General features: G+C 43.0%; 4 protein-coding genes and 1 long non-coding RNA gene across 8 annotated transcripts in view; 2 read left to right on the top strand and 3 right to left on the bottom strand.

Annotated features, from left to right (window-relative positions):
- Positions 1-563: 563 nt before the first annotated feature.
- RNF11 (ring finger protein 11) lies at positions 564-61,768 on the bottom strand. Its single transcript, XM_006126424.4, has 3 exons — positions 61,308-61,768; positions 3,333-3,502; positions 564-1,815 (listed from the first exon to the last, which is right to left on the bottom strand). Exons 1-3 carry the CDS (start codon positions 61,428-61,430, stop codon positions 1,644-1,646), a joined length of 465 nt encoding a protein of 154 aa, XP_006126486.1. The 5' UTR covers positions 61,431-61,768; the 3' UTR covers positions 564-1,643.
- A 12,109-nt stretch (positions 61,769-73,877) lies between these two features.
- Positions 73,878-129,076, bottom strand: C9H1orf185 (chromosome 9 C1orf185 homolog). The gene is made up of 6 exons (XM_075935958.1): positions 128,807-129,076; positions 124,014-125,885; positions 109,374-109,479; positions 99,059-99,185; positions 90,724-90,757; positions 73,878-74,593 (listed from the first exon to the last, which is right to left on the bottom strand). Exons 1-6 carry the CDS (start codon positions 128,928-128,930, stop codon positions 74,070-74,072), a joined length of 2,787 nt encoding a protein of 928 aa, XP_075792073.1. The 5' UTR covers positions 128,931-129,076; the 3' UTR covers positions 73,878-74,069.
- Positions 129,077-129,247: 171 nt separating this feature from the next.
- LOC112546330 (uncharacterized) lies at positions 129,248-138,289 on the top strand. Its single transcript, XR_003090008.2, has 3 exons — positions 129,248-129,568; positions 137,092-137,238; positions 138,012-138,289. It is a non-coding gene; the product is annotated as an uncharacterized LOC112546330 (long non-coding RNA).
- Positions 138,290-158,945: 20,656 nt separating this feature from the next.
- CDKN2C (cyclin dependent kinase inhibitor 2C) lies at positions 158,946-166,204 on the bottom strand. 2 transcript variants are annotated; one of them, XM_006126426.4, is made up of 2 exons: positions 164,383-164,812; positions 158,946-160,920 (listed from the first exon to the last, which is right to left on the bottom strand). In XM_006126426.4, exons 1-2 carry the CDS (start codon positions 164,509-164,511, stop codon positions 160,540-160,542), a joined length of 510 nt encoding a protein of 169 aa, XP_006126488.1. In that variant the 5' UTR covers positions 164,512-164,812; the 3' UTR covers positions 158,946-160,539. The 2 variants fall into 2 exon arrangements, 1 of the variants encoding a protein (XP_006126488.1); XR_012905847.1 differs by lacking the exon at positions 164,383-164,812 and adding an exon at positions 164,876-166,204 and having other exon boundaries at positions 160,781-160,920.
- Positions 166,205-171,592: 5,388 nt separating this feature from the next.
- Positions 171,593-243,793, top strand: part of FAF1 (Fas associated factor 1) — a 303,972-nt gene continuing 231,771 nt past the window's right edge. The window contains exons 1-3 of one of the 3 annotated variants that reach the window (XM_075935955.1): positions 171,593-171,933; positions 203,701-203,769; positions 243,538-243,584. In XM_075935955.1, coding sequence (XP_075792070.1) covers positions 171,889-171,933; positions 203,701-203,769; positions 243,538-243,584 — 161 coding nt within the window. In that variant the 5' untranslated portion in view covers positions 171,593-171,888. Of the gene's footprint in view, positions 171,934-182,769; positions 182,791-203,700; positions 203,770-243,537; positions 243,585-243,793 lie in introns of those variants that run through there. The other 2 variants (XM_075935954.1, XM_006126427.4) reach the window with 2 other exon arrangements.

The raw sequence follows: 243,793 nt of genomic DNA, 5'->3' as shown, positions 1-243,793 counted from the left end.
GTGCCCAAACATTTCCTGGTGCACCCCCACCCTCAGTAGTGCAATCTGTCCAAATTCCCCTCTCCAGTTCTGCACAATTGTCTTAGCAGAAGAGCTTGGACTGAAGGTGGAGTGGGGGATTCTAGGTCTAGAAGTGGTGCTGTTCTGAGGGCAGAAAGGGGCTGGAGCAGGGGGCAGAGCAGAGCAGAGCTGAAGGTGGGGCAGAATTAGACTGAGAGATGCAGTGGAGCTGCAACTGGGGTCAGAACAAGGCAGGACAGTGCTCCTTCTCTGCCTCTGTGGGGGCTGGCCACACACTTTGGGGACCACTGCAATAGAGTACATTGAAGAAAAAAATAAACGTGCTAAATGGATAAAAAAGACTGACCGCTACAATTTTTACTAGACCATCTATACCAATCACATACTTTTTCTGCTTCAGAATTGTAGAGACTTGTACGACTCCGCCATTAGCTGTGCTATTTTTTCCCTTTGGACGCTATGAACTTTGTGCAAACCAAAAATACAGTTTTCTTAAATCTGAAATGTCCACCAGCAGGATTTAACAAATACATTTCAGAGACTGAGATACAGTATGTTTATTTTTAATTTCAATACCCTAAGAAGAACTACAGAAAGGAGCGATGCAGTACCCTTTTGCCATGGTCTAAGATATTTGGAGGGCCTGGAAGGGGGTAACGGCAGGAAAAGGAATCAATACTGACATTAATTTTGTAAGAAGGGAAATAAATGGTTCCTGAACAGTTTAATGACCATGGCCACGCTTTCATCTTGTCCTGAAGCACAGTGGTCCATTTAACATGATAAAACAAAAACATTGACACTTAAGTTTAAGCATCATTGTCTAATCCAAACTGAAGCGAATTAAGGAAAAACAGGACAGAAAACAACAGAGAAGGGTAAACTAAAATGTAACTGTCGGATTTGTTTAGCATCCTTGCATTGAACTGCCACATATTGAAAAGGGACGGTGCACCTCCATTTGCTTACAGGTGAGGAGATCACTTTGAATTCTACATAATACTAACGGCAAACAAAATATAGCACTTTTAACAGATTATAAATAAACTGGATTTCAAGCGTAGAGCCAGCCCAACGATAACAATACACTATTTAAAAAGACCTAAGGCAATGGATTCCATTTCCAATGGAAAATAAAAGTACTGTGCAAACAAGCTTAAAACTATTTTTTGTGCCAGTGTTATAAAATGTAGCTTTTAATAAAGCCTTGACCCAAATGCCAGGGACTTGGGAAAGAAACCAGACAAGAATTGTTACTTTATTTTAAGGAAAATAATCCTTATCTTGCGTCTCAGAAAATCTGATATACTCAATTTGAACATTCACAGCTTTTAATAGCACTTTGTATAATTCCTATGTATGTGTGTAAGAACAGGCTTTTAAGGACAGCAATGTTTTTGAACACTGGGTCAAGGCTTTACATAAAATAACTTCCTACTTTTTCTATATTCCCTAAAATAGTATGTGTGTTTCCAATATCTGCAGCCATTCAGGAATTGTTAGGAAATGTACTCTTTGTGCATGATCTTAATTCCTGATCCCTGGCTCTTTGAGCTGAATGACAATGCATCAAACCCATTAAAATGGATGGTTTCCTGGAAGAGTCAGAGGCAGAACCTCGCTCAGTTAGTTTCATATGATGAAAGCAGTGCTGCATCAACTGGCTCCATGCAGGAGGGGCATGTAAAGGATCTCATCAGCCAGTCATCTATACAGTCCAGGTGGTAAATGTGCATGCATGGCAGAAATCGGATAGGATCCCCGTAAACAAAGTCCATCATACAGATCACACATCTGAGGAAAAAGAAGGTGGAGAAATGTTACGATACTCTTATCTCTTTGGAAAGTTAAACAGCAGTTCTCTGCTCCTATGAAATGTGTTTATTAGAGAAAAATACCAGGACAAGTTTAGTATCACAGAAGTATCTGAATACATGTTATGTTAAGGAACCTAACAATTTTCTTTCATCCTATGCCCAACACCATTTATAACAAAAATTAAAATATAAAGATTAGCCTTGAAAAGTAAAAGGCTGAATTAAACTCTTCAGTATTCCCCATCCCACCCATAAATAAAATAACGTAAATAAAACAATGAGAAACGTGCAAACATACCTCCAATGTGGCTGTACTAAACTCTGAGATTTCAGCACAGTATAGTACAGCTCTCGTTAATCAGACAAGCTCTCTGACTCTCACCATTTTCAGCTGCCTCTCCTCAGTTACCACTATTGCATGCATTTAATTTAAACAATAAGGTTCCAGGGGGTGGACCATATCATCTTTGCCTGAGAAGAACAGTGCCTTACAATGGTGCTATACCACACTTTTTTTCTGACGGCATTGCCCTGAATGGCATACCGCTACCTATTTTCCAAGACCACAGAAAAGGAATGGGATTTCCCCTGTGCCTGTTTTCCGGGGGTGGCTCGGCTCCTAATGGAAGCCTACTCAGGACCACATTTTTGCCCCACAGTGCGTTTTTTTTTTTTTTTTTTTTTTTTTTTTTGGCTCAACAGGTTTGCCCCAGAGTACCAGGACCTTCTTCCTTACCAAAAAAGCACTGGTGCTATGTAAGTAATTCTATTATTACCAATTCTTTAATGCTTTTTAAAAAATTGATTTCTTCACTCAGCCAAAGCTATTTCTACTTTAAAATGAATAAGTGACGTGGCTGGGTATGAAGCAATTTGTAGTAGCTGATTTATAAATATTAATCATAACTTCACTTAAAAAAAAACACAAGGCTTTCAGAGTTAAACTGTGGGACAAAACATGTAGGCCAAACCATTCTTCCAAGTCCATATGCGGAGGGAGCAAACAACTTGCAAACTGAAGGGAGGGGTGTGTGTGTGAAGGGGCCAATTCATCAATCTATGCTACTATCTCGCTTCCTCCTGCCCCTTAAAAGCCTCTTCTACTGTGGCTGGAATCCACTGGTGGGAAAGCTGTTCTTTACACCTCACCCACTCGTAGACAGGCAGGGGATTTCCTGGGTAAATGAACGTGAACGCCATCAGCACTAGCTTTCTTAGCAGTGCTCTCAATGCTATGCCCCTAAACAGGGCTCGACAAATCCATGTATCCGTGCACAATGCGGGTCTGGTGCATGCGCAATGCGGGTCTGGCGAGTGTATTTCGCTGCAATTTGTCGAGCCCTGCCCCTAAAATTGCACAGAGCCTTCACATGGATGACAGCCTCTGGCACAGGAATGCTGCTTATCCCAACTTCTCACCCTGCAAAAATGCAATAATAATTATAATAATTAATAAACCACAACGACGTAAAACTTCTCATTTGTGTAACTTACTCTCTAATCTTCTTCTCAGAACCGTCTCGTCCAGGATCGTAGACTCCTTTCGGCAGGTGCTGTATAAGGCCTATCCTTTGCGCTATTCTAATTTGTTCCTCTTCGGTCAGTTGTGTTGCTAGCCGAGTCTGGCTGGGAGTTGGATGATAAACAGGAACTGGAACCTGTTCCTAAAATTAGATTAAAGAAACAATAACAAAGTTTGCTTTGCTGATAATGTTTGCTGACTTTAGTGGATTTTGGAATATATTAAACTTACTATTTGTGCTGTTCCCTTTCTTACTCATTGAAGAATGTTTGCATGAAGTTCCCTCTGCTACCCTGCACATCTTGGGCTTAAACATAACGTGGAGAACACAATAAAGAGTGGTGCCAACTTCTCAGGAAAACTGGCAAGGATCTATTTTGTGCTGTTCTCTACCAGACTATTTCACTTTGTCTGCAGAAGTTATTCATAGATTAGTCAAACATGCACAAATGCCACATGAAAATAAGCAAATAGAGCGTACATGGATTTAACTACTTGTTAGCTGTTCTGCCACACTATAAAATACAGGAAGAAAATTTACAAATATAAGTGGATGCATTCTCACTCTGTACATTTATGGAAAATCATTTGTGCAGAGGGACCCAGTTTAAAGTGTTAATTTTACAAAAGGATCTTTTATCTGAACTTCCAATATATTTTATATACATCTTTATGAATCCTCTAAAGTTGGACTTGAAGTAGTATATGTAGTAAATACGTATTTCCCACCCAAAAGAAAATATTTCAAACATACAATCTCTCTGTGACAGATATGCAGATTTCTTGCAATATCCTTAAATGACCTTATTGTCGGTATTGCCTGTAAGATGAGTGCTTATGCAGCCATTCAGGAGAGATTCCAGTGCTGCCCAGCTGGTTAGCAGAGTGCCCACTGCTAGGTTTGTGTTTCTCCTGGTGGTGCACATTGACACATACCTCGATGCACATGGATGGAAAAGATTATAGGGAACACTGCTTATTGTACTAAGTTTATGTGCTATTGTGGGCCGAGATTGTTTATAACCTCTGGAGGGCGGGGGAGAGATGTAACAAATATTGCTACACAGTGCAACATCTTTAGAGTCCAGTACTGGAAATGGTTTATATACGATTGTAATCTGCTCCATAAGCAAGGGCTACCACAGCTCCACCAGGAGCTAACAACAGTGGGTGGTAACAGGCCAATCAGCCAGGTTATAATCTCCCGAGAGAAATACCACCTTGAGGGAAGGCTCACATATACGCGTTCAAACTAAATTCTCCAAAAACCAGTAAAGAAAACACTTTTTAGCCTAAAGTTAAGTTGACACAGGGCCCACTTTCTAATCTGGCAAAGATCCTGTTGGAAAGGGCCCCGGGTCCTTGCAGACTGGTTGGATGATTTGACCTAATATGGCCTCCTAACCTTATTAGATCACCTGGGTCAATACAAACCTTTCCGCAGACCACCAGTTGCTAATGCAGGGGTGGGCAATAATTTTTTGCCGGGGGCCACTTCAAAAATTTTTGAACTGGCCCCGGGGCGCACCTCTGTGCTAATGGAAACTCACCATTAATTACATGATTACGCCTGAGCCATTTTGCTAGTGCTGCAGCTAGGGAGAGTGGTTTAATTTAAATTATTAAACAGATTCAGCGTTTTAACTTTCTCATGTTAATTTATCAAACTTCCCATAAAGTAAAATATGAATTACACAAAAGGTTTGAATGTTTTCTTTAGTTATGGCAAGAGTGGGGACCTCTTTTTTGGCCGGGGGCCACTGATCCACAGAAAAATCAGCTGGGGAGCACACAAGAAAGAAGCAAAAAAATTCCTCCAAAAACTCCCAACCCTGACTGAAGTGGCCACCAACTGAGACACCTCACTCCTCTGGTGCTCCAGCCCCACAGGATGAGGGGAAGGGACAGGGAGGACTCAGGTACAGGGCTTCCCATTGGCCAGATTTACTTTTCTGGGGTTCCAGAGTTGGTGGATTTTGTGGACCTCCTTAGTCTCAGGGGTGAGGACAAAAACGAGGGGTTCAGCGTGGGGGACGGGCCTGCCAGTGAGAGGGATAGGGGTGGAGATGCAGGATCTGGGCAGGAGGTGGGGTGCTGGACAGGGTGAGGAGGGCAGGATCTGGAAGTGGCAGGAGAGGGTGTGGGGTGGGTGTACAAGAGGGAGTTTGGAGGCTGGAGGCGGGAGGGGGCTGGGGCAGTAATGCAGGAAAGGTGAGAAGGTAACAATGCAGCCAAACAGCTAGTTGGGGAGGGAAGCAAAGAAGTGGGGAGGAAAGCAAAGTGCAGCTTCTGCAAAGTAAAATTGTATCCCCCCTCACATCTTCCCTCTGCTTCAGCCTCGCTCCCCATAGCCCCATGATCCTCCCCCAGCCTGATCCCCTGCATTGCCCCGACCCCTCAGTGCAACCCCTACCCCCTCCCATCCTGCCCCTGCATCCTCCTTCATCCCCCCTCCTGCCCCCACATCCCTGTGCCCCCAGCGCACTCACTTGAAGGGCAGCAGCGCTGAGACACTCAATCCCCCAGGAGCAGTGCTGGGGTGTGAAGAGGCTGGGGGCGGGGTACAGTCACTTCCCTGCCTGGCCCAACCCTCACCTGCAGGCTGCTGTTCCAGGGCTTGGGCAGGCAGAACCCAGGGTTGCTCAGGGCTGGTTCCAGCCCAGCCAGGCGCAGCAGGGAGCTGGGAAGGGGCTGCCCGCCCCCGCACACACCCTGCGGGGAGCAGCATGGCACAGCCTGGGCCCTAGCATTCCACGTGTGATCAGCCACCCAACTCCGAGCTGCAGAACAGCCCAGGCCTGTCCCCCTCCCAGCCCAGAACAGTGGGCAGTGCCTTTAGCATGGGGGAAGGGCAGAGGGGTTAATCACTTAGCTCCTGGGAGCTGCATGCCCAGGCCAGGCAGGGGCAGCCCCAGGGACGCAGAGCTCAGCACGGGGTGTTGCCAGGCCATCCCGGCCACAACACCAGGACACCCACTCGCCCTTCCCACTCTGCCCTGCCTCCCAGCAGGAAACCAGAGCCGGTGCTCCGGCCTGCTGCTGCGGGCCGTCCTGAGGCCACAGAAAGTGGGCTCGCGTGCCATAGGCTGTCAGGTCTTGTGTTGTTTTTGATGTGTGTGATCAGTAATTCTTTCACCTTAAAAATAAAATGGCTTCCACAAAGCTGCGTTGTAACTTGTAACTGAGTGCAATTATGTTGTGTATAGCCTATGGAGAGAAAAAGAGCAGGCGTTGGCCTGTTCAGGCAGTCTAGCTTGCTGAGACTATCACTGTATAGGCAGGGAATTGTACAGCCTGGGGTCGGGAGGGAGAGAAATGTGGATCGCTGCCCAAGAGAGCTGACAGCTGATGAACCAGAAACTGGTAAGTTCTTGCCCTTGATGGGCCACAGCAGGAGAATGATTACAAATGCAGTGACCCTGAACGCTGACACATCATCATCTTCTCACAAACGGACCCTTTTCAATGTTGGTTTAACCTCATATCAGATACTGAAGTCAGGGTTTAAATGACGAATCTACATTCCTTATATTTAAAGCAGAATTTTGGAAAACTGAAAGAGAAGGTTACTCACTTCGTGCAGTAACGGAGGTTCTTCGAGGTGGTTGTCCCTGTGGGTGTCTTGAGGCACCGCTGCGCACCTAGTAGGAGATTTACGGTGGAAGTGCCCTCCGATGGGCCGCTCAGGTGAGGCAGGCAGCCAGCGCGGCACCGCTGCCACACATGGGTGGCAACTGTCCCTTCAGTTCCTTCTCTGCCCCGGCAGGACAACAAGTCTGAGCAGAGGGGAGGAAGGGCAGGTGGTGGAGCACTCACGGGGACAACCATCTTGAAGAACCTCCGTTACTGCACAAAATGAGTAACCTTCTCTTCTTCTTCAAGGAGTGTCCCTCTGGGTGCTCCGCCGTAGTGACTATAGAGCAGTACCCGTAATAGGAGGCAGGTACTTCAGCTAATTATTTTGCCGAGCTTTGGTAAGGACTGTGTGTCCAAATTCAGTGCCTCATTTCAGGTAAGTCTCCAGGGCGTAACGTCTGGCAAAGGTATGTGCAGAAGACCAGGTTGCAGTTCTGCAAATATCCATGAGATGAATACTGCTAAGGTTGGCTGTAGAAGTTGCGATGGCCCTTGGGGAATGTGCCCGTAATTGGAGTGGTGGCTGCTGATTAAAGCTGGCATAAGCCAGGAAGATGCCGTCTACAATCCACTTGGAAAGTCTCTGCGTAGAGATTTGCATGCTCAAGGATCTTTCAGCAGTGGAAATGAAAAGTCTGTTAGTTTTACTAATTGCCCTTCTCCTTTCCAGATAGAAGGCAATTGCCTGATGCACATTGAGTGTGTGCCATTTAGCTTCTTCAGCAGTGATGTGAGGCTTTGAGCAGAAGTCACGTAATACCAGAGGTCTGTTGCAATGTCAGGAGGTAAGTAACTTTGGTAAGAACTTTGGTTGTCCTTATGAAAAATGGTGAAGGGTGGGTCAGCCATCAGAGTCCCGATTTCGCTTACCCTTCTGGCCAACGTAAGTGCAACTAAAATAGCAACTTTCATTGATAGGTACAACACTGAACACGTGCCCATAGGCTCGAATGGTGCATGGGTTAGAGCTTGCAGTATGAGGTTTAGGTCCCAGGCTGTGACTGGTGTTCTAACTGTCGGACACATGTTTTAAATGCCCTTTAAGAAGCGTTTAGTCATGGGGAGGGCGAAGACCGATTTGTCTTCAATGGGTTAATGGAACGCAGTTAATGCTGTGAGGTGTACCTTTAACGACCCGAGCAAGAGGCCTGTATGTTTTAGGTGTAAAAGGTACTCTAATATATCACCCAGTGGAATCATGGATGGATCTGCCGATCTTTGGCTCACCTAGAGAGAGAATCTTCGTCATTGTATAGGTAGGATTTTCTTGTTGTGACTCCGCAACTTATTAATATTTGTCTGACCTCATCCATAAATGTGGCTCCTATTGTGGAAATACAGTGAGGAGCCATGCTCGGAGGCAAAGGATGTGGGAAGATGGGTGCTGGACGTGGCCCTGTTGCTGAGTCAGGAAATGAGGGGCTATCGGGAGCTGCCAAGGAGGTCTTATAGACATGTGGAGCAGGTAAGTGTACCAGGTCTGGCGGGGCCAACCTGGGCAATGAGTATGACTAATGCTGTCCCTGCTCTTATTTTGTTGACCACCTGGTGAAGTAGCGGGATTGGCAGGAAGGCATATAGAAGGGATGTGTCACAAGGTATTGTAAAGGCATCCCCCAGAGAGTGAGTGTGAGCCAATGCCCACATGTGAATAATACTGTGAACACTTTCTGATCACAAAGGTTGCAATTAAGTTGATCGTTGGGAATCCCCGTGTGACTATCATATGAAGTATGTTGTCGTCCATCTCCCATTTGTGATTGGAAGTGAACTTCCTGCTGAGGGTGTCTGCTGTAACATTGTCCTTCCTGGCAGGTAAGAGGCTTATATATAGACACTGTGATCTATGCACCACGACCATAGGTGGGTTGCCTCCTTGCACAGGCAATAGGCTCTGGCTCCACCCTGCCTGTTTATGTAGTACATTGTGGCTTGATTGTCTGTAAAAATCTGTACAGTGTTGCCCTGTATCTGTGGCAGAAAGTTCTGACGTGCATATCATACCGCTGGGAGCTCCAACACATTTGATGTGGAGGAAGCGCTTGTGGGACTGCCATCATCCCTGGACTGTGAGGGGGCCTGAGTGCGCTCCCCACCACAGGAGGGAGGTGTTCGTTGTGATCGCAATCATCGGGGGACTTCTGCAGAAGGGTACCCCAGTGCACACATTTTTAGATCCGCCCACCAATCTAATGAGCACTCGATCCTGTTTGAGAGCAAAATCAGCTAGTTGATACTGGTGTGATGGGATCTGTACACCATTCTGAGACATTGCTGCATTGGCCTCATATGTAACCTGACGTGCAACACCACTGATGTGGCTGCTGCCATGTGGCCTAGAAGCTGTAAGCAAGCTCTTGCGGGAACTTGTGGGCTGGTCTGCAGCACCTCAAAAATGTGCTTGATCTTTTGGAATCGGTGGTGTGGAAGAGAGGCGGTTGCCTGGATGCAGTAGAGATAGGCTCCTATAAACTCTATGGTCTGAGCTGGTTGGAGCTTGCATTTGGATAGATTTATTTGGAGCCCCAGGATCTGGAATAAAGACATGATTTAGGAGACTGCCTCGAGGGCTTCTTGATGCATGGGTGCTCTGATCAGGCTGTCGTTGACATAGGGAAATATGGATATCCCTTGTTCGTGGAGGTGGGCAGCCAAGACTGCGATAATTTTTTAGATGACCCTTGGGGCTGTGGAGAGTCCAAAGGATAGCACTATGTATTGGAAATGTGCAGTGCCCAATGTAAACCTCAGGTATTTCCGGTGTGCTGGATGGATGGGCACATGAAAATAAGCATCTTGGAGGTCGAGAGTCAATAACCAGTCCCCCTTGTTTAGGGCTGGTATTATGGTCACTATCTTGAAGAGTTCACATTGTATATGATGGTTGAGTCTCCTGAGATTGAAGATTGGTCTCTACCCTCTTGATTTCTTTGTTGTGAGGAAATAGCGTGAGTAGAAGCCTTTGCCCCTGTGACACTGGGGTACGGGTTCTATAGCACCTAGGTGGAGAAGATGCTCGATCTCTTGGAGTAGAACGCTCTTGTGAGATGGGTTCCTGAAAAGGGATGGGGTGGTGGGTGGGTGGAAAGGGTATTGGTAAACGGAATGTAGTATCTAGCCTTCACGACTTCTAGCACTCACTTGTTGGTCATGATAGAGGACCAATGGTGGAAGAAGGGTAATAGACGTTGGCGGAATAGCAGATGAGATTAGGGCTGTTCTGGATGAAGGGGCGATATCGGACTTTCAACCTGATCTTCAAAACATTTGGCTCGAGGTGGACAGCTGAGACGTGGCCAGTTGGTCAATGGCCTGTCTGCACCTAGTTTGTCGTTGTCTCCTCCTGTTGTCAGAATGCATCTGAGATTGGTTGAAGGGGGAGGATTTGTATCTCTGATTAAAATATCTGTTCTGTTTGTGCTTGGCTGCTGGTACATGTATCCCAAGGGTTTTCAACGTTGTTCTGGAATCCTTAAGTGAATGGAGGGATGCACTGGTGGTGTCAGCGAACAACTTTGATCCCTGGGAGATCCTCTATCGTGACCTGCACTTCATGAGGAAGCTGTATTAGATGCATGGAGGGCAGCCTGTAGGGTGGTGCAGGAGATCAGCATTCCCTCATTTATACTGGCAGAAAATTGTACTTTTCTGTCATCTGATAAGTTGTCAATAAAGTGTGAGGGCTGTTCAAAGATGTGGTGGTTGTATTTTGCCAACATCACTGTGTAATTTGATATACGGAGTTGAAGAGAGACCGAGGAATAAGCCTTTCTACCCATGAGGTCAAAGCACTTCCACCCTTCATTGTATGGGGTAGTGTGTGTAGTGCTCTGTTTGTCCCTTTGGTTAACAGCATCTTCTATCGAGATGAGAAAACAAGAAATCTGCACCCTCTGGGGCCACATAGTATTTATGGTCAGATTTCTTGTAGACCGGTAGACTTGTGGCTGGCATCTGCCATATAACCGTGGCATGGTCCGTAAGTGCAGGGTCAATGGGCAAGGCCAGTTTGGAGGTTGGTGAGGCATGAAGTATGCTAGTCAGTTTGTGTTGGGTCTTGGGGAGGCTGACCAGGGAGACCTCAAGGACATCAGCCACTCATTTGTAGAGTTCTTGGAAAGAATGGAAGGTGTCTCCCGCCATAAAAAGTGGGGGCATGAGAGGAGGAGGATATGTGCAGGGCTCGACAAATTATACAATCTACTCGCCCGTGGTGAGTCTGGTCAGCGGAAGAGTCCCTTAAGGGCTCTTTTAGGATAATTAAATATTTTAGGCCAAGTTTGTAGTAAGTTTCAGTCTCTAGAAAGCATGTTGCATTTTTATTTGTAACCATTTCTGTTTTCATTCTTCTGACTCAATTCTCACTTGAATCTGTTTCTGTGCTTTGCTAATGAACCTGTATTGTATTTATTTTCACCATAAATAGATTGCAGTGTTGTGTTATAAAGGGTCTAAACTGCAACCTTCCAGCTGGCATATGTTCTTTCTTTGGGGACAGCTTACCCGATAATTACTGAGAGTGTCCAGTGACAAGGGCTGGACGCTACTGGTGGATGATTTGAGGAGCTTGGGAGAACAGGGTACACAAAGTGTTAAGCTGCCAGGCAAAGTAACAGCTGGTAGAATCCTGAGGAGTGTTCAGGAAGCTGATACATAGTTTAGGACTAACAAGTGCCTCTCTTTCCCACTGAGGGAGGGGGGATAACATTGTGACTACAGTTCTGACACACAGTAGAACTGCCAAAGAGGAAACCAGACATGGAGCACTTACTGGGCCATATTTGTGCAGAACAGGGTGTGATAGGGCAGCCACCCTATGCAAATATATTCAAGTTAGGAAGATGGACAAAGATTGGCCCCATTAAAAAATATTTTGCATTTCAAGCAGTTATTGGTATTTAGTAGTGTTACGTGTTCTGGAAACTGATGGAATCTTTGAGTTTAAAATGTTTTACTGCAATTTTACTTGAGCAACAATATGAAAAGAGAGAGTAAAAAGTGGAACATTGTCTATTATCTCTCTGTCCACAGGAAAATACACACAATGTTTAGCAACTAATCACATGGTTATCAAGGGAATTATATGATGCTTATTCATAGAGCCCTGTACAGATACAAAATTTGTATCCACATCTGCAAAAATGATCCACGGATAGCCACATCCATGGATGTGGATGCCCACAAATTCGCAGAGTTCTAGGTACAAAATTTGTATCCGCTTCCATATCCGCAAAAATGAGCTCTGGATGCAGATATCCACAGATATAAAGCTGATATTCACAGATTTGCAGAGCTCGATTTATTCATGTGAGTAAGAGACAACACAACAACAAATCACAGGCATCTTTCAAAATATATATGGGGGCTATGTCTACACTGGCCCCTCTTCCGGAAGGGGCATGTAAATTTCAGCAGTCGTCGTAGGGAAATCCGCGGGGGATTTAAATATCCCCCACGGCATTTAAATAAAAATGTCCGCCGCTTTTTTCCGGCTTTTAAAAAAGCCGGAAAAGAGCGTCTAGACTGGCCCCGATCCTCCGGAAAAAGTGCCCTTTTCCGGAGGGTCTTATTCTTACTTTGAAGTAGGAATAAGACCCTCCGGAAAAGGGCACTTTTTCCGGAGGATCGGGGCCAGTCCAGACGCTCTTTTCCGGCTTTTTTAAAAGCCGGAAAAAAGCGGCGGACATTTTTATTTAAATGCCGTGGGGGATATTTAAATCCCCCGCGGATTTCCCTACGACGACTGCTGAAATTTACATGCCCCTTCCGGAAGAGGGGCCAGTGTAGACGTAGCCAGGAAGATTTGGGTGTTAATCCATCACTGGCCTTATGAATTAGAAGGTTGCAATTTGATTGTCTGAATATAACCAGGATCTAAAGGAAAGCTGTGGTTCATTAAATTGAATTCTGTTACATGATAAAAGCAAAGTGGCTCCAAAATGAGAAATTACTCATGATTCTCACCTATATGCCTCCAGCTTCCATCCAGGGCACATCACACAATCCATGTCTACAGCCAAGCCCTAAGATACAACCACATGTACTCCAATCCCTCAGACCGAGACAAATACCTACAACATCTTTATCAAGCATTCTTAAAACTTAGACACCCACTTGGGGAAGTGAAGAAACTGATTGACAGAGCCAGGTGAGTACCCAGAACTCACCTACTTCAAGACAGACCCAACAAGGAAAATAATAGAGCACCATTGGTTATCACCTACAGTCCCTAGCTAAAACTCCACCAGTGCATCATTGACAATCTACAACCTATCCTGGAAAATGATCCTTCATTCTCATAGACCTTGTGAGACAGGCCAATCCTCATCTATAGACATCCCCCTAACCTGAAGCAAATACTTACCAGCAGCCATACGCCACAGCACAGATACACTTACTCAGGAAACTGTCCATGCAACAAACCCCATTGCCAACTTTGTCCATACACCTATACTAGCAAGACCATCACAAGACCTCACCACATAAGCCACACCACCGGGAGCTCATCCACATGCACATCCACTAATGTGATCTATGCCATCAAGTGCCAGCAGTGCCTCTCTGCAATGTATATTGGCCAAGCCAGACAGTCTCTATGACAAAGGTTAAATGAACACAAATCAGATATCAGGAATGGTAACACACATAAACTTGTAGGGGAACATTTTAACCTCCCTGGACATTCAGTAATTGATTTAAAAGTAGCCAGTCTTCTACCAAAAAACTTTAAAACCTGACTACAAAGGGAAACAGCTGAGTTGGAGTTAATTTGCAAATTCGATTCAATCAACTTATGACTGAATAAGTATTTTAACTGGTTAATACAATACAAAGGCAATTTCCCCTCTCTTGATATTCACATCTCCACATCAAATGCTGCAAAACCGATACATCCACCCTGACTTGATTAGCCTCATTAACACCGGTCCTACACTTGAGAAGTAACTTCTTTTGTTGTTCTTATACCCCTGCCTTTGTAATTTCCACTCCAATTCATTTGATGAAGTGGGTTTTACCACAAAAGCCTATTCCCTGTTTGTCTTTAAGGTGCCCCAGGACTCCTCGTTGTTTTTACAGATACAGCTACTCCTCTGAGCCTTTTTAGTCACAATAACCAAGTGAAAAAGTGTTTGGTGATAACAATATAAACAAAGTTAGTAGTTAAATATATTTTAAACACCCAAACATAGCAAAAGGAAATATATCTCAATTATTTTAATTTTCAGAATACATAGTGAAGTACTGCCATTGCCAGTGATATCTTGCTCATTATTCCAATCCCCTGCCTTCTAATTATGTCTCCTCCCAGTCTCCCAGGTAGAAGATGAAAACAGAAATGATCAAACATATTCCCTGTAATATTCAGAAGCAGTCCATAACTACACACTGATCTGGAAAATGTGAACTTTTTTGCTTCCTGTGTCAGGTCTACTTTGTACTACACTTACATGTTTGGCATGACCAATTAAGTCAAGAATTTGCAGTTGCCGGCTGTGAGCATCTACAATCTAACATGCTAGACAAGAATCTCCTCTCAGATGTGTAGCTTCAGGCTAAGTCTACACTGCCACTTCAGTATGCTGCAATTTTCTGGCTCAGGGATATGAAAAAAAAAACCACACAAGTTACAGCACTGTAAAATGCCAATGTAAACCAGGCTACATGGTTCCGCATTAGCTACTCCCCTCATGGAGACGGTTTACAAAGAGTGTGAGGAGACCTCTCACCCACCACACCCACTACGGTCACACTTTCACTTTTTAAAGCACAGCCGTGGCTGATATTTAATTTTAAAAAATGTAGACAAAGTCAGAAGATGACAAAAAAAAATGGTCCTGTCTTATACTGTTACTCTATCACATGAGTGATTACGAAGAGGGACACTGACAAGGTCCCATGAAAATGCATACATCAGTATTACTGGAAATAAAAATACAAAACACTACAATATGCATAACTGAGAGTGCCTGAAGGAACGGTTAATCTCCCCTCAAATTACTATTCAGAGTTGAAAATCATCAAGTAGTCCTGTGGCACCTTAGATACTAACAAAAATATGTAAAATCATGAGCTTGCATGGGTAAAACCCTTCAAGCCCTACTATTATCTAAACATTTTAATAAAAACAATATGCATAAGCACAGGGCAGAATACTAGTTTGCACTGACATCAACCTTTTAAATTTCAAATTAATTTTTAATAGTGATTAAGAAAAGGCTTGTGAAGTGATTTGTGGTATTGAGAATGCGAGAGTTCCTATTTCTTCACTAAGTTCTTTAGAACAAGGATTTGTTTTGTTCAGTGGGATGGGGTTTAAAATGTTAGCTGAAGAAGCAAATTTTAAATATTGTATGGATATTGGGTATCAGAAATGTTCATGTTTATATACGGATATATTTAAAACAAAATACCAGAAGGTGTTTGTTCACATAGTAAAGGCAGATCCAGAACATTTCAATTAAAACAACAAATTGGAAAGCAGTTGTTAACTTCCACGGACTACATTAAACAAAATGAAGATTACTTTCCTTGTGACTCCCAATTCTCTAAAATTAAACATTATGGGGTGTTAACCTCTTCAGATAATGACCAGGCCCATACACAGGGGGATGCGAAGAGTGCAAAAACACCCCCCAAGTTCCCTCAAGTAAGCATGCTCCGGCTGGCATGGGGAAGGCCAGGACAGTGTGCTGTCCGAGCCTTCCGCCCCATGCTCTGACCAGCTGGGGGAAGGCTGGGGCTGATTTCACTTCTTATGTGGGGGACTATGGAGGGTGCATTCACACCCTTGAGGTCCACGTTTACAAAAACAGCACGCACACACACACACACCCCGAAATTCCTGCATATGGGCATGCTAACCCATTGTAGCCCAAATGGAAAAAATTAAGTCTTTACAGGATCAGGGTCTATGTGTGCGCTTAATTTTACTGCCATCAGCAGCTCCACTGAGTTAAATGGGACCAGTCACCATAGTAAAGTTAAGCATGAGGGTGAGCCTATGCACATCAAACCTAAGAACCCAAATTAGCAAGCCTCGTGTATGCGAGTAGTCCCATTATTTTCCAGGCGGATGGTTCAAGGGAATAGTGGTTTGCAGGATTACAACCCTTAATCATAGAATCATAGAATAGTAGGACTGGAAGGGACCTCAAGAGGCCATCAAGTCCAGTCCCCTGCCCTCATGGCAGGACCAAATACTGTCTAGACAATCCCTGATAGACATTTATCTAACCTACTCTTAAATATCTCCACAGATGGAGATTCTACAATCTCCCTGGGCAATTTATTCCAGTGTTTGACTACCCTGACAGTTAGGAACTTTTTCCTAATGTCCAACCTAAACCTCTCTTGCTGCTGTTTAAGCCCATTGCTTCTTGTTCTATCCTCAGAGGCCAAGATGAACACGTTTTCTCCCTCCTCCTTATGACACCCTTTTAGATACCTGAAAATGGCTATCATGTCCCCCCTCAATCTTCTCTTTTCTAAACAAACCCTTTTCCTTCAGCCTTCCCTCATAGGTCATGTTCTCTAGACCTTTAATCATTCTTGTTGCTCTTCTCTGGACCCTCTCCAATTTCTCCACATCTTTCTTGAAATGCGGTGCCCAGAACTGGACACAATACTCCAATTGAAGCCTAACCAGCGCAGAGTAGAGCGGAAGAATGACTTCTCGTGTCTTGCTCACAACACACCCGTTAATGCATCCCAGAATCATGTTTGCTTTCTTTGCAGCAGCATCACACTGCTGACTCATATTCAACCTGTGGTCCACTACAACCCCTAGATAATCTCTTTCTGCCATACTCCTTCCCAGACAGTCGCTTCCCATTCTGTATGTATGAAACTGATTGTTCCTTCCTAAGTGGAGCACTTTGCATTTGTCTTTATTAAACTTCATCCTATTTACCTCAGACCATTTCTCCAATTTGTCCAGGTCATTTTGAATTATGACCCTATCCTCCAGATTAGTCGCAACCCCTCCCAGCTTGGTATCATCTGCAAACTTAATAAGCGTACTTTCTATAGCAATATCTAAATCATTGAAGATATTGAACAGACCCGGATCCAAAACAGACCCCTGTGGAACCCCACTTGTTATCCCTTTCCAGAAGGATTGTGAACCATTAATCATAGAATCATAGAATCATAGGACTGGAAGGGACCTCGAGAGGTCATCGAGTCCAGCCCCCCGCCCTCAAGGCAGGACCAAGCTCCATCTACACCATCCCTGACAGATGTCTATCTAATCTGTTCTTAAATATCTCCAGAGAGGGAGATTCCACCACCTCCCTTGGCAATTTATTCCAATATTTGACCACCCTGACAGGTAGGAATTTTTTCCTAATGTCCAATCTAAATCTCCCTTGCTGCACTTTAAGCCCATTACTTCTTATCCTGTCCTCAGAAACCAAGAGGAACAAATTTTCTCCTTCCTCCTTGTGACACCCTTTAAGATATTTGAAAACCGCTATCATGTCCCCCCTTAATCTTCTTTTTTCCAAACTAAACAAGCCCAGTTCATGAAGCCTGGCTTCATAGGTCATGTTCTCTAGACCTTTAATCATTCTTGTCGCTCTTCTCTGTACCCTTTCCAATTTCTCCACATCTTTCTTGAAATGTGGCGCCCAGAACTGGACACAGTACTCCAGCTGAGGCCTAACTAGTGCAGAGTAGAGCGGCAGAATGACTTCATGAGTTTTGCTTACAACACACCTGTTGATACAACCTAGAATCATATTTGCTTTTTTTGCAACAGCATCACACTGTTGACTCATATTCAACTTGTGGTCCACTATGACCCCTAGATTCCTTTCCGCCATGCTCCTTCCTAGACAGTCGCTTCCCATCTTGTATGTATGGAACTGATTGTTCCTTCCTAAGTGGAGCACTTTGCATTTCTCTTTATTAATCCTCATCCTGTTTACCTCTGATCATTTCTCTAACTTGCTAAGGTCATTTTGAATTATGTCCCTATCCTCCAAAGAAGTTGCAACCCCACCCAGTTTGGTATCATCTGCAAACTTAATAAGCGTACTCTCTATCCCAATATCTACATCATTGATGAAGATATTGAACAGTACGGGTCCCAAAACAGACCCTTGCGGAACTCCGCTTGTTATCCCTTTCCAGCGGGATTTAGCACCGTTAACAACAACTCTCTGACTACGGTTATCCAGCCAATTATGCACCCACCTTATCGTGGCCCTATCTAAGTTATATTTGCCTAGTTTATCAATAAGAATATCATGCGAGACAGTATCAAATGCCTTACTAAAGTCTAGGTATATGACATCCACCGCTTCTCCTTTATCCACAAGGCTCGTTATCCTATCAAAGAAAGCTATCAGATTAGTTTGGCATGACTTGTTCGTCACAAACCCATGCTGGCTATTCCCTATCACTTTATTACCTTCCAAGTGTTTGCATATGATTTCCTTAATTACCTGCTCCATTATCTTCCCTGGGACAGACGTTAAACTGACCGGTCTGTAGTTTCCTGGGTTGTTCTTATTCCCCTTTTTATAGATGACTACTCTCTGAGATGATTAATGACTACTCTCTGATGATTAATGGTACGGTTATCCAGCCAGTTATGCACCCACCTTATAGTAGCCCCATCTAAGTTGCATTTCCTAGTTTATTGATAAGAATATCATGCAAGACCATATCAAACGCATAATCAGATTATTTTTATAGCTAAAGGCCCTCTGACATTCAAGTAAAAGAGATGACAATCATAATAATTGTAATAATATAGCTAAAATGAAAGCACAAAGCTTTTCTGTCCCTCTTGCCATCATCCCCCATGGAAAATGTATTTGCAGAAAAGTTACGAAGCATTAAATATATAGCCTGCATCGAGAAACCTGTCATGTTAATGTATCACTTGATTAAGTTATCAAACACCCAAACTAAGATGAAATTTCACATTGATTTTATTTGTATCTAAACAGCTAAACAAAATGTCCATAATTAGAAGAAGACTAGTTTACATTTTAATTGGGGTGAATGATCCCTAGGGACAGACCTAAAAATTGGCATCTTCTGCTTGTCTACAACAGGTATGGCTCAGATAGTGACAACACATCTCCCTACACTGACCTGCCAATGTGCTTCAACCCTTGCCTAGAAAGGGATCTTGAAGGACAGAAGAAGAATTTAGTCTCCATGCCTAATCAAGCCAATTTCTCTAGCCAATCCTGCACCTATCACATCAGCATGCAAGTCTTCAAAAAAATCTCTCGAGTCTGCCAGCAAAAAGGAGGATCCTAATGTAAGAAACAAGTGGGGGGGGGGGGGGGGGAGGGGAGGAGAGTGGCCAGCAATGTTTTTCTGTGTGGTGTCCCCATAATGCTGTCTAGCATCTTCTTCCACAAGAAGATACTTTCATTAGATGTGAGTTCTGCTCTGCAGATTTGTCCTTAAAACACTATAGTCATTTATCTGGCAAGATAGAGATGCTGCTGTAAAACTGTTTTTCTCTAACCTCACATTGTGTAGCATTTTCATCTGGTACTTGTATACATAATGATTTTGTAATACTCTGAAAACAGGTCACTGGTAAATCAGAAACGCTTAATCCCAGATAAAGATTATTTTAAGATTACTTTATTTCACATAACAGCAGTACATTATACTAATTTGTATAAATATACTAGCAGATTTACCCAGCGTTGCTTGGGTCTTGAAGTGAAATAATGTTTTTTAGGGTTCTTTTGGAAAATAGAAAGAAAATGTACACGCTTTATTAAAACGATAGTATTTTTTTCAAAAACAAAAGGGAAAAGATGGCTAAAAGAAAGGCAAGTGATTCAAACATTATACTAAGCTTGTTGGTAAACAGTATTGGCACTTTTTCTGTCTTCTGCTTGAATAAAAAGGGGTTGGGGTGCAGGATTGAAGGGCAGGGGGCTGGGAGGTTCAGGGCAGCAGGTGGAGGGTGCTGGAGTGAGGGCAGGGGTGACGGTATGAGGGCACAGGGTTCGGTGAGGGGGCTGAGGGCAGGAGTGAAGGGTGCTATAGTTAGGGCAGGGGTGGGGGGCTCAGGGTAGAGGATGGGGTGCATGAGTGAGAGCAGAATCTGGGAGGGCTCAGAGCAGGGGGTGGAGGACGTTGGAGTAAGAGCAGAGGGAAGGCGGTTTAGGTCACACCGTTTAATGTGTTTGGGGGGCTCAGGGAAAGGGATGGGAGGTGCATGACTCAGGATAGGGAGCTCAGCGCAGGAGGCTGGGAGGTAGGGGACTTAATGGGGCCACGCGTGGCAGTGAAGGTAGCGCTGCTCTGGCAATGGCTACTACTGGAGGGGCGGGCTGAATTGACCAGCCCAGGCCTCCAGGTTGCACGTGGGGGGGGGGGCGATGTTCCAGGGGCCATCCCCAGCTTCTAGCTGCCCTTTCCCACACTCCAGGCTGTTGAGTGGGGGGGGGGAGAAGGGGGCTAGCCACTGCCTCCAGCTGCCCCTGGGAGTCCAGCGGCTGACCCCTGCTTGCAACTGCCTCCCTCCAACTGGTCCAGGAGGGCCAGGGCTCTGCGGAGTATCCTCAGCTTGCAGCTGCCCCAGGGTCAGGCCGGGATTCCCTGCCTCTCATCTGGGGGGCAGCTTCTCTATGGTGTCTAGGCCATGGTTCCCAGGCTCTCCTAGGGAGGCGGCTTTTCCTCAGGGGTGGAGCGACATTTTCTTTGGGATAGGTGCGGTTCCTAGCATCTCCGGGGGGGAGGAAGGGGCATTTCTGGTGGGAGCCAGGCTGTGCTTCTCAGCCCCAGGAGGTCACAGTGACAGGGCCAGTGAGTAGGGGGGCTCACCCCCATCTGGCACTGTTTGGGGCAGGGGTGCCACTTACCCAGTCTGGTGGCTGGCAATGTGGAGCCCCATCCCCAGCTGGCCACACTCCTGCTGGTGTGGCTGCCCCCAGTGGTCACTCTGCAGTATAGCTGTCCCTCCAATCAGCCCCTTCCCTTTCTATGTTATAGAAAACAAACCCATGCCAGGCACTTCCCGTTTTCCTATTACAACTAAATCCTGACCCTGCTTTAAGTTAGGCTAAGGGGAATCTGCACCTCAAATTTGGTGGTCCTAGTTTAGTAGGCGTTCTTGAGCAAACGGACTCGCAGATGGACAAATGGACTCTCAGACAGATGCACAAACTCTCTTATATATTGAGTCCGATCAATTCCGAGTTAGAGCTGAATTGTGAGCTTACTCTGCAGCAGTGCTGACAGCGAAGAAAAGCTACTTTTCCACCTGTATCTCATCTGCACAATGCCGTCCAGCGGAGCTGATTCGAGTGGTGTGGGACTTGTTACAGTCTGGCACTCATCATGAAATGGAGGAGCTTTTGGCTCTTCACTGTGATCTGTTCACAAAGCACTTCGCAGAAAATATCACTCACATTCAGTCTGAGTTGGACTCTGGCTGCTATGTAAGTAGGGAACTGAATGTGCTAAACGCACCACCCAGTCAGGGGTTTGTTTGTTTTTTTGAACAGTTTCAGCTATTGCAGACTGAGAATGTGGACAAGGTGCTTGGAGGAGTGTCACTGACCACATGCTCGCTTGACCCCTGCCCTTCATGGCTTATTAAATCTAGCCTGGAAGGGATGACTGGCTGGGTCCAGGCGATTATTAATGCATCTTTTAGATCTCGTATGGTTCCCGCCACCTTGAAAGAGGCGGTGATAAAACTGTTACTTAAGAAGCCTTCCCTGGACCCACATCATTTGAATAACTATCACCCAGTTGCTAATAATCCCTTTTTGGGCAAGATACTTGAGCCGGCGGTGGTGTTGCAACTCCAAGCTTTCTTGGAAGAAACGGATTACTTAGATCCATTTCAGTATGTCTTTAGGCGGGGTTTGTAAAAACATGTATAACCCGCGGGTTATATACACTAATTCACGGTAATTGGTATAACTTTTCATTAGTCTTTTTTAAAGTGATATATTATGAGTTATTATACCATCCTATTTAAAGTGCCTATTTAAAGGAACACTTATTTTGTTGTTAATGTCTTCTTAAAATGATTATACCTAAAATTATGATAAAGCTCTGTATTTTTAATCACATATGCAGTTTGTTAGTTACTTTTTGCAATATTTTAAGTTGGACAATGAAAATCAGTTTCACTTTCTGGTTCACACTGTTGCAGTGTTTGGGTTTCAAACACTACAGGGGAATGCTTATTTGTTTTAAAACAACTAAGTGGGTTTTAAACATAAATAATGGAAATGTTTGTTTTGTGTAAGCTTAAAAAATATAATCTTCAAAATTTTGAAACAAATACTTTCCATCAATAATTTAGACACCAGACCAATCAATTGGAAGAACACCAATTCTTTTAACAGCATTTACATGGGATGTTTTAGAAATAAAATTGTATTTTAATTTAAGGGGCTAACAAGGCCATAAAGTAAGTATGTAAAATCCCTCTTAATTAACCCACTAAAATAGAGATTTCAGGGGGTAGCGAAGTTAGTCTGCACAGAATGAACTCGGGTCATCCGAAGAAGTGGGCTGTGCCCACAAAAGCTCATGATGCCATCTACATGTTTTGTTAAGTCTATAAAATAGAGATTTTAGCATCTAGTCATTTACACAATTAAACAATAAGACTGGGCTTATCCGTTAATTTTAATAACTACGTGCACCCCACCCCCTTGCTGCCTGTGGGGGAGAGGTGGGAAGGAGTGCTCCCCATGAGTACCAGCTCCTGCAAAGGTTCCTGCCCTGCTGCCTCTGTATCAGAGGCAGCAGCACAGGGGAATGGGAAGGGGAGGCTGCCACAGGACCTGGTACAGAAGGAAAGGGATTGAGAAAGACAAGAGGGATAAAAACTAACCTATTTTTAAATAAAGATACTGAGAATTCATGTGACTATTTCTGACTTCCCCAGCAGGCAGGAGACTATTGAGCAAAGTCACAGAGAATCATAGAAGTTAGAGAGAGCACAAGACCCATTAGATTATCCAATTAATTTCCCAGCCTATGCAGGACTCTTCCCTACAGTCATTTTCTAGCAATCTAAGTTTAAAAGTCCCAGATTCACCACTGCCCAAGAGAGACTGTTCCACAGCCATATGTGTCTGACTGTCAACACTTCTTTAATAATACACAGCCTTACATTTCTCTCTTTTTCAATCTGTTTTAACACCAATTAACTACCTCTATTATAAATTCTAGTGTGCAAAGGACACAAATGTTTTTCCTTTTCGTGTTTAACTCAAATATTTGTGAAGTGTCCTTATGCTATGAGGTATAATGGTTAGTTAACATGCTCAGACACTACTAACATTTCTAAGTTTCATTTCAGTGTACTACACTAAACAATTCTTCTAGTTCCCTGTTTACATTCTTCATATATTTGCAGACCGGTATATTCCCCTCTCTTCCTGTATCTGTTGTATACCCAAATATTATGAACTAAACTGTCCAGATCTTTCCTGAAAAATCTATCCCTCTTATTGTCATTTTTTTCTGATCTATTTCAAACTCCCTTCAATTTGTCAATATTTTCATTATAATGTGTGGTCCAGAAGCAACTGTAGTAGTCCAGTTACTCCTACAATCTGAGCCATACATTCTATTGCCTCCCATCAACTGGGAACTTTTGCTAAGGCACTAAAATGCTCCGGCAGCCATTACACTCAGAAAATGTATGTCTATGATAATGTGCTGTCCATTATTACTTTAGATGTCCAATTAGGGACTTTACATGAAGTCCACTGAGGTCAATGGATAGACACCAACTGATTTTAAAGGACTTTGGATCAAGGTGTTACTAAGTATCTCTGTATGGAGTGTGTAGTTTTCTTGTTTGTATTACAGGTTGAACTTCTCTGGTCCGGCAACATCCATGATCTGTCAGGACCATGGTTACTGCTGGTCCAGATAGGCCCTGAACCAGACAGCCTTGATTTCTGGGAGCATGGACCAGCAGCATAGGGGATTGGTGGCCAGGAGCCCAGCCGGGGCTCGGAGCAGGGCTGATCCAGCAACCAGGAGCCTGGCCAGGGCCAGTGGCAGCTTAGAGCAGAGTCGGGCCGGTGGGGGAGGGGACAAGCAGTGACAGGAGGGCCAGCAGCAGAGCTGGGCCAGCAACCTTGGGGCAGGGAGCCTGGCCAGGGCTGGAAGCAGAACCTGGTGGCTGGGACTGGAAGCTGGGTCCGTGGCTGTTGAGGGGGGCCCAACTAATAGGGGCCGGAACTGACCTCCTGTGGTCCGGCAAACTCCCTCACTCGGAGTTCCAACCTGCATCATGCATTTTTTTCCAAACTGAATTTCACTTGGTTATTTTTTGCAATATCCCTAATGAATTTCACAGTCTTCTGTTCTTCTTGCTTCATCGGGTTATTAGATTTATCTGGCATTCTGATGGAGATGTAGAGCCTGTTTTTGTAAATGTTATACTGAAAAAGCTCTATTATGACTCTATTCTGTCAAAATTTATTCTGAGGTACTTTATGTATCCTCCCCAAAGTTGTATTATTTTAAAACTACACACTATTATTGTGTGAATTATAGTATTATTATTGTATGTCACTTTAATAACCTTTTAGAAACATTATTAGATATCTGCCAATTTTATAACAGCGTTTTCTTGTTATACAGAAATAAAGAGTAGTTATTGATTGCTCACTACCAGTTAAGTTTATTAAATTGTTTTATTATTATGCATAATTTTTATCAACCCCTAATTATGCTTTATTTCCAAATAGCATCCAAAATGCAACAATTATGCTCTAGTTTTCAAAAAACAAAGAAAACTAATCAAAGAAACCTTTTGTTTTTAATTTGTAAAGAGACCTATGACAGACAATCAGATCAGTCAAAGGGTGGTGTTACTGTAAAAATTAAAATCAGTAATAGTGACGTTGTCGAGCAGACACAATTCAATTAACAGCAATGGAGTTAGTAATGTCTAAAGAAAGCACTTAATTCACATCTTGTTAGTTAAAATGGTAACTGATTCCTGACTGCCTGCGTTTTCAAATCCACAAAAGACCTGTTTGATACCTGTTTGATATTAAGAAATGGACTGAATGAAAGCTATGACGAGGATTCCAAATGCATGTATTACTCTCCCAAACACGCATGCACAGCAGGAACACTTCTTTGATACTTCTTCAAATAGATCATTAAGCCTCTCTGAAAAATATGTAACCTAACACCACTTTATAAAATGGCATTAATTAGAGGAATAAAATACAACTATGGTTCTCCGCATATCTTGAGAATGTGCAGCCCCTTATGTTAGGGAAACAAACCCTTATCAACAGACGAATCACATGCAACTTATGGTTTGACAGGCTTTTTTCTTTAAAATATTTGTATGTCAGTTCTTGTTTGATTTTTAGAATGTAGCTTTCAGACAGTAATACTTAGAAAACAGATGCTGTATGTATGTAACACGTTGACTTGCCCCTTAAGGGCTGGAAGGGCTGGGACCTGCCAACCCTGGTTACAAAGGAGGCGTACCTCAGCTGGATCAGGGGACTCATAAAGAGCTCCAGAAAGCTGCAGAGGGTAGCTAACGAGCGCTCCAGCTAGAACTGGTTGTTTACTCTCCTTCATCTGAAGGTCCCTTTGGGAAGCCTGGCAATGTTGAAGGACAAAAACATCATAGCATAAAACATTTCTAACCTTAATTTTCTCAAGTATCATAATTAACATGGCTTTCTTGTTACAAGATACATTTCAAGGAATAATAGCCTTTTCTTGCAGAAATACTGTGCCTTTGAGTTAGCACCCTCCAGTCTTGCAGAGCTAGGAGGGAGAGGAAAGCATGTGTAGTGTCTACAGAACCAAGCCCCACCCTGCACTCAATTGCTTCCAGGCACGCTGCTTGCTGCCGTGAGTAGAGCTATTTGAAACAAAAATGGTCAAAATTTGTGGAAAATGTTATTAATATGCAAAAGTGCTGCTGATTTAAAATTTGAGTCATTAATTGAGAAAACAAGTACATCGGTGTTTGACAACCCGGAGAGAGTACTGCGCATGTGATTTACATAAAGGGAACAGCAAACTTTCAAGAAAATGAAAGCTATCATGACTCCGAGCTCTTTTTTAAATAAGTTTCTGGTTTCTTCCTCTGTCAAATTTTCTGGGTAAAATCCTGGCTCCACTGAACTCACTAGGAGTTCTAACTTCAGTGGAGACAGAATTTTACTCATCTTTCTGTGGAGGGTTTTTTTTTTTTTTTTAATATATATATATATATATATATATATATATATATATATATATATATATATATATATATATTCTTGCCCTCCCAAATCACTCATACTTTCTTTTGTTTCTGGACACTTCCATAATCTCTCATCCCTTCCACCTATGTTTCCTTTTCTCCTTGCTTCTCCCCAGCTTCCAATCATATGCTGCCACACCCACCATTTTGTAAGGAGGCATATTTCCTTAACAGAGGTTAGTGAACAAAAAAACAACTTAACTCTTTGACCATCCTCCCCCCATTCTTTATGAAAATTGGATTAGGGATATGTATATGCATAACTCAGAGGCTTTATGCAAAACTTGTCATGTAACATCAATTTTACAGATATCTGCTGAATCTCTATATACTGTTTTTATGCATGTATCATTCTTGTATGTGAAGTTAGAGATATGACATATGGATCTGCTTATAGTTCTAAATGTGCTAAATGATGTTCTGGAAATATAATGGCTCAATACTCAAACCAATAGCCAGGGCTGGCTCTAGGTTTTTTGCTGCCCCAAGCAAAAACATTTTTGCCCCCCCGGGCCCTCCTTGGCCCGCTGCTGCAGGACAGGCACTGAGGAGGAAAGCACCCCTTTCACCTTGTGACTCTTTGACTCCCACCATGCCCTCTGGCCAAACCCAGCCTACTTCCTGTCTCCCCTCCACACACATCCCCGTCCACACACATCCCGCCCCCCGCCCCCACCCACTCACCGAACCTAGTTTCCACCTTCTCTCCCCTCCCAGGCAAACCCGACACCTCAGTGACCGGACCCAGTCCATCCCCCCTTCACTCCCCCACCTAATCCACCCTGCGCCCTCTCTTCCCTTCCAGCCAAACCCGATCTTCCCCCCTCCCGGCCAGAACCAGTCCACTCCCCTCTCCCACCTGCCCCCACTGACCGAACTCCATCTCCTTTCCCTCTCCCCACCAAACCCTTGTGTCCCCTCCCCACAGCATGTGCGGAAACGTTGGCACGCCCTGGGGGAGGGGTGAAAGTGGCACGGTGCCAACCCCCCAGACCCTCCGGCAACGCACGGACAATCATCTCAGTGTCTGAGCAGAAGATGCAGCGTGGCTGGTGGGGGTGCACATACCGGAGCCAGCCTGACAGGCGGAGCACACCCCACAACCTTCCTCAGAACCTGCCCTTTGGCTGGAGGGAAGTTTGCAGTGTTGAACATGCTGCCTGTGAGCGTGCCCCTTTCCCGCCCAGCCCTGCCTCCCCCAGGGGTGGTGAGAGACTCCCCCGAACGGCCGCGCAGCCCCACTGGAAGAAAGAGGCGCACTGACCTGGCACTGCCGCTGCGGCCACACCCCACACTGCGGCCAAAGCCCACACTGCACTCTAGGAAGCTGGTGCATCCAGCCCAGCCAGCTGTGGCTCCCTCCAGCCCCACAGCGCACTGTGAAGCGGCTTCCCCGAGCTGCGGATAGGGGTGGGAGCCGGTACTCACCGGGGCAGCAGCATCCTTTAGCTATGATCTTTGAAAAATCATGGAAGACAGGGGAGATTGCAGAAGACTGGAAAATGGCAAATATTGTGCCCATCTATAAAAAGGGTAATAAGAACAACCCAGGAAACTACAGACCGGTCAGTTTAACGTCTGTCCCAGGGAAGATAATGGAGCAGGTAATTAAGGAAATCATATGCAAACACTTGGAAGGTAATAAAGTGATAGGGAATAGCCAGCATGGGTTTGTGAAGAACAAGTCATGCCAAACTAATCTGATAGCTTTCTTTGATAGGATAACGAGCCTTGTGGATAAGGGAGAAGCGGTGGATGTTATATACCTAGACTTTAGTAAGGCATATGATACGGTCTCGCATGATATTCTTATTGATAAACTAGGCAAATATAACTTAGATAAGGGCCACGATAAGGTGGGTGCATAATTGGCTGGATAACCGTAGTCAGAGAGTTGTTGTTAACGGTGCTAAATCCTGCTGGAAAGGGATAACAAGCGGAGTTCCGCAAGGGTCTGTTTTGGGACCCATGCTGTTCAATATCTTCATCAATGATGTAGATATTGGGATAGAGAGTACGCTTATTAAGTTTGCAGATGATACCAAACTGGGTGGGGTTGCAACTTCTTTGGAGGATAGGGACATAATTCAAAATGACCTTAGCAAGTTAGAGAAATGGTCAGAGGTAAACAGGATGAGGATTAATAAAGAGGAATGCAAAGTGCTCCACTTAGGAAGGAACAATCAGTTCCATACATACAAGATGGGAAGCGACTGTCTAGGAAGAAGCATGGCGGAAAGGGATCTAGGGGTCATAGTGGACCACAAGTTGAATATGAGTCAACAGTGTGATGCTGTTGCAAAAAAAGCAAATATGATTCTAGGTTGTATCAACAGGTGTGTTGTAAGCAAAACTCATGAAGTCATTCTGCCGCTCTACTCTGCACTAGTTAGGCCTCAGCTGGAGTACTGTGTCCAGTTCTGGGCGCCACATTTCAAGAAAGATGTGGAGAAATTGGAAAGGGTACAGAGAAGAACTACAAGAATGATTAAAGGTCTAGAGAACATGACCTATGAAGCCAGGCTTCATGAACTGGGCTTGTTTAGTTTGGAAAAAAGAAGATTAAGGGGGGACATGATAGCGGTTTTCAAATATCTTAAAGGGTGTCACAAGGAGGAAGGAGAAAATTTGTTCCTCTTGGTTTCTGAGGACAGGATAAGAAGTAATGGGCTTAAAGTGCAGCAAGGGAGGTTTAGATTGGACATTAGGAAAAAATTCCTAACTGTCAGGGTGGTCAAATATTGGAATAAATTGCCAAGGGAGGTGGTGGAATCTCCCTCTCTGGAGATATTTAAGAATAGGTTAGATAGACATCTGTCAGGGATGGTGTAGACGGAGCTTGGTCCTGCCTTCAGGGCAGGGGACTGGACTCGATGACCTCTCAAGGTCCCTTCCAGTCCTATGATTCTATCCCTCACACTCAGCGGGCCAGGGACAGAGCGCACCAACCAGCTGTGTCAGGATTCTAGTTGGTGTGCCCAAACTTGGGATACTTTGAGGTATGCAGTTTTGGGTAACAAAGTTTTGAGACCATGCAATATTTTTTATATGATAGTATTGTCCCATCGTGGGATGAGGTTTACCAGGGCGGTCGACAAAGGCTTTTGATGTCAACCGCCGAGCATCCAGACTTACGCGCTGTGCCAACAAACAGCTGATTGGCATAGCACGGCAGCCATTTTGATGTAAAGGAAGTGGCGATTATTTAAATCACCACTTCATTTTGCTGTGTCCACAACCCTCATCTACATGGCTCCATCGACGTAGCCATGTAGTGTAGACATACCTTTGTGGTGAAAGTGAAAATTCTTCTGAGATAAACAAAACATGCAATTACAATTTCTGAATATCTTAAATTCGGGTTTACTACAAACGGAAGCGTACCCCCTTTGTGTGATTTGCTGTGACACTTTATCTAACCACTATATAAAACCGTTTCTGTTGAAACGACATTAAAACATAAATCAATTGAATATTTTACAAGAAAATGTGAAGGTATCAAATTTCCTAGTGCTATTATAAAAGTGTATGCAGAAAGCTCTCAACAATCTTTACAAGCTTCTTATGAAATTGTGCAAATGAAAGCAAAAACAAAGAAACCACAAACCATTGCTGAGAAGCTTGTTATTCCAGTTTCTACCAGAATCGCTGAAATTACATTTAGTGAAAAAGAAGTCATCAAAATTAAAAATGTCCCACACTCGAAGGATACAATAAGAAAAACTGACGAGATATCTCGGCAGAAGACATAATAAAACAAATTACTGAAAAAATTATTCAGAAGAAACAGTTTGCTTTATAACTGGACAAATCAACAGATATTTCCAACTGCACACAATTAATGGTGTTTGTCAGATATATTGACGACGGAGTTGAAAAAGGAATAAGTGAGAAAACGTACTGCTGTAAAGAATTCAACACAAACAACAGAGGAAGAAATTTTTAACTTGTTAAATGAACAGATTTTGAAACATGGATTATCATGGGAGTGGTGCATATCTGTGTGTCCAGACGGAGCAGCAGCAATGGTAGATCGACAAAATGGACTTATCGCTCGATTAAAAACTATAAACTCTTCAATAAAGTGGGCTCACTGTATCATTCACAGAGAGACATTGGTTTCAAAACAGCTGAATGAAGATTTAAACTCTGCGCTAGAGATTGCAGTGAAGACAGTTAACCTCAAAGTTGCAGGCTCTAAATTCACATCTTTTTCGATCACTATGGCGTGATATGGGATCTGAATATATTACTGTATTAATTCGTTCCAATATTTGATGGTTGTCTATTTGAGCTAAAGGCTGAAGTTGCAGTTTCTCACAGAAATCAGATCCAAGTTAGTACAATATTTTCAAGACGAATTATGGATTTGCCTTTTGGCCTACCTTTGCAACATATTTGATAAAATCAATAACTTGAACCTACAGTTACAAGGTTTTAATACAAATATCTTAACCTTGCACAATAAAGTACAAGCATTCAAGAAAAAATTAGCATTCTGGAAAAATAATGCTTTATCTGGAAATTGTGTCATTTCAATCTCTTTCAGAATTTTGTGTGGAAAATGAAATTATTTTGAATGAACATGTCAAAACATTAATAAAGGAACATTTGACAAATTTGGAATTAAATTTTGAATGATATTTTCTGAGCTTTGATGAAGCTGAACACAAACAGGAGCTTTGGATTTTGAATCTGATGACAATGCTATTGAGAGAGCAGGGATTTCAGAAAAAATGACGGAGCAACTTTTTGAGCTCTCTACTGCTAGTGTACTAAAGATGCAAGGCATGGGACTTAGCGATGTTCCCATGTTCTGGCAGAAAATGAAAGGTGAATATAAACAATTGAGTAAAATGGCTCTCACAGAACTCCTCCCATTTGCATCAACCTATTTATGTGACGCAAGTTTTTCGGCTATGACTGAGTTAAAAACTAAATCAAGAAATCACATGTCTCCAGAAAATGATTTAATTATGACCCTCAGCAGTTTGAAACCTAGGTTTAAAAATTTGATTTCATCCAAACAAGCTCAAATTTCACAATAAATTAATTATAATTTTTCTTGTAATTTTATTGATCACTGTTCAGTGATGTTTGTATAAAAATATATACATATGTATGTATATGTATGGATAAAAAACAGACTTATTTTATGTTCATCTAAATTTTTATTTATCCTTTTTTCGCAATCATAAGTACAATGGCAAGTTTATTGCCTATAGGCAATTTCTTCCAACCAACCAGTTACAATTAAGTTGTTTAAACAAATGTGTTCCATTGTTAGAAAAAAAATTTGTGTGTCTGAAAATTGTAGGTACTGGGGGTACTTTAATTTTTGTTTTACACAGGGGTACTTTATTAAAAAAATGTTGAAAAACACTGATCTAGATGGGTGTTTGGTCCTCCTATGAGGGCAGGCGACTAGACTTGATCTCTCGAGGTCCCTTCCATTTTTAGTATTCTATGAAAGTACAGCTAAGACCAGGATTGGTTTCTGCTCCATTCTTAAAACATAAGAACATAAGAACGGCCATACTGGGTCAGACCAAAGGTCCTTCTAGCCCAGTATCCTGTCTGCCAACAGTGGCCAGCACCAGGTGCCCCAGAGAGGGTGGACCGAAGACACGATCAAGCGATTTGTCTTCTGCCATCTCTCTCCAGCCTCTGACAAAGAGGCCAAGGACACCATTTTATCCCCTGGCTAATAGCCTTTTATGGACCTAACCTCCATGAAATTATCTAGCTTCTCTTTAAACTCTGTTATAGTCCTAGCCTTCACAGCCTCCTCTGGCAAGGAGTTCCACAGGTTGACTACACGCTGTGTAAAGAAGAACTTTCTTTTATTAGTTTTAAACCTGCTACCCATTAATTTCATTTGGTGTCCTCTAGTTCTTCTATTATGGGAACTAATAAATAACTTTTCTTTATCAGCCCTCTCCACACCACTCATGATTTTATAGACCTCTATCATATCCCCCCTCAGTCTCCTCTTCTCTAAACTGAAAAGTCCCAGTCGTTTTAACCTCTCCTCATATGGGACCCGTTCCAAACCCCTAATCATTTTAGTTGCCCTTTTCTGAACCCTTTCTAAGGCCAAAATATCTTTTCTTAGGTGAGGAGACCACATCTGTACACAGTATTCAAGATGTGGGCGTACCATAGTTTTATACAGGGGCAGTAAAATATTCTGGATCTTATTTTCTATCCCTTTCCTAATAATTCCTAGCATCCTATTTGCCTTTTTGACCGCCACTGCACACTGCGTGGAAGTTTTCAGAGAACTGTCCACGATAACTCCAAGATCTTTCTTGAACACAAATGTTTATAAAGACTTTTTTCTCAAGTTGCTAAGATAGTGCTGTCAGATAAAAACCTACCTACGATTATGATAGTTGACTGTGCCCTTTTCCTTTGCCCAGGAATCACTGCAAATACTGATTTACTCTTAGGTCATCTTCTCTGAAATCTGATTAGCCATCAATGCAAATGAAATATGAAATAGCAGTGAGGAAGGAATCAAGAGAAAAATAATAATGCTAATGAAGCATAATCTCTTTGTCACAACCAACCAATTTTACACTTCAATTATTGCACAGCATGTTTCCCTGGCTTCAGTATAATTTCCTAGAGTATATTTCAGCCAAATGAGTTTTCATCTGCCAGCTCCCCATCCGTGTTTGTTGTGTACTGATCCCACCAAACTGCAGTGTATTAATTTCTTCTGAAAGGAGTCTCACGACACAACTCACAATGCAACAATAAACGTAGTTCGCATCCTCTCTTTGGGCACATCTTCATTAGCAACACTGCAGCAGCACAGTGGCAGTACTGCAGCGTGTAGCCTATAGAGCTAACCTGCTTGCTTGCTTACAGATACATAGATTTATTATTTCCTTTAGGTTTTGACTATATATTTATTAGAATAAGTTACTGTATGTTTGTATTGGCAGTTTGGCTGTAACACAAGGGACTTATAGGACACATCCTGTATGTTGCTAGTATGCACTTGCCTGGGACCTTTCATCCAGATAGTATAATGTGCATATAGTTGCTTTCACCACAAAGCAACCTTCAATGGCTTAGGGACTTCGAAGAATACCTTCAAACTCAGCAGGTACTTCATTACTTGGAAACACCGTAAAATAACTGGTTAAGACCAGACTGAGTAACCAGGAAGAACAGAAATAACAATAGACAGTCACAAAAGGCCCATGGTAATGACCTGACTTATATGATAATACATTGAGATCAATGATATACTGGCCTATTGGAAAAAGACACTTCACCATTAGTGAGGTGAGGAAATACAAAGAAGGAGAAAATGAAACATCTCCTGCTGAATATATATCGAACATAAGAATGTCAGCGTAACATAAAAGTGGCATCCCAGCCTAGGGGTTGCAGAAGGAGATGCAGTCCTTGGGAGGTGCCAGAATGATGGCCATTGGCGATGATAGGGAAGGTGATGAGGAAGATGATGGCTAACATGTCGGGTTGTTCTAGAAGGAATGCTACGAGTACATGGTATGGAACAGTCCCTATCTATCTGGGGGTGTTTGTGACTGTGTTAAATGTAGTAATAAACTATATTTGTAAATATACAGAGTTCCTATAGTGTGAATGTTGCAACTGTGCACATTAGGGTTCCCAATTATAGCAAAATTAAATATTAGGCCTGATCCTGGGACAAAGGACCCATGAGCCCTAAAGTCGGTAACTGGAAATTCCCAAGTAGTCTTAGATCAGGCAGCAAGCTGCACCTCTGCAGAACAGACATCATATAGCAACAAACTGGGTTCTTTGTTGTAGTCAATCCACCTCTCCGAGAGGCGGTCAACTTAGCATTGTCTGTGTTGGGGCTTAGATCAGGTTAATTACATTGTATAGGGCATGAGATTTTACACAACCTTGAGCAATGTAGTTGAGACTGTGATGGTGAACTTCATATCCTTTATGAAAATATGCTTATAAATATGAATGTGCCTAGCTCAAATATGCTTTATGCAAAACACTTCATGTAACATATCATTTGGAAAGTTATAATCTGCTGAATATGTATATTATATTTATGTGTATACATCATTCCTGTATTTGAAGTTAGAATTATGAAGCATTAACCTATTTACTGATCTCTAGACATACTAAATGAGGGCTATTAGTGGCACTTAAGAAATTTAATGGCCTGGTATTTGGGATAATGATCTGTGAATAATCTTGCTTCTCCTGTGAGCCTGGACTGTGGTTGGTCCCACTGGGATATATGACCCTGCCACCTGATGCTGGAAACCATTTTGAATGCACTCAAGGTGAGAAAAGTTTGAAGAGAACACAAAGGATTCTCACCTTGGGCAAAATCTATGTAAGGGCAAAAAAACAAACAATAGGGGCCACTGTCAGGTGCCAGGAGGCTCTGGTTACCACCTAAGATGATTGCTGGAAACATCTAAGACTAACAGGAGGAAGTATCAGGCCTCCCAGCTTGTGAGAAAAGGTGATTAGAACTATCGTTAGGGTAAGAAATTGCATGTATCAAATTTCTTAAGAGTATTAAACTTAGCTGGCCGTGTTTTGTCTTATTTTACTTAGTAACTTACTTTGCAAGTAATTGCAGACAGATCAATCACTTAAATCCTACTTTTTATACTTAATAAAATCAATTCTGTTTATTAATAAATCCCATGTAAATAACTGTTACCTGGGGAAGGCACAGTTGTGCATCTCTCTCTTTCATTGATAAAGAGGACAAACAACTTGTGAGCTCACTCTGTATAACCTTTGTGCAAAGTAAGATGGATTTATCAGAGATTTTGGTCCCACTGGGGCTGTGCACCTGCATGCGTTATCAAGTCTCTTTGACTGAGCCTTCCCAGAGCCAAGTATCTGTGTCACTCTACTGGGGAGTGTGACCCCAATTCTAAGCCATTGCTTGGGAGACCAGAGGTTCTAGCTCAGCAGGATAGGGTGGGGGGAGCCCTGGAAGGCAGGTAGGTAAGCTCAGTAGTATGAACCGCGCATCAGGTGACAGTCTCAAGAGGATCTCAGAGATCACCTAACTTTGTAGTTTAGACCGACCTTGAGGCACCAAGTCTGAAAGTTGCTCCCCAGGAATGGATTCTAAGTTCTGCCTGGAGCCCCATTAAAGTCAACAGGGCACTAAGCAGGAGTTGCTCACATGGAGTAGCCTGCAGGATCAGGCATTATCTTCTTCAAGGAAGTCTACACAATTAAACTTATAGTGGGGACTTAAAAGGTACCATGTAATAAATATGTCATTTGCAAACTAATGACCCAGTGATGACTAACACTATGCAAAGAACAATAGATATTCATTGATATGGCATTACTTTTGGTTGCAGGGCTGGGTTCCTGGATGCTTATGATGGTAACCATACCACACAACCACATCATAAGCATCCAGGAACCCAGCCCTGCAACCAAATGTGATGCCAATTCTGGCCACATATCTATACTAGCGAATTCATCACTGGAGCCAACAACATAAGCTACCAAATCGAAAGGTCATTTGACTACACATCCAGTAATTTGATCTATGTCATCAAATGCCAGCAATGCCCCACTGCTATATATATTGGACAAACTGGACAGTCTCTGCGGGAAAGAATCAATGATATCATAAAGGGAATCAGATATACATAAAGGGAACATACAGAAACCTGTTGGGGAACACTTTAATCTTCCTAATCACTGTTTAAAAGATCTTCAAGTGGCTGTCTTGTCACAAACCAATTCTACAAGCCAGATACACAGAGAAACATTGGAATTAGAGTTCATCCACAAATTCAATTCTCATGCTAATGGACTCAATCATGATGAAGGATGGTTGGGACACTATCAACCTAACATTCAATGAAGGTGCAAACAGTTCTTTGTGTAGATTCCTATGTCAGGAAGGATACTATCGACTTCGATTCTTATCTGCTTCATTTTAACTACCCAATCTTCAGATACTTACTGATTCCCTCCACCTTCCTGATTTTCAATATCCTCTACTCCCTGTCTCCCACCCCCTCCTTTTTTTCCTTCCCCTCCCCCCCTTCTTTCCTATTTATTTTGGGTCTGCACATCCTACACTCAAAACGCCGTTCATCTGAAGAAGTGGGCTGTGCCCACGAAAGCACATGATACCATCTACATGTTTTGTTAGTCTATAAAGTGCTACCAGACCATTTGTTGGGTTTTTTTTGGAAATGTAATTAACTGCCCTGAATGGAGCAAATTTAAACATGTTCAACGCTTAACACTAAAAAAGAGACCCTGACATATAAGGTTCCTAAAACTGAGGTTACACCACAAAATGGAGTTCACCATTGGATACAGACATGTCCTACTCTGTCTCAGCCCCAAAGAGATCAGAACGTAGTTTAAGACAAGATGTAATGTTGCTAAAGGAGAGTTGTGGCTTTTTTATTTATCAATGAAAACAAACAAGCTAGTCAATATCAATAGTGTCAGCTCACTACCTTCCTAGCTACTATCAGCTTACAGCTTTCTCTAGCATTCTGGTAGAAGTGAGTAATAAGGATGGATCTGAAGGAGGATATAGTAGTGATTTTATAGATCTGATTGTTTTGTTTGTGTTGCGGCGAGGGTGTTCTATGCATACAACACAGTGGTTGTGGGTAAAGTTGTTAAGCAACTGGGCAAAACTTAGGCAATGTGAGATCTGAAAACAAGGCAGAAAAAATATACACTGAAAGATACTGAAAGTTATATGCTTCCTCCCTTCACTATAATAAATGCAATGGACACATAAGCAGTATTTGTAACTTCATTCACATAAAGCTTGTTCCCTCATAAGTGACTCTACATTTGCCATGCAAGGGCATGAATCCACAAGTGATCTCATTCAACTATCAAACCACTTCTAACACAAGAGAGGTTTGTACTCAGGAAGGAGAGGTACAACAAACAAAGGCACAATAAACTCACAAGTAAAATGCTTCCAGAAGGTATTTTCTTCCATTTGTTAAAAAGCTTTAGGGTATGTCTACACTACCCCCCTAGTTCGAACTAGCAGGGTAATGTATGCATACCGAACGTGCAAATGAAGCCCGGGATTTGAATTTCCCAGGCTTTATTTGCATAAGCGGGGAGCCGCCATTTTTAAATCCCCGCTGGTTCGAACCCCGTGTAGCGCGGTCCACGAGGTGTACCGGTAGTTCGGAATAGGAACCTAGTCCGAACTACCTAGTTCGAGCCCCGTGTAGCCGCACTACATGGGGTTCGAACCAGCGGGGATTTAAAAATGGCGGCTCCCCGCTTATGTAAATAAAGCCCGGGAAATTCAAATCCCGGGCTTCATTTGCACGTTCGGTATGCATACATTACCCCGCTAGTTCGAACTAGCGGGGTAGTGTAGACATACCCTTAATGTCTATAGACTGTCCAGTGTCTGCTACCAGAATGCATGTCTTCATGCTACAGATTTATATGAAGCAAACATGCAAATGATGCACGATCAGGTCAAAGTAGGTACAATTTAATCTCGCAGAACAAGACTTTGACAAGTCATCCACCACTGAAGCTGTTTAAAAATTTATGTCTGTCTTACCAAAATGTTCTAAGTCTGTGGTATTTCTTTACAAACAAAGGGTCTGGTTCTGATTTAATTTATACTGATTTACACCAATGTAACTCCACTGACTTTAGTGCAATTACTTCCAATTTATACTATTTTCAATGAGAGCAGATTCAGGCTTGATACTTTTACGTGAAAAAATGACATCGTGGAATTAACTTTGGGTCAAGACTCACCATGCATGTAACTCATTCTACATGCCAAAACAACCCAAAGTAAGTCCACGTAGCAGTACACGATACAGCCACTTAACTGAAGTTAAGTAAATTCCACAAAGTGGAACAATTTATCCCTCTATAGACAATACAAATTTCAGTAGCACTATCCAGCTTCTCTAGTGTGAAAGCTTATCCTCAGACCCTGTTTTTTAGGGCTTGCAAATCATTACATGGAATATAGGAAGAATGTTATTTAAATGAAGTCTGCTCTTTAATGGTAAGACTGTTAGTATTTTCATGTGGCGATCATCCTCTCTTTTCCAACACAAGAAATCTAACAATAAAATCTATGCATGTACTACAAACCCCACCACCACTATTAGTCTAACAGTAAATGTAATACAACCTTTTAATGAAGAAACCAGCCATTCTCTTTTTATTATAGGGAGGATCTGTTACTTTATGTCTGTATTAGGGATGTGAAGGTTTAACTGGTTAACTGGTAACCCTCATCCTTAACGGGTCCTGGCCTATTCAGCTGGTGCAGACTCTGCCAGCAGCGAGGGAGCAGGCAGGGACTACTTTGGCTGGGCTGGAACAGCCCCTGCCTGTGGGCACAAGGGAAGCTAGTAGGAAGAGGTGTTCCGACCCAGCGGCAGCTGGGAGGGCTGCTCCAGACGGGCTGGAATGCCCCCCTTACCCTCTTTAATCAGTTAAACCATGACTGGGCAAGAGCCTGTGAGGGGGTCGGATCCGGACTGCCAAGCTCTCTCGTCTGGCCCACGTGCAGTCCCTGCACCCTAATGCATTGCCTGGGAGCCAGGGAGGCATGAGCCCTTTCAACTGCTTCTATTTAAAGGGCTCGCGCCTTCTAGGTGGCTGCTAAGGCACAATCCCTTTAAATAGCAGTTGAAAGGGCTCACAGCTCCTGCCCCCCCAATATGTTGCCTAGGAGCCGCTGGGGAGGCATGAGTCCTTTCAATTCCTGCTATTTAAAAGCCCTGCCCCTTCCGTCCGAGGCCCAAAACAACTTCAAAATTTTTTGAAGTGGCTTGCCTTCAAAAATTATTGCCTACCCCTGTGTTAAACACTGTTTAACTGGTTAGTCAATTAAACGGGATTTGACACTGCTAATCTGTACAGTGCCTAGAACAGGGGGTCCTAGATTTGGTTAATGTCTCCAGTTACTACTTCAAGGCTGGATAAATCATCATGTCGCACCAGGAACTTTCTGAATCTACACATCAGTCTCCATTTCTTAGGCTATGTCTACACTGCAGCCTTTTGTCGGCAGAGACAATGCAAATGAAGCGCTCATTAGCATCTGTCGCACTATTACTTGCATATTCTCTGCCGATGCTTTGTGCGGAAGAGGTTTTCGCGCAAAAACAAGCAAGCTCCTGTATACCTCCTTTTTTGAGGCTGCAGTGTAGACATAGCCTACGTGAGCTTATTGGTGTGACCAAATGGTGTCAAAACAGTTGTGTTTTAGTAAACACAACTAAAAATACATGTGTTTAAGTTCCTCTGCCTTCAACAGGACTTGAGCAGATTCTTACATGCTTTGATGAATCAGGGCTTATATTGTTACTAAATCTGAGGTAGAGGAAGGGCAACAATTTAATAGAAAGAAAGTGAACACAGAGAGGCCATTTTTATGTATATGGGGAAAATGATCTGAACACAGAAACCTATTCTAATCTGAAACATCCATCCATGAACATCTGCAAACCTTGAAGATTTCTACCATCATGCTAGCTCACACATACATATGGGAATTTTTCACGTTATGTCACAGTTTATCTTACACCACAACAGAGCTAAATCATTTTGAATGGAAGGAGCATGTTCTGCTTCAACCTTGTCTGTCACAAAACCAAGTTTTTAATCCATGTATTAGTCCATAAATGATCATGGCTAAGGACGTTGCAGTGGCAGTTAGGTGAGCCATAGATGGAAAGCTCTGGACAGTAATCTTGGAGGTACCTGTGCTTGTTTCACTATGAAAAAGATACATGAAGCCACAAAGCTCAGCACTCCACTAAAATAAGGCCCCAGAACACAATCCCCACTCCAGTTACAGATAAATAAAAAAGTAGAGAATTTCATCAGTGGGCTTGTCTAAATGATGACATTTCCCAGCATAATTATGTCACTACAGGCAGTCCCCGGGTTACATGGATCCGACTTACATTGGATCCCTACTTACAAACGGGGTGAGGGAACCCTGCACTAGCTGCTTCCCCCCAGCAGACCAGGGAGACGCGAAGCTAGCGCCCCCCTCAGCAGATCAGGGAGATGAGGAGTGGCTTTTCTCAGCAGTCACCTCAGCTTGAGAATAAAGGACTGAGGGAAGTGAGGTGTGAGAGAATAAAACTGAGCTCTGGAGAAATGTTTGGCTAGAGTTTCCCCTACAATATGTACCAGTTCCGACTAACATACAAATTCAACTTAAGAACAAACCTACAGTCCCTATCTTGTACGTAACCCAGGGACTGTCTGTATAGTTGTAATGGACAGGAGTGCTGACCACCAACTGGTAACTAAGGGGTTAAATTCAGGTAGCTAGCAAAGGTTTGGCTGGGGGCTGGGAGAACCAATCGAGATAGAGGGATGAAATCTGAATTGGATATAAATTCCTTGCCTTCTTTCTTTGTGTGGGAAAGAAAAACCAGGAGTTGAGAGCGACAGAATGATTTAACCCCAGGCAGGACTACTAGGGTTGCCAGATGGTTAACCAAAAATACCAAATACCCTCCCACCCCAAAAAACAAAACAAAACAGGGGAAAAAATTCTGTTGGGGGGGGGAAAGGAGGGGAGGAGGGACCAAAGTTGTTGAGCAAAAAAAAAAAAATTATTAAAAAAACCAACATTAAAACAGCATGGCCCCTTTCAGTACGTGCAGAGTCAGAATAGGGATAGGAACAGGGGAGCGGTTGAGCACTAAGACCAGGGAAGGCATTGCTTCCCCTTGGTCTTTAGGCTTTTTGCTGGTGGCCATTTTGTTTTTTGATCAAGCCAGAACACAGCTTCCCTGCGGAACCAGATAAGCAAGAGGTCCGGGGGTGGGGAGCTGAGGGTGGGGAGTGTCGGGGGCCCAGGGGAAGGGAGGCTGGGGTCTGGGCCCAGTTTCCGAGTATGTTGTAGGGTTGCCAGGTGTCCGGTATTTTCACCTCCTGGCAGGGGGGAAAAACAGAAAATACCGGACATTTTAGGTGTCCAGTATTTTCTGAATTTTTTTTACTGGACAGGAGGCAAAAATACCAAATTGTCTGGGTCAATACCAGACACCTGGCAACCCTAAGGACTACCATGCCTCCAAGGAATTCAGAACATGAGAGTGGACTGAACGAAGAGGAGATTGAAAGTAAAATAAAAGGGGGAAAAAAGTGGATCTAGTCACATTCCGGGTATTTTCTCTTAATTTTGTGGTTTGGTTTGAACTGCTCTGTGTGAATCTATGCCTCCTCTCCCCCTTAACCATCTAAGCTTTGTTTCCAGAGACTTTTCTCTGTTTTAATTTGCTTTCCTTAGTTGCTCGGTAACATCTAGCAACCAAGTATGCTTCATCAAATTTATCTTTTGTTTTGTGATTAAAAAAATCTCTTTTTTTAAGGTGATGATTTGATTCTTGTGTGCTGGAAGATCTGTCTGTGTGAATCTGCATGCCTCTGGTTGAGGGGTCAGCTACCAGACACTGCAGCTTGTTTTTCTCTTTTCAAACTCTTTTGGGGCAAAGGAGTTTGGGGTACCCTGTGGGTGGTTTTAAGTGTTCACCCTTGGTTTTTAGGGATAGAAAAATCACTTGATGGTGGCAGTGGTTCCCCAAAATCTGTGTATTGTGATTCTGAGGGGACGTTTTTGTAACCAGTGCCTGTAGAGGCAAGGTTTTGAAGCTCTCTTGCAGGCCCCCACCTTCTGCACTTGGGAGTGCCAGAGTGGGAAACAGCGCTGACAATAGTTATACCAATATTCCTGCCCATGTGGACACTCTTATTCCAGAATAACGGTGCCTTTTTCCAGTTCAGTTTTTGGCTCTCTTATTCAAAGATAAAAGTGTCCACCAGGAGTTATGCCAATATAAACACGGTAATATAATCATGCTGGGAAACTTCACTATTTAAACAAGCTCGAAAATAGTGGTAAGGAAAAGAAAGAAAACCTCCTTCCTTGAATATGAATTTTTTATAATGGAAATATTTATCTTTATTATTCAGGCATTCAGTAACTTCACAGTGGCACTAGACTTCTTTAGATTTTAATTAATCTTACTGTGTAGCATCCAGTCACCGATTCTTTCACTTAGGCTACGTCTTTACTGTAAGGCTTTTCCACAAGAGAAAATGCAGATGGAGCACTCATTTGCATATGTCATGCTCGCATTTGCATTTCCTCTTCAGGTTCCTTTTGCGCAAGAGGTTTTTGCACAAAAAAGAGCTGTGTAGACGGCTCCTTTTTGTGCAAAAACACCCTTTTGCAAAAGAGCTGTTCTTCTGCATTTTTTCAGGATGACCGGCTCTTGCTCTTGTCTATATAGCCCTTTTCTGCGCAAAAAGGATCTGAAGAGGAAATGCAAATGCAAGCACAACATATGCAAATAAGCGCTCCATTTGTATTTCCTCTTGCAGAAAAGCCTTGCAGTATAGACATAGCCTAAGCATTTCCAGCTTCCCTTTTCAATATAGTTAGAACTGTGGCTGCCCAATTTAATCTGATGTTGAGCCAGGGGAGGAACAACAAAAATAGAGAATTCATTAAAGATAATTTTTGAACACAAATCACCTTCTCTGGTTTGGATTTTATTGAAAGAGTTTTTGGTTTTAACCCAAATTGACACCAACTTTGCAAAAGTCTATAGCTACACCTTTTTTCTCCAGGCAGTGAACATAAAACAAAATGTAGATACAGTAAAACTCCAATAGTCCGGCACTCCTGATAGTCCGGCATCAAAATGGCAAGAGCCTAGTGAGTGAGCTTCAGCAAAAAATGAGTCACAAGGTAACAGCAGCAGCAGCTGAACTGAGCAAAAAGGGTAAAAAAGGCTTAAAAAAACTAAAACATTACAGTATACTGTATACAGTATGTACAATAAAAACGGTTAAGAACACTTTATATATAGTATATAATGTATACCAGTGTGTGTGTATATATATATATAACTATCTTATAGTACCTCCTGATAGTCCGGCATATTTGATAATCCAGCACCACCTAGGTCCCATAGGTTCCAGATTATCAGAAATCTACTGTATATATAGTAAACAGGGTTAGCTACTTTGTTTCTTCCTGCCCTGGCACTTCTGGTAAGCAATCACAAGTTCCAAATTTGGTGCTTGAAATCAAAATCTATAAAATATAAATATTGTCATCTAAAATAGTTATACATTTCAAACTTAGCAGGATAAACTGCTAGGCTGTGTCTACACTGGCATCCCTTCCGGAAAAGGGATGCTAATTAGCACATCGGAATAGCAAAATCCGTGGGGGATTTAAATATCCCCCGCGATATTTGCATTAACATGGCTGCCGCTTTTTTCCGGCTTGGAGATAAGCCGGAGAAAAACGCCAGTCTAGACGTGATTCTCCGGAAAATAAGCCCTTTTCCGGAGGATCTCTTATTCCTACTTGAATAAGGGCTTATTTTCCGGAGAATCACGTCTAGACTGGCGCTTTTCTCCGGCTTATCTCCAAGCCGGAAAAAAGCGGCAGCCATGTTAATGCAAATACCGCGGGGGATATTTAAATCCCCTGCGGATTTTGCTATTCCGATGTGCTACATTAGCATCCCTTTTCCGGAAAGGATGCCAGTGTAGACGTAGCCCTAGTGTCTAAAAAACAAAAATTAACAATAGATGTTCAACATGGTTTAATATTCTCATTTGCCTTTATTCAGGAAAGTTCTAAAGCACATGCATAACTATCAAAATATGTTTTTTAAATTCTTGGCCTGCTTCTAGTGTTTGAGAAATAGACTTAAAGTTAAAGTTACACATGAGTTTAGGAACCTTCCTGAAAGGTTCTATTGCAGGGAGGGGGGAAAGAGGGAGTGATACTGACAGCAATGGTGTCAGCAAAGTTCCTGACAGCAGTGTTCATCATTTTTAACTCAGACCATGTCCACGCAAAGAGGTTGTTCTGATTTAATTAAAATCTGTTTTTAAAATCAATGTAATTAACCACTCCAAATCTCTGTGGGCACTTACATTGGCACCAGTCCACTGAGAAGACTAGTTTAACTACACTGATTTATAAAAAAGATTTTAGTTAAACAAAAGGAACAGGTTTGTTTATGCAATCCACATGCTTGCATAGCAGCACTGTGGTAAAGAGAAGGAAGAAACCATTTTGAGTTGGGGGGGCTTTGTGCCTGCAGCGCTATAATGCAGGTAGCGTAGCTGTATCCTAAGAAAATCCTTGGCTGTACCAACCTCTCTACACTGCTGCAGCAGCACAAAGGGGTTGTATGACAGGACCAAGATTTGGCCCGTGACACCCAATGAAGCAACTTACGTTTTGCTAGTCTGTGAAGATATTTATAATACCATCTTAATGCAACCATGTCTGCCCTGGAAAACAGTTGTCATTCTGCAGCTGCCACTTAATTTTTTGTTTAATTTTTAAAAGGAGACAGCAGAATAACTGTTCTAATTGTAAAGGACAGGAGTATTTTAGTTGGGCAGCATATAATTACTATACTCAAGCTGGAATTTGGCCTGTACATCTTGTGAAAAGAACCAAAGGAATTTCAGTGACATTGAGTAAGCGTGACCTCAATTTTATGTTTCAATCAGAAGACAACGCTCCGCACTATGCAGTGCCCCAGTTCTCTGCATTTTAGTTAACACCAACTAGCAAGGAAGCATCATGGCATCACCACCACAATTAGCTGTAGCATCTGGGCTTTACTTGTAGGTTTCCAATCCAAGTATTGATGAAACCTGACTGTGACACCCTCAGTGCATCACTCCCACAAGTTAGTAAATAATCCCGTAAATTTTTCCCCGGCTGCACCCTTCTTCGTTTTCCGACTCCCGGGTGAAAGGGGAGGGGAAGGGGGGCCCGGGCCCACCCCCACTCACGGGCCCCAGCCTAGGGCCCTAAGGGTTTGGATCGAATGAGACCCGACCCGGCTGACGGGGTTCGGAACTGTAACTCGCCAGCCCACCAGCCAATCCAGGCTCTGCCCTGGGCCGCTTCCTTCCCCGCCTCTATCGGAGTTACCCCGCGTCCGATGCTTACCCCACGTCCGACTTCCTTACCCCAAGACCGGAGGCCGGATGAAAGGGTAGTCGCCGGATCGGGGGGGGGGGGGGGTCTTGGTCCGTAAACCCACTTCGCAGTCTCTTGTACCTGCGCAGGAGGCTTCCTTGCTCGCCTCCCTTCTCAAGCGCTGGAGCCATTTTAAAAACCGCGCCGGGGCCATGACCCCGACTGATCCCGGAAGCCCCGCCCCTCACGGCCGCCTGGCTTGGCGTTGCCGCGGCCATGCACCTGACGTCTCCGCGGCTCCCTGCCGGCATCGGGCGCCATATCTTCTGACGGCGCTGGCAGCGCGGCGGACGAACAGCCCGGACAATGCCGGACAATCCCCGGCTGCCAGCTGCACAGTGCGTCCTGGGGCCGCCCCTCCGTGCAGGGCGGGTGCGCCCCGTCACACTGACCATACATCTGAAAAGGCCACAGACAAAGGGGAATTTGCTACGAGCCAATATTCAGTCTCAGTAATTATGAATTAACAAAGGATAAAGAAATAAAATATTAGTTAAGATGAACTAACAACAAATGTGGGGCTGTACAATAAACTAGTTATTGTTATTCATAGTAACATTTAAGATGGAAGCAAGGTTTTCTTCCTGGAAGAAGTCCCTAAACTTTGTATTTAGAGTGGAGATGGTTAGTTACTGCCTTTAAGATGGAAGCCAGGTTTTCTTCCTGGAAGAAGTCCCTAAACTTTGTATTTAGAGTGGAGATGGCCAGCTTAGGCTAGTGTGCGGGCCCCATGTGTGGTCCTCCTTCATCTCAGTGAGCTGCAAGATTGTTGTAAACAAGACGGCCTCCCGAGATAGGGTAGTTTTGCTAAATGCGCTTATGTACCTAGAATTTGCGTGGATGTGCCAAATGAATTGGAGCAGTGTTTTGATTGGATGTATAGTGAGCACATAGCTTTCGCAGTCAAAGTTGCAAGCAGTGAGCATGCGTCTTACTTCACATACTCTTGCTTTTTTTGTGTGTGTCACTTTAGTAAAACCAGTAGGGAGAAAACTATGTATATGGAAACCAGCAGAATCTAGCAATGCTGCACATGGATATCTGTAAACAAAATGTCTTATGGGCCACACACAGAATCCTGCAACTCATATTAAATAACAGACATCAAGAGAGGAAACTGGTGAAGCCCACTGAAGAACACTAAACTATAGCAAAGAACCATTAAAATATAATAGTGCAATTTAAATGAAAGTGCATGCGTGGCAATTTAAAAAAATATTATATAATGGTAGAAGTTCCAGCAAAAGCAAAACATTTCACAGAACAAAAAGCTTTACATTCAAAAGCTCTGCAAAAAACACAGGCGATCCCCCACATACGAACAAAGGTAATCAAACTCTTAATGGTATTGAGAAAGCTTGCCAAACACATTTAGACTTTGGAAACAATCCAGAGTTATAACTGGCAATCCTGTGTGAGGGTAAGAGGCACAGCAACACCCCACAATGCAAATGAATGATGTTACTGTAATCTTGAATGGCCCATGGGATATCACAGTCTGCTGTACAACGCAAGCAAGCTGTGAAAGCCTCTGCAGTTTCCTCCTAAATTTACAAACAGAAAAAAATACTTATGGACGGTTAGATAGTTTATTAAAGATCCAGGCTGCTCTGTTGATGTAAATCTAATCAGATCAGATATCTTATCATGTTTCTCTTTTACAAAAGGACTGTGGGTAGGAGAAAAAAAGGGATGAAACTGAGGCCTTGTTTACACTGGACATTTGCTTTGCATCTACTGCAAGCCCATATGTTAAAATCCTGGCCCTCATGAAGTCAGTGAGTTTTCCCATTGATTTCAGTGGGATCAGGATTTCCCCCCTTGCATAGCCAGACAAAGCCACTGTTTGCACTGGTGTACCGCACCCATTTGAAATGAAGGAAAGATGAACCAATACAAACTGCAGCTTACAATGGTGCATCCTACTCACCGTTGAGAGTCTGCACTCATGTAGCTATGTTGATTACTGGCAACTGAAGGCTTTGCTCAGGGTAAGTCCCTAGTGTAGATAAGGCCCAAGATAGGGACCATTGAGGGTGACTAGTGTGGGGCAATTTCTTAGAAAACGTGGGCAGTCTTCCCAGGAAAGCTGAAGAAGCCCCTCCTTACCTGAATAACTTAAAAGTAAGCTAGACAAACTCCTGAAGAATATATTGGAAAGAACGATTCTTGCATTGGCAGGGGAATGAACTGTCTTTCCCCTTCCTTCCTTCAACTCCTAGTATATTCTTTGATATACTATGAGGAGCAACATGGTACTTCTTGGTACCATTTTCCACCACTTCTAGGTGATATGCTTTTGACTTTCAGTAAAAAATACCACAGTACCATTTACAGAGCTTTTAGAGGAACTAACAGCAAGACGTGATTTTTACGTAAGTTTTCTGTGACCTGCCTGGAGAGGAGGGGAGAGAGAAGATCTTACAGGTACCAGGTACAGTTGACAGTCACAGTCGATAGCATAGATCCTGGGAATATGAATGCATTAGATCTGTATCACTCACTGAAAAGTGATTTTTTCACTACAGCTATGGTGTATTATATATAAAAATTAGATACAGAACTGGAAAAATGATAAAAATGTAACTTCTATGACATTAAGACTTCAAGAACTGCAACTGTATTTTCACTGTGGTCAGACAACACCAAACACACACAGAAATTCATGAATACATAATAGAAAGGAAAAAACAAAAACCAAGCAAATAACTAGATTTATTTCTAATGCACAGCTTACCAATTTACACTAGACTAAATGAATAGTTTAGCACAATAACTTCATGAGAGATTGTGTGGAGAGTTAATTGTACTTTCCCCTGAAACTTCTAAATCTAGGCCATCTGTAATATGTAGCCTTGCTTGTTCCAGGAGCTGAAATGAGATAGCCACCCACTAAACAAAACAAAAAGAATTTGGCCACAAGAAGGAAACTGAACTTGACTGAGAAGGATGAAATGTTATTTGCCTTAAGTTGGAGAACATTTCTCCCTTTTTCTGAGCTGAATCAGACTCAATTTAAGTATTCAACTCCTTATTGGGAGGTTGACGGCAGAGAGATGCAAGAGTCATATACAAATCAACAAAGCTCACTAGGATTTCTTTACAAAGTAACCTCTTTTTTAATTATGTAATGTTCAATAGGTTACCGGTAATTGTTACATAACAGCTGTATCTGTTTCTGCAAATCCTTCAAAATGTAAGACAATTTGCTTAAATTGATCCCACAATGAAAGGATCCCTTTTTTTATTATCTAATTTTCATTATAGATTGAATTAAAGCTGCTTTGTTCTTCACCCATGTAAAGTAGGTAAGCTCTAGCATTCCCATTTTACAGATGGAAAAAACTGTGTCACAGAGAAGTTAAGTAGTCACAAATGATACAGAGCCATAGGATGCTGTTTTACCAACCAACTGGAAGGAGAGGATGCACAGCTCCCTACCCTCTACAACAGAGGTGGGCAATAATTTTTGGAGGGGGGGGCCTCTCCAAGATTTTGGAAAGTGGACAAGGGCTGCACTTTTCTGTAGAGGGGGGGCAGGGTCTAGGCCTGAGTAGGGTGCAGAGGGCCTGGGATGCAGGAGATGGTGTGAGGTCTCAGAGGGTGTTTGGGTGGAGGAGGGGGTTGTGACCTGGGTCGGGGGTTGGGGTATAGGGTCAGGGAGGGAGTGTGGGTGCAGGAGAGGATTCTGGCGTGGGGGAGGGGTGTTGTAGGAGATGATACAGGTTCTGGGAGGGAGTTGTCACCAGGGGTAGGGGGTGCAGAAAGTTTGGATGGTGATCTGGGGGAAGGGAGTTGGGATGCCAGAGGCAGGCGCCTGCTGGGAGGAGTTTAACTAATTGTCTCCTGCCCAGCAGCCCCAGCCCACTGAAAATACAGGCTGCTTCCTCCACGTGGCTCTCAACTCTGGTTGCCCCAGTCTCGCAGACCAATCTCTCAGCTCTGATTGGCTGGCAGTTTCCAGCCAATCAGAGCTGAGAGATTGACTGAGGTCAGTTCTTATGAGCTGGTTGTTTCTGGCCAATAGGAGCTAAGGATTGCACTGGGGGCGCGAAGATCCCCCTCCCTGCAGAGCAGAGAAACACAGGGTCTGTGTTAAACGCAGCAGCTGTGTGTGCCTGACGGTGCCAGCAGGGTGGTCCGCGACCTGGATCCAGCCCCTAGGCCATGTTTTGCCCAGCCCTGCTCTACAGTCATGACACACAAAGGATGACTACAAACCAGAACATAGAGAGGACAATGTAACAATTACAAGATATGGTTCTATCTTCCTTTTACCAGTCCCCACCCCCCATTGTTAGTCACTTTAGTTTCTCAGTGTTGCTTTCTTATTACCACACTGTCTCCCATTCCACTTTTAGTGTCAGGTAAAAACTGCTTCCAATGAAACTGCTGGAAGCTTTATAGTAGTATTTAACTTTATCTCTGGACCACAGGGAACTTCTGTAATGTTATGGAGAGTATTCATAAAAATAAGAAAGTAGTTTATCATTAGCACACTAGTGAAACAGTACCAGTATGGTTTAGTAAGTCAATTAAAAGTTGTTTCATTTTTCTGTGCCATTATTAGCAATAACTTCTTATATATATTACAATATTTTTTTTCCGAGACAATTATTGAATGTCTGTTTTGAATGTCACAAATAGATATCCATGTGCTCAATTTCTTAGAACAGTATAAACCAACAGGGCCCTGTAACATTTTTCTTATTAGGAGCATTGATACCAGTGATGAAAGCTGAGTTCTAGGATCAAGATTTTAGTTAAATGCAGCTTCCTCTTTATTAAAAGAGAGTTTGTGCTATTGTAAGACTACATGCTAATGGTAGTTTGATATATGTTTTTCTTCCAGTACAAAAGGAGTGAAATAAATTAATAAACAATGAGAACAGAATATCATTTACCACCAGATAAATCAAACTTAACAATATCCTGTAAGTTTTAACAGTGGTTTTCTTTTTTTTTTTTTTTTTTTTTTTTTTTAAATCCCTTAAATTCTGAATAAATGCAAATTTGTAACTTGGATTCTGAAATGAAAATTGTGATGGTGGGAATGTTAGTTTTGTTCTGGTATTTGAACAAGGATACCGCAATATATTAAAGCAAGTAATTAAAGGAAATCACTAAATACCAAGTGTTTCTATTTGGCTTGTGAGTTTATTAGTTATCAATACCATTCTTTTTCTATTTGTAGTCCCCTTCACTATAAACAGTTTCTACAGTAAATAGTATCAGAGGGGTAGCCATGTTAGTCTGAATCTGCAAGAACAACGAGAAGTCCTGTAGCACCTTATAGACTAACAGATTTATTGGAGCATAAGCTTTCGTGGGCAAAGACCCACTTCATCAGATGCACGTAGTGGAAATTCCAGAGGCAGGTATAAATATACAGGCATAAGAAAAGAGTGAAACACAGGACTTTTTGTTGTTCTACAGTAAATAGTTTCTGAAAGTATTGTGATAATTGAAAACTATATCAGAACACACACATATTTACACACAAGATTGCACAGGTAACTTTAATTTTCGTATTTTCTAACTTTTGAGTGCTTGATTTCACAACATTCTTCTAATGTTTTGCCTATGTAATATTTATGCTTGTCAAAATACGCTTATTATGAACGTATTACCAGGCTTTTAAAGACTGACTTTTTTCCCACTCTTAAGTCATAAAATGGTTTAGTAAAGTAAGTCTTGTTAACAATAAATAGCTGGGAAGGAAATCCTGGCCCCATTGGATTCAGTGGCAAAACTCCAATTTATTTAAATGAAGCCAGGATTTCTCCATTGGTCTTAAAGTGTAACAAACACTGAAACGTTAAATTATATTAGCAGTTTGCTTCTTCTCTGGTAGTTTTAAATGGATTGATCTGATATAAATTATCCACTTAAATGTCAGAATCTTACTTAAACAATTCCTCCTGTACCTTTCTTCTGTAAGGTGCTTTGGCTAGAACTGTATTTTTATTGTCTCTAATCTTTTCTATAATTTCTGCACAGATGCAAAAGGAAAGGCTAGATTTAGAAAATATTTTTGGATTGGTATGAAATACTTTGCCAAAAGGAGGAATTTGTTCTCTTCTCCTGCTGCTTTACCAAGAGTTTTAAAAACAATTTCTCCTGTAAAAATTGGTGGAAGCTAGAAGCTTCTTGTTCTTCCTGTTGACATTCTAAGCCTTCAAACAGAAATGTCTTCTCCAGACACAGTGTTCCATACAACATCACTGAAGGATCATTTAAGCATATCTAAAAATGCATTTAAGATGCATCAAATATAAAAAAGGTGACCACAAAAAACAGTAAAGCAAGTTTTGGTCTCCAGAATCTGATCATCCTTCAAATTGGTATGTACACCACAATTTCTCTTAAAAAGTCTCAGAGGGGTAGCTGTGCTAGTCTATAATTAAAAAAGACCCTTGAAGAATTCCACAGGGATTTCAATAACTTTCACCCAACCATTAACCTTAGTCAGGACAAGTTTATATAAGAGATTCACTTCTTTGACACTACGGCACTGTTAAACAATGACCACATTTCCACCATCTTATACTGGAAATCCACTGACTGTTATCCTTACCCACATGACATTAGTTTCCATCCACAACACATTTCCCAACCAATTGTTTACAGTTGGTCAGGCCCTAAGATACAACCGGATTTGCTCCAATCCCCCAGATAGAGACAAACACCTACAGCATTTCTATCAGGCATTCTTAAAAACTTAAATGCCCACCCAGGGATGTGAAAAAACAGACTGACAGAGCCAGATGAATACCCAGGCATCAGCTTCTTCAAGATAGGCCAAACAAAGAAAACAACAGAACACCTACAGTCCCCAACTTAAATCCCTCCAGCACATCACTATAAATCTACACCCTATCCTGGAAAATGATCCCTCATTCTCACAGGCCTTGGGGGAAAGGCCAATCCTTGCCTACAGACAGCCCCCCTAACCTCAAACAAATTATTTCCAGCAACCACGCAGCACACCTCCATCATACTCACCCAGGAACCCACCCCTACAATCCGTTCCGGTGCCAACTCTGTCCACATAGCTATACAAGCGACTTCACCACAGGACCTAACTAGGAATGTAAAATTTTGATTATTTGGTTAATCAAATAGTCGATGCAATTTTCACTGACTATTCGATTAGTCGATAAGGGCGCTTCCGCCTTTGAAGAGTAGCAACAGCCCCAGGGCTGTTACTACACTTCAAAGGTGAAAGTACTGTGGGGAACACGGGGCCAGCAGGGGCCACTTTGGCCCCATGCTCCCTGCAGCATTTCAAAGTGGCAGCACCGCATGGAGCCTGGGTCAGTGGGGGCTCCACACACAGCTGCCGCTTTGAAGCACCCTCTGCTCATCACCCCTGTTGCTGCCTCTTTCTGATAGAAGAAGCAAGGAGGGAGGGGGAAGTGACTAGTCAACTAGCCTGTCAACTATCTGATAAGCATTTGCTTATCGCATAGTCAACTAATTGTTCACATCCCTAGACCTAACCACATAAGCCATCACAACAGAGGCTCATACAACTGCACATCCACCAATGTGATCTATGCCATCAAGTGCCAGGAATGCCCCTCAGCCATGTGTATTGGCCAAACTGGACAGTCTCTACAACAAAGGATTAATGGACACAAATCAGATATTCAAAATGGTAACACTCAGAAACCTGTTGGGGAACATTTTAACTTGCCTGGGTACTCATTAAAGGATCTAAAAGTGATTATACTATTACAAAGCAATTTCAAAAACCAGCTGGAGAGAGAAGCTGCAGAACTTGGTTTCATTTACAAGTTTGACACCTGTAATCAAAGTCTGAACAAAGACTTGATCTGGATAGGCTGCTACATTCCACACCCTCATGACATAAAAAGCTAAGCACCAGGTACTTACAGCCCACTCTATTAGCCTCATTTAGCACAGACACTCTAATTGACACTATTTTTTTCCTAACTTTTTTTTTCCTTCTCTTTCCCTCCCCATCCCCTCTCTTTCTCTGCTACTTATTTGTACTAATCATCTGATGAAGTGGGTTGTGCCCATGAAAGCTCATGACACCCGCTACGTTTTTGTTTGTCTCTAAGGTGCTGCAGAACTATTTGGGGTTTTTTAAAGTTTTTTCCCTTAAAGTAATTTAGCAGAAGACTTTGTTATTCCTCAGTAGTATTCTGTTTTCATGCAAGAGTCCAACCCACCTCTACATGAGTGATCACCAACCACTAGCTCAGGATCTACAGGTAGATCTTGGCGCCTCTGACAGGTGGTCCCGACTGGTTTGGCCAAAAGGCTCTCAAGTGCCTGCACTTCAGCTGCCCCTTCCCCTAATGCTGCGCATCTCCTGCCCTTTGCCGTGGAGCTGCCTCTCCCCCTCTCCTGGGGAACCTCCTGCTTGCTGTGCAGGGAAGAGGAGGGAGACGAGGGGTGCTGATGTCAAGGTGCCCCTTCTCCCACTCTGTATCCTATCTCCACAGAGCAGAGTGGAGGGCACAACACGACTTGGGTTGGAGTTTGCTGGCTGCTTTAGGGAGTGGTGCAGGGCCAGGGCAGAGGTAAGCCTGCCTTAGCCCCACTGCACCATCACCCAGGAGCCACCTGAGGTCAGCAGTGCCCAGTCAGAGCCCACATCCTGAAACCCTACCCCAGTCATGAACCCCTTCCTGCACCCCTAGCCCCTGCCCTAACCCTGAGCACCCCTGCATCCAAACACCCTCCCAGAGCCTGCACCTAGAACTCCCTCTGACACCCCAACTGCCTGCCCCAAGCTCAGCTCAGAGGCCCCTCTCACACTCCAAATCCCTTAATCCAAGACCAGAGCCTGCGCCCCAACCCTCTGCCCCAGCCTGGTGAAAGTGAGGGAGGATGGGAGAAGGAGGGAGGATGGAGTGAGCAGAGGCCAGGCCTTGGAGAAGGGGCACAAAGGAGGCGGGGCAAGGGTATTTGGGTTTGAGGTAGATCTGGGATTACACTTAATTTAAAAAGTGATCTCCTGCTCTACATGATCCCATAACTAGACCTTAGCAGGAATTATTGTCTTGTTGGACAGAGGGACCGCTGTTCCACTTTTTTTTTTTTTTGACTAGGCAGATGTTCATACAAATACTTACCTTTCTGAATCTGCAAAACTCTGAAGTTATTCTATTGAATCTTCTCTTATTAAAATGTTTGCCTTCAGAGGATTATCTCTTCACATATCTATTTAAGAGGAATTTTTCTTGCTTTTTATTTAGATTTCCAGTGTAAAATAGTATAAATCCCCAATGTTTTGCTTACCTTTAGGTTTTGATTTTAAAATATAGGAGAGAAAAAAGGTGTCTCGCAATCTTATCATTTATGATTCAGAATGGAAGAGAATTATCCCTCTTTTATCCCTCTTCTGTGGAAGGAGGGACTGTGGAGAAAAAAAAATCTGAATAAATGCAACCATTGCATTTTAGATTTTTTTCTAGTAAGAGAGACACACAAAGTAGTTCTGTGATGAGACTGTTACTTCTTCCACTCAAATTTTTAGAAAAAACTTGAGTTAGTATTGAGAGTCCTGATCAAATTAATGCATATTTAATTATGCTGCAACAGAGCACTTGATAAGCTATACAGAATAGCAAGTAATCTCATGTAATCAGCTTCCTTATTCAAGGTAAATTCTACCTATCTGAATCTTTGTGGAGCACAGTAATCAGCGCCAACTAGGAATGTTAAAATGCATTTTATTAAGTAACCGTGTAACCACTGAAATTTTCAGTGGTTACAAGGTTACACGCAGGGCAGGGCAGTCGACTCCATGGGAGCTGCTGTGCATGGGAAGCAGTCTTTTAAATGAGACTTTCTTGTACTAAATGAGACTGGAGTTAAAAAAATCTTTTTTTTTTCATTTGGAAGACAGTCAATAATAGGATTCAACCAATAATTCATTAAAAGTGTGTTATAAGAATTCTTCCACCATTGTTTGATACCAGAAGATTACCTACCTTATGATCCCATCTAATATCCTTTACCTTGTAGATATTTAAGATGTTTCTCCCTCATTCCCATCTTGTTAACTAGAAAAAGTTAACAAGATACCAAACAGCCATTCCGCCAAGCTAAAAATCTAACGAGTACCACAGGATTATGTTTACACTACCACCTAGGCCAGTAAAATTTATGTCACTCCTGGGCACAAGGCTGATGATGGAAGGGGTAGGGGGGTGCAGTTACCCTTGGGCCCAGCAAATTAAAGGGGCCTGGGGCTTTGAGCTGCCACCACTGCTATTGCAGTAGCAGCAGTGGCTGCAGCTCCGGGCCTTTTAAATCACTGCCAGAGCCCTAGGGATGTTAAGAGGCAGATAACTGACTAATCATGTAGTTGATACAATTTGTATTGACTGCATGATTAGTTGATAAGGGAAGATGCTCTGTCCTGGCTCGCACTGTCCAGGAGTTACCCCCACTGTGGCTCTGCAGTTTAAATGTAGTAAAAGCCATAATCTGGGACCCACACTGGGATCCCACGAAGACAGGGGCTGCTGCTGGAGCCATCTTGGCCCTCCATGGGCAGAGGCTGTTTAGCGGCAGCCTCCCCTCTTCCCCCTCTGCTGCCTCTGCATTCACCAGAAAAAAAACCTGTACTTTAAAAAACCTCTCAAAGCATTATATTTGATCAATTGCAACACAATCCTCTAAACTACCACTTTGGGAGAACACAAGATATGGCCCTCCAGATGGAAGAAATCTCAAAGTAAATTGTTTATTTGTCAAATAAACTTATGTGACTATATTTTTGAATGAAGTTATTCTCCAAGCAAATTGAAATACAGATATTAAAAAAGATAGTCCAGTGTGCTTCATGCTCACAAAATCCCAAATTTTGCATACATGAACAATTTACCATACTGACGCCATTATAACAAAACAAAAACAAAAAAAACCAACAATGAAGAATCATTCTATGACAGACTTTCAAATATAGCTCTCTAAATTACATCTGAAAATATTGCACTTCCTGTGCCTTTATAATTGGCCCTGGGCAGAACAGACAGTCATTGTTACAGAATGTTGCCACGGGAGATGTTCAATATGCAAAACAAGATATACAAGGTAGCTCACATCATCACATTCTGTTGCTCACTTCCTTGCAAGAACAACACTAGCGCATTCTACCATTGCCCATCCTCCTACAAGTTCTAAGCTTCCTCATCCACTCTGTTTCTCTCTCACTCCATTTGGAACTGATCTCTGTTTGTCTTAATAACCTAGAGTCTAGACACACTAAGTCTGAACTTCATTTGCTAGAGACAGCTTTGATTGGAGATGGGCTTGCTAGCAGTAAACACTTCTTTTATGCTCAACTATCCTCTTATATCCCTGCAGTGTGTGTAATAGGGATGTTAAATTTCATTTAGTCAACTAATCGACTGCTGGCTCCTAATACATTTAAAAGGCTGAAGAGCAGCAGGGGGGATCCTCTGCGAACTGGGACAGCTGATTCCTGGCTCGCACCAGATCCCCCACCACTGTGCACCATCTTTAAATGTAAAAAGGCTGGAGCGCAGCAGTGGACCCGGCGTGAATCAGGAATCAGCTGTCCCGGCTCACACCAGGTCCCCACACTGTGCTTCTGATTTTTAAATGTATTAAGAGCCAGCAGGAGCCCAGCACCAGCTCCTGCTCCCACGCTTTCTGCTGCTTCTGATAGGAGCAGCAAGGGGCAGGGAAAGCAATTTGTCGACTATCTGATAAGCAAAAGCTTATCGGATCGTTGACTAGTCTTATATCCCTAGTGTCTAAGTTACATTAGGCTTACACACTCATTGCCAAACTGGAATAAGTTGTACTACTTTACCATTCACACTTGTTTGTAAGTGGTAATGTAGTATAACTTCTAGTAGTATAACTTTGGCCTCAATGTAACTCATACCTTCATTGTAAGGCTTCAAAGAATTTGGCTCAGATAACTTTTTGGGAGTTGCACTCATACCAGAGATTAATTTGGATTGACATATTTAATAGCATTAATTACTGCTCTTTTTGGAGACCGTGGAAGAACACTAATATAAAGCAATAGTGGGGTGAGTCAATACACATAAGTTGCACTGCTAAGACTCATCAAAAGCAGCTTGGCTGGTCTGTTAAGCAAAGTTTCAATAAATAGTCATTTAATTATTCAGATTAATTTTCTAGGACACTTTAAACTTCTTAAAGTCAAAGGACCGATGCCTCAGTCTTGGCACCTTGTCCTGCTCATATGGCTACTCTAATAGGACAGCTGGGAATTTGACTTTCACAGACCTGACTTGCCATCCCCAGCCTAGAGTGTGGGAGGATTCATGTTAGAAAAGGAGGGGGCATGGAAAGAGTATACTGAATGCAGGTGATCCCCAGCTGATGCAACAGTCTCATAGATGTTGTTGCCACAACCAGTATTTGGCTTTGTCTATACTATCACAGGTCATCAACCAAAGTGAGGCCTAGGCCACAACGGTCAATTTTGTTAATATAAAACAAAGTGAAGCTGTGAGCAAGAAGCAGGCCCTGCTCACAGAACCTGGCAGGAACAGGGCTGATGCTGCAGAAACACTCATACCTAAAAGGTACTAGGCACAGGACATGAACATATTTCAGAGGGATGGTAAAAGAGCATCTTGTTAGGAAACATCTTGGTACCAACCCACACTCAACACAGACAAAAAGGACGTACCGACCTAGGATCAGGATGGGGTCCAGCATGAGGGACAGCAATACTTGATTGAACTACCATGTACGAGGTAATGGATGTATCTAGGTCAGAGGATGGCAATCTGATACGTCAGGAGCTTGGGCCCGCCACAGGCAGGGGCTGCTTCGCAGCAGCCACACCTGCCCCCCCCCCCCCCAGGAAGCAGCGGGGGAAAGAGGGCGCTGGGAGGAACCAGGGGGCACCACAGAGACAGTGCTGTAGGAATGGTCTTTTAAGCCAGGTCCCACATAACACTGACTCCTGCTTCCTCCCCTTGCTGCATCTGATACAGAGGCAACAAGGGGAGCAGAATGTGAGTAGCCGTGTTGTCAACTCAACTAGCTGCTTACATCCCTAGTGTGTAGTATTACAGGAATCTGTGGCTAGATCTGGAACTACATTATTCAATGTGAGTTTTGTAAATTATTCTTCCATAAAAGCATTTCAGATGTGCTTTCTAGAAGTAAATATGAATTCCAAGATTTTGCAGGAAGTTCTGATGCATTTCTGTTTACTGCAGTAAGTATAATATATACTGAGAAACTTTTTGTGCTTTAATTTTCAACTTTGTGGAAATCCTTTGTTAGAAGTTAACTCTACCTCTTGTGTCTGAAAGCGTCTGAAATATAGCACAAGTGTGATACTAGCAAATGATGAGAAGATATGCTGAAAAGGAAAGCAGATTTTTTTAAATCCCTCAGTTCTGAGAATCTAACAACCTTAAGGCTAGGTCTATACTGTAGGCTTAGTTCGAATTAAGCAACTCCAGCTATGTTAATTGCATAGCTGGAGTAGAAGTATCTTAAATCGACTTCACGGAGGAGGTCGACTGGAACACACGCTCTCTTCAACTTCCCTTACTCCTTGTAGAAGCAGACTACTGGCATTGATGGGAGCACCCTCTCAGTTCAAATTAGCATGTCTTCACTAGACCTGATAATTGGAACCCCAGAAATCAACTGCTGTAACTTCGATCTTCTCTGTACTACAGACATGGCCTATGTTTTCTTAAATACAAACAGTTCTTTTTGACTTTCAATGGGGTTGTATTTTTCCACATCTTTTCTCCCTAAGTGTCTCGTTCAGACCCTGGGATGCTACTGTAGTGGTCTCCAAAATTTAATAAAAGAATAAATTGATTTTTGCAACTGTTCAGGAATAAGATGATGATGGAATGATGATCTGAAGGGAGAAGAGCTGTTGTTTGGGATGAAGAGGTCTTCATAATACTGTCAGTCTTTAAAAAACAAAAAACAGTATGGAGATCACAAACATGTGGCATTTGCAATGTATAACATATAGCATGGACTGCCAAACTTTGTTTATATTACATCTTGATTTAACAAATATTCTTGCATTCCTAATTAGAAAAGATAACGTAAGCTTAGTTTTGAGTAGTATGTTCTTTAATTAACTTGATCCGACAGTGACAAGTTTCAGTTCACTGGAGTTAAGTAGCTTTAATTGAGACTTTAGGAAAAGTTCTGCATATAAGGAAGTTAATTCTAAAATGGTTAGACACTTTTGTGTACATATAAAAGGTAACCAGCAATACTCCCTGCTTTGTAATACCACTGGAGTTACCTATGCCTTTTCTTGAACAATTAAAAAATCCTTTCAGAGATCTCATTCTTTAACATATGCAGTATTGTAAATGTCAGATTTACCTAGTTAAATGTTTCCTGCAATTCTGTTCACTATATGCCTATTCTGCAACTACTGAATGACTCCTATCTAACTAACTAAAGAGCTATGACGTCTCCCTTCAAGGTTACTGTCTCAATCACTTGGGTAGATTTCTCAGGAAGATATCTTATTATTTCAGGTTTGAAAATGCAACAAGTTTTTTTGTCCAGACCATCCCCTAAGAAAGGGGCAGATATAACAGTTTAAATAACGTATTCCTTCAATTATTTTTTCCACTTTTACTATAGTCTTATATAACCAACTCCTTTTGGATGGCTTGTTTCAGGTAATACACATTTTGACATATAGGGGAATGGTGATCCCAGTGATAGCAAGTGCAACCAACAAGTTCAGTGTATGCCTGTATCTGTCTGTCTCTCTGATCACCACTTGAATGGAGGTCAAGGTTATAGACTTGCTATTATTGACCACACTATTTCACATCAATGTTCATTTTCATGAAGAAGAACAAGTGCTATGTATTTTCTGTCTTTGTGATCTTTCAAGAAGCTGCAAATTCATTAATTGTTGTAGGGATGAGAGAAGCAATGGAAAAAAATACGCTCCCTATGTCTGATACATATTCCTGGAAGGAAATAAGATTTAATGCCTTAAAAAAGAGTTACTCATTAAGGATCAATTACTGGTTAAAACAAATCAAGAAAGCAAAGGCAAGAGTAAATAAACATGGTCAAAGATTGTTTTTTGTTTGCGTAGTCTCTGGTTTAAGAGGATAATGAGAAAAGAGCAATGCCAGACAGTGATGTCACCACATGAAGATAACAAAGGAAGCTGTCCAGGCTGAGAAACTAGAGGCTCCTCTTTTTCAGCCAAAAATTATAAGAACACCACCTAAAAATATTAGTGCAGAGCTGTTTAAAAAATTTTAAAAACAGGGTTACAAAAAAAATCTTTCTAGTTTTGATTTAGCGTGTGTATTGCTTTTTCTTGTTTGCATAGTTTCCACAGCAGACTTATGCTTACGCTTTATAAATTCATTAAAATCTTCGCCTATAACCCATCGAAAAACAATACATCTTAAGAGAAAACGTTTCATCTCCTTTCCAATTGGTTGGAAGGCAAAAATAGGTGACACTGAAAGAAACAAAGAAGTCTCACGTCATCCATGGGTGTAGGTATATTTAGCCAGTTGCCAAACTTGAGACCTGGCACACATTAGTTCCGCCAACCAAAGCTTTTATAGAAAAACAAACAAACAAACAAACAAACAAACCAACCACTTTCACTGTCGGTTGTGTAGTCATAGTATTGGAAGAGAGAGGAACAATCCTCCCCTCAAAAAACAAAAAAGCCTTCCTGTTACTTAAAAGTGAAAGGCTCACTTGGCAGTGTTTTCAATAAACCAGAAGCCCCAAGGAAAAGCGACACCTACCCTGGATTAAAATAGTAAACAGTTGTGGTTGTGTGTGCGTGTGTGTTTGTGTGTGCGTGCGCTCCTCTCCTTCCCACCTTTTTTCTTCTCTCCCCATCTCTTCTTTCCTCGCTCCCCCTCTGCCTTGCTGTACCTCTCCCCTTTCCTGTATCCCACCTCCCCCTCTCTCTGTGCATGGCTGTTTGTCCCTCTCTGGGCACGTCTGTCTCCTTCACCCCCGGCCCCTTCGGTGCCTGCCTCGCTCCCCTCTCTCCAGTACCTGATATGGCGGCGGCGGCTCCTGATCCGGCTCGGTCCCGTCTCCGTAGCTGGCTCTGTCCGACTGGGATTCGTGCAGCAGGGAGATGTCATCCGAGGTGGGGGACTTCAGGCAGTTCCCCATCGTCCCCGATTGCCCTCCTCCGCCTCAGTCTCCTCGCCGCGCCAGGCCGCTCGCAGCAGCAGCAGCAGCAGCAGCCGCCGCCGGGCTGGGCAGGCTCATGCCCGTCCCCGTCAGCGGCGTTAGCGCCAGCCCGGCAGCACCGGGGACCCGCTGCCTGTGCCACCCGCTCCGGGGCGCCGCTGCCGAGGCGCAGGCCTCACTTCCCCACCCCCATGCGGGCCGCAGAGCAGGGGGGCAGGGCTGTGTGGACAGCTGGGTTCAGGTGCAGCCCGCGCCCGGCCCCCAGCCGCAGCCAGCTGCTGTTCTGCTTCCTGGTCACCAGCTCTCTGCGCACTGGGCTTTGTCACACGGGCCTCCTGACTCCTCCTCCCGCTCCTCCCCGCCGCCGCCAGGTTCCCCAGAGCCGGGCCTGGGTGCGCTGCTCTCCTGCCGCCCAGCGTGGCTCCCCGAGGAGCGTGGGGACGGGACCGTATTGTGTAAAGCCTCCCCCCAGTTTCAAGGGAGGATGCGTTACGATCGCATTAGCAGGGCAAATTCCGTCTGCTCCTCAAGATGGTGGGTGCGATTTTCCCCCCTTTTTTGCATTATTTTAATCTAGTGTGCGCGAACTGGGGTGTATCTATTCCTAACAGCCCCAATGCTGGACCCATCTTGTGCTAAGTACAATACAAATACAGAACTGAAAGCCAGTCGGCCTAAGCAAAAGCTCAGATTTGTGCACATTTTCAGAATATGGAACCCAAAGCTGGTGGTGAGGTGCCTCCCCTCTATACTCAGAGTAGTTTAAGCACACATCCTTATGCCAGGATCTTGCTCAAAAAGGGGTTTTTGCGCAAAACGGACACGTCCACCCTGCATGTTTTTGTGCAAAAAAACCTCTTGCGCAAAAATGGATTGGAATAGAAAATGCTAATCAGTGCTTCATTTGCATTGCCTCTTCCGACAAGTAGTGTAGACACAGCCTCAATGTACTGTGTAATGGTGTATGAGATCATGAGAATGGTTTATAACTAAATAAATCAATCTATATGGTACTACTGCAGTATGCTAAGCAATTACCCAGGGGGGAAAAACCTCACCAGAATAAATAGAAGGTATCCTAATCAATGCAATAAAGCAAACAGCAGACCAACCTCTTTACCTTGTTTGCTTTGTGTTCATGTGCCTGTGACATCTTGGCAAGCAGATGCTTTCCAGTCCATAGATGTATTATCTTCCATAACCGAGACTATCCCCAAAGCTTTTACTTGATATTTTGTGTCATGTTGCCCCAGCGTGCAATACCCATTCCTATGTATTAAGATATATATAGACAATGTGCCACAAAATAGAAAAAAATGATTTGGGCTTTGTCATGAAGAAAATCACCACAGTACATACAGTGCCGGACAGAGCCATCCCGGGCAACGGGTGCGTGGCGCATGCGCAGCATTGCCCCATAGTGCGCTGCGCCCTTTACCACTTCAATCAGGCACCCCCCCATAGGTTGGTGCCCCAGGCAGCTGCCCGGCTAGCCCCGCCCCCTTAATCTGGCCCTGAGTACATATACACAATAGCTTCTGTAAAATACTCCTCTCAGCCACCCTTATATGGGTCTCATATAGCAGTCAGTCTTGTCACTCCTTTCATTCAGTTCCCAATACATTTTCACATTCCTCTGCACTGTGTAAGTGCAGGTAATATGCCAAGCTTATCTGGGTATAGTTCATTTAATCGTATCCTTGCCATTGGAGGGGCCTTTAGCACTGATGGATTCTGATACCTCCTGTTCTCTGACTGTGGCACCAGAGCCGTCCATTGGCCCTATGCTTTGGGGGGGAACTGGGAGGGCAACCTTGAAGGATTAATTGGGGGAGGTGCTGGTGCCAGCAGCAGGTGCCAGGCCTGCTCCCACACTCACCGGTAGTGGTGGAAGCCATGAGAAGCAGAGCCACCCAGCCCCAGCCTGCTCCTCTCTGCCATCTCCCAGCCAGGTTGCTCTGTTTTACCCTGGTAACGACAAGGGGAGGACCCTCGCTCCAGCCCGCTCTGCTCCCCCGAGTGACATGGTTGAGAGCTGGGATGAAGGTTATTCCATTTCCTGCCACCACAGTGAGTGCAGGAAGGATCAACCCCTGCTGCTGGTACCATGCCCCCCCAGTAATTCCCCTGGCCACATCACTCAAGAGACGGGCCTTGGGGGAAGGGATGCAGTGAGGGCGGGGGGGGTGAAAGCAGGGGCAGGAAGAGGCAGGGCAGGGACAGAGCAAGGGTGGGGTTTGGGAAAGGGGTAGAGTCAAGGTGGAGGCGAAAAGAGGCAGAGTAGGGGATGGAACAGGGTTGGCATGAAGGGTGGGGGTGGAGCGGGGCAGGAAAAGGCAGGGTGGGAGCAGAATCTGGGGGGGGGTGGTCCTGGGTCCCGCACCCCTCTAGGGATGGCACTGTGTAGCATGTCATAGTCTAGTCTTCTGTGGGTCTTATTACTTTAGTCCTGTTATTGGGTTTAGTGTGTCAATGGTGGGTAGTGTTGGCAGCCTGTGATATACAAGATGTCAGACTAGATCAGGGGTGGGCAATAATTTTTGATGGAGGGGGGACACGCCAAGATTTTGGTAAGTGGTAAAGGACCACACTTTTCTATGAAGAGAGTGTGGGGTCTGGGACAGAGGTTGGGTGAAGAAGGGAGATCAGGATAGGAGACTGGGGTGCAGAAGAAGATGTGGGGTCTGAGAGACAGTCTGGGTGAAGGGGAGGGGTTATAATTTGAGGAAAGGGCTTCAGGTGCAGGGTCCAGGAGGGGATATGGGTGCAGGAGAGGATTCTGGCCTGGGGAAGAGGCGTAGAAGAGGGTACAATGTCAGGAAGGGAGTTGGGGGTAATGAGGGTTTGTATTGTGACCCAGGGCAGGGAGTTTGGGTGTGAGAGGGGGGTGGGGTGCCAGAGGCAGGCTCTGGCTGGGAGGTGCTTATCTAGGTAGCTCCCAGCCAGCAGCCTTGCAGGATCCTGAGGCAGGCTCTCTGCCGGCTGCAGCCCCAGGCTACTCAAAATGGCTGGCTGCTCCCTGTGGATCTCTACTCCAGGCACCGGGGAAAAGAGAGGCTTCATGCAGTGCCCCTGCCTCTAGCAAAATCTCTCGGCTCCCATTGGCCTGTTTCCGCGAAGTCTTTCCCTCTTTTCTGGTGTCCAGAGCAGAAGCCATAGGGAGCAGCTGGCCACTTAAAGCGGCATGGGACTGCTCTGAAGCAGTTGGCTGCTCTGTGCCTCCAAGACCTGTCCAGGTGGTCCATGGGCTGCTACACGCAGCCCGCAAGCCACATCCAGTAGCTTAGTGGGCCCGTGGGCCTTATCTTGCCTACTCCTGGACTAGATGATCTAGTAGTCCCTTCTGGACTTAAACTCTACGACTCTGATGTTTTGCCAATCTTAATGTACATCAAATGATTTACAAAAAATCTATTGGGTTGCTTTAACTTTTCCCATTATTCTCAGAAACAATCACTGAATAAAGATGCTAATATGTGACTGTGTTGACAGGGCACAAATGCGTTCCCTTAAAATCTGAAGACCTACTTTCTTAGGTCTGTTCTGTCACAACTTATCTGACAGGCAAATCTCAAAGGGAATAATGCAAAGATGATGGCAGAACTGATGTGGAATATATTTTAGAAGCATATATACGGCACAACATCCTTTATATTGCTTATGTTCCTCACACAGGCATGCATCTGAGGGCAGAATATGGCTCAGTATATTTCCATAACTTTTTGATTTATTTAGGATTATGCAAAATTTAAAGCTGTATAAAGAACAGCTAGCCAAAACTCAAAAAGTAATAGCAAGATATTTTTTAAGTATATCAGAAGCAGGAAGCCTGCTAAACAACCAGTGGGGCCACTGGATGATTGAGATGCTGAAGAAGCACTCAAAGACAATAAGGTCATTGCAGATAAACTAAATGAATTCTTTGCTTCAGTCTTCCTGGTTGAGGATGTTACGGAGATTCCCAAACCTGAGTCATTATTTTTAGGTGACAAATCTGAGGAATTTTCCCACTTTGAGATGTCATTAGAGGAGGTTTTGAAACAAATCAATAAACTCAACAGTCACAAGTCACCGGGAACAGATGACATTCACCCAAGAGTTCTGAAAGAACTCAAATGTGAAATTGCGGAACCATTTACTATGGTTTGTAACCTATCCTTTAAATCAGGTTCTGTACCTAATGACTGGAAGATAGCTAATGTGACTAGGGATGTAAGCGACTAGTCGACTACTCCATAAGCATAGGCTTATCGGGGAGTCATGTCAACTAGTCGCTTCCCCCTTTGCTGCCTCTGATGGGGGGGAGGGGAGTCTGGGACTGCCTAAGCTCCTAGTCACCATTTCAGGGACAGGGGAGCTGCAGCCTTACTTACCCACAGTTGCTGAGTTTTTTTCTTTTTGTTGACTAGGCAAAGTTCACAGCCTGCTCTTGCTCTTAGCTGCCCAGGGGAGGGCAGAAGAGGAAGGACACAGGCTATTCACTTTGCCTTGCTCTCTAGTCAGCAAACAGAAAACACTCAGTGACCATAAGTGAGGAGATAAGTGCAGCTGCAGCCTCCCTCTGCCCCTCCAACCCAGCCCTCTCCTCATATACCCCAATCTTGATTCCTGCCTTCCTTTCCCCAGTCATAACTCCTGTACCCTTCCACACACCCCAACCCCTTGCTCTGAAATTCCTCCTCATACCTCCTGCCCTGAGTTCTTCATACTCCCCAATCTTGACTCCTCAAAAAACAAAGTTTACAGGATCTTGCGCAAAACGGGGTTTTTCCGACAAATGGCCCCGGCTACACCGGGCTTTTTATCGCAAAAACCTCTTTCGCAAAAAGGATCGGAAGAGAATATGCAAATGAGAGTGCAGGATTTGCAAATGAGCGATCCATTTGCATTTCCTCTTCTGAAAGACTGCCACAGTGTAGACGTAGCCTAACTGTGGGTCTGCGTTTGCATTGCTGCCTGCCCTGCCCTCAAGCCATATGGCTTAAAAGGGTCCACTGGACCTTAACTTACAAGCCTGAGCACAAGTCAGGGGCCCAGGACTAAACCAGCCGGCTTACAACGGCCAACCTACCTGCCCCCCTGCCCTTAGTCCTCCAAAGTGCGGGGAGGGCTGTGATAGGACAGTACCATTAAGAAATTAAAGTTACTTTCACCTCTGGGTCAAGCAAACTAGTATAATGAGAGCTGCTGGGCCAGAGCACTGGCAGTTCCTTCCTGGAGTTGGCATAGATGGTGAGGCTGGTTGCAGAGCTCCACACAGGATGATGGTTGGTACCTGAGCTGGTTGTTGGGACTCTATGGCTGTGTCTAAACTACATGGCTCCATCGACAGAGTCATGTAGATGAGGGTTGTAGGCAAAGAGAAATGAAGCCACGATTTAAATAATCGCCGCTTCATTTAAATTTACATGACTGCCGTGCTGAGCCGACAAACAGCTGATCAGCTGTTTGTCGGCTCAGCGCGCTAGTCTGGACGCTGAAAGCCCTTTATTGAACTCCCCATTATGCCTCGTAGGATGAGGTTTACTGGGGAGGTCGATAAAGGGCTTTCACGTCGGCAGGGGAGCGTCCAGACTAGCGCGCTGAGCCAACAAACAGCTGATCAGCTGTTTGTCGGCTCAGCGCGGCAGCCATTTAAATTTAAATGAAACCACGATTATTTAAATCGCCGCTTTATTTCCCTTTGCCGAACAAACAAACCTTCATGGAAAAAGTCCTACGGTAAGGGTGAAGATGGTTCAGGGCATAAGTACAATTATGACATTGTTGGCCTCACAGAAAGTTGGTGGGATAATACACATGATTGGAATGTTTCTATAGAAGGGTACAGCTTGCCCAGGAAGGATAGACAGGGAAAAAAGGGAGGAGGTGATGCCTTATACATTAAAAATGAACAGACGTGGAGTGAGGTGAAGATGGACAAAGGAGATGGAAGTGTTGAGAGTCTCTGGGTTAGGCTAAAAGGGATTAAAAACAAAGGTAATGTCATGCTAGGAGTCTACTACAGGCCACCTACCCAGGTGGAAGAAGTGCATGAGGCTTTTTTTAAACAACTAACAAAATCATCCAAAGCCCAAGATTTGGTGGTGATGGGGGACTTCAACTATCTAGATATATGTTGGGAAAATAACACTGCGGGGCACAGACTATCCAATAAGTTCTTGGACTGAATTGGAGACAACTTTTTATTTCAGAAGGTTGAAAAAGCTGCCGGGGGGAAGCTGTACTAGATTTGATCCTAACAAATAGGGAGGAACTGTTGGAGAATTTGAAAGTGGAAGGCAACTTGGGTGAAAGTAATCATGAAATCCTAGAGTTCACAATTCTAAGGAAGGGTAGAAGGGAGAACAGCAAAACAGAGACAATGGATTTCAGGAAGGCGGATTTTGGTAAGCTCAGAGAGCTGATAGGTAAGATCCCATGGCAATCGAGACTGATGGGAAAAACAACTGAGGAGAGTTGGCAGTTTTTCAAAGGGACATTGTTAATGGCCCAAAAGCAAGCTATTCTGATGTGTCGGAAAGATAGAAAATATGGCAAAAGACTGCCTTAGCTTAACCACGAGATCTTGCATGATCTAAAAATAAAAAAGGAGTCATAAAAAATGGAAAGTAGGATAAATTACAAAGGATGAATATAGGCAAACAGCACAGGAATGCAGGGGCAAGATTAGAAAGGCAAAGGCACAGAATGAGCTCAAACTACCTATCGGAATAAAGGGAAACAAAAAGACCTTTTATAAATACATTAGAAGCAAGAGGAAGACCAAGGAGAGTGCAGGCCCACTGGTCAGTGAGGAGGGAGAAACAGTAACAGGAAACTTGGAAATGGCAGAGATGCTCGATGACTTCTTTGTTTCGGTCCTCACCGAGAAGTCTGAAGGAACACCTAACATAGTGAATGCTAGTGGGAAGGGGGTAGTTTTAAAAGGTAAAATAAAAAAAGAACAAAATCACCTAGAAAAGTTAGATGCCTGCAAGTCACCAGGGCCTGATGAAATGCATCCTAGAATTCTCAAGGAGCTGATAAAGGAGGTGTCTGAGCCTCTAGCTATCATCTTTGGAAAATCATGGGAGACAGGAGAGATTCCAGAGGACTGGAAAAGGGCAAATATAGTGCCCATCTATAAAAAGGGAAATAAGAACAACCCAGGAAACTACAGACCAGTTAGTTTAACTTCTGTGCCAGGGAAGATAATGGAGCAAGTAATTAAGGAAATCATCTGTAAACACTTGGAAAGTGGCAAGGTGATAGGGAACAGCCAGCATGGATTTGTAAAGAACAAATCACGTCAAACCAATCTGATAGCTTTCTTTAATAGGATAACGAGTCTTGTGGATAAGGGAGAAGCGGTGGATGTGGTATACCTAGACTTTAGCAAGGCGTTTGATATGGTCTCGCATGATATTCTTATCAATAAACTAGGTAAATACAACTTAGATGGGACTACTATAAGGTGGGTGCATAACTGGCTGGATAACCATACTCAGAGAGTAGTTATTAATGGTTCACAATCCTGCTGGAAAGGCATAACAAGTGGGGTTCCGCAGGGGTCTGTTTTGGGACCGGCGCTGTTCAATACTTTCATCAACGATTTAGATATTGGTATAGAAAGTACACTTATTAAGTTTGCAGATGATACCAAGCTGGGAGGGGTTGCGACTAATCTGGAGGATAGGGTCATAATTCAAAATGACCTGGACAAATTGGAGAAATGATCTGAGGTAAATAAGATGAAGTTTAATAAAGACAAATGCAAAGTGCTCCACTTCTGCTCTACTCTGCAGTGGTTAGGCCTCAATTGGAGTACTGTGTCCAGTTCTGGGCACCGCATTTCAGGAAAGATGTGGAGAAATTGGAGAGGGTCCAGAGAAGAGCAACGAGAATGATTAAAGGTCTAGAGAACATGACCTATGAGGGAAGGCTGAAGGAATTAGGTTTGTTTAATTTAGAAAAGAGAAGATTGAGGGGGGACATGATAGCAGTTTTCAGATATCTAAAAGGGTGTCATAAGGAGGAGGGAGAAAACTTGTTCATCTTGGCCTCTGGGGATAGAACAAGAAGCAATGGGCTTAAACGGCAGCAAGGGAGGTTTAGGTTGGACATTAAGAAAAAGTTCCTGTCAGGGTAGTCAAACACTGGAATAAATTGCCCAGGGAGGTTGTGGAATCTCCATCTGTGGAGATATTTAAGAGTAGGTTAGATAAATGTCTATCCGGGATGGTCTAGACAGTATTTGGTCCTGCCAGGAGGGCAGGGGACTGGACTCGATGACCTTCCGAGGTCCCTTCCAGTCCTAGTATTCTATGATTCTATAAGCCCTACGGTAAGGATGAAGATGGTGCAGGGCCATGGGGAAGTGACCCAGAGAATTAAAACAACAGTTTGACTTAAATAAAGAGACTCAGCAGACAGCTGCTATCTACAGGGTCCCTATAACATGACCCAGAGTAGTAGGTGGCGCTGGGTCCTGTCTCCCCCATTGCTCATTAGCCACTACACTAGAGGGAAGTGGCCTGGATGCTGAAGCACCCCAGAAGGGAAACTGAAGTATAGTGGCCCAGCTGGAGAGCTATAGTGAGGAAGCCCCAAGACAGCAAGGACATTGTCTCCAGGGAAAGAGCCCTGCGATACTGCTCTATCCCAAAGCAGAAAGAAATTATGAGAAAGGGAGTGTAGGCACATGCACTCAGCCAAGGGGCCATTGATGACAGGGGAGTGCACCCATTACAAGCAATCATGTAAACAATATATGAGCAAATCTTTTACAAAACATATTACAGATATGCAAAATTCTCAGTTTGCATTTTGTGATTTTTATATAAGGATATGCAAATGTATGTAAATAGTTATAAATGTATTCAACTGCCATTATGCAATTTACACAAGGAAAAAGTCTCATGAAATGCTAAACATATAAACTGGAGGAAAGCTGTTGTTTAGAGAAGGGATTCCTTTTATTTTCATTGAACTTATACAGTTTTCTACCAGGAGTGAAGACATACATGACATGAATAAAGCAAGCTTTCTGTCAGACTAAAAACATATGTTGAGCACAACAATTGACTTCCACATACAAAGAAAGCTTAACTTTTTTTCTGGTTTTGACAAGCAGCAGAAAAATCTTTAGACAGCTGTAATGGTAACTCATGGAATAACATAAAGATCAAGGACTGCTTCTGATCTAGAAGAATGAACCACCACATAAGATGAGCACTGTACAGCTGTATTTTGTTTTGTGATTGAAATCAATATATTTAAAAATATAGAAAACATCCAAAATATATAACACACTTCAACTGATATTCTAGTTTTTAACAGTGAGATTAAAACTATGATTAACCACAATTCATTTTTGAGTTAATCATGAGAGTTAATTGTGATTAAGTGTGATTAATCAATTATGATTCCTACACATAATGTTTGGAAAAGGTATGTATCGAATCCAAGCTGCAATCTTACAAATCTCCCTGATGGGAACGTGCTCAAAAAGACCTTGTGGAATGGACTGACACCCTAGAAGGAGGTTGTATATCAGCAGATTCATAGTAAGAAATAATACATCCAAAAATCTACATGGAGACTGTGGACCTTTTGTACTTGTCAGCAATTGAAACCTACAGCCTGACCAACTTTTCTAAATGGCTTGATTCTCTCTATATGCACCATGACCCCATCTCTCCCTGCTGGCTCAGGAAGGTGGTGGCCCCATCCTTTGGCGGTTGGGCATTTAGGCAGTTTTGGAAAATACTTGAAGTAAAATCTCTTCCCCTGTGCTGTTCAAGAACTGGTTCTATCAATCCTAAGCGTATAAATTGAAGGCAATTTCCTGTCTCAGCAAGTGATTGTGAAAGGGATCCCTAACGGACAAAGAGGTGAGCTGGAGAGGGGGGCAGTGAGAAATTATAAAATTGGATAATTAATTTTACCTATCGAATAACAGCTGTTTCTGTGAAGTCTGCTCATGTGTGGGTAGAAAATGGGAGAGATGGTGGTGAAAGAGAGGTAGGTAAACTGGTGCAGCTGGAGAGATGAGAAACAGCATTGTTCCAGGCCTTTGATCAGGCCATCAAAACTTATATTTTGACATTGAGGAAGGATGACTGGTTGAAGCAGATGTAGTGTGTTTTTTTTTCTTTGAAACCTTGATTAAGAACATAAGAATAGCTATACAGGGTCAGGCCAATGGTCCATCTAGCCCGGTATACTGCCTTCTGACAGTGGCTGCTGTCAGATTCTTCAAAAGGAATGAACAGAACAGAATAATTATCAAATGATCTAGTCCCAGTGTCTGGCAGTCAGAGGTTTAGGGACAGCCAGAGATAGGGGTTGCATCCCTGACCACCTTAGCTCACAGTCATTGGTAGACCTGTTATCAATGAATGTATCTAATTCTTTTTTGAACCCAGTTATACCTTTGGTCTTCACAACACCTCCTGGTAACGAGTTCCACAAATTTACTCTGTTTAATTTTTTGCTTGGTTGGCTCAGTACGTCTTTGGAAACCTGGAAACTTGAAAGGACAGTATCTCTGTGTCTTCTGGGATCTAATAATATGTGTACTAGCAGGTGTAAAAATCCCAAGAGATTGCAAGCGTTTGAAGGCGTGTAGTGATTCATCAGTGGTCTCAGTAAAGAGTGTCAACTACCTTGAAGAGAGTATAGTCTCAGGTAGCTGCTTAGATTTCTGTGGCACCAAGGATGTCATTATGCTAGGTACCAGAGTGAAGATCTGTTGATACTGTCTTGCTAGAAGCAGACTATTTCTCTCTGCTGCCCAGGTTGTGTTTCAACAATACTGAAGATGGTTAAGATACAGAAGCATGCTTGGAACTCCTAGAGGAATTCTGAGTCTTAGAAACATCATTGGTACTAGAGGAGCCTGGACCCTCAATGATACCCACAGAGGACCTGAAGGCTCAGATATGATTGATTTGTGAGGAGACAATTTTTCTGAAACCAGCATTTTTGTGCAGAGAACTTTTCTTAGAGGCCTTCCCAGAAGCTTCTCATGTCTTCACCTAGACTTCTGAAAGAAAATGTGCTTCTAAATGTGCTCCTTACCCGCGTGAGGAGACAACCCCATACATCAGTCTCAAAGTGAAGATAGTGCCCTACTGCCATATGGGCACTATGTTCACATAGAAACTAATGTCTGGGGGATTGTCTCCTCACCTGGGTCCAATGATGGTCACGATTTTTCCTAACCCCTGCTCTGAAGGGCTGAGCTGAAATTGCACTTTTGAGGGAAATGTCCATCACTGATGGCGATAGCCTCCCAGCAAGTGAGGCAACACTTGTTTTGCCAGGATCACTGGAATTCTCTCAAACGGAGCAACAACCTCCACGGAGGAGGAGAGGAGAGGACAAGAGAAATAAAAACCCTCTTTTTAAGAAAGAAAAAAAATACACTAATCACCAAACTCTAAAACTAATTAAGAGGTAAGAGTCATGGTACGAGCTCTGTCTCAAGCTGAGGCAGCTGAGAAGGAAGTAAGGATCTCTAGCCTCTCAAGGGCTTAGAGATGTGTAGGGAGCATCTGCAAGCCAAACAGGCATTGCTACCAAAAATCTCTGATCAAAGGTGCATGAGGCAAATGTACACCTGATGTGGAGCACACTTAGCCCTGGTCTACACTAAGGAGTTATTTCAAAATAACTTCCCTTATTTCAAAATATCAAGTGGAGCGTCCACACTACCAAGCCTGTTATTTCAAAATAATTATTTCCTACTGTAGACATACCCTTACTGCTCGAAGAACTGTCCCTTCTTGTTCAAGTATCAGTGTGAATCCCATTATATGTGACCAGAATGTTCACTGGATGGTTGAAATGAGGAGTTTCAATAGTATTAATCAAATAGTACTTGAAGTATTGCTCTCCCAATTTTGTCATCTAAGCTAGTATAATGTTTGGACATAATGGAATAAAGGATATAATCAGGGCTCGACAAACCGCTGTTTCTACTCGCCTGTGGTGAGTAGATTTCAGCCAGTCGCTCCATGCGCCCCATTCACTGGCGCTGCACGCATGCGCAGTGTCGGTCTGGTGCGTGCGTGGTGCGGGGCTGGCGAGTAGCTCTCGCCGCAGTTTGTCGAGCCCTGGATATAATATATGACAAAGGTCAGTGGGTTGTTCCACATTGCTGCTCTGTAGATCTCAGATATCAGCATTTTTCTGAAGCAGCCTGACCATTGACTACGCCTGGTAAAGTGACTGGCTTACCTGCCAACAGAGTAGATGTTACTGTGTGTCACTGTGTGATCCATTTAGAGTTTTTTCTGATAAGATGGCCCAGTATTTGGAAGAGCCAGATGCCTACACAGAAGCAAGGAGAAACCCTAAAAGGCATGTGTTTTAGCACCCCCAATCCTGGACTGATGAAATAAATACCCTCCTTGAAAATTAAAACAAGTCAGCAAAAGGTGTTGTTAGTCAACTTTATTTTCTTGAAAAATAATTCAGAAATTGTATCAGTTTGAGTAAATACTTTTAAAAAAATTACTATTGGTACATTCTTAGTACAGATTTTACTGTTACAAAAGCAAGTCTGTCGTTCTTTATATTTCTCATAGGCTTATTCATTCGTCATTGTCTGGTTCTGGGAAATGATTAATCTCAATCACTGAGACTACTGGAATCCAATGAATGGGATTTGCAAATATTACCCATGGATCTTTGTGCTGACTCAGAAATATCTTCACTTGATTTCATTATAGTCAGTGTTTCATTAAAGGGAGAAGCTGTGACAGTTTTGTTTTCAGTTCTTGACTTTGGAATCCTTGTTTTTCCAAGTTGTGGGAATGTAGAATTTTCATTTTCTTGATCATCACAGAATGAGTGGTTTGACTGAAATACGACAGGAATTTTAACTCTTTGCTTTCTGTTAGTACTTGACAAGTATGAGTTCCGGTTTCCTGTACAAATGTCATTTGAGGGGGAAACATGAGAAGTGGAATCATCTGATAAACAGTCACAGGATGTTTCAATACTCCCGCTGGATGAAAGTGTAGATGAGGAAGCCCTGGAACTTATAGTCAAACTCCTGCTCGGCATATTAAAGTTGACCTCTGAATCAGAGCTGTTAGACATGACTGTTTTTGTAACAGAACAAAAGTCATCTGTAGTATTACCTTTAGCAGCTGCAACGACAACATTTTTGTACTGACAATTAGATGTAATGAATTAAAATATGATCATGACAATAAATTGAATAATAATGTTTACTGAGACTATTTTCAGTTTGATAGTTTAAAGTGTAATAGTAAAGTTAAATGTATAACTATTTGCATGTACTTCTTGCTGTGTTCTATTAATTACAGTTCCTTAAGAAGTACTAAGTGGGAAATTTTCAAAAGCACCAACAGATGTAAAAGCATGACTTCCATTGACTTTCAGTTGAACCTGATCTTGATACTTTTGAAAATTTCCCCCCATAGTTCATGAGATTACAGAATGGGTTTTAACTAACACATTACACTGTCAGGGGAGTGAGGAATGAGGTTTAATAGTTTTTCTGTGTAACTCACCTACGGAAAAATGGCAGTTTTAAAATCCAAAATTAGTTTGTGTATTTTAATTGAAATTGTTAAAAATGGTTCTGATGGATTAAAATATGTACGTCTAACATGTGCAATAGCTGCTGCTTATGAGTTTTTATCAAAATTTTACAGAATGTGATTCATAGATGTCATTAAGAATATAATTTGGGGATTCTAAAAGAAAAAGAGGGCAGGAAGTTAAAAGAAGTTTAGAGTGGCATGGGGAAATTGAGAGAGGATTAAAACCATGGAAGGAGAAAACACTGTTTCTCTCTGGCTGGTGGCACAACTGCCCACTGCTACTCTTGAGTACTCCAGTTTGTAGGCTCACACCGCTCACCAGTTGCCTGGTAAGTAGGGTTCCTTCTAAGGTGCATGCCTGTGCAGCTGTGCACCAAAAATGTGCCTATCACCCACATGCTTAGAAGAGCCACACAGTGGCTGCTCAGGTGCTCTGGGGCAGGGCTGCATGGTGGGCAGCTGCCCCACCCCAGGAGCAGCAGGGCAGCCACCACGTGACCCTCACTGTAGCTTCAGCCCTTCACGAGGGCTGGAACTGCAGGCCGCAGGCTGGGTTGCAGCTCCTCTGCTGGCCACAGCCGAGGCCAGAAACAGAGCCACGTCATGGGCAGCGAGCAGTGGCTCCTCTGGCAGAGGAGTCATGGGTGGCCGGCGGCTGCTCCTCTGGCAGCCCCAGCTGGGGTCAGAGCCGAAGGCCATGTGGTGGGCAGTGCGGCCCCGGCTGGGGCGAGAGCTGGAGGCCATGTGGCAGGTGGCAGCTGCTCTGGTGGCCCTGGCTGAGGTGGGGACTGATCCTACCAGGCTGAAGTGTCCCTGCCTGTAGCGTGCCAGGCCCCACAGAGTTGGTGCAGCCCACCAGTTGACTGTAAGTAGTAAGCATCACCCAGTACAGGTGCTTTTAACAATTCCCATCCTTATTTTGAATAGAAGTTTAATAGTTGGATTTTATTGTTTTATATTGCTTTTGTATGTATCCTAGGTTGTTTTTTGTTTTTAAACCACCCAGCTGATGGTCTTTTTTCAGCTTTTAAAAGATTTTAAGTAAGAAGTATTATTTTTGTATTGTATAGATATACCTATAATTTTTAATTTTCTTAAATGATTTTTATTTAGTTGCTTTATTATTGAAGAAGGGATTTAGGATGTTTATTTTGGGTTTGTTTTTATTTTAACTTATTTTATGTTTAATATTAATCACTTAAGGAAAAAATGTTCAAATTTGTGAAAGCATCAGGTCCCTTTGAAGAGTTAACTACCAAAGTTAAGGCTATCCATAGATGCTCGGTGATAAATAAAGAGTAGCTGTCAGTTTTTCAACCTTGAATAAAGTATTTGAATGGACTTTTATTGACATTTTTAAAAGCTGATTTATTTTGTATAATTTTTTGAAAATCTGAGGTCCCTTGCTATGTTTATTATGAGAGACTAAATATATTATACTTTCTTGGCTTACCTTTGACTAGCTGAAGTTTTGAACTTTTTTGTTTTTAAAATGAGTTTAGACTTTCAAAGAGCTTTGGGGGGTGCTGTGTCTAAATTGCAAGTTATGAACAAATGACTCATTTAAGCTGCTTACATTTCTAAACTACTGTTCATTTTTATATTTATGCTTTGATCAAGGTTTTTTTTTCAGCTAAGTTTTTTTTGGCATAGGCTTTGATAACTTCTGTATTTTAGCAATCATAGAATCATAGAATCATAGGACTGGAAGGGACCTCAAGAGGTCATCGAGTCCAGCCCCCTGCCCTCAAGGCAGGACCAAGCTCCGTCTACACCATCCCTGACAGATGTCTATCTAACCTGTTCTTAAATATCTCCAGAGAGGGAGATTCCACCACCTCCCTTGGCAGTTTATTCCAATATTTGACCACCCTGACAGTTAGGAATTTTTTCCTAATGTCCAATCTAAACTTCCCCTGCTGCACTTTAAGCCCATTACTCCTTGTCCTGTCCTCAGTGACCAAGAGGAACAAATTTTCTCCTTCCTCCTTGTGACACCCTTTTAGATATTTGAAAACCGCTATCATGTCCCCTCTTAATCTTCTTTTTTCCAAACTAAACAAGCCCAGTTCATGAAGCCTGGCTTCATAGGTCATGTTCTCTAAACCTTTAATCATTCTTGTCGCTCTTCTCTGTACCCTTTCCAATTTCTCCACATCTTTCTTGAAATGTGGTGCCCAGAACTGGACACAGTACTCCAGCTGAGGCCTAACTAGTGCAGAGTAGAGCAGCAGAATGACTTCACGAGGTTTGCTTACAACACACCTGTTGATACAACCTAGAATCATATTTGCTTTTTTTGCAACAGCATCACACTGTTGACTCATATTCAACTTGTGCTCCACTATGACCCCTAGATCCCTTTCCGCCATGCTCCTTCCTAGACAGTCGCTTCCCATCTTGTATGTATGGAACTGATTGTTCCTTCCTAAGTGGAGCACTTTGCATTTCTCTTTATTAAACCTCATCCTGTTTATCTCTGACCATTTCTCTAACTTGCTAAGTTCATTTTGAATTATGTCCCTATCCTCCAAAGAAGTTGCAACCCCACCCAGTTTGGTATCATCTGCAAACTTAATAAGCGTACTCTCTATCCCAATATCTACATCATTGATGAGAATGTTTAGTTCCATCTTTTCCTTCCATGCTTCAGCTATCTGATTTTAACTAAATTTTTATAGTTAAACAATGTAAATGGGATTGTTCTTGTTCCTGCTGTAACTATCACAATTCATTATTTATAGGCTCATTTGTTAGGGAGCACCCATTTCCTTCAGAATGACTGTAAGACCGTGTTCTGTGTTGTGACAAATCACATACTGCTAAGGTAGTCAATAAGCACACTGTGGGACAAATATAGTATATTGACACTTAGGGTCAGCCATAATAATAAAGATGCGTGGGTGAAAGTGCTGATTTAACAGCTCTTTTTATTCTTTGTGACTGGGAAAGGGCTATTTTAGTATTCTTTCTTCCATCACACACACAAACACTTAATTTGGTGGTCATCATTTCATGGTGCCCCATGTGTTTGTGTTCTGATGGGGATGGCCCTGGTCCCAGCCACTCCAAGGCTCTGCTTCTGCTCTACCTCTTCCCCTGAGGTCTCACCCCTGTCCAAGCCAAAAGTTGGAGCTGGGCTAGGGAGTTAGGCCCTTTGACTTGCATGGGGTTGGGGGCTCCAAGAACAGACCTGGGCCCATATCCCTGCCTACCCACCCACAACAAATTGAGAGTCTGTGGCTCCCACAGCTTTCTATGCAGCTGTTATCCTGACCCCACTCTAAGCTTCTGGCCTGGCCTGGCCTGGGGGCAGGACCTAGGGGACCAGAGATGCAGTTTAGCAGGTGTGGGGAGCTGCAGAACCCCATCTGCCTTGAGGGTAAGGACATGGGCTGAAGGCTGCTCTTGGGCCCACCTAACTCAGGCAGGTGGAGAATCAGCAGCTTTCCATAGCTTCCTGGGTTCCCTAAGCCCCTCTTACCTGGGCTGAGCTTTAGCGTCTAGCCTGGCTAGAGGGTAGGACCTTGGGGAAAAGAAGGACAGAGACAGGTCAATGATGAAGAGTGGGACCTTCCCCCTTCCCCCCCCATTCCAGTGCCCTGTGTGCCTGTGGCGAGCAGAGCCACAGTTGGTGCCAGAGCTGAAGCCATGGCTGGGAGTGGGGCTGAGGTCAGAGCTGTGGATGGGGCAGCGGCCAGGAGTGGAGTTGGGAGCTTGTTGCCACGGGAAAGGTTGGGGGATGGAGTAGAGCTGAGGACAGAGAGGGGTTAGATGGTGCTCTTTCCCTATTCCTCATGGGGGCTGCCCCAGGTCCCAATGCACCCCTTACTGTTCTTCTGTGCCGCCTGAGGGATGCACCTCCCTTTGGAGACTACTGCTACTACTATTAGGAGAAACAACCTGCAAACACCACTCACCACAGACACATTCTTCAATGATGCTAAGGCTGCTTGAGCTCTGGAGGAACTCTCAGGATGGCCAGGGGATCCACCTTGGCCACTTCATAACAAGTTCGACACAATCTGATACATATTTTGACAGTTTCTGAGATTAGATGGTTTGCCTTTCATTGTCTCTGATGAAGAATCTAGGTGATGATCAGAATGTTCTTGTTCTTTACAGATAAAATGCCAGGGAATATCTATGATCTAAAATGCAAACTACAGCCTCCACCTTGGAAGTCTCAGCGGGATAGTGTATTAGTCTGCAACTTTAAAAATGAGTAGTCCTGTGGCTTAGGGTGTGTCTACACAGCAACATTATTTTGAAATAACTGGTGTTATTTTGAAATACATCCTCTTCCTGACTTACAAACCAGTTACGGACCAAGCAATTGGTCGTAACTCGGTTCGTTCGTAAGTCAGACCCCATAGAGTTACACGCAACCGCGCTGTTCGTAAGCATGGATCACGTTTGTAACTCGGGGTCCGCCATTTATGGCAGCTTTGGTCGTAATTGTGAACGGTCGTAAGTTGACCGTTCGCAACTCAGGGACCGGCTGTAACTTAGTCCACGCCTACGTAACAGAGAGTTACAGCAAGCTGGAGGACTTCGTACTCTGACTCCTGAAACCCTCATTGTACGAGGAGTAAGGGAAGCTGGAGAAAGAGTGTTCTATTTTGAAAGAAGTGCTATGTAGATGCTCCCAATTTCAAAATAAGTTATGATATGCAATTGATGTAGCTCAATTTCTGTAGCTTATTTCAAATTAAGCCCAGATGTGTAGATGCACCCCTAGAGATTAACAAAAACATATAGTATCATGAAACTACATATATTTTTGTTAGTCTCTAAGCCCTGGTCTAAACTAGAGAGTTGTTTTGAAATAACAAGTGGAGTGTCCATACTACCAAGCCCGTTCTTTCAAAATAACGGGATGATTATTTTGAAATAATAATTCCTGCTTTGCATGAGGAATAATGCTAATTTCAAAATAGTTATTTCAAAATAGCAGTAGTGTGGATGCTCCACTGCTGCTATTTTGAAATAACTACTCCCCAGAGTCATTCAAAGTAATTATGCCCCAGTGTTTTCTCAGACTTTAAGTCAAGGTAGCACGTCCACATTAAGGGAAATTTCCTTGGACTAATTTCAAGGCTTCCATGTAGTGTGGAAATACAGTCAGTCCCCGAGTTACGCGGATCCGACTTATGTTGGATCCGCAGTTACGAACGGGGCCGTTCTTCTCCCTGGTCTCCAGCAGACCAGGGAGAGGAAGCAAAGCGGCGGAACACGTGGGCAGCGGACAGGGCTGTCCGCTGCCCACGCGCTCCGAGGCTTGGCTTGGCTCTGCTTGGCTCTGCTTTCCCCCCCCCCCCCCGTCCCCCTGGTCCGCAGACCAGGGGGACGGGGGACGGGGGGCAAAGCAGAGCCAAGCCGCGGAGCGCCCGGCCAGCTGACAGCCCAGACGCATCTGGGCTGTCAGCTGATCGCGCGCTCCGCGGCTTGGCTCTGCTTTGCCCGTCCCCCGTCCCCCTGGTCTGCAGACCAGGGGGACGGGGGGGGGGGGGCAAAGCAGAGCCAAGCAGAGCCAAGCCGCAGAGCGCACGGTCAGCTGACAGCCCAGACGCAGCTGTCAGCTGGCCGCGTCCTCCGCAGCTTGGCTCTGCTTTGCCCCCCCCCCATCCTCCTGGTCTGCAGACCAGGGGAACGGGGGGGGGGCAAAGCAGAGCAAAGCCGCGGAGCACGCGGGCAGCGGACAGCCCAGACGCGTCTGGGCTGTCCGCTGCCCGCGTGTTCCGCCGCTTTGCTCCCCTGGGGTCTGCAGACCAGGGGGACGGGGAGCAAAGCAGAGCAAAGCCACGGAGCCCAAGGGCAGCAGGACAGCCACGGCGCGTCTGGGCTGTCCCGCTGCCCCCGTGCTCCGTGGCTTTGCTCCGGACACCTGTGGTACAGCAGCTGGGGCGCTGCCAGTTGGTCCCGTAGCGCCGCTCTGGGCACTACTGGACCAACCGGGCAGCACCCCAGCTGTTCTGCCCCAGGCGTCCTGATTCAGCCACTGCTGGTCAGATTCAGCAGCGGCTGAATCAGGACACCTGGGGCAGAGCAGCTGGGGTGCTGCTGGGTTGGTCCAGTAGCGCCGAGGAGCGGCGGCGCTACTGGACCAACCCAGCAGCACCCCAGCTGCTCTGCCCCAGGCGTCCCCAAGTCAGCCACTGCTGAAACTGACCAGTGGCTGACTACAGGAAGCCCCTGCCCCGGGCTTCCTGGAGTCAGCCGCTGATCAGTTTCAGCAGCAGCTGACTTGGGGATGCCTGGGGTTCTTAAGTTGAATCTGTATGTAAGTCAGAACTGGCGTCCAGATTCAGCCGCTGTTGAAACTGATCAGTTTCAGCAGCGGCTGAATCTGGACGCCAGTTCCGACTTACATACAGATTCAACTTAAGAACAAACCTACAGTCCCTATCTTGTACGTAACCCGGGGACTGCCTGTAGTTATTTCAGGAGCTATTATTTCAAAATGAGTTATTTCAAAATAATTTGCTATAGACTTACTCTACGGTGCCACAGGACTACACTTTGAAAGTGTGAGGCTTAGGAAAAAATATTGGTAGGTGAATTTCCTGGTCACATGATCAGGGTAAAACATTGTATAAGGAAAGTCAGTTATTGTGCTTGGATCCCTCATACTTACCTGCCAAAATAAGAGCAACAAGAAATGATGTTTTAATTGATAAGTGTTGCAAAGAACACATTGCAATTAATTCAAATGATGGACCCATGAGAACTGACAGTACCAAATTTAGACAGTGGGATCAGTTATTTAACAGGCGGGTAAACCTTAACTAGACTTTATAGAAATTTAACTACAGATGGCTGAAAAAAAAATTTGACCCTCAGTTTGGTGTGTGTTGAGCCAAAATGGCTGCTAGATGAGCTGATGTGCATTTCCCATGTGGCCCAAAGGCTACAGAACTGAAGACTATCCTATAGGGGCTTTCAACCCCAAGGTAGAAGCATCTGGCATGACTCCTCTTGGGTGAGAGGAGTGGTGAAAAGGAAACCCCTCTATAGGTTTTCACAGAGTTCCTCTTCCATTTCAGGGATGATAGTACTAATGGAGGCAAAGAGAGGGGTATGCTCAGATGATGCTTAATGGAGATACACACCAACTTTAAGAAGCCCTGCTTGCAGCAAATGTGTTCCTGGCATGCAGTGTCATAAAGGTGCATGATGCTGTGTGTCCTAGTAGAGTGAGGCAAGCCCCTACTGTGATGTTTGGATTTGATTCCAGCTGTTAAGACAATTTAGAGTCTCAAATCTATCATGAAGTAGATAAGCCATGGATTTGGTAAAGAATAAAGTTTGCCTCCACAGTCTTTAAACAGGAATCATGTTGGACTTTTCATGTTGACTTTCAGACCCAGACTCTGGAACAAATCAAAGATACAACAAATGGCTTCTGACACCTAGTGAGGAAATCTTCCTCATGCTAGCCAATCATCTAAGTGAGAGTACACAGAGTCTTGACTGAGTATTTTAAAATGTTCTGCAACAACTGCTATTACTTTTGTGAACCCCCTTGATGCAGTCAAGAGTCCAAAGGGAAGGACTTGGTATTAGTAATAGTCTTGGTCTACCACAAATCTTAGGCATTTCCTGTTTGGTGAGATTACTGATAGATGGAAGTAATCATTTTAAAGGTCAAGAGATGTAAACTTATCCCAATCACCTGGAACTAAAGAGAGAGATATGAGTGGTAATGTCCTGGAGAAGGTTGGTACCATAGTCAGGGAAATCCAAGGTGCCACAAAAATTAACACCTGGGGATTCCAGCTCTTAAAAGCACTGAGATTCATGGACACTGTTAAGATCATCAGTGTGATATGATGCCAAAGGCTCACCAGTAAAGACAGTGCCATGAGCTCACTCAGTGCCAGTCTAGCCACTGCTGCCACAAACTGTGTTGCAATGGTTTGCTGTGTCAGAATAACCTTTGTCAATGCCGATGTTGAAGAATCTGATGTTGTTGGAGCTGAGCTTTTAGATGAGCGAGCTTTTGATTATACCATTCTCAACAGCTCATCTGAGAGTTGTTTCAGTGATGAATCCTTAGCCCTATTGTGAGGTTAAGCTTTAGAAGAAAATACACAGGGCTGTGAAATTTTGGAGAAGAGGTGGTGTGTGAGAAAAGTTCTTTTTGTGGTCTCTGTTGGGGATCTACCTCTAGTGCATTCTTTATTCCTGTAAAGTGTTGTCATAGTCAACTTTAGAGCCTGTTCTGAAGTTGGAACCCAGGTTACATCTACACTATTAATTTTCTTGGCAAAAAATATGCTAATGAGGGACTCATCTGCATGAGTCACTATCTCATTTGCATATTTTCTGCTGATCTGTTTTTGCGCAAAAACAAGCAGTGTGGCTGTTTTCTTTTTGCGCAAAACCCCTTTTCCCACAAGATTGGTATACTTCCTTTTTTGGGGCATAAGGATCTTGCAGAAAAAGGGGGTTTTGCATCAAAAGAAAATGTCCACACTGCTTGTTTTTGTGCAAAAACCCATAGTACAAAAATGGATCTGCAGAAAATATGCAAATGAGATCACAAGTCATGCAAATGAGTCCCCAATTAGCATATTTTTTGCCAAGAAAACTCGTACTGTAGATGTAGCCTCAGTGATCAAGTGGGTGAGCAAGTGATCTACCATTGGAACTGTTCTGCTTTCAGAGATCATAAGCAGTGGAGTCCTGCACACCTGTGCCTAGCATAAGACTCATGGATTTGTCCATCAGTCTTTCCAGTCACTGGAAGTCCAGTTAGAAAAGGACTTTCAAATGGCCACCAATGGGAGGTCTAGCTTCTTTCCCACCAGGGTTAGTACATGTACCTGGGATATTTGGTGGAAACCAAGACAGTTTAAAAGAATTTTTGGTTCTGATAGTTAAAGAAAATAATAGCACAACAGGCAACTAGAAAACTATGATAATTTTACTAAATCAATAAAAATACCCAGGGCTCGACAAACTGCTGAATCCAAGCACCCCATTCACCGGCGCATGTGCAGTGCCGGTCTGGCACATGTGCAGTGCGAGGCTGGAGAGTGGCTCTCGCCGGGGTTTGTCAAGCCCTGCAAATACCAACTGGAAACTAGCTTGCTTAAAAAGAGACTGAGTCTCTCTGTAATGAAGCCAGGAGGTGGTGAGAGGGACTGAGTGGCAGATAGGATGGTGTGCCTTTTTATATCCATAATGCAGAGCACAAGGACTCTCTGGGTGCATGTGTGCTATATGGACACTGCTAAAAGACTTTAAACGCCAGCTCAAGGGGGGGGGGCATGTCTACCCCTATTTCATAACTCTCCTTATTTCAAAATAACAAAGCAAGCATCCACACTACCAAGCCTGTAATTAAAAAATAATGGGCTTGTTATTTCAAAATAACTCCTGCTTGTGAAGAGGAATAAGCTTATTTTGAAATCATTATTTCAGGAGTTATTATTTCGAAATAACTTATTTTGAAAAAAACTGGTAGTATAGACATAGCCCAGGTTTAGGTGGACAATTAGTGGCATGTGTATATGAACAGTCACTTAAAGGAGAAGGTAATTTTATATAACATTTGAACTGCAATACATATGGATTGATCTAGGTTCTTAAGACTCACCTCATCACTTCGATATCTGAATGTCTTTCCAAATAATCAAATATATACCAGCACTACATATGCATGAAAGGCAAAGTAAATTCCCTTACTGTATGGAAAGGACTACTGTAATAAAAGAACATTGTTCTTATCTGAGAAACAAGAATGTCACTTCCTGGTGTTATATTTCTGTGACGGGCTTCAGAAATATGGGCTAAAAGATTGTTCCCGTGAACTGTGATGTCATCAGATAGCTCCTTAATCAGAATGCTGTAGATTGGGTATTAAGATTCCCATTGCAAAAGCCCCATCTTGTGGACAACCAGTCAATGACTGCCTGAGCACAATTAACATTTCAAGTACTGGAAAAACTAACTGTAGAACCAGAAATCATTTAAAAACCACTGCAATAAAACAGAGTGGAGTCCTTCAGACAAATGCAATTAACAGGTAGGAATCAATATTTCCTTTCTTCACATGCTCCCCCAATGTGAAATAATGGGCTATGCAGGTGGTAGGAACTAGGACAAAAACAAGGTTATTATCTCCTGAACTATGAGACTCAGAACTCTGTCTCAACCCTTTGTTTGTAGAATCATGAACATCAACTTGATAATCACTGGTGAAGATGTGAACTGATTGCCATGCAGACACACGTAGATTTTTTTTTTATTAAATAGGTTGCTTTTCTCTTGCCTAGGGGGACTGCTACTTCTCAGCCTTGAATCCCAGCAGGTATAGGATTTTTGTCTTTTTCTGTGACTTTTAGGTACAAATTAGGATTTAGTTGACAAATTCCTGTGCAGTGTATACAGGCAGTCCCCGGGTTACGTACAAGATAGGGACTGTAGGTTTGTTCTTAAGTTGAATCTGTATGTAAGTCGGAACTGGCGTCAGCCGCTGCTGAAACTGATCAGTTTCAACCGCGGCTGAATCTGGATGCCAGTTCTGACTTACATACAGATTCAACTTAAGAAACCCAGGCGTCCCCAAGTCAGCTGCTGCTGAAATTGATCAGCGGCTGATTCCAGGAAGCCTGGGGCAGAGCAACTCTGCCTCGGGCTTCCTGTAGTCAGCCGCTGGTCAGTTTCAGCAGCGGCTGACTTGGGAACGCCTGGGGCAGAGCAGCTGGGGTGCTGCTGGGTTGCTCCAGTAGCGCGGCTCCTCGGCGCTACCGGAGCAACCCAGCAGCACCCCAGCTGCTCTGCCCCAGGCGTCCTGATTCAGTCGCTGCTGAAACTGACCAGCAGCGGCTGAATCAGGACGCCTGGGGCAGAGCAGCTGGGGTGCTGCCGGGTTGGTCCGGAGCGGCGCTGCGGGACCAACCCGGCAGCCCCCAGCTGCTCTACCCCAGGGGTAGGCAAGAAAAGTCTGGTCTGCTGGGGGGGGGGGGGCACTAGCTGCACCCCCCCCCCCAGCAGACCAGGGAGACGGGGGTGGCGGGACCGCCCAAGTCCTCCACGGCTTTGCTCCGTCTCCCTGGTCTGCTGACCTGGGAGACGCGGAGCAAAGCCGCAGAGCACGCGGGCAGCGGGACCGTCCAGGCGCGCCGCGGCTGTCCCACTGCTGGCGTGCTCCGAGGCTTTGCTCCCCATCTCCCTGGTCTGCTGGTCAGACCAGGGAGATGGGGAGCAAAGCCACGGAGCACGCCCGAAGGAGACAGCTCAAGCGCGCCTGGGCTGTCCCGCTGCGGGCGTGCTCCAAGGCTTTACTCTCCGTCTCCCTGCAGACCAGGGAGACGGGGAGCAGCCTTTCTCGCCCCGGAGGACGGGTGCGGCGGACCGCGGCGCATCTGGGCGTCCCGCCGCTCCCGTCCTCCGGGGCGAGAAAAGCCCCGTTCGTAACTGCGCGTAACTCGGGGACTGCCTGTATAGTATTAAGGCCCTAAACACTATTCAGCCCTGTAATATCTTTTCCTTTGAGGAAACTGTTTTAGGCAGAAGCAACAGCATGGAATTTGTAGAAAATATGTTTTTGAAAACTAGGAACTGTCTTGGATGCACTTCTTTCTTAGTGTATGATTACACAGATGCAGTAATGAGAAAGGACAGGTCATTTCAATACTTGGTTTGTTGAAATAGGGAAACATATGCAGACTGTAAAACCAGTTAAAAGCATCCAGGTGACACTATTAGACACTACTTGCTAACAGGGCCAGTATACAGTACGCACACCCCATCACAATGATATAAAAATGACTGTACAGGAAGAGGACTTATTGATGATACATACTTTACAATGCAAAACATTTTACTACAGTCTAGCAAAAGTTAAATATAATGGAATCTTTTTTAATTTTTTAAAAATGTAGAAAATTCCATACAAATAAACTAATAAAATATTTCAAAGTGAAGCAGTCAAAAATCAGAAAATGACAAAGTTAGCCTCTGGATATTTAGGATGAATAATGGATTTAGGGATGGATCTTATGAAACATAAAAGCTCTTGTAAAGAACAGAAGTAAGCCAAATGTAACTCTTGGTAGACCGGTGTGGGGTCAAATGACTCCTTAAACAACTTTTATTTTTTGAGGAGTCAGAATTAAGCATTCCCCTCTCGCCCACTGTCACTTTATTTAGAAGTAAATAGGAGAACATGACCATCCGTGTAGGTTATTCTTGAATTTCAAGACTAGAAAATAGTTGTCTTGAGGCATGTTCAAATTCAATATTTGTAACAAGTCTGGTAAGGCACTTGAAGAGCAATAGCATAGCTGAAGAATGTGCACCTGTTAACTATATCATAGTGGTTTCTTCTAAAAGTGACCTTCAGTTTTGTGTTCCAGAAAATTTCAATGGAGATCATGTCCACTGGTAGAGTGGTCTTCTTAACTAAGACATACCGTAATTTAGCGAATATAACACTCACCCGAATATACCTTGCGGTTTTTTCTATTTGAGGAAAAAAAAATCTTGTATACCTCGTGCAAGAATATAACCTGCGGGATATACAAGACTTTTCTGTGCCGGAGGTATATTTGCTGGGGGTATATTTACGGTGTGGGCGGGGGGGGGGAGGGAATAGCCACTCACCGCCCCAGGTTCCAGAGCAGCTGCCAGCCTCCAGGTGGGGGAGCGCTCATCCCACAGGTTCCTCCGCAGTCGCAAAAAGGAGTGGGGGAGCAGGACCCACCAGCCTCTGGGAGGGGGAGAGCTCACCACCTGGCTCCTGTGCAGCTGCAGAAAAGGGCAGGGGGATGAGTGCTCCTCTGCGCCTTCCTGCGGCTACGCAGGAACCAGGGTGTGTGTGTGTGTGTGTGCGCGCGCGCGCGCGCCGGAGGCCAGGAACGCATCACTCTCTCTCTCCCTCCCCTCTGCCCCCCCGGTCCAGAGGCAATGGAGAGCTCACCACCTGGTGAGTAAAAAAATTCTATATACTCTGCACCCGAGTATACCCCGTCAGGGGGGAGGAGGTGCGGGGTCTGTAAAAACAAATATAACCCGCGGGTTATGTATCAGAGGGGTAGCTGTGTAAGTCTGAATCTGCAAAAGCGACAAGGAGTCCTGTGGCACCTTATAGACTAACTGAAGTGTAGGAGCATAAGCTTTCGTGGGCAAAGACCCACTTCGTCAGATGCAGGTAGTGGAAATTTCCTGATGCAGGTAGTGGAAATATTCCTGCCTCTGGAAATTTCCACTACCTGCATCTGACAAAGTGGGTCTTTTCCCACAAAAGCTTATGCTCCTACACTTCAGTTAGTCTATAAGGTGCCACAGGACTCCTTGTCGCTTCCGCGGGTTATATTCGCTAAATTACGGGTAATTTTGCTTTTATGCAAGAGGAGAGAAGGAAGTGAGAACAAAAAACATGAGTCAGAGCACAATTTGGATAGCCTATAGTTCTGCACTGTCTTTAGGAAAGAGAGTTTTATCACAGGATTCTTCATGATTTCCATAATGTCCTCATTAATACGGAAGGAGGTCTTTGGCGTCCCTGGATTTGAAAAGGCCTCTTCTGGAATCTTTGAACTCCCTAATGCCCTCTTTGAAGAGGTCCAAAGCAAAGAATATTGTTTTAGTCCCAAAAATGGAACTGTCTGACAACTTCCAGTTGTGTGTGCAAACATGCATATAACTTCCTTCCTAGGGAAAACCCTACCTCATCAGAAGTTCTGGAGAGAAACTGGACATACCATTTCTCTTAGATAGAAGAAGGAGGTTGCCAGTATCAGCATGTGCTTGACTAAAAAAGCTGATTCACCAAAAGGAAAGAGACTGGTTCTTGTCAAGATGGAGCTGATGCAACAGTATCCCTCAAACTAAAAAAACACTCTGATTACATTTGTTTGATTGATGTTACAGAATACAGGAATTACCAAAAAATCCATATTAGGAGGGCTCTGAACAAAAGCTGTAATCTACAGATTTAAGTCAAATGCTATACATTTCAATCCTCAAAGTTGTATTGACATAAAAGTATTTCCTGAAAATTTATAGTTTAGTATAAAATTTTACTGTCAATTTCATGAGTTTCGATGCAACTTTTTTTCCCAAAACGGCTGAGTAAGATTTTTCACTCCTCCCTGCTCTATTTTAGGATTTCTATAAAGGCAACTACTTGCTAAAATAAACAGAAACAGTTGAGAAAGTAATTGTACTACCATATAAAGTACTGTTGCCATTAATTTTGTTGTAAACACAGGATAAAATTGGGTTAGTTTTAATATAGTAGACAAATTATACAATTAGTCCATGCAAAAGTTTGTTGTTGTGAGGGACTCCTACTTGATTCATTCCCTTTTCTTCCTGTTTGCAAGCATCAGTGTACAAATGTTGAGATTATTTTGCATGTTAATATAACAAACCCAGGAAAGGAGACTGTATTTGGAACTCTAGTTGTTTGTGTATGCTTACACCAGACTCAGGAGGGAAACCGACACAGCAGCTCCGTCAGGAAATTGGAGAATAAACTGTACTTCTACATGGATTTACTATACACTGCCTAATCACTGTATGTATATTAATATCATTTATAGAACATCTCTTAGGGTATGTCTGTACTGCACACTTATTTCGAAATAAGCTATTCTGGAATAGTTATTCCAAAATAGCTTATTTTAAAATAGTGTGTCTATAATGCAGGGAAGCCTCAAAATTAGTCCGAAGCAGGCTTCCCTAATGTAGATGTGCTATCTCAATTTAGAACCCCAGAAGGCACTGAGGAGGAATAACTTAGAATGGCCTTGGTGAGGGACTATTTCAAAATAGCAGCAGTGGAGCATCTACATGTGCTTTATTTCGAAATAGCTATTTCAGAATAGGCATTATTCCTTGTAGAATGAGATTTACAGATTTCAGACTTAACCGTCAATTATTTCAAAATTATTTTGAAATAATGGAATGGCTGTGTAGATACTCATATTGTTATTTCGAAATAATGCTAGTTATCTCAAAATAATGGTGCAGTGTAGACGCACCCTTAGTCTGGTCCAAAAAGTAAACAGATGGTTAAGTTGTTAATGCTGTAGAGTAACTGGCTTTTATCAAATTGCACTACATATTTGGTAAAATTAAGGGACCTGATTATGAGCTCACTAATTTAATTGAAGAAGTAGCATTACATTATAAAATTGGTGTGAGAAGAGTTTTAGAGCCATGGTTTATAACCAAACTGATACTTAAAGATATGCTGACCTGTTTGTAAAAAATTTAGATAGTTAACATGAATGTTCTGTTGGTTAATGAAGCAAGCAAATATTTGTCCTCATCTCTTTAATTTAGTATGTACTTTTTCATTAAAATAGGTTTTTTTGGCTGCTTCTGTCCTTTCTAGATTTTGAAGCTATTTAATATTCTTAATGCTATCATAATTTTTATGAACTAACAGTATTGATTTATAAAGCTATGTAGCATAAAAAATATATGTGACTAGATCCTCAGTGAAGTTACAGTAATTTCCACCTACTGATGGTAATACCTGATAGGTAAAGTTATTACCATGTTTAAAATATTTTTTCTTTAACTTTTAGAACCTATGCTATGGGGCTTCTGTTATAATTTCTATGTCTTAGTAATGGAATTTTCCAGTGAGAGTTAGTATTTAATTTTGGCTTTTAACTTTCCTGTATTTTGTGTTGGCTTTCAATGGTACAATACAGATTTTTGTGTGCTGGACTCTGTTATAGTACCTGTTGCTGCCTCTGTTTGCTTTTTGCTTGAGTCCTGTCAAACATAAAACAAAATGTTATCAATCACTCACAAGTTACAACAGATTTTATTTTGCTAATTATGTAAAATTATCATATAGGAAAAAGAGTAATAGTCACCTTCAATGCTTTTTAAAAGTAACTTCTCTTAAGACATATTCCAACTCTCAATCCTTGCTTCTCAGCAAACTTTAATTCAACAGGATTCCAAATGAAGCATTGGATGAGATGATGTTTTTGAACAAAGTACAAACTATTCGGGATAGGGGTGGGAGGTGGAATAAGCTTTCCAAAGCTAAAGTTTGCATACTGTAAAATCCACAGGATAATTATTAAATGTATAGCAGGAGTACAAACAGACAGCATAAAATGTTACAATAATTAACAAATAAATTTACACTAATTAATGCAGAAAGCATTTAATGATGAAATTAAAATAACTGAACATTTTTAATAAAGCTACAGTTACCTTTCTTTGTAACTGGTGTTTTTTAAGATGTGTTGCTCATGTCCATTCTACATTAATTGTGTATATTCACCAGTGCCCAAAGTTTTTCCCTCAATGATATCAACAGGGGCTGGTTCTGGAACCCCCTGGAGTGGGGCCCATATGACATGTTATAAGGGGAGCTGACAGCTCCCCTCACCCTCAGTTCTTTACTGCCAGAAACTCCAACAGTAGGGAAGAAAAGTGGGCCATGTAATGAACATAAGCAACACATGCTCATGGGGGCGGGGAGACTGGAAGTGTAAGCTACAGTTGTGCTAATGCAGCAGGTAGAGGACAGTGAATCTTCATTTCAGCCCACCTGGGTGGGGGCTCGGAGAGACTGAAAGTATGATCTGCAGCCGCACTGGGCAGCAGGGAGAAGGGCGTGGGGTTCCTTTTGAGCCCTAGAGAGCAGAGGTTGTGGGGGAGAAGAAAAACAAGTTTTGGCTGGAGAAAAATTCCAGTAACCAGAGTGCCTTTGTGAAAAGGAATCCAAGTATTTGTAACCTGTCATGTCTGACTCTGAGTCCCAGCTAGGAGAGATGCCTGTTCACAAACAATATCTAAGCCTCCATGGAAATAACTTGAGTTCCACAAAAGAGACTGGCATACAATTTGTTTAGGGACAGGCATTAAAAACCATTAAGGGCAGACAACAGATCTTTGTTTTCTAGTGTAGTTTCTTGGTTCTTCAGAGTACTTCAGTGACTCAAAAGTAACAAGCACTACTAGGGTTATCATTTGCAGGATGAACACCTTATTTACATTACAAGGTCTTTCAAGCATGGAAGCAAACCCCACAGCAATGTGTCAAAGTGCTCTGTGTCCAATGGGGAAAGGAAAAGGAAGGGGGGGCATTATGCTGAATGAAAAGAGACCCACTGAGCTGAATTAACCTAGTACCTTCACGCGCTGTCTTCCCTGAGTTGTACAATGCAGAGTGGCAGCTGTATGTGTGAGTTCTCATGAATGAAAAGAGAACCGCAGAGTAGAGATGGGCCAGCACCTTTACATGCTGTCTTCCCTGGTCTGTCAAATGCAGAGCAGCATCTGGGGGGGAAGTGACTAGTTGATAGTTCTAATCAATAAGCTCCTGCTTATGTTTTGTTAGTCTTTAAGGTGCTACTAGACTATTTGTTGTTTTTTAAGTTTTTCCTGTTACAGACTAACTTGGCTACCCCTCTGAAGCTCCTGCTTATTGGTTAGTTGACTAGCCGCAAACATCCCTACATGGGGGGTGACTGCCGGACCTCTGCTTTTGGAGGAGGTCAAGACACTGAGGCCAATGGCCTAACTAAGATCCCCTCCACCATTGGCTGGGTCGGCTGAGATAGCTACATGAACCCCCACAGGCTCCAGTGTTACAAGACCACTTGCCTTGGGGGCAGACGCAATGCCAGCAACACAGCTGGAGCCAGAGCTTGACCTGCTGTCAAAGACTGCCTGTTGGTGTTGGAATCAGACACTGAGTGAACACTGGCACATGACTAGGAACAGGTGGAATGGTGACTCCTTTCTGAATGGTGCAGATCATTGCATCTCAAAACCAAATATTTGGATCGGGATGAGTCCCCGGTACAGAAACCCCGGGACCACTGGCGTTCAGTGGATCGGTAACGATAGTCCAGAAATCTACATCTCACACTGCTTGAGAGGATCTAGGATTTTAAGCGGGACTAAGACGTGTGTCTGAGGATCTCCCTGATCATGGAATCATAGAACACTAGAACTGAAAGGGACCTTGAGAGGTCATCAAGTCCAGTACCCTGTCCTCACGGCAGGACCCAGTACCATCTAGACCATCCCTGATAGATGGAGATGATAGATGGAGATGAACATCTTGGTGACCACTGTTGATGGGACAGTGACTGGTGGCCTTGCTCACCAAAGTGGTCATGTGATCAGCACTGTGATGAGGGAGATATGTCGGGCCGGTGCTGATGCTTTTGCCAAAGGCATATGCCTCCATGGGTTGGCACCAGATTACAAGCAAGGTAAGCCCAGAATCCCTCTGTCAGCACTCTGGATCAGGAGAACAAAGAGGGCTTTTTGAGCCTGCTTCATTGTTTCTGATGCATGATGGTTCTCTGCACATGAGCACGTGTGGAACGTCCCCCCATGACAAGGCTGTAGGTTGCCCAGATCTGGCATCCTTTAGATCAAGAGTGGCAGACCTATCTCCAGTGAGGGGATGATGAAGGCCAAGGAAACCATGTGGAACTTTAGGCTCTTGAGATAGCAGTTGAGATTGCTCAGATCTAACACCCTTTGTCTTTGCTTTTGGGATTAGGAAATAGCAGGAATAGAAATGGTATGGGCCAGGAGTCCATAATGGGGCCAGAACAAAATTAGAATCAGAGTGGAGGTGGGTGGTACTCAATACCTAACACCTGTGGGGGCTAGTCCAGACTGCTCCCTTGAATATTTATCCCTCTAGGGGGCCATGTCTCAAAATGTGGAGACTTCTGATCTAAAACTATTTAAACTATCTAAGACTAACACACTGCTTATTGTTTGTAATAAAACTTGAGAAAAAAATACTGAGAGATGAGATTGCTTAAGCAATGAGTGATTCCAGCAATTATAACAGATGGTAAGAAGGAACTGAAAAAGGGAAGGGTTGACAGGGCCTTAAACCAGCGCTACAATCATGTGGTGTAAAAGAGCACTAGCATTGACCCAAAGGATACCACTTAAGGGAAAAACGTTTCGGCAGCTTAACAAGCGTACACAAATACCTATACAGGAATGCACATGTGCAAGAACTTGAAGATAAAATATCGTATCTAGGGGTGCATAGTAGATTCAAAGTAGTATTATTAAGTAGCCACTACTTTGCAGTACATATGTAAAAAGACCAACAAAATACCCATTGACACTACTGAAAGGCTGCATTAGCAGTTTAATACAGTTTTTATTTCATGGATGCATATATGCCAATTAAGTACAGCACTAAAAAAATTCCCTCAAAGTCCTGACATACCTTGAAATATTTATTTTGGAATATTTGAAACAGTTTGCTGGAACTGAGGAAGGCTCCCAGTCACCATGTTAATTGGAGCTTGATAATAGGGGGTTTGGCAATCCACACTAGTGAGGTGTGATTTTTGAGGCACTTACGTTACCATGAAGTAGAGAACTTTTAGTGTATGCCAGCAGGGTCTACACGTACCTGTTAGGGTGTGTCTACACTGCAGGGCTTAATTCGAAATAAGCTATACAAATTGAGCTATGTCAATTACATATCTTATTTCAAAATAATAGGGAGTGTCTACAAACCAGTTATTTCAAAATAGAGCACTCTTACTCTGACTTCCCTTACTCCTTGTATAATGAGGGTTACAGAAGTCAAAGAAAGAAATCCTCCAGCTTGACAGTATTTTGACACTATTTTGAAATAACCACCTGCTGTGTAGACACAGACAAAGTTATTTCAAAATAGCGCTAGTTATTTTGAAATAATGTGCCTGTGTAGACATACCCTTAGGCTACGTCTAGACTGGCATGATTTTCCGCAAATGCTTTTAACTTTCAGGGTATGTCTACACTACAAAGTTAATTCGAACTAACAGACGTTAGTTCGAATTAACTTTGATAGGCGCTACACATGCAAACTGCTAGTTCGAACTTAATTTGAACTAGCAGTGTGCAAAATTCGAACTAGGTAAACCTCATTCTACGAGAACTAAAGCCTAGTTCGAATTAACTAGTTCGAATTAAGGGCTGTGTAGCCACTTAATTCGAACTAGTGGGAGGCTAGCCCTCCCCAGCTTTCCCTGGTGGACACTCTGGGCACCACCAGGGAAACTCGTCTGCCCCCCTCCCGGCCCCGGAGCCCTTAAAGGGGCACGGGCTGGCTACGGTGCCCGTGCCAGGTGCAAGCCTGCCAGCACCCAGTCAGCAGACCCTGCACCTGGCACGGCTTGAGCCATCCACCCGTTGCCACCCAGCCCTCTGCCTCTTCCTGGAACCAAGCTGGCGGCTCCCGGGAGCCTGCCCAGGTCCGCAAGAGGCGGGCGCCCGCCTGGTCTAGTGCAGACATCGTGGACCTCATCCACGACCTCCGCACTAGGCACAGGAAAGTGACCGTCTAGGGCAGGATAGCTGCCAGCCTGGCCACCCAGGAGCAGGTTTGCATGAAAATCAAGGTGGTCCACTGAGACCCCCGACCCTGAGCCCTGAGCTTACAATGGCCGTACTGGGTCAGACCAAAGGTCCATCTAGCCCAGTAGCCTGTCTGCCGACAGCGGCCAACACTAGGTACCCTGGAGGGGATGGACCGAAGACAATGACCAAGCCATTTGTCTCATGCCATCCATCTCCAGCCTTCCACAAACAGAGGCCAGGGACACCATTTCTACCCCCTGGCTAATACCACTCCATGGACCCAACCTCCATGACTTTATCTCACTTCTCTTTAAACTTTGTTATAGTTCTAGCCTTCACAGCCTCCTGCAACAAGGAGTTCCACAGGTTGACTGTTTGCTTTGTGAAGAAGAACTTTCTGTTATTAGTTTGAAGCCTGCTACCCATTCCTTTCCTTTGGTGTCCTCTAGTCCTTCTATTATGGGAACTAATGAAGAACTTTTCTTTATGCACCCTCTCCACACCACTCATGCTTTTATAGACCTCTATCATATCCCCCCTCCGTCTCCTCGTTTCTAAGCTGAAAAGTCCCAGTCTCTTTAGCCTCTCTTCATATGGGACCTGTTCCAAACCCCTGATCATTTTAGTTGCCCTCCCCTCTCCCACCCTCTCTCTTCCCCTCTCCCACCTCCTTTTCCCAGTCTCCCCGAGTTTTGTTCAATAAAGAAAGTTTCTATTTTTGAACACACGTGTCCTTTATTTTGTACATCAGGAAGGGGGGCAAGGGAGGGGTAAGTGGAAGGAGGTGAGGGAGGAATGGGGTACGAGCCCCCGATGGAGGACTGGGCTGGCTCTGCGAGCTCCTTGGGGTGGAAGCTCTCCTGAAGCCCCTTGACTGACCCCACCCCCTCCCAGATGGCAGCCTGCGGCAAGTGCAGCCAGGCTGATGGCCGAGTGCTGTGATGTGCTGAGTGTGGGCACTCAGGGCACTCCAAGCCAGGACTGCTTTGCAAGCAGGGAACCCCTGAGAACTGTCTGTCCGGGGTGGGGGTCGGATCTCTTTAAGCACGATGTCTTCACTAGACCAGGCGGGCGCCCGCCTCTTGCGGACCTGGGCAGGCTCCCAGATGGCCGGGAAGAGGCGGAGGGCTGGGTGGCTCGAGCCAGCCACCCGTTGCCACCCAGCCATCCTTAACCTCAGTTCAGGGTCCACTCAGTGTGGACACGCTAGTTCGAATTAGCAAAACGCTAATTCGAACTAGTTTTTAAGTCTAGATGCGCTAATTCGAATTAGCTTAGTTCGAATTAACTAATTCGAACTAAGTTAGTTCGAATTAGTGCTGTAGTGCAGACATACCCTCTGTGAGCAGCATGTCAGTGCGCTTTAGAAATTGCATCCATTCATGTTACTCTGCTTAGGAAATTGTGATATATTAAAATATATCCTTGTAATGGAAAAGCTTTAGTACCAATTACATACCCCTTCTCTGATACTTCTGTTGTATATTTAGACACCTGGCAACCTTTTTTACTATATTCAGGCAGCCAGCATCTTTTAGCCAGGTTCTCTGAACGTTAACCTGATCCTGAATAAGTAGTGTATGACATAGTATATTTTATTATTACATTTTCCTTAAGAAGAAATTCAACAAAAAAAGAGAGAAAAAGATATCACATCCATTTAATATGAAATGCTGTATAAGGTAGTTAACCCTTAATTCTAGGCATAAGAACAAATAGTGGAGGCACACTAGGAAGTATAGTGCAGGAAATGGTGCCTCCTATTAAAATCCTCAGTTTGATCATAAGAGATACAACTGTTGTCTAGAAATTAAAGATAAAAGTGACTTGGGATCTTTAGATGTATTGCTCTGACTTTCACTGACTGCCTCCAGACTATGTAGATCTTTGCACTCTCCCCTCCCCTACTTGCTTAGGGTATGTCTACACTACACCCCTAGTTCGAACTAGGGGGGTAGTGTAGACATACCCTTAGCTATTTAGGGAATTAGGGATGTGAAGGACTAGTCGACTATCCAATAAGCAAATGCTTATCAGATAGTCGACAGGCTAGTCAACTAGTCACTTCCCCTTCCCTTGCTGCCTCTATCAGAAAAAGGCAGCAAGATGGGGGGAGAGAAGAGGGTACTTCAAAGTGGCAGCACCACGTGGAACCTAGGGCCAGACCCCGGGCTCCACGCGGCGCTGCCACTTTGAAATGCCGTGTGCAGACTGGGGCCAGCTGGGATGTCCCCAGGCTGCACGTAGCATTTCAAAGTGGCAGCACCACAGGACTGACACCGAGCTCCGTGCAGTGCCGCCGCTTTGAAATGCCACGAGGAGTCTGACGCCGGGCTCCCCGTGGCATTTCAAAGCAGCAGCATTGTGGAGTTTCGGGTCAGCGGGGAAGTCCCCAGCTGACCCCGGACTCCACACAGTGCTTTCATCTTTGAAGTGTAGCAATAATCCTAGGGCTGTTGGTACACTTCAAAGGTGGTGGCACCTTATTGACTAATCAAATAATCAATGCAAAATGCATCGACTATTTGATTAGTCAGTTACTCGCAATTTAACATCCTTATATAGCAGTAGTCACCAACCAGTAGATCGGGATCTACTGGTAGATCTTGCAGTCTCTGACAGATGATCCCAGCTGGTTTGGACAAAAGGCTATCAAGTGACAGCATTCAGCTATCCCTCCCCACACTGGAGCTTATCTCCTGGCCTTTGCCTTGAAGCTGCCCCCCGCCCTCCAGGACTCTCCTGCTTGCTGTGAAGAGCAGGGAAAAGAGAGGAGGGGATGCTGATGTCTGGGTGCCCCCTCTCTCACTGTGTATCCTATCTACAGAACAAGGGAGTGGCATAACAGGGCTTAGGATGGGAGGGAGTTTGCTGGCTGTTTTTGAGAGTGGTGCAAGGTCATGGCAGGGGTGAGCCTGCCTTAGTCCCACTGCACCACCACCCAGGAGTTACCCGAGGTAAGCAGAGTTCCGCTGGAGCCATCTCCGAACTCCTGCCCTGGTCATGAACGCCTCCTGCAGCCGAAGCCTCTGCCACAGCACTGAGCCCCCTGGATCCAAACTCCCTTACAGAGCTTGTACCCTGAGCCCCCTCCTGCACTCCAATTCCCTGTCCCAGGCTCAACTCAGAGCCCCTCTCGCACTCCAAATCGCTTAGCCCACGACCAGAGCCTGCGTCACAACCCTCTATCCCTGCCTGGTGTAAGGGAGGGAGGACAGAGTGAGCAGGGGCAGGGCCTTGGAGAAGAGTCATGAAGGAGGCAGGACAAGGGTATTTGGGTCTGAGAGATCCTGAATTGCACTTAAATTGAAAAAGTGATCTTGTTCTTAAAAAGGTTGGAGACCATATGGAATGACCATAATCTTGCTCTAAGATCTCTCAAGATACTTTACTCTTGAAGTAAATATATGCTGTGTATTCTGAAAGAACTACCTTGTTAGTATGTTACATATTACTCAAAAAAGAGTAATATTCTTTATAAGTCAGCCCAAAATTGTTTTGTTACAATGCTTTTTTATAAATATCTACTATGTACCAAAAACTATAAGGTGACTTATAGTTTGGACAGGATAAAATTACGACACTTTATTACATAAACTTTATGGTTCTTTAAAGATATAGTTTACAACTACTCTCATGCTGCCAGAGTGAGAACAAGACTGAAATTGTAATTATGTTAGGGTTGCCTTTTATTTTTAGAATAGAGATGCTAGGTTTTACCTGTGATTTTCCAACATGAAAACTCTGAGAGAGAGATACATGTTTATAGGGTTGAGCATCAGTTGGTACAAATTTGTTTGGAAGTTCTTCATCTTTCATAATGGTTCTGAGAAACTGAAAAAGCTGCCTGAAAGAAATATGAAACAGACGGGTAAGATTACACATGAAATTAAAATGTATGCATGTTTATGGAAAGTTATTAATTCAGAGCATGCTAATAAATGTAACAGTTGTCAGTAAATATTTTTCTATTTCATTTTCATACCAACGTACAGAGGTCCCCTGAGTCTTTAAAGTAAGACGTGAATGCATGTGAATGAGAATAATGCCCATGATATTTTGTTAGGACACTTTGTATTTTACTACTGAGGTAAGTCCTCAAACTAAAACTACTGTATATAGAATCTCAAATACACATTCTGAAATGTGTGGGAATAGTGACCATAATATAATAACATTCAACATTCCTGTGGTGGGAAGAACACCTCAGCAGTCCAGCACCCTGGCATTTAATTTCAAAAAGGGGAATTACACAAAAATGAGGAGGTTTGTTAAACAGAAATTAAAAGGCACAGTGACTAGAGCCAAATCCCTGAAAGCTGCATGGAAACTTTTTAAAGACACCATAATAGAGGCCCAACTTAAATGTATACCCCAAATTAAAAAACATAGCAAGAGACCTAAAAAAGAGTCACCGTGGCTTAACCACCATGTAAAAGAAGCAGTGAGGGACAAAAAGGTATCTTTTAAGAAGTGGAAGTCCAATCCTAGTGAGATAAATAGAAAGGAACATAAACACTGTCAAATCAAGTGTAAACATGTAATAAGAAAAGCAAAAAAAGATTTTGAGGAACAGCTAGCCAAAAACTCAAAAAGAAATAACAAAATGTTTTTTAAGTACATTAGAAGCAGGAAGCCTGCTAAAAAGCCTGTGGGTCCCCTAGATGATCGAGCTATAAAAGGAGCAATCAAGGACGATAAAGCCATTGCGGAGAAACTAAATGATTTCTTTGCTTCGGTCTTCACGGCTAAGGATGTTGGGGAGATTCCTGAATCTGCACCGTCCTTTGTGGGTGATGAATCTGAGGATCTGTCCCGGATTGAAGTGTCATTAGAGGAGGTTTTGGAACAAATAGAAAAACTTACTGTTAACAAATCTCCGGGACCGGATGGCATTCATCCAAGGGTTCTAAAAGAACTTAAATGGGAAATTGCTGAGCTATTATCTGTGGTTTGTAACCTATCCTTTAAATCGGCTTCCGTACCTAATGACTGGAAGGTAGCCAACGTGACACCAATATTTAAAAAGGGCTCTAGAGGCGATCCTGGCAATTACAGACCGGTAAGTCTAACTTCAGTACCGGGCAAATTAGTCGAAACAATAGTAAAGAATAAAATTGTGAAGCATGTAGAAGAACATAATTTGTTGGACAAAAGTCAACATGGTTTCTGTAAAGGGAAATCCTGTCTTACTAATCTATTAGAGTTCTTTGAAGGGGTTAACAAACATGCAGACAAGGGGGATCCAGTAGATATAGTATACTTGGATTTTCAGAAAGCCTTTGACAAGGTCCCTCACCAAAGGCTCTTGTGTAAATTACATGGCCATGGGATAAGAGGGATGGTCCTTTCTTGGATTGAGAACTGGCTAAAAGACAGGAAACAAAGGGTAGGAATAAATGGTAAATTTTCAGATTGGAGAGGGGTAACTAGTGGTGTATCCCAAGGGTCAGTCCTGGGACCAATCCTTTTCAACTTATTCATAAATGATCTGGAGAAAGGGGTAAGCAGTGAGGTAGTAAAGTTTGCAGATGATACCAAACTGTTTAGGATAGTCAAGACAGAAGCAGACTGTGAGGGACTCCAAGAAGATCTCACCAAACTGAGTGATTGGGCAACAAAATGGCAAATGAAATTTAATGTGGATAAGTGTAAAGTAATGCACATCGGGAAAAATAACCCCAACTATACGTACAGTATGATGGGGGCTAATTTGGCTACGACAAATCAGGAAAGAGATCTTGGAGTTATCGTGGACAGTTCTCTGAAAACTTCCACACAGTGTGCAGCGGCGGTCAAAAAGGCAAATAGGATGCTAGGAATTATTAGGAAAGGGATAGAAAATAAGACCCAGAACATCTTACTGCCCCTGTATAAAACTATGGTACGCCCACATCTTGAATACTGTGTACAGATGTGGTCTCCTCTCCTCAAAAAAGATATTTTGGCCTTGGAAAGGGTTCAGAAAAGGGCAACTAAAATGATTAGGGGTTTGGAACGGGTCCCATATGAGGAGAGGCTAAAGAGACTGGGACTTTTCAGTTTAGAAAAGAGGAGACTGAGGGGGGATATGATAGAGGTCTATAAAATCATGAGTGGTGTGGAGAGGGCTGATAAAGAAAAGTTATTTATTAGTTCCCATAATAGAAGAACTAGAGGACACCAAATGAAATTAATGGGTAGCAGGTTTAAAACTAATAAAAGGAAGTTCTTCTTCACACAGCGTGTTGTCAACCTGTGGAACTCCTTGCCAGAGGAGGCGGTGAAGGCTAGGACTATAATAGAGTTTAAAGAAAAGCTGGATAAATTCATGGAGGTTAGGTCCATAAAAGGCTATTAGCCAGGGGATAAAATGGTGTCCTTGGCCTCTGTTTGTCAGAGGCTGGAGAGGGATGGCAGGAGACAAATCGCTTGATCATTGTCTTCGGTCAACCCTCTCTGGGGTACCTGGTGCTGGCCACTGTTGGCAGACAGGATACTGGGCTAGATGGACCTTTGGTCTGACCCAGTACAGCCGTTCTTATGTTCTTATGTTCTTAAATATCTAACATTTTAATTAATTGGGTTTATTTTTGAGTTTACAGGATTTTCTCAGAACAGCTAACTATATTAATGCTTTACATGAACTTTTTGTTTAGTAAAGACTTTTCCATCTCTACTTACATTCCCAGTAAATTATTAATATAAAAGCTGTGCATTTTACCTTGTTCTATGTCTCCTTTTTCTCTGTAAAAGGTAACAAAAGTTATGAATGTCATCCTCTGCAATTCTGATGGCTATTTTCCCCACATACTATCTTGCTCTGCCCTTCCCACTTCTGGCTTCCCTATTAATCCCTAATGAATAAGTAAGGTCACACAAACGTTTGATGACTTTTCTTCCCACTTCCCTATCTTATTTAATTTCACCTTATTTTTCCTGCCCTATTACTCCTATACTGTATCTCCCATCATAACCTTGCCCCCCATTTCAGTTGCTGCTTTCCCTTTATCAGCCTGTCATGTATCTCTCTGCATCTAGCTGTCCTTGTTTAGCCAGTTCTTCAAAAGCACAGAGGAAAATAAATTGAACTCCTAATATCTGTCTACACTGCAACACTATTTCAGGATACTGGAGCATCCTGAAATTGCTATCCCACATCTTCACAGCAAGCCCATTATTTCAGGCTCGCTATTCTGATGTCCCTGTAAACATCATTCGACGAGGAGTAAGGGACATTTCGGAATAGCACTTTATTTTGCAATTTGGCACTGTGTAGACAGTGCCAAATAATGAAATAAGCTATTTTGAAATAGCATTGTGTGACGGGGCGGCCCCGCCCTGCACTCAAGCCCAGGGAAACCACCTGGGGCCGGGGGCGGAGAAGGCCCCACCCACACAGCCCTACTGGGCATGCTCCAAAGGGAGCAGAGGTACAAAAGGCTGCTGGCCTGCTCAGAAGGGGCAGACTGCGACCCGAGCAGGAGCTAGCAACCACTGGCCAGAGAGGGAGTCGCCAAGGGAGCTGAGCGTGCTGCTGCCGGACCTCCGCCGGGCTCGGCCCCAACGCCGGAGCCGCCGACCGACCCCCCGAGCACCGGACCGGACTCTGCCAACTCTGCAGCTGCCAGGAGGAGGACCACTACAGCCCGCCGACCGACGCCGACAGGTGGGACCGCGGCAGGCTGCGAGCAGGGGGTAGGAAGCGACCCAGGGCAGGGAGCTGTAGAAGCCCCTGAGGGCTCGGGGCGTTGCGGGGAGGAGCCCCCGCCGAGCCAGTGGTGGGAACCACCCGAAACTACTAGGGCCCTGGGTCGGGGTCCGGTGGAGAGGGAGGGCCCGGACCCCCCTACCCCTGCTGCCCGAGACCCGGGCAAGTGGGGACCGGGGTAACAAACCCTAAACTGTGGACTAGGCCTCCGGGCCGGCGTATTGAGGACTAGGCCTCCGGGCCGGCGTATTGAGGACTAGGCCTCCGGGCCTGCAAACTGAGGACTAGGCCTCCGGGCCTGCAAACTGAGGACTAGGCCGGGAGGCCGTATTTCCCCTAGCACAGGGGCATTGTACTTTGGAACTAGGCCAGTGGGCCGTATTTCCCCTAAGAGAGGGGTAGTGCTCTTTGAGGGCTAGACCCAGACGGGCCGAATTAAGCCCCGAATGGGGGTGGCAACCCCCAGACAGGGGCGAGCCCCCCGACACATTGAAATAAGAAATGCAATTGGCATAGCTCAAATTGCATATCTTATTTCAAGTTATGGTGCAGTGTAGACCCACCCTAGGAGTAGCTGGCGCCTTACACTCCTCCATTCCCATCACAAATTCCCTGTGTGCCACCCTTACATCCTCTTCTATTTCAGAGACTTATTGCAAAGACCCTTTCCTTGTGCCAAAGACTCTGTGGGACCCACATTTCCCCATGCCAGGGTCCTCCACTGTCATCCTCTCCATTCTCAGTGCTCTGCGTACACTCTCATTCCCACTTTGTTCCCTCATCATTCTCATTTATTTTGTCTGGAGAAGAAGGCTTTCACGGTGTTAACAATGTTAACATTGGATAATGGAATGGAAAGTATGCTTATAAAATCTGCAAGTGACACCAAACTGGAAGACTTACAAGTGCTTTGGAGGACAGGATTATTATTAAAAATGACCCTGACAACTTGGAGAATTAGCTTGAATTCAATAAGATAAAATTCAGTAAAAATAACTGCTACTTATCTTAGGAAGTACTTATCTTAGGAAAAATCAAATGCACAACTACAAAATTGGGAAATAACTGGCTAGGTAGTAGTACTGCTGAAAAGAATCTTGTGAGTGTGATTGAATGTGAGTCAACAATGTGATGCAGCTGCAAAAAAAGGCTAATATTCTGGGATGTATTAACAGGAGTACTGCATATAAGAGGAAACTGTCTTGCTTTACTTGGTGCTGGTGAGGCCTCAGGTGAAATACTACATCCAGTTTTGAGTGTCACACACTTTAGGGAAGTTTCCTGGAGAGAGTCCAAGGGAGAGCAACAAAAATAATAAAAAGTTTAGATAACCTGACCGATAAGAAAAGCTTAAAAATCTGGACATATTTAGTGCTTGAGAAAAGATGACTAAGAGGAGGCCTGGTAACAGCCTTCAGATATGGTAAGGGCTATTACAAAGTGGATGGTGATCAGCTGTTCTCCATGCCACTGAAGGTAGGATAAGAAATAATTAGCTTAATCTGTAGCAAAGCAGATTTAGTTTAGATATTAGGGAAAAATTTCTAACTGTATGGGTAGTTAAGCAATGGAATAAACTTCCAAGGGAGGTTGTGGATCCCCCTCATTGGACGTTTATAAAACAGGCTAGACAAATATGGATTAATTGACTTCTTGAGATCCTCTCAGCCCTACATTTCCATGACTGTGATTTTAAACGGTACTGAATGGACGGACAGAACTAAGTTTGGGGATATCATTAAAATGAAATGTGTTAATGACTGTCAACTGGTTATTTAATTTTTAAACAATTACAGAGGTGACTGAAGCTACTGGCTCTACTAACTAGGTGCCGTGGCTGCCTCTATACCCTTCTCCATTTTCTTCCAGTTTTCCCCAAAGCCAATAGGATTCTAATCATTGATGTCTAGAACATTCCCTGAGATTTTCAAATTGAGCACTGTGGCAATGAAAAATTATTACATTACAAGCAGCCAGACAGAAACAGAAAAATGCCATCTAGCTGAGTATTAGATTTGATAAGCACAACATATAATAAATCTCACATTTGATTGTTAAATCTCCTTGCCTTAATGTCTTTGACTTAAAAAAATTACTTATGGTCAGCGCACTGATTATGTAAAAACTGTATTTTCTTTCTTAAGAAATACTTATACATTCAGAATCATATCTGCTTACTTTGCTAACTAAAGACAATTTATTTTTTTGTTAGTGCTTCAGAGCCAATATACATATAGAGGAGTGAGCACAATTATATTTTGGTTGATGCATTAAAATTGTTTGTATTACGGCAGTACACGGTGGGATCCCATTGTGCTAGGCAATGTACAAACATATGACATATGGTCCCTGACCTGAAAAGTTTACAGTTTAATGGAACTGTTAGCTAAATTTCAAATGCAAATTGCAATGCCAAATCTTGGCCATTCTTTTTAGGTGGCAAACCTGAGGAATTGTCCCAGATTGAGGTGTCATTACAGGTTTTTTGGAACAAACTGATAAACTAAATAGAAATAAGTCACCAGAACCAGATGGTATTCACTCAAGAGTTGTAAAGGAAATCAAATATAAAATTGCAGCGTTACTAACTGTGGTATGTAACCTATCATTTAAATGAGCTTCTGTATCAGATGACAAAAGAATAGCTAATGTGACACCAATTTTTTAAAGGGCTTCAGAGGCAATCTTGGCAATTACAGGCCAGTAAACCTAACTTCAATATTGGGCAAACTAGTTGAAAATATAGTAAAGTAAATAATGATCAGACACATAGATGAACATGATTTGTTGTTAAAGAGTCAATATAGTTTTTGTAAAGAGAAAGCATACCTCAACAATCTACCAGAATTCTTTAAGATGGTCAAGTATGTGAATAAGTGTGATTCAGTGTAGGAATGTAAGCGATTAGTTGACTAGTCAACTACCCAATAAACTAAACTTATTGGGTAGTTGAGTCACTACTGGACTAGGGATGTTAAATTGCAGGAAAATGATAAATCAAATAGTGGATGCATTTTGCATCGACTATAGTTGATACATTTTGACTATAGTTGATGCATTTTGCATTCAACTAGCTGATAGGGCATCTCTGCCTCTGAAATCTAGAAACAGCCCTAGGGGACTCCCTGCTGACTCTGGGCTCCATCCAGCGCTGCCAATTTGAAACATCACCACGGGAGCCTGGAGTCAGGCTCCCTGCAGCGTTTCAAACCTGCAGCGTTGCACTGAACCTGGGATCAACTGGGGACTGAAACGCTACGGGAAACCTGACTCCGGGCTCCCGCAGCAGCATACTTCTTTGAAGTACTTTCTCCTTCCCCCCCCCCCCCCCCACTGCCTCTTTCTGATAGAGGCAGCAATGCAGGGGGAGCAACTAGTCAACAAGCTTGTCGACTAGTCCTTCAGATCCCTATACTTGACTAGTCGCTTCCCCCAGCTTGCTGCCTGTATCAGAGGCACCAAAGAGGGGTAGAAGAAACCAGTGCTGGGGGGAGCCAGCTTAAAATCCAGTTCCCCTTCCCCCCCAACAGCATCTTCACAGGGGACAGAGGAAACAGAAGCATAGCAGAAGAAACTGCATGAGTGGTACCAAAGCAGTCCCCCCCCTTGCGCCGAGTCCTGACTGCTGCACCTTTCCCTCTAAAATGTACAAGAGCTCCCCACAGGAAAGGCACAGCAGCTGGGACCCAATGTGAGCGGGGACTGCTTCGGTCTCTGCTGCACCTGTTCCTTTGATTAATCTTATCACCTACATGCACTCCCCCACTTTGCTGCCTCTGTATCAGAGGCAGCAAAGGGGGAGAAGCAGGAGCTGGTGCCTGTGAAAAACTGGCTTTAAGCAAGATACCCAAGAGCACCAGTCCACCTCCCTCGCCCCGCACTGCTGCCTCTGATAGAGAGGCAGCAGTGCAGTGGGTGAGGGGGGAAGGCGGGAGCCAATACATGCCAGCTCCCCACGCGTATTCAAGCCAACTCAAGCCAGCCCCCCACACATATTGACTCCCGCAAACAGTTCTGCCCGCCCTTGCTGCTTCCTACAGAGGCAGCAAAGGGCAGCAGGCAGGAGCCAGTGCTGGAGAGAGCCAGCTTAAAATTGGCTCCACAGTGCCACCTGCCCTCTTCCCCCGCTGCCACCTCTATTCGAGGCAGCAGTGTGGGGCAGGGGCGGGTGAGACTGCTATGAAGCAGCCCCTGTCCATGAGGGGTCCAAGCTCCCCACGGACAGAGGCTGCTCTGCATCCCACAGAGCAGCTTCTGTCCATGGGAAGCCTGCACCTGCCGCAGCACTTTGCAGCAGCAGCCTCTGTACATGGGGGGTCCAAGCTCTCCGCAGACAGAAGCTGCCCTGCATCCCTTGAACCCCCTACAGACAGAGGCAGCAGGGCAGGGCTGCAGGAAGCCAGTCCACAAGGGGAGTTGGGTTTTAAAATATTTTCCCTCTGACCATCTCCCACCAGCCACCCTGCACTGCTGACTCTGATGGAGAGGCAACAGTGTGGGATGGCAGAGTGCTCCACGGGAGTAGGCCAGAGAACACAGGCTGCTGGTCCCACCCCCCAGGGACTATCGAATAATTGTGTAACCAATAATAGTTTATGCAGTTACACGACTATTCAGTTACACGATATCTAACATCCCAACTTCAAACCAGGACCACTGACAGAGGGAGCAAAGGGGGCAGTTGTCCCAGGGCCCAGCAATTTAAAAGGCCCTGGGGTAATGGGCTGCCACTGCAGCAGCAGCAGCTGCTGGAGCCTTGTGCTCTTTATATGTCCACCAGAACCCTGCACAGTATGGTCCAGGTAGTGCTAAAGGCAGGCTGCTTCTAGCCCCACCCTTTTCATCCAAGTCCCTGCCCCTTCCAGACAGCTCAGAACCTAGCTCCTCCCTCCACTGCCCAGGGCCCGGCGACATCTGTCACCAACCCTGCTTTAAACAGTGAGGTGAAAAAATTTGCAGATCGTACAAAACTACTCAAGATAATTAAGTCCAAAGCAGAATATGAAGAGTTACAAAAGGATTTCACAAAACTGAGTGACAGGACAACAAAATGGCAGATGAAATTCAATGTTCATAAATGCAAAGTAATGCACATTGGAAAACATAATCCCAACTATAAATATAAAATGATGAGGTCTAAAATTAGCTGTTACCACTCAAGAAAGAGATCTTGCAGTCACTGTATATAGTTCTCTGAAAACATCTACTCAATGTGCAGCAGCAGTTTAAAAAAAAAAAAAAAAGCAAACAGAATATTGGAAATCATTAGGAAAGAGAGATAATAAAACAGAAAATATCATATTGCCTCCATATAAATCCATGGAACACCCACATCTTGCATACTGCATGCAGATGTGGTCAGCGCATCTCAAAAAAATAAACATGAGAATGAGAAAAGGTACAGGAAAGGCAACAACAATGATTTAGTGGTATGGAACAGCTTTTGTATGAGGACAGATTAAGAAGACTGGGGTTTTTCCAAAAGAGAAAAATAAAATAAACTGAATATGCTGAATGTAAGATGGTACAGAAGAATATCTATTTAATTTCTCACAAACTGTCACATCTTATGTAGACTTTAGAAAGTACTCACTTACATTATGGGTATGTCTAGACTACATGGCTCCGTCGACGGAGCCATGTAAAATAGTTTACTTTGCGTAGTCAAAGAAGCGGGGATTTAAATAATCCCTGCTTCATTAAAATAAAAATGGCCCTCACGCTGTGCTGACGATTATTTGACTATACCGAGTAAACTATTTTAGATGGCTCTGTCGATGGAGCCATATAGTCTAGACGTACCCTATGTCTACACTACCGGAGATATCCCAGAAAGACTCTGCTGCATCCAGGGAACACGTCTGCCTTTCCGAAATTTTTTTCAGAAGAGCAGACGCGCTCTTTCAGAAGCCCTGTATTCCTCATTTTATGAGGAATAAGGGCTCTTCCAATAGAGGAGGTTTTTCCGACATTTGGCCCCATGTAGAAGGGCCAAATGTCAAAAAAGCCTCTTCCGAAAAAAGAATTGGAAAAAGGTACATAAATTGCAGTTTGCAATTTACGTACCTTTTTCCGAAACTCACCCCAGCAGTGTAGACATAGCCTTAGTTGAAGAATAAACAGAAGGGAATAAACTGAACTCCTAAGAAAGAGCGGGATTTTTATATAAATATCTCGATTAAAAAGTGAGCAAAGAAAATCCTCAATAAGATACTGCTCTTTTAAACATGTAATGATTTTACTTGCTATTAGCCTATCTTTTATCAGTCATACTTTTACAAAAAATAAAGTTTAATTTGTTGCAATCCTTTAAAGAAAAAAAGATTAGTGTAATTTTAACCCTACCTTCTTTTATAAAACAGGTAAAACACTGTTAATCCCAAAGCAAAGAAGGCAATTCCAACAATAGTAGCACCGGCTACTAGAACGGAGACTAAATGGTTCACAAAATCTACATAAACAAACAAACAAAAATTGTTAATGTCCAAATAACATTTTATGTAATTAGCAACTATCATGATGAGACAATATTGCTTCAAGTTATGCTTTATTGTACTGATTTACCATAATGGTATTAATTATCTAAAATTTCAAATGGCATAGAAAGCATCTACTCTTGAAGATACAGTGATAAATTATCACACATCATAATGGAAGTATTTTTCTTAACTAGTCTATACTGGTATTTTTTCTAAAGTTTTCACTGTTTAATTACCATCACTGCATGGTATAAAAGTCCCTCTGCCATTACAGGCTAATTAAAAATGCTTTTCCTATATTCATCACTATAACATATGTTTACCTATCCAACAATAATCAAGAATTCAAAATTAATCTATTTTAGTGGGTTAATTTTCTAATTATCTTAAAGGAGATTTAGATCTTACTTGAGAGGACTACTACTATGGAATGGTCTACTTACTCCTGCTCAGTTCTTTGGGTAGTTCTGCTTTCTATCATTTTGACCAACCTCTATAGCCCACCTGTGTTCTCTACTTGAAAACTTCCTTGCCAATTAAGGATCTTCCTTGCAATGGCTCAAAGTTATTTGCAGAAAAGACTGAATCTCTGCATAAGGAGTTGCCTTTTATATTAAAAATGTATACACCTGGACTGAGGTTGAGATTGAAATAGGAGGTAGACTTGTTGAAAGTCTCTGGGTAAAGATAAAAGAGTTAAAAAAACAAGAGTGATGTCATGGTAAGGGTTTACTACAGACCACTTAACCAGGAAGAGGAGGTAGATGAGGCATTTTATAAAGAATTAACAAAATTATCCAAAGCACAGGATTTGTGGTACTGGGGCACTTCAGCTACCCAGATATCTTTTGGGGGGAAAAACAGCAGGGAATAGATTATTAAACAAATTCTTGGAATGTATTGGATATTGTTTTATTGTTATTTTAAAGGGCAGAGAAAGCCACAGGTGGAAAGGCAGTTCTGGATTTGATTTTGACAAATAAGGAAGAGCTGATAGAGAATTTGAAAATGGAAGGTATTATTCATTATTCTAAGGAACGATAGGAGGGAAAACAGCACAATAAAGAAAATGGATTTCAAGAAGGCAGACTTTAGCAAGCTCAAGCAAGTCTAAGGGGAAAAACAGTTTGAGAGACTTGACAAATTTCAGAGAGACATTACTAAGGGCACAAAAGCAAACTATGCAAATTCATAGAAAAAATAGGAAGTATGCCCCCCAAAAAACCCTACCCTGGCTTAAGCTGAAGAACTTCCATGATCCTAAACTCAAAAATTAGTCCAACAAGTGCAAACTAGGGTAAATTAGAAAGGATGAATATAAACGAGTAACACAAATATGTGGGGAAATAATTAGAAAGGTCAAAGCACAAAACAAGATTAAACTTGTTAGAAACAAAGGGTACCAAGAAAACATTCTATAAATACCTTAGAAGCAAGAGGAAGACCAAGGAAAAGATAGGCCCATTGTTCAATGCAGAGATGTGTAAAGGACAGAAGTGGGATAGTTGCCAGAAGTTCTGACCTGCCAGAAGCTGGGGATGGGAGATAGGGATTACCTGTTCTGTTAATTCCTTCTGACAGGAGACAGAAGACAGGATACTGGCCTAGATGGACCTTTGTTCTGACTGGCTGTGTCTACATTGGCACCCCTTTCCGGAAAAGGGATGCTAATGAGACCAGTTGGAATTGCAAATGCCGCGGGGGATTTAAATATCCCCCGCGGCATTTGCATGAACATGGCTGCTGCTTTTTTCCGGCTTGGGGTTTTGCCGGAGAAAAGCGCCAGTCTAGACGGGATCTTGCGGAAAATAAACCTTTTTCCGGAAGATCCCTTATTCCTACTTTCAATAACAGACATTATTTCAAAATAACTTTACTAGCGTCTACACAGCCAAACTGCTATTTTGAAATTATTTTGAAATAGCGGAACACTTATTTCGAATTTAGGAAACCTCATTTCATGAGGAATAACGCCAAATTCGAAATTGCTGTTTCGAAATAAGTGCTGTGTAGACACTTTTCAAAATAGGAGGCCTACAGCCTTCCCAGGGTGCCCTGGTGGCCACTCCAGCCTCAACCAAGAACACTCCTCTCTCCCCGCTCCTCTCTGGAGCCCTTAAAGGGGTTGACTCTGGCCACAGTGCCTGTGCCAGCTCCAAGCCTGCCAGCCCAGAGCAAGAAGTCACTGCCGTGACCCAGTAGCCCCAAAACAAGAGCCAGCAAGCCACTGGCAGCCAGTCCTCCATTGCTCCCAGCAGCCTGCCAGGGCCCAGAGAAGGTGGGTGCCTTCCTGATCCAGGGTGGAGATCATGGACTTTATTCAGGTTTTGGGGGAATGCTCCCAACGTCCATGATCTCCGCACTAGACGGAGGAACGTGGCCGTCTATGGCAGGATAGCTGCCAGCCTGGCCACCAAAGACCACATGCGAACCCAGGAGCAGGTCTGCATGAAAATCAACTTGGTCCGACGAGACGCCCTCAACCCCTGAGCCCTGTGCTTCCCCACCCTCTTCTTCCCCTTACTTTCCCCTTCCAGCTCCCTCCTCCCAGGTTTCCCCCTCCCCTCTCCCACCCTCTCTCTTTCTCTCTCCCGCCTCCTTTCCCCAGTCTCACCAGAGTTTCATCCCCCCCACCCAGTTTTGTTAAATAAAAAGAGTTTGTGTTCATGAAAATACATGTATTTTATTTGACATCAGGAAGGGGGGTTAGGGAGGGGTAAGTGGAAGGACGTGAGGGAGGAATGAGGCACAAGCCCCCAGTGGGGCAGACCAGGGTGGCTCTTAGTGCTCCTCAGGGTGGAAGCTCTCCTGCAGGGCCTCCTGAATACTGACAGCCCCCCGATGGACCTCCCGGATGGCAGCCTGCAGAAAGTGCAGCCAAGCTTGCCAAAACGCGTGCACGAGAAGCACCAGAGTGCCCAGAGGCAGCTCTGGCTCCATATTGCAGTGTTCTGTGGTGTCCCGAATGAGGGCAACCAGAGCACACAGAGACAAAATGCTTTTCTGTCCCTCATCAAGGTAGGCAAGCAAGCAGGGAAAACTGAGAACTGACTGGCCGGGGGGGTCCCTTTAAGCACAGGCCTCAGATAGCCTCAGGCAGCAGCCACACAAAGTAACTCCTGACCTGATGCCCTGCCGCATCTGGTTCCAGCCGGCCTTAAATGTGATTCAGCATCCACTCAGTGTGGACGCGCTATTTCAAAATAGCAAAATGCTATTTTGAAATGCATTTTGTGTGTAGACTTGTTATTTTGAAATAAGTTATTTCGAAATAACGCTGTAGTGTAGACATACCCTTAGATAATATCACCACCTTCAGCTTCTCTAGCAGTAACTCCAATACTTAGCCCACAGTTAAACCACTTGGTTCCATGAATACTCTGAACACCAAGACATCAGATACCCAAGCAGTAGGTACTGAGGAACACTGTTATGAGATAAAAGCGACGAGGAGTCCTGTGGCACCTTATAGACTAACTGAAGTGTAGGAGCATAAGCTTTCATGGGCAAAGACCCACTTCGTCAGATGCATGTCTGACGAAGTGGGTCTTTGCCCACGAAAGCTTATGCTCCTACACTTCAGTTAGTCTATAAGGTGCCACAGGACTCCTCGTCGCTTTTGCAGATTCAGACTAACACGGCTACCCCTCTGTTATGAGATAAGTGGTACAGAGGTTAAGGATAGCAAGGTTCTGGATACTCAGACATCCCATACTGAGGTCAATGATCAAAGTCTGGTACTGTAAGAAATGTGGTCTGAAAATTTAGTTGATAGTAATTATGTTATTTTAGCAATAAGTACTAGGATATTCAGAAAGGCCTGTTCAGGTTTTTGACTCCTAGAAGGATGAGCTTGAGATGCATCAGTTTGAAGACTCTTATGTCTTGATTTGCTAGGCACCAGAGAAGTTTACATGAGCTATGGCTCATCAATAGAGCAGTGTTGCATTCTACAACTGTCAGAAGATATTGAAGCCAATATGGAGGCCAATGTTTTGACCTCTTATTAAGTGTGGTTCAGGATCCCAATGTGAAATATCTGCTCACCAGGGCACTAATGCAGAAGGACTTGATTGAAGGACTGTAGTCTAACTAACTGTCCTTACTCGTGGTGTTTAAGAAGGCTTGTGTTAGGTTTCTGAGAAGAAACAACTTCAGGTGGGATTCTCTAGTTCTCTACATTTGCTTAGAAAAGGAGCAACATATGGCAACTTTGGAACTTGTTCCCCTCAAAGGCAGAAAAGCCACTAAGAATATTTGTTAAAGAGCAATGAGGCTTTATGTTGGGAAAAGTTTTTTAATTCTGGGGATTTAGTTTCTTACATGTTGCTAGTACCCCTTTATGAAGGGATGTATACATATGTCTAGTTTAAACCAAAACTTAGCCAAGAACATTATCTACATTTTTAGCTAAAATATGCAATAACTATCTACTAACTATGTGAACTAACTCACTAACAACTAAGGCTATGTCTACACTGTGGAGGTTACAGCAGCACACCTGTGTTGCTAAAGGCCTGCTGCTGTGAAGCACACAAGTGTGGCTTCTCCTGTAGTCTAGGAGAGCTCTGCTACCAATACAATTAAACCACTCTAATGAGGGGCTGTAGTTTTGTCAGTGAGAGAACATCTCCGGCTGACAAATTGCTGTCCACACTGGTGCTTTTTATTGTTAAAACTTTTCAGTCAGAGGGTTTTTTCACATCTCTGACCGCCAAAAGGTTTAGTGAGTGAAGTGTAGTGTAGACATAGCCTAAGTAGTAAGATTACAATAAACTTCCAATAATCCAGCACCTTTAGGACCCAGGGGGTGCCAGATTCTCAAATATGCCGGACTACTGGAAGGGGGGGCTATGAGTGGTCTGGGTTGGAGTTTGGGGATGCGCCCCTTGGCGCTGCGGGACCAACCCAGCAGCACCCCAGCTGCTCTGTCCCAGACCTTCCCAAGTCAGCCGCTGCTGAAACTGACCAGCGGCTGACTCCGGGAAGCTGGGGGCAGAGCAGCTCCAATTGTCCGGCTGCCCGGAGCACTTCCGGGTTCCAGATGGTGCTGGACCATCAGGAGTGCCGAACCATTGGATGCTGGACCACAGGAGTTTTACTATACTAAGTAGTACAGTATACAAAGAAGGCAGTGAACACTATAGGTCATCAAGAAGGAACTGAATGAGGGATGGCTGGGCCTGCTCAGATTCTTATGCCCTGTGCAGGCAGGTGGTGAATGAGGATTCATGTTGACTGAAATTTCTCATATATTCATGTCAAATTTCCCAAATAGTTTCAATTTTTAAAAAACCTTAAACAAAAAAATCTATCAAAAATGTATGTTTTAATATTTTCAAAATGAAAAGTCTTCATTTTTACTCCAATATTATTTTTAAACAGGTATAGAATCTGAAAATAATACATTTTGTGTCAAACTGTTCCCAAGTGAGTTACTGCAAAGGTTCATTTTTATACTTGATCACAAAAATCTAGTCACAGCAAAAGGAACACTTACTCCACAATATCTTCTATCACTATAGAGATGGGGCTTTCACTAGCAAGTCTTCTAGATTTTGAAGGATATAATGTTTCTTTTAACAAAGAGCAATGGATACTACTACAGTTGGTTTTGTGAAGCCTTTGGTGCAAATGCAAAGCCAAAACGAACCACAACAAACTGAAAATAGTCTGGATCACAAGTAAAACACAAACTTCCAATGTTACTGTATGAGGTAGGACACAATATGTGTTTTTAAGTCTGCAAGCCAAAATCTTCCAGCTTCATTGTGACAATGACACACCAACTATAGCTATCTGAGAAACCTGCATATATTTACACTAATAGATAATTAAATAAAATGTACTAAGAGACAGAGGTAATATAATGGTTAAGGCTGAAGGAAAAAGAAATTAAAATCTTTATTCTGGGACCAGATTTCAAATATATGTCCTTACTAAAAAGTAGACTGAACTTCAAGTTGCTGAATTACATATACACAAGAATCTTTCTGATAGGTATGCTAAATTGCTAAGTAACAGAACACGTACTGCAGAGAGTTTCTGACTATGTAAGCATGAACATGCTAATCATAGAATAAAAAAATCATAGAATTGAGGTCAGACTTCCAAAGGTTATCAGATGCAGTCCAGGACAAAGCACCATCTAGGTCTAGACCATCTAGGTCCTCCACTACAAAAAGGATGTGGACGCATTGGAGAGGGGCAACCAAATGATTAGGGGGCTGGAGCATATGATTTATGAGGAGATGCTGAGAGACTTGGGTCTGTTTAGTCTGCAGAAGCGACAAGTGAGGGGGGATTTGATAGCAGCCTTCAACTTCCTGAAGGGAGGTTCCAAAGAGGATGGAGAGAGGCTGTTCTCAGTAGTGACAGATGGTAGAACAAGGAGCAATGGTCTCAAGTTGTGGTGGGAGAGGTCCAGATTGGATATTAGGAAAAACTATTTCACTAGGAGGGTGATGAAGCACTGGAATGGGCTACCTAGGGAAGTAGTGGAGTCTCCATCCCTAGAGGTGTTTAAGTCTCGGCTTGACAAAGCCCTGGCCGGATTGATTTAGTTGGAATTGGTCCTGCCTAGAGCAGGGGGCTGGACTTGATGACCTTCTGAGGTCTCTTCCAGTTCTATGATTCTATGATTCTATCCTTGACAGGTGATACTCCAGACAAAATATATTAGAGCTACCTTTGCTATCAACTAAAAATGTATTTAAAAATAAGTATAAATATACTCTACAATACCAAATAGAAGCTCTTATCCAATACAGGTTAATCTATAACAGTGGTTCTCAAAGTTCATTGCATTGTGATCCCCTTCTGACAACAAAAATAACTACACAAACCTAGGAGGGACAACTGAACCCTGAGCCCCACCATCCTGCATAGGATGGGGGGGGGGGTAAAGCCAAAGACCAAGTCCCATCATCCCAGACAGGGATGGGGGAGGGGAGTAAAGCCGAAGAGCTGCAGACACGAGCTTGTAACCTCAGCCCCACCACCCAGGGCTGAAGCCCTCAGACTGTGCATTCGGCCATAGGCAATGGGGCTCAGGCTTTGGCCCCGGAAGGTGGGACTCAGACTTCATTCCCTGGCCCTGCCAGCAAGACTAAGCCAGTCATGGAAACCCCATTAAAACAGTGTTGCAACCCATGTTGAGATCCAGTTTGAGAACTGTTGATATATACTTATAAAAATGCCTCTCCATTAAATGGACATTCTGCATGGCTCAGAGGCCAGAGCTCAGTGGCAACCCCCTTTGCCCTACTATACCTGGGGTAGGTTGGGATACTCTGATGCAACTCAGATCCTTCAGTCTTCCTTGAGGAGGGGGCAAGTTAGAGCTGTACATGGTTTGAGGATGAATAAAACTTTCCTTCCCTTTTGGTCCCCACAGCGCTACCCAGTGCTTAATCCAGCCACTTGAACTGTCTGTCAAATTGAGGATTTGGGCCAGAGTCAACAGACAAATATTTTATTCTGAGTAATGCTTACATTATGCTTGCAAAGTACATGTTTTAAAACATCCACTCAAAGACAAAAAGTCATTAGGCCTCCTCCCTTCATTGGTGTTGGCACCACAGAAGTGCACTTGTTCCCTTGTGGGTAACAAATTTCTAGAATCACTCACAAACCTGCCTCTGATACATATCTGGACAACACACATAAAACCATCAAGCCACTAATATTTTTTCTATTAATATAAGCATTTAGACTACCAGGTTCTAATCAGTAAACAAAATACTTAATTTTCATCCAAACTTAAATATTAAAGTAAATCTAACTATTACCTTTTATTTAAAGAGAATGAAAATCGGCTTCTGCATTTTTGTACTAGCTTTCTATTTTGCTAATGTCACATGATATCAACATTGACTAAAAGAGTTTCTGTAAACAGGAGACTCGAAAAGGGAAGATTTGTCTTACTTTTCAATTATTTTTTTCATATAAAGCATGTGCGCCAATCCTCACTAGAGGTTTGTGTCCTGCCTTGGAATCACTGGTGGCAGTTAGAGTGGAAGTCCTTACAAGAACCACCCATCCTCCCTCTCTCTAGAAGCAGAAGAGCAAACGCGCTCCCTGGATGTGGCGGGATTTTTCCGGGATACCTCTGGAAAGCCTCTGGTATCCCGGAAAAACCCTGTAGTCTAGACGTAGCCTAAGATACTGATTTGACCTTGCCTTCCAGTTCTGCATTGTCCCTATTATAGCCCATGCTCCCTCCCATTTCCAACCAATCTCCCAGGTCTCCATGTTCTTCCCTCACCTGTGGGCTTTGGTGACCTGTCCCTGTCGAATCTTGCTTAAGGAGAGTCCCCAACCACCACTACCCTACATTTCCTCCTTGCAGTGGTGGTAGCAGACCTCCCAGCCTTGGGGGTACAAGGCTTCTCCTCCTGTGCTGTAGGGAGTGAATCCTTATCTCCTGTATCAAGAACATAATGGTTTCCCAGTACCACGGTGGAAGGGTTGGGAGCAGGTGTGGAGCACTGCCTAATGCCAGAAGTGACCAGCTGCTAGTGTCCCCCTAAGCCATGTCTTCCTCCACAAGTGGTGTGTCAGCAGTCTTTTGTAATGGGACAGCTACCACAGCTGTCTTCACATGAATACTGTCCAGGAATTGCTCATAGATTCAGATGCTCCTCAGCCTAGCCACTTCCTCCTGTAGCTCTCCCACCTGCTTCCTGACCAATTCCACCAGCAGGCACCTTTCACATCGGATAGTCCCCCCAACCTGGATTTCAGTAAGTGGGAACTGCAAGCCACAGTCCCTGTAAAACCACACCAGGATCTCGGTAGAGACATCCATGGTCAGGTGCTCTGTCTGGCTACAGGCTCAGGTGGAGGAGACAGAAGCAGTGCTGGCACAGGTGATGCGAGCCTTCCTGACCATAGCAGGCCTCCCTTTTTAGAAATCCCTCTTAAACTCCCGTCTGCAGCCCCCTGTCTGCTTCACTCCCCTGGGAGTCAGTAGACAGCATTCTAGTCTCTTCCGTTCCCATGACCAGCACTAATAATTGTCAGTACTTCACTGTCTTTCAGCCCCAAGACACCTGTTGTTATCAATACATCAGAACTCTTTGGGAGCAAACAAATCTAATGTTTCTTTAAAAATAAATTATCCTAATCTGGAATTACAAACATTGTTATGCATTAATTATAATGCTATGGTTATTGCATGGTGCCTCTATACAGGTGAGTTCAGGTTTTTCAGATGCCTTCATTGAACATTTTCTTACCTTAACATATTTGGATTTCTTTAAAGTTTGCATGCATATTTTGTGGACAGCTACAGTATCCCTGTTATGTTTTTATTCTTAAATTACTGATACATATTCAACCTTAATTCCTGTTTAGCATGTTTATTATCTGTGAATAAATGCATATGTGGAAATTGAACATAAATATACTAGCTAAAATTACAGGATATATTAAAAAAATTGGCTAAACTAATAGAATAACATGCAGACAAAGAAAGTATGTTTTGCTATAGTCTAACAGAAGACTCAAGATTCTAGGCTCTTTAATAAAACACAATTTTCTTTTCAGATAAGACTCACTTCAAGCATGACAGAAGAATATGCAGCACTGGTCTATAGGTAACAAAGGAAGAAAAATGGGTGGAAACCAACTCTCTACATCTGCTTGCAGGGGATTTCATCAGTCACTCATCTGCTGGTGGACAAGTGACTAATTTTAACATCAGATCAATGAATATAGACGTAACAGAAGCACAAAAGAGCAAGAGTACAGCAGCAACAAACAATTTTGCAGCACTGATGCTTGGTGGTAAAAGGATTTTGTGGGTGGTGTGTGAGTGGGACCATCTGTTTATTTGTAACTCAATGAAGGCCATGTGGCTGGGACCCCTGGGTCTGTGATCAACCTTAGCATTTGAAGCTTAAGAATGGTTAATCCTAACTAATCAAAGCAAATTTACCAAGAATAGGAGGTGGTTCCGGTGAGGTTCAAATTACAAACCACCAAATCAAACAAAAGAACAGGATGAGTTATTCCTTAAGCACTTACTTGTAATGTGTAGAAAAAAAATGTATTGTTAGGGGGACTTCAAATTTGGGAAACAGAGTTTTCATGTAGCCAATAGTAAACTCTATAACGAACCAGCAGTCTACAGTTCCTCAGGCAGTACTTACTTGGCTGCCATTGCACAGCTCACACTGCACTACTGGAGGGAAGCGAGGGGCTAGCAAAACCCATCCCTGCTGGAAGTACTGCCCACAGGATACTCACTCACTGGGCACAAGGAGTGGCCATACTGTTTGGCCCAACCATATGATTTAAGACAAAATGAAGCACAAGAAATTGTCTGAGCAAGTGAGAGACTTCCTGACTGGTTGCTGCACTGGACCTGACTCTTGCTTTATTTCTGGTTCTGACTCCTAGCTTAGACTCTGGCTTTGACCACTAAGCATGACCATTAGGTCAGAATGCCCATATCCCAGTCCTGACAAACATCATTAACCTTTCTAAAAATCATTGATTATTTTCTAACACAAAAGGCATTCAATCCAATATAAAAATGGCCTTACTGGTCCATCCAGTATCCTGTCTCTGACAGTGGTCAATGCAAGATACTTCAGAGGAAATGAAGAGAACAAGGTAGTTTCAAATGACCTGCCCTGTCATGCAATCCCAGTGTCTGGCAATTGGAGGTGTAGGGGCACCCATTGTATGTAATCATACACCTAACCAGTGATTTTTTTGTGATGGTACTGCTTGGTACGCAGTATCGGCACCTCCAAACTCAGTACCAGCACCTCCAGACAGAGCTCAACAACTTTTCCCCCTGGAGTACCAGCACCTTTTTTTTTTTAACAAAACACTGCATCAAACCATCTTGGCTAATAACTTATCCTACATGTACTTATCTAATTATTTTTGAACCAGTTTTATTTTTGGCCTTCAAAACATCCCATGGCAACAAGTTCTACTGGTTGACTGAAGAAAGGTAAATATTTTTTACATCATTATGGCAGATAAAGCTGGATTATTCACTGTACCGGAAGTTGCTGGTTGCCCAGGAACCAGTAATCATGACCTGATTACATTTAATATGGGCAATTATAGGATGGTCCCAACCTGCAATATATGTAGTTGGTACTTTAAAAAGGCTAGTTTCCCAAACTTGAGGACAATCCTGAGCAAAACTGAATGGAAGGAAAAATTTAGACAGAAAATGTGAATGAAAATTGGGACGTAAGAAGGGTTTACTGGAGGATAAAAAAGTCAATATTCCACAATCAGAAAAGAGGACTTTGGCTTAAAATTCCACCCTAGTTCAGTGAGGAAATGAAGGGAGCAGTTAGAAATAAAAAGTGAGCTATAAGAAATGAAAAAAGGGGAAATAGAGAACAATCACTATAAATCAGAAGTTACAAAATGTAGAAAATTGACAAGGAAAACTAAATATATGGAGGGAAGGGGGAAATCCATGGCTGTCAGGACTAAGTACTATAGAGTTAAAGTATATCAGGAACAAAAGAAATCCTAACAGCAATATAGGCTTATTATTAGATGAAAATGGTAAAATTATTAATGATACAGAAAAGGCAGAAATATTAAATACATATTTCTATTCTCTACCTGAAAAAGTAGAAAGTGAAGTACTTTTCAGTCCAATAATTGAAGATGCTGCAACATCTTCTAACTAGAGATAAACATTTTAAAATCAGGAAGCCTAGGTAATTTGCACCCAAGAAGCCTAAAAAAATTGACTGAGGAGATATATGACCTGATTATGCTAATTTTAATAGAATATAAGGAAATTTCAGAAGATTAGAAGTGTGCTATTGTGCCAATATTCAAAAAGGGAAACTGGGATGAGAGAAGTAACTTCAGGCTGTTTAGTCTGACAACAATCCTGGGCAAAATAATGGAAAAAACTGATACTAGATTAAACTAATCCAGAGTATACACTATTGTAAAACAGTTAACTTAATATGATATGACTGTCTGATTTAAAAGATTACTATTATAAATATCAATAAAGCACAAGTTAAATGGAGTAAGTATTGTTTAACAGTTAGATATAAAATTGTAGCTGTCAGTGAGGAGTTACCATCAACTGAGTTTTATCAATGATGTGGAAGTAAATATAAAATCGCTGTTTATAAAATTTGTGGATGTCACAGACTGGTGAAGTGGAAAATAATGAGGCAGAGCAGTATAAGGGCACATGTACATAGCATGATTATTTCAGAATAACTCATGTTATTCCAAAATAACATAGTGCACCTTCATTTCAAAATAAGGTTGAGCTGGAGGACTTCTTACTTGGACTCATGGTATCCCTCATTTTACGAGGAGTAAGGGAAGCTGAAGGAAGAGTGTTCTTCTTTCAACTTCCTGCTGTGTAGACAGCGCCAAAGACCAAATTAAGCTATTTTGACATAAGCTACACAATTGACGTAGCTGAAGTTGCATAGCTTAATTCGGCTTATGCCCTGCTGTGTAGATGTACCCTAAGTGTGCTCAGACCCAGCTCAGAGACTGGGCTCCCTTGGGTAAGCTTACATAAAATGGCTGGGGAAAAAGAATTTCCTTGATAACTTTTAATCTAGTGGTTAGAATACCCACATGGGATGTAGGAAACCCCCCTGGTTCAAGTCCCCCTCTGTCCTCCCCACACGCCACACACACACCAACCCCCTGCCCTGAAACGCCCCCCAGGCTCACAACCTCCTGCACCTTTCCACATTCCCACCCTCTGCCTTGAACCCCTCTTCAGCCCCTGTAAGAAATGTAAGTTACTTTTCACTCCTCCATGGCTCCCTTCCTCCCGCGCCCAACTGGAGATGCCCGGGGACAGAGACTGCTGGTGCCGCTGCTGCCCTACCCTCTCCAGGACAGAGCTCCCCAGCCACATGGCCCTGCTTCTCCCCAACCTGACCAAACTTGTTTATCTGAGTGACTGGCTGAGCAAGTACGACTGAGTGGACTTGTAGACTCTAAAGTTTTTTACTATTTTATTTTTCAATTCAGTTTTTTAATTTAATTCTAACATTTGTAAGGCCAACTTTCACAATAAAGAGATTGTACTACAGTACTTGTATTAAGTGAATTGAACAATATTACAGGTTGGACCTCCCTAGTCCGGCACTCACAGGACCTAACCTATCCTGAAGAAGCCAGTGGCCGGATATGGGGAGGTCCCCTGCCACTGGCCTCACGCGATGCTGCCCCTCCCTGCAGGTGGCTCCGCTCTGGCTCCACTGCCACTGAGCTCTAGCCTGCAGGGCTTTGAAGTGGGCTCCACCCTGCTGGGGCTCCCTTGCTGCTGCGGTCCCAGGTTTCCCCCGTCCAACCAGGGCTCCCCGGGGATGGAGCTCCCCAGCCTCCACGACCCCGCTTCTGCCCCGCTTGACTGGGGATCCCCACTGGGGACGAGGCTCACTGATCCTGCTGCTGCCCCACCTGGTTGGGGCTCCCTGGGAACAGAGTTCCCCAGCCTCCACGGACCCCGTCCTTCCCCACCCAACTGGAGTTGCCTAGGGACAGAGACTGCTGGTGCTGCCACTGCCCTGCCCAGCCAGGGCTCTCCAGGACGGAGCTCCCCAGCCACATAGCCCTGCTTCTCCCCCACCTGACCAGGGCTCTCCAGGGCCAGGGTTCGCACTCCTGGGCACCGGGGCTCTGTGACCCAAAAACATCCGTAGTCCTGCTGGATCAGAGAATCATGGATTTCAGAGGTTCAACCTGTATTTATTTTGTTTTTTATACTGCAAGTATTTCTAATAAAAATAAAATATAAAGTGAGCACTGTATAACTTTGTATTCTGTGTTGTAATTGAAATCAATCTATTTGAAAATATCCAATAATATTTAAATAAAGGGTATTCTACTATTAACAATGAAATTAATCACACTATTAATTGTGATTAATTCTTTTAATCGCTTGAAAGGATCTTTACCATTTTAGGTAATTCACTGCCACCTTATCATTTGTCATCAATATCACAATAACAAATCTACCGGTTCAATGGCAACTTTGGGGCAATTATATGGAAGATGGTGTGTACTGAGCTTCAGGATTATCACACAGCACATTACGCCTGCCTAAAACACAATTCCTTCCAGATCTTTTTTTGAGGATACAGAGAATGTGTAATCTGCACCATCAATTAAGTTGCAGGTTGGTGTGGGAAAGGGGTGAGTTTCAGACTATGAACCCACCTCCTCTCTGCTTCTTTTTTACCAACTTGCTCATGGTGGAATGAAGTGGAAAGCAGGAACAAGCAAGTCTCCACGTTACCCATCCCCTCCTGTAGGAGGCCATTGTACCGTTACACAACAGGACACCCTTTTTGCACACCCCTTCATAGCTGAGCAAAGATCATTAACAGTTCTCTTTTACAGTACCACCACAGAGGGTTAAAAGAAAATTCTTTTGCAAACAAAGTTGATCTTTGAAAAAGACAATACATTTAAAAGTTAAGAGGTTAATTTACGATACATGGCTATAGCATGAAAAAACAAGTTACCTTACCTACAGATAGCTTTACACTTTCACCATGTGCTGATCGTTTTCTTCTTTCACTATTGGATACACTTTGAGAAGTGTGTTTATAAGGATATATCAAAGGCACTGGTAAATAATATTGCTTATTAAGTATTTTATATTTAATGTCCTCAGATTGTTTGTTTGATACAGCTGCTCTTCTAAAGTTTACTTTTAAATCCTTTCGTGCAAAGCTTAAATATTTCTGTTTTACCTTCCGTGAAGTTGACATGCTATGTGCCACCATTTCCCCCACTTGTCTTGAAGACTTTGCTTGTCCTATTTCTGGTGTAAATAATGCATGTTTAAAACTTACAGCATATTTTGTGGTTGGAAAGTCAAAATTTATCTTTGTAGGTTCTACGTGGTCATTTCTGGACGAATATTCTATCCCTTTCACTCTAAATACAGTACTTTCTTTTTTAGGTATATGTACTTCAGCCAGATTCCTTCTCCATTTCTGTTTTCTATAAGCTTCAGTTTTTAAAAATTCTTGTTTTCTTTCATGAATGCTCGAAGAATCAGTTTTATATTTTAGCCATTTTCCCTGCACATTTCCTGTGCCTTTTTGCAGGATCATTGATTGTGAAGAATATATCTGATTTTCATCTATAGATTTTGGAGTTTTTTTAGTTCTTTGTTCTTTGCCTTGAATAATTACTTTGCTTCCATTTTCTGGCAAGCTATTAAATAATACATCTATGCTCTCTTTATTTTTGTCTGGTTTTCCTATTGTGTCCATTGCACCTATGTCTTTCATATTTGGTTGACCTTTTTTTAATCCTACTGATCGTTTTTTCATTGAGTTTAAAATATTTTGCGTTTTACTATAAGGCCTAGTAGACATTCTTTCTGATTTTCTATTCCAAGTGCTTATTCCATTTGGTATACTGTTTATAGATCCAGTTATTTCCTGAAACACGTTAGGTATATGTCCATATTTATGAAGTTCAATATGTTGACTTTTCTTTTCTGCACTTAATAACACTTTTCTTGCATCAGTTAATATTTTATATTGATCGCTGCTGATTGTATGAATTCTTTCCCAGTTCCATGTTTGATAACTCTTTTTAGCTGATTCCTTTTGTCTGACAAATACTACAACTCTTTCATTGGTATGCTTATTTTTTTTCTTTTTCATTGTTTTAGTTTGATTTTGACTACTTTTATTGAGCATCTGAAGTTTTACTACGTTTAATACCAAAATGCTTTCTAAGTCTTCCAGATTTTTTCTGCAATGTTTTCCTTTAACTGTTGATAGAAGATTTGCTGTCAAAAAAGTTGTATTAATCAACGATGACTTAGTTCTAAAGCATTTGTTAAATATACCAGAACTGTCAAACAACTTTCTTTGTAGTTGCTTTCTTTTCTTATTTGCAGTGTTCTTTTCAACAAATTTAAATTCATTCATTAGATCTGAATTAATTTTATGTTGACTTATTACCTTAGTATTTTCAGTTTTCCCAAGCTTTAGAATTTTTCTTGCTTTTTCTGTTAGCTCCATATTTGTTTCAGTTGAAGTTATTTTTCCATTTCCTGTCCTCTTTTTGGAAACATGTGTTTTCAAGCCTTCACTGGTAATTAGTTGTGGCTTATTCTGATTCATGAAAAAGTTTAAAATGTTATTTCGGGGCAGCTTGCCTTGGTGCTTGTGTTTGTCAGTTTTTCTTCTAATTGTTTCTGATGTTGTTTTAAAATTTTTGTAATTTCTATTAATTGTGGAAGTCTTCTGCCTAACACCATGAGAAATTAGAAGATTTTTTTTCAGTGTTGATTGTTCTGAGTTCCCAAGTTGTGATGTTTTATTTAAAGAATTGTTTATTGTTAGCACTGATGCTAGCTGACGCTCTTTTACATAACCTGCAACATCAGCAATAAAATAATTATAAATATTTTACAAAATAGATACTAATATATAATTATAAAACGCTTGACTGGGCCAGTAAAAATTGGTTTTGACTTGAATTAATTGTAAAGGTTTGAAAATCACACTTCATACGGGTAGTATATTATTTGTTAGCCCTTTATAACAACATATTAAGTGATAAATGGTTGTGTGCCACACAGAACTTATACAAATCTCACTAAAGGCAATTGCAGTATTGCAATTGACCTCATGGGCTTGTATCAGGCCACACAAATTCCTCCTTAAATGTGCACTGAATCTCTTCCATTGCACAGTGAAGGGCATACTGTACCAGATAAGGATCTGTAGAAGTGCCATTGTATTTTAGTGTGCACCCTGCTCAAAACTCTACAGTGAAGGTATGTAATCCAATTTTTGCAGGCTAACTTTACTTTTTTTTCTTTAAAAGAAAACCAAGGAAATTCTATTAACATAGCCAAAGTAAGTAAATATTAAAGTTGTCTGGATAAGCACTCAAATGTCAGAAAATGCCAAAGTAAATATTGCAGGAACAATATTAATTCAAGCTCTTTTTACATATGCAACCAAATTTTTAAAAATAGACATACATTTTGAGGTGCAATTTGAGTCACACTGGGCCTGATCTTTCTAATACTCACAAATACAACTGAAGTGAATGGGTGCAGTGTTGCATAGCATTTCTGAAAATTGGGCCCAAAGCATCACGGAGCACCCAAAAATAGTGGCTTTTTTTAAAATAAATTTGGCTTTAGAGTGTTTGCAAAGCCCTTAATCAGAAATTCTTCCTTAACGCTGCTCAGCAGACCTATATTCTTCTCAGGCTTCCTGTTTCTAATCTACTTGAATACATTTTTATTATGTTTTTTCCTATTTGGCTATTTGCTATTCAGATTTCCCCTCAGCTCTTAGGCTTGTCTATTACAGCAGTGTTATTTTGGAATAATTGATGTTTACAGTTACAAGCCTTAATTTCAAAATAATGTCAAGCTGGAGGACTTCTTACTCTGACTCATGGTAACCCTCATTTCACGAGGAGTAAGGAAGTCAAGGGAAAAGTCAAAGCTGAATTAAGCTATTTCAACTTCAGCTACACAGCTGAAGTTCCATAGCTTAGTTAGACTATAGCCCAGCTATGTAGAAGTGCCCTAAATTTACATTTTTCATGAAACTCTAAACTGAGATTCTCCCTATATCACTGATGCCTTCATGTACAGTACTATAACCATGGTCTTCTCCCTTTCTTTCACCAAGTGTCTAGAAGTCAGTCACTGGTTTAATCTCCAGTGTAATTTCTACCAAAGAGTAACTCCTGCTGGGGGTGGAGAGAATAGATGGAGCCATAGGTCTACAAAGATTCCCAAACTGTAGATCAGCAGTCCAAAGTGGGTCATGATCCCATTTTAATGAAGTCACCAAGGAAAGCATTACACTTGTTGGGACCCATGGCTGAAGCCAAAACCTGAGTCCTGTCACCCTGTGTTAAAGAATGGGATTTCAGTATGAGGCAGCTGAACCCTACCACCCACACCCTGAGTAAGGAGTGGGGAAATTCTGGCTTGTGGGCAGGATTCTGTCTGTAGGGTTAGTCCCTGGCAGGTCCCCACCTGTATATTTACCTGCCTCTCTGCAGGTATCAGATGATCACAGCTCTCATTGACCGTGGAGTGTCATGCATGGCCAATGGAAGCAGTGTCCTGGTCTGCATCACTTCCTGCCATTCTAATTGGCCATGAATGGCAATCCACAGCCAATAAGAGATGCAATCACCCGATACCTGCCAGGAATTAACCTTGGCAAGATGCAGTTTTTTTATTACCTGCCCCTACTCTGAGTTCTCTAGTAATTTTTATTGTCAGAACCAAGTAGTGCACTGAAGTTCAAGAAACACTGAGGTTCTGATCAGTAGCCACATCCACTCTGCTCTTACTGCTAGAAGGGAGATGTTTTCTATCTCTTCTCCCCCTTCAAAGACTCCTAGCTACTGCAAGTCTCTCTCTATTCTGCTAGCTGGTTTTGTTTTAGGCCAGGGTTACTCAACACACGACCAGCCCACAGCTCATTTGTTCGGGGCCTGCAGCGCAGTTTGGGTTTATGCAGGGCTCATCACGTGGCCCACTAGTGGGAGCCAAAACAAAAAAGGAGTCAACATAATGGTCTTCTGTTGATATGCATTTTAGTAGTTAAATTCCTGGACTGTCATTGCTCATTAAAAGTGCTGTCATATGGGTGGAAATTGGGTAAATATTGCATTTTATTAATATCAGCAGAACTGATTTAAATGGGGCCTGTGTGTTGTGGAGTCTTGCCTTCATCTTTGCATTCATGCCCGTCAGTGTGAAATAAGCTATTTGCATATATTTTCATGTATATGCAACCACACTTAAGTTGCGGCCCACACTTAAGTGTATCATTGTGGCCCCCAGGACTTCCACAATTGTGTAGCCCTGTTAGGCTATTCATTCCACCACGGTTAGTGCTCCATGTAGCTTTCCCCAAGCAGCAGCAGTCTGAAAGTAAAAGAGTCCCTGACACTTTCACTACTACTGCCCAGGTTAGCTGTGACTCAGACCACAGCCACCCTAACTTCATACGCTTGCTTGCACAGCAATGCACCGAGGGGGGCGGGGAGGCGGGTTACTCCCGCTGAGCTCTGCTTCTGTTTATGAATATGGAGCGAAAGCTGCAGGCCACAACGCTGGGGCAAGAGCATCACCACAGAGCCTCTTACAGGGCCCCATTCATACTCAGAGCCCTCCCTAAGCGTGGGCCCTGGGCCTTCCTCGCTTCTCTAAGGAAGCTCCCGGCCCCCTCCCCGAGGCATAGCACAGCCCAGTAGCCGCAGGAGCCCCGTGCAGGAGCCTGGCGTTCCTGGACCGTCCATCCCTCTCCTCACCTGGCCACAGCTCCCACAGGGTGAGGAGCCGGCGGCCCAGCAGCAACGGCCGCCCCAGCGCGGGGAGCCGCGCCGCCAGCACCAGGGCCAGGACTACAGCCAGGAAACCTCCGGCCCTCAGCATCGCGCCCGCCTCCCGGCCTTCGCGCCCGCCATGGACTGGGGGCGGGAGGCCCCTGGGCGAGGGGCAGGTCGGGCTCTAACTGCCGCCAAGGCAGGAACGCGCACGAGCGAACGCCCAGCCAATAGCGGCCGCCCGCCAGCCTTTGACAGAGAGGAGAGAAAGCGCCTCGCGCTCGCACCCCGGGGAGGGGGGAGAGCAGCTCGCGAGGCTGCTGGGAGGTTGCGGGGGGGGGGGGACGTTTCAGCCTCGCGCCTCCGGGCGGGCAGCGCCTCAGCCTCGTACCTCTGACAGCGAAACGATAACGGCTTAGCCTCGCGCCTCGAAGGGAGGGAGCCTCGTTCCGGTGGGGAAGGGGTGCGGGATAGTCTCAGGCGCGCGCGGCGGTTGGCGTTGCCCACGAGCTGATGGGGGGGGAGGGAGGGGAGAGAGCAGCAGCGATGCCCCTGGACGGGGGTGAGGGCAGGAGGGTTAAGGCCGTTGTGTTCCCGCCTTCACGCGCTGATGGCCGCCTGGCTGGTAGGGCTGCCAGGTGTCCGGGTTTGAACTGGACAGTCCGGTATTTGAGGGGTCTGCTTCTGGCCGGGGAAGAAAATTAAGAAACTACGGGACATGTAAACTGTCTGGTATTTTCTAACTGGGTAAGTTGTATGATTATTAGGAGTATCAGGACCTACTTGCGAACCGCCTCGCTGCGTGAATGTGTCTACCAGCCAGGCAGTACGCCTCTACGCCGGGGGAGGGGATCCCTGGGGCCGGAGTCACTTGTGCGTCACTGGGACCGTGCGCAGGACGGGCAGCGCTCTGGGATGTGTGTGCGCTTGGGTCAGTCTCGCTCCACACTGGCCGATTCTCTCCTCCCACTCCCCTAGACCACCTCCCAGCCAGCCCTGCTTCCCGTCGGCCAGTCCTCCTCCCTCCCCCAGCCAAGCCCCCTCCCCCCAAACAGCCCTGCTTCCCGCCGGCCGGTTCTCCTTCTCCCCCGGCCAGCTCAGCTCCCCCCGAACCCCTTCTTGGCCAGACCTGCTTCCCGCCGGCTGCTCCCCCCCCCCTATTCTCCCCCGGCCAGGTCAGCCCCCCCGACCCCCTCTTGGCCAGACCTGCTTCCCGCCAGCCCGTTTCCCCCCACACACACACACACACATCCTCCCAGCCAGCCCTGCTCCCCTCCCAGCTGGTGTTCCTCCCCTTCCCCCCAAATGAGATCAAGTGTGTCCGGTATTTTTTTTTTGAAGCCACCTGGTAACCCTACTGACTGGGGCTTTCTGGCTGGTGAGGGAGCTGCTCCCCCTCCTCAGGTGTATGAGGCTTGGTGTCTTCCTAACCCGTGGCAAGGTGAAATAGGGATGTTAAAATGGGTTTAATTAAGTAACAGAAGGGTTACATGCAGGGGTGGGGAAGTAAGCTGTGCGGGGGGGAAGGGCGCTGCTGGCTGGCACTGTGGGGGTTAATGCGGGAAGGGAGCTGCTGCAGCCCACGATCCGGGAGCTGGGCACGTGGTGCCTGATGGCAGCTATAAGGGGCGCTGTGTGCCCCTTATAGCTGCCATCAGGCACCCCCAATAGGTTGGTGCCCCGGGCAGCTGCCCGGCTACCCCATGCCTTAATCTGGCCCTGCTCTAACCTCATACCTCCTTGGAGCATATACACAGAATTTATTTCAAAATAGAGGACTCTTCTTCCAACTTTCCTTTCTCCTTATACAATGAGGGTTACAGGAGTTGGAGTAAGAAGTCCTCCAGCTTGACAGTAATTCAACATTATTTCAAAATAACTGCCTGCTGTGTAGATGCGGACTGAGTTATTTTGAAATAACACTAGTTATTTCAAAATAATGTTGCTTTGTATACATACCCTCAGTTCAGTTTGCTTTTTTAAAATACTAGGAAGTTGTATATGAAAACTACATTAAAAGAACAGTAGGATTATTAATTAAAATACTCACCCTTAATGGCCAGTGGGAGCTGTGATCGCCCCTAGCTGCGGACGCACAGATAAATATAGTGGCAGCGGCCCACCAGGGGCTAACCCTGGTGAACCATGATTATTTTATTGTCCATTCCTGCCCTAAGCACTATTACCTACTCAAAGAGAAGCAAAACTAGTTTTGGGAGGAATGTATTTGACTACCCTTCTGGGATGTCCAGGGTCTTGAACTTAGGCTTAGGAGTCTCTCAACAGCAACTGCATCCAGACCTTCACCCAATGTCTGGTGGAACCTGGTGGGCTGAGAAGCTACTAATAGTCTAATACTATGCCCAGCCAAACACCCACCCACAGCATCTCTGATCGGAGGACTGTTCAGCTCCCTGGCATGGTCCTATTTAAGCTAGAAGGTGGTGCAGGAAGTTTGTCTGAACAATAAGGAAGTTTCATGTTATGGTTGAATTGGGCTCTGCTTGCACCTGTCTCTTGCACCCAACCTATTCCTGATGTGCTCCTGCCTCATTCCTTTCATTGCTTCTTCTGTTCCTGATCCCTGCCTCTCCTGCTCTTAGGCCTTGTCTCCGCTTCTCAGTTACCTGTCTTGGTTCTAGCCCCTGTCTCTGACTTCTGACATTGCCTCTGGCTTGACTCTTGGCTCTAGCATTTGGCATGTGACTTGATCTCTGACCCTTAGCTTTGATTCCAGGTTATGATTCTGGCTTGACACATGACTCTGGTAACTAGCAGTTGGCTCTAGTTCTGAACTGCTTTTCCCCCCTACAACCTGGGTGCCTGTTTTATCTACTAGACCTGACTCTTGCTGTGACTATTAGGCAAGACTACCTACATACCAGTCCATAACAGCTTACTGTTGGTTCTTAAAAGGCTTTGTGATGACTTGACTACTTCCAGCAAAAATGAATTGATTTCAAAAGGAGATGAGTGAATAACGATCAGGATGGACATAGGCACCTGATGAAATGTTTGCATTATACTCAACTGACAAGGAGTTCCAAGCACCCACAGCAATAGGCTCCATGCTGACACTGCAACCCTAATTCCAGCCCAGTGAACAGGTGGTGCTAGAGAGTAAACCTGCTGTCTCAGCAGAGAGGCAGATGGTCAAACCTAATGGTGATCCTGCATGACAAGTCACAATGCAGAGAACTGAGCCCAAACCAGTGGGTGACTTCTGTGGGTTCAGTGAACCCATGATAAAGCTACAACTTATAAGAAAAGACTATTGCGTTTTTAAAATGTATTATTTTTGTTTTCATAAATGTATTTTAATTTAATTTGTGTTTTTAAACATTGCGTTCAAATTGAACAGTGTATCTGAATATTGCAATTTTCTTTCCAAAATTACAGTTGTACAGCTGTGATACCTTTACATCTTTTTTATTATTTAGCAAATGTCCACAAGGTGGTGCCACTGCTAACCAGTTAAGAGTCAAAAGAATACATTTGGTAAATTACATCTGGTTTTTATAACCAATTAAAAATGTATTACATTGGAAAATGAATAGTTAATCTTTTTTATATCTTAACTGCAAATGTCACTGTCTTTACTTCATAAATCATTGTAATTTACCAGTTCATAATGTGTATTTTAAAATAACCTAAAAGTATATCCATGAATATAAGGAAATACAATGGACTTGCAACATCTGCTTGTTGGAGATAGATAGATAGATAACATACAATCTACACACACCACATACTAATACTAGTTATTTAATTTCATTAAATTAAATTAATTTCCTTTAAGTACATTTTACTTGTATAAAATATTAGGAAATATAACAGTAAGATAAGAGCTTACTACAACAGGAAGACAGTTATGTGTGAGTGCACACTCCTATGTGGTTAAGATTATTCCTCATAGGCATCTTAGAAGAAGTTATTCTTGAGAAGGAATTTGACTGAAAAGAGGGTACTGGTTTGATGGACTATATTTGAAGGTATATTCTATTTATAGGGGAATAGTGGAGAAAGGCAAAGAGGTGGCTGTGGATGAAGAGAGTAAATGAGACAGTGAGGCTCATTTGAGTGGAGTAAATTGATTTACTGTTGAGTGGAGTAAGTTGATTTGTAGAGCATAAGATCAAAAGGGACCATCAGACCACTTAATCTGACTTCCTGTACATTACAGGTCATTAAATTTCACCCAGTTATATCTTTATTAAGTGCAATAAATTTAAGTTAATAAAGTATGGCTTGCATTTGACTAAAGCATATTTTCCTGAAAGGCATACAGTCTTGATATGAAGTCATCAAGAGATGGAGAATACACCACTTTCCTTGATAGTTTCTTCCAAGAATTAATTATCTTTAAAATAGGTGCTTTATTTCTAGTTTGAATTTGTCTGGCTTCATCGTTCAGCCATTGGATCTTGTTATGCGTTTCTCAACTAGATTAAAAATCCCATTAGTGCCTGATATTTTCTCCATATGCAGGTACTTACAAACTGTAATTGAGTTCTCTCTCCATCTTTTTGATAAACAGCAACTTTAAGTCTGTCATTATAAGTGAAGTCATTATAGTGAAGCAAACTGGCCTCTCAGAGGGTATGTCTAGACTATATCCCTCTGTCGCCAGAGGAATGTAAATTAGACATACTGAAATTGCTAATGAAGTGGGGATTTAAATCTCCCGCGCTTCATTAGCATAAAAATGGCCGTCGCTTTTTGTCGCTACGGAGCTTTGGCGACGAAAAGCGGCAATCTAGCCATGGTTCTATCACTCACTGAAGCCTTTGGAGACAGATCCTGTATACCTTGTTTTACGAGGCATAAGGGATAAGGGCATAAGCCAATGCTCCCTGGTGACAAAAAGCGGTGGCCATTTTTATGCTAATAAAGTGCGGGAGATTTAAATCCCCACTTCATTAGCAATTTTGGTATGTCTAATTTACATCCCTCTGGCGTCAGAGGGATGTAGCCTAGATATACCCAGAGTGGGAGGAACCCCTCATGAAATCCTGGTAGGAGGAGCTAAGCCATTCTTACTAGGGATGTGAAAGTGTAACTGTTTACATTAACTGATTAGCCTGGGCATCAGAAGGAACTCAGGCTTTTTTTTGCTGGCTATGGCAGAGCTCCTCTTTTCTCCAGTCCCTCCCTGACTCCAACCATGCCCCACTGTCCCTTCCATCACTGGTTTCTCAGCTGGCCAGCTATTGGCTCCAGCTCTGCCTCAGCCCTAGGGAGCCCAGAGCTGCTTTGCAGGGCTGGTCACTGGCAGCTTGGCCCACTGTTGCCTGTAGTGGAACAGAGTCCCTCCTGGTCTGTGGCCCTGTACTGCTCAGTCTCATGGGGGCAGGGCCCTGGACAGGAGAAGTGAAACTTCCATGTGAGCGGATAGGGAAGCTGAGCTGAACAGGGAGGGAGGACTTAAAGTGACAGTGCAAACTCAGTCTCTCTCAGTTCCATAAAACACATCCACACACTAGCATTTTCACTAAAGCCAACCCTGCCACCACTGATACAGGATCAGGTACAACCCAAAAGGGGGGTAGGAAGTGAGCCAGCGGCAGCGGACCCCAAAATGGCTGCAGGACTGCCAGAGATTAGGCCAGCTTGTTGTGGTCTGGATCCCTGGCTATCCCACTGCCAGGGTGTTCTGCTAATGATAGGGCCCTGAGCTGGGATGCAGTGGAGCAGGTGGGCCTCCATCCCCCTTGCTATGTCCAAAGCCTGTGTTGGCAGTCTACCCATCCCTAGGACAAGAAACCTGCATTTGTCAGACATCCACCAGAGCTAGGGAGACTGACCTCTGGCTGCTCAACCCTGAACACAGGGCTGAGCCACAGACTCACTTCCTTAACCTGCCTGCCTAACTGCTTTGCTGCTCAGAATGAATGCAGGCCCAAGCCACAGACTTATTGCCCAGCTCTGCCTGAGGCCCTGGACTATCTAACTGCTTTTCTGCTCAACCCTGAATACAGGCCAGAGCTATAGACTCTTGATGTGCTGCTAATTCCCCATAACAGGTGACACCGCGAGACATAGTGAAGTGGACTGACCTCCCACAAACCTGTAGGGGAAGGTACACCACCGCTGAATCACTACAAGCATTTTCTCCATTCCTTTAATTACTTCTGAGGCCCTTTTCTGCAATCTCTCCAACTTTGTCAACATCCATTTAAATGTGGATGCCAGAACTGGAAGTAGTATTGGTTTAAGCAGTGCTGCAAGCAGAAGTAAAATCACCTCCCTATTCTCTTGTTTATACATCCAAGGATCATGTAAGCTGTTTTGCCGCAGCATTTCATTGAGACATCATGATGTACCGTATTTTCCGGCGTATAGGGCGACTGGGTGTATAAGACGACTCCCTATCTTTTTAATTAAAAGATAGGGTTTCATCTTATACCCCAGCGCCCCTCCGCCTCCTTTGCTCCCGGTGTCCCTGGTCTGCTGGAGATGGTCCCCAGCAGACCAGAGGCACCGGGAGCAAAGCCGCCAGGAGCGCCTGGGCTGCCCCCCCCCCCCCCGCCGGAGCCCCTCCGCGGCTTTGAAAGCCTCGGGGGAAGCCGGCGGGGGGGCATCCCAGGCGCGCATGGGCTGCCCCCCCGCCGGAGCCCCTCCGCGGCTTTGAAAGCCTCGGGGGAAGCCGGCGGGGGGGCATCCCAGGCGCGCATGGGCTGCCCCCCCGCCGGAGCCCCTCCGCGGCTTTGAAAGCCTCGGGGGAAGCCGGCGGGGGGGCAGCCCATGCGCGCCTGGGATGCCCCCCCGCCGGCTTCCCCCGAGGCTTTCAAAGCCGCGGAGGGGCTCCGGCGGGGGGGCAGCCCATGCGCGCCTGGGATGCCCCCCCGCCGGCTTCCCCCGAGGCTTTCAAAGCCGCGGAGGGGCTCCGGCGGGGGGGCAGCCCATGCGCGCCTGGGATGCCCCGCCGCCGGCTTCCCCCGAGGCTTTCAAAGCCGCGGAGGGGCTCCGGCGGCGGGGCATCCGGCGTACAAGACGACCCCCGATTTTTGGGGGATGTTTTTTAACATCAGAGGTCGTCTTGTACGCCGGAATATACGGTATTGCTTGTCCACTATGATGACCTAATCCTTTTCATTCCGTGCTTTCTAGGATACAGGTCTTCATTCTGTAGGTATGGGCTACATTCCTTGTTCCTAGATATATGATTTTGCATTTGGATTCATCTTCCTACTACATATTTTAGAAATGTGCGTCTGTCTATCCGTCCATGGATTAGTTTGTTCAAAAATTCTTCCTAAATGGTAAGAGCTAGGGCTACCAATTTGGTATGCAGCTTCTTCTTATCATAACTTTAAAGCAAGATCAGGGTTTGGTTGTGCCAGGATAATGGGATGTGCCTGGAATTCCATTGTATCTCATAAAATGGAACGGGAGGGATCTGGAAGGAGGGAGTTATACTAAAGAATGACCAGAAGTGAACAGCAAAAGGGCCAGAGATGGAGATCAGGACAGCTATAACCCCATTGGACCAGCAGGGTACAGTAGACAAGAAAGGAACAGTTCTACTATATATTTCAGAGTGTTTGTCTGTTTGCCTTTTTGTGTGTTTTACTCCTGGCTGGAGGACCCCTCACCCAGCTGTGCTCACTGCAGTGACCATGGACTAGTGCTTCTTACCTGACCCCAAGCTGCTCCGGTGAGAGAGGGCTGAGGTTGTCTCCTCATCCCTTCAAATCCTCATCCCCAGCCTCACCCAGGAACAATGATTTACATGAAGAAAAACAAAACTTATTTGAGTTAAGGACCAGAGCAACATTGGGTAAATCTTCTAGTTAAAATACATTTTGAATGGGGCCAACTATGCAAGTGGCTTCCAGCATGCTGTCCAACTGTCCCTTACACAGTTACCAAAATCTCCATTTCCTTCCTCCATCCCAGCCATGTTCCTTATATCTACAGTGCAGTATGGCATTACAGCGTAGTTGTTACCTTCTCAAGCAGCTTCTGCAATGGGCAGGATTTAGCTTTCATGCACCAGAGTGCTGTGCCATTCACTCATTGGATTAGTTTTGCTCTGAAAGCGGCAAGAGACAAAAGACTTTATATATCATGGAGCTGGATATTTGAAAGAAGGACACTTTCAGATGCTGGGATTATTTGGCTGTAGTAGTGGTATTTCATTGCTCTTAAAATGCCTTCATCATGATTAGAAACTTAGATATGACAAAAAAAATATGTTTTTATGCGATAACTTATTTTCTCTGAGTTTGAGAAGTTGGGTTGTTATTTTATATTGTGTGTCACTTCAGGAAACACTGTATCTAATGGCTTTCCTGAGTAGGTGGAGCTCAAAACTAGCCATGACTGAAAAATCTGAAGATGCCTCCTGATTGTAAAGTTGAAGGAGATCCATTCAGAAGGTTGATTAACCTGACAATTCACAAAGAAGGTTTCAGGTAAAAACAAATGTATCATTTTCAATTATTGTGTTTTCCGATTTTTTTTAAAATTACTTTACAATACCACAGAAAATATGTGCACGTATTAACAGTAGCCGATAATCCATTTGCAATGGTGAATAGCCCATTGAATGTGCATATTCAATGAATAGGTGAACTAAATCTAAATTCTTATTCAAGGTGGTATTTAGTGATATCGTTTCTCTTAGAATGTTCTCTGGGGCCTGGTCTATAGTAGACCAGGCAGGTCAGTTTAAGGTACGCAACTCCAGCTATGCAAAATCTGTAGCTGAAGTTGGCTTCTTTTATTCCTCATGGAATGGGGCAGTGAGGGCAGACCTCAATGTTCGATTTATGTGTCTATATTAGACCTGCTAAATCAAACATTAGAAGATTGACCTCTTGAGGGTAGATCTTCTCTCTAGTATAGACATGCTCTGAGTGATCTACAACAATGTATTTTGTAATTTAAGTGGTATTTCTGTTGTAATTGAGATTTACACTTTGACTTTTAAAAATGATGTGTAACATCAAATTCTGAAAATGTCCAATTGTCAAGTATTTGCCATTGGTTATGCAGTGCTGTCCCATACACATTCAAAGAGAAAACACAATACCCTAAACAAAGCAATAATAGGGTTGCTAGATGGTTTCAACAAAAATACCGGACACACTTGACATTACATCACAATCTATATTACATCTTATTTAGAAATTACCGGACATTTATATTTTCTCATTTATATTTTCTCAATTTGTTTCCTGAACAGAAAGCTCAAATACTGGACTGTCTGGTTCAAAACCGGACACCTGGCAACCCTAAGCAATGATGCATCTAATATGATACATACAATTTTCCACTTTGTGCAAAATCCCAGCATACATAATTATTGATTGTTGATTTCCTACTAAAATGAGAGTTTGTTTGAACATCTGTGTTTTGTAAATATTTTTTTTTCTTCATTTGAATCCCACTAATAAGTTTAAAATACATGCTTTTCAATAGAAGTTACAGGAATTGTCTAGATTCCTTATTATGCTACTCTGAATAAACTATATTTACTTTACATTTGTGTATTTATACATCATTTATTTATCTGTAGAGTGATATAGTTTTTCAAAACTATTAGTTACCAGATTGTGTGCTGAGCACAGTTCAAAATTTTTGTAGTACATGTGCACAAGTATTAACAGGAAACAATTTAGAACTGCAGTGGTATCCTGTAGGATGTATGTAACTCGTTCAGCCACATGTTGATTTACAGAGTACTATACTTTAGACTGTACATTCGGTAAATGTGGCATTATTATTACTGGGCTACATCAAAGCACAGGAAATAAATGTAAGTACATTTGAAGTGATAGCACTCTCTAGAATTAATAGCTTGTACTGTATATAATATTGAACTTACAGAAATGAATACACAATTTTAATTAATGTAAGATTTTAGGAAAAATTGGAATGCTAATGTAAAACACTAAGGTTCTCATTCATAACAAATAATTTGATAATAATCTTACCTTTACACAGTATATTATACTCCCCCCCCCTTTCTTTTAAGAAAATGCTCAGCTTGCTCTGTCATCCTTCACACCCAAAATCAGAGAGGAAACAGTACGATTTAATCTAAAAACACAAGGAAGGCCTGCAAAAAATCATAGAAAAGTGAAAAAACCAGAGATTCTTAACATCCATATGCTAATGTTATAGGGAAAGTACATCCTCTCCGGTCTTTCCACAGGTGATACCACTGGTAATGTGGCTGTGAGAGGAGGTGGGGAGGGAGAACTTTGCTTTCTCACTACACAACTGCCCAGAATTGGCTGGGCAGCAAGCAGAGAGCCTACTGCATCCTCTGCAGATGGCAGAGTAATCTCTCCACTATACATTCTGAAGCCCCTAGGAGGAATTATGGCTGTCCATAGAGAATGCCTCCTGAAGCTCAAGCTGCCTCTTCATACCCCCTTCTCTACAGCACAGAGTAACCTTACAGCTAATGTGGAGAAAGAAACTCCCCACCATAAACTTTTTAGCAGGTATCTAGCATCACTGACTGCCAGGAGCGCTAGTCTCCAGTTCAGGGTCATGAAATTACCATATGGTCAGGCTCCACATCAGCCTAGCATTGCGTGGCCCTTTTGACTCAAATACTGAGGGAGGGACCTACCAACATAAATTCAATCTGAAATGTATTTGTAAACATGTAGGATTGTAAGGGATCTCAAGAGATCATCTTGTCCATCCACCTTCACAAAAATAAAATTAACTATGCCTAGATCATGTCTGACAGTTTTCCTAATCTGTTCTTAAAAACGTCCAAGGACTTGGATTCCTCTATGTAATATTATCCAGAGTTAATTATCTTTATAGTTAGAAAATTGTTTCCTAATGCCCAATATAAATCTCTCTTGCTGCATGTTAACTCAGGGGACGTCTACACTTGCCCCCTACTTCGAAGTAGGGAGGCAAATGAAGGCAACCGAAGTTGCAAATCAAGGAGTACAGTTAATTCAAAGTACCAGGTTTTCCCTGCGTCTACACACAGCGAGTTAATTCGGGCTAGTCAATTTCCAACATGGCGACCGGACGCGACTATGCTAATCAAGTGCGGGATATTTAAATCCCATGCTTGATTTGCAACTTCAGTCGCCTTCATTTGCCTCCCTACTTCGAAGTAGGGGGCAAATGTAGACATACCCTCAGTTACTTCTTATCCTGCCTCCAGTGGACATGGAGAACAGCTGATCACTGGAACAACTTAAAGTAGGTGTAGGTGAAGTTGTGCCATGATTAACTTGGCCCTGTAAGTCATATCTTCAAACATTTAGTTGAGCAAGATGCCTTGACTACAACCTTTATTTGTCCCTCACAACCCAGGGCAATATTAATTTTTATTTATCGCAGGTTTTGTTGTCAATCATCCCAGATATTTATCTTTCTTCTTGCCTGTTTTATACTAAATTATTACCAAATTGCTGAAGCTAAACCTATTCAATATCCCCTTTCCTCCTGTTTTGAAGAATCTGAGGTTTTCAACATATTTTTATGAGAACGAAAACAATATTTCTATCCCCTGGTCCTTTTAAATTTTATTTACACCTGTGCAGTGCTTAATGTCTCTTTATGTCACCTGCCACCCCCTGATCATTTATCTAAATTATACAAGTTACTGATGACATATTGAAGTTCTTGAAAATAGATTCTGAAGTGGATTGGTTAATAGGAAGTTGTCCCAGCATCACTTCCCATTCCCAGAGGATAGGCCACTCTAAAAATGCAGGAATTAAGCATATTAACAGTGTTTTGAAGACATCATATGAATTGTCTTCTACTTACTTGGTACTGTCTGTTCACCCTATTCATATAATTATTGCCTCAGAGTAGATTTCAAAATTCCTTACTCAGCGAGAAGGCCTCCCATTAAAGTACTCAGAACATCTCTGCCTTATCAAAAGACTGCTGCAAATGTGGCATTGTGGGGAGTACCACTTCTTTCTCCTGCAATGTCTATATTAAATTTGCTCAGTTTCTGAGTAAAAAGGTATTAATTTGTCTCAGGACTGCAAAAACTGTAATTGCTAGGTAAAGTGACCTTAGGACTCTTGCCATGGACAATGCTTCCGGAATTAAAGCCACTAGGTGAGGTGGTCCTTAGACTCTCACTATTAGGTGTTATACCCCCAGAGTATTGCTGTTAGGCAGTACTGACAACCTGGAGCATAGAGCCAACCCCTAATGTTTGTTTATCAAGTGCTTATCTTTGATTTCCAACTATAGCCTTGTATAGCATCAGCAACATAGGTACTTAAACAGAGATACAAGGGATGCCACCCTACCCCCTGACTTGAAATGGTTTCCATTATATAAAGGGTTTCCAGTTTGATTCAATATCTTTCAGAACCCCCTTTATACAGATTGTTTTAGCACTTCTGATTAGCAGCATCTAGAAACAAATACATTTATTCAGTGCTTTTTTTGTTTAAAAAATAAAAGCACTGGGGCCAAAATGCGGTCACGGCCCCTTTAATTGCTGTGTGTCCCAAGTGGGCTTCCGTCCAGTGCAGCGCGAGTGCTCCCAGGGTCAGCTGCAGACTGTGCCACGGGAAAGCAGCGAGTGCTCCCAAAAAAGGTGACAGTACGCCATACCGGTGCATACTGTCACAAAAAAATACTGCATATTCATAAATGAATTCATTTTTTTCACTTGGGTAACCTTAGAGAGGCATTTTTTTCTTTAAAGTAACACCTTGGTGTCTCTGAAAAATATTAGTTAATCATATGAGACATATTGCTTGTTTCAAATCCAATACCCATCTCTAATTTTGTTAGAACTTTTAGTAAGGATTCGGTAAGCTCTATCTCAGTTTTTATATAGAGATGCAAGTTAAGAGGTCTTATTTTAGCAAGCAAGTAGGATCTTACCCTTTGATTCTGTCTGGGAGTCCCCCATATTCTCCAGTTTTTATTTTTTATTTAACTTTCCAATAATTCACATTTATAATATAGAACAATTTTCCAGCAGTAATTTATTATATTTGTAATCCTCTCATTTGCCAGAATAGTAAACAGCAAAGCCCATTACACAGTCTTTCTGGTGATTCTGTCTTATCTGTGGAGGTGAGTTTTCTCTTTGCCTCACGGGCAGTGCAGCTTCATACTGCTACATTTTTATCTACTAAAATGTTTGTAAGATTTATCAGAAAAGCCAAAAAATGCCAAATGTGGAATTTTATTTATCCTATAAGAATTTAGACTTCTCTACAATAAACTTCTGACTAATCAGGATCTCCTGGAACTTTGTCTTCTTTGCACAAGTTGGAAAGAACCTGATCTAAGAAATGGGCAGAACCATCCCCACCAGACATGCAATAGTTCACAGGGATCTGCATGTTAGGGTAGTGTAAGCAGCCTAGGCTATAGACTCCCTCTAGTATGGCAGGGACCTAGGTAAGGGGAACCTTGAGAAACAAGAATATAGTCTGTTGTAGGCATATTCATGAGTAACTACCTCAGTCTGGATCAAGCCACACAAGAGGTCCACTTCCTTGACACTACAGTACAATTAAATAATAGACAAATTTCCATCACCCTATACCGAAAACCTATCAAACACTACACTTACCTTCATGCCTCTAGCTTCCATCCCAGACACATTTCTCAATCTATTGTATACAGCCAAACCCTAAGATACAACCGTATTTGCTCCAATCCCACAGACAGAGACAAACACCTATAGGATCTATATAGAGCATTCATAAAACTGAAATACCCACCCGGAGAAGTGAAAAAACAGATCGATAGAGCCAAAAAATACCCAGACATGAACTACTTCAAGACAGGTAAAAAAGAGACAACAGAATTCCACTTTTCATCACTTATAGTCCATAACTTAAACCCCTCCAACGCATTATCAACAATCTACAGCCTATCTTGGAAAATGACCTCTCTCTCAGAGGCCTTGGGGGAAAGGCCAATCCTTGCCTACAGACAACCCCCTAACCTCAAACAAATTATTTCCAATAACCATGCAACACACCTCCACCATAATCGTTCAGTAACTCACCCCTGCAATCAGCCCTAGTGCCAACTCTGCCCACACATCTACACCAGTGACTTCATCACTGGACCCAACCACATCAGCCACCAAATCAAAGGCTCATTTAACTGCACATTCACTAAATGTGATCTATGCCATCAAATGCCAACAATGCCCCGCTTCCATGTATACTGGCCAAACTGGACACATCTGAAGAAGTGGGCTGTGCCCACAAAAGCTCATGTTTTGTTAGTCTTTAAGGTGCTACTAGTCAATTTGTTGTTTTTTAAGTTTTTCCTGTTAGGCTACGTCTACACTGCAGGCTTCTTACACAAAAGTTTTTTCACAAAAACTTGTGCACATCCACACCTAAAAGCGCACACATCCACACCTAAAAGCGCATCGCTTTTAGGATGCTCTTGTGCAAGAAAGCTCTGATGGCGGTTTAGAGAATGGCCATTAGAGCACCTATGATTTTTCCCATAGGGGTGTCTTGCACAAGAAACCCCTCTGGAGCGTCCACACTTGCCTTTTTGCGCAATAGCTGTAGTGCAAAAGGGAGTTATGCCTCATAGAAAGAGGTTTACCTACACTGGCAAAAGCCCTTGTTCTGCTGTTTTACTGCTGATTTACTTGTGCAAAAGTGCATTTGAGGTATGGCCGCTCTGCAGGTTTTTGCACAAAAACGGCCATTTTTGCACAAAAATCTTGCAGTGTAGATGTAGCAATTCAGACTAACTCGACCACCCCTCTGAAGCTAATGATGTCTGTGTTCCTTTTCTAGCCCATACATCCCCTGCATATGTAATGGCCATTTTTCCGACAAAACTTGAGGAATGTCCACACTGCAATTGCGTTCTTCCCCAAGAAAATCGAAAACAGAGGGGTTTTCTGGCATTGGTAATCCTCTTTCTATGAGGAAGAACCTTTTTCCAAAAGAGCTCTTTCACAGAAAGGCGTGTGTGGACAGGGAAAAGGGAGTTCTTTCGGAAAAAGAGGAAAGAGGAAAAAGCACAGATGCCCTGATGGCCATTCCGTCCATAACAATCACAGCTTACATGTGAGAGAGCGTCCATTCAGTTTGGACACTCTCTTTCGAAAAAGCAGATCGCTTTTTTCGATGCATTTTTGCAGTATGGACACTCTCTTTCAGAAGAAGTTTTTTCAGAAGATCTCTTTTGAAAAAAAGCTTCTTCCAAAAGAAGCCTGTAATCTAGACATAGCCCCAGAGGCACTAGACCACTGAGAAAGAGAGAGTGAAATCAATCTAATAGATCAAGTTGTCAACAGATGGGATTGAACTTGGAACTTTGGCAGCTACAGCCTTGTGCCTATTCCACATGAGCTAAAAGCACATGTGTAATGTAATGGCTCTTAGCTAAGGCGGTAGAGCAGACTTCGCTCAGTGCCTCTGGGTTATATACTTCCCTCAGCTGAGGAAGCAGTCCCAAGTTTCAGAGACCTCCCAGCAGTTCATCCCAGATGAGCCCCCATTTGTAAAGCTGAGAGACCTGCATCATGGGCAGATGGGATTGAATTTGGGATCTTAGGGGCTAACGCCATGTGTCTCTACCACATGTGCTAAAAGCTAACTGCTTCTTAGCTAAGGCTATATATAGACTGGACAAGGTCTCCGGGCAGCCAGCTAATATTGCTGTATCTGTAATATCTGTACTCCTCGTGGATAGTTCGGAATGGCTACGTAGTTCGAACTATCTAGCCCGTGCCGCGTGAAGCCACGCGGCACGGGGTTCGCACTAGCCGGCTTTTTAAAATGGTGGCACCGGCTTTATGCTAATGAAGCCCGGGAAATTCAAATCCCGGGCTTCATTAGCAAGTTCGGTATGCATACATTACCCCGCTAGTTCGAACTAGCGGGGTAGTGTAGACATACCCCTTGATAGCCCTTTGTGAGGTTGTAGTGCAACACAGACAACAATACATTAATGAATGCCCGCTGACTAGGTTTAGTGGTGATCTAGAAGAACTGCATCATTCCACTGAAGATGCTATTGCTTGGCTATACAACTATTCACACATTCAATAAATAAACAGATTCTGTGCTTTGGATGCCTTCAGTGTGAAATGATTACACTAGGTTCAAAAATCAAACAAGCCTAAAATCCTTTTTTTACTTCATCATAAACTTCATATCATAATCTTACCACTAGGTGGTGCCATTATTTGGCCACCTAATTCATGGGTCTTTCAAGTGAACATCACAGACCTCTTAGAAATAGAAATCTGGAGCTCTTTCATACTTTAGAAAGGTAATCTAGATATTAAAGAGAAAATTATTTGTGGAGAAGGTAATCTAATGCATTCCTCTGAAAATTCATTACATATTAAGAAGTTAACTACAGTGCACTTACCAGTGCTTTGTCCAGTCTAGTTTTTGGTACTATGTGCAATGGAGCATCCACCTTTTCCTTGGAAGACTATAATGTAATCTAGGAGAGCATGCTGTTGGCCACATTTAGCCTAAAACAAATCTTTTCCCAATTTCCAGATAAAAATTGTGTAAAATAGGAGTTAAGGTCAAAGTACATATGAATACTTAAGGGTTAAAAAAAAAGAAATAGATATTGTAATGATCCCAAAACTAAGCATGGCAAACTTGAAATTCAGAGTTCAAAGTATATTTAAATTAAAACATGTTAAGGTACAAAATGCACAATTAAGGGATCTCAACAACCTTATCTCTGTCCTGTAATAACATCAATGAATAACCATACATTTGTGATTTTGGCATTTATTTTTTGTAATCCCAAAATAAATTAAACTGATTTTAAGGACGTTAGGTTAATTTTTAAATATTTTCCCTTTTGTTGTTACTACAGAGCACAATCATAGCAGTTAGATACAACAATCATTAATAACATTGCTTAATTACAATTTAACTTCTTCAATTTTTTTAAAAAGTTTTAATTATATGAAAAGTTTCAAGAGTCTGTGTTTTTCCACTATTAAGGTAATTTAGGACAAAGAAACGACTGTATAAATGCTAAATTGCCTTAATGACCAACTTTTAAATAATTTCAAATCATAAACTAATTGATTTACAAATTTGCAAATTCTCAGATAATTCTCTATATTATTCTCTCTATATAATAGGATATACTCTATTTTTCATATCTTACAAAGGGTTAAATCACTAATCTATGAAGTTGTAACTGATGCCTCCATGAAGGTGTATTTTGATTTGTACTCCTCAAGTTCTAAAGAGACTGCTTCTCATGGAAATGGGAAGCCTGCCTAGATTCCACCTCTTTCAACAGAAGTTTCTACCAAATAAAGTCAGTGCAGATGGCTTACATTCTTTGAGATTATAGGTAGAGCAACCAGAATCCCATTTTTAAAGGGACAGTCCTGCATTTAAGCCCTCATGCAGGTGTCCTGACACTTTCTTAAATAGGCAAACTGTCCCGGGAGGTCCTACTGCAGGCTAGATTTCTGTTCACCAGCAATGAATGGGGGGATCTAGTGGCTGCCAGTGGTGTGTGCGCAAAGCTAGCAGCAGAGTGAAGATGTATAGAGCCCTGTGTGGATACAAAACGTGTATACATATCCACAAAAATGAACTGCGGATATCTGCATTGATACCTGCCGATGTGGATCCCTATGGATATAAAGTGGATATCTGCAAAACTGCAGGGTTCTAGATGCAAAGTTTGTATCTGCATCCACATCTATATCCCCAAAAATGAGCTACAGATATCCATGGATTTGCAGGGCTTTAAAGTTATACTGCAGAGATGGGGAAACTTTTTTAAGTTGAGGGCCAGTGACCCACAGAAAAATCAGCTGGGGGCCACATTCAAGTGAGTAAAAAAAAAATTGACATAGTGCTTGACTGATAAGGAAAAAAGGACACCTCACTCCAGACCCATGGGTGGATGCCAAGGCTCAGGGTTTCCCCCCAAAGCTGGATTAACTCATCTGGAGGTCAGGGGCTAGCAGATTTTGTGGGGCCTCTCGGTTCTGGAATGGGGCCAAAAATGTGGGGTTCAGTGTGTGGGAAGGAGCAGCTGGGGAGCGAGTCTGGTCAGGAAGTAGGGTGCAGGAGTGGAGTAGGGGTGCAAGGTCTGATCAGGAGATAGGATGCAGGTGGGGTGTGGTGACTGGCGGAAGGGAGGAATGCAAAGGGGGTACACAGTCTTGTGAGAGGGAGGGTGCAGGAGGAGACAGGGGTGCATGGTCTGGGTGGGAGGAAGGGTACAGGAGGATATTGGAGGTGTGGGGCCTGGGAGGAGGGATGGTGCAGGAGCAGGCTGTGGATGTGGGGTGTAGGTGGGAAGGAGAATGCTAGAGTGGAGTGGTGATGCAAAGTCTGGGCAGGAGGGATGCAGGAGTGGGTTGAGGGTGCAGGGTCTGAGCAGGAGGGAGGGTGCGGAAGGCATGGGGTATGGGATTTAGGTGGGAGGAGAGGTACAAGAATGGGCTGGAGAGAGGATCTGAGCCAGAGGGGCATGCGATGGGGGTTGCCCCCTACTGCACCCATGGACTGGGATTCCCAGCCAATGAGAACAATGGGATAGAGCCTTCAAGCAGCGCAGGGGACAGAGTTGCCCTGCGCTGCCATTCTCAGCACGAAGTCACTTCCTCCCCAGGCAGAGCTTGTAGGCCAGATCCAACTGGCAGATTGCCTTGATCCAGCCCATGAGACTCAGGGTTCCCCCCACTGCAGCAGAGAGCTGGTGCTAGTGCTTAAGCCATGTGGGGGGCACCAAACATCAGTGCCCCCCATATAGCTAGGAGCACCAGCACTTGCTCATCTTCTTATGGAGAGGAGCCTCGAGCTTCATGGACCAGATCAAGGGAAGCCGTGGGCTGGATTTGATTCAAGGGGTTATAGGTTCCCCACTCCTGATGTAGCATGTGGAAATAGGCTGCTCCCCTTTCAGGTTCATCAGTGCACCCCCTGCTGCATGCTGGCTCTTGGTCAGCAGGGCCTCAATCCTCCTCCTCCCCCCCCCCCCCCATCCTGTTTCCAACCAGTACTGGCTATAAGCTGAGGTGATTGGTGAGTGCCAGCAGGCAGAGCCACTGGATGGTTCAGGGTGGCTTTTTTAGGTTCCATGCTTTGGAGGGCCCTGTGGGGCCCAGAGTGGCCTTAGCCATTACCAGGGTTCCTCGTGGTGGCAGCAGGGTCCAAGCCTGCCCCCACAGTCACCAGAAATGGCGGGAGGCATGGGAAGCAGCACAACCCATCTAGACTGCTCTGCTCCACCATCTCCTAGCTACGTTGCTCCACTTCACCACAGTGGTGATGACTACAGGGAGAGACCCAACACCTGCTGCTGGGGTCAGGCCCCCCAGTTATCCCCTGTTGCATCACTGGAGGGGGAAGACTTGGGGGCAGGGGTGCAATAGGGAAGGAGCAGATGCAGGAAGAGGCAATGCCAGGCTTGGGATGGAAGAGGGAGTTGTTCTGGGCCCTGTACCCCCCTTAAGGACAGCACTGCCAGGCAGCAGATAGTTATATGTTGACTCTGCTTCCAACACATAAGCCCTTTTACCTGCTCCCCTTGCTGTCCTCTCTCTGCTTTTCCCTTTTGCCCTCCTGTCCCAGTGCTCCTGCATATCCCCCTGGTGGGGCACATCCCATTCCCGGAGTTGTGCAGAGAATCAGCCCTGGTCAGAGTGTTCAGCTCACCAACAGCCTGGCTGGCAGGCTCCTTCTTTCCCCCACTTCCTCTGGCTTGGCTGACACCCTGGGAAAGTCCAAGATCTTCCAGTCCAGGGCACTGACCAGGAGGAGTCGAGTTCTGTGTATGCCAAAGCCCCACACAGTACTGGCACAGGAAAACCTCTGTGCCCTTCAGGTAAGCTCTAGAGCAGGGGTGCGGAAGGTGGGGTCTGACCCATGGAAAAAAAATCAGTCGGAGGCCACACACAAGTGAGAAGCCAAAACAAAAAACCAACCCAAACTCTCGCTGACATGGCCTATGACTGAGAAGGAGAAAGAAACTCCACACATTCCCCTCACACACTAGAGCCTAGTGGAACCCAGGCCAGTAGGTTTTGTGTGCTCCAGTTCCTCAGTAGGCTCCCCAATGCTAGGAGGGAAGCCCTAAGCCTCAGGGGCTGGATCCAGACAAGCTGGGGGCCAGCCTGAGGTTCCCCACCCCTGCTCTAGAGTGATGGGAAGAAGTGATTTCCAGCCTGTTCATGCCCCAACAGCAACTCCCAGGGCAGAGGCTTAGCACCCTCTTCATCTACCCCCACTCTGGATCCTTCCTCCAGGGAACAAAGGGGCTACTCCGTCTCTTACGGTTCCTCCCCTGCTAAACCACCTCTCTGGCTCAGGTCACTGAAGCCTCTGTAGTCAGGTCCCTGGGCCCTCGTACATAATGTATCTTTAGGGGTTAATCCCTTCCTGCCTATACTGTAGCCCAGGGATAGGAGGTAGCTGAGTTACATCTGTGGTCAGCAGCAGCCTGAAGATGTTAGCTACCCTTCAACACTGTGCAGGCAGGAAGGGACAAGCTACCTTCAATCACCTGAACAGGGGGAGGGACGAGATGAGCTCTGCAAAGACAAGAACCAAATCATCCCTTCCCCCCAGTCCTCCTCCATTCCCTCTGGATGTAGCTCCTGTTTCTTCCCTCCTGAACAGTGCCAAAAGGCTGCTGCTGGTCACATTCTAGTGTGAACCTTGGCAGAAATCTGGGGAATAAGACATATAACCCTCTTCCCGCCCCCCAACACATGTCGCCCTGGGACGATGCACTGCTATGTGCTAGAAGAGGCAGGTGCATCATGGTGATCAACCAGGCATACAGGGCAAAGAATGAAGGGCAGGGAAGGTTGAGTCAGTCAGTCATGGTCCCTACCAAGTGAGATAGGTATACAGCAGAGAGAGAGGGGGGAGAGGTGGGTGGGTGGGTGGATAGGCAGGTATGTGTCACCCCTCCCAATATGAACTCTAAAGGCTTAAAGAAAAGAAGGTAAATAAAAAGAATCCAGCTATGCAAAATCTTTTTTTAATGGGCTCAATCAACTTGATGTTAATTTGAACATTGGTACTGCATAGCTCTGAGTGATTGCCATTGAACTCACTTGAATACAAGTAATTTTACCAGGTATCCTGTATTCAGTGGAGGAAAATATGGTCACCCTAATTATAGGCAGAGTTCACTGTGCTGCTTATTGTCACTTTCCAATACAAGATTGTTTTTTCATTTATTTAGGGGTGGGGAACCTAAGGCCTGGGGGCTGGATGTAACCTGTGGCTTGCCTGGATCTTGCCCCCAAGGTTCAGGGGGCCCCCCAACCAGCATTGGGGAGCCCATGCTGGTGCTCCAAACCTCCCCCGTCACACAGGGATGGAGCACACAAAATTTACTAGGCTGGGCCCTCCTAGGCTCTGGTGTGTGAGGGAAATGTGGGGAGTGTCTTTCTCTTTCTCAGTTGGGGACCACATCAGTGAGATTTTTTTTTTTGGATTGTTTTGTTTTGGTTTTTTGCTTCTCACTTGTGTGCAGCTCCTACTGATTTTTCTGTGGGTCAGCAGCCCCCAATACAAAAAAGGTTCCCCACCCTGGGTTTATAGCTTTGACAAATTTCCTGAGCTAAAATTGTCTATGCCAGGCATCTGTAATAAGCTGACATTTGTTTGCCTAGATTTCAGCTAAAATAATGTAGCCATTTCCAAGAACAAAATTAAAGGGGGAGGATAAAAGTGGAAGGAGAGGTGGGAAGAAACTTTGTTTTACCATGGTAAGAAACAAAATCTTCCACTATTTCTTTGCGAGTCTTTAGCACCCTTGTGCTTTGAAAGAGTAAACTGAAATTTAGTGGATCACCATGGCGTCAGGATTTACCTGTTGCTTTTCCTTTGAAAATATGTCCAATTTTGGCAAGATTATAAACCTCTGAAAAATCTGTTTGCACATGTTCAGTACAGACTTGTTACAGTTTGGCAACTTCATTTTCCAAAAGTTCTATCTATTCTGGCCATTGTCCATCCTCTCACAACTCCTACGTGTTGTTGTCTGGACTGTGCATGTACCTTTCTCACAGAACAACTGAGCATGCTTCAACCTGGGATTGTAGGGAATGAGCAGGATTTTTCCTACAGGCTTTTCCTGGTTGCCATGGGTTGCTGGAAACTAGAACTGAGATCAGAGAGGCTGTCTACTGTGTTCTGTGTCTTCCCTTTAGACATGCAGGCAGGGAAGAGGAGTAGAAGATAGAAACTGATCTGAATGCAGAGAAAGAGAGAGAGGAAAGAGAAGAGGTTTCAGAAGACAGAGGGTGGGAAAGAGCAAGATGACAAGACCATTATTAATAATAAATGGAGATATACCATCTCATAGAGCTGGAAGGGACCTTAAGAGGTCATTGAGTCCAGTCCCCTGCCCTCACAGCAGAACCAACTACTATCCCTGACAGATTTGCCCTAGATTGCCCCCTCAAGGATTGAAGTCACATCCCTGGGTTTAGCAGGCCAGTGCTCAAACTGCTGAGTTATCACTCCCTCCCCCAGTCTTGCCACCATTGGATGATGGGTGTTGGATAGCAGCACAAAGGGACGGGGACAGAAACTGCAAAGGGTGAATAACCATAAAGGAGGTAAGGTTCAGGAGCTGGAAGGGGTAATTAGAAGAATGAGATGAGGCAGAAGATAGAGCAGGAGTGGGCAATAATTTTTGGCCAGGAGCCACTTCAAAAATTTTCTAAGTGGCCCGGGGCTACCCCGGAAGGGGCGTGGCCTAAACCGGAAGGGGCGGGGCCATGATGTTTTGGGCTGCCCCACCCCAAGACCATAATTGGGGTGGGAGTGCCCCTTTGCCCCCCCTTCCCTTAGGCACCCATGCCTCTGGCTGGGTGGGAACAGGCTTCACGCACTCTCCCCACCTCCAGGCCAATCAAGGTCTGAGGGTGGGGGAGCTACACAAAGCTTCCTTCACCCTGCCCCCGACCTGCACGAGCGTACAGCACTTTGAAGTGCCGCGCACTCCTTGCAGGGCATGGGGGAGGGTGAACAAAACTTTGCGCCCTCCTCCTGCCCCCAAGCTAATCAGGGCTTATGGGCGGGGAAGCGCCTGACATCTCCTCCTGCCCTGCGAGGAGCGCATAGTGCTTCAAAGCGCTGTGTGGTCCTGCCAGGGCGGGAGGAGGTTTTGCACACTTCCCCGTCCCCAGGCACCAATTGGCCTAAGGGCGGGAGAATGGCATCTGGCCTGTGGAGTCCCTTTTGTCCACCCCTGAGCTAGGGTATATGGTAGATATGCACAGAGGAGGAGAATAGGAAGACTGCATAGATGGAGGGGTGAATAGCTGTAGAGTGGGAGGAGATGGGAACCAGGATGGGGAGAGGGAAAGCCACAGAGGAAGAGGACAAAGTCAGGAGCTGTTATGGGAAGGAGGTTTAGATAAAGCAGAGGGGAAGGAGAGCAGGAACCAGAGTGGAGAATGGTGGACAAGAGCAAAGGGGGAAAGGAGCAAGGAGAATGGGGTGCAGGAGGAGGGAGAAAGGACGATGAGGCTTATTAAATGAACTGTTATTAAATAAGCAGCAATTAAATATTTTATTTCCATTGTCCATATGTCTGATTTACTGAATGTTATTCAATCCCTGCTCCAAATACAGAATTATTAATTTTATGGATGTCCTGTTCCTTATTAAGAAACTACCCCCCAAAGTTTTGTTCTTTCTAAATATGGATCAATATTTCATGAGCTATAAATCAGATTAACTTTGGATTTATCTTTATTGGGGATACAGATGGGAATTACTAATTTTTATAGCAGAAAATTAATTCTTGCTTTCTGTGTCTAGATACAAAGTAACTTTCTTTATCCAATATTATGAAACTGCTCAATAGCAGCTTCATAAGTAAGGTAAAAAAACAGCATTTCACTACAAATCTGATTTTGAAGCCTCTTTTAATTTTGTGAATAAATCTTCATCTTTACCTTCTTGGACCAGAAATCTGTCTGCAAAATTTGTTTGAAAATATTTAAAGTAATTTTAAATCCATACATTGTGCTGGTGGTGATGCCCACGCAGAACTCAGCGAAGTGAAGTCCTACACTCAATTTCATGGCATTTTTCTGCATCTCTGTAACACACATCCCAGAATGTCTACATACTGACTAAACTGCATGCATCCTCTCCACAGCAACTGAGCATGCTCAGTTTCAGAGAGGAGCAGGACTGTCCCTGCAGTTGCTCCTCCTCCTTGCTGGAGGCCACTGTGGCATCAGAAGTTTAGGAAAACTGGCTCCTTTGCTTTCAGTGTCCCCCCTAGCACCTAGAAAGCTGAGTAGAGCTAAACTGACTGGGATGCAGAGGAGTGAAGAGCCTGGGGGTAGGGTTGGAAATCTTACATGATAGGTTTATTGCAGCCATTAGAAGTACCAACATTTCCAGTGGATTTTACAGTGCTAGCAATGATATGGGGAAGGAAAGGGAAATTTTTGAGTCCAGCTTGAGGGCTCAGATTTTGGATTTAGATTAACAGCCCACCTCTCCCTCACAACCAGCAGAATTGAAGGGATTGTTTTCCCTTTCTTCTGAAAGGCCACTGATACTTTTTGCAGGGTTTGGCCATGGTGCTTTCGTTTCCTTTTGAGTTTTAGTATTTGAAGACTATCAGAAGTTAGAATTATTAATATGTACTCTAGTGATACAAATAATGGTCATTGTATAGTAATTGGGAGTTGCATAGGCTGATTTAGACCTGCATATAGAACTTTTGATGGCTCAAATGTATAAATTAATGTATTTCAAAATTATGCCCTTAGCATTTGTTTATATTTCAAAATCACCACACAATCTGGTATAATATGCTGTCTCTGCCGAACCCTGGTACTGCAGATATGTAGTAGTGTACTGGCAATATTGTGTGAGAAGCTTACACAAAATCTGCCTTCCTATTCCTGTATGTAATGAGCATCAAATTCACCCAGTTTTTTTTTTAATAAAGAAGTATCACATATAGAATGGTCATGTTAGGCTTTGTATCTGCAGTGTTTTTTCAATTAACTTCTGTGAACCTACCTCAATAAAAAGTGTTTAATTTTTTTTGCCTTCGAGGCCTATAATTAGATTAAACTTTTAATATGGTTAATTATCTACTACCTTTTTTACACAAAGCAATATGCTTCTTTAAGTTAGAATGTTCATACAGGAAGGAAATTGCTGTACATTTCAACCCATAGCCATTCTGTTGTAAATACTGTTACCATATGACAGTATTTTAGTTCTTATTTAAGACACTGCACTTATTTTATAAAACTGAAACAAAAGGAAGCAGAAAATTTGATATGCATTGTATTATCTACTGCTTTTTTGTTGATGCCAGCTGACACATAGTTTAAAAAATGACTGATAGATCATAAACTGGTGAAAAAAAATCTTAAATGAAGTCTATACAAAATACATTAATAAAGAAAAGTAAAATAACAGCATATATGTTTAGAAATACAGTCTTTGGAGTCATAAAATATTCGGACTTAGCCATTGTTCCATTTTATTTTCATTTTCTTATATCTGTTGTTGTCCGATTAATTTATTTGTCCTATTTATGATTTTTTTTAAACTGGCTTTTAATAATCTTTATAGCATTTGTAACCAGCAGCTCAATTTCTGGGCCTACTTATGGTCATCGGGGACTTAAAAAAACCATTTGCATATTCTTCAACTTCATTAAATATAAGCAAAAACTCATTATTTAGAATACCAACATATTTAGGTCTTACATTTCTGAATTAGAATGTAGGATATTTTAAATGATGCTATATCACCTTTATATTATCATACCTGAGAGAAAATGCTCTTTATTTGATATGAACAGGGTCCAAACTGTCTTGTTTACAACACTTACAATGTGGGAGTGAATGAGAGGTTAATAGCTTAAGTCCTGAGACTACAGTACTTAGTCAGACTGGTAAAAGCTTTGAGTCAGGCCTGCCCTGTCTTCTGAATATAAATGTGGTGTGTATTATGTTTTGTCCTGGAGTTTCATAAGGGTTAAACTCTGAAAAGAACTTTTCCACCCAGCATTTTATGATGGTTTGTGTTGTATAAATATGTGTGAAATCACTTTAATTATCTGTATTTTAATTATATGTGTGGACAAAAGTACTGACTAAAATACCATTTTGCTTATAGTAACCTTATTATTAAGGAATGAACTAAAATTATAATGTCTGCCTGAATTTCTGCTTTTGAGAGGATGTAGTGGGAGAGGAACAAACCATATTGCTAGCCATGATCTACTGTACTACAGAAAAACTTTTTCAGAGTGCCATCAAATAATGTTAACCTCTTAGTGAAAGTAACACAGATATAGCTAGTCCTTTTCTTAAGCGAAAATAAATTTATTATAGCTACTCATTAGCTGAGTATAGTGGGCTTGCTAATTTTTGTAAGTGTAGACGTTAGCTGGTTACTGACAGGGGAACAAGGAAATGCAATTGGAAATCAGGTTCAGTGGTTTTCTACTGGACAAAAGCAGATTATACTCTTTAAATATTTTGCTGGGAGAACATGCCTCTCTGCAGCAATACTTGCTTGGCTACAACTGAGGAGATGGACTAGTAAAGTGGGTTTGGGGCTGAATTAGTGAATGTAATATTCTATCTGTACTAAAAGAGCTGAGTTAGCATCCTTCCCACACCCCTGCTCTCCATTCATTTTGTATCTTTGTATGGTTCTGAAGCCATTTTATAACACAGGTGACAAAAAAATAAAATTGCCTTGGCTTTACAGGTGCCATGGTTATTTTTCTCGTAGTACTTCTTCACTTTTCTTGGAAAATACTGGCAAGTTTAGATTATTTTAAAATATCTAGTGTGTTCCTGATTGCTTATTAAGACCAGCTTCGCAGAAAATGTGATTGATTGATCCTGTCCTTAAAGAAGAGATTCAAATAGTCTTAGAACAACAAGACTGTGGAACCCTCCTTTGTCATTATAATGTATCCATGAGGATTTGTAGTTATAGTCCTTTTAAATAAAAGAAACCATATTACTGTAGCTTTCTTCCACATTAAAATCATACTAAAAGTACTATTGGCTGCCACCTAAGAGGTGGTGTTTTTGGTGGTTTTTTGTTTGTTTGTTTGTTTGTTTGTTTGGTCTTGGAAGTTACTTTTCCAAAGGAAGATTTGGCACGTGATAGTGATAGTCAAATAAAGTAAAATTAACAGTATTTCTAGAGATCGGTCTTTCAATGTCTCCTCAAGAGGTTCAGAAATGGGAAATATTTTTTCTCATTCGGCTGCAGATAATTTTACCACGCTAAGGACGGTAATGAAAACCAGGAACAGGGAAACACGCGTCAGTCCCTACTTCCATGGAAACCTGAATCCAAACCCGTCTCCTTATTACGGGTGGCATAAAGGGTATCTTGAGGAAAGATGCTTCTGCCGCCTGGAAATCCGGGGGGTCGGAGGGTGGGAATCCAGCGGTCAAGAGGAGACCGTGGGAAAGGCTCGCCAATGCCCAAGGCTTTGTAACCTGCAGTGGGAAGGGAGCAGTCACATTTGCACCCTCCCCGTGTCATCACCATTCCCGGCCGCGTGTACAACTTCCCCTTAAACTACTCACCCTGCTAATTCGCGGCGGAGGCATCACGGCGCTAAATCGAAGCCGCAGCACCTTCTCTTCGGCGGCAGAAAAAATAAGGAATTGCCGCTTGCAAGAGAAATAGCCCGGGGTGTCCGAAAGCCGGGGAGTGGAGGGGTTGGGGGTCGCCCGGTCCGCCCCCTCCGGCTGCAGGCGCAGCTAGCTTGGCTGGCGGAGCCCACTGAGAAAGGGGGTCGCGTACGGGAGAGGGGTGACCGCTGCGCCCCGCAGGCATGGGGGGGGGGGGCTGAAACCAAGAGGCAGCGAGGCCTGCAGAGGAAACTAACTAAATAAATCAGACTGTTATTTAAGGCGCGGAAATTTAAAATATTTGGACAGGAAGAGAAAGGGAAAATAAACCGTAGAGGAAAAGCTAACGGTTTTGGAGCTGCGCATCTCCCCCCGCCGCTGCCCCGCGGCTTTGCCGGCCTGCGGCGGCCCGGGGGGGGGGCTGCTCAGAGCTGCCCCATGAATGCCAGGGTACCCCTCGGAGACCCTTCTCTCTCAAGCCCCCTCTTTAGATGGGCGTGAGAGCAAATCCGACATTTTGAACGCGTTTGTGGTGGGGTAGATTTTTCAGGCTGGCTTCTGGTTCCCTGGTGAGAAACGTCTCTCTCCACCCTCCCTCCTTCTTATCATGTAAAATACAACAGGCTCTAAAAAAAGCCAGCTAAAGAACGTCTCCTTTCCTGGCTTTTTGGTGGCAGTTTCACCAGTGTAGGAATAATTGCACTGTACATCTGCTTTAAGTTGTTCAGAGATTTTCCCAAACCTCTAAAGATGCGATTGTTTTCTAGGCGTTATATTTTTAAAAGCTTAAAAATGTTATTTTTAAATGATGTTGCGACTTTGCCTTATGTGAGCCTTGCATTGGCACTTCATAGTTCATGTATTATCCCACCACTGAATAAAACATGTATTTAATCCCCTAGTTGCATAGGTAACCATAAGAACAAATTCCATTCATGTAATTAAGTACGCAGTCATGTACTGCAATAACACTGATAGTGAATTTATTTTAATATGCTTAATGCAAAGAGTTTATTCTTTACTTTTCCATCATAATCACATATAAATGGGTCGCTTGATCTGCATTCGTATTCGACTGTTAGTTCTTTGTTAGCAGTAGGGCATACAAACTGGTTATTTCATTCTGTTTCAAAGATGCTAAAATAATTTAGATTGCATTGATTCCATACAGCAGTACTTAAAAATTTGTCCTGGTTCAAATGGAATCCAGCAGTCACTGTCTTGTCCCGAGGTCAATTGAGAAGCAAAGGCCAAATCCAGCCGCGTATTCCCTTTGGAGAGGCTCAACTCGCAAAATTTGCATATTTACATTGCCTGATTTTTGTTTATTCCTCTCTAGTTACCTATTACGTGGGTTTTTCTCATTCTATTTATTCTCTGGCTGCTGAATTTGCACTCTTTATGTGCTCACCTTAATGCTACCTTGTTTATTCCCCGTTCCTCAATGTTTCATTAATCTCTGTTTTTATCAGCAGGATTTATCTTTCAGTTCTTTTCACATCCCGATAAACTACCTCAATATTATTTCGTTCTAATTTGTACATTACATTATTTTAGATCTCTTATTAAATATTATTGATACATTCACAAACGTGGAACTTTGTAAGACTAGTTTTTTATGGTAAACTATTGGTAGGGAACCACAAGTCATTTCTAAAACCGCATTAAATTAGCCAAGTTTTTTCCATTATGAGGATCCTTATTGTTGTAGAGCCCTTTTTTGTCAATGCTCAGTAAACTGTTAAGTTGTTTTAACAGAAAAGATAAACAGTCTCCTTTCTTTATGTCAGATGTTATCTCTGATGGTAGCAAAAGTGTGTCTTTACCTTCCAACTGTCGTTGTGTAGTTATTGTAAACTTCCTGATGTAAAAAAGGATATAAAAATAGTATTTTAAAATATCAGAAAGAGCATTTTAATTTCCACTCTTGTTTCTCAGAAATAAAGAACTCTTTACAATTGAAATGTCAAGTAGTAAAAAAAAACTTTAAATCAGGAGAGTCCTTTTGTACATTATTTGTTGTATACATTGCTAACTGGAGCTTGGTCTCACTGGAAAACACATTCCAATCTAAAAAGGGACCCGAAGTGGGTTGTAACTCGGTCATCCTCCTTACAATGAATGCCATTTTTGAACCCCGGGGCATTAGTTTTGGAGCCCGGAGTGTTTTTATGAAGGAATTCATTAGACCGATTCAGTTTAAATTAAACTGGATATTTGTAGAGCTCAGAAGGAAGATCTAGCTTAGTATAGCAGATGCCATAGAAGCAAGGCAGCGCCACAGATGAATGTTGCCTTCAGAGTTAGAGAATTTTCTCCTGTGGTTGTGTGGGAGAAAGATGGAAAGCATCGGGGAGATTCAGCTCTATAGGGTAAAGACAGATATTGTGAATGACAAGTTGTAAAAATGGGAAATGAATGAGGACATTAGGCAATGTTTTATGCCCAGTGGCAAGTGACAAGGCCTTTCTGTGAGCACCAGCAGGGGTTTGTTTGTAGCCATGTAGCCCATCGGCTTGTGAATTGCACTCAAAGGTTATAACAACTCCAAATATGTTTCTTTTAATAATCTCCATGTAATTTATTGTGTAGATTCTTCCACAAAACGTGCAGCACATACAGCATCCTGTTTAGGTGGTTAGATTATTTAGGAACAGAAGTTATAACATCGACAATAAATGCACACAGGTCAGAGACATTTTTAACCAATATCACAGCAATGTGACAGTGAGTGAAAAGTAAACATCAAAGGGGATAAGCAGTTTATGAAAACTTTATTTACCAAGAATGTTGTTTGATTGGGGGCTAAAACCTTTTCCGAAAAGTTAAAATAATCTTAATTAAAGTTAATTTCCTTTATCAATGCTGTTTTGGTGACATTTGCGAATGTGTTCATTTATATTTGATTCCATCTCTTTAGTGCAGTTAAAATGTTTAGAATATTAAAGATAAAGCGTCTAAAATTGCCGATATGCCAAACTACTAACACCTATAACGTGGTATAAAATGTTGACAATAAACTTCAGTCCGACAAGGTGCTGAACATCTTTAGCGCTTGTTGCGGTCAGGGAAGCAGAAAGCGCTCAGCATCCGATGGTAAGTGACTGTGTGGGTCGCAGGAATGCTACCAACCTTAATGTTGTTTAAGATATTCAGGGTAAGTGTGTTTCACGTGCAAGCGATAATATAATGTTATGAAAAGCAAAAGTGTTACCCTCTAAATTCCACTGTATTTCAATATCCACATTTTAGGATACGCAACTTCAATAAAAACGGTTAATTAAAATAAAAAGTTGGTGGGAAGCAAATATTTCTTAAATAACTTCTGCCTTTTCTTCGATTGTGAAGTGGCCAGATAACTGGGATATCTCTGTTGGTATATCAGCCTTATTCTACTCTTTCCTTTGACAACGGTTGTCTGCGGCTTGTTTTGAAACTAGAAAAGTGTTTTGTTCAGTGCACAGAAAACACGAACAACCAAGCTGTTTTAATCTTGGTAATCAAAAAGCCACTTACATTGGTTCTGTTCATCAATTTCAGATGTGTGAGAGATTAAATATAGAGGAAACTAAAAGTATAATCTCAATTTAGAAAGCAAATTATCTAGTTTTAAAAGATCTAATTAGTGTCCAAAAATAGCTATTTCCTAATACTTGTAGGGCCCCATCCTGCTGTCTTTCTAGGCCAAATGTCCATTTAACTTTGCCTGAACCACTGACTACACTCTTTACTGTCCTGTTTTGTCAGAAACAGTGCTTAAAATTGTTAGTCATGATCTTCAGAAAAAATAACAGTAAAACATTTTAAAAACGTAAATATCAGAAACATAAAGCATTTTAGTATACAGCCTTTTCAGTATTAGTGATCTAAAACAAACGAAGGAAGTGTAAAACTATAATCTGCAAGAGATAAGCAAAAGCGATCAACGTATGTCCGTCTTGTGTCTCTTCTAGCGTTTTGGGGATGGCAGGTGCAGGAAATGCTATTGGTGTGATTTTTAAATATATTCACTGTCTACAAAATCTACACCTTTGCAGTTTCACTAGACTTGCACTAGTTACTTAAAAAAAAGAAAAATGTTTCAATAAATGTTATTCAAAACAAGGGCTAGAAGCTCGTAGGTCCAAGTAAGAAGTTGTCCGTGTTTGATTTAATTCATGTCTGCAGCTTCTGCACTTAAACTGCTGCTTTCCATTAGTTTAACTATATCGTTCTTCTTGTACAGCTTGGCCAAGTCGTAGGCAGTGTAACCCTCCTTGTTCTTATGGTCCACCTTGCTTACTTTGTGCTTAATAAGGAATTCCACTACTGGGAGGTGGCCTTCTTCAGCTGCCAAGTGCAACGGCAGGTTTCCCTCATTATCCTCAATGTTAACATCAGCGTTAAACTCCAGTAAAGTCTGCACCGTGTCCAGGAAACCCGCTCTGGCTGCATCATGAATTACAGCGAACCCAGTACTGTCTTTCAGATCAGGATTAGCACCTGCATTTAGCAACTTCCTGGCAATTTCAGGATTCCCAAGTTTCATTACCTAAAGAGGAAAAGATAAGAGTTTAATCCTGTAAATAATTTTAGAATTGCTCGTTTCACTCACTTTAGAATCTTAATTTTTATATTTGAGCTTTCTTCCAGAGGGAGACCTATTTTATCTATGCAGAGGAAGCCCGTTAGAAAATTAATGTGAGGGGAAGCGTAACTTTCTAATTTCTGCACTAACCACAGTAAATTTACGATTAGCTGTATTGTTCCAGTGAGAAATATCTTCTTGAACTACAGAAGATTAATGTCAAAATTAGCTAGTATGGAATATTGAGGTTATCTTGCTTTTTATAATACTGCCTTTTCATCTCAGTCTTTTCATTGCTAAAAACTATATATAGGTCGGCTTCACTTACCATGAATATCTAGAAAATTTCATTTACCTCTTTAAACCCGTTAAGTGTAAGATGGATGACTTTCTGAGGCTCTGATATTGTATACTTTCAATAACACGAAATGGGATAAACTCTTCAATGGAAGTGTTTAAATTGTCTGTTTCTTGTCAATAAGTGTCAGTATGATCGTATAATGTGCCGCACTTCTCTCTGCAGAAAATAATCCTTTCAGGTTTTCTGCAAGAGCTATGGTTCATTGTGTGCTGCCCAAAATGGAGAACTTAAGAGCAACGACTTAAAGTTCACCTAAATTATTGTAAAAAGAAAGATTTATCTCATAGCTTCATAATTTTAGTCTAATCTGTGAATGTGTGCTGTTAAAAATAACCCATGGTAGAAAAGAGCGATCAGTGTTCCTAATGATTCTTTTTGTTAAGTAAAACTTTATTTCTTTATCATTAACCTATTATAAGTGAGCACATGGGCATCTCTGATTAGGAGTTTGAGTGGCTTGGCCCGACCCCAAAATTCGCCAGAACTTCTGTCCCTTAGCCTTTAAAATAATGAAACAAGATAGTTCTTAATTTCCGACGTTGCAGGCTGTGTAAGACTTTGCATTCAACTGCTCTAGCAAGGAGACAATTTTATTAACAACCTCGATAAGGGAAAAATACTGCCTTTACTTCTTTAGAACATTTTTAACCAATATCTTGAAAATCTTGCTGTCTTTCACTAGCACCAGCTGATATCTTGAAAATCTTGCAAAGAGCTTTTTATTATTAGCATAAACAAGGATTACAGTTGCACTAAAGTAAACACAAATTACAAATTCTACGAGGCATTTGTTGAAAATGTGTTGTTACTGAAAACAAATGTGAATTAGGTTTTGTGGGGAAAGGCACATATACATCCCCTATATTATAATATGTGTAACAGTACTGAATCTACAAATCGGATTGGGGAAAGGTTATCTGGGATAAGTGATAACTGAATGTTTCCTACATATTACCTGCATTCCTTTCAACTAGAGAGTATAAAAGGTACAGCTATACTTCTGGAAAATAAGCGAAGGCATCGTCCTCCTTTCTTCCTTTTTTCAGATACCTTAAACGTATCTGCAATTCTTTTGGGGAGCCCATCCTCGATTCCTTGCTCACTCGAAAACTTCAGAGTGAGTTTTGAGTAAGCAAAGATGACAGGATATGGCACTGAAAGGCAGCACTTGAAGCCGAAAAAATGAAATAAATGTATATATTATATAAAGGTAATGCTAGGCCGATTTAGGCTAGAACTGTCTCTTCAAATATCAATTATTTTGTAATTTGGGGGCGGCAGGGGGTAATGGGGTAAGACATAAGATCTTTAGAACAAATCTGAAGGAGGTCAAACTGGAAACTCAATATCTAAGGCCTGCATGAGTACTCAAAGTCAAAAAGAAAATGAAGAGGATATATTTATAAAAGTAGCTGTTTACATTAGCATATTGGTATAATAAAATACAATTTCACTTTCATCCGGTTCAGTACCGAGTGAACAATATTAGAGAATGTTGACTGAAAATATTCTTGAGCTCTGTCACCTACCCACAGCATGTTTCAGGTTTATACATACTGAAAATAAGTAGCTAGCCAACTCTGTTTTGATTTGTGCTATGGTTAATCAAATCGGTTATGATTAAGCTGCAATTTAAGTGACTATCTTATGTTTAAGATAGCTGAAAATGTATGTCACTGTGTAGAATATTTCCCAATGTAAGTCCGTTATTTTGAAGCCTTACATTTACTTCAGTGCAACTGTATTTTTCAGCCTCATTTTAAAGATAAAATATTGGCTAAACATTTCCTGATTTCCTAACAGAAGTTAGTTTGTCTCCGTTTTTTATATAAGCTCTTTCATTCTCTAATAAGGTGTCTGCGCGTCTCACAAGTCCCACACCTATGTGACAATAGTAATAGCAATAATATTGCAAGGATAATCGCATAGTTCTTGAGCTTCAGTGAAACAGAAAAATAAGAATTATTATTGTGTTCATACAAGAATTTCCTCTTTTCCAGAGTTTAATTTTGATTTTAAGCCAAAAACGCAGTAAAAATCTGGATTTCAGTCTCAAATAATACAGTGTCTGAAAGGAACATTTCAGCAGTTCGCATTTTAAAACAAAAACACGTTTTTAAAACTGTGAACTTAACCCCCCCCCCAATTACTCTAATTTCACATTTCCCTACATTACACTGTACATTGTAAATTGCCACAGAATTTCAGCTCAGGGAACAACTGCTTGTTTCACGTTTTCGTCTGTATTGTAACATTTTCACCATCATTATGATGCTCTTAAATAAAGAAAACTTTACTCAATTTCAGTATTTCGCAGTTGGATGTGTTCCAACTACTGCCTGTACATCTAAATATTGACCATTAAGCCAAACAATCTTATAGCCTCAGAAATGAAATATTTTGAGTCCATCCACTAGGGTCCTGATTGACAATACTATCTTTATTGAGCCTTAATTATGAATGGCTCGGCAAGTGATTCAAACTGAAGTCTAACTCATTCGTCCAGTTGCTAATGTACATCTAAAGGTACGGAGTGCCCGTGCAGCATGTTTCCAAATGCAGAAAGGTCATTCGTCAAAAACATCGTATAAAGGAAAAGCACCATTCACTCCAGAATAAATAATCGCGAACATTAATGGTTTAAAAACACTCCGTATAAAAATACAACACAACACCTCGAGTAATAAGACCTATGTGTTTACAAATCGTCTCTGAAACAGGGCTCAGCTAGGATGTTTTCTTTTCATATCATCCACCTTTTCCTTGCCTTCCTTCCCCTTCCCTCAATATTAAAATTGGATTAAACTGGCAGCCTATTTGATATTGAGGATGATCCCCGTTTAAAAATAATGGTTTTGGCCAGTTTTATTACAAGTACGTCATTTTAGGGAGTTGGAGCCACTAAAGTTATAAAATATGGCAACCAACTAGGTTAAAAAATACAGAAATTCTGTACACCAGCCTAGTTAGAATCGGGCTTTCTGTAACGCGGGTCACGGAGGTAGCAGTGATGAAATATTTCTCTCTCTCTCTCTCTCTCTCTCTCTCTCTCTCTGGATACCAACCTGCAGCGCAGTCCTCCCAAATCCATTTTGGGCATTGACGTTTACAATCTTTTGCAACAAATTAGTAAGTTGCACTAGGTCCCCCTTTGCAGATGCGGACGTCAAATCGTTCACCAAAGGCTCGGCCATTCTTTAGGGTGACTGACGATCGAAAATAGGTGAGTTTGGGGGAGTTTTTAACCAGGCATGGCATCGGAGACTGACAGAAGTACTGGGATGGTTAATCTTCGGGAGTAGACCTTGTAGTAAATACTCGTAAAAAACTGTTTGCCAAGAGCCCGCCCCTAAATTCACACGTGATTATTCAGCAAAAGTGCAGTTCCACTCGAAAGAATATTTCTTTGCTTCTACATGCAGAGCAACTCATACCGAGGACTTTGGCCACGTTAAAGGGGAAATATATTAATATTATAGAATATATTATATATGTTATAGGTAACATATATACACATACCTAGGAGACTGACTCACGCTAAAGAAGAAAACAACCCACCCTTATTCAAGTCGAGATTTGAGAATTCAGCAGGAACAACTTCGCAGAGAAATCTCCTGGAGCCGTATGGTTGCTTGGGGTCACCCCCTTCACTGCAGCCAGCTGCGTTTATTTCAAGCCAAGTACGAGGGGGCGAAAAGCCCCGGGAAGAGACAGCAGGAGGCAGATCCGCCGCACAGTTCACGCACTAGCTGCCTTGGCTCAGGAGAAAGCGTCCGCGGTCTCCAGCTGCCGCCGCCCTAGGCGCAGACTCAGCGGCCCCCAGCAATGGTTGCCCGGTGCAATCGGAAGGGCACCGGGCCCGCAGACGGCGCCCTCCCTGCGGCCGTGAGAGGGCGGCTGCATGCCTGTGCCAGCGCCTCACGGGAAGGCGGAGAAGCCCAGCGGCGGCGCGTGCTCCATCCAGCCGGCCGGGGGACACGGCGGCGTCCCGGCTGCAAGCCACGGGGCGAGCCCTTCCCGCCTCCGCCGCGCCTCGGCCCCGGGGCTCCGCTGGCTCTGGCGATCGCGGCGTCCCTCGTTCGCTTTGCTGGGCTCGCGGGCGGCGCTGCTCCGGCCCGGGGCGAGCTGACACAGACCGGGAAGCGCAGGTCCGGCTGCGCCGCCTCCCCAGCCCTGCAAAGCCGCCGCCTCAGTGACAGCCGCGACCCGGCTCCGCCAAAGCCAGCTGCACTTGCCGGGCGGAGAGGGGGGGGGCTGGCGCCCCCGGACCCCAGCCCGCTTCTGCCTCTCGCCTCCTCCGGCTGCTTTTCACCTCATCAGCTTTTTTTGAAAAGGGGGAAAATTTGAGCGCTTTTTGAGTTGAAATACCCGCCCACATTTTAACGGCAGAGATTTAAGGAGGCCCGGCGGAGTTGCCCAGCGAGCAGGAAGGCCTGCGTCGGCGCGCACCCTCCGCCCCTTCGGCTTGGCACAGCGCGCAGGCCCCGGCGGCCCGCGGAGCGCCAGTTTGCACACTCGGCCCCTGGTGTCTCGCCCGGCGTCCACCAGCGCCCGGGAGCAGCACTCCCACCCCCTCCGCGCCCCGGCTGGCGCTGTGAGAGGCCGCTGGCGAGGCCTAGCGAGGAGCTGTCCCTTGACACCGCGGCAGGGCCAAGCCGTCGCCCGCGGGCTGGTGGGGATGACTCTGCGGGCGCGCTGGTGCCGCCCGCCTGCCGCAGAAATATCACCAGGCGACAGTCGTGCAACGCGCTCGAGCGGGGCTGGTAGGAACTAGTTCAGGACCGAGGTGCGTGTCCATGAGCAGCCTGCTAGTGGGCATCCTTAGCCGCCACCTGCCTCCGCAGGCCATAGCAAGGTAACAGGAGCCCGATCCTTTTTCTCAGGGAAGCAAACGTAAGACGCGCCACTGAAGTCAGCGCGAACAGCGTCGGGCCAGCCGAGGGCCACTGTCATCCCGCAAGGAGGCGTTTTCCAGGTCTCCTCACTAGGGCTTGCTCCCTAAAGACAAGGTCATGGCTAAAAGGGCCAATGTCAAGGTATTCTAACTGTGAACTGCGATAACCCAGGGCCGAAACCTTGGCTTGGCTTGTCTCTAGCATCCTGGAACACCTGAAAAGTGCCAGGTTAAGTGAAAAGTACCAGGGCTCTAATGCAAGAAATGAGGGATCCTCTTGTATATCAAAGCAGAAAGAAGTTGCGATGAGAGGGCGTGAGGACTTTATGTGCCGGAGGTGGCGAAAATCAGTCGAATTGCAGACGGTTTTGAATCCTGAATTGCTCTACATTTCCGTGAGCCTTAAAGCTTCAGTTCCACGAAAGTATCCTGCAGTTTCAGGACTCCCACTAAGCATAAAGTACACCTGATATGTTCCTTTGATAAATACTGTGTCGCTCTACTGTCCATGCACAAGCAAAATGTTCCTTTTCATGAAAACGTACATACATTGACTGGCTAACTCAGAGAGATGCCATTGAATGGATCTGTTTAAAAACAACACCAGATAATCAAAGACGCCGGTCCTGCCCTCCAGACTAGGCAAAACTCCCATTGACAACAGTGCAAGTTTTGTGTGCGGAGACAGTGCAAATTCAGGGCCTGATTTAAGATGCCTAATGCTAGACATATCATTTGTTTTTAAACGGACATGCCCATCTGAAAGTTACAAAGCAGAAGTACTGCTTAGACATCTCCGTCTCGTGGCAAAGTTCACTGCCACATTTTCCTATTTTGAATTTTTTTCTTTTCTCTATTGTTTTCTGAAAAACTGATACAAGCAACGGGAAACTGATGAACGGGCAGATACACAGTGAATAGCACAGGAAAGAATGAAACTATTGTCTACTTGTTATCACATGCACAGCAAATAAGATGAAAAAAGAGCACATGTTTTTAAAATTCTGTTATAATAAACCTAAGTGTTATAAATTATAAGAGTAACAATTTTCTAGGCAGAAGTGTGTTTTTTAACTCCCTTCAAAGTTAATTCTAGAAATAAATATTTTCAATAATACAGGCTTTCTGAAAACAGGCATTTAATATACAATGTTATTTAGACTACTTTGTTTCACTAAGTAGTTTGTAAATACATTCTGCGCTGACTTACTCCTAGTTCAAGACTGTTAACTTTAATTGAATCATACGTAGGTTAAGTCATTGCAGAATTCGACCCCAAAATGTTATATTCTCTCACTACTTTTTGTAAATGACTCTTAAGAAGAATAATCCTTCTTTCAGATACCAGAAGATAAAATGGTTTACTCTGAGACACGGAAGGCCTCCCTTTCTCCCGCCCCCCATCTTTATATTGACCAGGCAAAAAAAGTAGCATCATCCCACCTGCTGCCTTTTAGGTCCTTTAAAATGTTTGTGGAAAGGAGCGTGTTGTTTTTAATTAATTACTGCTAACAATGCTAAAGAGACATTTTATAAAACAATATACTACACAAACATAAAAACGCCCTCTGCCGATATACAGTAATCATCGAACACCGCATGGAGCACTGCAATCGCTTACCCACCTGATTTCCCTATCTTCCCAGGACCTTTTCTAATGTATCCAGTATGTGTAGGAAACCCCAGTTTGGGGCTTATTGAAGAGTTCTGAGTAGTAAGGGGAATAAACGAAGCTATATTATTGTAATCTGGGCTTCAAGTGACATAATTTAGGTTTCGCATTTTCATCTGTTCTTCTCATTTTGGCCCGATCCTGCTCTTTATTTCATGTAAGATGGATACTTTTCGCTTCAAATACTGCTCCCTAAGCACTAAGGTAACTAACTTTTGACTACAGCTGATGGCCGTGAGTAATATTGCAGCGCTATTTCCTAAACTACAGTTTTAAATTACTACAGAAAATAGTTGGCTTTAGTCCAATGTATAAAACTTGCCTTTCAGCCTTTATTATAATTATTCTGTGGTACTATGTGGGTAGATTGGTTTGCAGTTGAGTATATATTGTCTCTGGTATTGAACCACATAGTATCTATAGTACAGAGTTATCTGTAATGCCAAGCAGTGGAAAAGAGATAATGTGTCAGTAGTAGGTATGTCATCTATTAATTCTGTAAAGTTAAACTAGAATTATTAAACCAGCCACGTGTAATATATCTCTAAAACCTGCCACCAGCAATTGAAACAGGAGCAGGACGAAGTAAAATACCGTGTCTGAATGGTATATTTTTCTTTCCATCACAAGTAGGGCTTTGATATTGTCATAGTTCATCTTGAAATTCTGAAACTATTGTCTAGTCATATGAAACAAAACAAATGCATCATAAAGATCACCGTTCTTATTAGTACCTAGCAATGTGCCTTAATAATTCTATGTCCTGCTATCTTACTGCTTTCTTGTGGGCAAATGGTCTAACCTCCAGGCAGATTCAGTAAAACGTTTCCATATTCTTCTGCAGCTTGTAACTTGCGTGTGTAATGGGTATTTAACCTCTTTTTCTTTAATGGCTTCCACTGCGGCTTGTTCTTTTCCTGTTTTCCCCTCCCCTCTCCCTTTGAGTATCAATCCTACCATTATTTTTCTGATGATCAGCAGGAAGCATATATATTCTGATTAGGCTTGTATATATCGTCTTACAAACGGGAAAATAAGATATAGGGATCTTAAAATAGAAAAGAATATAGTAATGTAGATCTTGCCCATCGTGTAATTTTAGGAAGGCTGCGACTGAGTCTGTGATGGATGGCAGCGAAGTGACTAGAAATGATATAAGGCGTGAACAACCCCCCCCCCCATTGGATTAATTAGCCAGTTAAAGAGTCAAATTGTGCATATATAGCCAGAGGAGAGATGGAAAACATTTGGGGACATATATTTAAAAACAACAAACAACGCTGAAAACTAGGACTTGTATAAGTGTTATAAAACAAGTTTAGTGATATGTAATGTCCCTGAGACCTAAAGTATTGTTCTGGGAATCCTAAGAGTAAGGGCTATTATGCATATTAACAGCGGTTGGGTCACAAACCTAAGTCAAATTTGTTGTTTCCCATATGAGAGGAGTTACTAGGACTGATAAATGAATCTTGCATATCTATCCATTCCTTGTCTTTTTTTCTTATTAAAAGGAAGTCACTGTCCAGTTTATAGAAAATCATGTATCATCTAAGGAAATGATTATTTAAGGAACAATTAATCTGTCTTGGAGCTGCTTCATTGTATTTATGTATGTCAATTAAAGCACCTGTTTTATCTGTATCAATCTGTTTATATATAAATCAACTAGATATTGTAGTACAGAAAGGCAAAATTACCCCAGTGCTGCATTAATTATGACCACATCAGATAGCTAAAACACCTTTAGGGGGTGTTCTCTGTGAGAAAAGCATTTATTTGTGGGAGTGTATTTGGAGGAAGAAATGGTGCCTTGCTTAGGCCTCAATCAACAATAATGATTTAATGTTTCATCCTATGACTCATTGAGTAACATAGTAATTCTGGCACACATCCTAAATTTACAACATAAATACACCTAGCTCTTTGTCATGCTAGATGGTGACAAGTAATCCAGGTCAAATTGGTGACCAATGTTTCCTGTAATTTTTTTCATCCATGGGTGGAATAAATTTTATGTGCACCAAGGCATGTGCAGATGTGCACCACCACTAGAAACACATGCTGCAGGCTGTAGGCATTCTGCTAATCAGGTGGATGGCATTTGAACCTCTCCTGGGCATCCACCCAAGTGCTCACTCAGTTTACACGGTACCCTACTGGTGACAGCCAGAAACTACATATAAAGAAATACCCTAATCACCATACTGACGAGATGTTTAAAAAATCAAGTAATATTTGCCATTCATGTAAAACTTTGTCAAAATGTGAAGCAGAATGGATTAAGTTAAAATAAATCAAGATATTAAATCTCATTGAAAAATAAAGCAGCCATTCATCATCAAGGGGAGCTACTTCAAAGGTGACTTTTAATTCTGACATGCATCTGAGGAAGTGGGTCTTTGCCCACGAAAGCTTATGCTCCAACACTTCAGTTAGTCTATAAGATACCACAGGACTCCTTGCCATTTTTTTAATTCTCAAGTGACACAGACTTAGAGAGAAGATGAGCAAAGCAATAGCTTTTATTGGACCCGCTTCTGTTGATGAGACAAGCTTTGGAACTGCACAGAACTTCTCTTCAGATCAGGTCCTCGGAATGTCACAGATAAATACAAGCTCAAGCAGATACTGGCCTATCTGTACCACCTTGTATATAGCTATCACCCCCTGAGTACCTTTCCCAGACTGACAGACAGGAGTGTAGTACTAGAAATTCTCTCATATACAGAAGCCAGTCCAATAAAAGCTGTAATCTAGTCCCCTGATGTACCCCTCCCCCTATTGCATGCTGAGACTTAGGGCTCTAGGGCAGGAGTGGAGGATCTAAGGCCCAGCAGCCAGATGTGGCCCTCTGCTTGCCTGGATGCAACCCCCAACGCTCAGGGCTCCCTGCAGTATTGGGGAGCCCATGCTGCTGCTCCAGCCCCCCTCCATGGTGCTGGAGCACACAGAACCGACTAGCCCGGGCCCGCTAGGCTCTGGTGTGGAGGGGAGCGTCTCTCTCCTTCTCCGCCCGGGGCCAGGGCAGGGCAGGATTTTTGTTTGTGCTTCTCGTTGGTGTGCGGTGTATAGGCAAAAAGTGAAACCTCTCCGTTTTTGTGACCGTCACAGTTTCTGTCATACATACATGACATTTGGTACAACTGCTCAGGAATTGCTACCTTTGCTGGCTGGTTGCAAATTCAGAGAAACTGTGTTTTTTGGTAGAAAAATCTCTCAATTTGCTACCTCCTGGCTAAGGGACTCAGGGGATGCGGGTGTTTTGCCTTGCGCGGGGGCCTTTTGCTCCTGGTCCGGTCGCTGCAGCGGCCCCCGACCCGAACGCGGTCCCGCACTCGCGGCAGCGCGACGTTTCCTCGGGCAAGGCAGCCGCCCGTGACCGCAGGGGAGGCCTAAAGCGGGGCCGGCCCCCCCCCGGCCAGGCTCCACTCGCTGCTCTGGAGCGGGCGACTCCCCGCTTTGTGCGCGGGCCGGCGGGGGGTTTGCCGGGGCTTTCCCCACCAGCGGCCCTGCCGCAGCGCCCGCCCAGCCGGCCCGGCTCGGCGCAGCCTCGGTCCGCGCGCTGCCGGAAAGACGCAGCCCCTCCCCCACTCTCCCGGCTTCTTCTTTTTTTTTTTTTTTTTTTCCGCCTCGCCGGCGCTTGACAGGAGGGTCACGTGGCAGCCGCAAAGCGTCTCTTTGCGACCTCAATGACAGGCAAAATGTGCGACAGACGCTTTGCGAGCCAGGGAGGAAGCAGCGCTGCCTCCTCCTCTCTGTGGCCCGGCAGCGGAGGGCACTGCTCAGAGGGGCCGGCGGCGCCCCCCCCTCTCCCCCCTGCACGCACGCGCCGGGGACCCCCCCCCCCACTCCGCCTTTTTCCGGAGCCAGCCTGAGGAGCAGCCCCAGCAGCGGGGGGATCGGCGCGGCGCTCCCATGAGCGCGTAGCCGCCCATCTGCGGTCCCCAGCAGCAGGCTCCAGGTGCACCGCGCAGGCAAGCGCCGGGGACCCGGCCGGCTGCAATGGCGTCCAACATGGACCGAGAGATGATACTGGCCGATTTTCAGGTGCGTTTCAAACCGCCCCTGCGCCTCTTCCCCTGCCTCCCTCTGCGCCGCCCCTTCTTTGTGCCCGGCCGGGGAGCCGCCGCCCACCCTCCCCGCGCCGGGTCGCGCCTTGGGCCGGGCTTGGAGACTCTGCCCTGCGCCCCGACTCCCCCGCTGCGGGTCCCAAACGCGCCCTCAGCCCTGCTCCCCTCCCCCCGGACCCGCAGGCGAGCGGTAGCCCGGCTCAGGCAAACACCCGGTGGGTACAAAACTCCCCTCTTCTCCCACTGGGTACTGTGGGCAGCCTCTGAGCTCTCAGTGGGCCGCTGGCGGTGCTGGCTGCGTGTCTCCATCCTAAAGTAAACATGAAGCTCCCTGGGAGGAGGATTGCCTTAACGTGGGGTAGCTTCAATGAGTAGGAAGGTGTTGTTTTTTTTTAAAGAATGAAAAATACGTATTTGTACATATTTATATGTGTTCACTTTTTTATTGTATCCCTTTGGTATATATGGTTGTGCCAATTTTCTTCCACGATTTGATCTGAGGAAGTGGGTCTGGCCCAGGAAAGCTCATCACCACTTAAGCATCTTGTTAGTCTTGAAAGTGCTACATAGTCCTGTTTTTTTGTTTCTTGTAGAGAGAGAAACATTCACTGGGAAGGCGTTCACCATACGAGGAAGTTTCAAAAAAATCCCTAGGTTTCTTTCATCTCCATCTCAAAGCCACCCAACTGAAAGTGATATTTAACAGGCTTGTAGGTATTTAGTTAATCAGTTCAGTGAAGTATCTTGGTAGCTTTGTTTTTCTGTATTTCCCCATGAGCACATTAAACAGGCATTTACTTCTCTCCCATCCCCTTTTAAAGGATACAGTAAACTTAAAATAGTTCTGAGGGTGTGCATACGTGTGAAACAACTTGGAAAAGTGTCTGATTCCAGTGTCTTGCATATATTTATTTCATGTGTATTTAAAAAAAATCTTTTCTTTTGCCATGTCTATTTGGTGCATGGGGAGACTTTAAATTAGCTCACAGGATTGCGGCCTAGGTCTTTACCTTTCAATTTCAGACGAGTAGTTCACTAGGAACATAACTTCAAGAAAGGCCTGAAAGTGGGTGACTGGTGTTTATATCTATTATTTTAAACAATTTTATCCCTTTTTAATATTTGTGTGTTTTTATATACACATGCACATATTCATATATACTTTGTGGATTTATATACAATTCATAAAGATGTTTTTAATAAGTTATATTTTATGAACAAATAATTCTTAACAACACTTTACAAATATTCTCCTTTATTGTGATGCCTACAAAAAAAACTTGATAAACTGTAATGTACTGAGAACACTACTTGTTATGCTGACCAATTCTATATCGCTGTTCCCTTGTACTCCTCTGTCAGTCTCTTATCTTTATATTTAGTCCCTGCCCCAAGGAGTTTACAGTCTATCTCTTTGCTCTCTATGTACACAGTGCCTAGCACAATGAGACCCTGATCCTGGGGTAGGACTTCTATTTGCTGTGGTGATTATAATAATAATTAATAGTAAGTTTTATAATTATTTTATTATCTAATATTGTTTATTACTGTTACATGTTGGTACATATTCTGAACAGGGATGTTAAGCAGATATTTTCTTTGTAGAACTTCAACTATGTGACATTGATACTTGTTTATCTACTTTGAAACTTTAATAAACAGCTCTGTAGGCAACCTCTGTTTTTGATATTTGGAATGAACAGTACTGTGTAAGGAATAACAGACCCCTAGTTGTATGTCATTACGCTATAATTCTTTTAAAGGGTTTTTGTAACTCCACATACCACAAGAAATGAGTTTAGGTTCCAGGTCTGCAGTCATATCCATGTAGGCAGAAACTAGCAGAACCCAAGTGATGTTGCTAGAGATTCATACTGCTGCAAGCATCGTGTCTATGAATCCAGTTGTAAGATTGGGTCCTTGATTTGTAAATCTTAGCAGAGTAATAAAATGGAATGCTTAATTAATATATACTTTATAGATTTATTTTAATAATAGCACTTCTTTATTGAAATATCTTAAAGCTGCTAATGAAAGTGTGCTGAGTAACTGCAACGAAGGGTACCTTTATAAATATACAGATAAAGGCAAGAAAGTATTACCTCAGTTTTACAGATGGGGAAACTGAGGCACTAACCAGTTAAGTGGTGCTTCAAATGAACATAATGAGTGAATAGTAATGCTGAGGCTAGATCTCTGGGTAAGCTATGTCTCATAATGCTTAATTATTATTTTTTAATCATCTCTTCTTCCCCGCCCTCTCATTTGTCCTTGTATTTCAGTATCCAGGTACTATGTGTCTTGTCCTCTTTTATTTTTTTTTTCCTGCTTCCTACAGCATGATATTGTTTATATTAGTTAAAGGGACACTGTCAATTGTATGCCTTTTTGACCTGTATATCTTAAATTCTATGAATTGGTGAGGGAGCTTTGTTCTGTATATCTACTGTTGTAGATTTGCTAGTCATTCACCAACAAGTTAATAAAAAAAACAGAACAGAAGGCATTTTTTGGGAGGGAAGCACCTAAATAATCTTTGCTTTATAGACTGAGAATAGTACCACTGAGCTCTATGGGCATGCATGGTAGTACATTTTAAGTATGTACCATGAGTGTTAATTACTGTCATAAATGCAATTCAGATTTTTTTTCGCTCCGTATGTGACTGGAATATGGGCAAACTGCAAAAAGTCAGCACTTGAAATAGGTAGGATAAATTCATTAAAAAGGGAATGGTGTATATATTGCTAAAGAATCTAATATAGAGAATACCTCTAGTTCTTGTGGAAAATGGGAAATACTATCTTCAACTGTCTAATGCAACAGGGCTTTGATCTATGACTGGTTATCTAAAGATCATTTGTGTTACCTTAGCTGTAACTTACAGGCTTAAAAAACAACAAGGAGTCCTGTGACACCTTAGAGACTAACAGATGCATTAGGGCATAAGCCTTCGTGGGTAAAACCACTTTACCCATGAAAGCTTATGCCCTAATAAATCTGTTAGTCTTTAAGGTGCCATAGGACTCCTTGTTGTTTATGCAGTTAGGCTAACATGGCTACCCCTCGGAGACTTTACAGGCTTCAGTCAGAATTGGGATGCCCTGTATAAACACTGAGTAAAAGTTTTTCCCTCTTCTGAGGAGTTTACAGTTTAAGAACTTGTAATCGAATTAAAAAAGAATGTCCTGAATTTTAAAGAACTTGGCTCTCTCGGTGTTCAATATTTTGGTGTAACAACTTTACATGGTCCAAAAAAAAAATCTGCCATTTTGGCCACAAAGATAGTTCCTCTAGGTTTCTATGGGTAGGATGTTGCACATCATTAGAGTGTTCTAAGAAGCAAACATTCTGAACCCCTTGTGGAGCACATATACTAACTCAGTTTGCAAGTAGTTTAGTGAGCAAGCCCCTCCTTGTTGATGATCTCTGAAATGTGGGGTCTAGAAAGAATTGCTCTAAAGGCACACTGGCCATTTTTTAATTTAATTTCAGTTGAAAAGCTCTCACTGACTTTAGTGTAAGTAAGGGTAGGTCTGCACTATAAACTTTTGCTGGCATGACTCTGTCCACCAAGGGCGTGAAGAGTTGTGATCTTTGACCAACATAGCTGTGCCAGCAAAAAGCCCTAAGTAGCCATACTTATGACCAAATGTGTGATCTTGCCTCTGTTGTTTGTTTTGCTTGGAGGAGCTATGAGCATTATGTTTCTAGGGTATATCAGTAAAGTATAGCTGTGTCAGTAAAGCACTGGTAGTGTAGACCAGATCCAGGACTCGGGTGTTGTCTTTTTTAAATATTCCCCTGGAGAATTGTGGGACTTTCTAATTAGTACTAGTATCCTACGTGATCTATTTCCATGGGAGGAAGGCATTGATGGACTTGAGGTTTTTTGTTGTCTCTCTTCTTGACTGAAGTAAAATATGCTGAGAACACTGTTTACTTATAGAATAAGAGGACTTCAGACTGGGATTTATGAAACCCTTGCAAACTATGGCATGCAAAGAAAAGGGAGTCTCTTGATAGTTTACTATATTTTTTTTATTATTCTGTGCTAACTGTCTAGTAGTTACAAATTGATATGGAAGTTTTCTTCCATATGTGGCTTGGTGGTAGGGATCACCTGGTGTAACCTGCGTTCTAAAGAGCTAGAAGTTCTTATACAGAACCAATATGTACTTGAAGTCTTTGTATGCTTTTTCCTGTATATGAAAAGATGTGGTATAACAACTAGTAGAAGTAGGCCTAGTGCAGTTGAGCAAATCTTAAAAGATCCTTTTACCCATGTTAAATAAGTTATTTTGGGAAAGTAGCCTCAACTTATGCAGTATCTAAGCTCTCATCTGTTACTAAAATATATGATATATATATATATTCTAGCCCTTATATTTGCAAAAATAAATTTTCAAAGGTGAATCACGTGTAACCAACACAGCGCTGACCTCCGAAATCTGCAGACACAACAAATCCAGTGCTTCTGTTGGTGTTCATAAACTTTTCTCAAGCTTCAGAATCTTGTCAATTTCATTGCAGCTATTCAGAACCACAAATGGCAGATGTGAAAGTGTTAGGTAAATTTCACTTTGCTGCTGTTGCTGTCTGAGAGAGCTTAAATAAAGGTGGAATAGTAGAAATACACACTCTCCTATGTTAGCAGATAGAAGATTCTTGGATCGAGGCAGATCAATAGAGATCTACAACCTATCCTTGCAGCACCTAGGATATAGTAGGGCATAAGTGTGAAGCATGCAGAGAGAATGCTTTTCCTCTCTACAAGCAGCTGGAAGTGATGGGTATCTTAAAATTTGTTGAAGCAAAATGCAGGACAATGTAGCACTTTAAAGACTAACAAGATGGTTTATTAGATGATGAGCTTTCGTGGGCCAGACCCACTTCCTCAGATCAAATAGTGGAAGAAAATAGTCACAACCATATATACCAAAGGATACAATTAAAAAAAATGAACACATATGAAAAGGACAAATCACATTTCAGAACAGGAGGGGGATGCCTAAAATTTGTTGGGTGCCTATTAGGTGGAAGCTGATATATAAGATAAAAGGTTTGGTTGAATGAATCAAACTGGAATTAGAACCTGCAGTTGCAAGGATGCTAGATACTCAGAAAATCATCTAGATAAACATGATGCTTAGAGTACTAAACCTTTGTTTATGAGTCTTGGTACAATGATGTAAGGACAAATAGTATGTTCACACAATGTAACTAAAATCCAAGTCATTAGTTTCCTGCTGGGTCTGTTAAACCAAAAATACAAACATTCTCATTTTATTTTTATTAGTAAGTCTACACACACTTTCACTCTCAAGCTATCATTGAGAAAGTACATTTGTTTTTGAATGAATGATGTTTTCAGGTTAAAAGAAGGCTAGATGCTGGCTTTTGAATTCTTTCTTTATTAAACAGCTTTCTATGTATTCAGGCAGTGGGCATGATTCTGTTATAACCATGCAAGAATCTGAGGGAGAGGAAAGATGGAAAGAGGTGGCTTTAAGACATTTTGTGCATCTCTTCTGTTCTGACACTGGCCTTTGGTATAAATTGGAGCTCCCTCAGGACTGTTGACGTAAATTTAGATGAAACAGCCTCTTATATCAAATGTAACTCTAGTGTTATATGTTCCAGATATGCTCCCTTCTACTGTACCATGCTGCCTATGCTGGTGTGTGTGGAAAGTATCTCTTAACCACAGCCTTGCAGTAGAAATTTCTCACCAAGAATATTGAATACCTAGTGAAAGTGGTGTCCTTAGCTGTCCTTCCTGAAAGGAACAATGTTCTTTGTTTAATATATTAAAAGGACAAAGGATATCTCAATTCAATTCCAGTTTTTATTACAGACTTTCTATGTAATGTTTGGCAAGTTACCTAATCTTTCTGCAACTCGGTTAAACTGTGAAGTGAGAGTAACACTGCTTTATTCTAAGGGATATTGTGAATATAAATTCATTAACATTTGTGAGCTGCTCAGGTACTAAACAATGAGAGCAATGGAAGTACCTAGGTGCATTTTCTCCAGTGAAGGTACTGAAAACACTGGCCCCATGAATTTTCTCTCTACAATACATCTAGCAGAGTCAAAAAGCTGCTTACCATGCAAGAAGATGTCTTGGAGAGATGACAAATCCAGAGAAGACCTCTTGTCCTTGTGCAGATATTCCTTTTTCAATTCCCACTTTTGCTTTTCTTTTCCATGTTCTTGTGTATCCCCACAAGAGGGAGTTCCTCTAGGTTTCCTGTCACTTTGTTCTTGTAAGGGGTGCGAGACTTCAAGATGCTGGATGAGACGAACCTTCCTCATCAGATTTATGCAATAGAATAAGTGTTCTATGTAAAAAATCATTCCCTGAAATCTCAACCATCTGTATGCAAACCAGAATACTCATATTTTTGATTTCTACAGCAACTGTAATATAGCCTTCTCTCCCACTAACAATACTCAGTACATAGAGCTTTTCATCATTACCCTCAAACGATAATCATTACATTCATCTTATAATATGTTCTATAGCTATCAGTGATAATTATGCAGTCTCAGGATATTCAGAATCTGCAGTATGGTTGAATTAGTAATTGTAGAATCATAACTGCAGATTTTTCCCCCTAATTTTTATGTGCATAAAACTTTCTAGGCACAATATTGCGTGAACATAGTGTTGTGTGTTTCTCTTATCTTACTATGTTGTTTTTCTAGTCACCTGGGGCAAGATATTTAAGATACCAAACTGGGTGGGGTTGCAACTTCTTTGGAGGATAGGGACATAATTCAAAATGACCGTAGCAAGTTAGAGAAATGGTCAGAGGTAAACAGGATGAGGTTTAATAAAGAGAAATGCAAAGTGCTCCACTTAGGAAGGAACAATCAGTTCCATACATACAAGATGGGAAGCGACTGTCTAGGAAGGAGCATGGCGGAAAGGGATCTAGGGGTCATAGTGGACCACAAGTTGAATATGAGCCAACAGTGTGATGCTGTTGCAAAAAAAGCAAATATGATTCTAGGTTGTATCAACAGGTGTGTTGTAAGCAAAACTCGTGAAGTCATTCTGCCGCTCTACTCTGCACTAGTTAGGCCTCAGCTGGAGTACTGTGTCCAGTTCTGGGCGCCACATTTCAAGAAAGATGTGGAGAAATTGGAAAGGGTACAGAGAAGAGCGACAAGAATGATTAAAGGTTTAGAGAACATGACCTATGAAGCCAGGCTTCATGAACTGGGCTTGTTTAGTTTGGAAAAAAGAAGATTAAGGGGGGACATGATAGCGGTTTTCAAATATCTAAAAGGGTGTCACAAGGAGGAAGGAGAAAATTTGTTCCTCTTGGTTTCTGAGGACAGGACAAGGAGTAATGGGCTTAAAGTGCAACAGGGGAGGTTTAGATTGGACATTAGGAAAAAATTCCTAACTGTCAGGGTGGTCAAATCTTGGAATAAATTGCCAAGGGAGGTGGTGGAATCTCCCTCTCTGGAGATATTTAAGAACAGGTTAGATAGACATCTGTCAGGGATGGTGTAGACGGAGCTTGGTCCTGCCTTGAGGGCGGGGGGCTGGACTCGATGACCTCTTGAGGTCCCTTCCAGTCCTATTATTCTATGATTATTCTAAGAGTTTGCTGTGTTAGCCTTCACTTTATTTAGTGTATATGTGTATAAATAGTCTTTTCAAATGATTATTCTCTCCAAAATTCTTCAGTTGCCAGGGCTTACAGTTTAGTACTCTTACAAATGGCCAAAAAACCTCCAGTTTTGTAAGAGGGACAACTTGTATTTCACATTTGTCTGAAAACTTTGCACCTAGTATTGCTACAAGTGACACCTAATATTACTACAACTGAAAGAAATATAGTAAATTCCCTCTCGATTTTTTTTTTCAGATTATTTTGAGCATTTGACAGTTTACTGTTTGCCCTATAAAATCAATTTTTTCCCTCATTGAAAAGATCTTATAAAAATGGTTAGGGAAGTTGGAAAAATCCTTGTACATTTAAAAAAAAGAAGCAAATAAAATGCAGACCATACTATTTAAGCAGCATGCTATCAGAAACCAGACTCTTCATTTAAAAAAAAATCTGTTTACTCCCCTGTTGACAAACTATTTAATGAGGTTTTTATAAGGATTTCAGGGATGATAACACAGACTACTTTTTGACCATGGATGGGGAAAAATGGATTTCTAATTATACAAATAAGAACTAATAGAATTTAAAGAGTATTTATGAGTTTTTAAAAGTTCCAGTGCAAGTTTAGAACTCTGGAAAAGAAAGAAGTGTAACACCCTTAAAGTATTATAATTTATATATGAGTCTCTCTCTTTCCCTGCTTATTATTTCAACTCTACCTTTTACAGCTCTAGTGCTGCTAGGGAGCAGTAACAGTATTGGGACTGACAACTGAACATTTTGGTTTGCCACACAAATGGTTTTGTTGATATTTCACTTGTAGTGTTAATATGCTTTCATAGTCTTTCTTGATATATTGTATGCTTAGTGTTCTTTGGCTTACTTTTTGTGGTTGTCACTGTCTGCTCCCAAAACCTTGCTTTTATTATTTTTTGTTTTTCAAATTTTTCTAAAGGACCAGCATATTTAGATAGATGCTTTCACATTCAGCAGAAATCCTGAAGTTCCTGGTCTTCAGAGCATATTTAGTTAGATTTAAATGTAACTCTTCTGATATTTAGACAGGATATGAATTGAAAGACAGAACCAGAAGAATAACAAATGGAAGAAGACGGAGAGTAAGAATGGTGTCCTTTTTAGAAACCTGAGCAGATGGAATGCTAATCTGTTACTATACAGTAACAACTTTGACTGTTTGTGGTGAGGCTGACTACTCTTACCCATGCAAAAGTAGATATTTAATTAAAAAAATTGTCTGACTTCTAGATGAATGAGAATACTACATGGTTTGAGTGCATTGAAGTTGTGGTATGAGAAACCATGCTAATTCTCCGCAGGATCACTAGCTCAGCTTCAGAAAGAAGTGTTTTGGTGGCTTCCTTTTGAAACTCTTCAAGCAAGTTTATTCACACCACAGTAATCATATCCTATCAGATCTGCCAGCACACTCAGGCTACATCTACATGGCAGGCTTCTTGCGCAAGAAGCTTTTTGTGGAAGAGATCTTCCGCAAAAATTTCTTGAGTAAGAGTGCATCCACACTGCAAAAGCGCATTGGAAAAGCGATTTGTGCTTTTGTGCAAGAGAGTGTCCAGACTGCATGGATGCTCTCTCGCAAGAAAGCTCTGATTGCCCTGGTTGCCATTCTGTTAATGGCAGCTGTGCTGCTTTCGATAGGCTGTTTTGCGCAAAAAAGTATTATTCCTCGTAGAAAGAGGAATACCTATACAGGCAGTCCCCGAGTTACGCGGATCCGACTTATGTCGGATCTGCAGTTACGAACGGGGTTTGCTGCCCGTCTCCCTGGTCTGCTGGAGACCAGCAGACCAGGGAGATGGGAAGCAAAGCCTCTGAGGACGCCGGCAGCGGGACAGCCCAGACGCACCGCGACTGTCCCGCTGCCGGTGTGTTCCGTGGCTTTGCTCCCCGTCTCCCTGGTCTGCTGGTCTCCAGCAGACCAGGGAGACGGGCAGCAAACCCCGTTCGTAACTGCAGATCCGACATAAGTCGGATCCGCGTAACTCGGGGAGACCAGCAGACCAGGGAGACGGGGAGCAAAGCGGAGCAAATCCGCGGAGCACGCGGGCAGCAGGACAGCCGCGGCGCGTCTGGGCTGTCCTGCTGCCCCCGTGCTCCGCGGCTTTGCTCCGGACGCCTGTGGTACAGCAGCTGGGGCGCTGCCGGTTGGTCCCGTAGCGCCGCTCTGGGTGCTACTGGACCAACCCGGCAGCACCCCAGCTGCTCTGCCCCAGGCGTCCCCAAGTCAGCTGCTGCTGAAACTGACCAGCGCTGACTACAGGAAGCCCGAGGCAGAGTTGTTCTGCCCCGGGCTTCCTGGAATCAGCCGCTGATCAGTTTCAGCAGCAGCTGACTTGGGGACACCTGGGGTTCTTAAGTTGAATCTGTATGTAAGAACTGGCGTCCAGATTCAGCCTGTTGAAACTGATCAGCGGCTGATTCCAGGAAGCCCGGGGCAGAGTTGCGACTTACATACAGATTCAACTTAAGAACAAACCTACAGTCCCTATCTTGTACGTAACCCGGGGACTGCGTGTACCGCAAAAACCCCTCTGTTCTGACGATTCACTGTAAACTTGCTTGCGCAAAAACACGCTTGAGGTGTGGATGCTCCACGAGTTTTTGCGCAAAACTCTGCAATGTAGACATAGCCTCATGTAGGTATTTGGTGCAGTAAGTCACTGAAACAGAGCTGTCCTACTGTTTTAGAAGTGATAGCGATTGGCATTTGAGGAATAAAGCCTTGTGAATTAACACTGGTTATATTAATAAAATTAGCTTTGTTTCATTCAACAAAGAAATATCATGATGATGTCCATGATACGAGCTAGGTTTACGTTTCCATTGAGCAATAAAGGGGAGAGTTGGTTGGCTAATGGAAGATGCAGTGTAAGTTTGTGTGAAAAGTACTTTGGCAATCATTAGTCATGTAAAAGAACTACACTTACCAAACTTGCTTATTTCTTTTTTGGGGGGAGGGGGCAGGGTATGTAGCCTGCTTCAGGGTATGTTGACGTCCACAATATTTGCTTTGCTTCTAATATTCTCTGTTACTTCTAGGAAGACTGGAAAGGCTATACTCTTGAGAGAGCTGTCCTCAGGTATAAGCACTCATTTCCCATAGGATTGATGCTGAGGAATAGATTGGGGCATTGCCACTAGTCCACCAGGTTTTATGCATGTGGGTATGTAAAATTTACTCATTTGATGTTTGATAATATGAATTAGTCCCTTGTGGGGACTAATTCACTGAGAGACAAATAATTTTTTTTCCCAAGAACAGGTTTCAACTGATCCTCAAGTATTAAACACTTCAACAGGATCTCAATCAAACTCTCTCAAATGGATTCCAAAAATTGTTGATCTCATATTTATTAATACTTAACTAATATAATGGCATGAGTGGAGCAGGAGATAGGGATTTGATACAGGATTAATTTGCTACAGACAGTATTATAATCTCAGTGCATAATAAGCAGTCAGTGCCAATCTTTGCATTCTTAAGCAGTTCATATACTTGCTGGAAAAGCAGCTTGCATGTTCAGTGAACCACCCTTCTAAACAAAAGCTGGTCCCTTTTTTGTAGGGGGAAATATATAGGAAAGTGAAGAAAAAAACACTTCTATAATTGTACAAACCAAAGAGTTGAATCATCACTTGTTGCATAGTGCAGAATCTAACCAGAATTTGCACAAATACCTTTAACTTCAAGTGGACTTCAATACTTTGACTTCAGTAGGTGGTGTCATTCTTAAATGTGGGGATTTTGATGCTTACTTCAATGGGACAAGGATCAAAGCCTTAGTCAAACTATATTTTACTTGTGTGGTCACATCTTAGTGATGGCTGTTACACCACTTCACATATGTCCTATTTTGCATTAACATTAGATTTGGCACCAACCACTGTGGGAAGACAGGATACTGAGCTAGATAGACTATTGGTCTGATTCCATATGGCAATTTTTATGGTCTGGGGAGGAAAAAAGTTTAAATTTGAATTACTTTCTGAGAGCCAATGATGATTACATGTAGGTATGTTACATAATCTGTTGCCTGGTTCATCCTCCCTTTTCCAATATGTAATTGTAGATGACCTATATTAACATTTACGTGAGTTGCATTTCCTGTCTGATTAATTTTACTGTTGGTCATTCTATAAAAAACATGCTTGGGGACAGAGAAATGTTTTGTAAATGTACTTTTAAAACTACAAAATATTTGGTAAATGGAAGGTTGTATGTACGTCTCTCAGTATGTTTGAAGCTTGCAATAACTTATTGAAGGATGAGCAGAATGCACTATGAATAAATTCCAAGGTAAACTATGAATGTTGGAAAGGGGCACCTTTGCTTTTATGGGAAAGAGCTTTTTGAGAGTCTGGTTCATCTAAAGTGCTTTTATCTTCTCTAGTCTCAACTAACATGAGCAGTTTTGTCACCTGCGAATTTTGCCTCCTCACTACTTACTCCTAGCCCCTTTTCTGATGATTAATAAAAAAGACTGATATATCAGTCCTAGCATTAAACCTATTTCTTAGCTAGTTTCTGATCCATGACTACTTTGTATTTCCCATCTTAACTACATTATTTATTTAAACTTTCTAAAGACCTTTTACAGATTACATCAGAAGAGAAACTTAATCACAGAATTTGTAAGGATGCTATTTGCATCATATTGGGAGTGCCCATGGGAACAGCAATATGAGCTTAATACATAGAATAAATGTCTCAGGACTGCAAATCACCTGTCAGATGTCCAGTTATCCTTACAGCTGTGCTATTTAGTGTTTTGTTTTCATTTTGCCAGACATTACTTACTTATATGAAATTTGGTTTTATGATAATAGCTTCCTTGCCTCTAAAGCTTCTCTAGTGTAAAATAAGAACTGGCCAATGAGCTGGCTGGAATTTCATAATAAACTCCTAAGAGAGCCTTGTTTTGTTATTTTTGTAGCTAGTGATACTGCACTAGAATGCCACTAAGGTGGTGACAGTATCTCTCAGTGTGCAGGATTTAAATATGACTGCACCTGGTTGGAGACAAAGCCAACCATGTAGATAACCAGGACTCTGTGTTTCAAGTAATTGGTGCCTTACCCTGCCTAAATTCCTGATAAATAAATAGAAGAACCTGTTATTTTGTGCTGAGCCCTTTCAGGGTGTTGAACAGGGCTAAGTACAGCTGATTATTATTTTTAAATATGTAGTATTAAAAGCTTTCCTGGTCCTTTTTGATTCAACTCAAGTTGTCCATTGCATGAATCTGGTGACTTTTCTTAATATTTGAGTGATACTTATCATTCAGTTTACATTCCATACTTCTGTTTCTTGCCTTTATTGTATAACAGGAGTAATCCCTCTAATCCACAAATTCATCTTTCTGTAGAAGCCCAAGCCTTTCTCTGGTGTTGGCAAGCCATGAACCACCTTTTTAATGGGTGGAACCTTCAAGTGAACCTCAACTTATGACCACCACAAAGTGACAAATGAAAAGCTTAGGAAATATGGATGTAAAATCATGTTTTAATTGGTTAACTAGCTAAATATGAAGGCTGGGATGTTAAATTTTGATGAATCAACTAATTGAGTAGTCTGTAAGGGGTGGAGTGGGGTGGGGCACTCGCTATCCTCGCTGCCCTTTTGCCTTTTAAATGTAGTAAGAGCCACGGGCTCTCTAAAAGGCAGAAGAGCAGCGGGGACTCAAGCAGTCCCTGCTTGCCTGGGGTTCTTTCAAAGGGATAGGTGGAACTTCAGGCAAGTGGGGACTACTTGAGTCCCCGCATGGCCTGCATTCCCTGCACCACCTTTCCCTTTTGAAATGTAGCTTCAGCCTCATAGGGCTCTTGCTACATTTTTTGAGAGGGAGAGGCACAGCAGTCTGACCGGCATGAGCAAGAACTGCTTCAGTTCCCACTTGTCCTGTTCCCCTGCTGTGCCTCTACTTCCTCTGCCTCCCTCACATGGAGACCATGCTGGAAGGGGTGGGGGATGGCTTTTAAGATGGCTCCCCCCATGCTGCCTTTCTCTGATGGAGTATATGCTTATTGGGTAGTCTGCTAGTTACTTACTTCCCTACTCTAGCTCAGCTCGAGCGGCCTCTGCCTACATCCCGTCCCTTGGGCCCCCTGCAGACAGAGGCTGCTCTGGATGCCTGGTCCATTGGGGAGCTGCTCCAGCTCCCACCAGTTAGCCGGAACCAGTAAGCATCACCTATTAGGGGTGATGTTAACCAATTAACCTTTCACATTCCTGCTAGGAAGCCCTCTCAGGTAATTACTTGTTCCACATAGCCTTCACGTTATTTACTCAAATTCATTCTGGAGTTCAAAAACCAAAGCATGCTCTGCAGAAACCAAAGGCCTTTTACACAGATGCCACATCTTCAGTCTGAGGCCATGGGAAAATCAATGCTGTGGCGGTGGATCTTCCGGAGTTTGATTTATCGGATCTAGTCATCTTATCTTAATTTGACCTTAATCAAATCTTAATCGTATCTTAATTTGACCTTCCAGGGTAAGTACAGAAAAGGTCTTAGAGTAGGCAATCTGAATCTTTATTGTGTGCCTGGCTGGTTGAGCAGCTCTGTTCCTCTGAGTGTGAGAACTTCAGAAAGTGCTCAAACAAATCTGGAGTATAGTACAGGCAGTCCCCGACTTACGCGGATCCGACTTCTGTCGGATCCGCAGTTACGAACGGGGCTGCCCCAGAGTACATGGACTGCGGGACCTCGCGGTCCTGCCGCCCGTGTACTCTGGGGCTTTCTCTGCGTCTCCCTGGTCTGCAGACCAGGAAGACGCAGAGCAATGCCGCAGAGGGGCTCGGGCAGCCCAGGGGCGCCTGGGCTGCCCGAGCCCCCCACCCACCCCCTCTGCGGCTTTGCAAAGCCGCGGGGAAGCCGGCAGCGGAGCAGTCCAGGCGTGCCTGGGCTGCCTCGCTGCCCGAGCCCCCCCGCGGCTTTGCAAAGGCTTTGCAAAGCTGCGGGGGAAGCCGGCAGCGGGACAGCCCAGACGCCCCGCGGCTGTCCCGCTGCTGGCGTCCTCAGAGGCTTTGCTCCCCGTCTCCCTGGTCTGCTGATCTCCAGCAGACCAGGGAGACAGGGAGCAAAGCCGCGGAGGACCCAGGCGGCGGGACCGCGGTGCGTCTCGGTCCGCCGCCCGTGTCTTCCTGGTCTGCTGGGGTGGGGTGGGGCGCAGCTAGTACGCCCCCCACACTCCCCCCCAGCAGGCTAGGCTTTTCTCCGGACGCCTGTGGCAGAGCAGCTGGGGTGCTGCCGGTTGGTCCCGCAGCGCCGCTCTGGGCACTACTGGTCCAACCCAGCAGCACCCCAGCTGCTCTGGTCCTGATTCAGCCGCTGCTGGTCAGTTTCAGCCGCTGATTCAGCCGCTGCTGGTCAGTTTCAGCAGCGTCTGAATCAGGACGCCTGGGGCAGAGCAGATGGGGTGCTGCTGGGTTGGTCCAGTAGTGCCGAGGAGCGGCGCTACTGGAGCAACCCAGCAGCACCCCAGCTGCTCTGCCCCAGGCGTCCTGATTTAGCCGCTGCTGAAACTGACCAGCGCTGACTACAGGAAGCCCGAGGCAGAGTTGCTCTGCCCCGGGCTTCCTGAAATCAGCTGCTGATCAGTTTCAGCAGCAGCTGACTTGGGGACGCTTGGGGTTCTTAAGTTGATTCTGTATGTAAGTCAGAACTGGCGGTCAGTTTCAGCAGCGGCTGAATCTGGACGCCAGTTCCGACTTACATACAGATTCAACTTAAGAACAAACCTACAGTTCCTATCTTGTACGTAACCCGGGGACTGCCTGTAGTATAAAGTTACATTCTTGTTTTGAAATTAAGTCTAAAGCACAGCAGTTCCCTCTTAAGTCAGAATGTTCTAGTCTATTACCACCTTGGCAGATCACAGCCATGCTTCTGGGAATTTTTTTACTGGTTGTAGCCTATTCTTGTTTGCAAAACTTAAATTGACAGAATTCTCCATAAATGGTATTGCTACAATGTCTTTGTTTTGCAGTAGCTCATTTTAAAAGTAAGCTTCTCAAATAACTTTAATTCACAATAATTCTGCTTTCTTTAAAAATACTTTCTCCATTGCAAAAGGTACTTGCATAGAGAAAGCATCAGTTCAGCTTCAATTTTCTTTTAGTTTTCCTCTTTCTTCCCCTCTTTTTTTTTTTTTTTTTTTTTTTTAAATCTCAACTGGGAATCTTAAGACTATTGGCATCAACAATTAGTGGTTGTGGGAATGTAATCACATACAGCAGCCTAACTTTACAGGGATACTAAATCCCAAGAATTAGAAGATCTCTGAAGAGCTGAAGTGCTGGCAGTTGATAGTCTCTTGGCCAAACTTGCAGCTTCTGACAGGTGATCCTGACTGATCTACCAGAAGATCCCGATCTACTGGTTGGTGACCACTTCTCCACATTGTGTACTCCACCCCGAGTTTTGGTGTTGTATGCAATCATCATCAGTGATGATGTAATGTATGCCATGTTGTTAATAATGTTCTGCGACTTCTTTTAAATCAAATTTATTGTGGTACCAAGTCAAATGCCTTACAAAAGTGTTATTACATTACAACAATGTTATTCACATTATGAATCAAACTTTTAATCTCACTAAAATGTCAAGTTAAATACAATCTAAAATTTCCATAAACCCACATTGATTAACATTAATCCTGGGCAAGATAATCAAGTGAGTGATACAGGACTATCAATAAAGAATCAAAAGGAGGGATAATATAATTAGTGTCAGGTAAGGATGTAAAAGTGTAACCATTTAAATAGTTAACTGATAAGCATCAGCGTATCAGTTTCCATTATGGTTATTGAGAACTCCTAGGGAAGCTTCACTGTGGGCGCTGCAGTATCTGGCTCCCTGGTAGCTTTTGCTGGCCCCGCTCCTGAGGAGACTTTGCTGCAGGCTCTGCAGTATATATTTTTAAAGTTACACTGCAGACCCCACAGTGCATGTAATCAGTAGGGTTTTTAGTGGTTACATGATTACATTTTTACATGACGTTTCACATACCTAATGTCAGATTGACACTGTTATTACCCAAATTTTGAGTATTTTGTTTACCCTTTTGAGTGTTGGCACAAAATTAGCTTTCGTCCAGTCTTCTGGAACTTTCCTAGCATTCCAAGACTTATAGAAAAACATTAGTGGTCCAGCAAGATCTGCATCCTGCTCACTTAAAAGTTCTTGGGTGCAAATGATCTGGAACCAATTTAAAAATACCTAACTTTAGTAGAAGTCATTTAACATCCTCATGAGATAATTGTTACCTTAAATCAGTGTTTCTCAACCTTTTTTTTATAAAGTACCCCTTTAAAAAAAAAAAAGTACCCCAGTACTTACAGTTTTCAGACACACAACATTTTTTTTCTACTATTGCAACACATTTGTTTAAACAACTTAATTGTAGATGGGCGGGCGATGAAATTTCTGGCTGTAAAAAGTCCAAAAATAACACAGTGCTGTAAAACTTGAAACAGAAATTCAGTTTTCTCCAACTTTCAGTTGTGTTGATGTACCCCCCCGACTTCTCTTGAGTACCCCAAAGGGTACTCATTCCACTGGTTGAGAAACACTGCCTTAAGATATAGAAAATATCATGTCTGAAATATCATCTTGAATAAGATGTATTCTAGAAGAGTTGGAAAAAATATTGGATTTGTCTGGAAAAATATTTTTATTCCTTTTGTAACATTGTTTGTAGCGTTCTTCGTTTATCTTTGCTACTACTGGAACCATCCAATACACAGGAGTGTCTATCTATTACAATTTCTCTACTCTCTAATCCATGTATTTCTCTTTTCTTGATGGACTATATATCATAGTAGGTGGAGAACAACAACACGGGTCAGGAAACCTAAAGTCTATATTCAGTTTTACCACTGTCACTTCAAGTTCATTGAGCAAGACACTACTTTTCTGTACCTTGCTTCCCTAATCTGTAAATTGAAATAATAATACCTATCCTTCTTATAAAACATTTTGCAGCTGTTTGATGTGTTGTTTCAAATGTAGAAGAGCATTCTAGATTCTGACTTTGATCACTGCATACTGAAGGTCTTGATCTAGATTTTTTTTTTTTTTAAAAGCAGGCATAGCAGTAATTGTACTCAATCCAGGGGACAGATTTTTTTTTTTTTTTTTTTTTTTAAAGCTGTGGTGTCCAACATGCTAGCCACTTTCAACTGGCCAAATAGCTACGTGTGGTAAGTGGCTTGCTTGTTATAGCAATAGCCAGTTTAGCAGCTACTGCTTCAGGACTGGTTGGAGACAGAATTTTAAAGGATACAGCACTGTAATGGGGCTTCAGAGGTAGGCTCAACTTATGGTACATGCTCAGTGCCACAGAGGAAGCCATGAACTCATGCCTCCATTTCACAGCAGCTAAATGGGGGCAAATAATGTCCCACTCAAGTTTGTTGTGAGAGTAAAATTCATTAATAATTGTGAGGTGCTGAGGTGTTGTGAAGAGAGAGTCTTGTAGGCAGTTGCAGAAGAGGGCAATTAAGCATAAATTCCAGGAGCTCTCCCAGATTTCCAGAATGTCAGTGTTTATGGTATTAGTAAGTATGCTGGTATATTTGTATTAAAGGTACACTTTGCACTTCTCTGTCTACTTAACCAAATGACTCAGTCTTCAAATTACCTCTTTTGTTGTATTCACAGATCCCTTCACATGGGTTCTCTGATGGATGACTCTTCTATTTGACTTTCAAAGCTGGTTTCTTGTGGAGGTTTTTTTTAATATGTTTACTTTAAGCAAGAAGGAAAAAAGCTTCTATATTCAACACATAATTCATAGGCAGTTATGATCAAGCAATTTTTGTACATGTTGCTGAAATCTGTTCTAAACTTCTGTTAGAAAAAATATTCTGAAAGCTCTATAAATCTGATCAAAATAAAACCTTTTAAAAAAACAAACCTGAACAAAACCATCTAAACAGCCAGAAACCGGCCAATGGGAATGTGCTGGGGCAGGCAGGGCAGCTCCTAAAACTTCCCTCCTCCCCTCCAGTTTTAAAACAGAAAACCGGCAGCCGCGTTTCTGCTAGGGTTGCCAGGTGTCCGGTTTTGAACTGGACAGTCCAGTATTTGAGCTTTCTGTTTGGGAAATAAAGTGAGGAAAATGTAAATGTCTGGTATTTTCTGAATAAGATGTAATGTAGATTGTGATTGTTGAAACCATCCGGCAACCCTAGTTTCTGCACGGCACGTGGAGCTGCAGGGCAAGATGGGGAGCCTGCCTGGGGCTCCCCGCTGTCTCTGCGGGCCGGATCTGGTGGCTTGGCGGGCCAGATCCGACCTGCGGGCCATGTTTTGCCCAGGCCTGGTCTAGAGTAACAGTTGAATGTCAGGCACATCCTATTGCCCTGACACAACCAAAACCTTGCATTGCTTTAAGTTATAAAAATGGAAGCTGCATATCAAATTTGGTGGTTCTAGCTCTTACCATTTAGGAGGAGTTCTTTAACAAATGGACTCATAGGCAGGCAGACAGACAGACATGCACATTTCTAAAATACATAGTTTATATAAAACTTTAGGCATTCAAAGAATGTCTTAAATGGTGAATTGCAAAAAAAAAAAAAAAAAATGGAGCATATACACATACATCTGGTGTGTATCAAACATATTCAACTGTTAAATTACTCTCAGGAACAGGGATCTTCGAATGTAGTTGGTGACACAAATTAAAAAATAGTCCTTCCCTCTCTTTTCATTAATAGTTCTTCAAATGGTTAAATGGCAAATAGAAAATTTTGTTTTTTCTAGTGTTCCGATACAGGACAGCTTGCTGGAGAGTGTGTGCTTTTATTTTCTAATCTTTGTACACTTCCATGCTCATGCCATGACCCTGACGTGAAGAGACGCATTTGGTGGTAAGATGTCCTGAACAAATAGTTCCAGGTAGATCCAGCATACTGTTCACTTGCGGGGGACCTAAGAAATTGTTCTAATCTTACAATGATCCTGTGATTGTTCATGTTAAACAATGTGTGATTCAGTAATGGCCTGCCATTAATTTGCTTCTCTCGTGTACAATGTAGCTGTGTACTCAGTGGAAAATTTTAAATCATACTATCATGTTCTTTAGTGGAAACAATGTACAGCCACCTAATATTTTTGTGCTGTAGTTTCATCTTAAGTCATTTGGATATTGATAATTAGTGTCTTATAAACATGAGACTTGAAAAAATATTTTGGTATTTTTTTCAAACTGAAGTATGTGCTAAGAATATTTCACTTTATTTTCATAGAGTCTATTCCAGGTTTTGTTTCTATCCCCTTTCCTTCTTTAAAAAAAAAAAAAAAAAGCCTGTATTGTCTGGTCTAGACCAGAGTTTCTCAACTTAAAAAAAAAAAAAGTACCCCCAGTACCTACAGTTCTTCTTCGAGTGGCCCCATGGTTGCTCCACTCTGGGTGCTCCACTCTAGGTGTTGGGTCCCGTCCCGGCGCCGCGGCTCGGAGACTTTTCATAGCCGTGCTCCGTCGGCTCGCGCATGCGTGGTTCCCCAGGAAAGCGTTCGCGCCTTTGATCAGCCGCGCGTGAGCCGGCAACCGTCAGTTCCTCTCAACCGCCTCAGGTCGCGGTCAGAGCTCCCTGATCTCTTCTTCAGTTATGGTTTTAGATAGTTGTTTACCTGTAAATAGTTAAACATTTTAGTGTTAGCTGTGTTCCTGTTACTTGTTACATGTTCTCTTGTTTAAAAAAAAAAAAAAAAAAGTAAAAAACAAAAAAATTTTTTCTTTCAAACCCGCTTTTCACTCAGAAGCAGTGCGGTGAAGCGCTAGACTGTGAAACTGACTACCCACAGCGGGGGTTACAGCTGGGATCAGTTTATCGTTTAACTCTGCTGACAATGCCAGGATCAACTGGTTTTAAAAAATGTTCAGTGTGCCGTGAAGCCATACCAACGGCTGACGGCCATGACACGTGTATTAGGTGCCTGGGGGAGACTCATGTCCCTGACAAGTGCACCCATTGCCGTAAATTAACTTCAAGAGCCCGGAGGGAGCGGGAAATGAAGATAAGGATGCTGATGTTTGGCAAGGCGTTGCAGCCTGATCCTATCCCTCCAGCAGCCACAAAAACCTCTCATCACAAGTTTTGTTTGCTAGTTTTGAGTTTTTGTTTAGCTGACCTGTTCGCTAAATGTTCTGAGGCCGCAGTTTTCAAAATTGGTACTTAAAGTTGGGCAATTAAATCCATATTTCACTGATTTCCAGTCAGATGACTTTTATTAGTGTGGCACCTACATTTCTGCTGGAAATTTCAGGGTTTCTGTCCTGGTGCATGCACTCTGCTGCTTCACTCTATGCGTATGAACTTGTATCTCCTGCCATGATCCACAAACCAGGGGTAAGATAGTCAGAGAAGTAGCTGTCTTGCTTATAAGGCTCAATTCAGTTGATGTGCTCTGTGCAACTGACCCCCATTCAAAATCTGTTCGAAGGAGGCAGTGTTGGTGCCTACCTTTTAGCTCAGTGATTAGAACACTTGACTGCGATGTAGGAGACTCAGAATTAATTGGTTCTTCTGTCTGCTTGGGTGAGAAGTTATGAAAAGGGGTTTCTCACCTCATAGGAGAATGCTGTAGATGCTGGACTGTAGGATATTCTGATATGGGCTCCCTCATCTTTCCTGTTGAAGCTGTAAATAAATAGTCATTGGGCCGGAGAAAGCGATCGTGAAAATAACTTTACAGCCTGGTGATTAGGACTCAGGTTGCTGAATCTAATGCCTCAGACCCTTTGTGGATCAGGGCCCAAGTTTGAAAATGTTGGCTTAATGACTCATTTGAAATTTGTTTTATCCCAGTACTAGGATTTACAAGTTGTTCATAATAATTTGCTTGTCTGAGTAAATGACTATAATTCAGGATTTTTTACTTGATTTAGTAAAATGTCAGTTGTTTTAATTTGATTTACTTGTCACAAAGGTCACTGTGTTAATGAGTGCATGGAGTCCGAAAGCAGGGATACTCAGTTATACGGCTGGCTGGCTAGAAGACAGTTGATATTACACAACAAGGGCAGGAAAAAGTCCCTGAAAAAAGTCTTATCTCTGTACGTCTGCATCCTGATAAGTTTGAGACTAGGTCACAGATGAGTTGAGGCACTTGGCATTCCAGACCTTGGAGAGAGAACTGGTAACGTGTTGGATGTGTTTGGTAGAAACGGACAGGGAAGGATGGTCTGGGGACAACAAATACAAGCAAGCCTTTTCTTGCCTGCTCATCCAATCCTGCTTTAGCAATCCTTAAGTGAAAAGTTATGGAGTATGAAGAATGTCACCCTTTGCTGGATTGCCTCTGTGCTAGAGGAACTAAAGACAGATGTGTTCTTGTCAGCTCACCTCAGGAAGGTGCAGAAATAATTCTCTGGGATGAGAGACCACAAGTTTCTGGCAGCAGAAGCATTGTACCAGGCATGACCAGCTGATTTACATTGGCCACCAACTCACTGTTTTCGTATGAACTTTAGTAGCAATGTGGCTCTTTTACATCCAGTCTGGCCTGGGTTGTGAGGTAGAGGTTCTCCAAAACAGTTTAGATGTCAGTTTGAGGACCAGTAAATTTACCAGCCAAATCCAACCTGCTATAACTGGGATCGGTTTGCTATCTGGATCTGTTCTTCAGGAACCTAGAATCTTGGTTGGTCCAAAGGAAATAAGATGAACTTTAGGTCATGTGGGATTGCTATCTACCTAAGTACAATTACTTAGAAAATGCTTGAGGATACAGCTTGGGTTGTCATTGGTACTTAGAACCAGACTGAATCACTGGAACCCTCTCTCTAGTCTGCTGAATTTTGCAGAGAGTTTTGTTAGCATGTTATTATAATATACATTAATGGCTCATTGGTACCTGGATCCTGTAAATGAGTGCTCATGTTCAGTCATCTGTATAATGCTGGGATCCTAAAGCAAACCATGGTGCTAATCTACAGGAGATGAAAGGTTTAGTGAAGACCCCAAATCTTGTTTACATTATTTCACTTGTTCATGATTCATACTGATATATTCTATGCCCCTAGACCAATGATGGGCAGTTGAGACTAGTGAATGGGTTGTATGAGTAGCCCTTCTTCATCTCAATGGGCTGCAATATTGACATAACCAAGATGGGGTAGTTTTGCTAACTGTGCTTGGATACCTAGAATTTGTGGGGTGTGCTGATTGAACTGTAGCAGCATTTTGATTGGATACAGAGAGAGTACATGGTTCTTACAGTCAATGTTGTATGCAGTCTGCATGCCCCTCGCTTTACATGCCTTTCGAAATAACTGCCTGCTGTGTAGATGCAGACTAAGTTATTTCAAAATAACGCTAGTTATTTTGAAATGTTGCTCTGTAGACATACCCTTCGGGAATTATACAGCTGTTATGGACACTTTGGCTATGATCATTGTGGACACGGCTTGCTTTTCTTCCCGTTCCCCTGCCACGAAGAGAGCAAGGGTAAAGTACCTGGGTTCCATGCATGCCTCTCAAACCTGGCTGGTGAAGGGAGGGGGCAGAAGAATAATTCACAGAATCCAAGTACTTTCCCCTTGCTCCCTTATTGACAGGGGAACGGGAAGAAAAGTAAGCCGCATCTCAGCAAGCTGCCCCCCTCTCTCCCAAAGTGGCACCCTTGGTGATCAAGAAGCCTTTTTGATGTTTTGGTCTCTTCACTGTTGCTTGTTTTACTAATTTCTTCTTCAGGGGTAAGATTATTTAGAGTGGTGGGTGAGTAGACTTCAGCAACATTTGCTGTCTGCCACTATTTTTAACCACTTCCACTTAGACCTGATTATAGGAATGAGACAGCTCTGATTGCATTGATGAATGATGGACATGGCAAGACATCCCAAGATTCTGTTCAAATTGTTGGCAATTTTTGATGTGTAAACTGAAGTGCTGCTGACTCACCAACAAGATCTTGCACCAATGGATGGAGCTGTATTAAAGCCGGCTTCATGTGTTCCCTTCTGATAGATCCCAAAGGTGTACAGATTCTTCTTGTTCCCAAGCAGTCTCCTCTTAGTCAACATTCATGTAAGTCTAGAAATTAGACTGTTATAGTGCTAACATAGTGACTGTATACAACTATTCTTCCTTTTCTCATCTAGCACAGACTTTGCTGCATTCCAAGTGTTTGAAGGCAATCAGTGTCAGGATGTAAGGAAGTTGTTGGCTTAAATGTATTTTGGTTGAGATGAAGCTAATTTTGCTAGGGTGAGGAAAACATGCTGAGCAATTGACAGAAGTTTTATGACCACGCTCTCCAGGGTGCCTGTTGGATTCATTGCTGCTCTAGATATCCTCATAGCAGCTGTGGCCAGAAATGTCTCCTTTCATTTTCTTACTAGATGAAAACTGACCTTTCTCTGAAATGCAGATTTATCCCCATTAATCTGCATTGTTTCCATCTTCAGGCTAGGTTACCACATCTACTAGCTAGGTTTGACTGGAGAGTTCACACACACAAAACTGCAGTGGCTAATAACAAAAGTGAACAGCTGCCTAAATGGATCAAACAGGAGGGGGAGAGAGCATATTCTAGAGGTACATGGTATGTTCACTGACTTCTATCCTATGTTTAGGGCCCTTTGTTTTTTGTTTGTTTGTTTTGTTTTTCTTTTTCTTTTCCCCCCCTCTGGGAATGTAATAGTGTTTATTATCACAACAAAAAAGACAGGTAAAAATCACTACAGAAACTATTATTTTTTTTCTTAGTAAACCTCAGGGTTTATTTTGGTGTACAGAAAGACAAGGGAAAAGTTAGTATTCAGTAAATTAATGCTTTGAATTCCATTCATCAGTGTGGTCTGCTGCAGAACTCAAAACAGAAAGCCACCTTTGAATTACAGAAAACAATACATCTCTAATCTCTCAAAGTTTTCATTTGAATAAACAGTTTACTGGTTTTGACTTAGAGCTTTTAGCCCATATAACTGAGCCAGACCATTTGTAGTGTGTACACTCACCTTTATCCTTTCGTGTTTTTTAAACTTTTGAATACTTTCTTGTGTTCTGAAACTTATTTTGATTGTCACTTTCTTCCCATTTTAATGTATCAAATCTTTTAAATCATTATTTGCCACCTGGTAGGCATTAGATTCATCAGTATGTTCAGATGTACGCGCACTTCAGTACGCGCACTTCAGAGCTTGAGTGGGTGCCTGTTTGTTTATTATGCGTGCATCTAGACTAATACATGGCCTTACTTCAACAGGCAGCTTTGCACATACACACAGACTGTATTATTGTAATATGTATGTCTCATACATTGTATCTTTCTAATAAAACAAGCTGTTTTTAGTTTAAACCGATTTTTACTGAAAAATTCCCTGGTTTTATTCAAGGTTTTTAACATTTTTTCACTCTACTTTTGTATGATTCAAATATATAAAAATAAAGGGGCTTACCTATGTCAAACCCTTCATGATCCTGGTCCTGACCTATAAAGAGTCTAGTGCCCAGATATATCAGAGGTGGCCTTTTTTCCATGCTCCAACTTGACAGTTACAGTCATTGGGAACACTGTAATTGGTGTTATTCAAAGTCACAGGAGGTACACAATGACCTTGTAATATTATTTTGACAGACAAACTCTTACATGATTAATTCAAGACAGCAACTTTACTCTCTTGTATCATCACATAAGCACTTACCAGTTTTCTCCTGCTCTTCTTCTTATGCCTTAATTGTCCTTCTTGGTGCTGTATGCTGCATAAAAACTTCCTCTCCACCCACACCCACTTATTTCCGCAGTCTTTCCGACATGACTCTGACTAACACCACATTAAGGGTCTATTTCTTTATTTGGCTAATGTAATGGATCCCTTTATTTATTCAACTGTTCTTCCGTATGACTTGTTTCCAACTGGCTCTGTATTATCATGTCATATAAAACTAAAAACTTTAAGATTATCTGGTCATGGTTAAGGCTTTTGTTGCCTTGTAAAGTGCCACACACACCTACTGTGCTAAATGGAAATGTGGATAATAGATGAATGGTGGCAGGTAGAGGAAATCCTTTTCAGGGGAATCCCTGTCAGAACCAAACTGGTATTACAGGTTGGACCTCCAAAAACCAGGTCTCTCTGGTCTGGCAACCAGAGCATGGATGTTCCTGGACCAGAGAGTCCTGGCTAGGAGCCCCAGTAGCAAGAGGGCTGGTGGCTGAGAGCCTGGTAGGGGGGAGGGATCGTGGGTTAGGCGGCCGGTAGCAGAGGACCTCCCCTGGTCTGGAAAATTCCCTTGTTCAGGACTGGTCAGGTCCCGAACGAGTGCCAGACGAGAGAAGTTCAACCTGTAGTAAGCTCACTTGTCAGTTCAGCTGGAGTATCACTAGATGCAAGTCTGAATCAGAAGTTAAACAAAATTACCTGTTTCATTGTTATAGTATTTAAGTTACGGCCCTTTGCTGTGTTGTTCCTATAGACAGTGAAAAGTCAATCTTAAGACTTCAAAAATGGGTTGTACCTTGAAAAGTGACTATGATCTTATCTATATGAGGATTTACTGTCCACTGATTTGTAGCACAGTGGCTAGTCTGGAGTAAATAAACTGCCATGATATCATACACACAGACTGCTGTATCCTGTTTCAAGTTTTATAATTGTGTACACACAACAGAGACTTTGTGTGAAGTGTGTGTCTGGCATTCTGGGTGAGTATTATGCTGTCCTTTGCTTTGCATCTTGGCTTGTAGAGTCTGAGGTGTGTGTGTGTGTGTGTGTGTTTTTTTTTTTGTTTGTTTTTGTCAAGACACGTTGTGGGATACCCAATAGAATTCTTGGACTTGCAAGTTCTGGCTTTTGATCCCTCCTCCCCCCACTCCCTGATTGCACTCCTGTTATCCCTTGTCACTGCCATTTTGAGAGGAAACTGCCATTTTCAAACTGCTGCCAGCCAGCATGGACAAAGCAGTGCTTCCCACAGTGATGCTGACAATTGTGACTATGCAGAAACTGTTGGTAAAGAGGTATTGTTTGAGTTTTCTGCTCTAGGTGGCTTTGGTTTTGGATTTCAGCCACCATGCAACCAAGCACTTCTTGCAACTGGGTACTAAGCAAGTGCTCCTGCACAAACTTTTCTTGGAGTAGCTTCACGTAGTTCAGTACTATTTCTGGGCTTGGGAAAGTACCAAGAAGTGGGAAAGGATTGTTCTGTACACTTGTGGTGACCGGTAGTGACACTGGAATTGTAGGCTGACAAAGCTAACTTTCCTACAGATCGGTGCAGAGCCACCCTGGAGCTATAAAAGCAGCATAGCAACTTATGCACTGCTACAACTTTTTAGAATCAGGTCACAATCACCAACTGGAAGGCCGCCTCTTCTGACTCACTGGTCAGTAGCTATTTAATTTGGCATGGATGATCTGACTGACTGGAGCCATTGTGATTCAGGTGTATGCTGTTAAGAAAAAGGTACTGCTGCAACAGTTTATAAAACTTGGCATGGACAGGAGGTTATTGTTTTGCATTGTGCAAAGGGGGTTCCCATATTGTTTTGGGGCAGTGGATGAGACGTGTGCCTCTACCCCGTGCAATCAAGCCTTGATTTATAAACAGAAAGGTCTATTTCTCCATGATGCACTTAAGCCTGATGGACAGGGTCATATACATAAATGTCGAGGGATCTGAAAATATCCAGTATTCTATGATCTTTTGATTTAGTGACTCCTTGCCTTAATGAATAGTGAAAGGTTTGCTCCAGGATTACTATGGAAATTAGTGATGTTGAGATCACTCTTGTCAGTCTAGGAGACCCTACATATCCTCGCCTTCCCTGTCTGTCTACATCTTGAATAGAAGAAAGTGGCTGTTTAACCATCATCTGAGCAGCTGTGCGATTGTATTTGGTAGGTGGAAGGGTAGATGGGGCTGTCTCATGACACAGTTATGGGGTGCAAAACACTACCTGCCTCAAATGATAGCGTATGCACCGCTGCTAGAGTTTTGTTTTTAATCCCTGGCCTTCCTATGAAGGTTTCTGAGGTTTTTGCTCTTGATGTGGCATTGTTTAGCTTCCCAGCTGTGACTCTTTTGGCCATCTACGTAGTGACGAATGTGAAGGCATCTTTTAGTGCATATTGGTAAGTTCTACCTGGACAGTTGTATCTCTTGAGATGATGAGGAGATGAAGGATCTCTACTTGGCTCCGAGCACATGCATGTGCTGTGGTGTGACACTGCTCTATTAGTATCACTTCAATGCCAACGTATTCAAATTCAGGAGCAAATTGATCAGTACTGACTGCATGCTAGCATTGAAACAGGGTGCTACATTCAGGCAACTTGACCCCTATAGTGGAGAACATACAAGTAAGCAGATGGATTTGTGGTGATGGCACATAAATCAGTATGGAATAGCAGCTGGAGGACTGTCAAAGTAGTGCGCAAGAGCATTGTATGGACACACATGCTAGTCAGCACTAACTCGGTGTGTAGTGAACTTACTCTGTACAGGCTATACAGTTGGGCTGTGTCTACACTGGGCCACTTATTCCGGAAAAGCAGCCACTTGCTTTTCTGGAAAAGCAATGACGATCTACTGTAAAATTGTCAGTGTTTTTCCGGAAAAACTATGCTGCTCCCGTTCGGGCAAAAGTCCTTTTCTGGAAAAACTGTTCTGGAAAAGGGCCAGTGTAGACAGCACAGTAGTCTTTTCCGCAAAAAAGCCCTGATCGCGAAAATGACGATCGGGGCTTTTTCCGGAAATACTTATAACGGAAAACTGTTCCGTTTTAAGCATTTCCAGAAAAGGGTGCCTGTGTAGACGTAGCCTTGCTGTGCTTTTAAGGATTTGCATTGTGTGAGCAGGGCTTTTCAATGTGTGCAACTGCCCCCTTCTTGCCTGTAGACAATTCTTTGTAAAAATACCCCTACTTTGACAGGGTTTTGCTTCCTTTGTATATTCAAAGTTACATTTGCATATTTTACTGCGTGTCACTTCCTGATGTACTCCTGTTTTGTCTTGGCTAAACATCATTGTGAGAGAGTGAGTAGGATTCTATTCTGATTGTATATCATCAACAGAATGTTAAGTAAGTTTCAGCTGCATGATAAACTATGACCTCAGTTACTCCTGTAGTCATAAATCAAAAAGCAGTGTTAGGCTTCAAGAATCTGTAGTGCTAGTAGAGATGTGAGTCAGAACACAACTTGACTTTCAGATCTCATGTGGAGTTTGCAGGGCTGACACTTTAAAACGAACATTTTATTTGTAAGCTGTCCAATTGTGATATTATAATTCAGTGACTCATAAGCAGAATCCCAGAATGGAAAGAGACTTCAAGTGACAGAACAGAACTGAACTTGAATGAAATTTAGCAACATGCCATTTATAAGATGCTGACAAACTACAGTCACTTTTTCAGTGTAAATAATTATCATTATCACTTAATACTTTCCTGGGCTACCATAAAATATCTTGATAATTTTAGGTTGTATTTGGTGGTGCAGGTTTTATACTTAACTCTTAAGTATATGAATGGTGACTAGATGATTTTCAATAAAGTTTCAAGTGGTATGATTTCAGTATAGAAGCTCCTATGTCTTAAAAATGCAACAATTTTTTTTGAGGTGTTTCTCTGAATTACTGTATCTCAGCAGCCAGGTGATCTCTCTAACTTAAAAATGTAAACAATGGCCATATATTCACAAAGTATTCTGTGCTCCTAGTCTACAGGAATTCTGCTTTTTGGATCAGTGAAGCGATCTGAGCAAGGTAGTAATATGAAAAGCCAAAGGTTCTTTGCTTAACCCTGCGAAAGCTAAGGGAAACTACAGTCCTACGAGGAACAATATACTGGAAAACACATTACTTCATGTTCAAGAGGAATGCCCTAGAACCAAATTAAAAGATAGACCTCAGTCTGGAGACACTGCCATTTCCTCCTTCCAGTCCAAATAATTGCATGACTGCACCTGCACCCAAACCTGCATGTGGCTGGATGATATTTAATATTGGTATCGTGGCTCACCTAGAGGCTCAATGCAGGGCCAAGGCCCTATGGTCCCAAGCATGTATGTACACCTAACAGAAATAGCCCTTCACTTTCTCTGCACCTGGATTCAGTCAACACACGATAATGTTCTTCCTTATCCATTCTTTATCTCTATGTCAAGGGCTTTCATTCAGCATTAGACTGTTGTCCAAAAGATGTCTCATCTGTTCTTTCGACCAATAGAACCCAACCCAGAATAAAAGATGCTCACAGATGTCTACTGTATGTGTTTAAATGGGAGATAAGCAGCTCAATGCTAGATATTTTGTTCCACTGTTTTATAATGAAGAGTATGGAGTTCAGGATGGTGGTCTTTGCTTCTACTGTAATGGCTCAGAGAGGTAGCTGTGTTTATAACTTTGAAAACAACAGAGTCCTATGGCACCTTAGAGACTAACAAAAATATACAGAATCCTGAGCTTTCATGGGTAAAACCCGCTTCATCAGATTAACTGGAGTGGAAGCAACAGAAACCAAGATATAGCAGCAGAAGTAGTACCTGTCAAAGTAGGTCCATGTTAATGAGGCTAATTGAGTGGGGTGGATCCGCTATGATGGGAAGAATGGTTCTTGTAAAAGTCTAAACTACTTTTGTTGTATACAGAAAGAAAGGCAAAATTATCTAGTGGTAGACTCATTCCAGAAATAATTCATCACATTTTTGGCAATGTAACAGGAGACTTGACTTCTCAGTGACAAAGCCAAGGGTGATGAATTTGAACAATACTAGGAATCTAAAATCAAGTGGCATGTTGCATCAGCATGTGGATTGTAAATAGAACAGTGGACCCCTTTGAATTGGAAGTTTAGCTATATCTATACTATTCCACTGAGAGTTACCTTCCTTTAAAAATATTTACTCTTAATCTGCTTTTTAAGGGGACACTGTAAGGGTTATACAAATGGAAATGTTTGTAAAGCCTTCCCGCTCCCCCCTTCTCCAGTCCCCAGCCGCAAGTAAAAGAACTCTCTAGCTTCACTGGCAAACCTATAATCATCTTCTCCAAGTGAAGGTTTCAGTGTCGTGACAATCTCAGGGATTTTGCTATAGTCTACTCTACTATATATTTGAGAGAGTTTATCTCTGTCTGTTCAAGAGCTCCTCTTAAACATTAAGAACTAGGACCACCAAATTTGATATACAGTTTCCTCTAATCATAACTGAAAGCAAGGTAAGGGTTTGGTTGTGCCTTGAAATGGGATGTACTTGGAATGGGATTGCATCTCATGAAACCCAGAGAAAGGAGACACAGAATTACCATGTTGCTGAAATAGGATGGCTGGAGGCCTTGCACTCCTCAGGCACTCTTTGGGGATGCTGAAACTTGCCTTCTCTTGGCCCCCCCGCCCCCCCGTCCTCCCAAGGTCCTACCGGAACATTGCTGGCTGTTCCCCTTAGGGACCGAGGAGAGAGTGCACAGTTTGATCAGGAGTCAGAAGTAGTAGTATTGTGTGTTTTTTTTTTTTTTTTTTTTTTTTTTTTTTTTCTCCTTCCTTGTGTGACATTCAGATGGGTGGGTTAGTTGTTGGTTTTGTTTTGGATTGGAGCATCTGCTTTTGTTTTTTTACGAAAAATTTAAAAAATGTTTAGAGTTGATATGGCAGTACTGTCCATCTTTGGTATTTACATATTTGAATTATGGTCGTAGCTGAGCATCTCATAGTCCATAAAGTATGCCTTGCCAGAACACGCCTGTGCCATAGGAAGTACTGTTATCCCCATCTTTCATATGAGTGACTGAAGCACAGAAACAAAAAACAGGACTATGTAGCACTTTAAAGACTAACAGGATAGTTTATTAGGTGATGAGCAGAGAGTTTGAGTGATTTGCCCAGGTCACACAGGAAGGCTGTGGTGGAGCAGGGGGGCTTGACCCCAAATCCTACACTAGTATTCAAGTTTCTGATCTAAACTGCCCTTTCCCTGCTGTTATCACATGGTTCCTGGCTTGACAGACTTATGCCTTGACTTTGGCCATGCTACGTAACTTTTAAAGAATTTAATTTTGACCTGGATTCTGTTTAAATCAATGTTTCTCCCCCTCCATTTAATACTTTTTTTTTCTTTTCTAGGCATGTACCGGCATTGAAAATATTGATGAAGCTATTACTTTGCTTGAACAAAATAACTGGGATTTAGTGGTAAGTATTTCTGAGAAATGATTTTTGGAGCACAAGTTCATATACTTGTTGGTACTGTGACTTTTTTCTGTTAAATACATAATTCATAGGAGAGTTTGCTACCTGTTGATTAGATCCAAGTGTAACTTTTGCATGTATAAAATAATTAAAGGTAACCTTTTATAAAGACAATTTGTAGATATAAGAATCTTGAAGGATTTAGACAGTACCTGTAAAAGAAATAGGAAGTAAACCACTTTCTTAAAATAAGCTATTTTTGAATATCTTAATTTTGCCACAGATATTTTTTTCTTGCTGCCATTTATTTGTATTGCAGTAGTGCCTATTGGATCAAGAATCAGCTTCCCCTAATCTCCTTCCTCTCTCCCCACTTTCCCTTCCAGATCTGGTGTTGTCCAGATACTAATAAAAAGTCTCTGTCCAACATTTCACAATCTATGTTGTTTTATGACTCAGTGTGTGGATGAGACAAACATGGCGGTGGGCAGACAGGCAAGGTTCCAGAAAAAATAAGCAAATCTGTGTTTATTAAGCAGAAATGTTGGCTTACTGCCTGGTTAGGCCTTGTGATCTGGTAGTGTCCTGTAGGTATTGTAGGAGAGGTTAGTCATAAGGCGGAATTTGATGGCTGCTAAGGTAGTGGTTCAGGGATGTTATCCAGGAAGTTTTCCCATTTATGACCTTTTTGGGTTTTTTTCCTTTGACTTTTCTCTGGCACTAGTGACATTGACCCTTTCCTCTGATAGCTGCCATAGAACTGGAATATATTATGTTTTTTTCTTAGTAAAGCCAAGTAGCTTATAATGGAAATAAAAATTTGGGAAAGATTTTCAATAAGCTAATTTTAAAAACTAAGTCCAGGCAGAAACCTTTCCAGTCAGGCACCCTTGGGACCAGATTGGTGTCGAACCGGAAAATGTGCCAAACCATGGGAGGCCAATATTGTCCATCAGCTTTATCAACACTTCTACTGCTTACTGGGCTTTCAGAAAACATTTAGGAGTAAAGTAGAGCTAAATAACAGCACAGAACACTGAGAGCCAGGACTGATGGCTGTAAACAAGCTTTATGGGACCGAGGGGAACTTGGCCACACCTATGATAAGTGGACATCTGGCTAACTAAAATCATGCTGGACTAGAGAGGTTCAATGTGTATTTAACAATTTGCCTTCTTTAGAATAATTAAACATTTGTAAAAAGACTGTTGGGAAGCTATTGATCTTACACTGAGAAAAATGCAAAATGGAGCTGTTAAGATACAGATTGTTGGTTGTGTGTTAATTGTAAGAGAATGATGATAAGATAGCAAATTTTGAAAACCAAATAGAATAAACTAGCCAAACACTGATATGTGCAAATGAAACAAAGTGTATTTTCTTAAGCTTCACAAACAATATTTTAAGATTTTTGCCAAATGATCACTTCCCCTAAAAAAAACAATAGACTGCTATTTCCTCTATCTAACCGGGGTAATAAACCTTTACATGGATTATTTTTTGCAATTAAAATAGACTTTGTGATAGGATGTTGTCATGACATGTCTCCTGTCTGGAACGTCTGTTTGCCTGCTCACTTATGGTGACTCCTATGTATTTTATTCAGATAAATAATTAATGCATCAAACTGAATATTTATTACCTTGAAGTCTGGATGTAGGAAAGGGGGCCTCAAATGTATTACAAGTGCTTGTGATGCTGGTTGACAGAAGAGTGATGAAGAAATATGAGGACAGTGAAGGAGAGTAATCTTATTTTGTGATGGCAGGACATCCTGGGATGCAATGTCAGATGCAAGACTGAACAGAAGGGGGGAAGTGAATAGTTGAAGTTGTGAGAGCTAATAACTTATCTAGAAATAAAATGTAGGGGGAAAGAGCTGATCCAAGATACAACCTTGACAGACTGATGGGAAGTTGGAGATAGAGAAAGAAGTGCTAGTAAAGGAGATTCTGAAGGAAAAATTGGAGAGAGAGAGGGAGAATTGGGGGAGGGTGGAGGAAGAAACGGTGGGTAGTGTCACGTAAAGGAATGCTAAACTGTTCCTGAGCCAGTGCGTAAGTCAGGAAGCATGAGACTGGAGAAGAGGCACTTCAGTGGTAGTGGGAGGTGGCTTACCTTTTGATGAGAATAGTCGTGGTGGAGGGAAGGGAGAAAATGCCAAATTGACTTGTGCTAACAGGGAATTGAAGGAGAGGAAATCAAGGTGGTGAGTGAGCATGTTTAAGAAGCTTGAAAGTGGATAGAGATAGAAAATGGGATGATAGTTAGAGGCAGGGTCAAATGTTAGGTTGTCAAGAGCAGGACTGCTAGAGATGTCAAAATGAAGATGAGACAAGGGGCATGGTAGGCTTATGAGTTAAGACAACAGTTCATTTGTAATTTTAACACAGGATATGGAATTAATGTGTAGTGTAGGATGTTTTCCTGGTCCCTGGCTTTACTCCTGAGTTGCTCAGTGGCACAGTTGCAAGGTTAAGCTAGGTTTGAGAGAGAGAATAGAATGAACAGAAGTGATGAAAGAAAGGGGGGAAGGGAGGAGTTCAGAGAGTGGCTCTTAAAAGCGATAAAGTAAAATTTTTCACCTTGTCACAGAAGAGATTTTCCATTAATTTTCAATCAAACTTGTTACATGGGTCACATCATGATCCCAAGGCCGCTCTGAAGCAGTTCTCCAGAATGTTCATAGTTTCTTCCTGAGCTATGTAGAGCTAAATGTACAGTGTGTAGAATTTCAGGAGCACCCTTCTCTCCGCATTCTTGTGCTCAAAATTTATCACCTGGCATGTTGTCAGGAGAATTTCAGCAGGGTATCGAGAGAAATGCAAGTATGTAAATCAGAAGCCAAATGAATTGTGCAAGGATATGGACATTCTACGTTCCAGGACATTCTTGCAACACTTAAAAAATGCAAATCAAGCAACCCCAAGCCAAAGAATTTCTAATCTAAGGGAAGGGAGCTCACTTTCTGTTTAGAAATGTAAAGAAACACCAATGGTCCTAGCAAAAATAGAGATGCTCATGGGAATTCTAGAAGTTCCAAGAGAATGAAGAAGACTTTAGTTCTTATCAGTTGTGGAGTTTGGAGAAAAGTTTTCAGTACAGTTACCCTCCTCAGTGAATATGTTGAATCACAGTTCAGATCTACAATCCAGCCTAGTAATTCTCAATATAGCTACTTATTCATTGAACATTGGGACCTAGCTTATTCAGTATCCTGTTTAATGCTGCCCATGTCTTCATAAGACAGATAATGATTTACTTAGACATATGGAAAATGTTAAATCACTGATGTATATGAACAAGAACTCTCTCAATCCTTTAGGTTGTTGATGTGCTACTAAAGCTCATTTGCTCAAGATCCAGTTCTGTTCATCAGCTCCATGAAGACAATATAGATATCCTGTCTCTTGCTCATTAAATGTTACTTGGAAGTAGTGAAGCTACAGATTGCTTTCCTCTCTCCCTTCCCCCTGCGCAAAAAAAAAAAAAAAAAAAATCACATGGTGTCCATCGAAAATTTCATGCTCTCATAGCTCTCCCCAGTCCAACCATCTCCCTTTATTTCCTATAATTGAATATTACAAGGTGAAAAGAAAACCCACCCAGCAGCAGAGTGGGGGTGCAGGGTCTGGGCAGGAAGGTGGATGCAGGAGTGGACTGGGAGTGGTGCGTGTGTGTGCGCGGAGGCCGCTTTCTCCCATCTGCCAGGCACAGTCTGTGGATCTGGACCTGGCTTGCCTGACTCTGGCCTGGGAGGCTCTGGGCTTCCCCCCTGCAGTGGAGAGCTGGCGTTCCAGCCCCATGGTGGGGATTGAGGGGACTTGCAGGGTTGGAGCGCCAGCACGGACTCCCCAATGTTAAGGGGGGAGCCACAAGCCTTGGGAGCTGGAACCATGCAAGCCAAGGGCTTAATCTGGCCCCCGGGCCTTAGGTTCCCCACGCCTGGAACCAACCCATTTACTTATCCATACTTTTTTTTTTTTTTTTTTTTCTTAAGGTGCATGCGAATGGGATGGAGGCCACATTCCATATACTGACTGTTTACAGAGCTTTTTACACTGAAAGAACAAAAACATTAGGAAATCACCTAGAGTATTAGTTTCCATAACAGAATGCTCGATGGGTCAAACCATAATGGATATCAGGATGCATCCATTTTTGCTACCAAAACAACAATCTATGACCTCCATTGGGAGTTCACACAAACTCTACCAGAACACTGGCAGCATTTGTTACCTTACTCAATAATATCCTTATCACTAATATTTGTAAAGCATCAGCCCATACATCTACTCAACACTATATTTGAGAACAACAATCGACATTGGATACTCACTTTGGACTTAGGGCATTATCCATAGTCAACAGACTAACTCTGAAGTCCCTCCATTCCACTGAGGGGCACTGCTCACCAGTCACCTAATGTGGAGCACCCACAGGGACAGGACACTCCTTGAAGAAGAGGGTTATTCTCCTTGTGCAGAAACTGAGATTCTTCGAGATGGTTGTCCCTGTGGGTGCTCCCATACCCTTTCTCCTCCCTTTTCCTTTAGCATTTCAGGCTGATTCTCTGAGGTAGAGAAGGAAAAGGAGGATGGTTGGCTGAGCACTGCTATGAATCTGCTTGGAGTGGCGGGAGATGGCTATCGCATATGTGCAGCCCAATTGAGCACTGCTACCATCATTTTACAAGTGCAGAGTGTCAAGACCCCTAACGTGGAGCATCCGCAGGGACAACCATCTTAAAAACCCTTAGTTGCTGCACAAGCTGAGTAATCCTCTTCTTTTGTTTATGTGCAAAATGAATCCTGAGGAAATTCTAAGTCCTACCTATGTGATTGTTTTCTCTCCAGCTCCAGGTCTTGAAGTCTCTTCGTCAACCTAGATTGCTTTACATTGCATTTGCTTGTTTTTTATTATACGGTAGATCTTGGTAATAAGAGCTAAGGAAAAGCGTGAGTCGTAGGGACTCAGAGCAGCTTTAAATTACTGCTTGTGTCTCTCTAACTTAGATCACCAGGGGTGTGAGAGCGCCACCTGCTGGGCAATGCAAGTTATACCAAACTTAGCACCAATGTGGAGAGCACTATGTTGGTGGGAGCTGTTGTCCTGCAAACTTAGCTACGGTCTCTCCTGGAGGTGGAGTAATTATGCTGTTGAGAGAACTCTCTTATCAGCATAGAACAGGAGTGGGCAATAATTTTTGCTAAGGGGCCACTCCAAGGTTTTGGTAAGTAGTCAAGGGCCACAGTTTTCTGTGGCAGGGATGTGGAATCTGGGATGGAGGTTGGGTGCAGAAAGGAGCTCAGGTAGGGGATGCAGAAGGGGGAGGGAGGTTGTGACCTCAGGAGATTGAGGTGCAGGATCTGGGAGGGGGTAGAGGTGCAGGAGTGGATTTTGACCTGGGGAAGAAAGGGGTACAGGGTCTGAGAGGGAATTGAGACCTGGGGGAGGAGGGTTGCAGAGCTTTGACCTGGGGCAGGGGTTTGGGGTGCAGGGTCAGGGAGAGGGTATGGGTGCAAGAGAGGATTCTGGCCTGGGCGAGGGGAGCGTAGGAGGAAGTGCAGGGTCTGGGAGAGAGTATGACCTGGGGTGGGGATGGGGATAAAAGGGTTTGGATTGTGATTTGGGGCAGGGAGTTGGGGAGCAGGTAGGATGCCAGAGGCAGGCTCTGGCTGGGAGTTGCTTACCTTAGGCAGCGCCTAGCCAGCAGCCCAACAGGGACCCTGCCTGTGGGGCAGCCCCAAGGCTGCTCAAAATGGCTGCAGGCTCCCTGCATGTGCCGTTCTGTGCTATGTGCTCCTGGCAGGTGGCAGGGGGAGAGATTTTGTGCGCTGCTCCGCCTCTAGCTCACATTGTCTAGAAATTGGCCAATGGGAGCTGCGATGATTGGCATGGGGCGGGGGCAGCATGGTAATCTCTCCTCCCCCTGCCAGAGGCACACAGTGCTGAAAAGAAGTTGCTAGCCATTTTGGGCAGCCTCAGGCTGCAGCAGGTAGCGGGTTGAATCAAAAGACTTGGTGGGCTGTATCTTGCCTGCCTCTGGCATAGAACGTCTACAGTGGTGCAGGTGAATCAGTCAAAGTGCGCTGATGTAGCGCTTCTAGTGTAGATTAGCCCTTTCTGGTAAGCAGAGGCGGGTTTATTATGGTCAGTTTCCTGTTTGCAGAAAATGTGATAAACAATTCTAAAATAGGGCTTACTCATTTGAAATAATTTTTTTCCCCACTGGTAATGATAGAAATTGTATTGTATGCTCCACTTAAGACCGTGGTCACCAACCTGTTGATCAGGATTGATTGCGAGGCTTTCAGGGGCCCCCCTCACTGCCCTCCCACCCCCAAGAAGAACCCCGCGCTGAGGCTACCTCCAGCAACAACGGAGGTAGCACGGTCTTCCTGCGGGGTTGGGGGGAAGGGCGGGGGGGGGAGGGAGAGTTCTGCAGCTGTGCGCCAGGTCCCGGAATTGCGCAGGCTGCTCTTTTCCTTCCCTCACCCTGCTCCCCAAACAGCTGGCACGGTACCTAAAATGCCAGTTCATTGCGTGCTGGGGACTTTCTTCCCCTGCTGCCTTCCTGTGCGTGGGAGATGGAGTGGGAATCCGGGACTGTGCTAGCTCCAACTGCTCAGGCAGTGCGCACTGCTGTGGGGAGAGGAGGAGCAGGGCACGCACTGCCCGAGCAGTTGGAGCTAGCACAGTCCCGGATTCCCACTCCATCTCCCGCGCACAGGAAGGCAGCAGGGGAAGAAAGTCCCCAGCGTGTGACGGACCGGCGTTTCAGGTACTGCGCTGGCTGTTTGAGGAGCGGGGGAGCAGCCTGTGCACTTCCTGGGCCTTGGCACACAGCTGCAGGATCCCCAAGTACTGGTCCCTGTCTATTCCCCTGCCCAGACCCCCACAAGTACCCTGTCCCCTGCCCTGGCACCCAGTGTCACCCTGTCTCCTGCCCCCACCAGCACAATCAGGGCTACATTAGTGAGGCTTGAGGGGTTTTGGAGGAGTTGTGTTTTTGTATCTCATTTGTGTGGCACCAACTGACTTTTCTGTGGGTCAGTTACCCCTGACTCAAAACAGGTTTCCCACCCCTCTCATAAATAAAGACAAAGCTGAAACCTTTTGTGTTTGACATAATATTTTATTTAAAAATGAAGTGTGGGCAACAAACCACCAATTGGGGCCAAGCCCTCATCTGGCCACAGCATCATAACATTCCTGTACAACTCACCCCAACCCAAATCTGAGCCTATCATACACTGGAACACCCTGTCCGGAGCCTCTTACATCCTCAAACTCCTACACCCCCACATCCTCAGTCTTCTGCCACAACACTTTTGCGCCATTCACACACAGCAAATCTGTGTCCTGAACCCATCATACTCCCAACCTCCCTGCCTTGAGCCCCTCACACACCCCAACCCAAACTCCTGAACCCTCACATCCACAAATACTGTGGCTTGCTCAGCATCCCAATCTTCCACCTGAGTCCAACACTCTCCAGCCTGGAGCCCCCTCCCTGAGCCAGCATTCCCTTCTCCACATCCTCCTGCATCCAAATTCCCTCCCAGAGCTTGCACCTCTCGCCTTTTCCCACACCCAAATCCCTCATGCCCACACCCAGGGGTGGATATAGGGCAGGGCGAAGGGGGCGGCTGCCCCGGGCCCCGCGCATGCGCATGGCGTCACGGCGCATACGCCGTGGCAAAGGGGGGGCCCCACGGAGTTACGCTGCCCGGGGCCCTGCAAAACAGTCATCTGCCCCTGCCCACACCTCCTGTCTCAACCCAGTGAGGGTATGGCTAGACTACAGAAATTTTTCCAGCAAACACGCTCTTTTGGCAGCCCTTGTATTTTTCGTTCCATGGGAATAAAGGGGCTTCCAAAAGAAGGGTTTTTCCAATATTTGGCCCACTCTAGACAGGCCAACTATTGGAAAAATCTCTTCTGACAGAAGGATAGGAAAAAAGTGGCAGTGTAGCTGTACCCTGAGGGTGTATAAGGGCTGGGGATAGCAAGCGATGGAGAGAAGGGGAACAGAGGGCAGGGCCTCAAGGAAAGGGTGGGGATTTGGGGAAGGGATGGGGTAGATCTTGGCTTGTCCTGACATTTAAAAAGTGATCTTGGGTGTAAGAAGGTTGAAGACCACTGACTTAACATAATAGTATCTAGCTCTAAAAATACTATGATTCCATCCTTATATATTGGGTTCATTTTTCTAACTTCACATAGCTATTTCATATAAATGCAATGTTCATAAATTTCCAAAACTCTCAAAATGGCAGTGATAATCTTTATTTAAAAAATGTTTTTAAAATTTGCCTTTTTACATCCAGAAATATGTTGCCTGCTGTATTTAACTTCTTTTATTCCTTCTGCTGGAAGTGGTTCAAAGCACAGTGTAATTGCAGTAAAACCAGTGGTTTAGCGCACCTGTAAATGTGATGACTTGCAGTTCCTCTTACACGACTTCCAAGAATCAGCTGACAAAAACTGTTCTATGCTCTGGGAAAGAAAAAAAAATGTGGCTTTTAACACCTGTTTTTATATTGCTTCAGCTCCACAGCTGTAGTATTTTTTTGGATAACTTAATAGTATTTCTCTTCGCTAGTTTTCTTTTAAAAGGAACACTTGTTTAATAACTGACTTTGTAGGAGGCTCAGATAAATATTATATATACTGTAGAGTTTGTGATAAAACAGTGCACCTTAACATTTATTTTTACTGTTTTTAAAAGAAAGGCCTTGACTTTCTACAGAGAATGATTTAAAAAGCTGAATTGGAAAAGATGAACTCTGATTTTACAACTTTTTCCCTTGATGTCCAGTTATGGATGGGATTCCTAGGTGGAAAATTGGTGTTTTTCTTATTGCTGGTTATCAGCAATCTTTATGTGTAAGCTTTATTGCTCTCTGTGTTGGCCTTTGTTTAGCCTTTTTATTAAGGGCATAAATAACCCTTTAAATGGCGCTTAGACCGACAGCTGGAGCTGTCTTGTTGGAATGAATGATATATATAATATAAAGTTTGAGAGTCTGTATAGTTTCAAGCCCTCTTAATTCTATGAAATGGAAGATGATGGCTGGATGCTTCTAATAGATCTATTTATTTAAATAATAATAATACCTATGCCTAACTCTTATGTAGTGCTTTCCATTAGCAGACAATTAAAAAGAAAGAGCTTAATGTGCACAAAAAAAGAGCAAGCTAATGTTGGACAGAGGTTTGGTCGATTCATTTTTGATTTATTCAGAAACAAGTGTCCCTTAAACGAAGGCTTTTATTAATTTTTTTTCTGTTTGAGATATAAAGATATCTGCATTTAGAAAGAAAATCTCCGAAGATACGCAAGTACCTATTACAAATGGTAACATGGTGGTGTCCATCTCATCTGATGAAATGTGTTTTACCCATGAAAGCTCATGATTTATATTTGTTACTCTCTATGGAGCCACAAGACTGCTCTGTAGTTTTTTTTTTTTTTTTTTTTTTTTTTTTTTATGGTGGGAACTGATAGACTTGTAAGGATTTCTCCCACCAATTGTAGCTATTTTAGGTGGTATATAACATGCAGTTGTGTGGTCTTTCTGTTTCACTATTGGCTGCCAGTGGAGAGTTCCCTTGACTACTGCTTTCAGATTTTTTTTTTTCCTTCAGAAATATATTCCTCTGCCTCAAATTCTGCCATTTAAAAAATTTAAATAAAAGCAATAGTGCCTTGGAGCTGTGGATGACAGTTGTTCCCTCTCATGTAGCCTTCAGTCACATTAGAACTTTGAACAATTTGTGGCATTAAGTATCCCACTGAGCGTTCATTCCCCAGATTACTGGGGCTTGACTCTTGCAAATATCAGTTTGATTAGTTATGTGCTGCCTTCCTAACTTACCTATGCAGTATAAAATTGACACAGGATTGCCCTTAAGTATGGGACAGAGTAGCTGTGTGGTATTAAGCAGCTGCTATATTGTATGCCACAACTGGCTGTGCTTCTGTGATTGGTGCAGTGGTGTGTGAATATATATTGTGGTTGTGAGATCCATATGATTTATCTTTAAAATTCAAGAAAGCTGCTCAGAGATTTGCAGTATCTGAAGAACAGTACAAGTTAGTGCAGAGGAGGTTGTTAAACACCCTTAAAACGTGTTCATTTACTTCAGAATTTTATTGGTCTATGGTATGGGATTGACAATATTCAGTGTTGGACTAGGTTGGGCACAAAAGCTTTATTTTATTTAAAATTTGGGATTTCTCATTTCCCATTGGATTCAGTTCATGATTATAGTCACCACAGATTGTTTGGTAGCAGGCTCTTAAATCATGTTATGACTCAGGAAAAAATGTCTTTAGATTAATTTAAGAAACTTCTATTTTTTTCTGTACTCCTTACTGAGATAGGTAGCATCTTTCACCCCCTTTTTGGGTTGTCCCTTCCCTAAAGAGCAGCTAACCAATTAGAAACGTGAAGATTTTCGTTAACCTTTGGATCCTTTCTCATGATACAGCTTCAGTTTCTCTGCCGTATCTGAAGGCAGTTACAGCAGCTTGTACTTCCCGAGTCTTCTGTGAAACAGGATGGATAAAACCCACAACTAATTTTTGATTGCCAGTTCTTTACTTTGTTCCCACTTTATAATCTGAAATAAAATATCCATTTTAGCAACTGGTTTCTCTAGTTACCTAGTTGTCAGAAGAGCTTTAGATATTTATATAGAGGTGTGTGGTGTGGGGGTGTGTTTTTTTTGTTTGTTTTTTGTTTCATTTAAACCAAGAAGTTTCACACAGAAATCTTCATATGAATTGTAAAAGACAAATCCCAGGGCCTTACTAACATCTTTATTCTAGGGACAGCACAAAGACCCAGTGCCATATTTGCAGCAAGCCCTACCTTCTGCTATAGATCGAATTTCTCCAAGTCAAGAGAGCAGAAATGCTTGGATCAATCTATGCTTCCACCTGTCAACCGTTCTCCATCATGGTTTGAAGTTAGTGGGATTTGTGCTTCTAAATTGTTTCTGAAAATATCACCTGCAGCTGCTTACATGTGGGTTTAGCACAGTGCTCAAATCCTAAAAAAGAAGTGCTGGAACATACTCATAATTGATAGTACTAGAAGTACCTGAACACTGTTCTAGATCCTTGTAGAAGTGTCAGAATGGCCTTTCAGAGAGCTCCAGCATGATTTGATCATGGTTCAGCAGCCAGTCTAACTTTAGGCTCTTTATATTGGAAATTGTTGGCCTGTAGATATAAAACAAACTAACCAACTAAAAAAAAAAAAACACCTTGTAATGACAACCTGCTTTGACACCAGTTTCTAGGGTTGCCAGATGGTTTAACCACAAATACCAAACCTTCCCTACCCCTCCTCCCCCCCGGGGGGAAAAAAAACCGGGAAAAAATGTGTTTGAAAAAAAGGGGGTGGAGGAACCAGAGTTGTTGGGGGAGGATCCAGAGAGTTAAGCGCAAAAATAAATAAATTAAAAATTAAAAAAAAGCATGCCCCTTTAAGAACAGGAGGGGCTGAGCTCTGCTTCTCCTAACAGGCTGCCTGCAGCCAGTGGCCATCTTGCCTCCCTCCCTGCTCCAGGCCAGACAGCTCGCCTGCAGAACCAAGTAAGTGGCGGGAGGGCTGGGCCCAATTGCTGACCCTGTGTAGGGTTGCCAGGTGTCTGGTATTGACCTGGACAGTCTGGTATTTTTGCTCCCTGGCTGGGAAAAAATCAGAAAATACTGGATATTTACTGGTATTTTCTGAATTTTTTTTACCGGACAGGAGCCGAAAATAAAGAACTGCCTGGGTCAATACCAGACACCTGGCAACCCTACCAGTTTCCAACTATTCATTGACATAATTGTTCTTTTCTTATTGCTGTTACAACCAAATTTCTACATTTGGTCTGTTTGAATGACAAGATAAAGGAGAGTGTAACTTCCAACTGTGAGCTCTCTTTTACCCTCCCAATATGTTTCCTATATGGTAGTAAGAAAAAGTTATAATTTCCTTAACTTTCTGCTACTAGCTCAGTCTGGCCTGGCATGAATAACTAACATTCCAGCTCACAATGCCTATATTATGTTTAGCTGTTATCCAAAATCTATGACCCTTTCCATTTGTTAGGCTGGGATTGAAATCTTTATAAATCAGTTTGGCTTGCTGTACTGTTTCTATAGCAAGTGAGTTTTGGATGTAATCACTTGTTAGGCCAGTCCATCCTATTTAGGTTGTGGGAATACTATGTCATACCCTGCTAACCTGATAGGAATAAGTATCAGTGGTTCCACAGCTTTCTTAGTATCTAAGGCTAACAAGCTTTGAACTACTTGGATTTGAAATCAGAGTTCTTCTGTTAGACCTGCCTGTAAAGCTTATCAAAGAGGCTTCTGCTTGTCCTGGTTTGAAATCCATTTTCCTTCTTCAACTTAGTCTTGGTTCATGGCACCTTATTCCTTAATACTCCGTGCAACCCATCTAATAATGATACTGTTGATTATACTAGTTTCCCAAGACAACAGACCTGGACATACACAAAATTCCAAGAGGACTGAGTAGTTGCATCTTGGAAAAGGGACAATAGAAGAAGTGTTGAAAAGTAAGAGTGATTGGTGCTGACTGGCTCTATCAAGTATGATGTTAAAAGGAGATGTCTCTTAGAGGCATGTGCTGCACTAAAGCTGACAAAATTATGGACTGATGTAAACATGTTTTGTACCAAAGGGAAAACATATCAAACTAGTTTACTGCCAGTATTACTCTGTCATGATCTGAAAGCAGCTGCATTAAATTAGTCATCAAAAGGCTGGGGGCAACAGGGATGAGAGGTCTTCAAACAATGAGGAATGACTTTAAGACAAATGAATAAGTTTAAAAAGGAGAGTAGGAACTAAAGACAGGTATGGGATTGGCTGTGGTTGGAAAGGATGTTACTAATGGAGACACTGTGGAAGGCAAATAAATGTTGGGATAGCAAAGAAAATAATGCAAACACACCTGAGAACAGTCCGACCTAGAGGTTGACCACTGACTAGTTAGTAGGACGATGAGTGGAGGGACATGACCAGGCTCAGCTTAACAGAGGAACGAGCCCTGGACATGAATGAATAGCAGTTCTGTTAAGGATGTCAACGTGTAGTTGACTAAATAATTAACTGATAACTTAAGCTTATTGCTTAATCCTGTCGACTACATGCACTTCTTCCCTTCCCCTGCTGCCTCTGTATGAGTGATTGGTATCAAATGTATCAGAGGCAGCAAGGGGGTCAGGAAGAGGAAGCCAGTGCCTGTGAGGAGCTGGCTTTAAGCAGGGTCCCAGATCTCCCCTCCCCCCCCAACCCCACACTGTTGCCTTGGATAGAGAGTCAGCAGTGCGGAGGGTGAGGGTGCAGGCTGGAGCCAATATGTGCAGGGAGCTGGCTGCCTCCCTCATGCTGCTGCCTCTATCAGACCACCTCCGTCTGTAGTGGGCTCATGCTCGCTACAGACAGAAGCTGGTCCACAGCAGCAGCCCCTGTCGGAGGTGGAGTGGTGGGGGGCAAGCTCCCAATGGAAAGAGGCTGCTCTGCATCCCATGGATCAGTCTCTGTGCATGGGGAACCTGGTCCCACTGTGGAAAGAGGCTGGTCTGTGGCAGCAGCCCCTGTCTGTGGGGATGGAAGGGGTCTGGATCCCCCTGCAGACAGGAATTGCTGCCGAGGACTAACCTCTGTTTATGGGGAGCTCAGACCCCCATGGACAGAGGCTGCTGTCACTTTGTGATGTTGCTGCTGTATCAGAAGCAGCAGAGCAGGGGGCAGGCAGCCGGTCTGCACAGGGGACTGATTTTTTGACTGGCTCCAGTGTGACTGTGTCAGAGGCAGCAGCATAGGGTAGCAGGGAGCTCCCTGGGAATAGGACCATGAGTGCACTGGTTGCTGGCCCTGCCCCTGGGGACTATTAAATAGTCTTTTAACTGCTAAGATTTCATGTGGTTACACGATTAGTTACACAACTAGTCAATTACACGATATCTAACTTCCCTAGATGCTGTACTGCTCCCTGTGTCCCTGAAGATGCTTTTGCATGATGGAGTATTTTTTTTTTTTAAAGTTTGTAGTCACTTAGTTAATGGATAGAAAGTCTAAACTGTTTCCATAGTTAATACTGAAGCTATTGTGCTTTGACATGGCAGGTTTTTTACTGGTAAGAAAATTTTAAAATAAAAATACATTTTTAGCCCCTGTTATGGAAGCTTTTCTAAAGAAGCTTAACTTTAAGTACAGAGGTAATCAAAATGGGACTGTTCATGGGAGCAAAATGTATATATCTGTTTGGGTGTCTGTAGAATGAGGGCCTTAATTTTCAAAATTTGTTTGTTGCCGGTAACAGGTTTTTTTTGTAAACTTTAAATGATTCTGTACCCATGGTGTCATGGGGGGGAGGGGGGGAACACTTTATAAACTAGCTTCATTATACATTTTAATCTAAAGTTGTAATAGCAGAACACTTTCAAATATAGCTTTACAAAATCCTCCATGTTGAAATTATTTTTAAAAAAGTGATATAAGCCATGATTACCATGATTTCAAATGGTTCCACTCTGCTGTGAAATGGACGAATCGTTGTGGAAAGGGTTAGTGTACCTTAGATGTTGTGGGCTCCCTTTATTTTTTTTATGTGGGATAGGGTTAAACCACTTGCCTCTCCTCAAACCACTAAAAAGGGGAGGTGTCTGATCTTCCCTCTCCACCCCTAGAAATCTCTGGAGCTGCTTCATTTTGTATTGTAATGACTTGTTGGTCTCTGTCCATGAAATATATCGTAGTTGTTGCATGAGTATCCCTTTTCAAGACGTGGTCTTTCTGTCACCTGCTGACCTGGAGGGTTTAGTAATGACTGATGTGTAGTAATTGGCCACATTAGCTTCTTGTGCTATTTTGACCTTCTTTAGTGTCTAATAAGCAGTTTTCCCCCCATGGTCTCTGTACATAAACACTGACCCTCACAGCCTCCCTCATGGGGAGCACTAGCAGGAATTCATCTGAGTTTCCCAGAGCACAAGGGGAGAAAGTCAACTGTTGCCCCTGTGTGCGGGGGGGGGGGGGGGGGGGAGGGAGGAGGGGGGAGAAGAGCAGGATAGGTCCTCTGTGTGCCCATCTAACTTGATGGGTTGGTGTGGGGTAAGGAATAATTTTGTTTCCCGCTCTTTAAAGAGCTGCATACATTGGGACCACTAAAGGAACTGTGCTTGTTATTCAGGGAGTGCAGGTGCTGTAATTTAAGATCAGCTGCAGGGAGGGGGTTGGTGTCAGAGGTTTATTGAAGCAATGCACAGTATTCTATCTTTTATTTTGCTAATCTCTACAGCACCTTCCTGTATTTTTACTAAAGTATGCTTTATTAAAAGTGGAGCAGTACGCTATGTGTGTATAATTTTATATTTTGAAGATCTGGCTAAACGAATCTATAAACAATTGTAGAAGATATTAGTCTCATAGCTAAAGTAACTGAGAAGGCCATGTTGGCAACTCTGAAATCCTCTGTCAACAGCACCAGGTACTGAGAAACCAGAGCCAATGACATAAAGAAAGCTGTTGAACCTTACCAGAATACTGTACTTCTTTGAGGAGTCTGATTTGTCTTTTGTACCCCCAAGTTTCAGCTCACTTAAACTACTTATTTACAAAATCAGACATAAAAACACCAAAGTGTCACAGCACCCTATTTCTGGAAAATTGCTTACTTTCTCATTTTTACCAAATGACCTAAAATAAATCAACTGGAATATAAGTCTTGTGGTTACATTTCAGTGTATGGTGTATATAGAGCAATATAAACAAGTCTGTATGAAATTTTATTTTGCACTGAATTCCCTAATGCTTTTTATGTAACCTGTTGTAAAACTAGGCAGATATCTAGATGAGATGATGTATTCCCTGGAAGACTCTGCATATCCCCAGGTGTATGTGCGCCCTGGTTGAGAATCACTGCTTTGTCACCTCAACAGTGTGCGTCAACAGAGACTGCAGTGTTAGGGTTAGTGGGATTCAAGTCTGGTGACGTGCTAGAGAACAAAGGGCTTGAGTGTCTGCATTTAATTCTTAACACTGCATTAATAATTTCCTAACCTGGGCTGTCATCTGGGGCTTAGGCATCCACCCTGCACATGCATCCCCTGCCAAGCCAACCATATCCCAGACTCTCAACTGCCTTCGTGTAATGTGACTGTTCTAGCCCTTTGACCACTGTGCACTGTGGGAAAACTTTATGGCCACCTGGTAAATGACATCCCCCTGCATCTTCCCCCTCCTCCTCCCTCCCTCCCCACCCCCCATGGATCAGTGTTTCTGGTGCAGGGTTCCAGGCACAGACTGATGAAGGTCATATTGTCATGCAGACTTGGGATGACTAGCCGTGGGTCTAGAACTTTCACATAATGACAGCTACATTTCTGGAGTTTTTGTGAGCAGTGTTCCTTGACCCTACAGTGTAAAGAAACGTGTGAAGTCACCCTTGCTGGCCCAAAAGTGGGTTGCTTTAGCTGTCTGGAAACGGTCTACTATAGAGTGCTACAGGTCCAATGCCAACCACTTTGGTGTTGGAAGGTTGACTGTGGGTAAAGTGCCTCCGAAATCTCTGCCACAATCAAGTGTGTGGTTTGCCCCAAAATGGGAGGCATAAAATATATTCCTGAAGTAACTGCTGACTTTGAGAGAGTGAGGTTTCCAAATTGTGCAAGGGCAATTAGTGGGACCAGTGTGCCTTCCTCAAGGAGTGCAAGTATATAAACCACAAAGGGTCCAACTTGATAGTTATACAGGTGTTTGTGGACCTCAGAAGTCGATTTTATTAATGTCAATGTGGTTTGCACTGGAAAAGTTCATGATGCCAGGGTTTTTTGCTTATTAAAGTCTATATTGATGGACAGGCTGCGACCTGTTCTCACCAAATGAGGCTGTCCTTAAACAGCATTAGTGTCCCCACTGTAACTGTAAGGGACACTGCATACCCCCTTTTGCCATGGTTTGTGGAACTCTACCCTTGTTTCAGAGGTCCTGACAAAAGGCAGTTTAATTTACACTCAGTAGGTGCAGAATAGTTGTTGAATGTGCTTTTGGCAGATTGAAATCCCGTTGGAGGTGTTTACAGACCCATGTGAATGCTAGCATCCTCAGTGCTGTCCACAGTACTGTGACTTGCTGTGCTTTTCACAATTGGTGAAACCAGAGGTGAACCATTTTCCCCCTGAATGGGCCAATGACAGGGAGGGAGCACTGAAATGGTAAACTCAGCTATAAAATGCACCTTATACAGATGGAGCTGGGCAACAGAAGTCAGGGATGCCTATGCTTCCATATTATGGTCTTGCTTATCCCACTGGGAGTAGGGAAATGGGGGGGGGGGCGCGGAGAATGTGGATGGGGGTAGTGTTGAGATCATGCATACGTATGTGCGCGCACACAAAGTTTCTAACCCTCTTGGTTATGGTGAAAAGCTTGAAAATGGACTGAGTTCACAATAAATACTCCAAAGTCAGAAGATCAACAAAAATAACCCAGTCCCCCTCCCTGCCTATGAGATGAGCCTCAGCGTTGTGAAGACCTCAGGAATGGAGGTTGTTCATAACTCTGAACAAAATTTTACGGTGGTTCTTTCAAAAGTTTACAATTGAATATTGACTCAATATAGCTTTGGAACTTTTATGAAGAACAAAAATATTTCTTTCCCTTTTTATTTTTAGTACTTTACATTGAACATGGTGCTGTCCGGTATTTGGGGTTTTTTATTTTGGTCTTTAACTGCCTGATTGTGTGCTTCTGGTCCAGATGAGGTATGTGATTGACCAGTCAGTTTGTAACTCCGGTAAATCTGAGGTACTGTTATACTGCATTATCAGTCCCTTGAACCATCTGACTTTTGTAAACTGAAGGTTTTATTGTAAAATGTACTGTATAATGTAAAATGTACTGTATAATTCTCAATATATGGTTTTGATTGTTCAAAAGATATTGTCATATCTTTTTGCCAGTGTAATACATGCACATATCTTAGGAAGTAACCACCCTCAACACAATCCTTTACTTATATTTTCAGTCCATAACAAAGTTTTCATTATAGCAAGCCTATCTGGCATGCTTGTGTGGGTTTCTATGCTTATGCTGTCTTGTGTAGCAATATACTCAGAATTAGTGAGCAGATTGGAAAGAGCTGAGTCAACAGTGTGACACTGTTGCAAAAAAAGCAAATATCATTCTGGGATTTATTAGCAAGAGTGTTGTAAGAAACAAGAGGTAATTCTTCCACTCTCCTCTGCACTGAATAGGCCTCAAGTAGAATGTTGTGTCCAGCTCTGAGAGCTACATTTCAGGAAAGGTATGGACAAATTAGAGAAAGTCCAGGGGCCGTATGGATGTGTAGGCCACTTCCAAGAGTGGGGCAGGGCCTAAAATCTTGTGGTATGGCTCCAGTAGCCTCTGAGAGATAGAGCCCTATTACAGGAGACTCCTGGTGAAACCAGGAGAGTTGGAAACCTTAATATGCAATCTCAATCTTATTCTCACACCTTGCATAACAATTAGACATTTTTGCTGGTTTACAAGGTAACGAATAATCTGAGGTATTTACAGAGGCTCTGAGGTCAAAGACCTTTAAGTAGATTAGCCTTGAATATGGCTGCTACTAGTGAATTGATTATAATTATACTGAGAATAATTTCTTTAAAGGAAAATACAAAAATGTGTGATTTTTTTTTTTTTTTTTTTTTTTTTTTGTCCTTTCCTTACTGTACTCTTCCTCATCTTCCCTCTTACTGCCTTTCTCCACCCTACCAATAGGTCAGCTCAGAAAGGTTCTTCCCCCAGAATAGTGGCAATATGTTTTTGTTTACATTGTATTTCAAAAGTCAGTTGTGAAGTACCGGCTGTGATTCCCCCAAACACTAAAAATACGTGTCCGTTATTCTGGGGATGAGAATTTTTCTGGTCTATAAGGAGGGAAGAAAACAGACTAAAAGGAAGTTTCATATAAAACAGTTAAGATCTCAGTAGTTCTCCTTCTGTTTGCTTATTTGCTCCCCTTGTTTCATGTGAAATTTGTGGATTTTCTGATTTCAGTTGAAGAACTAATTTTCATCTCGTCATTCGAGAAGAGGAGGAAGGGAGGGATGGAATGGAGGAGGGAAGTAAATAAATATTATCCCCAGTTGGGAAAACTGATATAGGCAATATGAGCTGAGCAAAATGTCCACCAGCCTGGTTGTGAATGAACATCTCCCTTCTTTCTGTTGAAAGTATTGTATATCTTTGCTATCTAAAAGTGAGTACATATTTAACATCTCCCTCAAATCTAGTAATTTAATACTAACTCTTCTGCAGTGTTTGTCTGTTTCCTAGGTAATAAAATGGTTATTTACTGCATAACATATTTAACTAGCTTTCCTGTGCATAGTAGTAGCAGTCAGAGTTACGAACACCAGAGTTAGGAACTGACTGGTGAACTACACACCTCAATTGAAATCGAAAGTATGCAATCAGGCAGAAGCAGCAACCAAACCAAACAAAAAAAGCAAATACAAGAGTACTGTGTTTAAAGATAAACTCCTACAAAATAAAGGGAAAGCTTTAAAAAAAAAAAAAAAAAACCTTTGACAATGTAAGGGTACTGTTTGTTTCATTTAAGTTAAGGTGGTTAAAAACACCATTTTTATGTATTAAGTCAATGTTCAGTTGTACATTTTTAAGAGAACAGCCATAATGATTTGTTCAGATTTACAGACATTTCACAGTTACAAACAATTTCCGTTCTCGAGGTGTTTGTAAGTCTGAGCTTTTGATTTAAATGTAACCCTGATATCTTGGAACAAGTTTGTCTTTGTCACCATGGAATAATAGTTAGTTCTGGATTATAGACACATAAGAAATGTGAATAGGTAAGTCAGGTAGCATAAGATAGTGTTTTACATACTCATATATAGCTTGTTTTGTCTGTAGTATGTGTGGCCTGAAAGACAGCTGGATCAGCTTTGCTTAGGCAGAGCTCTGGGATCAGCATTATGAAGCAGCGTATGTAACATATAATGTAAGCAGCATGTGTCTTCTGTCTAAATAATGGATGGAATTTAGTGATGGCTGAAATGAACTCCTTTACTTCTGTTTTCCTTGTATGTCTGCCAGCAAGAAATGCATAGTCATCAAACAAGCAGCAGGGCTAATAAATGTGGAGTTCTTTTGATGGAGAAACTGATCTATTTTTTGTAATAGAGAGTTCTTTGTGCTTTGAGCAGACTCAAATGCAGCACCTGAGATTATAGCAGTACTTGGTGGCAGTACTGTAGCTAAGTGCGTCTCTACCCACCTTGCTCTCCCCCAAAACTTTGCAATAAGTGGCTCATATGTGTGCTGTGAAGATTTACACTTAGCATTACTTTGCCCTGCAACATTCAAGTCTGGACCAAATGTCTGAAAACCCCTTTTAATACTTAATTTAAGTGGTGGAGCAGGGGAGAGCTCTGGCTGGGGGAGTGGGCTTTGAGATGGGGCCAGGCATGAGAGGTTGGGAGAGTGGGAAGTAGTTCAGAGCTGGATGAGAAAGTTGAAGTACAGGCTCTTGCAGGGTGGGTGTGAGGGCTCTGGTGGGGGATGAGGAGTTTGGGTTGCAGGGGCAAGGGGTTGGATTGCCTGAGGGTGGTTAAGGGCTCTGACTGGGATTGTGGGCTCTGGTGGGGCCAAGGATGGGTGATTTGGTGTTCAGGAGGAAGCTCAAGGCTAGGCTGGGGGTTGGAGTTCAGGAGGGGGTTTGGGTTGTGAGTTCCAGTCATTGCTTACCTCAGGCGGTTCCAAGAAGTGTCCGGTACGTCCATGTGGCCCCCAAGCGAAGTGGGAGCCAGGGAGGCTCTGCAGGTGCCATTCTTGAAACTCCTATTAGCCATGGTTCCCAGCCAATGGAAGCTGTGGAGCTGGTGCTCAGGATGGGGGCAGCATATGGAGTCTCCCTGGCATTTCCCCCTACACCTAAGAAAACCTGCCTTAGCCCTGCTGTACTGCCAATCAGATTTTTAATGTCTTGGTCAGTGGTGCTCACGGGAGCTGTTAGGATCCCTTTTTGACCAAGCATTCTGGTTGAAAATGGGATGTCTGGAAACCCTGCTCGGGGTTACAGCCCATGTTGTACAGTATATATAATTGCCCACTAGGGATGTGTTAGTGTAAACATATGAACGATTAACCGATGAGCCTGGGCTCATTGGTTAACCCAGTGTTTCTCAACCAGTGGTACGAGTACCCATAAGGGTACTCGAGAGAAGTGTGGAGGGTACGTCAACACAACTGAAATTTGGAGAACTGAATTTTTGTTTTAAGTTCTACAGCACATTGTTATTTTTGTACTTTTTACACCCTGCATGTAAATGTGTAACCGCTGAAAACTTCAGCGGTTACACATTTACCAAAAAAAAAAAAAAAGGGCTTTTTGACATCCTTATTGCCCACTGTTTAGGGATATTCTGGAACAGGTTGAGGGTTGGATTTCAGTCTTCAGCTCTGAATTTCCTGGCTTTCATGATTTGAAACCAGACTCTTAGCATCGTTTCAGTGGTTTTTGAGCATGTGTTTGTTTGACAAGATACTTTATTGACCAAGGTAAAAGTAATTTGGAAGTGGTTGACGTAGATTTTATGTCATGTCGCACCATTGAGTAAAAGGGGAATGACTGTGGAATACCTTATGTGCTTCCCTGAGTTCTCATGCCATAACTTGTCAGGGCTCTGTGTCTTTGATCTTTTTTTAGAACTGGCATACTATACAATGAAGTGATTGTAAGCTAAAAGTAAAGTATCTTGTCACAAGATAGCCCTCCCCTTCCTATACTTCTTGGCTTTAATATTAAAATTAATGTGAGGTAATCCAGGAAAGGAAAAATAAAAAAGGCTTGGGAAAATGTGGGTGTTGAATGCAGTGATATATTTTTCAGGCATTACTTTTGCACCATGTAGCTCTCAGATTTTGTTTTCCTTACTGCTGTCTGGTTTAATTCTTTAGGCTTGCAGAAAGTGAATTGCTGCATGATGACATGAGAGCACCTTTTTCTTTCCTTACCCAGGAAGTGGGGCAGCATTAACTTAAAACATTGTGATACCCCTCATCAGGGGTTCATTCCACATGGTATATTAAAAACAGGCTTCTGTTCACCTTTCCTTCTGTGTGAATAAGAGTTTTCTGTATTTCTCCTGCCAGTCCCTCCACCCGTATTTATAAAAGACCATAGATGCTGGGCTGATAAAAGGGCTGGCTCTGGCCTTAGAGTATATCCCTGAAGGTAGAGTTCAGTCTTGGGTAAAGATGGGCCAACTGGTTTCTTCTGTGTATTCAGACAAATGTGTTGAAATACTTCCAGATACAGAACTGTAAAAATACATCCATATTTGAAACCCAGTGAGTAGATTGCTAAGGGTGGTCTTTAACTGGATATTGCATGTTTTACTTCCAGTGACGTATCAGCCAGTTGTAGGATTTGATATAGGATTAAGCTCTATCTTTTTTTTTTTTTTTTTAAATAATTGTGCCATTTCCTTATGGCTCTCAATATGTAGGCTCACAGGAAAAGGGGAAAAAGTTCTTGTCTCCTGAAGAGTGTTGCAATGTCTGGATAATTCCATTGCCAATGGCAATATAAAATTCACATTGGGTATTTAAGAGCCATGTGTCTTGATTTTAAGTTTCTAAGAGAGCTTTAATTGGCAATAATTTTTTAATGCAGACTACAATGGAGACTACCAAAGAATTTTGGCTAAAGTTAGAGTTTGAAACCTGCAACATAGTTGGGCAGAAAATGGGAAACTATACCTAGCATGCTCTTTGTAAATTATTCCAGTGTGCTCTCCCATTGGTAAGAATGCAGGAGGGACTCTTTATGAACATATTTGTGTGGGGTGGTTTTAAAAAGATATTTAATTTTGTTTTATTAGTCATTCTGTTAGCCTTACAGCTTTTCATGAAGTGTGTTCGTTGTGAAAAAAACAACAAATTGAAATACAGCAGATGGCATTTCACAGAAGCTGTTACAGCCTTTGGTTGAATTTTGAAAAGAAGATGGGACAAATAATTGTCTTTCTATAAAAATTGTGTATGACTTCACACCTAGTACTTAGACATCTTTTTGTGTTGAGGCTTGGGAAGTCCAGGGAATGCCAACAAAGTAGAAAGCAATGTACAGGAGTAAGCTGACCTGAAAAAGTCAGGCTGTGAATGTGCTGGTAACAAAATATCAGTTTATGGGTGGGGTGTGTTTTGAGGTATTTTTATGTGTATATCTAAATCAAAGAGCCTCTGATGTAAAAGATCTGATCCTTTTAATAGGTATCCTGTGGAATTGTGCCAATGGGGTTTTTGTAGATTTGTCTGTTTACAGATGTTTGATTGCCTCATGGGGCTGTTCTAAAAGATTTCACATTGCTATAGGGAATGTAACAATGCAGTCTCAATGATTAGGAATTTTTTTTTATTGTTACAGGTGACCCAAATAAATCTTAATGTTGTTAATCTAGGCTGCATGTGTGATTTGTCTTCTCTTTACAGTAATTATATTATTTCACTGCTGCTTAGCTAAGCATCTATTATGCTTGTTTTACACATTGCAGTTAAGGTTTTTGTGACAACATTTTGCATTGTTTCATAGTAACATTCTGGGAGAAAAAAAATGAACCAGAGTTAAATTGCTAGAATTTTTTTTAAATCTCTCTTTTTGGATAGTAATATCAGATGGTCAGAAATTTTTTCTGATGTGTCAAATCTTCAGGAATATTTGTTAAACCATAGCCTCATTAGTCTTAGTCCCACTGAAAGCACAGACCAAAACCAGCTTTTGACAAATAGAAAATGAGAATACTGAGGGAATTTTTTTTTAAATATATTTGTAGCACATCTAAAAATATTAAAACAAATATAATGAAACAACATGGTAGTATTCATTTAAGAAATACACCTCTGTATTTTAAAATAAACACATTTTTAACTCTTTAGGAAGAAATATAAAACCATTGTCACATCTGTCATTGTTTGTAGCAGTTGCATTGTCCTCCCTGCCGCTCAAGTTTATAACCTGGGAATCCTCTTCAACTCATTCCTTTCGCTTGGCTCTCTCATCCATGCTGTGTCCTCCTCCTGCTTCTCTTTTATTCCCATAGCTAAGATCTGACCAGACAGCAATTATCAGTGCTTGACAAATTATGGAAAACCCTACACGCCAGACAAATAAGGGACTTGCCGCCACCCCCCTCCACCAAAGTGTTTTTTAATCTAATAAATTCCTAATAAGTATAAGAACAGTAATTACTAATAAGTTATTAATAATTATCACCCAAGTTATTAATATCTTATAAACCTCTACCTTTTCCCTCTGCTGCCATGTCTCTTCCCCATTCTCCATCAGCTCCCCAGGTGCCTGCTGCCCCCCAACACCTCACCCTCCTCTGCTGTCCTGACTCCTGCCCTTCTCACTGCTCACAGCCATCCTGAGACCTGCCCCCCTCCACCAGCCCTTCTCTCTCCCCTGTTCCCACTCCTCCAGTAGCCCCACTCTGATCATGTGAGCTACCTCTCCTCATCTCCTCTCCTAACACTCCCTCTACACACCTGCCCTGCCTCTCTCCTCTGGTGCTGGTCCCTCCCCTGCAGGTGTCTGCCCTTCTGCTTCACCCCCAGAATCCCCTGGCATCTGCACCTTCCCTTACCCCTGCACCCTCCTGGTGCCTCCCCCTTTCCTCACTGCCCCTACCCCCTTTGCCCTCTTTTTCCCTGATACCCACCCCCTCACCACCATTCTCCTTATGCCCCTCTGTGCCCTCACACATGACTTGCTCCATCCCTGCCTTCTTCACGCCCACCCCTTCTTTCAAGCCTTCTCCCAGCACCTCCCTCTCCCCCCTCTAGCCCCGAATGCCCTTAACCTCTCCTCTACCTGCATCACCCTGTCCCCCTTCCACTGACACCTCCCCTCCTGCCCTCTTCCTCATTGTCTGCACTTGGCCCCCTGGCATTTGTCTCTCCTGCACCTCTGTCCCTTGGTGCCTTCCCCTTCTTCTCCTGACCTCTCCTCCCTTCCCTTCCCCTCCCCTCAGCACAAGCCCCTTCCCCATATTTTTCCCCTCAGCACAGCCCAAGCCCTTCCCTACCTGGCTTCTGCCTTCCACTTTGCGGGGTTGCTGGAGTCTTTTTAAATCTGGCGGTCGCTGACCGTGATGTCAGGACGCCACGTCACGCCGGCGTTTGCCAGCGTCCCGCCCTCTGGCTCGTGCCCCCCCCCCCACGTTGGAGCTGCACACAGGCAGCCCGGTGCTGAGAATCGCTGCACTTCCCTCTTCCTGGCGGTGCTCTGCTCCTCCACCAGCCGGCGGATTGGATGGTGGAGGCTGCGCCAGTCCGCCCCTGCACTCGCCAACTGGTAAAATCTACTCGCCGTGGGCGAGTGTAATTGTCGAGCCCTGGCAATTATACAGATTTGTAGTAAAGCTTAACTTTATGCATTTTTATTTTTATTACCCACTTTTTGTTAGAATAGGAAATGTGCAAACAAAATTAAGTTTTTAAGTAGAATATAATTTATCACATAAAAGCAGCAAAATCAACTTTAAAATAATACAGATCTAGATTTTTAAAACTTTAAAGGAGTCCCCACATTAATTCATATTAGTGTTGGGGGCTTGCCTGTCATGAAAACATTAATGTAAATAGGGTGCTTGAAATGCTGTCTCCATATCCGTTGAGGTATGTTGCTATTTGTCTCTTTCACTGTTTCGTTGTGATTATATAATCAGAGCCATCTGTGACGGCGCGTTGGGGTCCCCCGTCTCCTGCACCCCGAAATGGCATAAACAGACTGCACCAGCCAGTAGAATTGAGGAAGTTTATTGCCTCTCCAGGATACAGCACAGCACAGCACAGATGTAGTCTGGTCACAGAGCTGGGCTAGGATGCCTCAGGCCCCCTTGAGTTGGGGGGAGACTGGGCCCCTAAACTCCAGCTCCTCTCCCTAGGCTGTCTCAACCATCCTCACAAACAGCCACCAACCAACTAACCAACTTCCAGCCCTGCCCCCCAGCCAGGGCAGCATTCCACCTTCCTTTGTTCCTCTCCATGGGGGGTGTCTGGCCCCTGGCTCAACAAGTTTGGCATTACCTCTGCCTATCGAGGTTTTCCCTGCTGGGTCTTGCTCCAGACAGCAGGGGTCACCACAGCCCAGCAAGTACCCCCACTACGTCACACCATCTAATCTGCCTGTATGTCCAGTGAACCTTTCAATGTAGTTGTTAGACATATACGTCATATCTATGAACTTACCCCTATATCAAATATAGTCCTGTTCATATCAGTCCTTAGCAAATAAGGTAGAGAAAAATACCTTCCAGAATGAAAACCACAGGGGTAACAGAAATATTGTACTAGACCTGTCTATGTAATTAATAATTTGCATTTCCAACTTCATTGCCAGCAAAAGTATTAGAAGTGAGCTCTGAAGAGATGCTTCCCTCTTACCCCTCTTTAGCCTTTCCATACAGACCAAGAAGGTAATTGTTCTCCATAATGGTCCTGATGCCAACTTTAGGCCTGGTGACTTGCCAACCAGACTCAGCTTGCTATGATGGGGAATGAATCCTCTTGTGGAACTATGTTACAGTACAATGAAATGATGGACAAATTTCCACCACCCTATACTAGAAACCTACCAACCGCTACACTTACCTTCATACCTCCAGCTTCCATCCCAGACATATTTCTCAATCGTGGGTGGGTGGGTGGGTCGGTCGCCAAGCCCTAAGATATAACCGGATTTGCTCTGATCCCACAGACAGAGACAAACACCTACGGGATCTATATAGAGCATTCCTAAACCTGAAATACCCACCTGGAGAAGTGCAAAAACAGATTGACAGAGCCAAAAAAATACCCAGACATGAACTACTTCAAGACAGACCCCAAAGAGAAAACAACAGAATTCCACTTGTCATTACCTACAGTCCACAACTTAAACCTCTCCAACGCATTATCCACAATCTACAATTTATTTTGGAAAATGATCTCTCACTCTGAGGCCTTGGGGGGAAAGGCCTATTCTTGCTTATAGACAACCTTCCAACCTGAAACAAATTATTTCCAGTAACCATGCTACAGAGCTACATCATAAGCATCCAGGAACCCAGCCCTACAATCAGCCCCAGTGGCAACTCTGTCCACATATCTATCCAAATGAATTTGTCACTGGACCCAGCCACACCAGCCACCAAATCAGAGGCTCATTTAACTGCACATCCAGTAATCTGATCTATGCCAGCAATGCCTGACTGCAATATACATTGGACAAACTGGATAGTCCCTACGGGAAAGAATTAATGAACACAAATCAGATATCTGTAAAGGGTACATACAGAAACCTGTTGGTGAACACTTTAACCTACCTGGACACACATTAAAGAATCTCCAAGTTGCTGTTTCGTTACAGACCAACTCCAGAAGCCAAATACACAGAGAAAGATTGGAACTGCAGTTCATTCACAAGTTTAATTCTCATGCTAATTGTTTAAATCGAGATACTGGATGGCTGGGGCATTATCAACCAACCAAACAATGAAGATGCCAATGGTTCTTTGTGTAGAATCTGGTTTTAGTTCTCTTCCTTTCTAATTGCTAACTAATGGTTCTTATCTGCCTCTTTTAAGTATCTAGTTTTTAGGTGCTAATAATTTTTAGGTTGTTTTCCAGTTTTTTCTACATACATACATACATACTCGACTTTCTCTTTAATACTTATCTACCCTTTTTCTGCCCCCCCTTCCCATTTTTTTCCCTTCTCCCCTCCCCCTTCTTCCCTCATTTATTTTGGTTTTGGACATCCAACACTCCAGTCATCTGAAGAAGTGGGCTATGCCCACGAACGCTTATGATACCATCTATGTATTTTGTTAGTCTTTAAAGTGCTACCAGACTATTTCTTGTTTTTTAAGATTCTCCAGGCAGTTAGCAGTGCTGGTGCTTCAAAGAAAATATTGAAAACTTAGAAATATACCACACAAGAAACTGATGTATGAACAGCAGTGAAGTAAAATGAAATAGACTACTCAGAAACAGGCCCAGATTTTTGCATTTGCATATGGAATGCAGTTTTGATACACTGGAACCCTCCATTCTGTGTTGCAACTTCTTCAAGAGCCTGTCAGCAGACCTGAGCCTATTGCATGATAGTTAACAGCAGCCTTGAATTCCAGTACTTGGATGTTGCAAGAGGCTCTGTCCTGTCCTCTTCATATGCCTTGCTCCTTTAAACAAAGGCTTTTGGGGGCTCCCCCACTGCCAGGCTCTTGGGAAGACAGTGTGGTGCCCAACCACCCACAGTATGGCTGCTTCCGTGGAGACTCACCCCTCTCCAGCATCTGCACTTACCTTGAGTGTCAGAGCACCCCGAGCCGCCACATCGACCTGTCTGCTCCTTCCCTTCCATTCCCAGTGAGTGGACAGGAGACCCTGAACTCTGCGGGCAGGGCTGGGGCAGTGAGCAATGCAGGTGAGACCACGTGGGGGGGAGGTCAGGACTGTGGTTACCTGTGCTCCTGCTTTCCTCACTTCAACAGGCTGCTGTGCCATGGAGCATCATATACACACGGCACTATCTGCACCCCACACAGGGTGGACAGGCCCTCCTGTGCCTCCCTAGCCACCGGGGTTAGAGCTGGGCCTCGTGCACGCCATGACTGTGAAGGAACAGAAGTTCGACACGGTATAGCTCCAAGTATGAGGGTTTATTACGCACAGCGCTGGTGGAGTGTCACTTCACTGTTAGGCTCAGTGAGACTGCCAAACAGAGGATTACTATAGATTTAAATGGCAGGGGTGGCCAACCCATTACAAACAAAGAGCCAAAGTACTGGTGGATACAGCGCAAAGAGCCGGGGGGGAGGGTGGGGGGAGAGTTGTTGAGCAAAAAAAAAAAAAGCCCCAGCCGCTACCCTTTTAAGAGCAGAGCAGGCATTGCCCTTTTAAGGTGGCCATTTTGAAGTCTGCATGGGACACCACAACTCCAGCTCTGTCTCTTTCAGACAGAAACATGCTGCCCCTTTCAGAGCTGTGGGCGCGGGAGCTGCAGTTTTTTTTTCTTTCAAGAGCCACATGTGGTTCGCAAACCGTGGGTTGGACACCCAGTGGGTGGAGAGAAGCGATGGGGTGGGAGTTCCCAAGCCCCTGGATAGGTTCTAGCAACAAGACAAAATTAGCACAATAAGCCAATAGTCTAAAAGATTACATAATTGCTCTGCCTTTGGCTCAGATTTACATGTATGCTAATAAGCAGGTGCTATGGCTTTAAGTATCATTTTGCAGTAAATAGGTTAAATCCTGATTCCAGGTCCATAGAAATGATGGGTGGCATTTCCCAGACAAGTTTGCTCACAGGTACATACCTCTATGGTCTTAAAACAAAGAGAACATAAACAATACATAGCATTGGTAATTTGTTTATCAATCACGCCCCTTTGGACTGGATTAGCATCTATGAGGGATGGATATCATTACTCATGCTGGCCGTCTCCCCTCCCCGAACGCTGGCTGGTATGTGAGTAGGATACAATATCATCTCCTCCCGAACTTGGCTGGTAGACTTTCAAGGCCACTCTCAAAGAGTTATGTGTCTATAATGCACGGCAAGGCCCCAGTCACTGCCCTGCACCTGGGGTTCTGCTGTCTCAGCTTGTTTCGTGCCTAATTGCACAAGAAAGCCTGTCTTCTGCTTAACTCTGTTCCCTTTTTAGCCATGTTTTGTTCATTGTTAGCTAGGCCTGAGGCTCAGGCTAGGCCCATGAAGTTTGGCCATATGTGGAAGATTCTTAACTGAGACTGTGTTCAAGATCTTACATACACGTTATTGGGATATTGACCCCTCAGCTGGGAGGAGTAGGGTTAGGTTGGGAAGAGAGAGAAAGGGCCTGGGCTGGCAGGGGTTGGGGAGGAGAAGGGGACCTGGCTCGCTGGGATGGAGGGAGAAGGGGCCTGACTCGTGGTGGAGGGAGGCGGGAGATAAGGGGCCTAGACTGTCATGGTGGGGTAGAGAGAAGGGGCCTGGGCTGGTGTGGCCACTGCCCAGCTCTCCCCAGTGGCCTGGGTTGCCTATCCCTCCACCCCATAAAGAGGGGGGTTGGCGAGTGCAGCCATGAGGGGGCACAGTCCTCTAGTTATCTATCAAAATAGCCTTGTTGATGTCCCGTAACTTTGGGCAGGAGTGTCTGAATGGCGCCACAGTCAATAGTGGATGGGTAATATGTAATTCACAAGAACAAGGTACCTTCTAGTCTACAAGGGTCAGGAACTACATCCTTCTGTTCAAGTCAAGCACATAGCTTCCCTATGAAATCAAGCTAATATGTATGATTGGTATTCAATAACTTGCTGAAGCAGGCTGAGAAATCTGTTGCAACATACAGTGACAATAAATTATGAACAGATGCCCAGAGTACAGGATTGGCATTTATTTCATAGTTCCTAGGAGAACCATCAACAAAAGAAGAATCTTTTTCTAAACCTCAAAACACAATCAAGAATATCAGTGGCAATTCCTGCAGGGTGAGAATGGAAATCAAAGCAATATGGAAATCAATTATGTGGCACTGATCCAAACAGTGGAAATCTAATATTTCCATTTATAGTGGAAAATATTAGATGTGATGATTGTAGCATCTGTTAAGCAGAGTCATGAGTGTGGGCAGTTGGGGATTGGGTGCTAGGAAGGGTGCATAAGGGGTATATGTATGCCTGAATTTTAATGATAGGATGGAAGAAACACAGAATTATTCCTTCTTTCAGTCTTCCCGAATTCATTGCTAGTTACATTCTTCATTAATGCAACTGCACGCATTCTTTGGAGGAGAGAGAGAGAAATTTGCTTTTTACTCGTGTGTTTCTTTTCTCTGAAAAAGTAAATCTGGCAGTTCAGTGGATTTGGAATTATAATGCAGAGTAGAAAATTCAGGTAGATAAGTGGAAAGCATTTTGAGCCTATATTACCCAATTATTAATATTCAGATGACTAATTTGTTCTTGTAGTCTTTTTACAGATATTTGATCATTCTAAATCAGTGTTTCTCAACCAGTGGTACGAGTACACGTAGGGGTACTTGAAAGGAGTCTGTGGGGTACTTCAACACAACTGAAATTTGGAGAAAACTGAATTTTTGTTTTAAGATTTGCAAAGCTTTATTATTTTTGTACTTTTTACACCCAAACATTTCATCGCCTGCCTGACTACGAGTAAGTTGTTTAAACAAATGTGTTGCAATGGTAGAAAAAAAAATTGTGTGTCTGAAAAGTACCGGAGGTACTTATAACTTTTTTTTTTTTTTTTTTTTTTTTTTTGAAAGGGGTACTTTCTTAAAAAAAAGTTGAGAAACACCGTTCTAAATAATAGTTAGTAGGTAGCTCCTAGTGCCATCTGCTGGAAACAAGCTCTAATTGCTGCAAAATCTGAGTGAGGAAACCCACCTTTTGTAAGAATTTGTAATTCAGAAGAAGTAAATGTACAGTGAAATATCACTTTTTAAGCCGTGGGATGAGAAGTTAAGGCCGGGTTTATACTAGAAATTATATGCTGACAGAGCAGTGTTGTTTAGAGGCGTGGGAATGGGGGTTTGTGACATTTTCTACAGTGACAAAATCCCTAGTATAGGTTCAAGTTATACTGGGGTAAAAGTGCTTTTGCTGGTTGAATTTAGTTTGTCTCTGGTATCTCTGCAAAAGTTCTCTTTCCTGATGTAAGCTGCATCTGCATTTGGAAGATTTTGCCAGTATAGCTATATCAGTGTATGTATACTGATAAAACTTTCCATAGATCAGGCCTAAATCATATGAAGTAACATATGAATTGTTGAGTGTTCTGTGGAAGTTAGCATGATGAAAGAAAATTTGGCATTTTACGATTTGGAGCACCTTGATTTTAAAAAATAGTAAATTTTGCATTTGTCTGGCAAAAGCCATTCAAAGCAGAACCTTAATAGGGAGACCATGCAGAGGGATGAGTGATTCTTCAACAGAATCATCTACTCCCCTTTCTGTAATCCTATTAAAACTCCTGCTTATTGGGTTCAATGAAAAGAAGTGAGTGAATATGATGGGATGGCTGCTGTGTACCTTAGAGTCCTATCATTCATCTTGCAGCCCTTAAGTAAGTAAGTGCTAATCTAATCTTGAGTTTATCCTCCTAATCCCATCTGATGTAAAACCTGAGTGAGGTTCTTGGTATAGCTGATGATAATAAGAGATAATAAGATAACCCCTTACTTCAAAGGGATCATAGTGTACTGCAGAGACAGTTTGGGCCTGCTCATAATGAGGAATGGAGGAGGGGACAGTGTTAGGGTAGCAGTGTTACTGACCATGCTTAGTCTGTGTGAGCATGTTCGATACATACCATGCAGCAAATTGGGGGTGGGGAAGGAGCATGTGACCCTACATGCCCCCCTTACGCATTGTCTCTGGAGGGCAGAAGAAAGTGGGAAACCCAGTAAGGCACAGAGCTGCCTTCATTCTGTTGTTTTGATTTTTCATAGCTGTTTCTTTTGGGTGAAGGTAAGACACTCTCATGGTGCAAACATCTAAAGGAAAATGTGAAAATTAATTTTTGTCTTCTCTGTCTCTCTCTCTTTCTGTGTGAATGCCCTCCCAGTATTCACACACAGTTTATGATTCTCTTGCACTGTCGTTGTATTGAAAACTAGAGATAGTTTCCCTTTGTAGCCTGGGTAGCCTGATGTGCGATTCATACCTTGGAAAGACGTCTGAGCCTATTTGGGCTAAGTTCAGTCTTTCAGTCCATTCAACAGGTGAGCCTGGGCCTTTTGTATCCCCAACAAAGCCTTCACCTGTTTCCATAACTGCCTGGGCACCTCGTTCTAAGGAAAACTTCTAGAATGCGCATCCCATGAGTTTAATTGTTAAATGATATCTGCACAGCATGATATTTGCTTGCGTGTGCCTGTTAAAGTTACCAGTCCTATTAGAGGCGAGGAGTCCTGTGGCACCTTATAGACTAACTGAAGTGTAGGAGCATAAGCTTTCGTGGGCAAAGACCCACTTCGTCAGATGCATCTGACGAAGTGGGTCTTTGCCCGCGAAAGCTTATGCTCCTACACTTCAGTTAGTCTATAAGGTGCCACAGGACTCCTCGCCGCTTTTGCAGATTCAGACTAACACGGCTACCCCTCTGATACAGTCCTATTAGGTCTTCATAAAGAAATCCTGACATCCCTGCTGCCCACATCTTGAATTTCTTGACTCCACCACATTTTGTGTGTGTGTGTGTTTGCGCGCGCAATAGCTGCAAAGGGAGCCACTTTGTGCTGTGGGTGGGTGGGTGTGGGGAGGGGAGACAGGAACGGGAGGTCAGCTGTATTTAGAGGCTTAGGTTTGAAGCTTTCGTATCCCAGGAATTCTCTTTGCAAACACTTCTTTAATTGGGCTTTAAGTATGGACCTGTGTGTGTTTTTAAGAATATTGGTTTAAGCCTTTGTCCTGATACCTAGAAATAATGCATCCCGTTTATAGTTTCTAAACGTTCATATGATGCGTTAGATGCCACTTGATAAGAAATCTCTGTATTAGCTGTAAAGCTATATAAGCGTGGACAGTGCAGCTGAATAGTTTTGAAATCTACAGTGGTTTCCATTAAATGTCATAATTTAACAGTTGCCACCTGGTGGTATCTGAGAAACTACAGTTATTTCCTATTTTAAGTAGAGGGAAAAACTGTGATCTTAGGTGACATAGCAGCTGAAATTTTAAATGGCATTCTGAATGAGAATATTAAAGGAAAATGGATGCAGCTTGTATATGGATATAGCAGTAAAACAAATGGTTCTCAACATGTTTATCACTGTGGGTTTCATACGCAGCTTTATGTGGGCTGTATTCACACACTATATAAACTACATATATGGCCCTGAGACTGTCACATCGGCCACATTGCATGATGGTTGGGCCATAATGGACCATGGGTTGTGGCTTGAGAGCCACTGAGTTAGACCCTACTAATTGGCTTCATGAATTGTCTGCTAAAAGTGACTGTTTCTGCTTAAGGTTGGTTAAACTTTATTGTAAAGATAGCACTGAATGCGTTTACTAAAATCATTTCAAGGGAAGCATGTTTTAATTTTTATTAAGCATCACTCGTTTTTCATTTAATAACCGTTCTTAATTGGATGGATACACAAGTTAAGAGTATTTTAGAAAGTTCTCTCTCTGTAATAAATGTTTGCTTAATGATGAAGTCTTAATTTTCTAATAGAGGCAACTCTCTTTTTCAAATAGTTAGGAAAAATCTGTCATTAATCAGTTATTTGTATTTAGTTTTGTGTTTAACTGTTCCCCGGTCATCAAAGCATAAACTATTCACATGGCCTTTTATCAGCATTTTCAAGGTTGGGAGTCAGAAATAGTTGCGTACTCAAAACACCCCTTTCCTGAACTTTTATCTTTCCAGTTTCTATCTCGCTTAACAAATGCTGCCTGAAGTTTTTTATGTGGTTTTACTCTACCTTAATAGTTATCAAGTGCAGGCTTTCTCACCAAGGAGTTATGTAGTATTGCCATTATTAGCTCTCATTTCTGTGACCCTTCAATGCTGTCCCATTCAGATACAGTAGTTTGGGACATGAGAAAAGGCATGGGTGGGTTGTTCAGACTTTGAGGAAATAGCTTGGAGGCCCCCTCCATCGAATAATCTTTGCTCATGTACTTGAATTTGGGAAAGCTTGAGCTATAGTTTGAACCTCTCTAGTCTGGCATGCTTGGTTCCAGCAACATCTGTGGTCCAGCATGATTTTAATTAGCCAAATGTCCACTTATCATGGGTGTGGTCAAGTGTTCCGTGGTCCCATAAAGTTTGTTTACAGCTACCAGTCCTGGCTCATAGTGTTCTGTGCTGTTATTTACCTCTAATTTACCCCTAAATATTTTCTAAGAGCCCTGTAAGCAGTAAAAGTGTTAGTAATGCTGCTCAACAATATTTACTTCTCATGGTTCGGCAAATTCTCTGGTCCCAAGGGTGCTAGACTAAAGAGGTTCAAGTTGTAGTTTCATCCTCTGAGATTGTCTGGTCAAACTTAGTTTGTATAATAAAATATAGAAGTGCTGAATTCTAAATATCTCAACTACTATACTAGATTTTCATTACCAATATGACTGTTTTTTTCAAGGTAAAGATAATTCCAGGCTCTCATATTACCATTTTCTGTGGTGACTGTTCCTAAGAAGTGCACTTCCTGTGTTTTGATTCATCATGCACAATGAAGAGAATATACTAGTCCTGTTAAGTGATAATGAAGAAAATGTCTATTTCTGAAGAGCACTGTGAGACCTGTTCCTGGTGATTCATTGGCTTAAGATGATCTGTAGCTGTAAACAGCTGCAATCCCTATATGTACATGTGCAAGACACATGGTTAACAAAACATTTTATTCAAACTACCACTACTTAAGTGATGGCAAAGTAGATGACTATATTTTTTTTCAAAATGCACGACGGACCTTAAGAACATCATAGTTACTTAGCAGAATTAAACAGAAAGGGTTATTATTTATTGATATTATAAGGTAATACAGGCTGGACCTTGCTGATCCAGCACCCTCGGGACCTGACTGGTTCCAAATGAGGGGATTTTCTGGACCAGGGGAGGTTCCTCCTCTCCTGACCCAGGCTGCCACTGGGTTAGGGCTTCAGCCTGTCCCTACTGCTGCCCTAATCTCCTGAGGCTCTCCAGATGCCATCTGCCCTGCTGCTGCCGGGGCTCCCTAGCCACCGCTGGGGCTGAAGCTCTGTGGCCGCCACCAGGGCCAGAACGCCCCCTCTCCCCGTGCTGCCCATTCTCTCTCCCCTTCCCCCCACTGAGTTGGCGGTGCTTCTGCCCTGCCGCCAGACCTTTCTGTTCCTAGGCTCTGTGGTCCAGGAACATCCGTGCATCTGTGCTGGACCACAGATGTTGCCGGCATAGGGAGTCCTGGTTAAGGGGGTACAACCTGTAGTAACACTATCTCTACATTTCTCCTGCTACATTTCTACATTGTTCCCGCTATGTTTCCCTATTTATTTCCCTCTTCAGTTCTGCATTTCTACAGTTCCCTCTGCAGTTCTACGTTTCCCCTTGACTTCTTCAGAACTGGGGGTTTATTGGAGTAAAAGAAGTTAACATTTAAATCTTAGTTAATATTTTTTGTATGTTTCATTAGCCAATTACAACATATAACACATCTTTAATATGGCCAAAGAGGTAGTAAGTTTATAGCTAGCTATGCTACCAGTTAAGCTTTCTAGATGGAAAATGGCCTTCCAGAGTCCAGTGAATTGAGTGCCACTGAATCCATGAGAAACTGAATGTGAATTTCTGAATTTCAGCCTGAAGGAGACAAATACAGTGCAGAAGTAGCTTGGTAGGAAGCCATTCTAGGTGACACATTTTCCTCCTCATCAAAGGCCACTATGATTGGTGAACTCTCCTGTGTTGATCTGCTGTAACTCAGCTGTCTCTCAGGATGTGTTCACTAGATTGCAGTGTAAGACAAGATTCTGGGATTTTACTACAATATCTTCTGACCCTACTCAGAGCAGGATAAAGAATAATTCAATAGTAAAATGCTTGAGTAGTGTTTACATTTCAAAATACATCAGTGCAACAACTGGGCAGTTTCAGTCTGAAAAATCTTTGCATTGAGATGGACTGAATCATAGAATCATAGAATACTAGGACTGGAAGGGACCTCGAGGTCATCGAGTCCAGTCCCCTGTCCTCATGGCTGGACCAAATACCGTCTAGACCATCCCCGATAGACATATATCTAACCTACTCTTAAATATCTCCACAGATGGAGATTCCACAACCTCCCTGGGCAATTTATTCCAGTGTTTGACTACCCTGAAAGTTAGGAACTTTTTCCTAAAGTCTAACCTAAACCTCCCTTGCTGCAGTTTAAGCCCATTGCTTCTTGTTCTATCCTCAGAGGCAAGATGAACAAGTTTTCTCCCTCCTCCTTATGACACTCTTTTAGATATCTGAAAACTGCTATCATGTCCCCCCTCAATCTTCTCTTTTCTAAACTAAACAAACCCAATTCCTTCAGCCTTCCCTCATAGGTCATGTTCTCTAGACCTTTAATCATTCTCGTTGCTCTTCTCTGGATCCTCTCCAGTTTCTCCACATCTTTCTTGAAATGCGGTTCCCAGAACTGGACACAGTACTCCAATTGACTCCTAACCAGCACAGAGTAGAGCGGAAGAATGACTTCTCGTGTCTGAAGTTGCACCCTTTTGTGGTGCAAAGCAGTACTAAAACAGATATCTCCCATACACTGGCCAGAAGATTATTCTAGAGTCTTGATCCAAAGTATAATGACTTCCTGATTGCCTATGCTTCTGTAGAGTGCAGAGTCTTAACAGCATGTTTTCTAGGGTGGTTGCATATGTAGGCCGCCAAAAAAAAATCCACGTATCACTGTACATATATTTTCTAAGTATTATCTTCCTACATGTATAGGCTTCAGATGTTTTGGGAAGATGGCAAAGAACATGTCTTTACTACTATAGCATCATGTAATGTCAGAAAACAATTATGTTTCAATCAGGTAGTGTAGTATAATTCCACTACACTTTAGTTATTCTCCTTGTTTAAATATGCTATTGTTCCCTCTGGTATAGAATTTTTTTGAACTATTACAGGGAATATCCCCACAACACATACATCAGAGCCATTGACAACTAATGATAGTAATATAATTACTACCACTACTTAGAGTGTACCCAGATACCAGGGTGATGGATACCTTAAACACTTTATTACTGCATAGGTTATAATCTTCAATGTGAGTCACAGAAATTCATCCAAAGACGCTGGAAATAAGTAAGGACTGTAGGGCTGAGTATTATCACTTCTGTTTTCCAGATGGGAATGTTGAAGGAAAGAGGTTACGGCCCAAAGTTAGAAAGGAGGCCTGTTTAAGTGCTGTCTATAAGTATCGGGTCTATGTATGTATGTTTGTTTTTCAGAGATGCTGAACATCCATCTCTATCATTTGATTCATTTGCAGTTGTAGCTTTTCAATAACTGTGAAATTAGGCCCATAAGTGTCTAAATTTGGGTATCCAAAGTAGTGGCTGGTTTGAAAATTTGGCTGGACCTCACACCAGGTTGAGAGACTCTGCGTTGGTCCTGGAGCAGAATTTGGTACCTAAGAATGGCCATACTGGGACAGACCAAAGGTTTATCTAGCCCAGTATCCTGTCTGCCGACTGTGGCCAATGCCAGATGCCCCAGAGGGCGGGATCACAACAGGTAATCATCACATGATCCCTTTCCTGTCATCCATTTCCAGACAAACAGAGGCTAGAGACACCATTCCTACCCATCCTGGCTAATAGCCATTGATGGACCTAATCTCCATGAATCTATCTAGCTCTTTTCTGAACCCTGTTAGTCTTAGTCTTCACAACATCAAGGTACAGTAGAACCTTAAAGTTACACACTGATCAGTCAACCACATACCTCATTTAGAACTGGAAATAGGTAGTCAAGCAGCAGCAGAGACGAAAAAAATGTCTGCGTAGGGGTTGCTGGGCATAGCAATTGTTGGATGGCATGGCTGTGTGGCATGGCATGAAACCACTGCCATGGTGAAGGGGCACACTGACCGCACAGGAGGGCTTGGATGTGCATCAGGGTAGGGACGAGTGTGGTGAGGGAGCCCCTTCTCCTGGAGCGCATTGCTGCCAGTGGGAGGGATCCTCTCTAGCCCTCAGCCCCATGGCAGCCTGCCTGCTGCACCCCAAACTCCTTATCCCTGGACCAGCCCTATACCTCGACCCCCTGCTCCATCCCAGATCCTACAGCCCAGACTCCTTCCCAGAGCCTTAAGCAGGGGTTGGGGAGAGCAGGACTTGGACCCTTCTGAGTACCACTAAAAACTATACAAACCTGCCACCCCTGTCGTCTTAGACCATATTGTGGTCTCTCTTAATGATGTTTGGCAAGTATTTCCTCAACTCGGAATCCTAGAATAGGCATTCTTACTGTTAGAAATTAAATTTTCTTTTGTGTGTGGCCTTTTTTTTTTTACATGACTACTAATGTTGAAAAATATTCACTGTTATAAACACGTATGAACAAGAGAACTGGGCTAACCTATTTGGGATAGTGTGCAGTAAACTAACTTTTGGAACAGGTCAAGAATCTGATGCCGACTTCAAAACTGAAATCATGGTTTCTACCCCTGAAATTCATATGCCAAATTAAGAATGTGCACCAAAATATTAAAGAGGAAAAATACTTTCTAGATAGAGATTTGATTATTATGTGTTAACCCCATGTTAAAATTACTAAAAACCACAAATTAGCATAAACATCCTGTATTCAGATCTCTCTTGATTCTGAAATTGTAATCTAAACATTTCTGTATCAAACAAATCTAATTGCCCTGGAATTTTGAACCCCCAAATTTAGAAAGTGTCAGTTTGGTCTCCCATAAAGAGAGAAACAGTTTTAATCTAAAGTCTTGTTTCAGGCCTGTCTCCTTTGGAATAGGGTTTATAATAAGAGTATACTTTGGTGGCACTGTCGGGTGCTTCTGCATTAACTGAATGGGGAATACATGATGTGCTCACTTAGTTGTTTTGGCAAATTTGAGTCATTTTTGTATAAACACATTTGAATTGCTCTGAAGAAATATGTCATGTTTTTCTGATCTCTTATCTTGCTTGTTTGACTTAGTGTCTGTCTATCTTTTTCTTTGCAGGCAGCTATAAATGGTGTAATACCACAAGAAAATGGCATTTTACAAAGGTAGGTAAAGAAGCTTGGAACAATAATGGTAGAAGGAGATACCATATAACAGTAGTCATAAGAGACGTTTACTTTCTTTTCCCCTACCTCTTCTTTCTTCATCTCCAACTCTGTCCATTAGAAGCAGGATGTGATACTGTAAGTATAATTTTGAAAGAGATTCCCTTAGAGCAGGGGTGGGCAATAATTTTTGGTCAGAAGGGGCAGGG

The sequence above is a fragment of the Pelodiscus sinensis genome, chromosome 9 (assembly GCF_049634645.1).
Source record: "Pelodiscus sinensis isolate JC-2024 chromosome 9, ASM4963464v1, whole genome shotgun sequence".
Taxonomy (NCBI): Eukaryota; Metazoa; Chordata; order Testudines; family Trionychidae; genus Pelodiscus; species Pelodiscus sinensis.
Note: the sequence above shows the minus strand (reverse complement) of the source record. Positions and strands in the feature narration are given on the sequence as shown.

What these genes read in the sequence shown, in the direction of transcription:
- RNF11 (XM_006126424.4), bottom strand. Translation starts at nt 61,430, where the DNA reads ATGGGGAACTGCCTGAAGTCCCCCACCTCGGATGACATCTCCCTGCTG. An exon ending in AGCCGCCGCCGCCATATCAG is followed by an intron (nt 3,503 to 61,307) that starts GTACTGGAGAGA and finishes ATCTAATTTTAG; the next exon opens with GAACAGGTTCCAGTTCCTGT. An exon ending in TCTGAGAAGAAGATTAGAGA is followed by an intron (nt 1,816 to 3,332) that starts GTAAGTTACACA and finishes CTTTTTCCTCAG; the next exon opens with ATGTGTGATCTGTATGATGG.
- C9H1orf185 (XM_075935958.1), bottom strand. Translation starts at nt 128,930, where the DNA reads ATGCTGAGGGCCGGAGGTTTCCTGGCTGTAGTCCTGGCCCTGGTGCTG. An exon ending in AAGTGTAAAGCTATCTGTAG is followed by an intron (nt 109,480 to 124,013) that starts GTAAGGTAACTT and finishes TTGTTTATGTAG; the next exon opens with ATTTTGTGAACCATTTAGTC. An exon ending in TTCATGTTGGAAAATCACAG is followed by an intron (nt 90,758 to 99,058) that starts GTAAAACCTAGC and finishes TATGTTTGACAG; the next exon opens with GACTCAAGCAAAAAGCAAAC.
- CDKN2C (XM_006126426.4), bottom strand. Translation starts at nt 164,511, where the DNA reads ATGGCCGAGCCTTTGGTGAACGATTTGACGTCCGCATCTGCAAAGGGG. An exon ending in TTGGGAGGACTGCGCTGCAG is followed by an intron (nt 160,921 to 164,382) that starts GTTGGTATCCAG and finishes TTTCCTCTTTAG; the next exon opens with GTAATGAAACTTGGGAATCC.